At 48.5% G+C, this 243,793-nt stretch overlaps 2 protein-coding genes across 2 annotated transcripts; both read right to left on the minus strand.

Moving 5' to 3' along the window:
- Positions 1 to 74,871: 74,871 nt before the first annotated feature.
- Positions 74,872 to 75,885, minus strand: LOC140492452 (probable G-protein coupled receptor 139). Its single transcript, XM_072591340.1, has one exon. The coding sequence runs from the start codon at positions 75,883 to 75,885 to the stop codon at positions 74,872 to 74,874; it is 1,014 nt and encodes a 337-aa protein (XP_072447441.1).
- Positions 75,886 to 87,002: 11,117 nt separating this feature from the next.
- Positions 87,003 to 243,317, minus strand: LOC140492585 (solute carrier family 2, facilitated glucose transporter member 4-like). Its single transcript, XM_072591567.1, has 11 exons — positions 242,238 to 243,317; positions 221,168 to 221,263; positions 214,610 to 214,785; positions 210,266 to 210,390; positions 210,025 to 210,140; positions 206,182 to 206,344; positions 205,315 to 205,502; positions 194,589 to 194,693; positions 188,407 to 188,508; positions 90,791 to 90,994; positions 87,003 to 87,574 (listed from the first exon to the last, which is right to left on the minus strand). The coding sequence occupies exons 1-11, from the start codon at positions 242,964 to 242,966 to the stop codon at positions 87,368 to 87,370; spliced, it is 2,211 nt and encodes a 736-aa protein (XP_072447668.1). The 5' UTR covers positions 242,967 to 243,317; the 3' UTR covers positions 87,003 to 87,367.
- Between the last annotated feature and the right edge of the window lie 476 nt (positions 243,318 to 243,793).

Raw genomic sequence — 243,793 nt, forward strand, 5'->3', positions numbered from 1 at the left:
GCACTGCCTGCTAGTTACCTTTCTGTTCCCCTGACAGTAACCCATCTACCTTCTTCTTTGACCTCAGCTCTGACGACCTCCCTGTAGCTCCTCTCAATATCCCCCTCAGCCTCCAAAATAATCCAAAATGTATCCAGCTCCAGGTCCAGTAGTTGTTATGGGGGACATTAACTTTTGAAATATTGACTTGGAAATACTATAATTCAAATACTTCCCATGGGTCAGTTTTTGTCCAATGTGTGCAGGATGGATTCCTGACACAGTGTGTAGACAGGCCAACAAGGGGTGAGGCTACATTGGATTTGGTACTTGGTAATGAACCCAGTCAGGTGTTAGATTTTGAGGTAGGTGAGCACGTTGGTGAAAGTATCAATTTGGTTATGTTTACTTTAGTGATGGAAAGGGGTAGGTAAAGACCACAGAGCAAGAGGTATAACTGGGGGAAAGGCAATTATGATGCGATTAGCAAGATTTAGGATGCATTGGATGGGGAAGGAAACTGCAGTAGATGGGCATAATTAAAATGTGGAGCTTATTCAAGGAATAGCGACTGCTTGCCCTTGATAAGTCTGTACCTGTCAGGCAGGGAGGAGGTTGTTGAGTGTGAGAGCCATGGTTTACGAAGGAAGTCGAATATCTTGTCAAGAGGAAAAAGAAGGTTTTCTTTCTTTCTCCAGAGTTTTGTAATAAGATCCATCTTAGACTTCCAGATGAAGTGGAAAATGTCTTGGGTGACTGAAAAGGTGCAGGTTTTTGGAATGGAACAGAGAGAGTGCCTCACACGTGATGAATAGGCTTTCACCCACAATGGACAGGGATTAATGCTCCCAAAAGATTAGTTTCTGCCAAACCTTGGTGATACACACCTCCCAAGCTTTTGTACACTCCCCAGCCCTTCCAAACCATCATCTCAGAACCTTCAGATAATCTGACCTGATGGTGAAGGGGTTAAAGGATCGATCTGACCAGTGCCCCAAAAAGAAATTGGCGTCAATTTACGTTGATTCTCGAAGCCAGTTCAAGCTGGTCGCAGATATTCATGACTCTGTGCGCTAACAATGGATCCGAACAGAAAATGGCGTCCATGTCCAGGGAGGCTGTGACCTGCAGGCCCCCACTACCTGGAGTAGTCACCTTCTGAGTCCTTCCTGATGGACTCAGCAAAAGGTTTTATGCAGCACACGAATAAGACAGGAGAGAGTGGACAGCCCTGCCTGACGCTGGATCCAATTGGAAAGATTTCAGATTCACACCCATTCACACATCCGATCGGGTGTATAAGGTTCTAAAAGGGGAGGGCGAACAGCCAGAAATCTTGTTACATGTCGGCACTAATGATATAGCCAGGAAAAGGATCGAAGATATAAAAAGTGATTTCAGGGAGTTAGGATGGAAGCTGCAAAGCAGGACGAACAGAGTAGTGTTCTCTTGTTTACTACCGGTGCCACGAGATAGCGAGGCGAGGAACAGGGAGAGGGCGCAGCTTAATACGTGGCTGTGCAGCTGGTGTAGGAGGGAGGGCTTCAGACATGTAGATAATTGGGATGCCTCTGGGGAAGGTGGGACCTGTACAAGAAGGACGGGCTGCATCTGAACTGGGAGGGGACCAATGTCCTGGGTGGAAAGTTTGCACGAGTAGTTCGAGAGGGTTTAAACTAGTATGGCAGGGGGGTGGGAACCTGAGCTGTATACCGGAGGTGAGAGTTGATGCAGATGAGGCAGTAGCAAGAGGTAGACCAGCTAGTGGGAAGGATTTTCCTGGCAAGGAACCAAGGTATCAGTTAAAGTGTGTTTGCTTTAACGCAAGGAGTATCAGGAATAAAAGTGATGAACTTAGAGCATGGATCAGTACCTGGTGCTATGATGTTGTGGCCATAACAGAGATGTGGGTTTCTCAGGGGCAGGAATGGTTGTTGTTTCTTCCAGGGTTTAGAGCATTTAAAAAGAATAGGGAGGGGGGGAAAAAGAGGAGGGGATGTAGCACTACTAATCAATGAGGGTATCACAGCTACAGAAGCTTCCATTGTTGAGGAAGATCTGCCTACCGAGTCAGTATGGTGGAAATTAGGAACAGCATGGGAGCAGTCACCTCTTTAGGGGTTTACTACAGGCCCCCCAATAGCAGCAGGGAGATGGAAGAAAGCATAGCTCGGCAGATTTTGGAGAAGTGTGGATGTAGTAGGGTTGTTGTAATGGGTGACTTTAACTTTCCCAATATTGATTGGAACCTCCTTCGAGCAGAAGATTTGAATGGAGCTGTTTTTGTAAGGTGTGTTCAGGAGGGTTTCCTAACTCAGTACGTTGACAGGCCGACGAGGGGAGAGGCCATTCTAGACTTGGTACTCGGCAATGAGTCAGGGCAGGTATCAGATCTTGTGGTGGGAGAGCATTTTGGTGGTAGTGACCACAACTGCCTCACATTTTACATAGCTATGGAGAAGGAGAGGATTAGGCAAAATGGGACGGTATTTAATTGGGGAAGAGGAAACTATGATGTGATTAGACATGAGTTAGGAAGCATGGATTGGGAGCAATTGTTCCATGGTAAAGGCACTATAGACATGTGGAGACTGTTTAAGGAGCAGTTGTTGCAAGTGATGAATAAATATGTCCCTCTGAGACAGGCAGAAATGGTAAGATAAAGGAACCTTGGATGACGAGAGCGGTGGAGCTTCTCGTCAAAAGGAAGAAGGTAGCTTACGTAAGGTGGAGGAAGCTAGGGTCAAGATCAGCTCTACAGGATTACAGGCAGGCGAGGAAGGAGCTTAAAAATGGTCTGAGGAGAGCCAGGAGGGGGCACGAGAAAGGCTTGGCAGAACGGATTAGGGAGAATCCAAAGGCATTTTACATTTATGTGAGGAATAAGAGAATGGTCAAAGAAAGAGTAGGCCCGATCAAGGATAGCATAGGGAATTTGTGTGTGGATTCTGAGGAGATAGGGGAAGCCCTAAATGAGTTTTTTGCTTCTGTCTTTACGAAAAAAAACAACTTTGTAGTGAATGAAACCTTTGAAGAGCAGGCGTGCATGCTGGAATGGATAGAGATAGAGGAAGCTGATGTGCTGAAAGCTTTGTCAAACATTAAGATTGACAAGTCACCAGGCCCAGACCAGATTTGTCCTCGGCTGCTTTGGGAAATGAGAAATGCAATTGCTTCACCACTTGTGAAGATCTTTTCATCCTCACTCTCCACTGGAGTCGTACCTGAGGACTGGAGAGAGGCAAATGTAATTCCTCTCTTCAAGAAAGGAAATAGGGAAATCCCCGGCAATTACAGACCAGTCAGTCTCACGTCTGTCGTCTGCAAGGTGTTAGAAAGGATTCTGAGGGATAGGATTTATGAACATCTGTAAGAGCATGGCTTGATTAAATACAGTCAGCACGGCTTTGTGAGGGCAGGTCATGCCTCACAAACCTTATCGAGTTCTTTGAGGATGTGACTAGAAAAGTTGATGAGGGTCAAGCTGTGGATGTGGTGTATATGGACTTTAGCAAGGCATTTGATAAGGGTCCCCATGGTAGGCTCATTCAGAAGGTCAGGAGGAATGGGATTCAGGGGAACATAGCTGTCTGGATACAGAATTGGCTGGCCAACAGAAGACAGCGAGTGGTAGTAGAAGGAAAATATTCTGCCTGGAAGTCTGTGGTGAGTGGTGTTCCACAGGGCTCTGTCCTTGGGCCTCTATTGTTTGTAATTTTTATTAATGACTTGGATGAGGAGATTGAAGGATGGGTCAGCAAGTTTGCAGATGACACAAAGGTTGGAGGTGTCGTTGACAGTATAGAGGGCTGTTGTAGGCTGCAGCAGGACATTGACAGAATGCAGAGATTGGCTGAGAGGTGGCAGATGGAGTTCAACCTGGATAAATGCGAGGTGATGCATTTTGGAAGGTCGAATTTGAAAGCTGAGTACAGGATTAAGGATAGGATTCTTGGTATTGTGGAGGAACAGAGGGATCTTGGGGTGCAGGTACATAGATCCCTTAAAATGGCCACCCAAGTGGACAGGGTTGTTAAGAAAGCATATGGTGTTTTGGCTTTCATTAATAGGGGGATTGAGTTTAAGAGTCGTGAGATCTTGTTTCTGCTCTATAAAACTTTGGTTAGACCGCACTTGGAATACTGCATCCAGTTCTGGTCGCCCTATTATAAGAAAGATGTGGATGCTTTGGAGCGGGTTCAGAGGAGGTTTACCAGGATGCTGCCTGGACTGGAGGGCTTATCTTATAAGGAGAGGTTGACTGAGCTTGGACTTTTTTCATTGGAGAAAAGGAGGAGAAGAAAGGACCTAATTGAGGTAGACAAGGTAATGAGAGGCATAGATAGAGTCGATAGTCAGAGACTATTTCCCAGGGCAGAAATGACTAACACGAGGGGTCATAGTTTTAAGCTGGTTGGAGGAAAGTATAGAGGGGATGTCAGAGGCGGGTTCTTTACACAGAGAGTTGTGAGAGCATGGAATGCGTTACCAGCAGCAATTGTGGAGGCAGGGTCACTGGGGACATTTAAGAGACTCCTCGACATACATATGGTCACAGAAATTTGAGGGCGCATACATGAGGATCAGTGGTCGGCACAACATTGTGGGCTGAAGGGCCTGTTCTCTGCTGTACTGTTCTATGTTCTATGTTCTATGTTCTATTTTCTAATTGAGACTGCACACAACCCCCATTCCTAATAATCAACCAAATATGATGCAGTTAATCCACTGCTTCACACACCTCTCAGTCTGCTTCAGAGAGATACTGAGTGCTGGACACTGTTCCCTGTCTGTTTCATAATGATACTGACCTGCTGAATACTCGCCCCAGCCAGCCTTACAATGATACTGATCTGCTGGATACTGCTCCCAATCTGCTTCACAATGAAGTTGATCTGTTGGACACTGCTCCCAATCTGCCTCACAATGATGCCGACCTGCTGGACACTGCTCCCACTCTACGTGGCATTCTGAAATGTCAATACAGGCTGACCAAATCAATGTCACCTATGTCCCATGAATGAATACATAAGAAAGAAAACTGCAGAGTTTAGACAATTAGATGACATTCTGAACTTTGACTCTTCTAAATTGTGCTGCTTCTAGATGTAAACAGTACGTTCCATTTCATCTAACACAATTTGTATAGTTGAACAATTAAGGGCAGATTATACATTAACACAGTGAAATCACTCTTGGCATATTCCAATCCTTACCTCCTGCTGGATTCCTAGTCCTGGTTTCAGAGTCTGCAACAAGTAAGCCATCAGATTTTAGAGAATCTTGCATGTGAAAATAGGTTCGCATCACAGTCACACAATAATGAATATCAACAAGATCATCATATTAGTTCCCGCCATGATCTCCAGTGAAGGGGATAACGTTATCCCAGTCTTCTTTAGGTAGGTTTATCTCGATGTTTTGATGTCTTGATGAACATGTTTCTTTTTCCTACAAATGTCAGTTAAATAATTACAAAATCAATGATGGAACTGAGATCAACAATTCCAACCCTGGCAATGAATACACCATGAAGAAACTGGGTTTTGCAGTTGGAATCAAATTCCTGTCCACAAATCGATTTCTTCATTCATTATATATGCTGCTTGTTATGGAATATAAATGGACAGACAACAAAAGACAAATGATATTACAAATTGAGTTGAATCAAATGTTTGGGAAGGGTAGAGTGGGTGACAATGTAATTTATTTTTGGAATAACTTGTCAATCATGAAGTGTTTCTTCATGTGGAGTCTAATTTATTTTAAGTGCATTTTATAAGTACACCTGTTCTAAGCTCAAAATCAGGCTTTTCTTTTCAACATTCATTGGATTCAAGTTGGCAAGAATTCTTGAGTTCAAGACACTTACATCCTTTCAGTTTTTATACCTTTATTTTGCTCACATTTGTTTTACCCATCCAGAATGTCTTAACCCACAAAGGCATCAAGAGTATTAATAGACACCACATGCTCCCTCTTCAAGAGTGCTCAGGCACAAAAGTGGTTAGATGGGAATGATGACCTGGCCTGCTGCCTGGACCTATTAATAGCCATTTCATCCAGGCTTAGGAGAAGGCTTACCAGGAGGTCATTTGAATTGCCCAACTCCCCTCACTTCGATCAGAGCTTGGGGCTGAAGTGCAACCAAAAGAACAACAGAGAGTTTTTCAAAAAACTTAAAATGGTGTGGAGCTGCCCACAGATGGATCGCTGACTGCCCAGCTCTGAAAAAATAGCAATTGACATGGGAATCCCTGAGCCACCATGCATGACTGATGCATGCAACCCATTCCATCCCAGCTCCTCAAAGGAATGTGGGAGAACCTATTTTAAAAAGGCTGTTAAATCCCTGGAGAGAGTTTGAATGAGTTTAACAAGAACTATACCAGGAATTTTAGACACCAGGAAAGATTAGCGAAATTGGGCGTATTCTCCTTGAAGCAGTTACGATTCAGAAGTGACCTTACTGAGGTGTTCAAGATTATGAATGGTTTTGACAGGGTGAAGTAGGTTATTCTGTTTCCACTAGTTGGTATGTCAGTATCTCGTGGTCACATTTCAAGGCAGTCAGCAAGGTCACTGGGAGTGAAATGAGGAGAAGCTTCTTTACGGCGGGAAGAGTTAGGATTTGGAATGCACTGCCTGCGACAATGGTGGTGGCAGATTCCATAAGACATTTCAAAAGACAGTGGAATATATGTTTGAAAGTGTTGAATTGGAAGGGCTATGGAGATAAGCCTGGTGAATAGGACTAACTGGGAGCTCGTTCAGGGGCTTGTATCATGATGGTTGGAGGCCTCCTTTTGTATTGTGATACTCCAAGTGCAGTTGAGGTTTGATTATTTTGAGATCACTGAATTAGGCTGAAGCAGACTCGATGGGTTGAAAGGCCTTTATCTGTGTGGTAGACTTCTATGACTCATTCTATGTGTAATTATGATAGTACTTGAATAGGTTTCAGTATGGGCAGGCTGATGCTCTGAGCACACAGCTCCAAATCAGCTGTACAGTTACAGCTGATGGAATTTATATTGAATTTATAAGTGTGGAATCTGCAGCTACTCTCAGAAATGATGACCAAGATCCTCTCATTGACTGGTATGAAATCCCACTAACTCACTAATGGACTTCACAGGAAGGAGGTGCTTATCTAGTCTGGTCTAGATATGGCACCAGGACCCTGAGAAATATAGTAACTTAGCTAAGCAAGGCAATTGTTTCAGCAATGCCCGTACCCCATGAATGAATAAAGATTAAAATAATGGAAACTTATTTCTTCCTAAAACTGGGGTCAGCTTCCATGCCATAACACAGGGGCAGCACTCGTTAGTAAAGTGTTAACACTGCTTCCTCACAGGCCAATGGTTCAATTCCAGCCACGGGCAATTATATGTGGGGAGTTTGCAAATTCTCCCTGTCGCTGTATGGGTTATCTCTGGGTGTTCTGGTTTCTTCCCACAGACCAAAGGTGTGAAGGTTAGGTGGATTGGTCATACTGAATTGCTCATAATGTTCAGAGATATGAAGAATAGGTGGATTAGCCATAGGAAATGCAAAGTTGCAGGGATAGTGTGTGGTGAGTCTGGGTGGGAGGCTCTTTGGAGAGTTGGTGTGGACATGTTGGACCGAATGGCTTTTTTATACTGCAAGGATTCACAAACACCTGAGTGCACCTCTCTACAGAGTGTTGAGCAGGTTTTTTTTTCAAAATTCATTCCCAGGATGTGTGTTGCTGGCTAGGCCGGTATTTATCACTCATCACTAATTGCCCAGAGGGCTGTTAAGCATCATCAACATTGCTGTGGGTCTGGAGTCACAAAATAGGCCAGACCAGGTAAAGATGGCAGAATTCATTCCCCCAAAGAACATGAGTGAAAAGCTACTTGTTAGTATAGTATTTAGTATCCCTGTCTGTCACACGGGAGATTGGGTTCAATTCTCCAACAGGGAGTGCATGCTGTACCTGAGCTCGGCAGTGCATTTGTAAGGGCGTGTTCTCTTCTTTCAAAAGTTGATTGGAGGCAGATGTTCACAGGTGAAGGGACGGCTGGAAAATGGGAAGCCTTCAAAAATGAGACAGTGAGAGTCCAGAGACAGTATTTTCCTATTAGGGTGTAGGGCAAAGCTGGGAGAACTAGGGACATCCAGGGAATACTGAATTAAGAAGAAGTTCAGGTTTAGTGAAGAAAATGAAGGAAGCATATGTCAAGTGCAGACAGCAGAGATCGATTGAGTTCTCAGAAGAGTAAAGAAGAAGTAGAAGTATGCCTAAGAGGGAAATCAGGAGGGCAAAAACGGAACATGAGATAGAATTGGCAAAGAGGAATAAGGAGTTCTGTAAGTACATCAAGGACAAAAGGCTAACCAGGGAAAGAATAAAGACCAGAATGGAGAGTTGGTGCTGGAAAGGACCTAATGAAGGGCGTATGCCTGAAATGTCAATTCTCCTGCTCCTCGGATGCTGCCTGACCTGCTGTGCTTTTCCAGCACCACGCTCTCCATGCCGTTCTCCAGCATCTGCAATCCTCACTTTCTCCCCTTAAAGATCAGCAAGGCCAAACATATGAGGAACCACAGGAGATGGAGGAGATACTAAACAAATTTTTCACATCAGTGTGGAGAGAGATATGGAAGATTGAGAACACTGGGAAATTAAAAAGCAACATATTGAAAAAGGTCAACATTACAGAGGGTGAAATGTTGGACATCTGTATCTGTCTCTGTGTGTGTCTGTCCATGTGTTTTGCTGTCTGTGTACCTTAGTGTGTAACTATCTATGTGTATCTGTGGGTACATGTATATTAGTGTGTGCATTATAGTGCATTTTTCTTGCTTGGGTTTCTCGCCTGTGTGTACCTCTGTCCCTGTCCCTGTGTGTTTGTGTCTGAAAAGTGTCAATGTATCCATGTGCATCGATGTTTGAGAGCATCTTTGTGTCTGTAACTCTGCTCAATGGGGTCTCTGTTGTTCTGGTGGGTGAAGTCATCGAAATAGGGTTAAACGCCTCTCTATCTCTCTCCCTTTTTGTTTAAAGTGACAATGTTGATGTGTTTGTGTGTGTGTTCATCTCCGCCCGCAATGGGAATCATTTTGTCCTGATGGAAGTTTGAATGAATGAATTAAAATGTGATGATTCAAATGCTCAGAATCCGTCTCTCTCTCTGCCTGTCTGTCCTTCTTCACATTTTAAGTGATACAATGCTATTCTGTGCTGGAGCCTCCACGTCATTGCACAATATTCGATTTATTTTTGGAGAAAGCATCGTAATCTGTAAATCTATCTCATTGTCCGTTTGCTTTGTTCTTCAAAAATGCCTTTGGAGACACATAGCAGTTTTGCCTGATCCGTTGCAATGTTGTCCCTGAGATATGAGTAGAAGGAGATTAATGTACTAAGTGCTGGTCTCACTCCCCCCTGTTTTGACTCCTTTTCACATAGAATTTGTGAGAGTCCATCATAAAACGTTGTTAGCTACAGAAAGTGCAATAAAATTCACCCTGTCTCCTCACTGAACGGTTCACTGGGCGATGCCTGGATGAAACTGCAATGGAAAGACTACTTAATGAGTATAATGTCAGGAATACTGCTCAAAGACAAATCTTTTCTACATTGCAGAGGGAGCACAACATTTTTTCACTCAGTGTGTGTGTGTGTCTGTGCCTGTGTTGACGTGCTGTCAGTTTGGGATGTGCTGTGAGATGCTGCCCTTCCTCTCTCCCTCTCTGACAGAATCCTTGAGGGTTTTCTCTCTCCGTCTCCTCTGACGCAGTGGTGTTTGGTGGCCAGCAGGTGGTGTCATTCCATCATTTTCAACACGAGCTTCATCGCATGATTTTAACTTTTTACCCCATGACAGAACATTTCTGTTTGTGACTGTACTGGAGGAGCAACCCATTGCAAATGGGAAACTTGATGCTAAAAAATAGTGAGCCCAGCCATTTGTTATCACATATAAGTTTTATTTATTTATAACATAAGGAACTCATGTAACTAGACATTTTTGCTGTGTTAATGAACTTTGCTCTGAATCTGGACAATGTTGCTGCATAAATAAATGCTTTGCCGATGGGTTCTGATAACATTGTGTAATCGCTGGCCACAATTTCCTGACTTGGGAATACACCATGATCCCTTCAGGGTAGCGAGGTCAAAGTCCTAGAATTCTTTCCCTAACAGAGGTGTTGGTCTACCTATGAGCTGCAGTGGTTCAAGGAAACAGCTAGCCACCACCTTCTCAAGAGGCAACTAGGGACGGATAATAATGGCTGACTCAGTCAGTGAGGTCCACATCCCATGAGTGATTACGAAAAATATCACTTCATGGTCTGGAACTTCACTGAAGAGGTTTATTTTTATATAACATGATGTATTCATGTAACCAGAGATCTTACTGCGTTACTGATCTTCGCTCTGAACTGAGACAATGTTGCTGCATAAATAAATGTGTTTGTGCAACAGCTTAGGTTCTGCAGCATAAAACCAACTCTTCTGAAATGATATAGAAGAGGTGGATAATCGTCAGGATTAATTCCTTGAATGACATAATATAAGAAATCTACAACAATGATTAACCACAGGAGGATGAAGCTCCCAGAGATGGTGAACAGTAAAATCACAGACTTCCTTCTGCTCTCCAACTCTGGGTCTTTGTGATTCTCTCCTTTGATCTCACCCTTCAGCCTCTTCCGGACTTGACTGGTCACTAAAATGTGTCTGACTGTCAGAGCATTGAGCAACAGAATTAAAGCGAATGGCAGTAAAGGGGTTAAAACTGTATCAAGCCAATCTAATACCACCCACCAAGTCTCAGTATAGTAGCTTGGTTTTGTTAGACAGTAGAATGGCACATTGTTAATTATCCTCTTAGGTTCATACTGAAAGTAGAAGGGGAGATTTTTCAAGCAAAACAGGGTGCAGGTTGTTGCGAGAACCACAGTCGCAGTTTTCTTAGTGCAATATTTTGTTCTCAGCTTCTGACAACAAATGGTCACAAATCGGTCAAAGGAGAAAGCGATAGTGAACCAGACAGAACAGTCTGTTGCTGCATGAGTCAGGGCCCCAATAACACTGCACACAGGAGTGATGTCCAGGAAACATCGTGGGTAATAATAAAAGCGAAATCTCGCCAATATAATATCAGTGAAAATGACCATTAGATCAGCAGCTGCCATAACCACAAGGTAACAGGTAGAGCAAGGGGAAACACCACAGTTGCCCTGGGAAAGGATAACGATCGCCAGCAAATTAACTATGGGAGAAAAATTGGAAAAGATGCAGTGAATTACTGATCAGATATATCTCCTACATGTTCCAAGGAGCAACAATAAGATTTTACCAACAACAATCAGAGCCAACTCTATTTGGCACAGAACCCCATTCAAAACCCTAATCATACCTCAGTCATTGGACTGTGGATAAACCAAACTCACCCCTGCTGTTGACATTGGACCAAATCTTTATCAGAGCTGCAACAGGACCACAAAACAGGTAATCAGAACCTGAGTAAAATTTCAAGCAAGACTACTCCAAGTCTCTTATACAAATGAAGCATAACAGATCAAACAGGGCTGCTTCAGTGAGAATGTGGAAGTGTTCATACTGCTGTGATATTTACACTGTAAATCTATCGATCTGTACATAACAGACATTTCAACGTACAGAGATCAGGAGGGCAATTTTCAAGATTTGAATCTCCGGACAAGGTGAGAAGGAGAGAATTTTCAGAAGAGATACTAGTAAGATGAAGCTTTACAAATCAAAACAGCTTTGATATCCTTCAATTCCATTGTTAAATGAAGAAAAACTATCTCAGATTTAAAATTAACAAGTGATCCATTTTGAAAAAGATTTCCAAACCTCGCCCACCCTTTGTGTGGAGAAGAACTTCCAAATATCTCTCCTGAATGATTTGGCTTTAAATCTCAGAGTATGGTCCCTCATTCCAGAATCCCCCACCAATAGTATTAGTCTATCTTTTCCTGCTAATATCACTCAGATCTTCCCTTAACCTTCAAATTTCTGCCAAAAACAGGCCTCGTTTGTACAACAAAAACTAATTGCTTAACAGGTCTGGCAGCATCTGTAGGAGATAAAGCAGAGTTAACGTTTCGGGTCCAGTGACCCTTCTTCAGAACTAACTTGCCTTAGATGACGAAACACTGAGATCAGAAAATACTGCAGCAGCAGTGAAGTTGGGAGTATCTGTCAGTGGAGAATTGTACCGAGAATGCTGCTCAGTGAATTGCTATCACTGTCCCGGTGTCTGGATAAGGCTGACCAGTCAGTGAGCTGGAGGTGTTATTGTTCAAAAGGTAAAACCAAAGAGCAGATCAGCAACAGATTAAAGCAAGTTCAGTTGATATAACGCCATACCTGGGATACCAATAACACCAAGGATGGTGTAGAACACCTTCTGCACGTGTTGAATTGGCAGGTGCATTTTTCTGTGTGAGGTGATCTGTCCCTTCAGGCAGCTGACAAGCTCCTCGTTTGAAACTCTGAGCTGATGCATTCCCAGAGACCCTGCCTTATACTGTTTGGAAGCTCCTTGGGGAGATCGAGGTGACAGCATTACTCAGCTTTGTTGCTGTTTTTCACATTTCTGGAAATGAACAAACTCATTACAATAACAAGTATAATCCTGGTTACAGAGGAGGGTTACGTGATAATGAAATAACAAAAACAGAATCTGAATCTACCAGCAATAACACTGTCCACGTAAACCCCACGAGCCCCATCCCAAGATCACACCCTATTTCATGATGTGAAGGTGCTGGTGTGGGACTGGGGTGGACATGTTCAACCTGTTGGACTGGAACCTGGTGTCGTGTGATTTTTGACAAATTATTTCAACTGATGCTGCATTGAGACAGTTCATTCCAAGTGTGAAAATATGTCTCCGAGCTGTCCTTCTGTACTCTCAGGTAGGAGCTGCCCACTTTAAATAAGAACATTTCACTCACTGATTGAAACATGATTCTTCTCACACACTGAATGTTTACATCACTGCGAGGTCAGTATTTATTCCCCATTCCCAATTTTCCAAGATCTGGAGTCACATGAAGGGCCAATTGAGGAAAACATACAGCCTTTCCTGAGGGAAGGGGGCTCAGTGAACAAGATGAACGTCCAATGGTGAACACATCACTGACCTCCCTTTTGTTGTCACTGTCCATTCTTCTCAAGGGGCATCTGGGGACGGGTAATACATACTGGCCACCCAGTGACGCCTACATCCCACCAATGAATATAACCCTGGGGATACCATCTATCATGTAGCCCCTATGTGTGCCCGTTATTATTCAGAGTGATAGTACCCATGTATTACGACATCTACTTTTTGTAGCCTGCAGTCATAGCGACCAGTTTCCCAAGTTATATCGAGGGGAGTGTAGTTAGGACCACAGCTTGGTGTTAGAGGAACTGAATTCATAGATGACAGGCTCTAGCCATGTGATGGTATGGCCTGTTCAATTCACATTTACTTAAGAGTGGGCCCTGTCAATGACCCCTGTCTGTCCACAGCATACGGGAGGGTGTTATGGTATACAATTGTGATTTTTACGACTTCATACCAACTTTGTCCCTCAGGATAATTGGAATCCCTATCACCAAGCCCAGTGCCTCACCGAGAGTGTCCTTACAGCTGGCATTAACCCAGACTTTGTTGAGCTGCTCCCACTGACAGTGAGAGACGTGAGTGTGGCTCTTCTCATGGAACAAATGGTCACGCAGTTTGTCACTAGTCCAGGGCGGGGGTTTCCCTTGGCTTGCCTGCCTGAGCTCCTCCCTCAGCTGTTCAATCCCCCCCGTTACTGTAGATACTGCACTGGGTGTGGCTTTGCTGCTCACTGTCATCCCTGATTGGGCCCTGGATGATCTGGTTAATTGCCTTGTATGACCCTGCAGTATGGTCACTAAGTGATGGCCAGTCTGATTCGCCACTAGTTGTTCCGTGGTCTCCTGCCTTGTAGGGCTCTTTTCACATTCTTAAAAAAATATTCATTTGTGGGACTTGGGCATTGCTGGCTGGCCAGCATTTCCAGCCCTTCACTAGTTGCCCCTTGAGAAGGTGATGGTGAGCTGCCTTCTTGAATTGCTGCCGTCCACTTACTGTGGGTTAACCCACAATGACAATAGGGAGGGAAATCCAGAATTTTGACCCGCATGATTTTGAAGGAATGGCGGTTTATTGCCAAGTCAGGATGGTGATTGGCTTGGAGGGGAACTTAACAGTTGGTGGTGTTCCCAAGTAACTGTTGCCCTTGTCCTTCTCAATGGAGGTGGTCATGGATTGGAAGGTGCTGTCTGAAGGATCTTTGGTGAATTTCTGCAGTGCATCTTGTGGATCGTACACACTGCTGCTATTGAGTATCGTTGGTGGAGGGATTGAATGTTTGTGGATGTGGTACTGATTAAGCAGGTTGCTTTGTCCTTGAATGGTGTCAAGATTCTTGAATGTTGTGTGAGCTGCATCCAACCAGGCAAGTGGGGAGTATTCCATCACACTCCTGACCTGTGCCAAATAGATGGTGGATAGACTTTGGGGAGTCAGGAGGTGAGTTACTCGCTGCAGTATCCCTAGTCTCTGACCTGCTCTTTTAGCCACTGTGTTTATGTGGTGAGTCCAGTTGAGTTTCTGTTTAATGGTATCCCCAAGGATGTTGACAGTGGGGGTTGGGATGGTTCAATGATGGTAATACCATTGAATGTCACAGGGCAGTGATTAGAGTGTTGACACAAAGCTAGTCCCTTTTATTTTCTAAAAGCCATTCCTGGGCTCAAGGACAATCTGTCCTTGGTTTTTTTCAGAGGGGCAATAAACCAGGGCAGGCTCCAATCAGTCTGGTTTGGTCCAGAGATTAAAGGGTATTGAGAGGCCTTCTTGTATATATGTAAACAGATGAGACTTCAGGGCAGAGTGATTGTGTTTTAGAAGGGATGTGTATAAAGAAATGGGAGTGGTCAGCTCTCTAACTGAGCAGTTTAGTTCAATCTAGAACTGGCTGTGAGTTCAACAGTCAGCTGTATGGAAACTCTCTTCTGCCCTTCTAACTTCAACCTGTAAGCATCTGATCATTTTTTGTACTGTACTTTAAAGGGGTCTGCTTCTTGGGGTTGCTGTGTGTGTGTTCGGAATAGCATAGTAAGTCCAGTTTGGATATATTGTGTTCTGTAGGGTTTTTTAATTCTGTTCTTGCAATTCATTGTGTAATTTTGTGAATAATTATTTTTGTCTGTTTTAAACCTGGTAGTCAACTGCATTAATGTAATCCGGGTAATTTCCACTGTACACCTATAGAAGCAAATTGCAAGGTTATGGTCTGAGCTGCCTGGTTAAGAGTGATTTGTATAGTTGGCCCAGTCAGTAACAGTGTCTCTTATTGGAAACGGTCATTGTCTGACATTTATGTGGCGTGAATGTTACTTGCCATTTGTTGTCCCAAACATGGATATTGTCCAGATCTTGTTGCATTTGGGCACAGACTGCTTCAGTATCTGAGCAGTCACGAATGGTGCTGAACATTGTGCAATCATCGGTGAAAATCCGCACTTCCGACCTTATGACAGAGGGAAGGTCATTGATGAAGCAGCTGTAGATGGTTGGCTCTCAGACACTACCCTGAGGGACTCCTGCAGAGATGTCCTGGAGCTGAGATGGTTGACCCTCCACAATCACTACCATCTTTCTTTGTGCCAGGTATGACTCAAACCAGCAGAGTGTTTGCCCCCGATACGCAATGATTCCAGTTTTGCCAGGGATCCTTGATGCGATGTCCATTTAGATGCTGCCATGATGTCAAGGGCTGTCACTCTCACCTCCACCTCTGGAATTCAGCTCTTTTGTGCAGATTGGAACCAAGGCTGTAATGAGGTCAGGAGCTGAGTGACCCTGGCAAAACCCAAACTGGGTATCACTGAGCAGGTTGTTGCTGAGCAGGTGCTGTTTGACGCACTGTTGATGTCCCCTTCCATCACTTTGCTGGTGATGGAGAGTGGACTGATTGGGCAGTAATTGGCTGGGTTGCATTTGTGCTGCTTTTTGTGTACAGGACATGCCTGGGCAATTTTCCACATTGTTGGGTCGATGCCAGTGTTGTAACTGTACTGGAAGAGCTTGGCTAGGGGAGCGATTGCCTTTACAGTATCCAGTGCCTCCAGCCGTTTCTTGATACCATATGGAGTGAATCAGATTGGCCGGAGACTGGTCTCTGTGATGCTGCAGGCTACTGAAAGAGCCCGAGATGGATCATCCACTCGGCACTTCAGACTGAAGATTGTTGCAAATGCATTAGCCTTACCTTTTGCACTGATATGCTGGGCTCCTCCATCATTGAGCATGGAGACTCCTCCTCCAGTCAGTTGTTGAATTGTCCTCCACCACCATTCACAACTGGATGTGGAAGGACTGCAGAGATTAGATATGATCTATTGGTTGTGTGATGACTTAGCTTTGTCTATCATTTGCTGTTTATGCCATTTGGCACAAAAGTAGTCCTGTTTGGTAGCTTCACCAAGATGACACCTCATTTTTAGGTATGCTTAATGTTGCTCCTGGCATGTCCTCCTGGACTCTCTATTGAACTAGGGTTAATCCCCTGGCCTAATAGTAATGGTTGAGTAGGGGATTGCCAGGCCATGAGGTTGCTGATTATGCTGGAGTACAGTTCCGCTGGTGTTGGCTGCCCAGCGTCTCATGGATGCCCACTCTTTAGCTGCTAGATCAGTTCGAAATCTGTCCCATTTAGCACAGGGATAGTGCCACACAACACGATGGAGGTTATTCTCAATATGAAGGCAGAACTTTGTCTCCACAAAAGACAACGCAGTGGTCACTTTTACCTATACTGTCATGGACAGATTCTTCTGCAGCCAACAGAATAGTTAGGATGAGGTCAGGGATGTTTTTCCCTCATGTAGGTTCCTTCACCACCTGCCACAGACCCAGTCTAGCTGTTATATCCTTTAGGAACTAACCAGCTTGATCACTAATGCTGCTGTTGAGCCACTCTTGGAGGTGGACATTGAAATCCCCCACCCAGAGTACATTTTGAGCCCTTGCCACTCTGAGTGCTTCCTCCCAAGTGTGGTTCAATGTGGAGGAGTGCCAAAGGAAGCCAGTACGTGGGAACCAGTAAGATGTTTCCTTGCCCATGTTTAACCTGAAGCCATAGGGTTCTGAGTCGATATCAAGTACTCCCACGGCAACACACTCCCAACCATATACCACCACACCACCACCTCTGCTGGGTCTGTCCTGCCGGTGGGACAGAACATACCCAGAGATAGTAATGATGGTGTCTGGGCTGTTATCTGTCAGATATGCATCCATAAGAATGACTATGTCAGGCTGTAGCTTGACTAGTCTGTGAGACAGCTCTCCCAGTTTCAGCACTAGATGTTGGTAAGGAGGACTTTGCATGGTCGACAGGGCTGTTTGTGTTTTTGCTGTTGTCTTTTCTGGTTCCAAGGTCGGTGCCAGATGATCCATCTTGTTTTATTTCATTGTTGTGTCTTTCTAGGGATTGATACAAGTGAGTGACTTGCTAGGCCATTTAAGAGGGTAGTTGAGAATCTACCACATTGCTGTGGCTCTGGAATCACATGAAGCCAGACCTGGTAAGGATGGCTGAGTTTCCTTTACTAAAGGAGATTAGTGAACCAGGTGGGTTTTTCTGACAATTGACAATGGTTTCATGGTCACCAGTTGACTTTAATTCCAGATATTTTATTTTTTTATTGAATTCACATTCCACAATCTGCCATGGTGGGATTCGAAGCCAGGTCCCTAGAATATTATTTCTGGATTTCTGGATAATACCACAAGGCCACAGCCTCCCCTATAAACGTTGGGTTAAGATCCTGAGTGTATTGTCAAAATTAGCCGGGTCAAGGATATTAGCTGGTGACATCCCTGTCCCATACGCTGTAGCTAGATCATTAAGGAGTTCTCTTCTCTTTCTTCTATAAACTATTGGTCTGGTTTCTCCCTCACCTTTCCCTGTCCCACATCCCATAATCCCGTGGGTCAGGTGAGAATTTTATCATTTTAATGTTACCATTCTCGTAACTGTACTCCTGATATATCGATTATGGTGAATGTTATTGAACAACCTCTTCCTTGTTTAATGACTAGTCCATTGTGAGGGCTTGGTGAGTGTGTTGGACAAGCTGGGGGAGAAGCCTTCACTCCTGGTCTCAGTGCATTTTTTTGGTTCTTGAGGAATTCTCCCTGGATCGGCTTCCCAGGGCATCACTGTCTGAACTCTGGCCCCTTGTCCGGTCTGTGTGCTAGGTATCCCACAATCATGCACCCGTTCTCAGGGAAACCCCACCAATTGTCTGTGATCCCCGCCCTCCTGTAACACAATGTGAAAATCCCGTAGGTTTCCTGTACACTACCTGAATCCCACTGATTCCACAGGGTGGACCCAGAGGTGGGGGCGGGGGTGGGGGGGGGGGGGACTGGACTGGCAGCTTAATATGATTAAGGCGAGTATCACAGCAGTAATCAGAGATGAAATAACTGAAGGGTCATCCAGTGAGGCTTTGTGGGTGGAGCTAAGAAATAAGAAGGGGATGTTATTGGGGTTGCACTATAGGACCCCAAATAGTCAATGGGAATTAGAGGAACAAATATGCAGGGAGACTGGGGTGGCTTGCAGGAAAAATAGGGCTGTCATATTCATGGATTTTAATTTTCCTAACATCGACTGGGACTGCCAGAGCGTTTAAGACCTTAGATGGGGTGAAATTTGTTAAGTGCATTCAGGAAAGTTTCCACAAGCAGCATATAGAGGGTATTACTCAGGAAGGGGTAAAACGCAACCTACTCTTGGGAAATAGGGCAGGAGAGGTGATGGAGGTGACAGTGGGGGAGCACTTTGGGACCAGTGACCATAGTTTTATTAATTTTAACATATCTATGGTGCAGAACAAAACTGGTCCACTTGTTCAAGTTCTTAATTTGGGCAAGGTGAATTTTGATGGAATCGGACAGGAGCAAGTGGGGTTGATGGGAGTAGTTTGTTTGCAGGTAAAGGAACCTCTGGGAAGTGGGAGGCCTTTAAAATTGAGATAGCTGGCTTTCAAGGTCCATATGTTCCTGTGAGGGGATAGGGAACCCTAGATAACAAGTGATATTGAGGTGTGGCTCAGGTACAGGCAGCTGGGATCAAGGGAATCCCTGGAGGTATACAGGGAATACAGGAGTTTACTGAAGAGGGAAATCGGGAGGGCGAAAAGGGGGCATGAGATAGCCTTGGCTGAGAAGATTAGGGTGAATTGAAAGCGATTATCTCAGTGTATCAAAGGAAAAGGAGTAACTATAGAGAATAGGGACCCTCGAAGACCAAAGTGGACATGTATGTGTAGAACAGCAGGAGATGGGTGAGGTCCTTAATGAATATTTATCTGCTATGTTGGTGCTGTCCCTACTGCATGGAAAAAGACATGAAGACTTGGGAAGTTAGTGGTGCTACCTTGGGGACATTCCATATCACAGTGGAGGAGATGTTAGATGCTTTAGAATGTGTGAAGGTGGATAAATCTCCTGGTCCTGACCAGATGTAACAAAGAACACTGCGCGAGGCTAAAAAAGAATTTGCGGAGACCTTGGCTGATATTTTTGCATCATCATTAGCCATGGGTGAGGTCCCGGAAGACTGGAGGGTAGCGAACGCTATGCCCTTATTCAAGAAGGGCTGCAAAGGAACTCTAGACCAGTCAGCTTAACATCTGTGGTGGGGTAAGTTACTTGAGAAGATTTTGAGTGATACATTGATCATGCTTTTGGAAAGTTAGGATTTGATTAGGAATAGTCAGCATGGCTTTGAGCATGGAGATCATGCCTCACAACTTTGTTAGAGTTCTTTGATGAAGTGACCAGGATGGTTGACGAGGGCAGGGCAATAGAAGTAGTCTATTTGAGTAAGGCCTTTGATAAGGTTTGATAAGGGAGGCTGCTCTGGAAGGTTAGATCATATGGAAGTCGGGGGGGGGGGGGAGCTGGCAAATTGGTTACACAATTGATAGGAAGCAGAGGGTAATAGTGGAAGGATGCTCGTTGGACTGGAGTGCTGAGATGAGTGGAGTGCCTCGGGTTGGTGCTGTCCCTACTGCTGTTTGTTATCGATATCGATATCAATGATTTGGTTGAGAATGTACAAGGCATAATTAGTAAGTTTGCTGATGACTCTAAAATAGGCAGCATTGTGAACAGTGAGGAAGGTGATCAGAAATTACAGCAGGACCTTTATCAGCTGGGAAAGTGGGCAGAGAAATGGCAATTGGAGTTTACGATAGATAAGTGTGAGGTATTGAGGTTTAGATAGTCAAATCAAGGCAGGAGATTCATGATGAATGGTAGGCCTTCAGGAGTGTAGTAGAACAGAAGTTCAGGTTCTTACAGTTCAGGTTCACGGTTCTCTGAAAGTGGACTTACAGGGAGACAGGGCAGTGAAGAAGGCTTTTGGCACAAGGGCATTGAGTATAGACGTTAAGAAGTTATGCTGCAGTTCCACGGACGTCGGTGAGGCCACACTTGGAGTGTTGTGTTCAGCTTTTTATCGGAAGGATGTTACCGAACTGGAAAGATTGCAGGAGAAATTTATAAGGATGTCGCCTGGACTCAATGGTCTGAGTTAAAGGGAGAAGTTGGTCAAGCTAGGACTTCTTTCTTTAGAGCATAGGAGACTGAGGGGGGACCTTATGGAGGTGTATAAGATCATGAAAGGCATTGTTAGGGTGAGTGCACTCAGTCTTTTTCACAGGGTTGGGGAATCAAGGACTAGAGGGCATCAGTTTAAGGTCAGATGGGAATTAATAAAAGGGATACCGAGGGGCAACTTTTTTACACTGAGGGTGGAATGAGCTGCCAGCAGAAGTGGTTGAAGTGGGCACATGAGCAACATTTGAAAGACATTTGGACAAATGCATGGATAGGAAAGGATGAGAAGGATATGGGCCAAGTGCAAGAAATGGGGTTTGCGTGGATGAAAATTTGGTAGCACAGACCAGATTGGGACAAAGGACCTGGCTCTGTGCTGTAGGACTGTATGACTCTGTGACTCCACCCATCACTGACCTCACTCTGATTGTCTCCGTCCAGCCAGATACATTTCTAACCTCATACGTATCGGCACTGTCCAATTGGATCCAACACTGATCTCACTCTTATTGTCAATGTTCAGCCATAAGTATCACTGACCTTACTCTTACCATCACCGCACACCCTGATACATCACTGAGCCTCCTCTTACCGTCACTGTACACCCAGGTTGGCCAGGACTTTCAGTGTGTTACAAATCCAAGCAGGGTGCAGGGAACAGAAGCAAACTCTCTCCATGTACTTCTTCAACCGCACAAAGGCCTTCAACCCTGTTAACCATGAGGAATTATGGAATATTTTCCTCAAATTTGGATGCCCACAGAGTTCTGACACCACTCGCTGTCTGCTCCACAACGATATCCAAGCCGTTATCTTCACCAACACTTTCCAAACGTGCATGAGCAGTGTGTGAGAGACAGAACTAAGTAATTCTGCAATCAACTAATTCGATCTAAGTCCTGCAGTCCTGCTGTATTCAGTTGTGAATGATGGTGAACAATTAAACAACTCATTACAGGAGGAAGTTCCACAAATAACTCCAATTATCAACAATGTGGAAACCCAAATATACCAGCGCAAAGATAAGGCTGAACCCATTCACAGAAACCTTCAGACAGAGATGCTGATGGGTTGATCCAGCTGGGAAAGGCTGGGGCCCCGCCAACGTTCAAGCAATGGGACAGGTGGCATGTGCTCCAGAACATGCTGCAGCCCCTAGTTCCTGCTGAGCTACAACACCAGCACCTCCCTGAGGGAGTGGACATTTCTCCAGGTATGTGCTGTGCATAAAAAGCAGGACAAAGCCAACCCGGCGAATTACTGCCCCAGTAATATGATCGCCATCACGAAAATGTGGAGGGAAGTTTCACCAACTGTGCTGTGAAACCACACCTGTTTCACAACAACCTGCCCAGTGACGCCCAGTGTGGGTTGCCCCAGGGCCACTCAGCTCCTGACCTCATTACAGCCTTGGTTCAAACATGGACAGAAAGAGGTGAATTCCAGAGGTAGGGTGAGTCTGACTGGGCTTAACATCAAAGCTGCATTAGGCCGAGTGTGATGTCAGGGAGCCTGAACAAGCATGGAGTCAATGGAAATCTGGGGACAACTGTCCGCTGGTTGGAGTCACCCCTGGCAGAAAGGGAGAACATTGTGTTTGCTAAGGATCATTTGTCAGAGCTTCAGGATACCTCTGCAGAAGTTCGTCAAGGGAGAGGCCTGACCATCTTCATTAGGTTCATCCATGGACTTCCCATCATCATAGGGTCAGCATTGGGGATGTTAGCCAGTGATTACACACTGTTCAGCGGCGTTTGCAAACATTCCGAGACTGAAGCACTCCATATCCAAGTGCAGTGAGACCTGGTCAACATCCAGGCTTGGAATGAAAAGTGGCAATTAACATGCACCCCACAAAAATGTCAGACAATGATTATCTCTATCAATAGAGAATCAAACCAATATCCTTTCATGTTACTGTGGCCAGCATTGCTGAATCCTCGACTGTCAACATCATGGGATTAGCATTGACCAGAAACTGAACAGGATTATCCATATAAATACAGTGAGGTCAGACATTAGGAATACTGCAGCGAGTAACTCACTGTTTGACTTCCCAAAGTGTATCCACCATCTGCCAGCAGACGGCAGCACATGGTGGAATACTCCCCTCAGCGAGTGAGAATCCAGCAACACTTCAGAAGCTTAATGCTATCCAGGATAAAACAATTCACTTGATTCCCACCACGTCCGTTTTATTTTCACCACTGACCCTCGGGAGCAGCAATATGTACCAAGTACATTGTCGAAATTCACCAAAGTTTCTCAGACATAATGTTTGAAACCCACAATCATCGAGAAGGACAAGACCAGCAGACACATGGGATCACTGCACGCTGCAAGTTCCCTTCCAAGCCAATCACCATCCTGTTTTGGAAATATATGGCCATTCCTTAAATACCTCTATTACAAAGTCCTCTTACAATGGAACTGTAAGCACTTGTATGTACAGCACATGAACAGCAACAGTTCAAGAAAGCAGCTTTTCAATGCGTAGAGTCAGAGAGATGTTCAGCTTGGAAACAGACCCTTCGGTCCAGCTCATTGGTGCCAATGAGTTATCCGACATGAACCTGGTCCCATTTGCCAGCAAGCACATTCTCAACAGACGTGAGGCAGGAGCAATAAATGCCGACTCAGTCAGCGATCCCCATGAGTGGGTTAGAATCACAAAGATGTCCAAACGTGAGCAATGGTGAACACTGGGTTTTTGGTTTTGTGAGTGTAAGTTGGTTGGGGCAGGCAGTCCCTTGTTGTGAAGAAGTGAAGTGAGATGCTGTTCGAAACAATCTGTCAGTCTTTCAGAGGCACAGCCAAATATATGTCATCATATGGGCACTGTTATTCGTACAACAGATCAGTCACGTGAGATAGATAGAAGCAATTTAAAATATACTCATATTTGGACTGAAGAATATTTGGAAATAATTTGGAAGCAATTATTCCCATGAAAATGATTAAGTGTGGAACGTTTGTATTCAAGGAAAAAATAGTTGGATATTTTCAAAGTGCTTTAGTGAAATGATCATTGGATCCTAGACACATTAACCACAATCACCATTTGTGCACTATGCTTTCATTTGATTTAAGTCTATAAAGTTGAAAGAAATAAATGGGTGGATTTGTTTCTTGGACAATCCAAGGTGCTTTGATCAAAGCATTAATAATCTTCAAGAATGAGACTTTGCTGTTATGGTCAATACAATGTTGAAAACATCTTCATAAAATTTCTGACTCGAGTGACACACAAGGATGTTGGCTGGGATCATGTCAGCAATCAATGTAGATGAACAATTCGGTTTGGACACTGGTGTTGTGTCCAAACCTTCCCCCACCCTCCTCTCTGACCTATCAACTCCATCTCCACCCCTATTCACCTATTGCACTCTATGCTACTTTCTCCCCACCCCCACCCCCCTCTCATTTATCTCTCGACTGTGCAGGCACCCTGCCTGTATTCCTGATGAAGGGCTTTTGCCCAAAACATCGACTTTCCTGCTTCTCGGATGCTGCCTGACCTGATATGCTTTTCCAGCACCACTCTAATCTAGACACTGGTGTTTTGAAGCTGATATGCACTGGACATAGTTGATGAGAGATTCAATGTAATACAGTATTCCATTAACACTGGAACACGTTAAAAAGGATCTGGTCGAGGTCACAGAATTTCGAAGCTTATGTGGCGCACTCACGGTTGTCAGAACAGCCGACCTTGTGAGACATGGTCATTGGCAGGTCTTTTGTATGAATGGTTAAAATTGCATTGAGCCTTGTGCTAGTCCATTGGCCAATCTGCTTCACAATCTCCCCCTCATTCAGGGACATTTCTAATTTGTCTGTTGTGAGGAAATGTTTGAATAACGGTCCAGATCCAGTTGGAAGCCGTCGGGACAGATGTAGGAGCTGGTCACTCTTTACTGAAGGTGTCAGCGTGGGCCAGCAAGAATATTTTGGGATTCAGGCTGGTATTTATGATGTAAATGGTAGGGTAAAGGTAGTGTGTTTACTCAACTGAATATCAATCAACTGTTTACCTAGGTTATTGAACTGAGCAATAATCAGTGGGTTACTACAGTTATTAAATTGAGCAATAATTAGGTGTGCACTCTGACTATTGAAGTGAACAATAATTAAATCATCTTCAACTGAAAAATATATGGTTTGGCTTGATTTTTTTAAGATTCAAAGAAATAAAGATATTTTGTTTTTATCAACCTCCAGTATATTTCTCACAGACTAACGCAGCAATATTTGAGCATTGTCAGGTTGACAGAATCCCACTTTACAGACAATGTTGCAGACAACACTATGATCATCCCAGGGCAGGTCTTGCCCCACTGAGAGGACAGAGCCAGCAGAGGGAACAACTCCCTGGTATACACTCAGGGAGGTGGGTGCCCTGGAAGTGCTCCACATTGATGCCAGACCCCATGAAGCCTCATGGCATCGGGCTAAATACAGGCACGGAAACATTCTGTTGACTATCAATGACCACATCCCTCGAATTTCTCTGTTTGGCCACAACATTGATGGTGGAAAGGACAGAGAATGTACTCTGTGTCCATCACCAAGAGGGGTTCAGCATCTCCACCTGCTGACTGAGCGGGGAACAATCCCAAGGACACAGCTGTGGGACTGGGGCTGCAGGCAGGGGGTGAGGGAACCAACAAATGGGAAAAGAAACATCATTGACTGCATTGTCACCAATCTGCCTGCCCCACATTTTATAGACACTGCATCAAATTGTGTGGCACTATCTCTGTGCTAAAGTGAGGAGACTTCAAAAGATCGAGCAACTCATAGCTCAGTGTCCATGAGATTCAGTAGGCCAGCAGCAGCAACAGAAATACACTGTGTATGACTCAGCGACAATCTGCCCTACGTATCTGACGCATGGGGGCTGGGAATTGAGGTATAAGGAGAGGCTGGAGGTTGTTTTCCCTGCATTGTCGGAAGCTGAAGGGTGGCCTTATAGAGATTCCATAAAATCAGGATGGGCATTGATAGAATGAATAGCCAAAATTTTTTTCCAAAGGTCGGGGAATCCAAAATTAGAAGGCATGTGTTGAACATGAGAGGGGTTAAATTTAAAAGGGACCTGAGAGACAAATTGTTCACACAGAGGCTGGTGCGTGTGTAGAACATGCTGCCAGAGAAAGTGTATGCAACTACAACATTGAAAAGGCATCTGATAGGGAACATGCACAGAAAGGATTTACAGGAATATGGGACACCTGTTGATAGGTAGAACTATGTCAAGTTGAGGTGTCTGGTCAGCATGGACAAAATGAACCAAAGGGTCTGTTTCCATGTTGTATAAATCTGTGACTTTATATCTGCCACTTGACCATGACCATCAAGCCCTGGTTCAGTGAAGAATACAAAAGAGCATGCAAATATCAGCACCGAATACCAGGATATGAAGGGACAACCTTGTGAAGCTACAAAACAGGACTCCTGTTTACACAACAAGTGATGGACAGAGCTAAATGATCACACGATCAATGAAATTCTGCTTTCAACCCAATTATGCTGCCTGACCTGCTGTGCTTTTTCAGTGCCGCACTTTTCGACTTGCCATATAGACAGTATGGTTCCAAAAACTTCAATGTTGTGGCCATTTCGGAGACATGGGTAGAGCAGGGACAGGAATGGTTGTTGAAGGTTCCAAGATTTAGATGTTCCTGTAAGAACAGAAGATGGTAAAAGAGGGGGAGGTGTGGCATTGTTAATCAAGGACAGTATTACAATTGCAGAAAGGATGTTTGGGGACTCGTCAACTGAGGTAGTATGGGCTGAGGTTAGAAACAGGAAAGGAGAGGGAAACCTGATGGAAGTTTTCTGTAGCCTCCGAATAGGTCCAGTGAAGTAGAGGAAAGGATAGCAAAGATAATTCTGGATAGGATTGAGAGTAACAGGGTAGTTGTTATGGGGTCTTTAGCTTTCCAAATATTGACTGAAAATGCAAAAGTTTGAGTACTTCAGATGGGTCCGTTTTTTTCAAAAATCTGCAGGATGGTTTCCTGACACAGTATGTAGACAGGCCAACAAGGGATCAGACCACATTGGATTTGGTACTGGATAATAAATCTTAACTAGGTGTTAGATTTGGACGTAGGTGAGCACTTTGGAGATAGAGACCACAGTTTGGTTATGTTTACTTTAGCAATGGAAAGGGACAGGTATATACTGCAGGGCAAGATTTATAGCTAGGTGGGGTTGTGGGGGGGTGATGGTGATGGTTAGGTAATTATGATACAATTAGGCAAGGTTTATGATGCATAGAATGGGGAAGGAAACTACAAGGGGATAGACACAATTGAAATGTGCAGCTCGTACAAGGAACACGAACTGTGTTCCTTGATAAGTATGTACCTGTCAGGCAGGGGAGAAGTGGACGAGTGAGGGAGCTCTGGTTTACTAAAGAAGACGAATCTCTCGTCAAGAGGAAGAAGCAAGCTTACATTAGGATGAGATGTGAAGGCTCAGTTAGGGCACTTGAGAGTTACAAGTTAGCCAGGAACGACCTAAAGAGAGAGCTAAGAAGAACCATGAGAAGCCGTGCTATTACAATTTCCAGTGTAAGCAGCATCTAGCTATTTGAACCAGCTCCCCTCTCAACCTCCTACATTCCAGGAGAAAAAGATCCCAGAGATTCAGGCCTTTCTGTATAACTCAAACCTTCCATTTCCAGCAACATCCTGTAAATCTCTTCTGAACCCTCTCCAGTTTAATAATATCCTTCCAACTGGGCACTGGCCATTTCGAAGATCAAGTTTTGGAACTATATTTCAAGATTTTGTGGACCTGATGTTTTAACCCTTCCTCGCCCTTTTGGAAAGAAACACACACACACACACACAAACACACAGATACACTTTCACATGTGCTGACATGCACTCTTGTTCACACATCATTCTCATGGACACTTATGCCCTCTCATTCTCATTCTCACTCACTCTTCCACTCACTGCCTGAACCCAACCAGCTTACACTTACAAAACCTAAAACGCAGTGTCCATCATTACTCATGATTGGACAACAATTTTATGAGTTTTAATCCATTCATGGGTATCACCGGCTGAGCTGATGTTTATTGCTTGTGCCTCATGTCTGTTGAGAATGTGCTGGCATTAATGTATCCATTAAATGGGGTTAATGTCCCTCTATCTGTCTCTCTGTCTATTCTTCTATTGAAATTTATATAATGCTGTTGCCCATGTTCATGTGTGTGTGTGTATGTGTGTGGGCCCACCTCTGCCTGCAATGGGACACAGTTTGTCCTGAAGGGAAGTTTAAGTGAATGAATGAATTAAAATCTGATGATTCTTTTGTGTCTGTGTCTGTCCCTCTTGTGTTTAAAGTGATACAATGCCACCCTCTGCTGGCCTCCGCGCGCCACTGCACAACTGGCAGGGTTTTTTTCAGGACAATTGGCTCCTGTCCCTGTTCATTCTATTGGTTTTGACAATCTCACACTGATCTGTGTGACGCAAAGGGTCTGCGCAGTGACGTCACCCCAATGTTCTTGGGTTGAAAGTGATAGAATGCCGCCCTCTGCTGGCCTATCACTGCCACTGCAGGAGCAGCAGTTTTTTTTCCCTCTCTGGGACAGTTTCTTTCTGTTCACTCTTCATTCTATTACTTCTAAAGTGAAGTCCCCGTTCCCAGTTCAAAAATAGTAAATGTAAATAGAGATGGATATGTACAGATTGTTTTATCTCTCTGAGTGTGTATAAAACTTTAGCTTATTTCTGTAATAACTTGCAGTTTATTTTCTAAGTTATTCTGTGCAATCACACAATCTGTCGACATTAAGGAGAAAATAAGTTCCTGATCCCTAAATAAACTCTCATATTGGTTCTCCCCTCGCACCTTAAAAGCATGCCCCATTCTCTTGAAATCCCCCATCCTAGGGAACGTACAGCCACCATTAACTCATCTATGCCTCTTATTATTTTATAAACTTCTACAAGTTTGCCTCTCAACCTCCTATGCTCCAGTAGAAAAAGATCCCAGACATTCCAGCCTTTCTGTATAACTCAAACCTTCCATTTCCAGCAACATCCTGTAAATCTCTTCTGAACCCTCTCCCAGTTTAATAATATCCTTCCTATAACTGGGCACTGGCTGCTTCAAAGCTCCAGTTTTGAAACAATATTTTTGTGGACCTGATATTTTAACCCTCCCTCACCCCCTCTCCACAGAAGATTTGGGAAACATTCAGCTATTACTTCAGTTTCCAGTGTAAGCGGTATCTAGCTGTTTGAACAGAACAATTCCTGTGCATTTCCCATGGCCAAACCTCCCAGTCTGTGCATCCCTGGGCTCTGGGGACAATAATGTTAAATTATGTCATCCTTCGGAGGTTACTAGAACTTGATCATGTCCTGCCTTATAGCACCGAAGTAATTCATGATGGTATTTCAGGAGGTGGTTGCTGCCTTATTACAGGATGGTGAAAGGAGAACACAGGATCCAGTGGGACATTTCTCTTAAAAATCCCAGTTTCATTTCATCAGACAGTGACTGGGACCTTTTAGATGTCTTTAAGATAATGGAGGACATTGTTAGAATGGATAGGAGGACACATTTTCTCTTCGTAGAGAGGTCAATAACTAGTTGTCATAGGTGTTCAATAGGACAAGGTGTTCAATAGGAAACTGCACAAGGAATGGGTTTCTTTGAAAAGTAACAGAGGAGTCTTTCAGGATGAATGGGATTGTGTGTTTAAATCTTTATGAATTTGTCTTACGTGTAAATGGACTGGTTTATTCGATTTTACCTTCATTTTTGCTTTATAAACCTCCGTTTTCTTATCCAAATCAACCCTCCAATATTGTGTGCTTATTTTCAGTGAGAGACCACCTTGTTAAAGATGGAACAATACGAGTTATGGTCATCGATCCAGATAGCAGTTCAGGTTCTGACATGTCCTGTGATAACATCATCTGAAATCAGAACACATTATTTAGATCTTCATTTGTATCTTTATAGCTGACGGGGAAGGGCCAAAAAACTGGGAAATGGGATCAATCTGGTTAAATCACTGTTGGCTGGTGCAGACATGATGGGGCAAGGTGTTGTCAATGATTGAGCTCACATTTTCTCGACATTGTGTCATCTACCATTTACCGTTAAGTTAGCCTGTAGATAACCCTGGGTCCTTTGCTTCCTTCTCATAATGTCTTCTTTGCAACTTAATTTCATTATGAACCAGGCCTGACCCCTCGAAACATTTCAAGCAGGTAGCCCAGACCCTAACTTTGCTCTTTGCTTTATGTAGGTTTTCCGTGGATATCCCAGGAGAGAATCAGCTGGTCAGACCACTCAGCTTTAAACAAAATAGAATTCATTTACAAAATGACTGAATGAAACAGAAAGAACAGAAAACAGAATACCGAATAACTTATCCTGTCCGAAAACTCAACAGCAATCCCATCCTCTGTTTCCTAACCAATTTATATCCATCCTATCCCATATTGCTCAACCATTGTCTGTCCTTGCTAATCTGTTATCTTCAATTCAAAGTTTGGGAGAAGATTTGTAGCTCGGGTGCTCGTTGTTGTGGTTGTGTTCACCGAGCTGGGAATTTGTCTTGCAAATGTTTCGATGCTGTTCTAAAATACTTGCAACAATCCCCATATCCACCCCTTGGCACAAAAAGAAAAAAATGAAACTTAAGTTCTTACAGGAATGAAATCAGGGAGAGAGAGTTCAGCTTTTCTTCACACACCCACTGTTGCAGTAACTCCAAACCAAAAGAATACCTGCTAGAACTGGTCACTCCCTTTCATTATACAAGGTTTGCCCCAAAACTTGAAAGCCTTCTGTCTGAGGCAGTACCTGTCGGCTGTAAACAAATTGGCCCTAAAATCCATCCAACCTCAGACATCCCAGAACCAGTGTCATTTACAACCTCTCAGGAAAAAAAACACCCAACGGCAATCTAACCTTCTTAAAGGAACAGGTTTGTCACACCTTCCTCTCTATTTTTGGGTCAGCAGAATATTTCATGGCTGTACACTATCCCTTCAGCCAAGTCATTGAGCTACATCTTAAATAGCCGAGGACCGAGCACTGATTCCTGTTGCACACTACTTGTCAAGTGCTGCCAAACCAAAATTAACCAATTTATACCCATCCTCTGTTTCCTAACCAATTTATACCCATCCTCTGTTTCCTAACCAATTTATACCTATCCTCTGTTGTTGTCTGAGCGTGGCTGTTGGTTTGTGTACTGTTATCTTCAATGCTATGAGTTCTCACCTGGCATGGTAACCTTTGATGTGGCACTTTGTCAAATGCCTTCTGGAAAGCAAAGTAACATACATCCTCCAGATCCCCATCATGAATGAATGAATGACTGAATGAATGAATAATTTATTGTCACATGCATTGAAAAGCATTGTTAACTTTCTCCATGTTCAAAAGCCACTTGTTTTATAATAATTTATTTGTGTTCCTTATTGCATCCATAAAGATTTTTAATGTTTACTTTCATTGAGAACGACGTTCTTTGTACTAGACGTGATATTTGTTGAAATGTTTAGAAGTGCCTGTAGGCAACCCGAGGTGAGGCAAAACTCCGTCATGATTAGACCCTAGCATTGCTTTAACTCATTACCTTGGAAGGGGCAAGTGTCACTGCATTCTTCAACTCTTTTCTAACTTTCCTCTGGGTCACTGCATCAATAAAAGTGTTTGTGCAGCAGCTCAGGAGCTGGAGCATGAAGCTCCCAATTCCCTGACAAATATCACCATAGGAACGGCGTATCCCAAATAATCCAAACATCTCAGAATAGAACAAAGCATTAACTCAACCCACAGCAGAATAATGTTCCTGGAGATGACAAACAACAAAATCATGGATTTCTGTTGCTTCTCCATCTCTGGATCTTTGGAAGTCTCTCCACTGTTTCAACGCTGGAGTCTCTTACGGGCTTGGCTCACCACTATAATATTTTTGACTGTCAACACACTGAAAGGTAGAATCGAAAGGAATGGGATAAATGGTGTTATAATGTAATGTATCAATTCCACGACAGTCCAGCTCAGAGGAAAAGATACACTCGGTGTCACACAACAAAACCAGGGACTGTTAGATAGCTAGTATTGACTTGAGTAGAGAAAATACTAGAAAATATTCCTCAAACAGCTGAGCAGTGTCATAGCTGCTGTTTTCTCAGTGCAATACTTAGGTCTTAATTTCTGGTAGCAGATGGCAACAAAACGATCAAAGGTAAAAGTGACTGTGAGCCAGACAGAACAGTGTGTAGTGGCATAAAGCATGACAACATGAAGATTACACATTCTTATGAAGTCATAGAGTCATAGAGCTGCACAGCATGGAAACAGACCCTTCGGTCCAACCCGTCCAGGCCGAAGAGATACCCCAACCCAACCTTGTCCCATCTGCCAGCACCCAGCCCATATCCCTCCAAATGTTTCCTATTCATATACCCATCCAAATGCCTCTTAAATGTTGCAATTGTACCAGCCTCCACCACTTCCTCTGGCAACTCATTCCATACACGTACCACCCTCTGTGTGAAAAAGTTGCCACTTAGGTCTCTTTTATATCTTTCCCCTCTCATCCTAAACCTATGCCCTCTAGTTGTGGACTCCCCGACCCCAGGGAAAAAACGTTGTCTATTTATCCTATCCGTGTCCCTCATAATTTTGTAAATTTCTATAAAGTCACCCCTCAGCCTCCGACGCTCCAGGGAAAACTGCCCCAGCCTGTTCAGCCTCTCCCTAAAGCTCAAATCCTCCAACCCTGGCAACATCCTTGTCAATCTTTTCTGAACCATTTCAAGTTTCACAACACTTTTCCGATAGGAAGGAAACCAATGTCCTGTACAGCCGCCACATGACCTCCCAACTCCTGTACTCTATACTCTGACCAATAAAGGAAAGCTTACCAAACGCCGCCTTCACTATCCTATCTACCTGTGACTCCACTTTCAAGGAGCTATGAACCTGCACTCCAAGGTCTCTTTGTTCAGCAACACTCCTTAGGATCTTACCATTAAGTGTATACATCCTGCTAAGATTTGCTTTCCCAAAATACAGCACCTCGCATTTATCTGAATTAAACTCCATCTGCCACTTCTCAGCCCATTGGCCTGTCTGGTCAAGCTATGCCTCTTATAAACAAGAATTGCTCTGCATAAACTATTGGAATATGCCTCAGTATTGGGTCAATGATAAAAACCAGTAAATCTGCCAGTGCCATGGCCACTAGATTGTAAGTTATGCATTTGGTGAGACCACACTTTCCGCTAGATAGGATTATGGTTATCACCATGTTAACTGCGAGCAAGAAGAAAATAGCAAAATGATTCACCAAACAATTTTTTGACTGGCACAAACTTTAAAGCATGAAATGTTTTTCTTCAGTTCTGTAAAACCTTTGTGATTTCATTGACTGTTCTCGTAAAACAGAACAGGACTATAAAAGAAATTGGATAAGCTACGTGAGGAATACCAGCAGTTGACATGAATTAGCATCAATATTCCTGACAATAATGAAACAGAACAGAATCTGGACAGTATTATGTTATCAGATTAGGTTTCTCTTGGAAAAAAATTGAGTTAAGTTAGATCACATCAGGGTCATGCGAAACCGAACGTACTTGCAACAGAAATTCAAAAAAAAAGAAAGAATGAATGAAAGAAAGAGAAAAAGAAAGACAGACAGAGAGAAAGAAAGGAAGAACAACAGGGAGAAACTAGATCGGTCGATAGTTAGATAGATAGATCGTTAGATAGATAGATAGATAGTGAGAACGTTAGATAGATAAATAGATAGATAGATAGTGAGAACGTTAGATAGATAAATAGATAGATAGATAGTGAGAACGTTAGATAGATAGATAGACAGACAGATAGTTAGATAGGTAGATAGATAGATAGACAGACAGGCAGACAGACAGCCAGACAGACAGACAGACAGACAGACAGACAGACAGACAGATAGATAGATAGATAGATAGATAGAAAGATAGTTAGATCGTTAGATAGATAGATAGAGAGATAGATAGACAGACAAACAGACAGACAGATAGATAGACAGACAGACAGACGGATGGATTCAAAACATTTCACTGGCAGTGAATTCTTCCTGGCTTCCAGTAACTGCAGTAATCCAACATCTTACATTCACTTCTCGTAAAACAGAACATATCAGTATCAAGAGATGTTCAGATAGATTATAATGCCTCCTGCAGTCCATCTTGGATTTCTGATGTAAGAGCAGACAATAAACATACCTTGGACACCAAATGCGGCCAGAAGCGGGGGATATATCTTTTGTACATCATGAGACAATCGTAAAATCTGCAGCTTTATCCAGAAACCGAGACCCATCACTTGTTTTGCTGCTTCCTTTCTGAGGTTTGATGCTGATGTGGCCTTCAGTTCTCAGATGGGCATGTTGGGGGGAATGTGGGGTTCTTATAACAGGGAGATGCAGTAAGGTGGTGAAAATGTGTTGCTGGAAAAGCGCAGCAAGTCAGGCAGCATCAAGGAGCAGGAGAATCGACGTAATTCGGGCATAAGCCCTTCTTCAGGAATGAGGAAGGTGTGCCAAGCAGGCTAAGATAAAAGGTAGGGAGGAGGGACTTGGAGGAGGGGCATTGGGGATGCGATAGGTGGAAGGAGGTTAAGGTGGGGGTGATAGGCCGGAGAGGGGGTGGGGGCGGAGAGGCCAGATGGCCGGCCTTCTTCAAAGACCGCAATTTCCCCTCAGACATGGTTGACGATGCTCTCGACCACATCTCCTCCACTTCCTGCTCCTCCGCCCTTGAACCCCGCCCCTCCAATTGCCACCAGGACAGAACCCCACTGGTCCTCACCTACCACCCCACCAACCTCCAGATATATCGTATCATCCTTCATCATTTCCGCCACCTCTAAACAGACCCCACCACCAAGGATATATTCCCTTCCCCTCCCAGCGTTCCGAAAAGACCACTCCCTCCGCGACTCACTTGTCAGGTCCACACCCCTCACCAACCCAACCTCCACTCCCGGAACCTTCCCCTGCAACCGCTAGAAATGCAAAACTTGCGCCCACACTTTCCCCCTCACTTCCCTCCAAGGCCCCATGGGATCCTTCCATATCCGTCACAAATTCACCTGCACCTCCACACACATCATTTACTGCATCCGCTGCACCCGATGTGGCCTCCTCTACATTGGGGAGACAGGCTGTCTACTTGTGGAACGTTTCAGAGAACACCTCTGGGACACCCCACCAACCAACCCAACCACCCCGTGGCTGAACACTTTAACTCCCCCTCCCACTCCACCAAGGACATGCAGGTCCTTGGCCTCCTCCATCGCCAGACCATGGCAACATGACGCCTGGAGGAAGAGCGCCTCATCTTCTGCCTAGGAACCCTCCAACCACAAGGGATGAACTCAGAATTTTCCAGCTTCCTCATTTCCCCTCCCCCCACCTTATCTCAGTCCCAACCCTCGGACTCAGCACCGCCTTCTTGACCTGCAATCTTCTTCCTGACCTCTCCGCCCCCACTCCCTCTCCGGCCTATCACCCCCACCTTAACCTCTTTCCACTTATCGCATTCCCAACACACCTCCCCCAAGTCCCTCCTCCCTCCCTTTTCTCTTAGCCTGCTTGGCACACCCTCCTCATTCCTGAAGAAGGGCTTATGTCCGAAACGTCGATTCTCCTGCTCCTTGGATGCTGCCTGACCTACTGCGCTTTTCCAGCAACACATTTTTCAGCTCTGATCCCCAGCATCTGCAGTCCTCACTTTCTCCCAGGGGGATTCATCTGGGTGGAATGCTCTTCGAAAGGTCGGCATGGACTCCATGGGCCAAATGGCCTGCTTCCACACTGTAGGGATTTTATGATTCTACTACCAGTCTGCTTTGCCTCACTTGAAATCATGTGTTTTTTGAACAGAATGAGGAGAACCCACTGATGCATTAATGTGGAAGGTCCCAGTTTGGCTCCTTTGTGTCTCACAGAGACAAAGTCTCTATGGTGGCTCAGTGGTTAGCACTGTTGCCTCCCAACACCAGGGACCCAGGTTTGATCCCTGCCTCAGGTGGCTGCCTGTGTGGAGTTTGCACATTCTCCCCGTGTCTGTATGGGTGTGCGCTGGTTTCCACCCGCAATCCGAAGATGGTCAGGTGAATTGGCCATGCTAAATTGCCCATAGCATTAGGGTAAATATAGGGTAGGAGAATGGGTTGGTGTGGACTTGTTGGGCTGAAGGGCCTGTTTCAATACTGTCGGGAATCCAATCTAATCAGAGTTCCACTGTGAGAATTTTTAACGTTCAAGTTGAACAAGCTCAATTTATTCAATCCTTATCAAAAACATAACCGCATGCAGGAATAAAGGAAGGCTCGATGGGTTTCACTGCAGGGATTTGATGCTTTATTTCAACTTATAGCACTTTTTAACAACATCAAAATTACCTAAGGCTAAGAAAAGTATCATCTTTGTATTAGAACTGACTTCATAATCATATCTGTTTAAGTTTGTAACTGCATAGACTTTCAGCCTTTCCCTAATTCAGACTATGTATTGCCTGAATGTGTAAGGATACCTCACTACCTCATCTTTTACATACTGCTACAAATGAGCTGTAAAAACAAGCAGATATTGATAAAAGTTTCTCGTTCACTGAGGGACTTGGAATATTTAAGCAAGAGACAGGGAGGTGCAGAGAACACTTCTGTTCATTATTACAGACAAGAAATGCTTCAGTGAAGTTGATCAGCTGGTGATGTTGCTGTTGGAGAAGAGATAAAGAGGAGATTTGACAGAGGTGTTCAAACTCATGGGATGCCTGGTCAAATCGTGAAATGAGACCTTGTTCCCATCGATCAAAGGATGAAGGACTTGGGTGGGTGGGAAGGGGGCCAGGCAGGACTGATTGACGATGATTGGTCAAAATGGCAAAGGAGACATGACTTCCTGTTTAAGACAGGGGAAAATTAGGATCCTGAAAGAAATATCTGCAAACGTGGAGGAGCAAGATTCAATCATAGTATTCATAAGAGCATCGTCTGTATTGTGAAGAGGAAACTAACTCTAGGGTATAGGGGAAAGTGCAGAAGAGTCAGACTAGGTGAGTGATTCATGCAGAGACCTGCCATTAGGTCTGAAAGGGGTCTCCCTCTTTCTATGGTGTTTCAGCTCTGGGAGAGTCAAGGTTCATCTTTGAGTCCTGCAACCAGAGTGAATTCCAAAGCATTCCTGCAGGTTGGTCAAAAGGAGCAAGGGCCTTATACCACTTACAATCAAAAAGGAACTGATCATTCTCACTCAGCTCGCGTTTTGCAAAGACCTCCAACTTACTGCCCGACATTAAATGTGCTTCTGGAATTCTGAGTGTGAAGAATTATCCGGACAGCCCAAACTGTTTTCAGAGAGTTATAGAGTCATAGAGGTGAACAGCACACCCTTCGGTCCAACCCGTCCATGCCGACCAGATATCCCAACCTAATCTAGTCCCATTTGCCAGCACTTGGCCCATATCTCTCTAAACCCTTCCTATTCATATTCCCATCCAGACACCTTTTAAATGTTGTAATTGTGTCACCACCACTTCATCTGGGAGATGAAGGGCTTTTGCCCGAAACGTCGATTTCGAAGCTACTTGGATGCTGCCTGAACTGCTGTGCTCTTCCAGCACCAACTAATCCAGAATCTGGTTTCCAGCATCTGCAGTCATTGTTTTTACCTTTTTAGCTCATTCCATACGTGTACCACCCTCCATTTGAAACCATTGCCCCTTAGGTCCCTTGTATACTTTTCCACTGTAACCTTAAACCTATGGCCTCTAGTTCTGGACTCTCCCACCCCAGGGAAATGACCCTGTTTATTTACCCCATCCACGCCCCTGATGATTTTATAATCCTCTGTAAGGACAGCCTTCAGCCTCTGACTGAAGAGAAAACAGCCCCAGCCTATTCAGCTTCTCGCTACAGCTCAAATCCTCCAACTCTGGCAACATCCTTGTCAATCAGTTCTGAACCATTACAGGTTTCATAACATCCTTCTGATAGGAGGCAGACCAGAATTGCACGCAATATTCCAAAGTGGCCTAACCAATGTCCTGTACAGCTGCGACATGACCTCCCAATTCCTATACTCAAAGCTTTGACCAATAAAGGAAAGCGTACCGAAAGCCTTCTTCACTTTCAGAGAGGCATATGTTTTTGTCCTGCAGGCACAAATATTAACACAAAGTTACATCAGACTCAAAATGCTAGTACCAGGGGCCCAGGTTCAATTCCCACCACAGGTGACTGTCTGTGTGGAGTTTGCACATTCTCCCTGTAGTTTCCTCCCACAGTCCAAAGATGTGCGGGTTGGGTGAATTGGCCGTGCTAAATTGCTTATAATGCTAGGTGCATTAGTCAGGGGGAAATGGGTCTGGGTGGGTTACTCTTCAGAGGGTTGGTGTGGACTTGTTGGGCCGAAGGGCCTGTTTCCATACTATAAGAAATCTAATTTAATCTAATCTAATACTGTTGCTGTCTCTGGAGATACTGTGAGACCTGCTGAGTTTCTGCAGCACTTTCTTTTCTGAACTCAGATTTCCAGCACGTACTGGATTTTGCTTTAATATAATCACCCAGAGCCCTGTCCACACAGCCAGGTAAAGTATAATGTGGAGCAATATGAATTGATACATTTTGGTGGAACTAACCCGTAGAGAAAGTCCACATTATGCAAGTGTTATAGTACGGAATCATAGAGTGTTATATAGAATCATAGAAACCCTACAGTACAGGTAGAGGCCATTCGGCCCATTGAGTCTGCACCGACCCTCTGACCCACACACGCACCACCCTCTGCATGAAAAAGTTGCTCATCAGGACCCTTTTAAATCTTTCCCCTCTCACCCTAAACCTAAGATTTATCCACCTTTATACTTTCTAAGACTTCCAGCATTTCCTCTTCTGCGATGTAAACTATTTCAAAACATCAATATTTATTTCCTTGATTTCGCTAGCCTGCGTTTCTCTGTCTGCAGTTAAAACAAATACAAAATATCTCTCCCATCTCCTGAGGTTCAACACAAAGGCAACATCAATGAACTTTAAAGGGCTCCACTCTCTCTTACTCTTGATGTATTTGTAGAATCTCTTTGGACTATCCTTAACCTTATCTGTCAAGGCTATCCTATATTCCCCCTTTGACTTCCTGATCTTCCTTTTAAGAAAGCCCCTATATATTTATAATGCTTAAGGAATTTATTTAAACCTAATGTCTACATCTAATATATGATTCTTTTTTATTCTTGATATCTTTATTTACCTGTTGTTCCTTCTTCATTCCTGAAGAAGGGCTGATGCCCGAAACGTCGATTCTCCTGTTCCTTGGACTCTGCCTGATCTGCTGCGCTTTTCCAGCAACACATTTTCAGCTCTGTTGTTCCATAATCCTACCAGCCTTACCCTTCACTCTAACAAGTATTCTGAATACAACTTATCACACCTTTGAACACTCCCCACTTTGCAGGTGTCCCTTTAGCTGCAAGCAGTCTACTCCAACCAGCTTTTGAAAGTGTTTGTCTCACACCATTACAATTTACCTTACTCCAGTTAAAATCTTTAACTTCTATGGAAGGATTTTACTCTTTCCACAAATATATTAAAACTAATAGAATAATGATCACTAGACCCATAGTGTTCTCCAACTATTACTTCAGTCACTTGCCCTCCATAATTACCCAAAACAAGGTCAAGTTTTGTTCCTTCTGTAGCAGGAACATTTACATATTGATAAAGAAGATTTTCTTGAACACATATAACAAATTCTTCACCATCCAAATCATTAACTCTCTGGTAATCCCAGTTAAAGTTTTGAAAATTAAGATCACCTACTATTACAATCTTATTATTCTTACATATATCTGAGATGTCTCTGCATTATTGTTACTCAATTTCCTGCTGACTATTGGGAGGCTGATAGTACAATCCCAGCTTCCCTTTCTTATTTCTAGTTCCGACCCATATATTTTCACTAGTCAACTTTTTTAGAAATATCTTCTCTAGTTACAACAGTAATGCTTTCCTTAATCAAAAATACCACACACTTTCTATCTTTCTTATAGCATCTGAAACTTAGATTCCTGATGAAGGGCTTTTGCCCGAAACGTCGATTTTACTGCTCCTCGGATGCTGCCTGAACTGCTGTGCTCTTCCAGCACCACTAATCCAGAATCTGGTTTCCAGCATCTGCAGTCATTGTTTTTACCTTATTGAGCCTTCAGCCCTGTCCATCCCTCAGCCCAGTAATAGCAGTGACATCCTAATCCCAGGGTGCCAAGCATGTCCTGAGTTCATCAACCTACCTGTAAAACCTCTCGCCAATATGTAATAATGAACTGGATCTTGGTCTGCTGGGGTCAATTTGAAAGTTTGCAGATAGTATAATACGTGGAAGAATTGTAAATTGTGAAGGGGACAGCGTGAAACTCCACTGATGGGTCGATGGTTGACAGCTGAGGTTCAAAGCAAAGAAGTGTGAGTCTTGGTTGGAAGAACGCTGAAAGACAATATAAAATAGCAGGTACGGTTCTAAATGGGGGAGAGATAGGGTTGCCTGGTAGGAAGGTGTAAGCTATGAAGAGAGGTTGAGTAGGTTAGGTTTGTTTTCCTAACAAAAAAGGAGATTGAGGTTTACAAAATCATGAAGGGGATAGACAGGGTGGATAGAGACAAGCTTTTTCCCAGGGGGAAGGATTCAATAACGAGAGGTCACTCTTTCAAGGTGAGAGGTGGAAAGTTTAAGGGGGATACACGCGGCAAGTACTTCACACAGAGGGTGGTGGGTATTTGGAACACGTTGCCAGCAGAGGTGGTAGAGGCAGGCACGGTAGATTCATTTAAGATGCGTCTGGACAGATGCATGAGGAGGTGGGGAGCAGAGGGATACAGATGCTTAGGAGTTGGGCAACAGGTTTAGACAGTGGATTTGGATCGGCTCAGGCTTGGAGGGCTGAAGGGCCTGTTGCTGGGCTGTCAATTTTCTTTGTTTCTAGGAGCAGAGGGACATGTGCATATGCATACACAGATCATTGAAGATGGTGGGAGTGAGCAGGAGAGAGTAGTTAACAAAACGTACCAGTCTCTACGGCTTTATTAACAGGGGATTAGAGTACAAGAGCACGGAGATGATGCTTTAACTGGTGTACAACACTTGTTAGACCTCAGCTGGTATATTGTGGACAGTTTGGGTTCAGTTGCAAAGATCTTGCTGCAGAATACAGCTGTGATTAGACCTATTTCCACAGAAGTAGTCAATCAGTGCGTGGGATAGAAATCGATCTGTCATAAGTTTACAGAATACCATTCTCCAACAAGATCTGATTCAGAACAATTGCCAGATTATTTGCAGTTGCAGATATCTAGATTTATAAGCAAGTTAATTCTCACAAGTCACTTTAATTCTTAAAAAGTACACAATTTGTCAAAGTATTTCTCAACTTATATTCATCAGGGCAATTCACAGGAGCACCAATTCAAAAGGAAAACCCAATATCAATCAAGTCAATTTGCTCCTGAATTGGCACGCTTCCAAATTGTTCTGATGAGCACAGGAATGAAAGTTATTTCTTTTCATGAGTACACAAGTTCCGTACTGCCCAATAACTGGTGTCCTCAGTTTTATTTGAGCAATTTCAGAATTGGCATCAACGGAATGCTTACAATCTTTTTCACCTCCTCTCTGAATTTCACCTGAGTTACAACATAAATGCATGTGTTTGTACAAGAACTGGACAGTTGAAACAGATAACCAATCTGCTGCAGAATATAGCCAGGGTCATTCGGACCTGTGTAGTAATAAGTACTTGTAATTCGGTAATACAAGAAATTAATGACATAGGGCATCCACAGGGCGATGAAGCTGCCCGATATGGCAAAGAGTAAAATCATGGACTTCCTTCGGTTCTCTGTTTCTGGATCCACCTGATCCCCTCCTTGCTTGGACAACAATCCTTTCCGTACTCTGTTGGCCTGTAAAATGTGTTGGACTGTCAGAGCGTTGAAAAGTAAAATAGAGATAACAGGCAACACAGGGGTTAGGAGCCGATGTACCCAATCGTATGCAATCCACATAGGCAATGTGTAAAATATGGGTTTTAACTGGCACTGCCATGGTATGTTGTCAATGATGTAGGCAGGTTGCAAAGTGAAAACCCAAGGGATATTCTTCAGACAGAACAGTAGACACAGCACTGCAATCACCGAAGCTGCTGTCTTCGCAGTGCAATACCTTGCTTTCAGTTTCTGGTGACAGATCGCAATGAACCGATCAAGAGTGAAAGTGACAGTTAGCCAAACCGATGTGTCCCTTGCCATACAGATCAGGACAATAATGCAGCTGCACACAGGAGTGATTTTCAGTGAAGAATCTGGGAAGTAAAAGGAAATAGTGCGTTTCAGGATCACTTCTGTAATCACCACCATCAGATCCGCAGCTGCCATGGCCACCAGGTAGAGTGTGATGCACTTCGAGAGACCGCATTTTCCCTGAGGTAAAATCCAGATCGTCACCAAGTTCACTGCAAGGCGCAATAAAATACAAGTGATAAAACTGTCAGCTAAAGCAAGGTCCATAGCATATTATATTTTCAGTGGATCCTCTCCAAATTGATTTTCTCTCTAGTCTCCTGCATTTACACTGTTTAAGTAAATGCAAAGCCAACTGATTTGTAGGATTGTGTTCAGGACAGTAACCTTGTCAGCAACCCTCACCCATAACTACATTTGAATGTTAGGGACTGGATTTGGTTTACTTTAAAGTAAAGACCCAACCATAGGTGAGAAACTAAGTGAGAAAATGTTTTCCATGCTTATTCCTGGCAGTAGACATTTTTGCCTTGACCTGGAGAGCAAACACTGGAAGATCCCACCAGCCAGTTGGACTTGTCTTATTTGGATGATGACAAATCAAATGCAACAATGGCATATCATACAGTCTCTGATATGAGCTCCACCCTTTATTTAATCTGGTAGTAACAGAGCAAAGTACATTAGTTGACCAAATATGGAAGTGTGAGCTCATGTTAGTAATAGTGACCAGGAAAGTGTTGGCTTACCATAAAGCTAATTTGGTTCACTAATGCCCCATGGGAAAAGTAATGGACTAAGTTTTTACTTTATTCCTTCACAGGATATGGGCATCACTGGCCAGGCCAACATTTATTGCTGGGGGAGTCAGTTCAGAGTCAACCACATATTGGGTGCAGTCTGGAATCACGTATAGGCCAGACCAGGTGAAAACAGCAGATTTTCTTCTTTAAAGAGTCTTAGAGATCCAGGTTGGTCTTTGCAAAATTTTGGCCATGGTTCCCATTTTTATTGAACTGAAATGTCACCGTCGGCCAAGGTGGGATTTGAAAACATATTCCCTGAATACTAATCTAATTAATCATCTGATTGACACAACCACTACACTACATCCAGCCCATTACTCAAACTGATTCCTAATGAAGGGTTTATGCTTGAAACACCGACTCTCCTGCTCCTCGGATGCTGCCTGACCTGCTGTGTTTTTCCAAGACCACACTTTTCGGCTTTGATTTAATTTATGTTTAGACTGTTCAGATTCACCAAATCTGGTGAGCCACTGTGTCACCCTTTTATTCAGTATGAATCAGAAATCCATTATTATCACCTTTTCTCTATTCAATTACATTGGTATCCTTCAATGGTCATCCCTGCTCTCAATGGGAGCAGCCTCCCTTCATCTATTCTGTCTGCACAGCTTATGGCTTTGAATGCTTTCATCAGACTTTATCAGCATACCCATTCTGACTACTCCTCAATGATATTTTGCAGTTCCGTATTCGCCTCCCTGCAGTTCTTTCAGGTTTTGCGTAACTCAACCTTTCCAACCTCTCCACATGACTGAAGTTGTTCAAGCCGGAACTGTTCTGGTAATATTTGGCTCCAATGCACAAATCCCTTCCACAGCGCCTTCATCTCCTACTTTGTACCTCTACAACTTTCTTAAAATCTGACCATTGGATGGATTGCAGCAGGTAAGGCTGGAACCAATATTTTCCAAAATCTTTACTTTCTCACTTTGTGTCTCTTCTTAAACTCCAGGATCCATTGATTTTCTTCAATGCCTTTTTTTTGTCACCTTCAATATTCTTTTAAAAATTATTTCATGGGATGTGGGTCTCGCTGACTGGTCCTGCGTTTGTCACCGGTCCCCAGTTTCCCCTTGAGAAGCTGGTGGTGAGCTGCCTTCTTAAACTGCTGCAGTTCATGTGCTGTCAGTCAACTCACCCTCTCATTGAAGACATTGCTCATCATCTCAGTTCCTAAATGGTTTACCCCATATCCTTATACTTTGACCCCAGGTTCCGGACTCTCTGGTTATCAATAACGCCCTTCCTGTATCTATCTGGTCTACCCATAGAGTTTTAGAGCCATCCAGCAGGGAAACAGACCCTTCTGTCCAACCAGTCCACGTTGACTATTATCCCAAACTGAACTAATCTCACCTGCCTGTGCTTGGCCCATATCACTCCAAACATTTCCTATTCATGGACTATTTCCTATCCTAAATGTCTTTTAAACATTGTAACTGTACCCAAATCCGTCACTTCCTCTGGAAGTTTGTTCCACACACAAACCACTTCTTGTGCAAAAGAAGTTGCCTCTCATGACGTTTTAAAACATTCTACTCTCACCTTAAAAATATGGCCCCTCATCTTCAAATCCCCCATCCTAGGGAAAAGCCACCTGCCATTCACCTTATATACACCCTTCATTATTTTATAAACCTCTATAAGGTCGCATCTCAACCTCCTACACACTCGTGAAAAGTCTCAGCCTCTCCTTGTAACTCAAACCCTGGTAAACCTCTTCTGAACTCTCTCCAGCTTAATAATATCTTTTCAGTAACAGGGTAACAAGAGCTGGACAGAATACTCCAGAAGAGGTCTCACCAACATCCTGTACATTGTCAACATAACATCCCAACTCCTATATTCAAAGGACTGAATAATGAAGGGAAGCATGCTAAACACCTGCTTAACCACCTCATCCATATGTGGTACAAACTTCAAAGAATTATCTATCTGAACCCCTCCGTTTGACAACATCGCCCAATGCTCTACTTTTAATTGTATAAGTCTTGGCTTTGTTTGTTTGTTAGAATTGTGCAGGATTCAATAAAATCCACACTCATTCTTCTACACTCTAGCGAATATAATCCCAAATGATACAACTTCTCCTCCACCTGCCATCTCATTTTAACTGCCCTCGGAAATGGCTGAGGAAGCCACTGAGTTTAAAGGGTAACAGGGGTTAGCTTTTCCAGTGATGCCCCCAACCCATGAATGAATGGAGATAGTAGAACTACAACCTGATGTTATGCTCTCGGTCCTTAGTATCGAAGCAGCCCTTCCGTGCTGTTGTGACCTACACTGTCCAATTCAATCCCATTTGTCCCTCTGGGTAGTGCCAGGGATGGGTGTTGCCAGGGTCTTTTATTTCACCAGATACCTCTTCCATCTCAACCAAGTGCCACATTATCATAAACTTGCTTCGGAAGTAAGAGGATGTGGTTTGGGTGGAACATGCAACCCCCAAACTCTCATTAACACTGTCATTAAAATACCAAAGTATGATATGATCATTGCGGAGCAATCACAGAAGCAGAAGTAGGCCATTCGGCCCTTCAAGCCTGCTCCACCATTCAATATGATCATCCAACTCAATACTGTCCTCCCACTTCCCTTTAGCCCTCTGGCAAACATTCAATGTTTTGGACTCAACTGCTTTCTGTGGCAGGGTCAACACTCTCTGAGTAAAGACATTTCTCCTCATACAGTTAACATGAAGGTGCTCAAAGTGCACATTTTATCCTTCACTCGTTGGCAAGTTTCTCTCACATGACCCAAGTTTATGAACTTGGTGAGACAACACAAATTGAGATTCTTTCAAGATTTGCTGAATCACTGGATTTAAAGTCCAGACTGCTCACCATTTATGCAGTAGACTTTAGAACATAGAACAAAGAACATTACAGTGCAATACAGGCCCTTTGGCCTTCAATATTGCACCGACCTGTGGAACCAATCTGAAGCCCATCTATCCTACACTATTCCATTGTCATCAATATATTTATCCAATTACCATTTAAATGCCCTTAAACTTGTTGAGTCTACTACTGTTGCAGGCAGTGTGTTCTACACTCCTACTACTCTCTAAGTAAGTAAACTACCTCTGACATCTGTCCCATATCTATCACTCCTCAATTTAAAGCGATACCACCACATGCTCACCATCACCATATGAGGAAAAAGACCCTCACTGTCTACCCTGTCTAATACTCTGATTAAGTCACCTCTCAACCTTTTTCTCTCTAACAAAAACAGCCTCATATCCCTCAGCCTTTCCTCATAAGACCTTCCCTCCATACCAGGCAAGATCCTAGTAAATGTCCTCTGAACCCTTTCCGAAGCATCCATATCTTTCCTTTAACGCGGTGACCAGAGCTGTATGCAACACTCCAAGTGCAGCCGCTCCAGAGTTTTGTACAGCTGCAATATGACCTCATGGCTCCGAAACTCAATCTCTCTACTAATAAAAGTTAGTACACCATATGTCTTCTTAACAACCTGAGAGGCAATTTGCAGGTATCTATGTACATGGACACTGTGAACTCACTGCTCATCTACACTACCAAGAATCTTACCATTAGCCCAGTACTCTGCATTCCTGTTACTCCTTTCAAAGTGAATCACCTCACACTTTTCCACATTAAACTCCATTTGCTACCTCTCAGCCCAGCTCTGCAGCTTATCTATGTCCCAATTTGTTTACAAACAGTTGCTAGGAACAAAACAATACAAACCTAAAATTAAACATGGTGTCGCAGAGAGACAGAGGCAATGCAGGTAACCCCAGATTCAATTATTTGGTAAATTCTGATGTGCACTCACCAGGAACTCCAACAGCAGCCAAGAAAGGGTAATAAAAAGCATAGATCACGTCAATAAATGTTTCGTACATGCTTCAAAAAAAATCACAACATCTGTCTCTGACAGAGTCATGGACAGTAGTAAGTTGCTGATTCAAGGCAGAACATTTAATACTGCAGGAGTTCCCTAGCTGGGTAATTAAGCTGCTTGCATACTGTTTGCAGGGAGCAGCATCAAGAGATTAGCTAACAGTCTCCATGGACTGGATTTCCAAATGACTAATGTATCATCAGCCATTACTTCTCTCTGTTGTATATTTATTGGAATCTTTTGATAAGATTTCCTCTCAATTTTTTAAACTACAAGCAAGGCGTTTGATAAGGTTCCCCATAGTAGGCTATTATACAAAATGCAGAAGAATGGGATTGTGGGAGACATAGCAGTTTGGATCAGTAATTGGCTTGCTGAAAGAAAACAGAGGGTTGTAGTTGATGGAACATGTTCATCTTGGTGTCCAGTTACTAGCGGCGTACCGCAAGGGTCGGCGTTGGGTCCACTGCTGTTCGTCATTTTTATAAATGACCTGGTGGGTTAGTAAATTTGCGGACGACACTAAGGTCGGTGGAGTTGTGGATAGTGACGAAGGATGTAGTAGTTGCAGAGAGACATAGATAGGATGCAGAGCTGGGCTGAGAGGTGGCAAATGGAGTTTAATGTGGACAAGTGTGAGATCATACACTTTGGATGGAGTAATTGGAATGCAAATTACTGGGCTAATGGTAAGATTCTTGGGAGTGCAGATGAGCAGAGAGATCTCGGTGTCCATGGACACAGCTCCCTGAAAGTTGCCACCCAGATTGACAGGGTTGTTAAAAAGGCATACAGTGTTTTGGCCTTTATTAATAAAGGGATTGAGTTCCTGAACCAGGAGGTTGTGCCGCAGCTGTACAAATCTCAGGTACGGCCACACTTGGAGTATTGTGTACAGTTCTGGTCACTGCATTATAAGAAGGATGTGGAAGCTTTGGAAAGGGTGCAGAGGAGATTTACTAGGATGTTGCCTGGTATGGAGGGAGGTCTTATGAGGAAAGGCTGAGGGCCTCGAGGCTGTTCTCGTTAGAAAGAAGAAGGTTGAGAGGTGACTTTAATAGAGACATACAAGATAATCAGAGGGTTAGATAGGGTGGACAGGGAGAGCCTTTTTCCAAGTATGGGAATGGCAAACACGAGGGGACACAACTTTAAAGTGAGGGGAGATAGGTATAAGACAGATGTCAGAGGTAGTTTCTTTACTCAGAGAGTAGTGAGGATATGGAATGCTTTTCCTGCAATGGTAGTAGATTCTTCAAGTTTAAGTGAATTTAAGTCGTCATTGGACAGGCAAATGGACGTACATGGAATAGTATAGGTGGGCTGGGCTTCAGATTAGTATGACAGGGCGGCGCAACACCAAGGGCCGAAGGGCCTGTACTGCACTGTAATGTTCTATGTTCTATGTTCTATGTACAATGAGTAGCAAAACCAGGAAGGCAGATTATTTTCTGACTGGTGATAGGTTGGGAAAGGACAGTGAGACCTGGGTGTCATTGTACACCAGTGGCTGAAATGTGGCATTGTAGGGCAGCAGGCAGTGAGGAACGCAAAGGGTACATTGTCTATCAACCCCTGCTTGGCCACTTTGCGTTGTTGACAGTCCCAAAGTCCACCTTGGAGGCTGGTCACCCAAAGATCTGAGGCTGAATGTCCTAGACCGCTGAAGTGTTCCTCAACTGGGAGGGAACACCTTGTCTGTTGATTGTTGCTCAGTGTCCATTCATCCGTTGTCGTAGAGTCTGCCTGGTCTCGTCAATGCACCATGATTCAGGTCACCCTTGCCTGCAGTGTATGACATAGACAGCGAGAGGATTGGAGTACAGGAGCAAGAATGTCTTGCTGCGATTGTGCAGGGGCCTTGCTGAGACAATAGCTGGAGTATTGTGGACAAAGTTAAAAATCAAACAACACCAGGCTGTAGTCCAACAGATTTGTTTGGAAGCACTAGCTTGTGGAGCACGGTTCCTTTATCAGATGGTTATGGAGTATAAGATCATAAAACACAGAATTTATAGATGAGTGGTGTTGGAAAAGCACAGCAGTTCAGGCAGCATCCGAGGAGCAGGAAAATCAATGTTTCGGGCAAAAGCCCTTCATCGGGAATAGAGAATTTATAGCAAAAGGCTACAGTGTCATACAGTGATATATTGACAAACCTGGATTGTTCAGATTTTCATCTTTTAGAATGGGTTGCAGGTTTCAGTTCATTAATATGTAAATCTCAGAACTTCTTTTAAGTCACCTTCTTAAGATAACTTAAGGTTTTACAACAAAAGGTGACATCTCAGCTCGGGCAATACATTAAAGATGTGAGGTTAGAGTCTGTCTGTATCCCAGTCTTGAGTCAGACTGGATCAATTTCCAAAGTGGGATTTACAAAATGTTCCATGGATTGACTGCCTGCAGATTGTGGACTTTTTGAGCAAAATAGAATGTATCTGCGAATATAATTATGCACACCTATGTGTGTGTGGGCGTGCATGTGAGAGCGAGAGAGAGAGAGTGAGTGTGTGCATGTGAGTGTGTGCATGTGCATGTGTGCATGTGAATGTGAGTGCACGTGAGAGAGTGTGTGTTTGTGTGTGTGTGAAAGCTTGATAAAGTATGTGTGGGAGTGTGCTAGCGTATAAGCCTGTGAGAGGGTGTGTGTGTGGGTGTGAGTGAGGGGTGTGTATATTTGTGTGTGTATGAGACAGAGTGTTTGTATGAGAGAGGATTTGCATGAGTGTGAGTGTGTGTGTGTGTGTGTGAGAGAGAGTCTCATGCAGTGGGGCCACCTGTAGTGTAATATGAACCCAAGTTTTGGTTGAGGCCATCCCCATGGGTACCAAACTTTCTATCAGCCTATCAGAGCCACTTTGCGTTGTTGCATGTCCCGGAGTCCATCTTGGAGAATGGTCACCCGAAGATCCGAGACCGAATGTTCCTGACCACTGACGTGTTCCCCGACTTGGAGGAAACACCCCTGTCTGGTGATTGTTGCACGGTGTCCATTCATCCATTTTCATAGTGTCTGCTTGGTCTTGCCAATGTAACATGCCCCAGGGCATCCTTTCCTGCAGTGTATGAGATAGACAACATTGGCCGAATCACATGAGGGTACCTGCCATACACACCCTGGACTTGACATGTATGCCCAAACCACCAGGAAATATATGAATGTTAGATTCATCAGATGCACCCACAAGGTAGAGCAAAACATCACCTGATCATAATGCAATGCCAGCCATGCTCTCAAAACCAATCGCAACATTATCATCAAACCAGCAGATAAAGGAGGAGCCATCGCCATTTGGAATAGAATGGACTACGGCAAGGCAGTGTACCAACAATTGAACAACCAGGAACATTACACGCAACTAAATGGCTGAGCTGACCAAAGAACACACCTATGAACTAAACACATTGATCAGGACTTTTGATCCAGTCCTTCAGTGTTCTCTAAGCGTCCTCATCCCATATAGTTCTCGTGTATGGGACTTCTACTGCCTTCCAAAGATACACAAAGCTAACAAACCAGGATGTCCCATCGTATCAGGCAATGGGACCCTGTGTGAGAACCTCTCTGGCTATGTTGAGGGCATCTTGAAACCTATTGTACAAGGGATCCCCAGCTTCTGTCATGACACTACAAATTTCTTACAAAAACTCAGCACCCACGGACCAGTCAAACCGGAAACATTCCTCGTCACAATGGACGTTTCAGCACTCTACACCAGCATCCCCCATGATGACACATCGCAGCAACAGCCTCAGTACTCAACACCAACAACTGCCAATCTCCGAGCACAATCCTACAACTCATCCACTTCATCCTCAACCACACTTTCACCTTTGACAACCAGTTCTCCATCCAGACACACAGAACAGCCATGGGGACCAAATTTACACTCCTATGTGCCAATATTTTCATGCACAACTTCAAACAAGTCTTCTTTGCTGCACAGGACCTCCAACCAACACTATACACCAGATACAATGATGACATTTTCTTCCTCTTGATCCATGGCAAGGAATCACTGAAACTACTACACAGTGATATCAATGAGTTTCATCCCAACATCAGACTTACCATGAACTACTCTCTAGTATCTATCTCCTTCTTGGACACATGCATCTCCATCAAGAATGGGCACCTCAGTACTTCACTCGACTACAAACACACAGATCACCTCATGATACTTCACTTTGTATGCAAACACAGGATCTGTTCAGATGAGAAGGAATATGACAGATACCTAAAGTTGCATAAGGATGCTCTTATAAGAACATGATATGATGCTCAACTCCTCAATTGCCAGTTCCAATATGCCAGAGTGAGAAACTGTAATGACCTCCTCAGGAGACAGACATGGAATGCAGCCGATAAGGTACCCTTCGTTGTCCAGTATTTCCCAGGAGCAGAGAAACTACACCATATTCTTCACAGACTGCAACACATTATCAATGAGGATGAACACCTCACCAAGAGCTTCCACTTTCCACCTTTAAACAACTGCCAAAACATAAACAGATTGTTGTTCACAGCAAACTGCCCAGCCTTCAGGACAGCATTGGTCACAACACCGTACAACCCACTCACAGCAGCTGCTGCAAGACATATCAGAGTGTCGACATTGTTACCACCAGTACACATGGGGACACCTCCCCACATATATGCAGCAGGTACGCATGTGACTCAACCAACGTTGTCTATCTCATACAATGCAGGCAAGGGTGTTTTAGACATGGTACATTGATAAGACCGGGCAGATGCTATGACAATGGATGAATGGACACAGTGCAATGATCAACAGACAGGGGTGTTCCCTCCCAGTCGGGGAACACTTCAGTGGTTCAGCCTCAGATCTTTGGGTGGCCATCCTCCAAGGCAGACTTTAGGACAGTCAACAATGCAACGTGGCCAAGCAGGGGCTGATAACCAAGTTCAGTACCTTTGAAGATGGTCTCAACCAGGACCTTGGGTTTATGTCACGCTATTGGTGACCCCAGTACATGAGACAGTCTCTGTCACACACACACACACACACACACACACAGACCCTCTCTCATATACACACACATACATACCCCATACTCACATCCACACATGTACCCTCTCACAGGCTTATACTCCATCACACCCACACACACTTTACCAAGCTTTCACACACACAAATACACACTCTCTCACGTGCACTCACATGCACATTCACATACATTCTCGCTCTCTCTCTCTCTCCCTCTCATGCACACACACACACATATAGGTCTGTTTGTATGTTCAGAATTATATTTGCAGGTAATTTCTGTTTTGCTCAAAAAATCCACAATCTGCAGGCAGTCAATACATGTATTATTTTGTAAATTCCACTTTGGAAATAGAACCAGTCTGACTCAGGGATACAGACAGACTCTAACCTCACACCTTTAATGCATTGCTCCAGCTGAGATGTCACCATTTGTTATAAAACCTTAAGTTATCTCAAGAAGGTGGTTTAAAAGAAGTTCTGAGATTTACATATTAATGAACTGAAACCTGCAACCCATTCTAAAAGATGAAAATCTGAACAATCCAGGTTTGTTGGAGCACACTGTAATCTTTTGCTAAAAATTCTGTATCTTATGATCTTATACTCCACAACCACCTGATGAAGGAGCAGTGTTCCAAAAGCTAGTGCTTCCAAATAAACCTGTTCAACTAAAACCTGGTATGGTTTGATTTTTAACTTTGTCCGCACCAGTCCAATGCTGGCTCCTCCACATCGTGGAGTATTGTGGGCAGTTTTGGTTTCCTCATCTGAGGAAGGATGTTCTGGCAATGGATGGAGTGCAACAGAGGATTACCAGATGGGATAGCCCGGCTGACTCATGAAGAAAGAATCAGTCAGTTAGGATTGTTTTCACTGGGGGTGGAGGAATGGAAGTGGTGGTGGGAAATCTCAAAGACACTTATAAAATTCTAAAACAAACACAGACATTGCTGGAAAATCTCAGCATAGAATCATGGAGGTGTACAGCACGGAAACAGACCCTCCATTCCAACGCGTTGATGCCAAACAGATATCCTTAATTAATCTATTCACTTTGGCCAGCATTTGGCCCATATCCCTCTAAATCCTTCCTATTCATTTACCCATCCAGATGCCTTTAAAATACTGTAATCATACCAACCTCCACCACTTCCTGTGACAGCTCATTCCATAAACGCACCATTGTGAAAAAGTTCTCTCTTTTTAACTCTCCCCTCTCACCTTAAACCTATCCCTTTCAGTTTTGGATTCCCCAACCTGGAGAAAAGACCTTGTCTATTTATCCTATCCATACATCTCATGATTTGATAACCTCCATAAGGTCACCCCTCAGCCCTGGAGAGAAATCGGAGCTAATGTTTCGGGTCCAGTGACCCTTCCTCAGAGCCCCTTATAATACGTTGCAATAAAATTCCAACTGAGGACGAGATGTTCCCGATGAATGGGAAGTTCAGAACCCGGGAAAGCAGGCTCAGGATAGTTAGGAGTTACATGAGGAGAAATGTCCTCATCCAGTGAGTGGGGAATTGTGGAAGTCTCTGCGACAGAAAGTGGTCAAGGCAGAACATTGAATGTTTCAAAGAAGGAGATGGATAAAGTTCTGAGGGATAAAGCCATGGAAGACTGTGGGACTGCATTGGATGATTAGCCACGATCATACTAAATGGCTCAGCTGTCTCAAAGTCCCTCTGATAGCCCATGGCTTCAGCAGAGAAACATCGATATATCTTGACAAAGAGAGAAGCCTTTCAGCCTGTGTCTGTTCCAACCAGAAAATACCAACCTCACTCTCCAGCTCTTTGTCCCTAGCCCCAGAGCGGATGCAATTGGATTGCTTTGGCCTGTATTTTTCAAAATAATGCCTGCTTTCCTCCAACCTTGTATCAGGCAGTGGGTCCTAGGACCTCACCACTCTCTAGATGAAAGATGGCTCCTTGCCTCTCCTTCATGTACACCTGCTAAATCATTCCAATTCACATACCCTGCTTATTAAATTCTCTACTGAGGTCAATCCCTCCATCAAATAATAAAACACCCAAACCTGGACACCTTTCCACACACCCTCGAACGTCCAGTCAATCCCAATCATTCCTCACAGGGACAAGTCTGGAATCCTGTCAATCTCCTCATTAATCTCCATGGATCTATTATCTCCTTGCTTAATGACCTGAACTCCATCTTGTCCTCTCCTCTGCTATCAGACAAGTGCTTTATTCAATGACAAGGGAACATACAAACTGGGAGCAAACCATCCAGCCCCTCTAGCCTGTCCCATCAGTCGACGGCAATCCAACTCTGACTTTGCTGTTCCAGCTTTCCAGATCCAAGCAATGCCCTAGTGTGGGTGGGAATGATGGCCTCATGTTACTGTCACGAGACCGTTAATGCCGCAGATCCAGGTCATGCTCAAACTCCCCTGCTGCAGCTGGTGGAATTTCAATTCAGTTAAAAATCTGGAGTTTACTGATGACCGTGAATCGGTTAATGATTGTCAGAGATGGAAAACCTCTCCGGGTTCACTAATGTGTTCCTTCACCTTTGGAAAGAAAACTGTCATTCCCACAGGATCTGGCCTCCATGAGACTCCAGACCCACAGCAATGTGCTTGGCTCTTCACTACCCTCTGGGTAATAAATGCTGGCCTTGCCTGTACCTTGTGTATGAATTATAGAAATGGGGTGCTTCACAATCTATTGGTTGCTCTTTGATTCATTCGCATAATCTATCACTGTCTCTGAATTGATGGTTCTGCAAATCCCCTTTACTGCATCAGCTCACTCTGTGCCACCGAAAACCTGGACGACACTTGCTACTCCGTCATTAATATATTGGGGGCGCAGCATGACTGACCATAAACATCAGCTGTACTATCTGTCCTGATGAAGGGCTTTTGCCCGAAACGTCGATTTTCCTGCTCCTTGGATGCTGCCTGACCTGCTGTGCTTTTCCAGCACCACTCTAACCTTGACTCGAATCTCCAGCATCTGCAGAACCCACTTCTGCCCATCTGTCCTGGCTCCAATCCCACTCCCATGGACTGAGACTATGAGAATGGAGCAAAGCCTCCCCAAATTACTCATTCCAAATGCTTCATCCCATCTACATAAACTGCTCCATCCCATCCACCTCATGCACTTAGTTAATGATGCCCCTCGTTTTCATTTAGGCTGTATGTTCCCCTCAGGTGCAGGACGATTGAAAGATTGATCTTAGAACAAGACAGAGGCATTACAATTGACCATGTGTGCCAGAACCAAAGTGTTCCCTGTCAGAAGGGACACCCGCACCAATTAGAGAAGGGGGATTCATGGTCATTAAATCGTTAAATCCCGGAGGGTTTACTACAAGCCGTATGCCACCCAGGCTACAATGTTTCAAGAAAGAGACTTACCACCTTTTCATGGCGATTAGCAAGAGGCAATAAATGGTGGCGTAGACAGTGACAGAATGATTGAGGGAAGGGTGAGAGATAGAAAGAAAAGAGAGGAAGAAAGAGAAAGGAAAGAATGAAAAGAAGGAGAGAAAGAAGGAATGAGAGAAAGAGAGAGAAAAAAGAGAATAAAAGAAGGAGAGTAAGAAAGGGAGAAACAATGAGAGTAAGAAAGAAAGGGAGGAAGAAAGAAAGAGAGAGAGAGAAAGAGAGAGAGAAAGAAAGAGAGAAAGAAAGAAAGAAGAAAGAGAGAGAATACTCACAATCTTGAAAAAGAACATGGCTGAGCATTGGAAATATCAGAGCATTCATGGCTATAGGCCAAGGGCTAGAAAGTGGAATTAGTGTAGATAAGTCAATGCAGACTTGATGGACTGAAGGGCCTCATCTGCACCCTGTACTTCTCTGATCCTGTGGTCATCAATGTGGTGCTTGAGGTTGACAATATGAAAGGCTTGGTCATCTACCAAAGGTTGAATTTTTATTTGTTGCCTGTTCAGTTCCAGTTTGGATGAAGTTCTGTGCTGCCAGATTTGTGATGTTGCTATGACACGGAGGTCGAACCCCTCTGCTGATGAAACCAAATACCCAGAAAAGCTTACCTCGCTTCATAAACATGAGTGACAGAGAATTCCTCATTTCCATTACAGAGTCATAGTTAGGGACATGGACAGCATGGAAACAGACTTTTCAGTCCAACTCATCCATGCCAACCAGATAACCCAATCTAATCTAGTCCAATTTGCCAGAACCAGGCCCATATCCCTATAAACCCTTCCAATTCACATACCCATCCAGATGCCTTTTAAATGTTATAATTGCACCAGCCTCTACCTCTACCTCTGGCAGCTCATTCCATACACATACCACCCTCTGCGAGAAAACATTGCCCTTAGTTCCCTTTTATATCTTTCCGCTCTCACCCTAAACCTATGCCCTCTAGTTCTGGACTCCCCCACTCCAGGGAAAATACCTTCTCTATTTATTCTATCCATGCCCACCATGATTTTATAAACCTCTATAAGGTCACCCCTCAGCCTCCGACACTTCAAGAAAAACAGCCCTAGCTTATTTAGCCTCTCCCTACAGCTCAAACTGCCCAACCTTGGCAATATCCTTTTAAATCTTTTCTGTAACCTTTCAAGCTTTGAGACTAGAATTGTATGCAATATTCTAAAAGTGGTTGACCAATGTCCTGTACAGCTGCAACATGACCTCCCAACTCCTGTACTCAATACTCTGACCAATAAAGGAAAGCATACCAAATGCTTTCTTCACTATCCTATCTACCTGCAAGAGTCGTGAAGTGATGTTGCAGCTGTACAGGACTTTGGTTAGGCCACATTTGGAGTACTGTGTGCAGTTCTGGTCGCCTCACTTTAGGAAAGATGTGGAAGCTTTGGAAAGGGTGCAGAGAAGATTTACCAGGATGTTGCCTGGAATGGAGAATAGGTCGTACGAGGATAGGTTGAGAGTTCTCGGCCTTTTCTCGTTGGAACGGCGAAGGATGAGGGGTGACTTGATAGAGGTTTATAAGATGACCAGAGGAATAGATAGAGTAGACAGTCAGAAACTTTTTCCCCGGGTACAACAGAGTGTTACAAGGGGACATAAATTCAAGGTGAAGGGTGGAAGGTATGGGGGGATGTCAGGGGTGGGTTCTTTACCCAGAGAGTGGTGGGGGCATGGAATGCGCTGCCCGTGGGAGTGGTAGAGTCAGAATCATTGGCGACCTTTAAGCGGCATTTGGATAGGTACATGGATAGGTGCTTAATCTAGGATAGAAGTTCGACACAACATCGTGGGCCAAAGGGCCTGTTCTGTGCTGTATTCTTCTATGTTCTATGTTCTATGAACTATGGACCTACAATCCAAGGTCTCTTTGTTCAGCAACACTCCCCATGACCTTATCATTAAGTGTATATATCCTGCTAAAATTTGTTTTCCTAAAATGCAACACTTTGTATTTATCTAAATTAAACTCCATCTGTCCATTGGCCCATCTGATCAAGATCCCGTTATATTCTGAGGTAACCTTCTTATCCTCCAATTTTGGTGTCATCTGCAAACTCACTAACTATACCTCATATGTTCACGTATAAAGCATTTATATAAATGATGAAACGTAGAGGACCCAGCACCGATCCTTGTAGCACACCACTTGTCACAATCCTCCAGTCTGAAAAACAACCCTCCACCATCACCCTCTGTTGTCTACCATCGAGCCAGTTCTATATTCAAACGGCTAGTTTTCCATGTATTCCGTGAGAGTTAACCTTGCTAAGCAGTCTCCCATGAGGAACCTTGTTATATAAAGAATAAATAACAATTAATTCTCCTAATTCTAACAGTGAATATTAAACAAAAACTATTCACAAATCCAAGCCCCCTTTTCTTAACTCCTTACTATCTGACACAAACACTCTAAAAATTAATACACCGTTCCAATAACCCACTAATTAAACATAACATTAACCTAATCTCATGATCACAGAGTCTGTCTTCACTGCTTCTCCAATCGTCCTGCTGCCGGTCTGCCCAGGGGATCTTCTTTAGTTATACAATGAGTAGGTTTTACATGTAAATGTACCTTTGATAGAGAGTGTTTTCTAATTGGTTTGAGAGTCAGTTGCGCGATGAATAGTTAGCTCGTTGGATCCATGGCAGTTGTTCAATGGACAGTTAATTCTCTGGATCTATGGCAGTTGAAAGACAGTTATTTAGCTCTCTGGGCAATGGCCATTGTTAGATAGTTATTTAGCTATCTGGATCAATGGCAGTTGTTAGAATGGCAGTTAGCTCTCTGGATCTATGGCCGTTGTTAGATGGACAGTCAGCGCTCTGGATCTTTGGCCATTGTTAGATGGGTAGTTAGTTCCCTGGGTCTATGGCAGTTGTTAAAAGGGTAGTTAGCTCCCTGGATCTTTGGCCATTGTTAGATAGGTAGTTAGTTCCCTGGGTCTATGACAGTTGTTAGATGGGTAGTTACTTCCCTGGGTCTATGACAGTTGTTAGATGGGTAGTTAGCTCTCTGGATCTATGGCAGTTGTTAGATGGGTAGTTACTTCCCTGGGTCTATGACAGTTGTTAGATGGGTAGTTAGCTCTCTGGATCTATGGCAGTTGTGAGGTGGTCATTTAGCTCCCTGGATTTATGGCAGTAGTTAAAAGGGTAGCTAGCTCTCTGGATCTGTGACAGTTGTTAGATGGTTAGTTATCTCTCTGGGTCCATGGCAGTTGTTAGATGGGTAGTTAGCTCTCTGGGTCTGTGGTAGTTGTTTGATGGGCAGTTAGCTCTCGGGGTCTATGTCAGTTGTTTGATGGGCAGTTAACTCTCTGGATCTTTGGCCATTGTTAGATGGGTAGTTAGCTCTCTTGATCTATGGCAGTAGTTAAAAGGGTAGTCGGCTCCCTGGATCTATGGCAGTTGTTAGAATGGCAGTAGTTAGATGGGTAGTTAGCTCTCTGATCTATGACAGTTGTTCGATGGGCAGTTAGCTCTCTGGATCTTTGGCCATTGTTAGATGGGTAGTTAGCTCTCTTGATCTATGGCAGTAGTTAAAAGGGTAGTCAGCTCTCTGGATCTATGGCAGTAGTTTGATGGGTAGTTAGCTCTCTGATCTATGGCAGTTGTTAGGTGGGTAGTTAGCTCTCCGGATCTATGACAGTTCTTAGATGGGTAGGTAGCTCTCTGGGACTATGACAGTTATTAGAAGGGTAGTTAGCTCTCTGGATCTATGGCAGTTGTTAGATAAGTAGTTCGCTCCCTGGATCTATGGCAGTAGTTAAAAGGGTAGTTAGGCACACTTGATCTATAGCAGTTGATAGATGGGTAGTTAGGTCCCTGGCTCTTGGGCAGTAGTTAAACAGGTAGTTAGCTCTCTGGATCTATGGCCGTTGTTAGATGGGTAGATAGCTTTCTGGATCTATGGCAGTTGATAGACAGTTATTTAGCTCTCTGGAGCAATGGCCATTGTTAGATAGGTAGTTAGCTCTCTGGATCTGTGGCAGTTGTTAGATGGGTAGTTAGCTCTCTGGATCTATGGCAGTTGTTAAAAGGGTAGTTAGCTCTCTGGATCTATGGCAGTTGTTAAAAGGGTAGTTAGCTCTCTGGATCTATGGCAGTATTTAGAAGGGTAGTTAGCTCTTTGGATCTATGACAGTTCTAAGATGGGTAGGTAGCTCTCTGGGTCTATGGCAGCTATTAGATGGGTAGTTAGATCTCTGTATCTATGGTAGTAGTTAAAATGGTAGTTAGCTCTCTTGGTCTATGACAGTTGTTTGATGGGTAGTTAGATCTCTGGATCTATGGCAGTTGTTAGATGGTTAGTTTGCTCCCCTGGATCTATGGCACTAGTTAAACGGGTAGTTAGTTCCCTGGATCTATGGCAGTTGTTAGATGGGCAGTTAGCTCTCTGGATCTTTGGCCATTGTTAGATGAGCAGTTAGCTCCTTGGATCTATGGCCATTGTTAAATTGTTAGTTAGCTCTCTGGATCTATGACAGTTGTTAGATGGGTAGTTAGCTCTCTGGATCTATGGCAGTTGATAGACTGTTATTTAGCTCTCTGGAGCTATGGCCACTGTTAGATGGGTAGTTAGCTCTCTGGATCTATGGCAGTAGTTAAAAGGGTAGTTAGCTCTCTGGATCTATGGCAGTAGTTAAAAGGTTAGTTAGCTCCCTGGATCTATGGCAGTTGTTAAACGGGTAGTTAGCTCTCTGGATCTATGGCAGTTGTTAAAAGGGTAGTTAGCTCTCTGGATCTATGGCAGTATTTAGAAGTGTAGTTAACTCTTTGGATCTATGACAGTTCTAAGATGGGGAGGTAGGTCTCTGGGTCTATGGCAGTTGTTAGATGGGTAGTTATCTCTTTGTATCTATGGCAGTAGTTAATGTGTAGTTAGTTCTCTTGGTCTATGACAGTTGTTTGTTGGGCATTGAAAGGGTAGTTAGCTCTCTTGATCTATGACAGTAGCTAGCAGGGTAGGTAGCTCTCTGAATCTATGATAGTTCTTAGATGGGTAGGTAGCTCTCTGGGTCTATGACAGTTAGTAGATGGATAGTTAGCTCTCTGGTTCTGTGGTATTGTTAGATGGGTAGTTAGCTCTCTAGATCTATGGCAGTTGTTAGATGAGCACTTAGCTCTCTCGATCTTTGGCCGTTGTTAGATGGGTAGTTAGCTCTCTTGATCTATGGCAGTGGTTAAAAGGGTAGTCAGCTCTCTGAATCTATGACAGTTCTTAGGTGGGTAGGTAGCTCTCTGGGTCTATGACAGTTGTTAGATGGGTAGTTAGCTCTCTGGATCTATGACAGTTGTTAGATGGGTAGTTAGCTCTCTGGATCTGTGGCAGTTGTTAGATGGGTAGTTAGCTCTCTGGATCTATGGCAGTTGTTAGATGGGTAGTTAGCTCCCTGGATCTATGGCAGTTCTTAGATGGTTATGTAGCTCTCTGGGTCTATAACAGTTGTTAGATGGGTAGTTAGCTCCCTGGATCTATGTATGTTGTTAGATGGGTAGTTAGCTCTCTGGATCTGTGGCAGTAGTTAGATGTGCTGTTAGCTCTCTGGAGGAGAAAGTGAGGACTGCAGATGCTGGAGCACCAGAGTTGAAAAATGTAGTGCTGGAAAAACACATCAGGCCAGGCAGCATCTGTGGAGCAGGTGAATCGACGTTTCGAGCATAAGCTCTTCTTCCTGAAGAACGGCCTATGCTCAAAACTTTGATTCTCCTGCTCCTCAGATGCTGCCCAGTTAGCTCTCTGGATCTATGACAGTTGTTGGATGGATAGTTAGCTCTCTGGGTCTGTGGTAGTTTTTAGATGGGCAATTAGCTCTCTGGGTCTATGACAGTTGTCAGATGGGCAATTAACTCTCTGGATCTATGGCGGTTATTCGATGGGTAGTTATCTCTCTGGATCTATGGCCATTGTTCGATGGGTAGTTAGCTCTCTGGATCTATGGCCGTTGTTAGATGGGAAGTTGCTCTCTGGCTATACAGCAGTTGCTCAGCTGATTGATGTCAGTTGTTCTCTCTTCGGTGGTAGGTGCTTTCTGTCCAATTTTTATAATGCCTGCGTTTTTTACACCCTCCAACATCATACCATCTCTTTTACTGATGTTGTCAAAACAATAAATTCAAATTTGATTGGGTTTTAGTATCCTGGGCATATGTTAAAGTACTTGATTAAATTCGAATTGTGTCAAAACAGCAACCAAATCTCAGGTATCCATTTAACATCCATTTGGTACATGTGTTTAATTTGGAACAGCTCGTCTCCCAGCCTTTCGATTCTGGCAGCTGAGCCTGCACTTTGAGTTTCCTTCAAAATTCAGAAAACATTTTGTATTTTAAAGTGAACATATATGCATTTGACTTCAAAACAATATTGTGTTATCTCGTTGGCCACTTGCCTTTTGTTCTGGGATCTGGCTTGGTGCTTGAAACCAGACTTTCAGGACATGAATGCTCACTAGATAGCGCCTGGGTTGGTACGCTGGATTGCATCTGTGAGAAATCTTGGTGGTTCAGTGCACTTTGCTGACCATTATACTCATCTGAGTCTGCATCTAAAGTGTGTAATCAATTTTGGCTTGCCAGTCTAGCTTCATGCAGATGCCCATCTTCCAACAAGGTAGAAACTAATTAATAGAAACTTACAAGATAATGCATGGCTTAGAAACGGTGGATGCTGGGAATTTGTTTCTGTCAGGTGGGGATATGAGGACCCCTGGGCACAGCCTTAGAAATAGAGGGGGTCAGTTTAGAACAGAAATGAGGAGATATTTCTTCACAGAGAGAGTGGTGGGCCTGTGGAATTCATTGCCACAGAGCCTAGTGGAGGCTGGGACATTAAATGTCTTCAAGGCAGAGGTTAATAAATGCTTGATCTTGCAAGGAATTAAGGGATACAGGGAGAGTGTGGGTGTTGGAAAAGGTCTGCTAACCCACGATAGGCCCACAAAAGCAGAATTGGCCAAACTGTCCCAAAAACACCCAGAATTCCCAAGCAGGCTCACAAGCCAAATCAGTAAGCCCGCGCAGACAAGAGAATATGCTTTAAGCTCATTAACAATGACAGAGCACCAACTATCTCAAAGCCCCAAGGGCAGTTTCGCAACCCAGCAATACCAAAGCCACCTAAGGAGCAGGTCAGACAGAGAGGCACCAGCCAGGACATGTTCCAGGAACAGGACAATGGAAGCACCTCACCCCTTCAGAGGAGACATTAACACCTACCTGTGAGAGGAATGGAACCATCGATACTGTCAGGATGTTGCATTGTGTGAAGGAACAGGACATTCATCCGATAAACTGTTTTCTAATGAGCATCCTTGCAACTAAATTACTCCATTTCCAGAAACATTGTAGTTTCCCATTTCTTAATCAGTGTCATTGTGCGCATTACTATAAAACTGGTCCCATCCTCAGCTCTGGGAAGAGAAATCTGATCAACCTGTAGAGACTGTCAGTTCTGTGCCAGCCTAGTCTGGTTCTCTTCCAGTGATATCGCTTGCAATACACTGATTGACAATTTCACTTTGAGCTGTGTTTTGTGATCTCTAACCTATTGGGCAAATTTCTCCGGCAGTTTGGCGTTGGTCGGCAGGGCCATTTTTTTCCTAACGCGACAGGGTAAGCGAACCTCAACATGTTAAATATAACCCGATTGGTACCTGGCGGCCAGCCCTGCCCAGTGGGTCAGACCAGAGAAAGGCTGGACGAGGGTGGCCACAATTCTGATCTGCGGTGGATTGGCTTCACCTACTGTAATTCGGAAATTGAGTAGTGGCTTCAGCCTGTGGAGGTGGGCACTTGGCTCCTAAATTGTTAACTGGCTTTTAAGCTGCCATATTTGGGCCTGTGGAGGTCGTCCGGTGGGAAACTAAGTTAACTGGCAGCCGGTAATTCAGTACTGAACAGCGTGGACTGGGCTTGTGGAAGTCGTCACCTGTGTTAAATTAATTACCTGAAATTTTTGCAACAAACCTTAATGTGGCCCACAGCTGATCCGTCTTGAGCCAGAACTTCTGTCATGAACCTGTTCCAGCCAGGAGAAAGGCGGGCCGGTCAGAGAAAGGTACAGGAGAGACCGCTCATCAAATTCTCGCTCTGCTACTGATAGCTTGAACGAAATTGACTTGGGCCCAGCTGTGTTATTCTGTCCTGTGGTTTCTCAGTGTTGGTTTTGGGTGTGTCTGCTTGTTCTGTATTGCTTGCCTTGTTAATTTCCCTTCTCCCACCAGGCTGTGTTTGTTCAGAACTTAAGTGTTTACTTACTTTGCGATCAGTGATTCCACACTTGAGTAACTTTAATTGCCTAGCTTGTTAATCACTCACTAAGTGTGTTCTGTGATCTCTCTCTCTCTCTGTTTTCCTCAAAATGCAGCACTTACAAATTGACCCAAGACGTCCAGGATGCCATGGTAGCATCAACCCTCTGCCGGAAGATGCCAGTTGTGGGAGCTGAGGTAAAAACAATGACTGCAGATGCTGGAAAGCAAATACTGGATTAGTGGTGCTGGAAGAGCACAGCAGTTCAGGCAGCATCCAAGGAGCAGTAAAATCAACGTTTCGGGCGAGCACCACTAATCCAGTTGTGGGAGCTGGGCAAACCCAACCACGTGCTGAGGAAGGCCCGGGGCCGAAAATGAACAAGAGCACCCTGAAGAGGCATGGTAAATACGTAGCCTGCAGGAACAAGGAAGGAGATGCTCTTGTTACACCTGGGTCACCGGCAGACACCGTGCTAAAAGACACGGGGACAGCCATTACTTTATCCCCTTCACAAGGGACCTTTACACCTGGTCCCATGGGAACTGGCCATGTGGGGCATCCTTCAAAATTGATCAAATCGATTACTGGACCACGGCCATTACAAGATCCATGGCAATCCCTCATGGGAGACTATCTACATGTTGCAGTGTCTCGCAAAATTTCAGGACATTGTCAAACACCACTAGCCCCCTACTGTTAAAGACCACAGCAATAAAGCCCTGACTGCGGAGACCCCTACCACCCTGGGCACAGCCCTGCCATCCTACGTCCCGCAATACCCTAAACTTCCCCCACTGGCCCCAGAGCCAGACCCGTTGCTAAATGAAGTGGCTGCTTTTGTTACCCCGCAGCCCACAAGAAGCTCACAGCAGGACACAGCAGCCGCTGGGTAGCCTGAATCACTCCCGCTGCCCAACCCAGACAATAACCCCAGGCTCACACGCAGCAGGGCCCACTCCCCTGAAAAACCAGGGCACTGAATGCCAACTTCCCCATTTTCTGATTGGATCTGCTCCCCTTGATAAGCTGTGGGTCCACGAGGAGGTCCGGGCCATGTTGCAAGATGCCCCAGACCTTGTTGAAAAGACCAGTCACATTTTATAATTGGCTGCTGCAGATTTCCACCATTTACAACTGTCTGCCGCAAAGATGGGCAGACCCTGTTACAATTCGCCTTATGGTACCCACCGGGCGACCATTCTCTCTTCCATTAACCTCCACAGCCAAATCTGGGACACTGCTGCAGACCGGGAGAGATGGCTGGACAGCACTGTGAAAGAGGTGATTAAAAACTGGTGCAAGACAGCACGCAGACTTTGGTGCTGCAGAAAACACATGAGCGGCTGCCAGACCTCATTGCCTGCATTTGGAAGGTCTGGGACTCTTCAGCAGGCATTCCCTTAACAGAGAGTGAGAAGCTGGCTGTACAGACTCTCGCCAATTGCATGTTCCCACCATATGCCCATGTATACAAACTGCAGAACTTAACTTGGCAAACAACATCCTGGGGGCGGGGGACACCCTAACCATACTTACTAGCCTGGATAGGAATGGACTGTTCATCACACCAAGACAGACGGGGCCATTCCCATGAAATGCACAACCGGACCACACCAGGAACATAGCCAGGCCGGTACAGAGACCTATAGGGTTCTTTAAAGGGCCCTGTTGGAACTGTGGCAAAACCAGGAGCCTTGGCTGAACGCTGCTGGTTACCACCCAAGTAGGGACGGCCAGGCTTCATCCATCTCCCCTCACTCCGCACGGGCACAGCAGCCACAGTCCCCCACCCCACAATGGCAGCCTCGCCAAGCTGCCTACACCATGGCTGATCCCATCCCCCCGTGCCCCTGAAACTAACTAGGGCTGCCGCGAGAGGGAGGTTTTTTGCAGGCGGTCTCAATACGCCTCTCCAACGCCCCCCCTCAGAAAACCCGGTGATGGATGTGGAAGTGGAGGGGGAGCGGGATCACTTCCTTTCTGGTGGATTCCAGGGTCACCCACTCGTCTGCGCCTCCCTCTGTGGAACTTTCCCCAAGTTCCAAGACTGTCCGTACAGTAGGGGTTTCGTGAATGCCAATGAGAGAGCCACTCTCCCAACCCGTGAAGGTTAGTGTCGGACCCAGCTACTGTCCCTGACGCGGCCATCATTTCTGCGACCTGACCAGTCGCCCTCCTGGGCCGACAGAACTTGTGCAAACTAAATGCCAGCATTCACTGCTCCCTGGAGGGCCTCACACTGGAGATCCCGGACACCCACTATTCCATGTTGCGGGCAGCAATCACCTGCAGCATGGAACCCCCTAACCAGACAAGCTCCTGCTATGCCAGGTCCTGACCCACCACCCCTACCCACGCTCTTCTCGATATTGCTGGAAGAGTCCGTTTCTCTTCCAGTGATATCGCTTGTCAATTTCATTTCGAGCTGTGTTTTGTGATCTCTAACCTATTGGGCAAATTTCTCCAACAGTGGGTAAGTGGCATTGAAATGTCCATCAGCCATGATTGAATAGCGGATTGGACTCAATGGGCCGAATGGTGTTACTTCCACGCCTATGTCTTATGGTCTTATGGTCCATGGCTAATGGTGTGGCCCTTTTCTTTGTCTAGAAAATCTTCCCCAAAGGCTTTGCTTGGAGTAGAGTTCGTTACCAATTCCTTTCCACAATTTCTTTGTCAGAGAATTTACACTTGTTCCCTATTCGGTGCCACTTGACAACAAAGACATCAATAGATTCTAAAGATTTCTGGCTGTATTACATGAGTTGGAGTCTATTAAGATGGAAGCTGATTCATACTTTGAGCTTATCCACTCCTGTATCTTTTTAATTGTTCTCAGTAAAGCAGAAACAAGTCAGGTTTTCAGAGATGTCCTGGGGATCCCATAGTCCCTTATCTCTGAAGTAAAGCTGCTTTGGCTGATTAAATTTACTGATGTTGTCATTCTCCACCAAATCCATAATCAAGTGTTTGCCTTCCATTAATATTGAGCGTCGGCAGATTATTGAAGGAGAATGCAGGGCCAATTTGTTTCTTCCATTGCAGTAGTTTCTGCTCTGTCTTTTTCTTTTCCTCCTTTTGCCTCACTTTTACTTTATTTGCCATAATTGCAGCTGCTGTAAGAGAGCTTGCTGTCTGTTGCTCTGCGCCATTGAGAGAAAAAGCAGGTTGTAGCAGGTTTCAGCCACTAGAGGGAGTTCACTCCAAATCAGGAGTGGCGCCAAATTGTTGGAAAACAAAATGGTGGAACCAACCAACCAATCACTGCACAGATGCAACCTTCTTTAGGTTAGAAAATCTCTGAGTGCTTAAAGTGACACTTTTTTGAAAACTGGAGCTCTAATTAAACTAAAAGTATCCTTTGTCTGCCACTTGTAGCTTCAAGTGTGTAAAAATCCTACGAGATGAAAATGTTTTTAAAGTCCGTAACAGTATTTTAATTGTTGTTCCTTAACAAATTTTATCTCAGGAAACAGGCCAACACTATTCTGTTTATTTTTGTGTTAAAGGTAGAGGCCTTCTAGATTGCCATTCTAGAATTTTTAGGAGGAAAAGATAAATTTGCCTCTGCGCTATCTCATTTGGAAATCTGTATTCACGTTAACTTGCAATGAAAATGCTTTGTGAGAATGCTCCTGAGGACACCATTTTCTACCTGGGTAAAGCACTGCAATGTGGTGTCATTGATCTGAAGGTCTTTTTGAAGCACGTAAGGCTGTTGTCTCGTAACAAGTTCCAGCATCGAGCATTAGTGCAGAAAGCAAGGAAACCAGCTGGTCTTAGTGACTTGTACTGAGCAAGTCTTTTCTTTGACTCAAGTCGGATCTATTAGTTTGTTTGCGATTAATCAGTTTCATAGAAAAATTATCGCATATTCCACTAAATTATTTGCTTTGTATTTAGCTGTAACGTGAAATTGGAATAAAGCTTTAAATTCCAAGCTAAAAAAAAAGTTAATGCTTTGTGACTCAAGTCTGTCTAATATTCAGTGAGGATTATTCTATCAGCAGTTGCTGGTGCTCATTTCCATGCTGGCACCATGCTTGCAAAGTGGCATAATTGCTGATCATCTTCAAGTAATTCAGAGGTTCCCTGGGTGAAAAACTTGGGTAGTTTCGGCCTATACTGTGTGGGGTTGATAAGAATGAACAGAGATCTAATTGTGGCTTATGAGATGCTAAAGGAGATTGACAAGGAGGTATAGAGACAATGTGGGCCAATCTAACATGAGAGGTCACAGCTTCACTGTAAGGGTGGCAGACTTAATACGGAGATAAGGAGGAATGACTTCTCCCAAAGGGTTGGGAATCTGTGGAAATCACTCCCCCCCCCCCCCCCCCAAGGTGACATCGGGTAAAGTTAAGGAGGACATTTTCAATTCAGCTATGGGTTAAAGGATTGTGGGGACATGGGCAGGAAAATGGAGTTCAGGCCAAGATGAGATCAGCCAGAATGGTATTAAAGGACTAGGCAGCCTCTAAGGGTTGAATAGCCTACTCCTCCTGTCTCAGTTCAAATCTTGTTGTCTTCACCTTTCATAAAATGATACTTTCGTTCGCTCCCGTAACACAATTATGAGACATTTGTCACGTGGACGGAAGAATTCGTGGAACTTTAATTTCCACATGTCCATTACAATCACAGGTATTTGTGTGTCTGAGCTGTGTCTAAGCATTCTATGTGTAGTAGCACTCTTCCCTCAGTGCATTGTGCTGGAAGAGGACAGTGCAGAGTAAAATAGTTCTTTTGGCTTTGAAGTTAGAGTGTTATGACAAATTAAGGGAGCTCTTCTCCAAGATTTGGCGATGGCAAATTCTGCGCTCTATTTAAAACCATCCAGCCCCTAGGACTCACTCAATCTGGATTAGTGGTGCTGGAAGAGCACAGCAGTTCAGGCAGCATCCAATGAGCAGCGAAATCGACGTTTCGGGCAAAAGCCCTTCATCAGGAATAATGATGAAAGGCTTTTGCCCGAAACTTCGATTTCGCTGCTCGTTGGATGCTGCCTGAACTGCTGTGCTCTTCCAGCACCACTAATCCAGTATTTGGTTTTCAGCATCTGCAGTCATTGTTTTTACCTCACTCAATCTGGGCTACCCTTACACGTGGGGATGTTAAGCACTTACCTGAAAATTGCAGCTGGTATCACGCCAGTGCTCCTCTTCATTGGTCTCTCCAAGGCTCCGTCAGCCAAAAGATTTCTCCAAAACACACGTTCAGACGTTTGGTCTCAAGGATCAGCTGCAGGTAAGGGTGTGGTCCAATGTGGTCCCCATCATGACCCATTTCTAAGAAGATTTGGACCAATCCAGTTTGATGCAGGTTCAAAGCCTTTTTTCTCGTTTATTCATGCTTGGAACATAGACATCACTGACTGGGTCAGCACTTGTTACCCAGCTTGAATTGCCCTTGAACTGGAACACATGAGAATCATCAATATTTCTGTGGGTTTGCAGTCACATGTAGACCAGACTGAGAAAGGAACTGGAGATTTCTTTTCCTAAAGGAGTTTTGTGAATGGCATCAGTATTTATTGACATTGGTTCCAAACCATCAAACCAAAAAGGTGTCCTTGCCTATGACACAAACGTGGTATCTGAGTTTCGATGCTGGTGTGATGCCACTTATGTAAGCTGGTGGACCACCTTAAACATTTCACTGCATTGACCATTCACAGGGGGGCAGCATTGTGCTCAACCAGACCATGATTTCAAACAGGAGAAAGTGAGGACTGCAGATGCTGGAGATCAGAGCTGGAAAATGTGTTGCGGGAAAAATGCAGCAGGTCAGGCAGCATCCCAGGAGCAGGAGAATCGATGTTTCGGGCATAAGCCCTTCTTCAGATGCTTTCAAACATCTGAGCATGAGGTGTCCATCAGTGACTGTTAATCTGTTATTGGAAGTCATTTATTAAAAAACTTTAACTGTGCTAAGAATTAGTTCGGAAACCAAATTAAAGTTGCCAGTCAAACTCACAGTGTGATGAGTTTCTCTGTGCTGGATGCTGTAAATGTTAATACACTGTCCTCTGGTTTATGTACCCAAAAGGAATTTGTACATACATTGCACTTTCTTCATGAAATAAAACAGGAGTAATGAAGACAGCCAATCCCAGCTGCATTCCTAATACTGTGATCAAGCTGAGTCCAGGGAAAGAACTTCTTCTGAATGACTGCAGCTCCAACAACACTCAAGCTTGACACCATCCAGGACAAAACAGCACCACATCCACAAACACCCACTCCCTCCACCACCGGTACTAAATATGAGCAAGCTGTCATGCGATCTGCAGGAATTCACCAAGGTTCCTCAGTCAGTCCCTTCAAAACCCACAAACACTGCCGTCTTGAAAAACAAGGGCAGCTGATTACATGGGAAAAGCACTCACTGCAAGTTCCTGTCTGTGATTAGTAACTCACTTCCTGTCTGTCCATCGTCTACAAGGCACGAGTCAGGAATGTGATGGAATACTTACCTGGATGAATGCAGCTCTAACGACACTCAGGAAGCTCGACACTATCCAGGACAAAGCAGCCACACTCACAAATAACCGCTCTCTCCAAGACCTGTTGCTGAACAAAGAGACCTTGGAGGGCAGGTTCATAGCTCCTTGAAAGTGGAGTCACAGATAGATAGGATATTGAAGAAGGCATTTGGTATGCTTTCCTTTATTGGTCAGAGTATTGAGTATAGGAGTTAGGAGGTCATGATGAGGCTATACAGGATATTAGTTAGGCCACTGTTGGAATATTGTATGCAATTCTGGTCTCCTTCCTATTGGAAAGATGTTGTGAAACTTGAAACGGTTCAGAAAAGATTTACAAGGATGTTGCCAGGGTTGGAGAATCTGAGCTACAGGGAGAGGCTAAATAGGCTGGGGCTGTTTTCCCTGGAGCGTCGGAGGCTGAGGAGTGACCTTAAAGAGCTTTATAAAATCATGAGGGGCATGGATAGGGTAAATAGACAAAGTATTTTCCTTGGGTGAGGGAGTCCAGAACTAGAGGGCATAGGTTTAGGGTGAAAGGGTAAAGATATAAAAGGAACCTAAGGGGCAACGTTTTCACACAGAGGGTGGTGCATGTATGGAATGAACTGCCAGAGGATGTGGTGGAGGCTGGTACAATTGCAACATTTAAAAGGCATTTGGATTGGTATATGAATAGGAAGGGTTTGGAGGGATATGGTCCGGGTGCTGGCAGATGGCACTAATTTGGGTAGGGATATCTGGTCAGCATGGACAAGTTGGACCGAAGGGTCTGTTTCTGTGCTGTACATCTCTATGACTCTATGACCTGCAGCACAATGCATCATTCACAACTTGTACTGCAGAAACTCACCGAGGGTCCTTAGACAGCACCTTCTAATCCCACATCCTCAACCATCTCGAAGGACAAGGGCAGCAGATACATGGGAACACCACCAACTGCAACTTCCCCTTGAAGCCACTCCCGCTGTTGACATGGAGGCATGTTGCTGTTCCATTTGTGTTGCTGGGTCACAATTCTGGATTCCCCTCCCTTACACCATCGTGGGGCTACTTACAGTAAATAGACTGCAGTGACTCACGAGGTCAACTCTCCATGACCTTCTGAGAGGGCAATTAGGGATGGGCAATTAGGCTGGAGCTGTAGGTTTCTGACACATGAATTCTGCAAATGGATAGTTGACTGTGCTTGGCAGTGATGTCCTAACCTAACCAATCAGCTGAATAAATCGGTGTCCGCTGTGTCAAGTTTAATTTCTTGAGTCCTCATGAAATGTTTCAAATCCTTGTCTCATTGAGCAACATTTATGTTAAGGGGTTGCAACTGGATTAGTTTTAAGTTCAAGATTTTCAGATAGTCTTTGAATTTGAATTTCACCATTTCCCATGGATTCTCACCGAAGTTCCAGGCTTGGTCAGATTCAGAGCATTAGTCTGGGATGTGAGTGCAATGACCTTGACATGCCCACCTCTCCTGGGATAATGGTGGTAAGAATGCTGAGATTGCCATTCATATGGAATTGGAACTTGAACACAATGCCTTCTCCCCGCTCCTTGCACCAAGGCGTTTTGGAGAAGCTGACGTGGTTTCAGGAGTATGTCGGAGATCCAGCTCCACAATAACCTTCTCACACGATCAGCCTTGTTCATACCCACCTACTGGATTTATTCCACCTTTGGAATTCTCTATCCCCAGGGGAATCTCATTGAGCAGTTTCAAGTCAGAAAGACAACAGGTTCTGGAAACTAATGAGACTGAGGAAGACTGCGAGAAAGTGACATTTAAGAGATGATCAGTCCTGATCTAGAATGGTGGGGCTGAATGGCCTCTGCCTGTTCCTACTGTCCTGTGGTTAGTGCTGTGATTGGGTGAGGGTAGGGAAACCTAGTGAATGAGACAAGTAACCTTTTAGACTTATTCCATGACTATCACTGGGCTTGGTGCTAGTTACCTTTCAGCCTGAAGAGCTGAAACTCTGTCCTGGTTTAGTTTAAAGCAATGCAAAAAGTCATTGTCTCAAAATCTTCACAAACCCGCTGTTTCCCGGAGTAGATGGTAAACAGCCTGATGGCGTTCCTCACTGAGTGAGTATCTCCTTTGCTAATCACTTCATGAATATCCTGAACCCAAGTGTGGTTTCTGTCAATGCAGTGATCGGATTCAGTCGTGCCTCATCTCCTGGTCCAATGGTGTCCTCTTGGTGTCATTTTGGCAGCAGGTGTGAGGAGAGGCAATATAAAAGAAAAGGCTGCAATTCCAAGGTGTTCAGAGAACTCCGAGGATCTGAGCACCAATCATTGGAGGTGGCATGGCATGTTGGGAAAGCAGTGAAGAAAGTTTACAGCATCATGTGCTTTGACGTTAAGTGCATAGGGAACAGAAAGCAAAGACCTTACGATGAACTTGTATCAAAAACCACCTTAATTACAGTATTGTGTCTCAATCAGGGCGAAACATCACTGGAACAATGTGAAGTGATTTGAGAGTGTGTGGTGAGGTTTTTAATGAGAATTGGTTCCTGGATAGATTGGAGAAGATGGAACTATTTTTCCTGGGAGCGGAGAGGTCTGAAAGGAGATTTGATCAAGGTGTTCTGAATTCAAGCAGGTTCAGAGGAGAATAGTTGGGGGAAACATTGTTCCCTGTAGGGGAGAAATGGAAAACTAGACCTACCTGATTTCAGAAGAAGGGAAGGAAACTCAGTTCCACACGAGGGAAAATTATTTCTACCCAGCAACTGCATAAAGTGTAGACGCTGCTGCCTACACCATGGGATGGGCTGATTTGAAGACTTCAGCAGTGTAATGGATGCTTAACACAAGTTTGTTTTTAAAAAATGCAGGGCTATTGAGAAAAGGTGGGGGAAGAGTCGTAAGGTAATGCAGCATGGAAGCAGGCCCTTTAGCCCAAACTAGTCTGTGCTGACCATAGTGCCCACTCAGCTAGTTCCAATTGCATTTGATCCATATCCCTCCTAACCCTTCCCAACCAATGTACCTATCTAAGTACCAAAAGAGAAAATGCTGGAAAATCTCAGCAGGTCTGGCAGCATCTGTAAGGAGAGAAAAGAGCTGATGTTTCGACAAAGGCTTTGACAAAGGGTCAGTTAGATTCAAAACGTCAGCTCTTTTCTCTCCTTACAGATGCTGTCAGACCTGCTGAGATTTTCCAGCATTTTCTCTTTTGGTTTCAGATTCCAGCATCCGCAGTAATTTGCTTTTGTACCTATCCAAGTGTTTCAAATGTTGCTATTGTACCTGCCTCAACCACTTTCTCTGGCAGCCCATTCCATACCCGCACCACTCTCTGTGTGAAGAAGTTGCCCCTCAGCTCCTTCCTAAATCTTTCCCCTCTCACCTTAAACCTATGCCCTTTAGTCTTCAATTCTCCAAATTGGAAAAAGACTTTTCTGCATTCCTTCTATCTAAACCCCTCAGTGATTTTATACACCTCAATAAGGTCACCCCTATGTTCCAAGGACTAAAGACCTATCATGGCTGACCTCTCCCGAGAACTCAGGCCTACTGGTCCTGGCAACATCCTCGGAAATCTTCTTTGCACTTTTTTTTTCAGTTTAATTAGGTCTTTCCTATAACATGGTGACCAAAGCTGTGCACTATACTCCCAGCGTGGCCTCACCATTGAACTATACAATTGTAGCATAATCTCCCAACTCTGAGACTCAGTGCCTCAACCAATGAAGGCCAGCATACTAAATGCCCTCTTCACCAAGCCATGTTCAACAAACTATGTACTTGTACTCCTAAGTCCCTCTGTTCCACAACACTCCTCAGGACCTTACCATTTACCACATAAATCCTACCTTGGTTTGACTTTCCAAAGTGTGACGCCTCCCACTTACCTGTACTGAATTGCATTTCCCAATCCTCAGCCCACTTCCCTACCTGATCAAGATCCATCTGTGATTTCGCTATCAAAAATTCCTCCTAATTTTGTATCATCCACAAACTTATAATCATGCCTTGTACATTCACATCCAGATCATTGCTGTAAATAACAAACTGACCCCTGCTCTCGTTGCTCTTGTAGAGAGGGGATGAAGAAGCAATGGACTTTCTGCTGTGTCTGCAGCACCGAAAGAGGCCCTTCAGCCCTTCGAATCTGCATTGGTCATAAACGATCGGCTAACTGTTCTAATCCCAACTTTCAACACTTGGCCCATGTACTGAATGCATTGACATTGCAACTGTACGTCTAAATATGTTTCCAACGTAATCAGGGCTCCTGCCTCTACCCTCTTGCGGACAGTGAGCTCCAGATCCCCCCCTGTATCTTGGCTGAAAATCTTTCCTCACATCTTCTCTAATTCTCCTGCACCTCACCTTAAATCTACACCCCGTTGCCCACCCCCCCCCCCCCACCCCGATCATTGATCTCTCCACCTGGGGAAAAGGTTCATCCTTGACTACACTATGTATGCCCCTTGTAATTTGATAAATCCCAATCATACCCCTCTCAATCACCACTGCTCTGAGGAAAAAACCCCACTGCATCCAATCTCTCTTCATTAGAGGAACTCTCCAGCCCAGGTAACATCCTGGTAAGTCTCCTCTGCACCGTCTTCAGTACTATGTCATTGGTGTGGATTCCCTGCACTCTACTAAATTCTGTGACCAGAGAAAGTTCTTCCGTGTTATGAAAGGGTTTTGCTTGGGCTTTGGATAAGATGCATTTGATGTTAGTGCAGACGGCAACCAAGGATAGAAAAGGAATCACAGAATGGATTAGAATGCTCAGGTACTTGTTTTTTGACGAGTGCAGACTTGATAGACTGAAGGGTCTTTCTCTGCGCTCTCTGGTTCCACGCCGCTACGACAATTGATTTTCCAGTGACAATGTCAACATCAGTGCATGATAAACAGACCCTATAGTTGCAAAATATATTTGTTTGCAGACTCTGTGTCACAGAGAGAATGTGCCACATCTCACCAAACAAATTAGCTCTCAGCTGGCTCTTGTAATTTATTCAGGTTTCTTAACACAGAGCTGACATGGAGTTCTGAACATCCTCTTCAGTTCCTCTCTGAATTTGGCCTGAGTTACAACATAAATACAAGTGTTTACACAGCAGCTGGACAATTGGAACAGGTAACCCATCTGCTGTAGAATGTAGGCAGGGGCATTTGCATCAGTGTAATAATACGTCTTTGCGATTCGGTAATAAAGGAAATTAATGACATAGGGCATCCACAGAGCGATGAAGCTGCCCGATATGGCAAAGAGTAAAATCATGGACTTCCTTCGGTTCTCTGTTTCCGGATCCACCTGATCCCCTCCTTGCTTGGACAACAATCCTTTCCGTACTCTATTGGCCTGTAAAATGTGTCGGACTGTCAGAGCGTTGAAAAGCAGAATAAAGAAAAAAGGTAAGAATGGGTTTAAGATCCGATGGAGCCAATCGTATGTAATCCACCAAGATGATCTGTAGAATATGGGTTTGGACTGGCACTTCCATGGTATATTGTCAATGACGTAGACAGGTTCAAAACTGAAAAACCAGGGGATGTTCTTCAGAAAAAACAGAGGAGTCACCACCGCAATTACCACAGCTGCCATCCTCGGGACACAGTATCTTACTTTCAATTTCTGGCAACAAATTGCTATGAATCGATCGAGAGTGAAAGCCACTGTTAACCAGACAGAAGTGTCCCTCACCGTACAGATCAGGACAATGAGAGTGCTGCACCCTGGTGTCGTTTTCAGGATATTGTTTGGGAAATAAAAGGAAACAGAGCGATTCAGTATCACTTCAGTAATCGCCACCAACAGATCTGCCACTGCCATGGCCACTAAGTATAGAGTGATGCATTTGGAGAGACCGCACCTTCCCTGAGATAGAATCCAGATTGTCACCAAGTTCACTGTAAGAAGCAAAGGAAAGACTGTTATCAAAGTGGCAATTTCAGCATCATCTATAGCATCTTTCACTTTTAGTGGATTCAATTTCTCTTCCATCCCTGAGTTTGTATGATCCATCTCAAGCCAGCAAATCAGACAAAGCCAACTCTATCCACAGAGGAAATTTCCTGGAGGGGCTACACATGACTATTTTCAAAACTTATGGATGGTCACAAGAAGTCATAAATCTAGTGTTGTGGAAACGGGGTGAGAAAATGGGTTTCTTGTTGCTCACTCATTCCCATCAGCAGGCATTTTTTGCACAGGGTTATAGAATGAGCATTGGAAGATCCCAGCAGCAAGTTGGAGGGTCCTTGTTTAAATGAGGAGAAAAGTCATGACACGAAATCGGACAGCTTGGCAGAATTGAGAGTTATCTAATAATCTCTCATGTTGCCTTTCACAGGCAGGAGTAGATAAATTCAATAATAAAAAGTGATTCCTAGAATCACGACACAGTGGAAACAGACCATTTGGCCCACCAGGACCACATCAACCCTCTGAAGAGCAACATACCCAGCCTATTCCTGTAACCTTGCATTACCGATGGTCAATCCACCTAGCCTGCACGCGATGGGGCAATTTACTGTGGCTAATCCACCTAGCCTGCACAGCTTTGGAGCATAGGAGGAAATCCATGCAGGCATGGAGAGAACGTGCGAGCTCCACACAGACGGGCACCTGAGGATGGAATCGCACCCAGGTCCCTGGTGCTGTGAGGCAGCAGTGCTAACCACTGAGCCACCATGCTGCCCATATTATCAGCGAAACATGACCAAGCAGCTGCTGGATTGCCATAAGGTGTAACTTCGTATTGTTGCAAGTATCCAAGTTTTTATCTTGTCATCAAGTCCATTGGCAAGAATACCAATTCAAGGGGAACACCAACATTTATACTGCATGTTCTTATGAAGTGTACATGGTGGCTTTGCCCTAAAATGGTATTCTTGCAAATGGTCCTGACAAGTGCAAGGTGAAAAGCTCCAATAAACCATGACATTTTTCATCAAAAAATATAATCATTATCAAATAATATCGAGCGAGCTGCAAACTAAAAGCAGAAACCCTGCCCTGCTGGAAAGCTGAAGCTAGGAACAGAAATCCCGGAGAAACTCAGTGGGACTTGGAAGAAGCGTCATCCTGGACTTGAAACAATAACTCTGTCTCAAACTAATTCCAACCCAGACTCACCAGGAACCCCAACAGCTGCGAGGAGTGGGTAATAAAAAGCGTAGATGTAGTCGACGAAATATTCATACATGCTCACAAAACGTCACAGTGTCAGGCTGTGCCGAGCTCAGTGCATTCACCAGCACCACTTTGGATTCAGGGCCGGATACATATTACAGCAGAAACTCCCTCGACGGGCAATTAAGCTGCTTGTGTCATACTTGCGGGAACTATAGAAACAGATTAGCAGAAAATCTCAACGGACACGACTTGAAGTCAGCAAAAGCACCAATGTTTCCACATGATGGAGATAATGAACTTAGATTTACAGCTGTGCTCTTGGTGTTCCTTCATGTGTTTAAGCTGCAAACCAAACCAGCCACACTCAGTAATCAAACTCCATTTTAATTATTGTCTTTAAGAAAATAAACCTGCTTTTAGGACATGTTCTGCTCCATTGCAATTGGGTCTTGAACCTGAACCTTCCAACGTATGACCACTGCCCTGAATCCCTTCTCTGGCAAAGTGGCTTGTAGCTAGAAAGATCAGCTCATCACCAGAAGCTTCATTCTTTATGTTGGTGGGGGAGGGGAATGGAGAGAACTGGCTGAGTGTAACTGTACCTTAAGAGAAATCTTCCAAAAGGTGACTATGTTCATCCTTTACAGAGGCTGCTCTGTATTTGAAGCATTCTCTCCTGTTCACCAGTATTTTCACTCAGTGACAAATAGCTGAAGGGTCAGAGTATTGAGTACAGGAGTTGGGAGGTCATGTTGCGGCTGTACAGGACATTGGTTAGGCCACTGGTTACCGAGATAGGGAGGGTTATAGGGACTGGAGGAGGTTACAGAGATAGGCCACTGTTGGAATATTGCGAGCAATTCTGGTCTCCTTCCTATCAGAAAGATGTTGTGAGACTTGAAAGGGTTCAGAAAAGACTTACAAGGATGTTGCCAGGGTTGGAGGATTTGAGCTATAGGGAGAGGCTGAACAGGCTGGGGCTGTTTTCCCTGGAGCGTCGGAGGCTGAGGGGTGACCTTATAGAGGTTTACAAAATTATGAGGGGCATGGAAAGATATAAAAGAGACCTAAGGGGCAACTTTTTCATGTAGGGGATGGTACATATATGGAATGAGCTGCCAGAGGAAGTGGTGGAGGCTGGTACAATTGCGATATTTAAGATGTATTTGGATGAGTATATGAATAGGAAGGGTTTGGAGGAATATGGGCCGGGTACTGGCAGGTGGGACTAGATTGGATTAGGATACCTAGTCGGCATGGACAGGTTGGACCGAAGGGTCTGTTTCTGTGCTGTACATCTCTATGACTCTATGACCTGCAGCACTATGCACCATTCACAAGTTGCTCTGCAGAAACTCACTGAGGGTCCTTAGACAGCAACTTCTAACCCCACATCCTCTCACTGTAAACCTCCCTATCTCGACAACAATCTCCCAAATCTCCCAATCACTCTCAGCAACTTCAACTTTACACCCATTCCTATACCCCCTCCAGTCCACTCCCCATCTCTGTAACACTCTCCAGCATCTACAACCCCTCCCTATCTCTGTCACCTCCTCCAGCCCCTACACCCCATCCCTATCTCTGTCCCCTCCTCCAGCCCCTACACCCCCTCCATATCTCTGTAATCTCCTACAGCCCCTACACTCCCTCCCTATCTCTGTAACCCCCTCCAGCCCCTAACCCCCTCCCTATCTCTGTCACCTCCTCCAGCCCCTACACCCCATCCCTATCTCTGTCCCCTCCTCCAGCCCCTACACCCCCTAACTATCACTGTAACCTCCTACAGCACCTACACCCCCTTCCTATTACTGTAACCTCCTACAGCCCCCACACCTCCAACCTATCTCTGTTACCCCCTCCAGCCCCTACACCCCCTCACTATCTCTGTAACCCCTCCAGCCCCTACACACCTCCCTATCTCTGTAACCCCCTCCAGCCCCTACACCCCCTCCCTATCTCTGTAACCTTCTAAACTCCCTACAGCCCCTCCCTATCTCTGTAAACTCCTAAAGCACCTATATCCCTTCCCTATCTCTGTCACGCCTTCCAGCACGTACACGCCCCCATCTCTGTCACCTCATCGAGCCACTACACTGCCTCCCTATCTCTGTAATCTCCTCCAGCCCCTCTACCCCTCCCTATCTCTGTTACCCCCTCCAGCTCCTACACCCCTCACTATCTCTGTAACCCTTCCAGCCCCTACACACCTCCCTATCGCTGTAATCTCCTCCAGCCCCCATAGCCCCTGCCTATCTCTGTCACCTCCTCCAGCCTCTACACCCCCCATCTCTGTGACCTCCTCCAGAACCTACACACCCTCCCTCTCACTGTAACCTCCTACAGCCCCCACAGCTTCACATTATCTCTGTCACCTTCTCCAGCCCCTACACCCCTCACTATCTCTGTAGCCCCCTCCAGCCACTACACCATTCCCTATTGCTGTAATATCATCCAGCCCATACACCCCCTCTCTATCTCTGTCACCTCCTCCAGTCCCTACACACCCTCCCAATCTCTGAAACCTCCCACAGCACCTACACCCCTCCCTATCTCTGTCACCTCCTCCAGCCCCTACACCCCCTCCCTATCTCTGTCACCTCCTCCAGCCCCTACACCCCATCCCTATCTCTGTCACCTCCTCCAGCCCCTACACCCCATCCCTATCTCTGTCACCTCCTCCAGCCCCTACGCCCCATCCCTATCTCTGTCACCTCTTCCATCCCCAAAAACCCTCTCCCTATCTCTATCACCTCCTCCAGCCCCTACACCCCCTCCCTATCTCTGTAACCACCTCCAGCCCCTACACTTCTTCCCTATCTCTGTAACCACCTCCAGACCCTACACCCATTGCTTATCTCTGTAACCTCCTCCAGCTCCAGCCCCTCCCTATCTCTGTCACCTCCTCCAGCCCCTACACCCCTCCCTATCTCTGTCACCTCCTCCAGCCCCTAAACTCCCTCCCTATCTCTGTAACCCCCTCTAGCCCCTACATCCCTCCCTATCTCTGTTACCTCCAACAACCCCTACAACCCCTCCCTATCTCTGTCACCTCCTCCAGCCCCTACACCCCTCCCTATCTCTGTCACCTCCTCCAGACCCTAAACTCCCTCCCTATCTCTGTAACCCCCTCTAGCCCCTACACCCCTCCCTATCTCTGTCACCTCTTCCAGCCCCTAAACTCCCTCCCTATCTCTGTAACCCCCTCTAGCCCCTACATCCCTCCCTATCTCTGTTAGCTCCAACAACCCCTACATTCCTCCCTATCTCTGTCACCTCTTCCAGCCTCTAACTCCTTCTCTATCTCTGTCACCTCATCCAGCCCCCACACCCCCTCCTTATTTCTGTCACCTCTTCCAGCGCCTACACCCCCTCCCTATCTCTGTAACCCCCTCCAGCCCCTACACCCCCTCACTATCTCTGTCACCTCCTCCAGTCCCAACATCCCTCCCTACCACTGGCCCCTCCTCCAGCCCCCACACGCCCTCCCTATCTCTGTCACCTCCTCCAGTCGCTACACCCCCTCCCTATCTCTGTCACCTCCACCCATCCCTACACCCTCTCCTGATCTCTGTCCCCTCCACCAGCCCACACACACCCTCGCTATCTCTGTCACCTCCTCCGGCCCCTACACCCCCCCATCTCTATCACCTCCTCCAGTCCCTCCACCCACTCCCTATCTCTGTCTCCTCCTCCAGCCACTACACCCTTCCCTATCTCTGTCACCTCCTCCATCCCCAAAAACCCTCTCCCTATCTCTATCACCTCCTCCAGCCCCTACACCCCTCCCTATCTCTGTCACCTCCTCCAGCCACGACCCCCCCTCCCTATCTCTGTCAACTCCTCCAGCCTCTAAACACCCACCCTATCTCTGTTACCTCCTCAAGCCCATACATCCCTCCCTATCTCTCTCCCCTCCTCCAGCCCTTAATTCTCTCCCTATCTCTGTAACCCCCTCCAGCCCCTACTCCCCCTCCCTATCTCTGTCACCCAATCCAGCCCCTACACCCTCTCTCTATCTCTGTCACCCCCTCCAGCCACTACAAGCCCTCCTTATCTCTGTCCCCTCCTCCAGCCCCTACACCTCCTCCCTATTTCTGTAACATTGTCCAGCCCTTACACCCCTCTCTATCTCTGTCACCCCCTCCAGCCACTACACATCCTCACTATCTCTGACACTCCCTCCAGCTCCTACACCTTACCCTATCTCTGTAAATCCCTCCAGTCCCTACACCCACTCAATATCTCTCTATCTCCTCCTCCAGCCCTGACACCCCCTCCCTAGCTCTGTCCACTTTTCCTGCCTCTACACCCTCTCCCTATTTCTGTAAACTGCTCAAGCCCCTACACCCCCTTCTATCTCTGACCCCTTCTCCAGCCCCTAGACCCACTCCTATTCTCTGTCCCCTCCTCCAGACCCTACACCCCCTCCTTATCTCTGTCACTGCCTCCAGCCTCTACACTCCCTCCCAATCTCTGTCACCCCACTTCCAGCCCCTACACAGCCTCCCTATCTCTGTCACCTCCTCCAGCCTCTACACCCAATCCCTATCTCTGTCGCCCCCACCAACCACTACACCCCCTCACTATCTCTGTACCCTGCTCCAGCCCCTACATCCCCTCCCTATCTCTGTCACCTCCTCTAGCCCCTACACCCCCTCCCTATCTCTGTCACCTCCTCTAGCCCCTACATCCCCTTCCTATCTCTGTCACCTCCTCTAGCCCCTACATCCCCTCCCTATCTCTGTCACCTCCTCCAGCTCCTATGGACCCTCCCTGTCTCTTTCACCTCCTCCAGTCCCTGCAAACCCACACTATCTCTGAAACCTACTACAGCCCCTACACCGCCTCCCTATCTCTGTCACCTCCTCCAGCCCCTACACACTCTCTCTATCTCTGTAACCCCCTCCAGCCCCTACACCCCCTCCCTATCTCTGTCACCTCCTCCAGCCCCTACACCCCGTCCCTATCTCTGTAACCCCCTCCAGCCCCTACACCCCCTCCCTATCTCTGTCACCCTCTCTAGCCACTACAACCCCTCCCTATCTCTGTCAACCCCTCCAGCCCCTACACCCCCCATCTCTGTAAACCCCTCCAGCCCCTAAACCCCTCCCTATCTCTGTCCCCTCCTCCAGCCCCTACACCTCTCCCTATCTCTGTAAATCCCTCCAGTCCCTACATCCCTCCTTATCTCTATCCCCTCCTCCAGCCCCTCCACCTCCTTCCTATCTCTTTAACCCCCTCCAATCCCTACACCCCCTCCCTATCTCTGACCCCTCCTCCAGCCTCTACCCCCTCCCTAACCCTGTAACCTCTTCCAGCCCCCACCCTCCCGCCCTATCCCTGTAACCCCCTCCAGCCCCTTCCCCACCTCCCTATCTGACTGACAGTAGCCACAGGAGTCTCAGGGTTTCCCCTCCCTCGAGGGAGTGGCTCGGAGTTGGCTGGTCAGAGTGCACCTTCTGGGCCGGTCAATACCTGGGGCGACTTGGCGAGGGAATACCGCCCTCTGGGGAATTAGTTCAACGGTGAGGAGAGTGGGATGTGATGTTGGAATCTGAATGAGATGCTGAGATACCCGTTTTGGTTAATGGGATTAACAACTTCAGAACCGCGCCTGCCACGAAAGTGCGAAAGTCGAGGCAGAGGCTGGAGAGTGAAGGAACCATCAAGCCAGTGCAGGTTGTGAATGGACAGCCCTGGCTGTACCCAGCCTGATGGGTCTGTTTCCCTTCGAGTGGATTGGAAGCAAATGGTAAACAGCCTTTCGCAGCTGGATAAATACCTCATCCCTCACAGAGAGGACTCTGGCAAGGTGGCAGGGGGGGGGGGGGGGGGGGGGCGCAGTGGGGGGGCGGTGATTTTGTCTCGAAACCGGGCATAAGCCATGTGCACCTGCAATTGCGACTGGATGAGGACTCCCAGACGTACGCCACAGTTAATACCCATCAGGATTTGTACCAATATACAAGACTGCCATCTGGGGAACCATCAGCCTGCAGCCTTCTCTAGTGGACAATAGGAAGCACTTTACAAGGTCTACCCCATTTATCCGGCTGACATTTTAATAAGTACTTGGACATAGTGCTTCAATGTTTCTCTGAGGTGGGCGTACACTTTAGACAAGGAATAATGCGTGTTCCACACAACTCAAGTGACCTCTACCTGGGTTACAGAGGCAACAGAACTGGGTAACGCCCATTTGGAGATCGTGATAAAAGGAGTCCCGGCTCCAGTTTTGTGCTGGTCTGGTCTTTCCTTGGCTTGGAGATTTATCTTAGAATCATCATCGACTTTCTGCAGCATGGAAGCAGGACATTCCGCCCAAAACTTCCACCGACTCTCCAAAGGGCATTCCAAACAGACCCAACCGCCCTCCTTCCCCATCCCTGCATTTCCCATGGCTAATCCACCGAGCCTGCACATCCCTGGGGACTGAGGACTGAATCGTTCCAGAAAGTTCAGAGGTAACCCGGCCTCCATCTTGCCAACCCTTACTCCTGCTATTGGGAAAGGGTCAGCCTTGGGAATGCACCCGTGGCCAAGAGATCGCCTTCGGACAAGTGAAACAGTAGCTCTCGCCATCTAAAGTGTTGGCCCGCTGCGATCCGAATGAGAAGTAGTGGTGATCCAATGGAGAGGAATGCCCAATAGCATATGGTTCCCCGGCTTTGGCTGTTCCAGAGCACAAATAGCCCCAGATAGAGAATGAAGGTTAGGTGGTCATCTTTGTGTCCGAAAGATGGGGCATGGGGCGGACCGAGAGCCGAAAGGTGCGGGCTGCCTTCGAGTGGCCGGAAGGTGAGAGGGACGGGGGCTTGCTGGGTCTGTATTGTATGCACGGTTTTTTAATGTAATTGGATTGTCTTATGTACAAATGTTTAGATTAGAGTGGCGCTGGAAAAGCACAGCAGTTCAGGCAGCATCCGAGGAGCAGGAAAATCGATGTTTCAGGCAAAAGCCCTTCATCAGGAATTCCTGTATTCCCGATGAAGGGCTTTTGCCCGAAATGTCAATTTTATTGCTCCCTCAGATGCTGCCTGAACTGCTGTGCTTTTCCAGCACCACTCTAATCTAAATTCTGGTTTCCAGCCTCTGCAGTCATTGTTTTTACCGTATGTACAAATGTCATTGTTACCGTTTTGTAGTGATTGAAACTGGGATTTGAGGTTCCTGGTTTCCCTGAAAACTGGTTGAATGGTAGGGCTTGGGGCCTGGCTTTGCTGCTCCTCTCCCTGGTAAAATTGCTGTTTCTCTGTGTCCAGCTGTTAATGTTAACTGTTTTTTTGTAAATTTTTTAAATTTGTCATTCATTAATAAAATTTTAAAAAATAACCAGGAGTCTCACCCCAAAAGACAGAGGGTGGGCAGTCCACCCTGATGCCAGTCGCCCTGAGAGCCAGAAGGTGGGTAGGCCGGTCTGAGCGCTGTCGTCCTGAGAAGGGGTGATCGGGACGTGCTGTCCTAGAGGTGGTCAGAAGTGTGTCAGAGCAGCCGAGAGCCAGAAGGCACATAGGGGCAGGCTGAGATCCGGAAGGCTTGTGGGCTACCCTGCATGCTGTCGTCCCTGGGAAGGGGATGAGCTGTCCTAGAGGTGGCCGGAAGGTGTGTCAGCATAGCCCACTGGCCAGGCGGTGCATTGGGGTGGGTGAGAGCCTGGTGATATGTAGGGACAGACTGAGAGCCAGAAGGTGGGTAGGCCGTCCTGACCACTGTCACCACGAGCAGGTACCAGGGCAGGCTGTCCTAGAGGTGATCGAAAGGTGTGTCAGGGCGGACCGAGAACTGGAAGGGGCATGGGGTGGACCGAGAGACGGAAGGTGTGTAGGGGCGGGCTACTTTAGAGTGGTCGGAAGGTGGGAGAGACGGGGGCTTACTGGGTCTGTATTGTATGCACTGGTTTTTGTGTAACTGGATTAGTTTTTTATGTACAAATGTCATTGTTGCTGTCTTGTCATATATGAACCTGGGATTTGAGGTTTGTCCTCATCTCTCTGAAAACTGGTTGAATGGTAGAGTTTGGGGCCTGGCTTTGCTGCTCTTCTCCCTCGTAAAATTGCTGTTGTATACAGCTGTAAATGTTAACTGTTTTTTGCAAACTGTGTTTTGTAAACTATTTTGTAATTGCTTCATAAAATTTTTAAAAATAAACAGGAGTCTCACCCTGAGAGCCGGAAGGCGGGTAGTCCATCCTGTGAACCTGAAGGTTGGTAGGCAGTCCCACTGGCCGGACAACGCATCGGGATGGGTGAGAGCCCAATGGTATGTAGGGGCAGACCGAGAGCCAGAAGGCGGGTAGCCATCCTCAGTACTGTCACCCTGGGCGGGTACTGGGGACGGGCTGTTCTCGAGGTAGTTAGAAGGTGCTGAGGGCAGTTAGTGAAGCCAGAGGGTGGGTAGGCCGTCCTGACCGCTGTCACCCCGGGCGGGTACCGGGGCGGGCTGTCCTTGAGGTTTTGGATAGAGGTTTGCGCACTGAGCTGAAAGATTCATTTCCAGACATTTCATTACCCTACTGGGTACCATCTTCAGTGGACCTCAGACTGAAGGTCTGGGTTTGGGTTGGTGATGTCATTTCCTGTGGTGATGTTATGACATCACCAACCCAAAGAAACCCAAACATATAAATAGAAAGCAGGAATTTTCAGCATTGCTTCGCCTGAGGCCCACTGAAGATGGTACCTAGTAAGGTAACGAAACATCTGGAAATGAATCTTTCAGCTCAGTGAGCAAACCTACATCCAAAACCTCAACCTGAGCTACAAATCTTCTCAAAACTCACTGTCCTAGAGGTGGTCGAAAGGTGTGTCAGGGCGGACTGCGAACTGGAAGGGGCATAGGGTGGATGGAGAGCAGAAAGGTGTGTAGGGGTGGGCTGCTTTAGAGTGGCCGGAAGCTGGGAGGGACGGGGGCTTGCTGGCTTTCCGGGAGTCTGTATTGTATGCACTGTTTTTGATGTCGTTGGACTGCCTTGTACGTACAAATGTCATTGTTACCGTTTTGTAGTGATTGAAACTGGGATTTGAGGTTTCTGGTTTCCCTGAAAACTGGTTGAATGGTAGGGCTTGGGGCCTGGCTTTGCTGCTCCTCTCCCTCGTAAAATTGCTGTTTCTCTGTGTAAAGCTGTTACTGTGAATTGTTTAATCAAATTTTAAAAAATAAACAGGAGTTTCCAGGTCTGAGGATCTCCTCGTGGGTGGGTCTGCTCCTGGGTCTGGCCAAAAACAGGTCCAGGCAGTGGGCTGTGGAGGGGGTCATTAGGGCCGACTGCCTGCCCCTCTTCCGCGGTTACGTTAGAGCCCAAGTGTCTCTGGAGAAGGAGCACGCGGTGTCCACCAACAGCCTGGAGTTGTTCAGGGAGAGGTGGGTGCCGCAGGGAGTGGAGTACATTATTTCCCCCTCCAACTCTATTTTGATTTAATCCCTGCCCTCCCCTTCACTGTTTAATGTGTAGGGCACTGCTTGTCACAGGTCACTTGGGTGTTTCCTTTCTTCCTGGTGCTGGAAACTGAATAAATGATTTGTACACTTTGTGTCTTTCACTGTGTCTCACACCTGCACACACACAAGATGGGTGCTGGGGTAAAATAAGCACTACCACAGTTCGGAGAAAAATAGAAAAGATAAAAAATAAACAAGAGTCTCAGGGAATCTCCTCACTCACTCTGAGTGAATTGGTCAGACCCCCATGTCCTGTGCGCGTGTAAATAAAGGGTGTCTTGGTGACGGGATTCTGGCCTCTGTGGGGTAATTTCACCATGCATCCTCCTCCTGTTCCTCCATTTCTATCTGTTTCACCTCCTCCACCCTTCACTACCCTTTCAATCACGATATCCTCCTCCTGCCCTCTCCCTCACCTGATGGTCCCCATGACAACGCTGTCCTCCTGCCCTGGTGCCTTGAAGCCTCAGGCCTACTTTCCCATGTCTGAAAGGGAAAGCGGCCTGGTGCAGGAGGGTGGGTTAGCTGCAGCTGACAAATAAGTCCGAAGCTTGAGAAGTGAATCTCCTTTGAGAAGACACAAAATCACAAAGACCAGCCTATGCCATCCCACGGACACAACAGAATGGCCACCTTCTTGTTTATTGTGACTGTGCCTGTCTTTAGTTTATTTAGATTGGACAGACAGAGCCAGAATCCTGGAAACCCTTTCTCCTTCTTTTACCTCCTTTGCCCCTTAAAATACAATCATAGATTTAAAAAAAAAGACACACAACACTTTTTAATTTAACAGTGGAGAGCCACAACAGCTGCTAAAGCGTCCATTTAAAGTGAACAGTGCGGCTGAGTTTAAACTCTCGCCTCTTATTCGCTCCCTCACTTTCACGTTCACGCCTTCCCTTTCTCTCTCACTCTCACGCTCATGCTCTCACACACTGGAGTCATCGTCAAGGTATGCGAGTTCGGTGCTGTTCTGCTTGAATTCCTGGTCCAGGAGAGAAGGGTTTCGGCGGAAAGAGGCGGCAATGTCTTCAAATGTCTTTCCCCGAGTCTCCGGCACCTTGAAGTAGGTGAAGCCAAAGAAGCCGATCAGCAGGAAGGCAAAGATAAGGAAAACGAATGGACCACACAGCTCCTGGCAATGGGAAAGAGGAAGACAGAGAGGCTGTCACCACCCAAGGATATCCCAGCATGCTTCACAGAGAACAGAAATGTATTTTTTTTAATTGTTTAACAGACTGCTATCCATTCTTTGTATTTGGCATCCAAAGACGTTCAGAGATTTGCCAAGGTTTTCTGGTGAATCTACAGTTTAGTGCACATAACAGTTTCCATCTGTGGGTCCATTCCCTCCATTCCAGTCCAACCGATAAGATTCTTGCCCCCTCATTGTGGGGCTCAGTTCGTGCATCCCGCTGAGCAGTTGGGATACGGTGCCGATAGCATCGGTTTGACCCACACCAGCTCTGATTATTGTGAGGGACTCAACTGAGACACAGTGATGCTTTGGTTAACCCACCTATCATCACTCTCTAGGCGAAAGGGAGCACTGGAGATCAGAGTCAAGAGGAGCGTGGTGCTGGAAAAGCACAGCAGGTCAGGCGGCACCCGAGGAGCAGGAAAATCAACATTTTGGGCAAAAGCCTTTCATCAGGAATGAATCCTGATGAAGGGCTTTTGCCCGAAACGGCGATTTCCCTGCTCCTCGGATGCTGCCTGACCTGCTGTGCTTTTCCAGCACCACTCTCATCTTGACTGTCATCGCTGTCTGCTGAGAGAGTGGGACTCTGGTGACTTCCCTTGCTTATTTCTTGCCCACTCACTCGCCTGTCCCAAATATCTTGAAGCCACTTTGCATTATTCGCCATTTGCATACTTTCCCACCTGGCTTTGAGCCATCTGCAAGAATGGAAATATTCCATTTGGACCCCAAACACTGCTATATATTGACAGCAAGTGTGGGGTCCAAGTCTGCATCCTTGCCGTACCCCACTAATCACAGCCTGCCAACACAATTTATTCCTACTCCCTAACTGTTAGCCAATCCTAATTCCTTGCCAGTATGTTGGTTCCTTTCCCCATCCTGTACCTCAGGATTCCCTCCAACAACTTGCCCACCACTGAGGTCAGGCTCACCAGTCTATAGTTCCCTGGCTTGTCTTTACCGCCCTTCTTAAACAGTGGCACCACGTTACCAACCTCCAGTCTTCTGGCACCTCACCTGTGACTATCGATGATACAAATATCTCAGCAAGAGGCCCAGCAATCCCTTCTCTAGCTTCCCACAGTGTTCTCAGGTACACCTGATCAGGTCCTGGGGATTTATCCACCTTTAACCGTTTCAAGACATCCAGCACTTCCTCCTCTGTAATCTGGACATTTTGCAAGATGTCACCATCTATTTCCCTACAGTCTGTATCTTCCATATCTTTTTCCACAGTAAATACTGATGCAAAATATTCATTTAGTATCTCCCCCATTTTTTGTGGCTCCACACAAAGGCCGCCTTGCTGATCTTTGAGGGGCCCTATTCTCTCCCTAGTTACCCTTTTGTCATACAGTCATAGAGATGTAAAGCATGGAAACAGACCCGGGTGCTGGCAGGTGGGACTAGATTGGGTTGGGATATCTGGTCGGCATGGACGGGTTGGACCGAAGGGTCTGTTTCCATGCTGTACATCTCTATGACTCTATGACTTCATAAGAATGTGTAATCTTCGACCAGCTATCCCAACCCAATCTAGTCCCACCTGCCAGCACCCGGTCCATATCCCTCCAAACCCTTCCTATTCATATACCCATCCAAATGCCTCATAAATGTTGCAATTGTACCAGCCTCCACCACTTCCTCTGGCAGCTCATTCCATACACGTACCACCCTCTGTGTGAAAAAGTTGCCCCTTAGGTCTCTTATATCTTTCCCCTCTCATCCCAAACCTATGCCCTTTAGTTCTGGACTCCCTGACCCCAGGGAAATGACTTTATCTATTTATCCTATCCATGCCCCTCATATTTTTGTAAACCTCTATAAGGTCACCCCTCAGCCTCCAATGCTCCAGGGAAAACAGCCCCAGCCTGTTCAGCCTCTCCCTGTAGCTCAGATCCTCCAACCCTGGCAACATCCTTGTAAATCTTTTCTGAATTTGTAAAAACCCTTTGGATTCTCCTTAATTCTATTTGCCAAAGCTATCTCATGTCCCTGTTTTGCCCTCCTGATTTCCCTCTTATATATACTCCTTCTTCCTTCATACTCTTCTAAGGATTCACTTGATCTATCCTGTCTATACCTGACACATGCTTCCTTCTTTTTCTTAACCAAACGCTCAATTTCTTTAGTCATCCAGCATTCCCTATACCTACCAGCTTTCCCTTTCACCCTGACAGGAAAATACTTTCTCTGGATTCTTGTTATCTCATTTCTGAAGGCTTCCCATTTTCCAGCCGTCCCTTTACCTGCGAAAATCTGCCTCCAATCAGCTTTCGAAAGTTCTTGCCTAATACCATCAAAATTGGCCTTTCTCCAATTTAGAACTTCAACTTTTAGATCTGGTCTATCCTTTTCCATCACTATTTTAAAACGAATAGAATTATGGTCGCTGGCCCCAAAGTGCTCCCCCACTGACACCTCAGTCACCTGCCCTGCCTTATTTCCCAAGAGTAGGTCAAGTTTTGCACCTTCTCTAGTCGGTACATCCACATACTGAATCCGAAAATTGTCTTGTACACACTTAACAAATTCCTCTCCATCTAAACCCTCAACACTATTTGCTGCAGGATTTCTAGCCTCTGGTCTGCTCTTGTTGTCACTGTATTTATATGGCAAGTCCAGTTGAGTTTCTGGTTAATAATAACCCCCAGGGTGTCAATAGGAGTGATTCAGTGATGGTAATGCTATTGAATTTCAAAGGGCAGTGGTTGTCTCTTGTTGGAGATGAAGCACAGCAGGTTAGGCAGCAGCCGAGGAGCAGGAACGTCGCCGATTCAGGTACCCGATGAAGAGGTCCTGTCTGAAACGTTAACTTTCCTGCTCCTTGGATGCCGCTGTGCTTTTCCAGCACCACTCTAACCTTGACTTTAATATCCAGCCTCTGCAGTCCTCACTTTTGTCTTGTTGGAGGTGGCCATTGCCAGGCACCAAGTTTACTTACCTCTTGCTCAGCCTGGATATTGCACAGATCTTGCTGCATCTGGACAGTACCTGAGGAGTTGCAGAACACTGTGCAATCATTGGCGAGCATCCCCACTTCTGAGTTGGTGACGGAGAGGAGGTGATTGATGAAGCAGTGGAAGATGGCTGGGCCTAGACCACACACCGGTGCAAATGCACGCACACACTCTCTCCCAGACGTACCACAATGTATTGGAAGGTCATCCCCACGATGAAGTTCGAGGTCCAGTTGGCGAATCCAGCAATGGTCATCGCTGCTGGCCGTGGCCCCTGGCTAAAGAGTTCAGCCACAATGAACCATGGGATTGGGCCTGGGCCCACTTCAAAGAAGGCCACAAAACCAAAGATGGCGACTGTGCTGATGTAGCTCATCCACGGCAGCTTCTCCTGTGGGTGTGCAGGGAGCGGGAAAGGGGGAGAGAAAGAGAACGTTAACAATGGGCAGAGGTAAAAGAGAGAAGGTCAACCACTGGGAAATAGAGAGAGAACGTGAAACACTCAGGAAAGACCTTCAAACGCAGGAGAGGTAGAAGGAAAAGGTTAAACACAGGAGAGAGAGAGAAAGTCAAACACAGGATAGAGAGAGAGTGTTGAACATGGAACTTCAGAGGGAAAGACAGAAGGTCAAACACTGGGGAGAAAGAAAAGTCAAATATTGTGTGAGAGAGAGAAGGTCAAGTACAGGGAGACAGAGAGAGAGAGGGTCAAACACTGGGAGACAGAGAGAGAGAGGGTCAAACACAGGAAGACAGAGAGAGAGAGAGGGTCAAACACAGGGAGACAGAGACAGAGAGAGAGGGTCAAACACAGGGAGACAGAGACGAGAGGGTCAAACACAAGGAGACAGAGAGAGTTCAAACACTGGGAGATAGAGAGAGAGGGTCAAATACAGGGAGACAGAGAGAGAGAGGGTCAAACACTGGGAGACAAAGACAGAGAGAGAGGGACAAACACAGGGAGACAGAGAGAGAGAGAGGGTCAAACACAGGGAGACAGAGACAGAGAGAGGGTCAAACACAGGGAGACAGAGACAGAGAGAGAGAGTCAAACACAGGGAGACAGAGAGAGAGAGAGAGGGTCAAACACAGGGAGACAGAGAGAGAGAGAGGGTCAAACACAGGGAGACAGAGACAGAGAGAGAGGATCAAACACAGGGAGACAGGGAGAGTTCAAACACTGGGAGATAGAGAGAGAGGGACAAGTACAGGGAGACAGAGAGAGAGAGGGTCAAACACTGGGAGACAAAGACAGAGAGAGAGGGTCAAACACAGGGAGACAGAGACAGAGAGAGAGAGAGGGTCAAACACAGGGAGACAGGGAGAGTTCAAACACTGGGAGATAGAGAGAGAGGGTCAAGTACAGGGAGACAGGGAGAGAGAGGGTCAAACACAGGGAGACAGGGAGAGAGAGGGTCAAACACAGGGAGACAGAGAACAGAGAGGTCAAACACAGGGAGACAGGGAGAGTGAGGGTCAAACACAGGGGACAGAAAGAGAGAAGGTCAAACACAGGGAGACAGAGAGAGAAAAGGTCAAACACAGGGAGACAGAGAGAGAAAAGGTCAAACACAGGGAAACCGACAGACATGGTCAAACACAGGGAGATAGAGAGAGGTACAAACATTGGGAGACGGAGAGAGAGAGAAAGAGAGGGTCAAACACAGGGAGACAGAGAGAGAGAGAGTGTCAGACAGAGGGAGACAGAAAGAGAGGGTCAAACACAGGGAGACAGAGAGAGAGAGAGAGGGTCAAGCACACAGAGACCGAGAGAAAGAGAGAGAGAGAGAGAGAGGGTCAAACACAGGGAGACCGAAAGAGATAGCTCATACGCAGGGAGACAGAGAGTGAGGGTCAAACACATGGAGACAGGGAGAGAGAGAGAGAGAGAGTGTCAGACAGAGGGAGAGAGAGAGAGAGAGAGAGAGAGAGTCAAACGTAGGGAGATAGGGAGACAGAGAGAGAGAGATAGAGGTTCAAACACAGGGAGACAGAGAGAGAGAGAAGATCAAACACAGGGAGACAGAGAGAGAGAGACAAACACAGGGAGACAGAGACAGAGCGAGTCAAACACAGGGAGATAGAGACAGAGAGAGAGGGTCAAACACAGGGAGACAGAGACGAGAGGGTCAAACACAAGGAGACAGAGAGAGTTCAAACACTGGGAGATAGAGAGAAAGGGTCAAATACAGGGAGACAGAGAGATAGAGGGTCAAACACTGGGAGACAAAGACAGAGAGAGAGGGTCAAACACAGGGAGACAGAGAGAGAGAGAGGGTCAAACACAGGGAGACAGAGACAGAGAGAGGGTCAAACACAAGGAGACAGAGAGAGAGAGAGAGTCAAACACAGGGAGACAGAGAGAGAGAGAGGGTCAAACACACGGAGACAGAGAGAGAGAGAGGGTCAAACACAGGGAGACAGAGACAGAGCGAGAGGGTCAAACACAGGGAGACAGAGAGAGATAGAGGGTCAAACACTGGGAGACAGAGAGAGAGAGAGAGGGTCAAACACAGGGAGACAGAGACAGAGAGAGAGGGTCAAACACAGGGAGACAGGGAGAGTTCAAACACTGGGAGATAGAGAGAGAGGGTCAAGTACAGGGAGACAGGGAGAGAGAGGGTCAAACACAGGGAGACAGGGAGAGAGAGGGTCAAACACAGAGAGACAGAGAGAGAGAGGGTCAAACACAGGGAGACAGGGAGAGAGAGGGTCAAACACAGGGAGACAGGGAGAGAGAGGGTCAAACACAGAGAGACAGAGAGAGAGAGGGTCAAACACAGGGAGACAGGGAGAGAGAGGGTCAAACACAGAGAGACAGAGAGAGAGAGAGGGTCAAACACAGGGAGACAGAGAGAGAGGGTCAAACACAGGGAGACAGATAGAGAGAGGGTCAAACACAGGGAGACAGTGAGAGAGAGGGTCAAACACAGGGAGACAGTGAGAGAGAGGGTCAAACACAGGGAGACAGAGAGAGAGAGGGTCAAACACAGGGAGATAGTGAGAGAGAGGGTCAAACGCAGGGAGACAGAGAGAGAGGGTCAAACACAGGGAGACAGGGAGAGTTCAAACACTGGGAGATAGAGAGAGGGTCAAATACAGGTAGACAGAGAGAGAGAGAGAGAGAGGGTCAAACACAGGGAGACAGAGACGAGAGGGTCAAACACAGTGAGACAGAGAGAGAAGGTCAAACACAGGGAGACAGAGACAGAGAGAGAGGGTCAAACACAGGGAGACAGGGAGAGTTCAAACACTGGGAGATAGAGAGAGAGGGTCAAGTACAGGGAGACAGGGAGAGAGAGGGTCAAACACAGGGAGACAGGGAGAGAGAGGGTCAAACACAGAGAGACAGAGAGAGAGAGGGTCAAACACAGGGAGACAGGGAGAGAGAGGGTCAAACACAGGGAGACAGGGAGAGAGAGGGTCAAACACAGAGAGACAGAGAGAGAGAGGGTCAAACACAGGGAGACAGGGAGAGAGAGGGTCAAACACAGAGAGACAGAGAGAGAGAGAGGGTCAAACACAGGGAGACAGAGAGAGAGGGTCAAACACAGGGAGACAGATAGAGAGAGGGTCAAACACAGGGAGACAGTGAGAGAGAGGGTCAAACACAGGGAGACAGTGAGAGAGAGGGTCAAACACAGGGAGACAGAGAGAGAGAGGGTCAAACACAGGGAGATAGTGAGAGAGAGGGTCAAACGCAGGGAGACAGAGAGAGAGGGTCAAACACAGGGAGACAGGGAGAGTTCAAACACTGGGAGATAGAGAGAGGGTCAAATACAGGTAGACAGAGAGAGAGAGAGAGAGAGGGTCAAACACAGGGAGACAGAGACGAGAGGGTCAAACACAGTGAGACAGAGAGAGAAGGTCAAACACAGGGAGACAGAGACAGAGAGAGAGGGTCAAGCACAGGGAGACAGGGAGACAGACAGAGAGAGAAGGTCAAACACAGGGAGACAGAGAGAGAGTGAGGGTCAAACACAGGGAGACAGAGTGTGAGGGTCAAACACAAGGAGACAGAGAGAGAGACGGTCAAACACAGAGACATGGACAGAGAGGGTCAAACACAGGGAGACATGGAGAGAGTTCAAACACTGGGAGATGGAGAGAGAGAGAGGGTCCATCACAGGAAGACAGAGAGAGAGGGTCAAACATAGGGAGACCGAAAGAGATAGCTATACGCAGGGAGACAGAGAATGAGGGTCAAACACAGGAAGACAGAGAGAGAGAGAGAGAGAGAGTCAGACAGAGGGAGACAGAGAGAGAGGGTCAAACACTGGGAGACAGAGACAGAGAGGGTCAAACACAGGGAGATAGAGAGGGTCAAACAGAGGGAGATAGAGAGGGACAAACACAGGGAGATAGAGAGAGAGAGAAGGTCAAAAACAGGGAGACAGAGATAGACAGGGTCAAACACAGGGAGGTAGAGAGAGAGAGAGAGAGAGTGTCATACACTGGGAGACAGAGAGAGAGATAAAGAGTCAAACACAAGGGGACAGGGAGAGTGTGTGTGTGTGTGTGAGAGAGAGAGAGAGAGAGAGAGAGAGAGAGAGCAAAACACAGGGAGACAGAGAGAGGGTCAAACACAGGGAGACGCAGAGAGAGAGAGAAGGTCAAACACAGTGAGAGAGAGAGAGAGAAGGTCAAAAACAGGGAGACAGAGAGAGGGTCAAACACAAGGAGACAGGGAGAGAGTTCAAACACTGGGAGACAGAGACAGAGATGGTCAAACACAGGGAGATAGAGAGAGACGGTCAAAAACAGGGAGAAAGAGATAGACAGGGTCAAACACAGGGAGATAGAGAGAGAGATAGAGGGTCAAACACAAGGAGAAAGGGAGAGCGTGAGAGAGAGAGAGGCAAACACAGGGAGATAGAGACAGAGAGAACAAAACACAGTGAGACAGAGACAAGAGGGTCAAACACAGGGAGACAGAGACAGAGAGAGAGGGTCAAACACAGGGAGACAGAGAGAGAGACGGTCAAACACAGGGAGACATGGACAGAGAGGGTCAAACAAAGGGAGACAGAGAGAGAGAGTTAAACACTGGGATGCAGAGAGAGAGAGGGTCAAACACAGGGAGACAGAGAGAGAGGGTCAAACACAGAGAGACAGAGAGGGTCAAACACAGGGAGACATGGAAAGAGAGGGTCAAACACAGGGAGACAGAGAGCGAGGGTCAAACACAGGGAGACAGAGAGAGAGAGGGTCAAACACAGGGAGACAGAGAGAGAGAGAGAGAGAGAGAGAGAAGGTCAAACACAGGGAGACAGAGAGAGAGAGGGTCAAACATAGGGAGACAGAGAGAGAGAGAGAGAGAGAGTCAAACACAAGGAGACAGAGAGAGAGAGGGTCAAACAAAGGGAGACAGAGAGTGAGGGTCAAACACAGGGAGGTAGAGAGAGAGAGAGAGAGAGAAGGTCAAACACAGGGAGACAGATACAGAGAGAGAGTCAAACGTAGGGAGATAGGGAGACAGAGAGAGAGAGAGATAGAGGTTGAAACACAGGGAGACAGAGAGAGAGAGACAAACACACGGAGACAGAGACAGAGAGAGTCAAACACAGGGAGATAGAGGCAGAGAGAGATGGTCAAACACAGGGAGACAGAGACGAGAGGGTCAAACACAAGGAGACAGAGAGAGTTCTAACACTGGGAGATAGAGAGAGAGGGTCAAATACAGGGAGACAGAGAGAGAGAGAGGGTCAAACACAGGGAGACAGAGAGAGAGTTCAACTACTGGGAGATGGAGAGAGAGAGGGTCCAACACAGGAAGACAGAGAGAGAGAGAGAGAGAGAGAGAGAGAGAGTCAGACAGAGGGAGACAGAGAGAGAGGGTCAAACACTGGGAGACAGAGACAGAGAGGGTCAAACACAGGGAGATAGAGAGGGACAAACACAGGGAGATAGAGAGAGAGAGGTCAAAAACAGGGAGACAGAGATAGACAGGGTCAAACACAGGGAGGTAGAGAGAGAGACAGAAAGTCAAACACAGGGAGACAGAGAGAGAGAGAGAGAGAGAGAGGGTCAAGCACAGGGAGAGAGGGAGAGAGAGAGAGAGAGAGAGAGAGAGAGAAGGTCAAACACAGGGAGACAGAGACAGAGATAAAGGGTCAAACACAAGGGGACAGGGAGAGTGTGTGTGTGTGTGAGAGAGAGAGAGAGAGAGAGAGAGAGAGCAAAACACAGGGAGACAGAGAGAGGGTCAAACACAGGGAGATACAGAGAGAGAGAGAAGGTCAAACACAGTGAGAGAGAGAGAGAGAAGGTCAAAAACAGGGAGACAGAGAGAGGGTCAAACACAAGGAGACAGGGAGAGAGTTCAAACACTGGGAGACAGAGACAGAGAGGATCAAACACAGGGAGATAGAGAGAGATGGTCAAAAACAGGGAGAAAGAGATAGACAGGGTCAAACACAGGGAGATAGAGAGAGAGATAGAGGGTCAAACACAAGGAGAAAGGGAGAGTGTGAGAGAGAGAGAGAGAGGCAAACACAGGGAGATAGAGACAGAGAGAACAAAACACAGGGAGACAGAGACGAGAGGGTCAAACACAGGGAGACAGAGACAGAGAGGGTCAAACACAGGGAGACAGAGAGAGAGAGGGTCAAACACAGGGAGACAGAGAGAGAGAGGGTCAAACACTGGGATGCAGAGAGAGAGAGGGTCAAACACAGGGAGACAGAGAGAGAGGGTCAAACACAGAGAGACAGAGAGGGTCAAACACAGGGAGACATGGAAAGAGAGGGTCAAACACAGGGAGACAGAGAGCGAGGGTCAAACACAGGGAGACAGAGAGAGAGAGAGGGTCAAACACAGGGAGACAGAGAGAGAGAGAGAGGGTCAAACACAGGGAGACAGAGAGTGAGAGAGGGTCAAACACAGGGAGACAGAGAGAGAGAGGGTCAAACACAGGGAGACAGAGAGAATGAGAGTCAAACACAGGGAGACAGAGACAGAGAGGGGGTCAAACACAGGGAGACAGAGAGTGAGGGTCAAACACAGGGAGACAGAGACAGAGAGGGTCAAACACAGGGAGACAGATTGAGAGAGGGTCAAACACAGGGAGACAGAGAGAGAGAGAGAGTGGGTCAAACACAGGGAGACAGAGAGAGAGAGAGAGAGAAGGTCAAACACAGGGAGACAGAGAGAGAGAGGGTCAAACACAGGAAGACAGAGAGAGAGAGGGTCAAACACAGGGAGACAGAGAAAGAGAGAGAGAGGGTCAAACACAGGGAGACAGAGAGAGAGAGGGTCAAACACAGGGAGACAGAGAGAGAGAGAGAGAGGGTCAAACACAGGGAGACAGAGAGAGAGAGAGAGAGAGAAGGTCAAACACAGGGAGACAGAGAGAGAGAAGGTCAAACAAAGGGAGACAGAGAGAGAGGGTCAAACACAGGGAGACAGGGAGAGTTCAAACACTGGGAGATAGAGAGAGGGTCAAATACAGGGAGATAGAGAGAGAGAGAGAGAGAGAGAGAGAGAGAGAGAGAGAGTCAAACACAGGGAGACAGAGACGAGAGGGTCAAACACAGGGAGACAGAGAGAGAAGGTCAAACACAGGGAGACAGAGACAGAGAGAGAGGGTCAAGCACAGGGAGACAGGGAGACAGACAGAGAGAGAGGGTCAAACAGAGGGTGACAGGGAGAGAGAGAGAAGGTCAAACACAGGGAGACAGAGAGAGAGTGAGGGTCAAACACAGCGAGACAGAGTGTGAGGGTCAAACACAAGGAGACAGAGAGAGAGACGGTCAAACACAGAGACATGGACAGAGAGGGTCAAACACAGGGAGACATGGAGAGAGTTCAAACACTGGGAGATGGAGAGAGAGAGGGTCCAACACAGGAAGACAGAGAGAGAGAGAGAGAGAGAGTCAGACAGAGGGAGACAGAGAGAGAGGGTCAAACACTGGGAGACAGAGACAGAGAGGGTCAAACACAGGGAGATAGAGAGGGTCAAACACAGGGAGATAGAGAGGGACAAACACAGGGAGATAGAGAGAGAGAGAAGGTCAAAAACAGGGAGACAGAGATAGACAGGGACAAACACAGGGAGGTAGAGAGAGAGAGACAGAGAGTCATACACTGGGAGACAGAGAGAGAGAGAGAGGGTCAAGCACAGGGAGAGAGGGAGAGAGAGAGAGAGAGAAGGTCAAACACAGGGAGACAGAGACAGAGATAAAGGGTCAAACACAAGGAGACGGAGAGTGTGTGTGTGTGAGAGAGAGAGAGAGAGAGAGCAAAACACAGGGAGACAGAGAGAGAGAGAGAAGGTCAAACACGGTGAGAGAGAGAGAGAGAAGGTCAAAAACAGGGAGACAGAGAGAGGGTCAAACACAAGGAGACAGGGAGAGAGTTCAAACACTGGGAGACAGAGACAGAGATGGTCAAACACAGGGAGATAGAGAGAGACGGTCAAAAACAGGGAGAAAGAGATAGACAGGGTCAAACACAGGGAGATAGAGAGAGAGATAGAGGGTCAAACACAAGGAGAAAGGGAGAGTGTGAGAGAGACAGAGGCAAACACAGGGAGATAGAGACAGAGAGAACAAAACACAGGGAGACAGAGACGAGAGGGTCGAACACAGGGAGACAGAGACAGAGAGAGAGGGTCAAACACTGGGAGACAGAGAGAGAGAGAGGGTCAAACACAGAGAGACAGAGACAGAGAGGGTCAAACACAGGGAGACAGAGAGAGAGAGAAGGTCAAACACAGTGAGAGAGAGAGAGAGAGAGAGACGGTCAAAAACAGGGAGAAAGAGATAGACAGGGTCAAACACAGGGAGATAGAGAGAGAGACAGAAAGTCAAACACAGGGAGACAGAGAGAGAGAGAGAGAGGGTCAAGCACAGGGAGAGAGGGAGAGAGAGAGAGAGAGAGAGAAGGTCAAACACAGGGAGACAGAGACAGAGATAAAGGGTCAAACACAAGGGGACAGGGAGAGTGTGTGTGTGTGTGTGAGAGAGAGAGAGAGAGAGAGAGCAAAACACAGGGAGACAGAGAGAGGGTCAAACACAGGGAGATACAGAGAGAGAGAGAAGGTCAAACACAGTGAGAGAGAGAGAGAGAAGGTCAAAAACAGGGAGACAGAGAGAGGGTCAAACACAAGGAGAAAGGGAGAGTGTGAGAGAGAGAGAGGCAAACACAGGGAGATAGAGACAGAGAGAACAAAACACAGGGAGACAGAGACGAGAGGGTCAAACACAGGGAGACAGAGACAGAGAGAGAGGGTCAAACACAGGGAGACAGAGAGAGAGACGGTCAAACACAGGGAGACATGGACAGAGAGGGTCAAACAAAGGGAGACAGAGAGAGAGGGTTAAACACTGGGATGCAGAGAGAGAGAGGGTCAAACACAGGGAGACAGAGAGAGAGGGTCAAACACAGAGAGACAGAGAGGGTCAAACACAGGGAGACATGGAAAGAGAGGGTCAAACACAGGGAGACAGAGAGGGAGGGTCAAACACAGGGAGACAGAGAGAGAGAGGGTCAAACACAGAGAGACAGAGAGAGAGAGGGTCAAACACAGGGAGACAGGGAGAGAGAGGGTCAAACACAGGGAGACAGGGAGAGAGAGGGTCAAACACAGAGAGACAGAGAGAGAGAGGGTCAAACACAGGGAGACAGGGAGAGAGAGGGTCAAACACAGAGAGACAGAGAGAGAGAGAGGGTCAAACACAGGGAGACAGAGAGAGAGGGTCAAACACAGGGAGACAGATAGAGAGAGGGTCAAACACAGGGAGACAGTGAGAGAGAGGGTCAAACACAGGGAGACAGTGAGAGAGAGGGTCAAACACAGGGAGACAGAGAGAGAGAGGGTCAAACACAGGGAGATAGTGAGAGAGAGGGTCAAACGCAGGGAGACAGAGAGAGAGGGTCAAACACAGGGAGACAGGGAGAGTTCAAACACTGGGAGATAGAGAGAAGGTCAAATACAGGTAGACAGAGAGAGAGAGAGAGAGAGGGTCAAACACAGGGAGACAGAGACGAGAGGGTCAAACACAGTGAGACAGAGAGAGAAGGTCAAACACAGGGAGACAGAGACAGAGAGAGAGGGTCAAACACAGGGAGACAGGGAGAGTTCAAACACTGGGAGATAGAGAGAGAGGGTCAAGTACAGGGAGACAGGGAGAGAGAGGGTCAAACACAGGGAGACAGGGAGAGAGAGGGTCAAACACAGAGAGACAGAGAGAGAGAGGGTCAAACACAGGGAGACAGGGAGAGAGAGGGTCAAACACAGGGAGACAGGGAGAGAGAGGGTCAAACACAGAGAGACAGAGAGAGAGAGGGTCAAACACAGGGAGACAGGGAGAGAGAGGGTCAAACACAGAGAGACAGAGAGAGAGAGAGGGTCAAACACAGGGAGACAGAGAGAGAGGGTCAAACACAGGGAGACAGATAGAGAGAGGGTCAAACACAGGGAGACAGTGAGAGAGAGGGTCAAACACAGGGAGACAGTGAGAGAGAGGGTCAAACACAGGGAGACAGAGAGAGAGAGGGTCAAACACAGGGAGATAGTGAGAGAGAGGGTCAAACGCAGGGAGACAGAGAGAGAGGGTCAAACACAGGGAGACAGGGAGAGTTCAAACACTGGGAGATAGAGAGAGGGTCAAATACAGGTAGACAGAGAGAGAGAGAGAGAGAGGGTCAAACACAGGGAGACAGAGACGAGAGGGTCAAACACAGTGAGACAGAGAGAGAAGGTCAAACACAGGGAGACAGAGACAGAGAGAGAGGGTCAAGCACAGGGAGACAGGGAGACAGACAGAGAGAGAAGGTCAAACACAGGGAGACAGAGAGAGAGTGAGGGTCAAACACAGGGAGACAGAGTGTGAGGGTCAAACACAAGGAGACAGAGAGAGAGACGGTCAAACACAGAGACATGGACAGAGAGGGTCAAACACAGGGAGACATGGAGAGAGTTCAAACACTGGGAGATGGAGAGAGAGAGAGGGTCCATCACAGGAAGACAGAGAGAGAGGGTCAAACATAGGGAGACCGAAAGAGATAGCTATACGCAGGGAGACAGAGAATGAGGGTCAAACACAGGAAGACAGAGAGAGAGAGAGAGAGAGAGAGAGAGTCAGACAGAGGGAGACAGAGAGAGAGGGTCAAACACTGGGAGACAGAGACAGAGAGGGTCAAACACAGGGAGATAGAGAGGGTCAAACAGAGGGAGATAGAGAGGGACAAACACAGGGAGATAGAGAGAGAGAGAAGGTCAAAAACAGGGAGACAGAGATAGACAGGGTCAAACACAGGGAGGTAGAGAGAGAGAGAGAGAGAGTGTCATACACTGGGAGACAGAGAGAGAGATAAAGGGTCAAACACAAGGGGACAGGGAGAGTGTGTGTGTGTGAGAGAGAGAGAGAGAGAGAGAGAGAGAGAGAGAGAGCAAAACACAGGGAGACAGAGAGAGGGTCAAACACAGGGAGACACAGAGAGAGAGAGAAGGTCAAACACAGTGAGAGAGAGAGAGAGAAGGTCAAAAACAGGGAGACAGAGAGAGGGTCAAACACAAGGAGACAGGGAGAGAGTTCAAACACTGGGAGACAGAGACAGAGATGGTCAAACACAGGGAGATAGAGAGAGACGGTCAAAAACAGGGAGAAAGAGATAGACAGGGTCAAACACAGGGAGATAGAGAGAGAGATAGAGGGTCAAACACAAGGAGAAAGGGAGAGCGTGAGAGAGAGAGAGGCAAACACAGGGAGATAGAGACAGAGAGAACAAAACACAGTGAGACAGAGACGAGAGGGTCAAACACAGGGAGACAGAGACAGAGAGAGAGGGTCAAACACAGGGAGACAGAGAGAGAGACGGTCAAACACAGGGAGACATGGACAGAGAGGGTCAAACAAAGGGAGACAGAGAGAGAGGGTTAAACACTGGGATGCAGAGAGAGAGAGGGTCAAACACAGGGAGACAGAGAGAGAGGGTCAAACACAGAGAGACAGAGAGGGTCAAACACAGGGAGACATGGAAAGAGAGGGTCAAACACAGGGAGACAGAGAGCGAGGGTCAAACACAGGGAGACAGAGAGAGAGAGGGTCAAACACAGGGAGACAGAGAGAGAGAGAGAGAGAGAGAGAGAAGGTCAAACACAGGGAGACAGAAAGAGAGAGGGTCAAACATAGGGAGACAGAGAGAGAGAGAGAGAGTCAAACACAAGGAGACAGAGAGAGAGAGGGTCAAACAAAGGGAGACAGAGAGTGAGGGTCAAACACAGGGAGGTAGAGAGAGAGAGAGAGAGAAGGTCAAACACAGGGAGACAGATACAGAGAGAGAGTCAAACGTAGTGAGATAGGGAGACAGAGAGAGAGAGAGATAGAGGTTGAAACACAGGGAGACAGAGAGAGAGAGAAGATCAAACACAGGGAGACAGAGAGAGAGAGACAAACACACGGAGACAGAGACAGAGAGAGTCAAACACAGGGAGATAGAGGCAGAGAGAGATGGTCAAACACAGGGAGACAGAGACGAGAGGGTCAAACACAAGGAGACAGAGAGAGTTCTAACACTGGGAGATAGAGAGAGAGGGTCAAATACAGGGAGACAGAGAGAGAGAGAGGGTCAAACACAGGGAGACAGAGAGAGAGTTCAACTACTGGGAGATGGAGAGAGAGAGGGTCCAACACAGGAAGACAGAGAGAGAGAGAGAGAGAGAGAGAGAGAGAGAGTCAGACAGAGGGAGACAGAGAGAGAGGGTCAAACACTGGGAGACAGAGACAGAGAGGGTCAAACACAGGGAGATAGAGAGGGACAAACACAGGGAGATAGAGAGAGAGAGGTCAAAAACAGGGAGACAGAGATAGACAGGGTCAAACACAGGGAGGTAGAGAGAGAGACAGAAAGTCAAACACAGGGAGACAGAGAGAGAGAGAGAGAGAGAGAGGGTCAAGCACAGGGAGAGAGGGAGAGAGAGAGAGAGAGAGAGAGAGAGAAGGTCAAACACAGGGAGACAGAGACAGAGATAAAGGGTCAAACACAAGGGGACAGGGAGAGTGTGTGTGTGTGTGAGAGAGAGAGAGAGAGAGAGAGAGAGAGCAAAACACAGGGAGACAGAGAGAGGGTCAAACACAGGGAGATACAGAGAGAGAGAGAAGGTCAAACACAGTGAGAGAGAGAGAGAGAAGGTCAAAAACAGGGAGACAGAGAGAGGGTCAAACACAAGGAGACAGGGAGAGAGTTCAAACACTGGGAGACAGAGACAGAGAGGATCAAACACAGGGAGATAGAGAGAGATGGTCAAAAACAGGGAGAAAGAGATAGACAGGGTCAAACACAGGGAGATAGAGAGAGAGATAGAGGGTCAAACACAAGGAGAAAGGGAGAGTGTGAGAGAGAGAGAGAGAGGCAAACACAGGGAGATAGAGACAGAGAGAACAAAACACAGGGAGACAGAGACGAGAGGGTCAAACACAGGGAGACAGAGACAGAGAGGGTCAAACACAGGGAGACAGAGAGAGAGAGGGTCAAACACAGGGAGACAGAGAGAGAGAGGGTCAAACACTGGGATGCAGAGAGAGAGAGGGTCAAACACAGGGAGACAGAGAGAGAGGGTCAAACACAGAGAGACAGAGAGGGTCAAACACAGGGAGACATGGAAAGAGAGGGTCAAACACAGGGAGACAGAGAGCGAGGGTCAAACACAGGGAGACAGAGAGAGAGAGAGGGTCAAACACAGGGAGACAGAGAGAGAGAGAGAGGGTCAAACACAGGGAGACAGAGAGTGAGAGAGGGTCAAACACAGGGAGACAGAGAGAGAGAGGGTCAAACACAGGGAGACAGAGAGAATGAGAGTCAAACACAGGGAGACAGAGACAGAGAGGGGGTCAAACACAGGGAGACAGAGAGTGAGGGTCAAACACAGGGAGACAGAGACAGAGAGGGTCAAACACAGGGAGACAGATTGAGAGAGGGTCAAACACAGGGAGACAGAGAGAGAGAGAGAGTGGGTCAAACACAGGGAGACAGAGAGAGAGAGAGAGAGAAGGTCAAACACAGGGAGACAGAGAGAGAGAGGGTCAAACACAGGGAGACAGAGAAAGAGAGGGTCAAACACAGGGAGACAGAGAGAGAGAGAGAGAGGGTCAAACACAGGGAGACAGAGAGAGAGAGAGAGAGAGAAGGTCAAACACAGGGAGACAGAGAGAGAGAAGGTCAAACAAAGGGAGACAGAGAGAGAGGGTCAAACACAGGGAGACAGGGAGAGTTCAAACACTGGGAGATAGAGAGAGGGTCAAATACAGGGAGATAGAGAGAGAGAGAGAGAGAGAGAGAGAGAGAGAGAGAGAGTCAAACACAGGGAGACAGAGACGAGAGGGTCAAACACAGGGAGACAGAGAGAGAAGGTCAAACACAGGGAGACAGAGACAGAGAGAGAGGGTCAAGCACAGGGAGACAGGGAGACAGACAGAGAGAGAGGGTCAAACAGAGGGTGACAGGGAGAGAGAGAGAAGGTCAAACACAGGGAGACAGAGAGAGAGTGAGGGTCAAACACAGCGAGACAGAGTGTGAGGGTCAAACACAAGGAGACAGAGAGAGAGACGGTCAAACACAGAGACATGGACAGAGAGGGTCAAACACAGGGAGACATGGAGAGAGTTCAAACACTGGGAGATGGAGAGAGAGAGGGTCCAACACAGGAAGACAGAGAGAGAGAGAGAGAGAGAGTCAGACAGAGGGAGACAGAGAGAGAGGGTCAAACACTGGGAGACAGAGACAGAGAGGGTCAAACACAGGGAGATAGAGAGGGTCAAACACAGGGAGATAGAGAGGGACAAACACAGGGAGATAGAGAGAGAGAGAAGGTCAAAAACAGGGAGACAGAGATAGACAGGGACAAACACAGGGAGGTAGAGAGAGAGAGACAGAGAGTCATACACTGGGAGACAGAGAGAGAGAGAGAGGGTCAAGCACAGGGAGAGAGGGAGAGAGAGAGAGAGAGAAGGTCAAACACAGGGAGACAGAGACAGAGATAAAGGGTCAAACACAAGGAGACGGAGAGTGTGTGTGTGTGTGAGAGAGAGAGAGAGAGAGAGCAAAACACAGGGAGACAGAGAGAGAGAGAGAAGGTCAAACACGGTGAGAGAGAGAGAGAGAAGGTCAAAAACAGGGAGACAGAGAGAGGGTCAAACACAAGGAGACAGGGAGAGAGTTCAAACACTGGGAGACAGAGACAGAGATGGTCAAACACAGGGAGATAGAGAGAGACGGTCAAAAACAGGGAGAAAGAGATAGACAGGGTCAAACACAGGGAGAGAGAGAGAGAGAGAGAGAGAGAGAGAGAGGGTCAAGCACAGGGAGAGAGGGAGAGAGAGAGAGAGAGAGAGAAGGTCAAACACAGGGAGACAGAGACAGAGATAAAGGGTCAAACACAAGGGGACAGGGAGAGTGTGTGTGTGTGTGTGAGAGAGAGAGAGAGAGAGAGAGCAAAACACAGGGAGACAGAGAGAGGGTCAAACACAGGGAGATACAGAGAGAGAGAGAAGGTCAAACACAGTGAGAGAGAGAGAGAGAAGGTCAAAAACAGGGAGACAGAGAGAGGGTCAAACACAAGGAGAAAGGGAGAGTGTGAGAGAGAGAGAGGCAAACACAGGGAGATAGAGACAGAGAGAACAAAACACAGGGAGACAGAGACGAGAGGGTCAAACACAGGGAGACAGAGACAGAGAGAGAGGGTCAAACACAGGGAGACAGAGAGAGAGACGGTCAAACACAGGGAGACATGGACAGAGAGGGTCAAACAAAGGGAGACAGAGAGAGAGGGTTAAACACTGGGATGCAGAGAGAGAGAGGGTCAAACACAGGGAGACAGAGAGAGAGGGTCAAACACAGAGAGACAGAGAGGGTCAAACACAGGGAGACATGGAAAGAGAGGGTCAAACACAGGGAGACAGAGAGGGAGGGTCAAACACAGGGAGACAGAGAGAGAGAGGGTCAAACACAGAGAGACAGAGAGAGAGAGGGTCAAACACAGGGAGACAGGGAGAGAGAGGGTCAAACACAGGGAGACAGGGAGAGAGAGGGTCAAACACAGAGAGACAGAGAGAGAGAGGGTCAAACACAGGGAGACAGGGAGAGAGAGGGTCAAACACAGAGAGACAGAGAGAGAGAGAGGGTCAAACACAGGGAGACAGAGAGAGAGGGTCAAACACAGGGAGACAGATAGAGAGAGGGTCAAACACAGGGAGACAGTGAGAGAGAGGGTCAAACACAGGGAGACAGTGAGAGAGAGGGTCAAACACAGGGAGACAGAGAGAGAGAGGGTCAAACACAGGGAGATAGTGAGAGAGAGGGTCAAACGCAGGGAGACAGAGAGAGAGGGTCAAACACAGGGAGACAGGGAGAGTTCAAACACTGGGAGATAGAGAGAGGGTCAAATACAGGTAGACAGAGAGAGAGAGAGAGAGAGGGTCAAACACAGGGAGACAGAGACGAGAGGGTCAAACACAGTGAGACAGAGAGAGAAGGTCAAACACAGGGAGACAGAGACAGAGAGAGAGGGTCAAGCACAGGGAGACAGGGAGACAGACAGAGAGAGAAGGTCAAACACAGGGAGACAGAGAGAGAGTGAGGGTCAAACACAGGGAGACAGAGTGTGAGGGTCAAACACAAGGAGACAGAGAGAGAGACGGTCAAACACAGAGACATGGACAGAGAGGGTCAAACACAGGGAGACATGGAGAGAGTTCAAACACTGGGAGATGGAGAGAGAGAGAGGGTCCATCACAGGAAGACAGAGAGAGAGGGTCAAACATAGGGAGACCGAAAGAGATAGCTATACGCAGGGAGACAGAGAATGAGGGTCAAACACAGGAAGACAGAGAGAGAGAGAGAGAGAGAGTCAGACAGAGGGAGACAGAGAGAGAGGGTCAAACACTGGGAGACAGAGACAGAGAGGGTCAAACACAGGGAGATAGAGAGGGTCAAACAGAGGGAGATAGAGAGGGACAAACACAGGGAGATAGAGAGAGAGAGAAGGTCAAAAACAGGGAGACAGAGATAGACACGGTCAAACACAGGGAGGTAGAGAGAGAGAGAGAGAGAGTGTCATACACTGGGAGACAGAGAGAGAGATAAAGGGTCAAACACAAGGGGACAGGGAGAGTGTGTGTGTGTGTGTGAGAGAGAGAGAGAGAGAGAGAGAGAGAGAGAGCAAAACACAGGGAGACAGAGAGAGGGTCAAACACAGGGAGACACAGAGAGAGAGAGAAGGTCAAACACAGTGAGAGAGAGAGAGAGAAGGTCAAAAACAGGGAGACAGAGAGAGGGTCAAACACAAGGAGACAGGGAGAGAGTTCAAACACTGGGAGACAGAGACAGAGATGGTCAAACACAGGGAGATAGAGAGAGACGGTCAAAAACAGGGAGAAAGAGATAGACAGGGTCAAACACAGGGAGATAGAGAGAGAGATAGAGGGTCAAACACAAGGAGAAAGGGAGAGCGTGAGAGAGAGAGAGGCAAACACAGGGAGATAGAGACAGAGAGAACAAAACACAGTGAGACAGAGACGAGAGGGTCAAACACAGGGAGACAGAGAGAGAGACGGTCAAACACAGGGAGACATGGACAGAGAGGGTCAAACAAAGGGAGACAGAGAGAGAGGGTTAAACACTGGGATGCAGAGAGAGAGAGGGTCAAACACAGGGAGACAGAGAGAGAGGGTCAAACACAGAGAGACAGAGAGGGTCAAACACAGGGAGACATGGAAAGAGAGGGTCAAACACAGGGAGACAGAGAGCGAGGGTCAAACACAGGGAGACAGAGAGAGAGAGGGTCAAACACAGGGAGACAGAGAGAGAGAGAGAGAGAGAGAGAGAAGGTCAAACACAGGGAGACAGAAAGAGAGAGGGTCAAACATAGGGAGACAGAGAGTGAGGGTCAAACACAGGGAGGTAGAGAGAGAGAGAGAGAGAAGGTCAAACACAGGGAGACAGATACAGAGAGAGAGTCAAACGTAGTGAGATAGGGAGACAGAGAGAGAGAGAGATAGAGGTTGAAACACAGGGAGACAGAGAGAGAGAGAAGATCAAACACAGGGAGACAGAGAGAGAGAGACAAACACACGGAGACAGAGACAGAGAGAGTCAAACACAGGGAGATAGAGGCAGAGAGAGATGGTCAAACACAGGGAGACAGAGACGAGAGGGTCAAACACAAGGAGACAGAGAGAGTTCTAACACTGGGAGATAGAGAGAGAGGGTCAAATACAGGGAGACAGAGAGAGAGAGAGGGTCAAACACAGGGAGACAGAGAGAGAGTTCAACTACTGGGAGATGGAGAGAGAGAGGGTCCAACACAGGAAGACAGAGAGAGAGAGAGAGAGAGAGAGAGAGAGAGAGAGAGTCAGACAGAGGGAGACAGAGAGAGAGGGTCAAACACTGGGAGACAGAGACAGAGAGGGTCAAACACAGGGAGATAGAGAGGGACAAACACAGGGAGATAGAGAGAGAGAGGTCAAAAACAGGGAGACAGAGATAGACAGGGTCAAACACAGGGAGGTAGAGAGAGAGACAGAAAGTCAAACACAGGGAGACAGAGAGAGAGAGAGAGAGAGAGAGGGTCAAGCACAGGGAGAGAGGGAGAGAGAGAGAGAGAGAGAGAGAGAGAAGGTCAAACACAGGGAGACAGAGACAGAGATAAAGGGTCAAACACAAGGGGACAGGGAGAGTGTGTGTGTGTGTGTGAGAGAGAGAGAGAGAGAGAGAGAGAGCAAAACACAGGGAGACAGAGAGAGGGTCAAACACAGGGAGATACAGAGAGAGAGAGAAGGTCAAACACAGTGAGAGAGAGAGAGAGAAGGTCAAAAACAGGGAGACAGAGAGAGGGTCAAACACAAGGAGACAGGGAGAGAGTTCAAACACTGGGAGACAGAGACAGAGAGGATCAAACACAGGGAGATAGAGAGAGATGGTCAAAAACAGGGAGAAAGAGATAGACAGGGTCAAACACAGGGAGATAGAGAGAGAGATAGAGGGTCAAACACAAGGAGAAAGGGAGAGTGTGAGAGAGAGAGAGAGAGGCAAACACAGGGAGATAGAGACAGAGAGAACAAAACACAGGGAGACAGAGACGAGAGGGTCAAACACAGGGAGACAGAGACAGAGAGGGTCAAACACAGGGAGACAGAGAGAGAGAGGGTCAAACACAGGGAGACAGAGAGAGAGAGGGTCAAACACTGGGATGCAGAGAGAGAGAGGGTCAAACACAGGGAGACAGAGAGAGAGGGTCAAACACAGAGAGACAGAGAGGGTCAAACACAGGGAGACATGGAAAGAGAGGGTCAAACACAGGGAGACAGAGAGCGAGGGTCAAACACAGGGAGACAGAGAGAGAGAGAGGGTCAAACACAGGGAGACAGAGAGAGAGAGAGAGGGTCAAACACAGGGAGACAGAGAGTGAGAGAGGGTCAAACACAGGGAGACAGAGAGAGAGAGGGTCAAACACAGGGAGACAGAGAGAATGAGAGTCAAACACAGGGAGACAGAGACAGAGAGGGGGTCAAACACAGGGAGACAGAGAGTGAGGGTCAAACACAGGGAGACAGAGACAGAGAGGGTCAAACACAGGGAGACAGATTGAGAGAGGGTCAAACACAGGGAGACAGAGAGAGAGAGAGAGTGGGTCAAACACAGGGAGACAGAGAGAGAGAGGGTCAAACACAGGGAGACAGAGAGAGAGAGGGTCAAACACAGGGAGACAGAGAAAGAGAGAGAGAGGGTCAAACACAGGGAGACAGAGAGAGAGAGGGTCAAACACAGGGAGACAGAGAGAGAGAGGGTCAAACACAGGGAGACAGAGAAAGAGAGAGAGAGGGTCAAACACAGGGAGACAGAGAGAGAGAGGGTCAAACACAGGGAGACAGAGAGAGAGAGAGAGAGGGTCAAACACAGGGAGACAGAGAGAGAGAGAGAGAGAAGGTCAAACACAGGGAGACAGAGAGAGAGAAGGTCAAACAAAGGGAGACAGAGAGAGAGGGTCAAACACAGGGAGACAGGGAGAGTTCAAACACTGGGAGATAGAGAGAGGGTCAAATACAGGGAGATAGAGAGAGAGAGAGAGAGAGAGAGAGAGAGAGAGAGAGAGTCAAACACAGGGAGACAGAGACGAGAGGGTCAAACACAGGGAGACAGAGAGAGAAGGTCAAACACAGGGAGACAGAGACAGAGAGAGAGGGTCAAGCACAGGGAGACAGGGAGACAGACAGAGAGAGAGGGTCAAACAGAGGGTGACAGGGAGAGAGAGAGAAGGTCAAACACAGGGAGACAGAGAGAGAGTGAGGGTCAAACACAGCGAGACAGAGTGTGAGGGTCAAACACAAGGAGACAGAGAGAGAGACGGTCAAACACAGAGACATGGACAGAGAGGGTCAAACACAGGGAGACATGGAGAGAGTTCAAACACTGGGAGATGGAGAGAGAGAGGGTCCAACACAGGAAGACAGAGAGAGAGAGAGAGAGAGAGAGTCAGACAGAGGGAGACAGAGAGAGAGGGTCAAACACTGGGAGACAGAGACAGAGAGGGTCAAACACAGGGAGATAGAGAGGGTCAAACACAGGGAGATAGAGAGGGACAAACACAGGGAGATAGAGAGAGAGAGAAGGTCAAAAACAGGGAGACAGAGATAGACAGGGACAAACACAGGGAGGTAGAGAGAGAGAGACAGAGAGTCATACACTGGGAGACAGAGAGAGAGAGAGGGTCAAGCACAGGGAGAGAGGGAGAGAGAGAGAGAGAAGGTCAAACACAGGGAGACAGAGACAGAGATAAAGGGTCAAACACAAGGAGACGGAGAGTGTGTGTGTGTGAGAGAGAGAGAGAGAGAGAGCAAAACACAGGGAGACAGAGAGAGAGAGAGAAGGTCAAACACGGTGAGAGAGAGAGAGAGAAGGTCAAAAACAGGGAGACAGAGAGAGGGTCAAACACAAGGAGACAGGGAGAGAGTTCAAACACTGGGAGACAGAGACAGAGATGGTCAAACACAGGGAGATAGAGAGAGACGGTCAAAAACAGGGAGAAAGAGATAGACAGGGTCAAACACAGGGAGATAGAGAGAGAGATAGAGGGTCAAACACAAGGAGAAAGGGAGAGTGTGAGAGAGACAGAGGCAAACACAGGGAGATAGAGACAGAGAGAACAAAACACAGGGAGACAGAGACGAGAGGGTCGAACACAGGGAGACAGAGACAGAGAGAGAGGGTCAAACACTGGGAGACAGAGAGAGAGAGAGGGTCAAACACAGAGAGACAGAGACAGAGAGGGTCAAACACAGGGAGACAGAGAGAGAGAGAAGGTCAAACACAGTGAGAGAGAGAGAGAGAGAGAGACGGTCAAAAACAGGGAGAAAGAGATAGACAGGGTCAAACACAGGGAGATAGAGAGAGAGACAGAAAGTCAAACACAGGGAGACAGAGAGAGAGAGAGAGAGGGTCAAGCACAGGGAGAGAGGGAGAGAGAGAGAGAGAGAGAGAAGGTCAAACACAGGGAGACAGAGACAGAGATAAAGGGTCAAACACAAGGGGACAGGGAGAGTGTGTGTGTGTGTGTGAGAGAGAGAGAGAGAGAGAGAGAGCAAAACACAGGGAGACAGAGAGAGGGTCAAACACAGGGAGATACAGAGAGAGAGAGAAGGTCAAACACAGTGAGAGAGAGAGAGAGAAGGTCAAAAACAGGGAGACAGAGAGAGGGTCAAACACAAGGAGAAAGGGAGAGTGTGAGAGAGAGAGAGGCAAACACAGGGAGATAGAGACAGAGAGAACAAAACACAGGGAGACAGAGACGAGAGGGTCAAACACAGGGAGACAGAGACAGAGAGAGAGGGTCAAACACAGGGAGACAGAGAGAGAGACGGTCAAACACAGGGAGACATGGACAGAGAGGGTCAAACAAAGGGAGACAGAGAGAGAGGGTTAAACACTGGGATGCAGAGAGAGAGAGGGTCAAACACAGGGAGACAGAGAGAGAGGGTCAAACACAGAGAGACAGAGAGGGTCAAACACAGGGAGACATGGAAAGAGAGGGTCAAACACAGGGAGACAGAGAGCGAGGGTCAAACACAGGGAGACAGAGAGAGAGAGGGTCAAACACAGGGAGACAGAGAGAGAGAGAGAGAGAGAGAGAGAAGGTCAAACACAGGGAGACAGAGAGAGAGAGGGTCAAACATAGGGAGACAGAGAGAGAGAGAGAGAGAGAGAGTCAAACACAAGGAGACAGAGAGAGAGAGGGTCAAACAAAGGGAGACAGAGAGTGAGGGTCAAACACAGGGAGGTAGAGAGAGAGAGAGAGAGAAGGTCAAACACAGGGAGACAGATACAGAGAGAGAGTCAAACGTAGGGAGATAGGGAGACAGAGAGAGAGAGAGATAGAGGTTGAAACACAGGGAGACAGAGAGAGAGAGAAGATCAAACACAGGGAGACAGAGAGAGAGAGACAAACACACGGAGACAGAGACAGAGAGAGTCAAACACAGGGAGATAGAGGCAGAGAGAGATGGTCAAACACAGGGAGACAGAGACGAGAGGGTCAAACACAAGGAGACAGAGAGAGTTCTAACACTGGGAGATAGAGAGAGAGGGTCAAATACAGGGAGACAGAGAGAGAGAGAGGGTCAAACACAGGGAGACAGAGAGAGAGAGAGGGTCAAACACAGGGAGACAGAGACAGAGAGAGGGTCAAACACAGGGAGACAGAGAGAATGAGAGTCAAACACAGGGAGAGAGAGAGAGAGAGGTTCAAACACAGGGAGACAGAGAGAGAGTGAGGGTCAAACACAGGGAGACAGAGTGTGAGGGTCAAACACAAGGAGACAGAGAGAGAGACGGTCAAACACAGAGACATGGACAGAGAGGGTCAAACACAGGGAGACATGGAGAGAGTTCAAACACTGGGAGATGGAGAGAGAGAGAGGGTCCATCACAGGAAGACAGAGAGAGAGGGTCAAACATAGGGAGACCGAAAGAGATAGCTATACGCAGGGAGACAGAGAATGAGGGTCAAACACAGGAAGACAGAGAGAGAGAGAGAGAGAGAGAGGGAGAGAGAGAGAGAGAGAGAGAGAGTCAGACAGAGGGAGACAGAGAGAGAGGGTCAAACACTGTGAGACAGAGACAGAGAGGGTCAAACACAGGAAGATAGAGAGGGTCAAACACAGGGAGATAGAGAGGGACAAACACAGGGAGATAGAGAGAGAGAGAAGGTCAAAAACAGGGAGACAGAGATAGACAGGGTCAAACACAGGGAGGTAGAGAGAGAGAGAGAGAGAGAGAGTCAAACACAGGGAGACAGAGAGAGAGAGAGAGAGAGAGAGGGTCAAACACAGGGAGAGAGAGAGAGAGAGAGAAGGTCAAACACAGGGAGACAGAGACAGAGATAGAGGGTCAAACACAAGGAGACAGGGAGAGTGTGTGTGTAAGAGAGAGAGAGAGAGCAAAACAGGGAGACAGAGAGAGGGTCAAACACAGGGAGACACAGAGAGAGAGAAGGTCAAACACAGTAAGAGAGAGAGAGAGAGAGACGGTCAAACACAAGGAGACAGAGAGAGAGAGAGAGAGAGAGAGGGTCAAACACAGGGAGACAGAGAGAGAAGGTCAAACACAGGGAGACAGAGACAGAGAGAGAGGGTCAAGCACAGGGACACAGGGAGACAGACAGAGAGAGAGGGTCAAACAGAGGGTGACAGGGAGAGAGAGAGAAGGTCAAACACAGGGAGACAGGGAGAGAGTGAGGGTCAAACACAGCGAGACAGAGTGTGAGGGTCAAACACAAGGAGACAGAGAGAGAGACGGTCAAACACAGAGACATGGACAGAGAGGGTCAAACACAGGGAGACATGGAGAGAGTTCAACTACTGGGAGATGGAGAGAGAGAGGGTCCAACACAGGAAGACAGAGAGAGAGAGAGAGAGAGAGAGAGAGAGAGAGAGTCAGACAGAGGGAGACAGAGAGAGAGGGTCAAACACTGGGAGACAGAGACAGAGAGGGTCAAACACAGGGAGATAGAGAGGGACAAACACAGGGAGATACAGAGAGAGAGAGAAGGTCAAACACAGTGAGAGAGAGAGAGAGAAGGTCAAAAACAGGGAGACAGAGAGAGGGTCAAACACAAGGAGACAGGGAGAGAGTTCAAACACTGGGAGATAGAGACAGAGAGGATCAAACACAGGGAGATAGAGATAGACAGGGTCAAACACAGGGAGATAGAGAGAGAGATAGAGGGTCAAACACAAGGAGAAAGGGAGAGTGTGTGAGAGAGAGAGAGAGGCAAACACAGGGAGATAGAGACAGAGAGAACAAAACACAGGGAGACAGAGACGAGAGGGTCAAACACAGGGAGACAGAGACAGAGAGGGTCAAACACAGGGAGACAGAGAGAGAGGGTCAAACACAGGGAGACAGAGAGAGAGAGGGTCAAACACTGGGATGCAGAGAGAGAGAGGGTCAAACACAGTGAGACAGAGAGAGAGGGTCAAACACAGAGAGACAGAGAGGGTCAAACACAGGGAGACATGGAAAGAGAGGGTCAAACACAGGGAGACAGAGAGCGAGGGTCAAACACAGGGAGACAGAGAGAGAGAGAGGGTCAAACACAGGGAGACAGAGAGAGAGAGAGAGGGTCAAACACAGGGAGACAGAGAGTGAGAGAGGGTCAAACACAGGGAGACAGAGAGAGAGAGGGTCAAACACAGGGAGACAGAGAGAATGAGAGTCAAACACAGGGAGACAGAGACAGAGAGGGGGTCAAACACAGGGAGACAGAGAGTGAGGGTCAAACACAGGGAGACAGAGACAGAGAGGGTCAAACACAGGGAGACAGATTGAGAGAGGGTCAAACACAGGGAGACAGAGAGAGAGAGAGAGTGGGTCAAACACAGGGAGACAGAGAGAGAGAAGGTCAAACACAGGGAGACAGAGAGAGAGAGGGTCAAACACAGGGAGACAGAGAGAGAGGGTCAAACACAGGGAGACAGAGAAAGAGAGAGAGAGGGTCAAACACAGGGAGACAGAGAGAGAGAGGGTCAAACACAGGGAGACAGAGAGAGAGAGAGAGAGGGTCAAACACAGGGAGACAGAGAGAGAGAGAGAGAGAAGGTCAAACACAGGGAGACAGAGAGAGAGAAGGTCAAACAAAGGGAGACAGAGAGAGAGGGTCAAACACAGGGAGACAGGGAGAGTTCAAACACTGGGAGATAGAGAGAGGGTCAAATACAGGGAGATAGAGAGAGAGAGAGAGAGAGAGAGAGAGGGTCAAACACAGGGAGACAGAGACGAGAGGGTCAAACACAGGGAGACAGAGAGAGAAGGTCAAACACAGGGAGACAGAGACAGAGAGAGAGGGTCAAGCACAGGGAGACAGGGAGACAGACAGAGAGAGAGGGTCAAACAGAGGGTGACAGGGAGAGAGAGAGAAGGTCAAACACAGGGAGACAGAGAGAGAGTGAGGGTCAAACACAGCGAGACAGAGTGTGAGGGTCAAACACAAGGAGACAGAGAGAGAGACGGTCAAACACAGAGACATGGACAGAGAGGGTCAAACACAGGGAGACATGGAGAGAGTTCAAACACTGGGAGATGGAGAGAGAGAGGGTCCAACACAGGAAGACAGAGAGAGAGAGAGAGAGAGAGTCAGACAGAGGGAGACAGAGAGAGAGGGTCAAACACTGGGAGACAGAGACAGAGAGGGTCAAACACAGGGAGATAGAGAGGGTCAAACACAGGGAGATAGAGAGGGACAAACACAGGGAGATAGAGAGAGAGAGAAGGTCAAAAACAGGGAGACAGAGATAGACAGGGACAAACACAGGGAGGTAGAGAGAGAGAGACAGAGAGTCATACACTGGGAGACAGAGAGAGAGAGAGAGGGTCAAGCACAGGGAGAGAGGGAGAGAGAGAGAGAGAGAAGGTCAAACACAGGGAGACAGAGACAGAGATAAAGGGTCAAACACAAGGAGACGGAGAGTGTGTGTGTGTGAGAGAGAGAGAGAGAGAGAGCAAAACACAGGGAGACAGAGAGAGAGAGAGAAGGTCAAACACGGTGAGAGAGAGAGAGAGAAGGTCAAAAACAGGGAGACAGAGAGAGGGTCAAACACAAGGAGACAGGGAGAGAGTTCAAACACTGGGAGACAGAGACAGAGATGGTCAAACACAGGGAGATAGAGAGAGACGGTCAAAAACAGGGAGAAAGAGATAGACAGGGTCAAACACAGGGAGATAGAGAGAGAGATAGAGGGTCAAACACAAGGAGAAAGGGAGAGTGTGAGAGAGACAGAGGCAAACACAGGGAGATAGAGACAGAGAGAACAAAACACAGGGAGACAGAGACGAGAGGGTCGAACACAGGGAGACAGAGACAGAGAGAGAGGGTCAAACACTGGGAGACAGAGAGAGAGAGAGGGTCAAACACAGAGAGACAGAGACAGAGAGGGTCAAACACAGGGAGACAGAGAGAGAGTGAGGGTCAAACACAGCGAGACAGAGTGTGAGGGTCAAACACAAGGAGACAGAGAGAGTGACGGTCAAACACAGAGACATGGACAGAGAGGGTCAAACACAGGGAGACATGGAGAGAGTTCAAACACTGGGAGATGGAGAGAGAGAGGGTCCAACACAGGAAGACAGAGAGAGAGAGAGAGAGAGAGAGTCAGACAGAGGGAGACAGAGAGAGAGGGTCAAACACTGGGAGACAGAGACAGAGAGGGTCAAACACAGGGAGATAGAGAGGGTCAAACACAGGGAGATAGAGAGGGACAAACACAGGGAGATAGAGAGAGAGAGAAGGTCAAAAACAGGGAGACAGAGATAGACAGGGACAAACACAGGGAGGTAGAGAGAGAGAGACAGAGAGTCATACACTGGGAGACAGAGAGAGAGAGAGGGTCAAGCACAGGGAGAGAGGGAGAGAGAGAGAGAGAAGGTCAAACACAGGGAGACAGAGACAGAGATAAAGGGTCAAACACAAGGAGACGGAGAGTGTGTGTGTGTGAGAGAGAGAGAGAGAGAGAGCAAAACACAGGGAGACAGAGAGAGAGAGAGAAGGTCAAACACGGTGAGAGAGAGAGAGAGAAGGTCAAAAACAGGGAGACAGAGAGAGGGTCAAACACAAGGAGACAGGGAGAGAGTTCAAACACTGGGAGACAGAGACAGAGATGGTCAAACACAGGGAGATAGAGAGAGACGGTCAAAAACAGGGAGAAAGAGATAGACAGGGTCAAACACAGGGAGATAGAGAGAGAGATAGAGGGTCAAACACAAGGAGAAAGGGAGAGTGTGAGAGAGACAGAGGCAAACACAGGGAGATAGAGACAGAGAGAACAAAACACAGGGAGACAGAGACGAGAGGGTCGAACACAGGGAGACAGAGACAGAGAGAGAGGGTCAAACACTGGGAGACAGAGAGAGAGAGAGGGTCAAACACAGAGAGACAGAGACAGAGAGGGTCAAACACAGGGAGACAGAGAGAGAGAGAAGGTCAAACACAGTGAGAGAGAGAGAGAGAGAGAGACGGTCAAAAACAGGGAGAAAGAGATAGACAGGGTCAAACACAGGGAGATAGAGAGAGAGACAGAAAGTCAAACACAGGGAGACAGAGAGAGAGAGAGAGAGGGTCAAGCACAGGGAGAGAGGGAGAGAGAGAGAGAGAGAGAGAAGGTCAAACACAGGGAGACAGAGACAGAGATAAAGGGTCAAACACAAGGGGACAGGGAGAGTGTGTGTGTGTGTGTGAGAGAGAGAGAGAGAGAGAGAGAGCAAAACACAGGGAGACAGAGAGAGGGTCAAACACAGGGAGATACAGAGAGAGAGAGAAGGTCAAACACAGTGAGAGAGAGAGAGAGAAGGTCAAAAACAGGGAGACAGAGAGAGGGTCAAACACAAGGAGAAAGGGAGAGTGTGAGAGAGAGAGAGGCAAACACAGGGAGATAGAGACAGAGAGAACAAAACACAGGGAGACAGAGACGAGAGGGTCAAACACAGGGAGACAGAGACAGAGAGAGAGGGTCAAACACAGGGAGACAGAGAGAGAGACGGTCAAACACAGGGAGACATGGACAGAGAGGGTCAAACAAAGGGAGACAGAGAGAGAGGGTTAAACACTGGGATGCAGAGAGAGAGAGGGTCAAACACAGGGAGACAGAGAGAGAGGGTCAAACACAGAGAGACAGAGAGGGTCAAACACAGGGAGACATGGAAAGAGAGGGTCAAACACAGGGAGACAGAGAGCGAGGGTCAAACACAGGGAGACAGAGAGAGAGAGGGTCAAACACAGGGAGACAGAGAGAGAGAGAGAGAGAGAGAGAGAAGGTCAAACACAGGGAGACAGAGAGAGAGAGGGTCAAACATAGGGAGACAGAGAGAGAGAGAGAGAGAGAGAGTCAAACACAAGGAGACAGAGAGAGAGAGGGTCAAACAAAGGGAGACAGAGAGTGAGGGTCAAACACAGGGAGGTAGAGAGAGAGAGAGAGAGAAGGTCAAACACAGGGAGACAGATACAGAGAGAGAGTCAAACGTAGGGAGATAGGGAGACAGAGAGAGAGAGAGATAGAGGTTGAAACACAGGGAGACAGAGAGAGAGAGAAGATCAAACACAGGGAGACAGAGAGAGAGAGACAAACACACGGAGACAGAGACAGAGAGAGTCAAACACAGGGAGATAGAGGCAGAGAGAGATGGTCAAACACAGGGAGACAGAGACGAGAGGGTCAAACACAAGGAGACAGAGAGAGTTCTAACACTGGGAGATAGAGAGAGAGGGTCAAATACAGGGAGACAGAGAGAGAGAGAGGGTCAAACACAGGGAGACAGAGAGAGAGAGAGGGTCAAACACAGGGAGACAGAGACAGAGAGAGGGTCAAACACAGGGAGACAGAGAGAATGAGAGTCAAACACAGGGAGAGAGAGAGAGAGAGGTTCAAACACAGGGAGACAGAGAGAGAGTGAGGGTCAAACACAGGGAGACAGAGTGTGAGGGTCAAACACAAGGAGACAGAGAGAGAGACGGTCAAACACAGAGACATGGACAGAGAGGGTCAAACACAGGGAGACATGGAGAGAGTTCAAACACTGGGAGATGGAGAGAGAGAGAGGGTCCATCACAGGAAGACAGAGAGAGAGGGTCAAACATAGGGAGACCGAAAGAGATAGCTATACGCAGGGAGACAGAGAATGAGGGTCAAACACAGGAAGACAGAGAGAGAGAGAGAGAGAGAGAGGGAGAGAGAGAGAGAGAGAGAGAGAGTCAGACAGAGGGAGACAGAGAGAGAGGGTCAAACACTGTGAGACAGAGACAGAGAGGGTCAAACACAGGAAGATAGAGAGGGTCAAACACAGGGAGATAGAGAGGGACAAACACAGGGAGATAGAGAGAGAGAGAAGGTCAAAAACAGGGAGACAGAGATAGACAGGGTCAAACACAGGGAGGTAGAGAGAGAGAGAGAGAGAGAGAGAGTCAAACACAGGGAGACAGAGAGAGAGAGAGAGAGAGAGAGGGTCAAACACAGGGAGAGAGAGAGAGAGAGAGAAGGTCAAACACAGGGAGACAGAGACAGAGATAGAGGGTCAAACACAAGGAGACAGGGAGAGTGTGTGTGTAAGAGAGAGAGAGAGAGCAAAACAGGGAGACAGAGAGAGGGTCAAACACAGGGAGACACAGAGAGAGAGAAGGTCAAACACAGTAAGAGAGAGAGAGAGAGAGACGGTCAAACACAAGGAGACAGAGAGAGAGAGAGAGAGAGAGAGGGTCAAACACAGGGAGACAGAGAGAGAAGGTCAAACACAGGGAGACAGAGACAGAGAGAGAGGGTCAAGCACAGGGACACAGGGAGACAGACAGAGAGAGAGGGTCAAACAGAGGGTGACAGGGAGAGAGAGAGAAGGTCAAACACAGGGAGACAGGGAGAGAGTGAGGGTCAAACACAGCGAGACAGAGTGTGAGGGTCAAACACAAGGAGACAGAGAGAGAGACGGTCAAACACAGAGACATGGACAGAGAGGGTCAAACACAGGGAGACATGGAGAGAGTTCAACTACTGGGAGATGGAGAGAGAGAGGGTCCAACACAGGAAGACAGAGAGAGAGAGAGAGAGAGAGAGTCAGACAGAGGGAGACAGAGAGAGAGGGTCAAACACTGGGAGACAGAGACAGAGAGGGTCAAACACAGGGAGATAGAGAGGGACAAACACAGGGAGATACAGAGAGAGAGAGAAGGTCAAACACAGTGAGAGAGAGAGAGAGAAGGTCAAAAACAGGGAGACAGAGAGAGGGTCAAACACAAGGAGACAGGGAGAGAGTTCAAACACTGGGAGATAGAGACAGAGAGGATCAAACACAGGGAGATAGAGATAGACAGGGTCAAACACAGGGAGATAGAGAGAGAGATAGAGGGTCAAACACAAGGAGAAAGGGAGAGTGTGTGAGAGAGAGAGAGAGGCAAACACAGGGAGATAGAGACAGAGAGAACAAAACACAGGGAGACAGAGACGAGAGGGTCAAACACAGGGAGACAGAGACAGAGAGAGAGGGTCAAACACAGGGAGACAGAGAGAGAGACGGTCAAACACAGGGAGACATGGACAGAGAGGGTCAAACAAAGGGAGACAGAGAGAGAGGGTTAAACACTGGGATGCAGAGAGAGAGAGGGTCAAACACAGGGAGACAGAGAGAGAGGGTCAAACACAGAGAGACAGAGAGGGTCAAACACAGGGAGACATGGAAAGAGAGGGTCAAACACAGGGAGACAGAGAGCGAGGGTCAAACACAGGGAGACAGAGAGAGAGAGGGTCAAACACAGGGAGACAGAGAGAGAGAGAGAGAGAGAGAGAGAAGGTCAAACACAGGGAGACAGAGAGAGAGAGGGTCAAACATAGGGAGACAGAGAGAGAGAGAGAGAGAGAGAGTCAAACACAAGGAGACAGAGAGAGAGAGGGTCAAACAAAGGGAGACAGAGAGTGAGGGTCAAACACAGGGAGGTAGAGAGAGAGAGAGAGAGAAGGTCAAACACAGGGAGACAGATACAGAGAGAGAGTCAAACGTAGGGAGATAGGGAGACAGAGAGAGAGAGAGATAGAGGTTGAAACACAGGGAGACAGAGAGAGAGAGAAGATCAAACACAGGGAGACAGAGAGAGAGAGACAAACACACGGAGACAGAGACAGAGAGAGTCAAACACAGGGAGATAGAGGCAGAGAGAGATGGTCAAACACAGGGAGACAGAGACGAGAGGGTCAAACACAAGGAGACAGAGAGAGTTCTAACACTGGGAGATAGAGAGAGAGGGTCAAATACAGGGAGACAGAGAGAGAGAGAGGGTCAAACACAGGGAGACAGAGAGAGAGAGAGGGTCAAACACAGGGAGACAGAGACAGAGAGAGGGTCAAACACAGGGAGACAGAGAGAATGAGAGTCAAACACAGGGAGAGAGAGAGAGAGAGGTTCAAACACAGGGAGACAGAGAGAGAGTGAGGGTCAAACACAGGGAGACAGAGTGTGAGGGTCAAACACAAGGAGACAGAGAGAGAGACGGTCAAACACAGAGACATGGACAGAGAGGGTCAAACACAGGGAGACATGGAGAGAGTTCAAACACTGGGAGATGGAGAGAGAGAGAGGGTCCATCACAGGAAGACAGAGAGAGAGGGTCAAACATAGGGAGACCGAAAGAGATAGCTATACGCAGGGAGACAGAGAATGAGGGTCAAACACAGGAAGACAGAGAGAGAGAGAGAGAGAGAGAGGGAGAGAGAGAGAGAGAGAGAGAGAGTCAGACAGAGGGAGACAGAGAGAGAGGGTCAAACACTGTGAGACAGAGACAGAGAGGGTCAAACACAGGAAGATAGAGAGGGTCAAACACAGGGAGATAGAGAGGGACAAACACAGGGAGATAGAGAGAGAGAGAAGGTCAAAAACAGGGAGACAGAGATAGACAGGGTCAAACACAGGGAGGTAGAGAGAGAGAGAGAGAGAGAGAGAGTCAAACACAGGGAGACAGAGAGAGAGAGAGAGAGAGAGAGGGTCAAACACAGGGAGAGAGAGAGAGAGAGAGAAGGTCAAACACAGGGAGACAGAGACAGAGATAGAGGGTCAAACACAAGGAGACAGGGAGAGTGTGTGTGTAAGAGAGAGAGAGAGAGCAAAACAGGGAGACAGAGAGAGGGTCAAACACAGGGAGACACAGAGAGAGAGAAGGTCAAACACAGTAAGAGAGAGAGAGAGAGAGACGGTCAAACACAAGGAGACAGAGAGAGAGAGAGAGAGAGAGAGGGTCAAACACAGGGAGACAGAGAGAGAAGGTCAAACACAGGGAGACAGAGACAGAGAGAGAGGGTCAAGCACAGGGACACAGGGAGACAGACAGAGAGAGAGGGTCAAACAGAGGGTGACAGGGAGAGAGAGAGAAGGTCAAACACAGGGAGACAGGGAGAGAGTGAGGGTCAAACACAGCGAGACAGAGTGTGAGGGTCAAACACAAGGAGACAGAGAGAGAGACGGTCAAACACAGAGACATGGACAGAGAGGGTCAAACACAGGGAGACATGGAGAGAGTTCAACTACTGGGAGATGGAGAGAGAGAGGGTCCAACACAGGAAGACAGAGAGAGAGAGAGAGAGAGAGAGAGAGAGAGAGAGTCAGACAGAGGGAGACAGAGAGAGAGGGTCAAACACTGGGAGACAGAGACAGAGAGGGTCAAACACAGGGAGATAGAGAGGGACAAACACAGGGAGATACAGAGAGAGAGAGAAGGTCAAACACAGTGAGAGAGAGAGAGAGAAGGTCAAAAACAGGGAGACAGAGAGAGGGTCAAACACAAGGAGACAGGGAGAGAGTTCAAACACTGGGAGATAGAGACAGAGAGGATCAAACACAGGGAGATAGAGATAGACAGGGTCAAACACAGGGAGATAGAGAGAGAGATAGAGGGTCAAACACAAGGAGAAAGGGAGAGTGTGTGAGAGAGAGAGAGAGGCAAACACAGGGAGATAGAGACAGAGAGAACAAAACACAGGGAGACAGAGACGAGAGGGTCAAACACAGGGAGACAGAGACAGAGAGGGTCAAACACAGGGAGACAGAGAGAGAGGGTCAAACACAGGGAGACAGAGAGAGAGAGGGTCAAACACTGGGATGCAGAGAGAGAGAGGGTCAAACACAGGGAGACAGAGAGAGAGGGTCAAACACAGAGAGACAGAGAGGGTCAAACACAGGGAGACATGGAAAGAGAGGGTCAAACACAGGGAGACAGAGAGCGAGGGTCAAACACAGGGAGACAGAGAGAGAGAGAGGGTCAAACACAGGGAGACAGAGAGAGAGAGAGAGGGTCAAACACAGGGAGACAGAGAGTGAGAGAGGGTCAAACACAGGGAGACAGAGAGAGAGAGGGTCAAACACAGGGAGACAGAGAGAATGAGAGTCAAACACAGGGAGACAGAGACAGAGAGGGGGTCAAACACAGGGAGACAGAGAGTGAGGGTCAAACACAGGGAGACAGAGACAGAGAGGGTCAAACACAGGGAGACAGATTGAGAGAGGATCAAACACAGGGAGACAGAGAGAGAGAGAGAGTGGGTCAAACACAGGGAGACAGAGAGAGAGAGAGAGAGAAGGTCAAACACAGGGAGACAGAGAGAGAGAGGGTCAAACACAGGGAGACAGAGAGAGAGGGTCAAACACAGGGAGACAGAGAAAGAGAGAGAGAGGGTCAAACACAGGGAGACAGAGAGAGAGAGGGTCAAACACAGGGAGACAGAGAGAGAGAGAGAGAGGGTCAAACACAGGGAGACAGAGAGAGAGAGAGAGAGAAGGTCAAACACAGGGAGACAGAGAGAGAGAAGGTCAAACAAAGGGAGACAGAGAGAGAGGGTCAAACACAGGGAGACAGGGAGAGTTCAAACACTGGGAGATAGAGAGAGGGTCAAATACAGGGAGATAGAGAGAGAGAGAGAGAGAGAGAGAGAGGGTCAAACACAGGGAGACAGAGACGAGAGGGTCAAACACAGGGAGACAGAGAGAGAAGGTCAAACACAGGGAGACAGAGACAGAGAGAGAGGGTCAAGCACAGGGAGACAGGGAGACAGACAGAGAGAGAGGGTCAAACAGAGGGTGACAGGGAGAGAGAGAGAAGGTCAAACACAGGGAGACAGAGAGAGAGTGAGGGTCAAACACAGCGAGACAGAGTGTGAGGGTCAAACACAAGGAGACAGAGAGAGAGACGGTCAAACACAGAGACATGGACAGAGAGGGTCAAACACAGGGAGACATGGAGAGAGTTCAAACACTGGGAGATGGAGAGAGAGAGGGTCCAACACAGGAAGACAGAGAGAGAGAGAGAGAGAGAGTCAGACAGAGGGAGACAGAGAGAGAGGGTCAAACACTGGGAGACAGAGACAGAGAGGGTCAAACACAGGGAGATAGAGAGGGTCAAACACAGGGAGATAGAGAGGGACAAACACAGGGAGATAGAGAGTGAGAGAAGGTCAAAAACAGGGAGACAGAGATAGACAGGGACAAACACAGGGAGGTAGAGAGAGAGAGACAGAGAGTCATACACTGGGAGACAGAGAGAGAGAGAGAGGGTCAAGCACAGGGAGAGAGGGAGAGAGAGAGAGAGAAGGTCAAACACAGGGAGACAGAGACAGAGATAAAGGGTCAAACACAAGGAGACGGAGAGTGTGTGTGTGTGAGAGAGAGAGAGAGAGAGAGCAAAACACAGGGAGACAGAGAGAGAGAGAGAAGGTCAAACACGGTGAGAGAGAGAGAGAGAAGGTCAAAAACAGGGAGACAGAGAGAGGGTCAAACACAAGGAGACAGGGAGAGAGTTCAAACACTGGGAGACAGAGACAGAGATGGTCAAACACAGGGAGATAGAGAGAGACGGTCAAAAACAGGGAGAAAGAGATAGACAGGGTCAAACACAGGGAGATAGAGAGAGAGATAGAGGGTCAAACACAAGGAGAAAGGGAGAGTGTGAGAGAGACAGAGGCAAACACAGGGAGATAGAGACAGAGAGAACAAAACACAGGGAGACAGAGACGAGAGGGTCGAACACAGGGAGACAGAGACAGAGAGAGAGGGTCAAACACTGGGAGACAGAGAGAGAGAGAGGGTCAAACACAGAGAGACAGAGACAGAGAGGGTCAAACACAGGGAGACAGAGAGAGAGAGAAGGTCAAACACAGTGAGAGAGAGAGAGAGAGAGAGACGGTCAAAAACAGGGAGAAAGAGATAGACAGGGTCAAACACAGGGAGATAGAGAGAGAGACAGAAAGTCAAACACAGGGAGACAGAGAGAGAGAGAGAGAGAGGGTCAAGCACAGGGAGAGAGGGAGAGAGAGAGAGAGAGAGAGAAGGTCAAACACAGGGAGACAGAGACAGAGATAAAGGGTCAAACACAAGGGGACAGGGAGAGTGTGTGTGTGTGTGTGAGAGAGAGAGAGAGAGAGAGAGAGCAAAACACAGGGAGACAGAGAGAGGGTCAAACACAGGGAGATACAGAGAGAGAGAGAAGGTCAAACACAGTGAGAGAGAGAGAGAGAAGGTCAAAAACAGGGAGACAGAGAGAGGGTCAAACACAAGGAGAAAGGGAGAGTGTGAGAGAGAGAGAGGCAAACACAGGGAGATAGAGACAGAGAGAACAAAACACAGGGAGACAGAGACGAGAGGGTCAAACACAGGGAGACAGAGACAGAAAGAGAGGGTCAAACACAGGGAGACAGAGAGAGAGACGGTCAAACACAGGGAGACATGGACAGAGAGGGTCAAACAAAGGGAGACAGAGAGAGAGGGTTAAACACTGGGATGCAGAGAGAGAGAGGGTCAAACACAGGGAGACAGAGAGAGAGGGTCAAACACAGAGAGACAGAGAGGGTCAAACACAGGGAGACATGGAAAGAGAGGGTCAAACACAGGGAGACAGAGAGCGAGGGTCAAACACAGGGAGACAGAGAGAGAGAGGGTCAAACACAGGGAGACAGAGAGAGAGAGAGAGAGAGAGAGAGAAGGTCAAACACAGGGAGACAGAGAGAGAGAGGGTCAAACATAGGGAGACAGAGAGAGAGAGAGAGAGAGAGAGTCAAACACAAGGAGACAGAGAGAGAGAGGGTCAAACAAAGGGAGACAGAGAGTGAGGGTCAAACACAGGGAGGTAGAGAGAGAGAGAGAGAGAAGGTCAAACACAGGGAGACAGATACAGAGAGAGAGTCAAACGTAGGGAGATAGGGAGACAGAGAGAGAGAGAGATAGAGGTTGAAACACAGGGAGACAGAGAGAGAGAGAAGATCAAACACAGGGAGACAGAGAGAGAGAGAGACAAACACACGGAGACAGAGACAGAGAGAGTCAAACACAGGGAGATAGAGGCAGAGAGAGATGGTCAAACACAGGGAGACAGAGACGAGAGGGTCAAACACAAGGAGACAGAGAGAGTTCTAACACTGGGAGATAGAGAGAGAGGGTCAAATACAGGGAGACAGAGAGAGAGAGAGGGTCAAACACAGGGAGACAGAGAGAGAGAGAGGGTCAAACACAGGGAGACAGAGACAGAGAGAGGGTCAAACACAGGGAGACAGAGAGAATGAGAGTCAAACACAGGGAGAGAGAGAGAGAGAGAGAGAGGTTCAAACACAGGGAGACAGAGAGAGAGTGAGGGTCAAACACAGGGAGACAGAGTGTGAGGGTCAAACACAAGGAGACAGAGAGAGAGACGGTCAAACACAGAGACATGGACAGAGAGGGTCAAACACAGGGAGACATGGAGAGAGTTCAAACACTGGGAGATGGAGAGAGAGAGGGTCCAACACAGGAAGACAGAGAGAGAGAGAGAGAGAGAGTCAGACAGAGGGAGACAGAGAGAGAGGGTCAAACACTGGGAGACAGAGACAGAGAGGGTCAAACACAGGGAGATAGAGAGGGTCAAACACAGGGAGATAGAGAGGGACAAACACAGGGAGATAGAGAGTGAGAGAAGGTCAAAAACAGGGAGACAGAGATAGACAGGGACAAACACAGGGAGGTAGAGAGAGAGAGACAGAGAGTCATACACTGGGAGACAGAGAGAGAGAGAGAGGGTCAAGCACAGGGAGAGAGGGAGAGAGAGAGAGAGAAGGTCAAACACAGGGAGACAGAGACAGAGATAAAGGGTCAAACACAAGGAGACGGAGAGTGTGTGTGTGTGAGAGAGAGAGAGAGAGAGAGCAAAACACAGGGAGACAGAGAGAGAGAGAGAAGGTCAAACACGGTGAGAGAGAGAGAGAGAAGGTCAAAAACAGGGAGACAGAGAGAGGGTCAAACACAAGGAGACAGGGAGAGAGTTCAAACACTGGGAGACAGAGACAGAGATGGTCAAACACAGGGAGATAGAGAGAGACGGTCAAAAACAGGGAGAAAGAGATAGACAGGGTCAAACACAGGGAGATAGAGAGAGAGATAGAGGGTCAAACACAAGGAGAAAGGGAGAGTGTGAGAGAGACAGAGGCAAACACAGGGAGATAGAGACAGAGAGAACAAAACACAGGGAGACAGAGACGAGAGGGTCGAACACAGGGAGACAGAGACAGAGAGAGAGGGTCAAACACTGGGAGACAGAGAGAGAGAGAGGGTCAAACACAGAGAGACAGAGACAGAGAGGGTCAAACACAGGGAGACAGAGAGAGAGAGAAGGTCAAACACAGTGAGAGAGAGAGAGAGAGAGAGACGGTCAAAAACAGGGAGAAAGAGATAGACAGGGTCAAACACAGGGAGATAGAGAGAGAGACAGAAAGTCAAACACAGGGAGACAGAGAGAGAGAGAGAGAGAGGGTCAAGCACAGGGAGAGAGGGAGAGAGAGAGAGAGAGAGAGAAGGTCAAACACAGGGAGACAGAGACAGAGATAAAGGGTCAAACACAAGGGGACAGGGAGAGTGTGTGTGTGTGTGTGAGAGAGAGAGAGAGAGAGAGAGAGCAAAACACAGGGAGACAGAGAGAGGGTCAAACACAGGGAGATACAGAGAGAGAGAGAAGGTCAAACACAGTGAGAGAGAGAGAGAGAAGGTCAAAAACAGGGAGACAGAGAGAGGGTCAAACACAAGGAGAAAGGGAGAGTGTGAGAGAGAGAGAGGCAAACACAGGGAGATAGAGACAGAGAGAACAAAACACAGGGAGACAGAGACGAGAGGGTCAAACACAGGGAGACAGAGACAGAAAGAGAGGGTCAAACACAGGGAGACAGAGAGAGAGACGGTCAAACACAGGGAGACATGGACAGAGAGGGTCAAACAAAGGGAGACAGAGAGAGAGGGTTAAACACTGGGATGCAGAGAGAGAGAGGGTCAAACACAGGGAGACAGAGAGAGAGGGTCAAACACAGAGAGACAGAGAGGGTCAAACACAGGGAGACATGGAAAGAGAGGGTCAAACACAGGGAGACAGAGAGCGAGGGTCAAACACAGGGAGACAGAGAGAGAGAGGGTCAAACACAGGGAGACAGAGAGAGAGAGAGAGAGAGAGAGAGAAGGTCAAACACAGGGAGACAGAGAGAGAGAGGGTCAAACATAGGGAGACAGAGAGAGAGAGAGAGAGAGAGAGTCAAACACAAGGAGACAGAGAGAGAGAGGGTCAAACAAAGGGAGACAGAGAGTGAGGGTCAAACACAGGGAGGTAGAGAGAGAGAGAGAGAGAAGGTCAAACACAGGGAGACAGATACAGAGAGAGAGTCAAACGTAGGGAGATAGGGAGACAGAGAGAGAGAGAGATAGAGGTTGAAACACAGGGAGACAGAGAGAGAGAGAAGATCAAACACAGGGAGACAGAGAGAGAGAGAGACAAACACACGGAGACAGAGACAGAGAGAGTCAAACACAGGGAGATAGAGGCAGAGAGAGATGGTCAAACACAGGGAGACAGAGACGAGAGGGTCAAACACAAGGAGACAGAGAGAGTTCTAACACTGGGAGATAGAGAGAGAGGGTCAAATACAGGGAGACAGAGAGAGAGAGAGGGTCAAACACAGGGAGACAGAGAGAGAGAGAGGGTCAAACACAGGGAGACAGAGACAGAGAGAGGGTCAAACACAGGGAGACAGAGAGAATGAGAGTCAAACACAGGGAGAGAGAGAGAGAGAGAGAGAGGTTCAAACACAGGGAGACAGAGAGAGAGTGAGGGTCAAACACAGGGAGACAGAGTGTGAGGGTCAAACACAAGGAGACAGAGAGAGAGACGGTCAAACACAGAGACATGGACAGAGAGGGTCAAACACAGGGAGACATGGAGAGAGTTCAAACACTGGGAGATGGAGAGAGAGAGAGGGTCCATCACAGGAAGACAGAGAGAGAGGGTCAAACATAGGGAGACCGAAAGAGATAGCTATACGCAGGGAGACAGAGAATGAGGGTCAAACACAGGAAGACAGAGAGAGAGAGAGAGAGAGAGAGGGAGAGAGAGAGAGAGAGAGAGAGAGTCAGACAGAGGGAGACAGAGAGAGAGGGTCAAACACTGTGAGACAGAGACAGAGAGGGTCAAACACAGGAAGATAGAGAGGGTCAAACACAGGGAGATAGAGAGGGACAAACACAGGGAGATAGAGAGAGAGAGAAGGTCAAAAACAGGGAGACAGAGATAGACAGGGTCAAACACAGGGAGGTAGAGAGAGAGAGAGAGAGAGAGAGAGTCAAACACAGGGAGACAGAGAGAGAGAGAGAGAGAGAGAGAGGGTCAAACACAGGGAGAGAGAGAGAGAGAGAAGGTCAAACACAGGGAGACAGAGACAGAGATAGAGGGTCAAACACAAGGAGACAGGGAGAGTGTGTGTGTAAGAGAGAGAGAGAGAGCAAAACAGGGAGACAGAGAGAGGGTCAAACACAGGGAGACACAGAGAGAGAGAAGGTCAAACACAGTAAGAGAGAGAGAGAGAGAGACGGTCAAACACAAGGAGACAGAGAGAGAGAGAGGGTCAAACACAGGGAGACAGAGACAGAGAGGGTCAAACACAGAGAGACAGAGAGTGAGAGAGTAGGTCAAACACAGGGAGACAGAGAGTGAGGGTCAAACACAGGGAGACAGGGAGAGTTCAAACACTGGGAGATAGAGAGAGGGTCAAATACAGGGAGACAGAGAGAGAGAGAGTGAGAGAGAGAGGGTCAAACACAGGGAGACAGAGAGAGAAGGTCAAACACAGGGAGACAGAGACAGAGATGGTCAAACACAGGGAGATAGAGAGAGACGGTCAAAAACAGGGAGAAAGAGATAGACAGGGTCAAACACAGGGAGATAGAGAGAGAGATAGAGGGTCAAACACAAGGAGAAAGGGAGAGTGTGAGAGAGACAGAGGCAAACACAGGGAGATAGAGACAGAGAGAACAAAACACAGGGAGACAGAGACGAGAGGGTCGAACACAGGGAGACAGAGACAGAGAGAGAGGGTCAAACACTGGGAGACAGAGAGAGAGAGAGGGTCAAACACAGAGAGACAGAGACAGAGAGGGTCAAACACAGGGAGACAGAGAGAGAGAGAAGGTCAAACACAGTGAGAGAGAGAGAGAGAGAGAGACGGTCAAAAACAGGGAGAAAGAGACAGACAGGGTCAAACACAGGGAGATAGAGAGAGAGACAGAAAGTCAAACACAGGGAGACAGAGAGAGAGAGAGAGAGAGAGAGGGTCAAGCACAGGGAGAGAGGGAGAGAGAGAGAGAGAGAGAGAAGGTCAAACACAGGGAGACAGAGACAGAGATAAAGGGTCAAACACAAGGGGACAGGGAGAGTGTGTGTGTGTGTGAGAGAGAGAGAGAGAGAGAGAGAGAGAGAGCAAAACACAGGGAGACAGAGAGAGGGTCAAACACAGGGAGATACAGAGAGAGAGAGAAGGTCAAACACAGTGAGAGAGAGAGAGAGAAGGTCAAAAACAGGGAGACAGAGAGAGGGTCAAACACAAGGAGACAGGGAGAGAGTTCAAACACTGGGAGACAGAGACAGAGAGGATCAAACACAGGGAGATAGAGAGAGATGGTCAAAAACAGGGAGAAAGAGATAGACAGGGTCAAACACAGGGAGATAGAGAGAGAGATAGAGGGTCAAACACAAGGAGAAAGGGAGAGTGTGAGAGAGAGAGAGAGAGGCAAACACAGGGAGATAGAGACAGAGAGAACAAAACACAGGGAGACAGAGACGAGAGGGTCAAACACAGGGAGACAGAGACAGAGAGGGTCAAACACAGGGAGACAGAGAGAGAGAGGGTCAAACACAGGGAGACAGAGAGAGAGAGGGTCAAACACTGGGATGCAGAGAGAGAGAGGGTCAAACACAGGGAGACAGAGAGAGAGGGTCAAACACAGAGAGACAGAGAGGGTCAAACACAGGGAGACATGGAAAGAGAGGGTCAAACACAGGGAGACAGAGAGCGAGGGTCAAACACAGGGAGACAGAGAGAGAGAGAGGGTCAAACACAGGGAGACAGAGAGAGAGAGAGAGGGTCAAACACAGGGAGACAGAGAGTGAGAGAGGGTCAAACACAGGGAGACACAGAGAGAGAGGGTCAAACACAGGGAGACAGAGAGAATGAGAGTCAAACACAGGGAGACAGAGACAGAGAGGGGGTCAAACACAGGGAGACAGAGAGTGAGGGTCAAACACAGGGAGACAGAGACAGAGAGGGTCAAACACAGGGAGACAGATTGAGAGAGGGTCAAACACAGGGAGACAGAGAGAGAGAGAGAGTGGGTCAAACACAGGGAGACAGAGAGAGAGAGAGAGAAGGTCAAACACAGGGAGACAGAGAGAGAGAGGGTCAAACACAGGGAGACAGAGAGAGAGGGGGTCAAACACAGGGAGACAGAGAAAGAGAGAGAGAGGGTCAAACACAGGGAGACAGAGAGAGAGAGGGTCAAACACAGGGAGACAGAGAGAGAGAGAGAGAGGGTCAAACACAGGGAGACAGAGAGAGAGAGAGAGAGAGAAGGTCAAACACAGGGAGACAGAGAGAGAGAAGGTCAAACAAAGGGAGACAGAGAGAGAGGGTCAAACACAGGGAGACAGGGAGAGTTCAAACACTGGGAGATAGAGAGAGGGTCAAATACAGGGAGATAGAGAGAGAGAGAGAGAGAGAGAGAGAGAGAGAGGGTCAAACACAGGGAGACAGAGACGAGAGGGTCAAACACAGGGAGACAGAGAGAGAAGGTCAAACACAGGGAGACAGAGACAGAGAGAGAGGGTCAAGCACAGGGAGACAGGGAGACAGACAGAGAGAGAGGGTCAAACAGAGGGTGACAGGGAGAGAGAGAGAAGGTCAAACACAGGGAGACAGAGAGAGAGTGAGGGTCAAACACATCGAGACAGAGTGTGAGGGTCAAACACAAGGAGACAGAGAGAGAGACGGTCAAACACAGAGACATGGACAGAGAGGGTCAAACACAGGGAGACATGGAGAGAGTTCAAACACTGGGAGATGGAGAGAGAGAGAGGGTCCAACACAGGAAGACAGAGAGAGAGAGAGAGAGAGAGAGTCAGACAGAGGGAGACAGAGAGAGAGGGTCAAACACTGGGAGACAGAGACAGAGAGGGTCAAACACAGGGAGATAGAGAGGGTCAAACACAGGGAGATAGAGAGGGACAAACACAGGGAGATAGAGAGTGAGAGAAGGTCAAAAACAGGGAGACAGAGATAGACAGGGACAAACACAGGGAGGTAGAGAGAGAGAGACAGAGAGTCATACACTGGGAGACGGAGAGAGAGAGAGAGAGGGTCAAGCACAGGGAGAGAGGGAGAGAGAGAGAGAGAAGATCAAACACAGGGAGACAGAGACAGAGATAAAGGGTCAAACACAAGGAAACGGAGAGTGTGTGTGTGAGAGAGAGAGAGAGAGAGAGAGAGAGCAAAACACAGGGAGACAGAGAGAGAGAGAGAAGGTCAAACACGGTGAGAGAGAGAGAGAGAAGGTCAAAAACAGGGAGACAGAGAGAGGGTCAAACACAAGGAGACAGGGAGAGAGTTCAAACACTGGGAGACAGAGACAGAGATGGTCAAACACAGGGAGATAGAGAGAGACGGTCAAAAACAGGGAGAAAGAGATAGACAGGGTCAAACACAGGGAGATAGAGAGAGAGATAGAGGGTCAAACACAAGGAGAAAGGGAGAGTGTGAGAGAGACAGAGGCAAACACAGGGAGATAGAGACAGAGAGAACAAAACACAGGGAGACAGAGACGAGAGGGTCGAACACAGGGAGACAGAGACAGAGACAGAGAGGGTCAAACACAGGGAGACAGAGAGAGAGAGAAGGTCAAACACAGTGAGAGAGAGAGAGAGAGAGAGACGGTCAAAAACAGGGAGAAAGAGATAGACAGGGTCAAACACAGGGAGATAGAGAGAGAGAGAGAGAGAGAGAGACGGTCAAAAACAGGGAGAAAGAGATAGACAGGGTCAAACACAGGGAGATAGAGAGAGAGAGAGAGAGAGAGAGAGTCAAACACAGGGAGACAGAGACAGAGATAGAGGGTCAAACACAAGGAAACAGGGAGAATGTGTGTGTGAGAGAGAGAGAGAGAGAGCACAACACAGGGAGACAGAGAGAGAGATAGAGGGTCAAACACAAGGAGAAAGGGAGAGTGTGAGAGAGAGAGAGAGAGAGAGAGGCAAACACAGGGAGATAGAGACAGAGAAAAAAACACAGGGAGACAGAGACGACAGGGTCAAACACAGGGAGACAGAGTCAGAGAGAGAGGGTCAAACACTGGGAGACAGAGAGAGAGAGAGGGTCAAACACAGGGAGACAGAGACAGAGAGGGTCAAACACAGAGAGACAGAGAGTGAGAGAGAGTAGGTCAAACACAGGGAGACAGAGAGTGAGGGTCAAACACAGGGAGACAGGGAGAGTTCAAACACTGGGAGATAGAGAGAGGTCAAATACAGGGATACAGAGAGAGAAGGTCAAACACAGGGAGACAGAGACAGAGAGAGAGGGTGAAGCACAGGGAGACAGGGAGACAGACAGAGAGAGAGGGTCAAACAGAGGGTGACAGGGAGAGAGAGAGAAGGTAAAACACAGGAGACAGAGAGAGAGTGAGGGTCAAACACAGCGAGACAGAGTGTGAGGGTCAAACACAAGGAGACAGAGAGAGAGACGGTCAAACACAGAGACATGGACAGAGAGGGTCAAACACAGGGAGACATGGAGAGAGTTCAAACACTGGGAGATGGAGAGAGAGAGAGGGTCCAACACAGGAAGACAGAGAGAGAGAGAGAGAGAGTCAGACAGAGGGAGTCAGAGAGAGAGGGTCAAACACTGGGAGACAGAGACAGAGAGGGTCAAACACAGGGAGATAGAGATGGACAAACACAAGGAGATAGAGAGAGAGAGAAGGTCAAAAACAGGGAGACAGAGATAGACAGGGTCAAACACAGGGAGGTAGAGAGAGAGACAGAAAGTCAAACACAGGGAGACAGAGAGAGAGAGGGTCAAGCACAGGGAGAGAGGGAGAGAGAGAGAGTGAGAGAGAGAAGGTCAAACACAGGGAGACAGAGACAGAGATAAAGGGTCAAACACAAGGGGACAGGGAGAGTGTGTGTGTGTGTGAGAGAGAGAGAGAGAGAGAGAGAGAGAGCAAAACACAGGGAGACAGAGAGAGGGTCAAACACAGGGAGACACAGAGAGAGAGAGAAGGTAAAACACAGTGAGGGAGAGAGAGAAGGTCAAAAACAGGGAGACAGAGAGAGGGTCAAACACAAGGAGACAGGGAGAGAGTTCAAACACTGGGAGACAGAGACAGAGAGGATCAAACACAGGGAGATAGAGAGAGAGAGAAGGTCAAAAACAGGGAGACAGAGATAGACAAGGTCAAACACAGGGAGGTAGAGAGAGAGAGAGAGAGTGTCATACACTGGGAGACAGAGAGAGAGAGAGAGAGAGGGTCAAACACAGGGAGAGAGAGAGAGAGAGAGAAGGTCAAACACAGGGAGACAGAGACAGAGATAGAGGGTCAAACACAAGGAGACAGGGAGAGTGTGTGTGTAAGAGAGAGAGAGAGCAAAACAGGGAGACAGAGAGAGGGTCAAACACAGGGAGACACAGAGAGAGAGAAAGTCAAACACAGTGAGAGAGAGAGAGAGAGAGAGACGGTCAAACACAAGGAGACAGAGAGAGAGAGAGGGTCAAACACAGGGAGACAGGGACAGAGAGGGTCAAACACAGAGAGACAGAGAGTGAGAGAGAGTAGGTCAAACACAGGGAGACAGAGAGTGAGGGTCAAACACAGGGAGACAGGGAGAGTTCAAACACTGGGAGATAGAGAGAGGGTCAAATACAGGGAGACAGAGAGGGTCAAACACAGGGAGACATGGAAAGAGAGGGTCAAACACAGGGAGACAGAGAGGGTCAAACACAGGGAGACATGGAAAGAGAGGGTCAAACACAGGGAGACAGAAAGCGAGGGTCAAACACAGGGAGACAGAGAGAGAGAGAGGGTCAAACACAGGGAGACAGAGAGAGAGACAGTGTCAAACACAGGGAGACAGAGAGTGAGGGTCAAACAGAGGGAGACAGAGAGAAAGAGAGGGTCAAACACAGGGAGACACAGAGAGAGAGAGGGTCAAACACAGGGAGACAGAGAGAGAGAGAGTGTCAAACACAGTGAGACAGAGAGGAAGAGGGTCAAACACAGGGAGACAGAGAGAATGAGAGTCAAACACAGGGAGACAGAGACAGAGAGAGAGGGTCAAGCACAGGGAGACAGGGAGACAGACAGAGAGAGAGGGTCAAACAGAGGGTGACAGGGAGAGAGAGAGAAGGTCAAACACAGGGAGACAGGGAGAGAGTGAGGGTCAAACACAGCGAGACAGAGTGTGAGGGTCAAACACAAGGAGACAGAGAGAGAGACGGTCAAACACAGAGACATGGACAGAGAGGGTCAAACACAGGGAGACATGGAGAGAGTTCAACTACTGGGAGATGGAGAGAGAGAGAGGGTCCAACACAGGAAGACAGAGAGAGAGAGAGAGAGAGAGAGAGTCAGACAGAGGGAGACAGAGAGAGAGGGTCAAACACTGGCAGACAGAGACAGAGAGGGTCAAACACAGGGAGATAGAGAGGGACAAACACAGGGAGATAGAGAGAGAGAGAAGGTCAAAAACAGGGAGACAGAGATAGACAGGGTCAAACACAGGGAGGTAGAGAGAGAGACAGAAAGTCAAACACAGGGAGACAGAGACAGAGAGAGAGAGAGGGTCAAGCACAGGGAGAGAGGGAGAGAGAGAGAGAGAGAGAGAAGGTCAAACACAGGGAGACAGAGACAGAGATAAAGGGTCAAACACAAGGGGACAGGGAGAGTGTGTGTGTGTGTGAGAGAGAGAGAGAGAGAGAGAGAGAGAGAGAGAGAGAGCAAAACACAGGGAGACAGAGAGAGGGTCAAACACAGGGAGATACAGAGAGAGAGAGAAGGTCAAACACAATGAGAGAGAGAGAGAGAGAAGGTCAAAAACAGGGAGACAGAGAGAGGGTCAAACACAAGGAGACAGGGAGAGAGTTCAAACACTGGGAGACAGAGACAGAGAGGATCAAACACAGGGAGATAGAGAGAGACGGTCAAAAACAGGGAGAAAGAGATAGACAGGGTCAAACACAGGGAGATAGAGAGAGAGATAGAGGGTCAAACACAAGGAGAAAGGGAGAGTGTGAGAGAGAGAGAGAGAGGCAAACACAGGGAGATAGAGACAGAGAGAACAAAACACAGGGAGACAGAGACGAGAGGGTCAAACACAGGGAGACAGAGACAGAGAGGGTCAAACACAGGGAGACAGAGAGAGAAGGTCAAACACAGAGAGACAGAGAGGGTCAAACACAGGGAGACATGGAAAGAGAGGGTCAAACACAGGGAGACAGAGAGCGAGGGTCAAACACAGGGAGACAGAGAGAGAGAGAGGGTCAAACACAGGGAGACAGAGAGAGAGGGTCAAACACAGGGACACAGAGAGAGAGAGAGGGTCAAACACAGGGAGACAGAGAGAGAGAGGGTCAAACACAGGGAGACAGAGAGAATGAGAGTCAAACACAGGGAGACAGAGACAGAGAGGGGGTCAAACACAGGGAGACAGAGAGTGAGGGTCAAACACAGGGAGACAGAGACAGAGAGGGTCAAACACAGGGAGACAGATAGAGAGAGGGTCAAACACAGGGAGACAGAGAGAGAGAGAGAGTGGGTCAAACACAGGGAGACAGAGAGAGAGAGAGAGAAGGTCAAACACAGGGAGACAGAGAGAGAGAGGGTCAAACACAGGGAGACAGAGAGAGAGAGGGTCAAACACAGGGAGACAGAGAAAGAGAGAGAGAGGGTCAAACACAGGGAGACAGAGAGAGAGAGGGTCAAACACAGGGAGACAGAGAGAGAGAGAGAGGGTCAAACACAGGGAGACAGAGAGAGAGAGAGAGAGAAGGTCAAACACAGGGAGACAGAGAGAGAGAAGGTCAAACAAAGGGAGACAGAGAGAGAGGGTCAAACACAGGGAGACAGGGAGAGTTCAAACACTGGGAGATAGAGAGAGGGTCAAATACAGGGAGATAGAGAGAGAGAGAGAGAGAGAGAGAGAGAGGGTCAAACACAGGGAGACAGAGACGAGAGGGTCAAACACAGGGAGACAGAGAGAGAAGGTCAAACATAGGGAGACAGAGACAGAGAGAGAGGGTCAAGCACAGGGAGACAGGGAGACAGACAGAGAGAGAGGGTCAAACAGAGGGTGACAGGGAGAGAGAGAGAAGGTCAAACACAGGGAGACAGAGAGAGAGTGAGGGTCAAACACAGCGAGACAGAGTGTGAGGGTCAAACACAAGGAGACAGAGAGAGAGACGGTCAAACACAGAGACATGGACAGAGAGGGTCAAACACAGGGAGACATGGAGAGAGTTCAAACACTGGGAGATGGAGAGAGAGAGGGTCCAACACAGGAAGACAGAGAGAGAGAGAGAGAGAGAGAGTCAGACAGAGGGAGACAGAGAGAGAGGGTCAAACACTGGGAGACAGAGACAGAGAGGGTCAAACACAGGGAGATAGAGAGGGTCAAACACAGGGAGATAGAGAGGGACAAACACAGGGAGATAGAGAGAGAGAGAAGGTCAAAAACAGGGAGACAGAGATAGACAGGGACAAACACAGGGAGGTAGAGAGAGAGAGACAGAGAGTCATACACTGGGAGACAGAGAGAGAGAGAGAGGGTCAAGCACAGGGAGAGAGGGAGAGAGAGAGAGAGAAGGTCAAACACAGGGAGACAGAGACAGAGATAAAGGGTCAAACACAAGGAGACGGAGAGTGTGTGTGTGTGAGAGAGAGAGAGAGAGAGAGCAAAACACAGGGAGACAGAGAGAGACGGTCAAAAACAGGGAGAAAGAGATAGACAGGGTCAAACACAGGGAGATAGAGAGAGAGATAGAGGGTCAAACACAAGGAGAAAGGGAGAGTGTGAGAGAGACAGAGGAAAACACAGGGAGATAGAGACAGAGAGAACAAAACACAGGGAGACAGAGACGAGAGGGTCGAACACAGGGAGACAGAGACAGAGAGAGAGGGTCAAACACTGGGAGACAGAGAGAGAGAGGGTCAAACACAGGGAGACAGAGAGAGAGAGAAGGTCAAACACAGTGAGAGAGAGAGAGAGAGAGAGACGGTCAAAAACAGGGAGAAAGAGATAGACAGGGTCAAACACAGGGAGATAGAGAGAGAGAGAGAGAGAGAGAGACGGTCAAAAACAGGGAGAAAGAGATAGACAGGGTCAAACACAGGGAGATAGAGAGAGAGAGAGAGAGAGAGAGAGAGTCAAACACAGGGAGACAGGGAGAATGTGTGTGTGTGAGAGAGAGAGAGAGAGCAAAACACAGGGAGACAGAGAGAGAGATAGAGGGTCAAACACAAGGAGAAAGGGAGAGTGTGAGAGAGAGAGAGAGAGGGAGAGGCAAACACAGGGAGATAGAGACAGAGAAAAAAACACAGGGAGACAGAGACGAGAGGGTCAAACACAGGGAGACAGAGTCAGAGAGAGAGGGTCAAACACTGGGAGACAGAGAGAGAGAGAGGGTCAAACACAGGGAGACAGAGACAGAGAGGGTCAAACACAGAGAGACAGAGAGTGAGAGAGAGTAGGTCAAACACAGGGCGACAGAGAGTGAGGGTCAAACACAGGGAGACAGGGAGAGTTCAAACACTGGGAGATAGAGAGAGGTCAAATACAGGGATACAGAGAGAGAAGGTCAAACACAGGGAGACAGAGACAGAGAGAGAGGGTCAAGCACAGGGAGACAGGGAGACAGACAGAGAGAGAGGGTCAAACAGAGGGTGACAGGGAGAGAGAGAGAAGGTCAAACACAGGAGACAGAGAGAGAGTGAGGGTCAAACACAGCGAGACAGAGTGTGAGGGTCAAACACAAGGAGACAGAGAGAGAGACGGTCAAACACAGAGACATGGACAGAGAGGGTCAAACACAGGGAGACATGGAGAGAGTTCAAACACTGGGAGATGGAGAGAGAGAGAGGGTCCAACACAGGAAGACAGAGAGAGAGAGAGAGAGAGAGTCAGACAGAGGGAGTCAGAGAGAGAGGGTCAAACACTGGGAGACAGAGACAGAGAGGGTCAAACACAGGGAGATAGAGATGGACAAACACAGGGAGATAGAGAGAGAGAGAAGGTCAAAAACAGGGAGACAGAGATAGACAGGGTCAAACACAGGGAGGTAGAGAGAGAGACAGAAAGTCAAACACGGGGAGACAGAGAGAGAGAGAGAGAGAGAGGATCAAGCACAGGGAGAGAGGGAGAGTGAGAGAGAGAGAGAGAGAAGGTCAAACACAGGGAGACAGAGACAGAGATAAAGGGTCAAACACAAGGGGACAGGGAGAGTGTGTGTGTGTGAGAGAGAGAGTGAGAGAGAGAGAGAGAGCAAAACACAGGGAGACAGAGAGAGGGTCAAACACAGGGAGACACAGAGAGAGAGAAGGTAAAACACAGTGAGAGAGAGAGAGAAGGTCAAAAACAGGGAGACATAGATAGACAGGGTCAAACACAGGGAGGTAGAGAGAGAGAGAGAGAGTGTCATACACTGGGAGACAGAGAGAGAGAGAGAGAGAGGGTCAAACACAGGGAGAGAGAGAGAGAAGGTCAAACACAGGGAGACAGAGACAGAGATAGAGGGTCAAACACAAGGAGACAGGGAGAGTGTGTGTGTAAGTGAGAGAGAGAGCAAAACAGGGAGACAGAGAGAGGGTCAAACACAGGGAGACACAGAGAGAGAGAAGGTCAAACACAGTGAGAGAGAGAGAGAGAGAGAGACGGTCACACACAAGGAGACAGAGAGAGAGAGAGGGTCAAACACAGGGAGACAGGGACAGAGAGGGTCAAACACAGAGAGACAGAGAGTGAGAGAGAGTAGGTCAAACACAGGGAGACAGAGAGTGAGGGTCAAACACAGGGAGACAGGGAGAGTTCAAACACTGGGAGATAGAGAGAGGGTCAAATACAGGGAGACAGAGAGAGAGAGAGAGGGTCAAACACAGGGAGACAGAGAGAGAAGGTCAAACACAGGGAGACAGAGACAGAGAGAGAGGGTCAAGCACAGGGAGACAGGGAGACAGACAGAGAGAGAGGGTCAAACAGAGGGTGACAGGGAGAGAGAGAGAAAGTCAAACACAGGGAGACAGAGAGAGAGTGAGGGTCAAACAGAGCGAGACAGAGTGTGAGGGTCAAACACAAGGAGACAGAGAGAGAGACAGTCAAACACAGAGACATGGACAGAGAGGGTCAAACACAGGGAGACATGGAGAGAGTTCAACTACTGGGAGATGGAGAGAGAGAGAGGGTCCAACACAGGAAGACAGAGAGAGAGAGAGAGAGAGAGAGAGAGAGAGAGAGTCAGACAGAGGGAGACAGAGAGAGAGGGTCAAACACTGGGAGGCAGAGACAGAGAGGGTCAAACACAGGGAGATAGAGAGGGACAAACACAGGGAGATAGAGATGGACAAACACAGGGAGATAGAGAGAGAGAGAAGGTCAAAAACAGGGAGACAGAGATAGACAGGGTCAAACACAGGGAGGTAGAGAGAGAGACAGAAAGTCAAACACAGGGAGACAGAGACAGAGAGAGAGAGAGGGTCAAGCACAGGGAGAGAGGGAGAGAGAGAGAGAGAGAGAGAAGGTCAAACACAGGGAGACAGAGACAGAGATAAAGGGTCAAACACAAGGGGACAGGGAGAGTGTGTGTGTGTGTGTGAGAGAGAGAGAGAGAGAGAGCAAAACACAGGGAGACAGAGAGAGGGTCAAACACAGGGAGACACAGAGAGAGAGAGAAGGTCAAACACAGTGAGAGAGAGAGAGAGAAGGTCAAAAACAGGGAGACAGAGAGAGGGTCAAACACAAGGAGACAGGGAGAGAGTTCAAACACTGGGAGACAGAGACAGAGAGGATCAAACACAGGGAGATAGAGAGAGACGGTCAAAAACAGGGAGAAAGAGATAGACAGGGTCAAACACAGGGAGATAGAGAGAGAGATAGAGGGTCAAACACAAGGAGAAAGGGAGAGTGTGAGAGAGAGAGAGAGAGGCAAACACAGGGAGATAGAGACAGAGAGAACAAAACACAGGGAGACAGAGACGAGAGGGTCAAACACAGGGAGACAGAGACAGAGAGGGTCAAACACAGGGAGACAGAGAGAGAGAGGGTCAAACACAGGGAGACAGAGAGAGAGAGGGTCAAACACAGGGAGACAGAGAGATAGGGTCAAACACTGGGATGCAGAGAGAGAGAGGGTCAAACACAGGGAGACAGAGAGAGAGGGTCAAACACAGAGAGACAGAGAGGGTCAAACACAGGGAGACATGGAAAGAGAGGGTCAAACACAGGGAGACAGAAAGCGAGGGTCAAACACAGGGAGACAGAGAGAGAGAGAGAGGGTCAAACAGAGGGAGACAGAGAGAGAGAGAGGGTCAAACACAGGGAGACAGAGAGAGAGAGGGTCAAACACAGGGAGACAGAGAGAGAGACAGGGTCAAACACAGTGAGACAGAGAGAGAGAGGGTCAAACACAGGGAGACAGAGAGAATGAGAGTCAAACACAGGGAGACAGAGACAGAGAGGGTCAAACACAGGGAGACAGAGAGAGAGAGGGTCAAACACAGGGAGACAGAGAGAGAGAGGGCCAAACACTGGGATGCAGAGAGAGAGAGGGTCAAACACAGGGAGACAGAGAGAGAGGGTCAAACACAGAGAGACAGAGAGGGTCAAACACAGGGAGACATGGAAAGAGAGGGTCAAACACAGGGAGACAGAGAGCGAGGGTCAAACACAGGGAGACAGAGAGAGAGAGAGGGTCAAACACAGGGAGACAGAGAGAGAGAGAGAGGGTCAAACACAGGGAGACAGAGAGAGAGAGAGGGTCAAACACAAGGAGACAGAGAGAGAGAGGGTCAAACACAGGGAGACAGAGAGAATGAGAGTCAAACACAGGGAGACAGAGACAGAGAGGGGGTCAAACACAGGGAGACAGAGAGTGAGGGTCAAACACAGGGAGACAGAGACAGAGAGGGTCAAACACAGGGAGACAGATAGAGAGAGGGTCAAACACAGGGAGACAGAGAGAGAGAGAGAGTGGGTCAAACACAGGGAGACAGAGAGAGAGAGAGAGAGAAGGTCAAACACAGGGAGACAGAGAGAGAGAGGGTCAAACACAGGGAGACAGAGAGAGAGAGGGTCAAACACAGGGAGACAGAGAAAGAGAGAGAGAGGGTCAAACACAGGGAGACAGAGAGAGAGAGGGTCAAACACAGGGAGACAGAGAGAGAGAGAGAGGGTCAAACACAGGGAGACAGAGAGAGAGAGAGAGAGAAGGTCAAACACAGGGAGACAGAGAGAGAGAAGGTCAAACAAAGGGAGACAGAGAGAGAGGGTCAAACACAGGGAGACAGGGAGAGTTCAAACACTGGGAGATAGAGAGAGGGTCAAATACAGGGAGATAGAGACGAGAGGGTCAAACACAGGGAGACAGAGAGAGAAGGTCAAACACAGGGAGACAGAGACAGAGAGAGAGGGTCAAGCACAGGGAGACAGGGAGACAGACAGAGACAGAGGGTCAAACAGAGGGTGACAGGGAGAGAGAGAGAAGGTCAAACACAGGGAGACAGAGAGAGAGTGAGGGTCAAACACAGCGAGACAGAGTGTGAGGGTCAAACACAAGGAGACAGAGAGAGAGACGGTCAAACACAGAGACATGGACAGAGAGGATCAAACACAGGGAGACATGGAGAGAGTTCAAACACTGGGAGATGGAGAGAGAGAGAGGGTCCAACACAGGAAGACAGAGAGAGAGAGAGAGAGAGAGTCAGACAGAGGGAGACAGAGAGAGAGGGTCAAACACTGGGAGACAGAGACAGAGAGGGTCAAACACAGGGAGATAGAGAGGGTCAAACACAGGGAGATAGAGAGGGACAAACACAGGGAGATAGAGAGAGAGAGAAGGTCAAAAACAGGGAGACAGAGATAGACAGGGACAAACACAGGGAGGTAGAGAGAGAGAGACAGAGAGTCATACACTGGGAGACAGAGAGAGAGAGAGAGAGGGTCAAGCACAGGGAGAGAGGGAGAGAGAGAGAGAGAAGGTCAAACACAGGGAGACAGAGACAGAGATAAAGGGTCAAACACAAGGAGACGGAGAGTGTGTGTGTGTGAGAGAGAGAGAGAGAGAGCAAAACACAGGGAGACAGAGAGAGAGAGAGAAGGTCAAACACGGTGAGAGAGAGAGAGAGAAGGTCAAAAACAGGGAGACAGAGAGAGGGTCAAACACAAGGAGACAGGGAGAGAGTTCAAACACTGGGAGACAGAGACAGAGATGGTCAAACACAGGGAGATAGAGAGAGACGGTCAAAAACAGGGAGAAAGAGATAGACAGGGTCAAACACAGGGAGATAGAGAGAGAGATAGAGGGTCAAACACAAGGAGAAAGGGAGAGTGTGAGAGAGACAGAGGCAAACACAGGGAGATAGAGACAGAGAGAACAAAACACAGGGAGACAGAGACGAGAGGGTCGAACACAGGGAGACAGAGACAGAGAGAGAGTAGGTCAAACACAGGGAGACAGAGAGTGAGGGTCAAACACAGGGAGACAGGGAGAGTTCAAACACTGGGAGATCGAGAGAGGTCAAATACAGGGATACAGAGAGAGAAGGTCAAACACAGGGAGACAGAGACAGAGAGAGAGGGTCAAGCACAGGGAGACAGGGAGACAGACAGAGAGAGAGGGTCAAACAGAGGGTGACAGGGAGAGAGAGAGAAGGTCAAACACAGGAGACAGAGAGAGAGTGAGGGTCAAACACAGCGAGACAGAGTGTGAGGGTCAAACACAAGGAGACAGAGAGAGAGACGGTCCAACACAGAGACATGGACAGAGAGGGTCAAACACAGGGAGACAGAGAGAGAGAGAGGGTCAAACACAGGGAGACAGAGAGAATGAGAGTCAAACACAGGGAGACAAAGAGAGAGAGAGAGAGGGTCAAACACAGGGAGACAGAGAGAGAGTGAGGGTCAAACACAGGGAGACAGAGTGTGAGGGTCAAACACAAGGAGACAGAGAGAGAGATGGTCAAACACAGAGACATGGACAGAGAGGGTCAAACACAGGGAGACATGGAGAGAGTTCAAACACTGGGAGATGGAGAGAGAGAGAGGGTCCATCACAGGAAGACAGAGAGAGAGGGTCAAACATAGGGAGACCGAAAGAGATAGCTATACGCAGGGAGACAGAGAATGAGGGTCAAACACAGGAAGACAGAGAGAGAGAGAGAGAGAGAGAGAGAGAGAGAGTCAGACAGAGGGAGACAGAGAGAGAGGGTCAAACACTGGGAGACAGAGACAGAGAGGGTCAAACACAGGGAGATAGAGAGGGTCAAACACAGGGAGATAGAGAGGGACAAACACAGGGAGATAGAGAGAGAGAGAAGGTCAAAAACAGGGAGACAGAGATAGACAGGGACAAACACAGGGAGGTAGAGAGAGAGAGACAGAGAGTCATACACTGGGAGACAGAGAGAGAGAGAGAGAGGGTCAAGCACAGGGAGAGAGGGAGAGAGAGAGAGAGAAGGTCAAACACAGGGAGACAGAGACAGAGATAAAGGGTCAAACACAAGGAGACGGAGAGTGTGTGTGTGTGAGAGAGAGAGAGAGAGAGAGCAAAACACAGGGAGACAGAGAGAGAGAGAAGGTCAAACACGGTGAGAGAGAGAGAGAGAAGGTCAAAAACAGGGAGACAGAGAGAGGGTCAAACACAAGGAGACAGGGAGAGAGTTCAAACACTGGGAGACAGAGACAGAGATGGTCAAACACAGGGAGATAGAGAGAGACGGTCAAAAACAGGGAGAAAGAGATAGACAGGGTCAAACACAGGGAGATAGAGAGAGAGATAGAGGGTCAAACACAAGGAGAAAGGGAGAGTGTGAGAGAGACAGAGGCAAACACAGGGAGATAGAGACAAAGAGAACAAAACACAGGGAGACAGAGACGAGAGGGTCGAACAAAGGGAGACAGAGACAGAGAGAGAGGGTCAAACACTGGGAGACAGAGAGAGAGAGGGTCAAACACAGGGAGACAGAGACAGAGAGGGTCAAACACAGGGAGACAGAGAGAGAGAGAAGGTCAAACACAGTGAGAGAGAGAGAGAGAGAGAGACGGTCAAAAACAGGGAGAAAGAGATAGACAGGGTCAAACACAGGGAGATAGAGAGAGAGAGAGAGAGAGACGGTCAAAAACAGGGAGAAAGAGATAGACAGGGTCAAACACAGGGAGATAGAGAGAGAGAGAGAGAGAGAGAGTCAAACACAGGGAGACAGAGACAGAGATAGAGGGTCAAACACAAGGAGACAGGGAGAATGTGTGTGTGAGAGAGAGAGAGAGCAAAACACAGGGAGACAGAGAGAGAGATAGAGGGTCAAACACAAGGAGAAAGGGAGAGTGTGAGAGAGAGAGAGAGAGAGAGAGAGGCAAACACAGGGAGATAGAGACAGAGAAAAAAACACAGGGAGACAGAGACGACAGGGTCAAACACAGGGAGACAGAGTCAGAGAGAGAGGGTCAAACACTGGGAGACAGAGAGAGAGAGAGGGTCAAACACAGGGAGACAGAGACAGAGAGGGTCAAACACAGAGAGACAGAGAGTGAGAGAGAGTAGGTCAAACACAGGGAGACAGAGAGTGAGGGTCAAACACAGGGAGACAGGGAGAGTTCAAACACTGGGAGATAGAGAGAGGTCAAATACAGGGATACAGAGAGAGAAGGTCAAACACAGGGAGACAGAGACAGAGAGAGAGGGTCAAGCACAGGGAGACAGGGAGACAGACAGAGAGAGAGGGTCAAACAGAGGGTGACAGGGAGAGAGAGAGAAGGTCAAACACAGGAGACAGAGAGAGAGTGAGGGTCAAACACAGCGAGACAGAGTGTGAGGGTCAAACACAAGGAGACAGAGAGAGAGACGGTCAAACACAGAGACATGGACAGAGAGGGTCAAACATAGGGAGACGTGGAGAGAGTTCAAACACTGGGAGATGGAGAGAGAGAGAGGGTCCAACACAGGAAGACAGAGAGAGAGAGAGAGAGAGTCAGACAGAGGGAGTCAGAGAGAGAGGGTCAAACACTGGGAGACAGAGACAGAGAGGGTCAAACACAGGGAGATAGAGATGGACAAACACAGGGAGATAGAGAGAGAGAGAAGGTCAAAAACAGGGAGACAGAGATAGACAGGGTCAAACACAAGGAGGTAGAGAGAGAGACAGAAAGTCAAACACAGGGAGACAGAGAGAGAGAGAGAGAGAGGGTCAAGCACAGGGAGAGAGGGAGAGAGAGAGAGAGAGAGAGCAAAACACAGGGAGACAGAGAGAGGGTCAAACAAAGGGAGACACAGAGAGAGAGAGAAGGTAAAACACAGTGAGAGAGAGAGAGAAGGTCAAAAAAAGGGAGACAGAGAGAGGGTCAAACACAAGGAGACAGGGAGAGAGTTCAAACACTGGGAGACAGAGACAGAGAGGATCATTCACAGGGAGATCGAGAGAGAGAGAAGGTCAAAAACAGGGAGACAGAGATAGACAGGGTCAAACACAGGGAGGTAGAGAGAGAGAGAGAGAGTGTCATACACTGGGAGACAGAGAGAGAGAGAGAGAGAGGGTCAAACACAGCGAGAGAGAGAGAGAGAGAAGGTCAAACACAGGGAGACAGAGACAGAGATAGAGGGTCAAACACAAGGAGACAGGGAGAGTGTGTGTGTAAGAGAGAGAGAGAGCAAAACAGGGAGACAGAGAGAGGGTCAAACACAGGGAGACACAGAGAGAGAGAAGGTCAAACACAGTGAGAGAGAGAGAGAGAGAGAGACGGTCAAACACAAGGAGACAGAGAGAGAGAGAGGGTCAAACACAGGGAGACAGGGACAGAGAGAGTCAAACACAGAGAGACAGAGAGTGAGAGAGAGTAGGTCAAACACAGGGAGACAGAGAGTGAGGGTCAAACACAGGGAGACAGGGAGAGTTCAAACACTGGGAGATAGAGAGAGGGTCAAACACAGGGAGACAGAGAGAGAAGGTCAAACACAGGGAGACAGAGACAGAGAGAGAGGGTCAAGCACAGGGAGACAGGGAGACAGACAGAGAGAGAGGGTCAAACAGAGGGTGACAGGGAGAGAGAGAGAAGGTCAAACACAGGGAGACAGAGAGAGAGTGAGGGTCAAACACAGCGAGACAGAGTGTGAGGGTCAAACACAAGGAGACAGAGAGAGAGACGGTCAAACACAGAGACATGGACAGAGAGGGTCAAACACAGGGAGACATGGAGAGAGTTCAACTACTGGGAGATGGAGAGAGAGAGAGGGTCCAACACAGGAAGACAGAGAGAGAGAGAGAGAGAGAGAGAGAGAGAGAGAGAGTCAGACAGAGGGAGACAGAGAGAGAGGGTCAAACACTGGGATACAGAGACAGAGAGGGTCAAACACAGGGAGATAGAGAGGGACAAACACAGGGAGTTAGAGAGAGAGAGAAGGTCAAAAACAGGGAGACAGAGATAGACAGGGTCAAACACAGGGAGGTAGAGAGAGAGACAGAAAGTCAAACACAGGGAGACAGAGAGAGAGAGGGTCAAGCACAGGGAGAGAGGGAGAGAGAGAGAGAGAGAGAGAAGGTCAAACACAGGGAGACAGAGACAGAGATAAAGGGTCAAACACAAGGGGACAGGGAGAGTGTGTGTGTGCGTGTGAGAGAGAGAGAGAGAGAGAGAGCAAAACACAGGGAGACAGAGAGAGGGTCAAACACAGGGAGACACAGAGAGAGAGAGAAGGTCAAACACAGTGAGAGAGAGAGAGAGAGAAGGTCAAAAACAGGGAGACAGAGAGAGGGTCAAACACAAGGAGACAGGGAGAGAGTTCAAACACTGGGAGACAGAGACAGAGACGATCAAACACAGGGAGATAGAGAGAGACGGTCAAAAACAGGGAGAAAGAGATAGACAGGGTCAAACACAGGGAGATAGAGAGAGAGATAGAGGGTCAAACACAATGAGAAAGAGAGAGTGTGAGAGAGAGAGAGAGAGGCAAACACAGGGAGATAGAGACAGAGAGAACAAAACACAGGGAGACAGAGACGAGAGGGTCAAACACAGGGAGAAAGAGACAGAGAGGGTCAAACACAGGGAGACAGAGAGAGAGAGGGTCAAACACAGGGAGACAGAGAGAGAGAGGGTCAAACACAGGGAGACAGAGAGAGAGGGTCAAACACTGGGATGCAGAGAGAGAGAGGGTCAAACACAGGGAGACAGAGAGAGAGGGTCAAACACAGAGAGACAGAGAGGGTCAAACACAGGGAGACATGGAAAGAGAGGGTCAAACACAGGGAGACAGAAAGCGAGGGTCAAACACAGGGAGACAGAGAGAGAGAGAGGGTCAAACACAGGGAGACAGAGAGAGAGACAGTGTCAAACACAGGGAGACAGAGAGTGAGGGTCAAACAGAGGGAGACAGAGAGAGAGAGAGGGTCAAACACAGGGAGACAGAGAGAGAGAGAGGGTCAAACACAGGGAGACAGAGAGAGAGAGAGGGTCAAACACAGGGAGACAGAGAGAATGAGAGTCAAACACAGGGAGACAGAGAGAGAGAGGGGGTCAAACACAGGGAGACAGAGAGTGAGGGTCAAACACAGGGAGACAGAGAGAGAGAGAGAGAGAGGGTCAAACACAGGGAGACAGAGAGAGAGAGAGAGAAGGTCAAACACAGGGAGACAGATAGAGAGAGGGTCAAACAGAGAGACAGAGAGAGAGAGGGTTAAACACAGGGAGACAGAGAAAGAGAGAGAGAGGGTCAAACACAGGGAGACAGAGAGAGAGAGGGTCAAACACAGGGAGACAGAGAGAGAGAGAGAGAGAAAGTCAAACACAGGGAGACAGAGAGAGAGAAGGTCAAACAAAGGGAGACAGAGAGAGAGGGTCAAACACAGGGAGACAGGGAGAGTTCAAACACTGGGAGATAGAGAGAGGGTCAAATACAGGGAGATAGAGAGAGAGAGAGGGTCAAACACAGGGAGACAGAGACGAGAGGGTCAAACACAGGGAGACAGAGAGAGAAGGTCAAACACAGGGAGACAGAGACAGAGAGAGAGGGTCAAGCACAGGGAGACAGGGAGACAGACAGAGAGAGAGGGTCAAACAGAGGGTGACAGGGAGAGAGAGAGAAGGTCAAACACAGGGAGACAGAGAGAGAGTGAGGGTCAAACACAGCGAGACAGAGTGTGAGGGTCAAACACAAGGAGACAGAGAGAGAGACGGTCAAACACAGAGACATGGACAGAGAGGGTCAAACACAGGGAGACATGGAGAGAGTTCAAACACTGGGAGATGGAGAGAGAGAGAGGGTCCAACACAGGAAGACAGAGAGAGAGAGAGAGAGAGAGAGTCAGACAGAGGGAGACAGAGAGAGAGGGTCAAACACTGGGAGACGGAGACAGAGACAGAGAGGGTCAAACACAGGGAGATAGAGAGGGTCAAACACAGAGAGATAGAGAGGGACAAACACAGGGAGATAGAGAGAGAGAGAAGGTCAAAAACAGGGAGACAGAGATAGACAGGGACAAACACAGGGAGGTAGAGAGAGAGAGACAGAGAGTCATACACTGGGAGACAGAGAGAGAGAGAGAGAGAGAAGGTCAAACACAGGGAGACAGAGACAGAGATAAAGGGTCAAACACAAGGAGACAGGGAGAGTGTGTGTGTGTGAGAGAGAGAGAGAGAGAGAGAGCAAAACACAGGGAGACAGAGAGAGAGAGAGAGAAGGTCAAACACGGTGAGAGAGAGAGAGAGAAGGTCAAAAACAGGGAGACAGAGAGAGGGTCAAACACAAGGAGACAGGGAGAGAGTTCAAACACTGGGAGACAGAGACAGAGATGGTCAAACACAGGGAGATAGAGAGAGACGGTCAAAAACAGGGAGAAAGAGATAGACAGGGTCAAACACAGGGAGATAGAGAGAGAGATAGAGGGTCAAACACAAGGAGAAAGGGAGAGTGTGAGAGAGAGAGAGGCAAACACAGGGAGATAGAGACAGAGAGAACAAAACACAGGGAGACAGAGATGAGAGGGTCGAACACAGGAGACAGAGACAGAGAGAGAGGGTCAAACACTGGGAGACAGAGAGAGAGAGGGTCAAACACAGGGAAACAGAGACAGAGGGGGTCAAACACAGGGAGACAGAGAGAGAGAGAAGGTCAAAAACAGGGAGAAAGAGATAGACAGGGTCAAACACAGGGAGATAGAGAGAGAGAGAGAGAGAGGGAGAGAGAGAGACGGTCAAAAACAGGGAGAAAGAGATAGACAGGGTCAAACACAGGGAGACAGAGAGAGAGAGAGAGAGAGAGTCAAACACAGGGAGACAGAGACAGAGATAGAGGGTCAAACACAAGGAGACAGGGAGAATGTGTGTGTGAGAGAGAGAGAGAGAGCAAAACACAGGGAGACAGAGAGAGAGATAGAGGGTCAAACACAAGGAGAAAGGGAGAGTGTGTGAGAGAGAGAGAGAGAGAGGCAAACACAGGGAGATAGAGACAGAGAAAAAAACACAGGGAGACAGAGACGACAGGGTCAAACACAGGGAGACAGAGTCAGAGAGAGAGGGTCAAACACTGGGAGACAGAGAGAGAGAGAGGGTCAAACACAGGGAGACAGAGACAGAGAGGGTCAAACACAGAGAGACAGAGAGTGAGAGAGAGTAGGTCAAACACAGGGCGACAGAGAGTGAGGGTCAAACACAGGGAGACAGGGAGAGTTCAAACACTGGGAGATGGAGAGAGAGAGAGGGTCCAACACAGGAAGACAGAGAGAGAGAGAGAGAGAGAGAGAGAGAGAGAGAGAGAGAGAGAGAGTCAGACAGAGGGAGTCAGAGAGAGAGGGACAAACACAGGGAGACAGAGACAGAGAGAGTCAAACACAGGGAAATAGAGACAGAGTGAGTGGGTCAAACACAGGGAGACAGAGAGAGTTCTAACACTGGGAGATAGAGAGAGAGGGTCAAATACAGGGAGACAGAGAGAGAGAGGGTCAAACACAGGGAGACAGAGACAGAGAGAGGGTCAAACACAGGGAGACAGAGACAGAGAGAGGGTCAAACACAGGGAGACAGAGAGAATGAGAGTCAAACACAGGGAGACAGAGAGAGAGAGAGAGAGGGTCAAACACAGGGAGACAGAGAGAGAGTGAGGGTCAAACACAGGGAGACAGAGTGTGAGGGTCAAACACAAGGAGACAGAGAGAGAGACGGTCAAACACAGAGACATGGACAGAGAGGGTCAAACACAGGGAGACATGGAGAGAGTTCAAACACTGGGAGATGGAGAGAGAGAGAGGGTCCATCACAGGAAGACAGAGAGAGAGGGTCAAACATAGGGAGACCGATAGAGATAGCTATACGCAGGGAGACAGAGAATGAGGGTCAAACACAGGAAGACAGAGAGAGAGAGAGAGAGAGAGAGAGAGTCAGACAGAGGGAGACAGAGAGAGAGGGTCAAACACTGGGAGACAGAGACAGAGAGGGTCAAACACAGGGAGATAGAGAGGGTCAAACACAGGGAGATAGAGAGGGACAAACACAGGGAGATAGAGAGAGAGAGAAGGTCAAAAACAGGGAGACAGAGATAGACAGGGTCAAACACAGGGAGGTAGAGAGAGAGAGAGAGAGTGTCATACACTGGGAGACAGAGAGAGAGAGAGAGAGAGTCAAACACAGGGAGAGAGAGTGAGAGGGAAGGTCAAACACAGGGAGACAGAGACAGAGATAGAGGGTCAAACACAAGGAGACAGGGAGAGTGTGTGTGTAAGAGAGAGAGAGAGAGAGCAAAACAGGGAGACAGAGAGAGGGTCAAACACAGGGAGACACAGAGAGAGAGAAGGTCAAACACAGTGAGAGAGAGAGAGAGAGAGACGGTCAAACACAAGGAGACAGAGAGAGAGAGAGGGTCAAACACAGGGAGACAGGGACAGAGAGGGTCAAACACAGAGAGACAGAGAGTGAGAGAGAGTAGGTCAAACACAGGGAGACAGAGAGTGAGGGTCAAACACAGGGAGACAGGGAGAGTTCAAACACTGGGAGATAGAGAGAGGGTCAAATACAGGGAGACAGAGAGAGAGAGAGAGAGGGAGAGAGAGAGAGGGTCAAACACAGGGAGACAGAGAGAGAAGGTCAAACACAGGGAGACAGAGACAGAGAGAGAGGGTCAAGCACAGGGAGACAGGGAGACAGACAGAGATAGAGGGTCAAACAGAGGGTGACAGGGAGAGAGAGAGAAGGTCAAACACAGGGAGACAGAGAGAGAGTGAGGGTCAAACACAGCGAGACAGAGTGTGAGGGTCAAACACAAGGAGACAGAGAGAGAGACGGTCAAACACAGAGACATGGACAGAGAGGGTCAAACACAGGGAGACATGGAGAGAGTTCAAACACTGGGAGATGGAGAGAGAGAGAGGGTCCAACACAGGAAGACAGAGAGAGAGAGAGAGAGAGAGAGAGAGAGAGAGTCAGACAGAGGGAGTCAGAGAGAGAGGGTCAAACACTGGGAGACAGAGACAGAGAGGGTCAAACACAGGGAGATAGAGAGGGACAAACACAGGAAGATAGAGAGAGAGAGAAGGTCAAAAACAGGGAGACAGAGATAGACAGGGTCAAACACAGGGAGGTAGAGAGAGAGACAGAAAGTCAAACACAGGGAGACAGAGAGAGAGAGAGGGTCAAGCACAGGGAGAGAGGGAGAGAGAGAGAGAAGGTCAAACACAGGGAGACAGAGACAGAGATAAAGGGTCAAACACAAGGGGACAGGGAGAGTGTGTGTATATGTGAGAGAGAGAGAGAGAGAGAGAGAGAGAGCAAAACACAGGGAGACAGAGAGAGGGTCAAACACAGGGAGACACAGAGAGAGAGAGAAGGCCAAACACAGTGAGAGAGAGAGAGAAGGTCAAAAACAGGGAGACAGAGAGAGGGTCAAACACAAGGAGACAGGGAGAGAGTTCAAACACTGGGAGACAGAGACAGAGATGGTCAAATACAGGGAGATAGAGAGAGACGGTCAAAAACAGGGAGAAAGAGATAGACAGGGTCAAACACAGGGAGATAGAGAGAGAGATAGAGGGTCAAACACAAGGAGAAAGGGAGAGTGTGAGAGAGAGAGAGGCAAACACAGGGAGATAGAGACAGAGAGAACAAAACACAGGGAGACAGAGACGAGAGGGTCAAACACAGGGAGACAGAGACAGAGAGAGAGGGTCAAACACAGGGAGACAGAGAGAGAGAGGGTCAAACACAGGGAGACAGAGAGAGAGAGAGGGTCAAACACAGGGAGACAGAGACAGAGAGAGGGTCAAACACAGGGAGACAGAGAGAATGAGAGTCAAACACAGGGAGACAGAGAGAGAGAGAGAGAGGGTCAAACACAGGGAGACAGAGAGAGAGTGAGGGTCAAACACAGGGAGACAGAGTGTGAGGGTCAAACACAAGGAGACAGAGAGAGAGATGGTCAAACACAGAGACATGGACAGAGAAGGTCAAACACAGGGAGACATGGAGAGAGTTCAAACACTGGGAGATGGAGAGAGAGAGAGGGTCCATCACAAGAAGACAGAGAGAGAGGGTCAAACATAGGGAGACCGATAGAGATAGCTATACGCAGGGAGACAGAGAATGAGGGTCAAACACAGGAAGACAGAGAGAGAGAGAGAGAGAGAGAGTCAGACAGAGGGAGACAGAGAGAGAGGGTCAAACACTGGGAGACAGAGACAGAGAGGGTCAAACACAGGGAGATAGAGAGGGTCAAACACAGGGAGATAGAGAGGGACAAACACAGGGAGATAGAGAGAGAGAGAAGGTCAAAAACAGGGAGACAGAGATAGACAGGGACAAACACAGGGAGGTAGAGAGAGAGAGACAGAGAGTCATACACTGGGAGACAGAGAGAGAGAGAGAGAGGGTCAAACACAGGGAGAGAGAGAGAGAGAGAAGGTCAAACACAGGGAGATAGAGAGTGACAAACACAGGGAGATAGAGACAGAGAGAACAAAACACAGGGAGACAGAGACGAGAGGGTCGAACACAGGGAGACAGAGACAGAGAGAGAGGGTCAAACACAGGGAGACAGAGACAGAGAGGGTCAAACTCAGGGAGACAGAGAGAGTGGGTCAAACACTGGGATGCAGAGAGAGAGAGGGTCAAACACAGGGAGACAGAGAGAGTGGGTCAAACACTGGGATGCAGAGAGAGAGAGGGTCAAACACAAGTAGACAGCGAGAGAGGGTCAAACACAGAGAGACAGAGAGGGTCAAACACAGAGAGACATGGAAAGAGAGGGTCAAACACAGAAAGACAGAGAGCGAGGGTCAAACACAGGGAGACAGAGAGAGAGAGGGTCAAACACAGGGAGACAGAGAGAGAGAGAGAGAGAGAGAGAGAGAGAAGGTCAAACACAGGGAGACAGAGAGAGAGAGGGTCAAACACAGGGAGACAGAGACAGAGAGAGGGTCAAACACAGGGAGACAGAGAGAATGAGAGTCAAACACAGGGAGACAGAGAGAGAGAGAGAGAGGGTCAAACACAGGGAGACAGAGAGAGAGTGAGGGTCAAACACAGGGAGACAGAGTGTGAGGGTCAAACACAAGGAGACAGAGAGAGAGACGGTCAAACACAGAGACATGGACAGAGAGGGTCAAACACAGGGAGACATGGAGAGAGTTCAAACACTGGGAGATGGAGAGAGAGAGAGGGTCCATCACAGGAAGACAGAGAGAGAGGGTCAAACATAGGGAGACCGATAGAGATAGCTATACGCAGGGAGACAGAGAATGAGGGTCAAACACAGGAAGACAGAGAGAGAGAGAGAGAGAGAGAGAGAGTCAGACAGAGGGAGACAGAGAGAGAGGGTCAAACACTGGGAGACAGAGACAGAGAGGGTCAAACACAGGGAGATAGAGAGGGTCAAACACAGGGAGATAGAGAGGGACAAACACAGGGAGATAGAGAGAGAGAGAAGGTCAAAAACAGGGAGACAGAGATAGACAGGGTCAAACACAGGGAGGTAGAGAGAGAGAGAGAGAGTGTCATACACTGGGAGACAGAGAGAGAGAGAGAGAGAGTCAAACACAGGGAGAGAGAGTGAGAGGGAAGGTCAAACACAGGGAGACAGAGACAGAGATAGAGGGTCAAACACAAGGAGACAGGGAGAGTGTGTGTGTAAGAGAGAGAGAGAGAGAGCAAAACAGGGAGACAGAGAGAGGGTCAAACACAGGGAGACACAGAGAGAGAGAAGGTCAAACACAGTGAGAGAGAGAGAGAGAGAGACGGTCAAACACAAGGAGACAGAGAGAGAGAGAGGGTCAAACACAGGGAGACAGGGACAGAGAGGGTCAAACACAGAGAGACAGAGAGTGAGAGAGAGTAGGTCAAACACAGGGAGACAGAGAGTGAGGGTCAAACACAGGGAGACAGGGAGAGTTCAAACACTGGGAGATAGAGAGAGGGTCAAATACAGGGAGACAGAGAGAGAGAGAGAGAGGGAGAGAGAGAGAGGGTCAAACACAGGGAGACAGAGAGAGAAGGTCAAACACAGGGAGACAGAGACAGAGAGAGAGGGTCAAGCACAGGGAGACAGGGAGACAGACAGAGATAGAGGGTCAAACAGAGGGTGACAGGGAGAGAGAGAGAAGGTCAAACACAGGGAGACAGAGAGAGAGTGAGGGTCAAACACAGCGAGACAGAGTGTGAGGGTCAAACACAAGGAGACAGAGAGAGAGACGGTCAAACACAGAGACATGGACAGAGAGGGTCAAACACAGGGAGACATGGAGAGAGTTCAAACACTGGGAGATGGAGAGAGAGAGAGGGTCCAACACAGGAAGACAGAGAGAGAGAGAGAGAGAGAGAGAGAGAGAGAGTCAGACAGAGGGAGTCAGAGAGAGAGGGTCAAACACTGGGAGACAGAGACAGAGAGGGTCAAACACAGGGAGATAGAGAGGGACAAACACAGGAAGATAGAGAGAGAGAGAAGGTCAAAAACAGGGAGACAGAGATAGACAGGGTCAAACACAGGGAGGTAGAGAGAGAGACAGAAAGTCAAACACAGGGAGACAGAGAGAGAGAGAGGGTCAAGCACAGGGAGAGAGGGAGAGAGAGAGAGAAGGTCAAACACAGGGAGACAGAGACAGAGATAAAGGGTCAAACACAAGGGGACAGGGAGAGTGTGTGTATATGTGAGAGAGAGAGAGAGAGAGAGAGAGAGAGCAAAACACAGGGAGACAGAGAGAGGGTCAAACACAGGGAGACACAGAGAGAGAGAGAAGGCCAAACACAGTGAGAGAGAGAGAGAAGGTCAAAAACAGGGAGACAGAGAGAGGGTCAAACACAAGGAGACAGGGAGAGAGTTCAAACACTGGGAGACAGAGACAGAGATGGTCAAATACAGGGAGATAGAGAGAGACGGTCAAAAACAGGGAGAAAGAGATAGACAGGGTCAAACACAGGGAGATAGAGAGAGAGATAGAGGGTCAAACACAAGGAGAAAGGGAGAGTGTGAGAGAGAGAGAGGCAAACACAGGGAGATAGAGACAGAGAGAACAAAACACAGGGAGACAGAGACGAGAGGGTCAAACACAGGGAGACAGAGACAGAGAGAGAGGGTCAAACACAGGGAGACAGAGAGAGAGAGGGTCAAACACAGGGAGACAGAGAGAGAGAGAGGGTCAAACACAGGGAGACAGAGACAGAGAGAGGGTCAAACACAGGGAGACAGAGAGAATGAGAGTCAAACACAGGGAGACAGAGAGAGAGAGAGAGAGGGTCAAACACAGGGAGACAGAGAGAGAGTGAGGGTCAAACACAGGGAGACAGAGTGTGAGGGTCAAACACAAGGAGACAGAGAGAGAGATGGTCAAACACAGAGACATGGACAGAGAAGGTCAAACACAGGGAGACATGGAGAGAGTTCAAACACTGGGAGATGGAGAGAGAGAGAGGGTCCATCACAAGAAGACAGAGAGAGAGGGTCAAACATAGGGAGACCGATAGAGATAGCTATACGCAGGGAGACAGAGAATGAGGGTCAAACACAGGAAGACAGAGAGAGAGAGAGAGAGAGAGAGTCAGACAGAGGGAGACAGAGAGAGAGGGTCAAACACTGGGAGACAGAGACAGAGAGGGTCAAACACAGGGAGATAGAGAGGGTCAAACACAGGGAGATAGAGAGGGACAAACACAGGGAGATAGAGAGAGAGAGAAGGTCAAAAACAGGGAGACAGAGATAGACAGGGACAAACACAGGGAGGTAGAGAGAGAGAGACAGAGAGTCATACACTGGGAGACAGAGAGAGAGAGAGAGAGGGTCAAACACAGGGAGAGAGAGAGAGAGAGAAGGTCAAACACAGGGAGATAGAGAGTGACAAACACAGGGAGATAGAGACAGAGAGAACAAAACACAGGGAGACAGAGACGAGAGGGTCGAACACAGGGAGACAGAGACAGAGAGAGAGGGTCAAACACAGGGAGACAGAGACAGAGAGGGTCAAACTCAGGGAGACAGAGAGAGTGGGTCAAACACTGGGATGCAGAGAGAGAGAGGGTCAAACACAGGGAGACAGAGAGAGTGGGTCAAACACTGGGATGCAGAGAGAGAGAGGGTCAAACACAAGTAGACAGCGAGAGAGGGTCAAACACAGAGAGACAGAGAGGGTCAAACACAGAGAGACATGGAAAGAGAGGGTCAAACACAGAAAGACAGAGAGCGAGGGTCAAACACAGGGAGACAGAGAGAGAGAGGGTCAAACACAGGGAGACAGAGAGAGAGAGAGAGAGAGAGAGAGAGAGAAGGTCAAACACAGGGAGACAGAGAGAGAGAGGGTCAAACATAGGGAGACAGAGAGAGAGAGAGAGAGAAGGTCAAACACAAGGAGACAGAGAGAGAGAGGGTCAAACAAAGGGAGACAGATAGTGAGGGTCAAGCACAGGGAGACAGAGACAGAGAGGGTCAAACACAGGGAGGTAGAGAGAGAGAGAGAGAGAAGGTCAAACACAAGGAGACAGAGAGAGAGAGGGTCAAACAAAGGGAGACAGAGAGTGAGGGTCAAACACAGGGAGGTAGAGAGAGAGAGAGAGAGAAGGTCAAACACAGGGAGACAGAGACAGAGAGAGAGTCAAACGTAGGGAGATAGGGAGACAGAGAGAGAGAGAGATAGAGGTTGAAACACAGGGAGACAGAGAGAGAGAGAAGATCAAACACAGTGAGACAGAGAGAGAGAGACAAACACACGGAGACAGAGACAGAGAGAGTCAAACACAGGGAGATAGAGACAGAGAGAGAGGGTCAAACACAGGGAGACAGAGAAGAGAGGGTCAAACACAAGGAGACAGAGAGAGTTCTAACACTGGGAGATAGAGAGAGAGGGTCAAATACAGGGAGACAGAGAGAGAGAGGGTCAAACACAGGGAGACAGAGAGAGAGAGAGGGTCAAACACAGGGAGACAGAGAGAATGAGAGTCAAACACAGGGAGACAAAGAGAGAGAGAGAGAGGGTCAAACACAGGGAGACAGAGAGAGAGTGAGGGTCAAACACAGGGAGACAGAGTGTGAGGGTCAAACACAAGGAGACAGAGAGAGAGATGGTCAAACACAGAGACATGGACAGAGAGGGTCAAACACAGGGAGACATTGAGAGAGTTCAAACACTGGGAGATGGAGAGAGAGAGAGGGTCCATCACAGGAAGACAGAGAGAGGGTCAAACATAGGGAGACCGAAAGAGATAGCTATACGCAGGGAGACAGAGAATGAGGGTCAAACACAGGAAGACAGAGAGAGAGAGAGAGAGTCAGACAGAGGGAGACAGAGAGAGAGGGTCAAACACTGGGAGACAGAGACAGAGAGGGTCAAACACAGGGAGATAGAGAGGGTCAAACACAGGGAGATAGAGAGGGACAAACACAGGGAGATAGAGAGAGAGAGAAGGTCAAAAACAGGGAGACAGAGATAGACAGGGTCAAACACAGGGAGGTAGAGAGAGAGAGAGAGAGTGTCATACACTGGGAGACAGAGAGAGAGAGAGAGAGTGTCAAACACAGGGAGAGAGAGAGAGAGAGAAGGTCTCACACAGGGAGACAGAGACAGAGATAGAGGGTCAAACATAAGGAGACAGGGAGAGTGTGTGTGTAAGAGAGAGAGAGAGAGCAAAACAGGGAGACAGAGAGAGGGTCAAACACAGGGAGACACAAAGAGAGAGAAGGTCAAACACAGTGAGAGAGAGAGAGAGAGACGGTCAAACACAAGGAGACAGAGAGAGAGAGAGGGTCAAACACAGGGAGACAGGGACAGAGAGGGTCAAACACAGAGAGACAGAGAGTGAAAGAGAGTAGGTCAAACACAGGGAGACAGAGAGTGAGGGTCAAACAAAGGGAGACAGGGAGAGTTCAAACACTGGGAGATAGAGAGAGGGTCAAATACAGGGAGACAGAGAGAGAGAGAGAGAGAGAGAGGGTCAAACACAGGGAGACAGAGAGAGAAGGTCAAACACAGGGAGACAGAGACAGAGAGAGAGGGTCAAGCACAGGGAGACAGGGAGACAGACAGAGAGAGAGGGTCAAACAGAGGGTGACAGGGAGAGAGAGAGAAGGTCAAACACAGGGAGACAGAGAGAGAGTGAGGGTCAAACACAGCGAAACAGAGTGTGAGGGTCAAACACAAGGAGACAGAGAGAGAGACGGTCAAACACAGAGACATGGACAGAGAGGGTCAAACACAGGGAGACATGGAGAGAGTTCAAACACTGGGAGATGGAGAGAGAGAGAGGGTCCAACACAGGAAGACAGAGAGAGAGAGAGAGAGAGAGAGAGAGAGAGAGAGTCAGACAGAGGGAGTCAGAGAGAGAGGGTCAAACACTGGGAGACAGAGACAGAGAGGGTCAAACACAGGGAGATAGAGAGGGACAAACACAGGTAGATAGAGAGAGAGAGAAGGTCAAAAACAGGGAGACAGAGATAGACAGGGTCAAACACACGGAGGTAGAGAGAGAGAGACAGAAAGTCAAACACAGGGAGACAGAGAGAGAGAGAGAGAGAGAGAGAGGGTCAAGCACAGGGAGAGAGGGAGAGAGAGAGAGAGAGAGAGAGAAGGTCAAACACAGGGAGACAGAGACAGAGATAAAGGGTCAAACACAAGGGGACAGGGAGAGTGTGTGTGTGAGAGAGAGAGAGAGAGAGAGAGAGAGAGCAAAACACAGGGAGACAGAGAGAGAGAGAGAAGGTCAAACACAGTGAGAGAGAGAGAGAGAAGGTCAAAAACAGGGAGACAGAGAGAGGGTCAAACACAAGGAGACAGGGAGAGAGTTCAAACACTGGGAGACAGAGACAGAGATGGTCAAACACAGGGAGATAGAGAGAGACGGTCAAAAACAGGGAGAAAGAGATAGACAGGGTCAAACACAGGGAGATAGAGAGAGAGATAGAGGGTCAAACACAATGAGAAAGGGAGAGTGTGAGAGAGAGAGAGGCAAACACAGGGAGATAGAGACAGAGAGAACAAAACACAGGGAGACAGAGACGAGAGGGTAAAACACAGGAGACAGAGACAGAGAGGGTAAAACACAGGGAGACAGAGAGAGAGGGGGTCAAACACAGGGAGACAGAGAGAGAGAGGGTCAAACACATGGAGACAGAGAGAGAGGGTCAAACACTGGGATGCAGAGAGAGAGAGGGTCAAACACAGTGAGACAGAGAGAGAGAGGGTCAAACACAGGGAGACAGAGAGAGAGTGAGGGTCAAACACAGGGAGACAGAGTGTGAGGGTCAAACACAAGGAGACAGAGAGAGAGACGGTCAAACACAGAGACATGGACAGAGAGGGTCAAACACAGGGAGACATGGAGAGAGTTCAAACACTGGGAGATGGAGAGAGAGAGAGGGTCCATCACAGGAAGACAGAGAGAGAGGGTCAAACATAGGGAGACCGAAAGAGATAGCTGTACGCAGGGAGACAGAGAATGAGGGTCAAACACAGGAAGACAGAGAGAGAGAGAGAGAGAGAGAGAGAGTCAGACAGAGGGAGACAGAGAGAGAGGGTCAAACACTGGGAGACAGAGACAGAGAGGGTCAAACACAGGGAGATAGAGAGGGTCAAACACAGGGAGATAGAGAGGGACAAACACAGGGAGATAGAGAGAGAGAGAAGGTCAAAAACAGGGAGACAGAGATAGACAGGGTCAAACACAGGGAGGTAGAGAGAGAGAGAGAGAGTGTCATACACTGGGAGACAGAGAGATAGAGAGAGAGGGTCAAACACAGGGAGAGAGAGAGAGAGAGAAGGTCTCACACAGGGAGACAGAGACAGAGATAGAGGGTCAAACATAAGGAGACAGGGAGAGTGTGTGTGTAAGAGAGAGAGAGAGAGCAAAACAGGGAGACAGAGAGAGGGTCAAACACAGGGAGACACAAAGAGAGAGAAGGTCAAACACAGTGAGAGAGAGAGAGAGAGACGGTCAAACACAAGGAGACAGAGAGAGAGAGAGGGTCAAACACAGGGAGACAGGGACAGAGAGGGTCAAACACAGAGAGACAGAGAGTGAGAGAGAGTAGGTCAAACACAGGGAGACAGAGAGTGAGGGTCAAACACAGGGAGACAGGGAGAGTTCAAACACTGGGAGATAGAGAGAGGGTCAAATACAGGGAGACAGAGAGAGAGAGAGAGAGAGAGAGGGTCAAACACAGGGAGACAGAGAGAGAAGGTCAAACACAGGGAGACAGAGACAGAGAGAGAGGGTCAAGCACAGGGAGACAGACAGAGAGAGAGGGTCAAACAGAGGGTGACAGGGAGAGAGAGAGAAGGTCAAACACAGGGAGACAGAGAGAGAGTGAGGGTCAAACACAGCGAGACAGAGTGTGAGGGTCAAACACAAGGAGACAGAGAGAGAGACGGTCAAACACAGAGACATGGACAGAGAGGGTCAAACACAGGGAGACATGGAGAGAGTTCAAACACTGGGAGATGGAGAGAGAGAGAGGGTCCAACACAGGAAGACAGAGAGAGAGAGAGAGAGAGAGAGAGAGAGAGAGAGAGAGAGAGTCAGACAGAGGGAGTCAGAGAGAGAGGGTCAAACACTGGGAGACAGAGACAGAGAGGGTCAAACACAGGGAGATAGAGAGGGACAAACACAGGTAGATAGAGAGAGAGAGAAGGTCAAAAACAGGGAGACAGAGATAGACTGGGTCAAACACATGGAGGTAGAGAGAGAGAGACAGAAAGTCAAACACAGGGAGACAGAGAGAGAGAGAGAGAGAGAGAGGGTCAAGCACAGGGAGAGAGGGAGAGAGAGAGAGAGAGAGAGAGAAGGTCAAACACAGGGAGACAGAGACAGAGATAAAGGGTCAAACACAAGGGGACAGGGAGAGTGTGTGTGTGAGAGAGAGAGAGAGAGAGAGAGAGAGAGCAAAACACAGGGAGACAGAGAGAGAGAGAGAAGGTCAAACACAGTGAGAGAGAGAGAGAGAAGGTCAAAAACAGGGAGACAGAGAGAGGGCCAAACACAAGGAGACAGGGAGAGAGTTCAAACACTGGGAGACAGAGACAGAGATGGTCAAACACAGGGAGATAGAGAGAGACGGTCAAAAACAGGGAGAAAGAGATAGACAGGGTCAAACACAGGGAGATAGAGAGAGAGATAGAGGGTCAAACACAATGAGAAAGGGAGAGTGTGAGAGAGAGAGAGGCAAACACAGGGAGATAGAGACAGAGAGAACAAAACACAGGGAGACAGAGACGAGAGGGTAAAACACAGGAGACAGAGACAGAGAGGGTAAAACACAGGGAGACAGAGAGAGAGGGGGTCAAACACAGGGAGACAGAGAGAGAGAGGGTCAAACACATGGAGACAGAGAGAGAGGGTCAAACACTGGGATGCAGAGAGAGAGAGGGTCAAACACAGTGAGACAGAGAGAGAGAGGGTCAAACACAGGGAGACAGAGAGAGAGGGTCAAACACTGGGATGCAGAGAGAGAGAGGGTCAAACACAGTGAGACAGAGAGAGAGAGGGTCAAACACAGGGAGACAGAGAGAATGAGAGTCAAACACAGGGAGACAGAGAGAGAGAGGGGGTCAAACACAGGGAGACAGAGAGTGAGGGTCAAACACAGGGAGACAGAGAGAGAGAGGGTCAAACACAGGGAGACAGAGAGAGAGAGAGAGAGAGGGTCAAACACAGGGAGACAGAGAGAGAGTGGGTCAAACACAGGGAGACAGAGAAAGAGAGAGAGAGGGTCAAACACAGGGAGACATGGAGAGAGTTCAAACACTGGGAGATGGAGAGAGAGAGAGGGTCCAACACAGGAAGACAGAGAGAGAGAGAGAGAGAGAGAGAGAGAGTCAGACAGAGGGAGACAGAGAGAGAGGGTCAAACACTGGGAGACAGAGACAGAGAGGGTAAAACACAGGGAGATAGAGAGGGTCAAACACAGGGAGATAGAGAGGGACAAACACAGGGAGATAGAGAGAGAGAGAAGGTCAAAAACAGGGAGACAGAGATAGACAGGGACAAACACAGGGAGGTAGAGAGAGAGAGACAGAGAGTCATACACTGGGAGACAGAGAGAGAGAGAGAGAGGGTCAAGCACAGGGAGAGAGGGAGAGAGAGAGAGTGAGAGAGAGAAGGTCAAACACAGGGAGGCAGAGACAGAGATAAAGGGTCAAACACAAGGAGACAGGGAGAGTGTGTGTGTGTGAGAGAGAGAGAGAGAGAGAGAGAGAGAGCAAAACACAGGGAGACAGAGAGAGAGAGAGAGAAGGTCAAACACGGTGAGAGAGAGAGAGAGAAGGTCAAAAACAGGGAGACAGAGAGAGGGTCAAACACAGGAGACAGAGACAGAGAGGGTAAAACACAGGGAGACAGAGAGAGAGAGGGTCAAACACAGGGAGACAGAGAGAGAGAGGGTCAAACACATGGAGACAGAGAGAGAGGGTCAAACACTGGGATGCAGAGAGAGAGAGGGTCAAACACAGTGAGACAGAGAGAGAGAGGGTCAAACACAGGGAGACAGAGAGAGAGGGTCAAACACTGGGATGCAGAGAGAGAGAGGGTCAAACACAGTGAGACAGAGAGAGAGAGGGTCAAACACAGGGAGACAGAGAGAATGAGAGTCAAACACAGGGAGACAGAGAGAGAGAGGGGGTCAAACACAGGGAGACAGAGAGTGAGGGTCAAACACAGGGAGACAGAGACAGAGAGGGTCAAACACAGGGAGACAGAGAGAGAGAGGGTCAAACACAGGGAGACAGAGAGAGAGAGAGAGAGAGGGTCAAACACAGGGAGACAGAGAGAGAGAGGGTCAAACACAGGGAGACAGAGAAAGAGAGAGAGAGGGTCAAACACAGGGAGGCATGGAGAGAGTTCAAACACTGGGAGATGGAGAGAGAGAGAGGGTCCAACACAGGAAGACAGAGAGAGAGAGAGAGAGAGAGTCAGACAGAGGGAGACAGAGAGAGAGGGTCAAACACTGGGAGACAGAGACAGAGAGGGTCAAACACAGGGAGATAGAGAGGGTCAAACACAGGGAGATAGAGAGGGACAAACACAGGGAGATAGAGAGAGAGAGAAGGTCAAAAACAGGGAGACAGAGATAGACAGGGACAAACACAGGGAGGTAGAGAGAGAGAGACAGAGAGTCATACACTGGGAGACAGAGAGAGAGAGAGAGAGGGTCAAGCACAGGGAGAGAGGGAGAGAGAGAGAGTGAGAGAGAGAAGGTCAAACACAGGGAGACAGAGACAGAGATAAAGGGTCAAACACAAGGAGACGGAGAGTGTGTGTGTGTGAGAGAGAGAGAGAGAGAGAGAGAGCAAAACACAGGGAGACAGAGAGAGAGAGAGAGAAGGTCAAACACGGTGAGAGAGAGAGAGAGAAGGTCAAAAACAGGGAGACAGAGAGAGGGTCAAACACAAGGAGACAGGGAGAGAGTTCAAACACTGGGAGACAGAGACAGAGATGGTCAAACACAGGGAGATAGAGAGAGACGGTAAAAAACAGGGAGAAAGAGATAGACAGGGTCAAACACAGGGAGATAGAGAGAGAGATAGAGGGTCAAACACAAGGAGAAAGGGAGAGTGTGAGAGAGAGAGAGGCAAACACAGGGAGATAGAGACAGAGAGAACAAAACACAGGGAGACAGAGACGGGAGGGTCGAACACAGGAGACAGAGACAGAGAGAGAGGGTCAAACACTGGGAGACAGAGAGAGAGAGGGTCAAACACAGGGAGACAGAGACAGAGAGGGTCAAACACAGGGAGACAGAGAGAGAGAAGGTCAAACACAGTGAGAGAGAGAGAGAGAGAGAGACGGTCAAAAACAGGGAGAAAGAGATAGACAGGGTCAAACACAGGGAATAGAGAGAGAGAGAGAGAGAGAGTCAAACACAGGGAGACAGAGACAGAGATAGAGGGTCAAACACAAGGAGACAGGGAGAATGTGTGTGAGAGAGAGAGAGAGAGAGCAAAACACAGGGAGACAGAGAGAGAGATAGAGGGTCAAACACAAGGAGAAAGGGAGAGTGTGAGAGAGAGAGAGAGAGAGAGGCAAACACAGGGAGATAGAGACAGAGAAAAAAACACAGGGAGACAGAGACGAGAGGGTCAAACACAGGGAGACAGAGTCAGAGAGAGAGGGTCAAACACTGGGAGACAGAGAGAGAGAGAGAGGGTCAAACACAGGGAGACAGAGACAGAGAGGGTCAAACACAGAGAGACAGAGAGTGAGAGAGAGTAGGTCAAACACAGGGAGACAGAGAGTGAGGGTCAAACACAGGGAGACAGCGAGAGTTCAAACACTGGGAGATAGAGAGAGGGTCAAATACAGGGAGACAGAGAGAGAGAGAGAGAGAGAGAGAGAGAGAGAGAGAGAGAGGGTCAAACACAGGGAGACAGAGAGAGAAGGTCAAACACAAGGAGACAGAGACAGAGAGAGAGGGTCAAGCACAGGGAGACAGGGAGACAGACAGAGAGAGAGAGGGTCAAACAGAGGGTGACAGGGAGAGAGAGAGAAGGTCAAACACAGGGAGACAGAGACAGAGAGAGAGGGTCAAGCACAGGGAGACAGGGAGACAGACAGAGAGAGAGGGTCAAACAGAGGGTGACAGGGAGAAAGAGAGAAGGTCAAACACAGGGAGACAGAGAGAGAGTGAGGGTCAAACACAGCGAGACAGAGTGTGAGGGTCAAACACAAGGAGACAGAGAGAGAGAATGTCAAACACAGAGACATGGACAGAGAGGGTCAAACACAGGGAGACATGGAGAGAGTTCAAACACTGGGAGATGGAGAGAGAGAGAGGGTCCAACACAGGAAGACAGAGAGAGAGAGAGAGAGAGAGAGAGTCAGACAGAGGGAGTCAGAGAGAGAGGGTCAAACACTGGGAGACAGAGACAGAGAGGGTCAAACACAGGGAGATAGAGAGGGACAAACACAGGGAGATAGAGAGAGAGAGAAGGTCAAAAACAGGGAGACAGAGATAGACAGGGTCAAACACAGGGAGGTAGAGAGAGAGAGAGAGAGAGAGTCAAACACAGGGAGACAGAGACAGAGATAGAGGGTCAAACACAAGGAGACAGGGAGAATGTGTGTGTGAGAGAGAGAGAGAGAGCAAAACACAGGGAGACAGAGAGAGAGATAGAGGGTCAAACACAAGGAGAAAGGGAGAGTGTGAGAGAGAGAGAGAGAGAGAGGCAAACACAGGGAGATAGAGACAGAGAAAAAAACACAGGGAGACAGAGACGAGAGGGTCAAACACAGGGAGACATAGTCGGAGAGAGAGGGTCAAACACTGGGAGACAGAGAGAGAGAGAGGGTCAAACACAGGGAGACAGAGACAGAGAGGGTCAAACACAGAGAGACAGAGAGTGAGAGAGAGTAGGTCAAACACAGGGAGACAGAGAGTGAGGGTCAAACACAGGGAGACAGGGAGAGTTCAAACACTGGGAGATAGAGAGCGGGTCAAATACAGGGAGACAGAGAGAGAGAGAGAGAGAGAGAGAGGGTCAAACACAGGGAGACAGAGAGAGAAGGACAAACACAGGGAGACAGAGACAGAGAGAGAGGGTCAAGCACAGGGAGACAGGGAGACAGACAGAGAGAGAGAGGGTCAAACAGAGGGTGACAGGGAGAGAGAGAGAAGGTCAAACAGAGGGAGACAGAGACAGAGAGAGAGGGTCAAGCACAGGGAGACAGGGAGACAGACAGAGAGAGAGGGTCAAACAGAGGGTGACAGGGAGAGAGAGAGAAGGTCAAACACAGGGAGACAGAGAGAGAGTGAGGGTCAAACACTGCGAGACAGAGTGTGAGGGTCAAACACAAGGAGACAGAGAGAGAGAATGTCAAACACAGAGACATGGACAGAGAGGGTCAAACACAGGGAGACATGGAGAGAGTTCAAACACTGGGAGATGGAGAGAGAGAGAGGGTCCAACACAGGAAGACAGAGAGAGAGAGAGAGAGAGAGAGAGAGAGAGTCAGACAGAGGGAGTCAGAGAGAGAGGGTCAAACACTGGGAGACAGAGACAGAGAGGGTCAAACACAGGGAGATAGAGAGGGACAAACACAGGGAGATAGAGAGAGAGAGAAGGTCAAAAACAGGGAGACAGAGATAGACAGGGTCAAACACAGGGAGGTAGAGAGAGAGACAGAAAGTCAAACACAGGGCGACAGAGAGAGAGAGAGGGTCAAGCACAGGGAGAGAGGGAGAGAGAGAGAGAGAGAGAGGCAAACACAGGGAGATAGAGACAGAGAGAACAAAACACAGGGAGACAGAGACGGGAGGGTCGAACACAGGAGACAGAGACAGAGAGTCATACACTGGGAGACAGAGAGAGAGAGAGAGAGGGTCAAGCACAGGGAGAGGGGGAGAGAGAGAGAGAGTGAGAGAGAGAAGGTCAAACACAGGGAGACAGAGAGAGAGATAAAGGGTCAAACACAGGGAGACAGAGACAGAGATAAAGGGTCAAACACAAGGAGACAGGGAGAGTGTGTGTGTGTGAGAGAGAGAGAGAGAGAGAGAGAGCAAAACACAGGGAGACAGAGAGAGAGAGAGAGAAGGTCAAACACGGTGAGAGAGAGAGAGAGAAGGTCAAAAACAGGGAGACAGAGATAGACAGGGACAAACACAGGGAGGTAGAGAGAGAGAGACAGAGAGTCATACACTGGGAGACAGAGAGAGAGAGAGAGAGGGTCAAGCACAGGGAGAGAGGGAGAGAGAGAGAGAGTGAGAGAGAGAAGGTCAAACACAGGGAGACAGAGACAGAGATAAAGGGTCAAACACAAGGAGACAGGGAGAGTGTGTGTGTGTGAGAGAGAGAGAGAGAGAGAGAGAGAGCAAAACACAGGGAGACAGAGAGAGAGAGAGAGAAGGTCAAACACGGTGAGAGAGAGAGAAGGTCAAAAACAGGGAGACAGAGAGAGGGTCAAACACAAGGAGACAGGGAGAGAGTTCAAACACTGGGAGACAGAGACAGAGATGGTCAAACACAGGGAGATAGAGAGAGACGGTCAAAAACAGGGAGAAAGAGATAGACAGGGTCAAACACAGGGAGATAGAGAGAGAGATAGAGGGTCAAACACAAGGAGAAAGGGAGAGTGTGAGAGAGAGAGAGGCAAACACAGGGAGATAGAGACAGAGAGAACAAAACACAGGGAGACAGAGACGGGAGGGTCGAACACAGGAGACAGAGACAGAGAGAGAGGGTCAAACACTGGGAGACAGAGAGAGAGAGGGTCAAACACAGGGAGACAGAGACAGAGAGGGTCAAACACAGGGAGACAGAGAGAGAGAAGGTCAAACACAGTGAGAGAGAGAGAGAGAGAGAGAGACGGTCAAAAACAGGGAGAAAGAGATAGACAGGGTCAAACACAGGGAGATAGAGAGAGAGAGAGAGAGAGAGAGAGAGAGACGGTCAAAAACAGGGAGAAAGAGATAGACAGGGTCAAACACAGGGAATAGAGAGAGAGAGAGTCAAACACAGGGAGACAGAGACAGAGATAGAGGGTCAAACACAAGGAGACAGGGAGAGTGTGTGTGTAAGAGAGAGAGAGAGAGAGCAAAACAGGGAGACAGAGAGAGGGTCAAACACAGGGAGACACAGAGAGAGAGAAGGTCAAACACAGTGAGAGAGAGAGAGAGAGACGGTCAAACACAAGGAGACAGAGAGAGAGAGAGGGTCAAACACAGGGAGACAGGGACAGAGAGAGTCAAACACAGAGAGACAGAGAGTGAGAGAGAGTAGGTCAAACACAGGGAGACAGAGAGTGAGGGTCAAACACAGGGAGACAGGGAGAGTTCAAACAATGGGAGATAGAGAGAGGGTCAAATACAGGGAGACAGAGAGAGAGAGAGAGAGAGAGGGTCAAACACAGGGAGACAGAGAGAGAAGGTCAAACACAGGGAGACAGAGACAGAGAGAGAGGGTCAAGCACAGGGAGACAGGGAGACAGACAGAGAGAGAGGGTCAAACAGAGGGTGACAGGGAGAGAGAGAGAAGGTCAAACACAGGGAGACAGAGAGAGAGTGAGGGTCAAACACAGCGAGACAGAGTGTGAGGGTCAAACACAAGGAGACAGAGAGAGAGACGGTCAAACACAGAGACATGGACAGAGAGGGTCAAACACAGGGAGACATGGAGAGAGTTCAAACACTGGGAGATGGAGAGAGAGAGAGGGTCCAACACAGGAAGACAGAGAGAGAGAGAGAGAGAGAGAGAGAGAGAGAGAGAGAGAGAGAGTCAGACAGAGGGAGTCAGAGAGAGAGGGTCAAACACTGGGAGACAGAGATAGAGAGGGTCAAACACAGGGAGATAGAGAGGGACAAACACAGGTAGATAGAGAGAGAGAGAAGGTCAAAAACAGGGAGACAGAGATAGACAGGGTCAAACACACGGAGGTAGAGAGAGAGAGACAGAAAGTCAAACACAGGGAGACAGAGAGAGAGAGAGAGAGAGAGAGAGGGTCAAGCACAGGGAGAGAGGGAGAGAGAGAGAGAGAGAGAAGGTCAAACACAGGGAGACAGAGACAGAGATAAAGGGTCAAACACAAGGGGACAGGGAGAGTGTGTGTGTGAGAGAGAGAGAGAGAGAGAGAGAGAGAGAGCAAAACACAGGGAGACAGAGAGAGAGAGAGAAGGTCAAACACAGTGAGAGAGAGAGAGAGAAGGTCAAAAACAGGGAGACAGAGAGAGGGTCAAACACAAGGAGACTGGGAGAGAGTTCAAACACTGGGAGACAGAGACAGAGATGGTCAAACACAGGGAGATAGAGAGAGACGGTCAAAAACAGGGAGAAAGAGATAGACAGGGTCAAACACAGGGAGATAGAGAGAGAGATAGAGGGTCAAACACAATGAGAAAGGGAGAGTGTGAGAGAGAGAGAGGCAAACACAGGGAGATAGAGACAGAGAGAACAAAACACAGGGAGACAGAGACGAGAGGGTAAAACACAGGAGACAGAGACAGAGAGGGTAAAACACAGGGAGACAGAGAGAGAGAGGGTCAAACACAGGGAGACAGAGAGAGAGAGGGTCAAACACATGGAGACAGAGAGAGAGGGTCAAACACTGGGATGCAGAGAGAGAGAGGGTCAAACACAGTGAGACAGAGAGAGAGAGGGTCAAACACAGGGAGACAGAGAGAGAGGGTCAAACACTGGGATGCAGAGAGAGAGAGGGTCAAACACAGTGAGACAGAGAGAGAGAGGGTCAAACACAGGGAGACAGAGAGAATGAGAGTCAAACACAGGGAGACAGAGAGAGAGAGGGGGTCAAACACAGGGAGACAGAGAGTGAGGGTCAAACACAGGGAGACAGAGACAGAGAGGGTCAAACACAGGGAGACAGAGAGAGAGAGGGTCAAACACAGGGAGACAGAGAGAGAGAGAGAGAGAGAGAGAGGGTCAAACACAGGGAGACAGAGAGAGAGAGGGTCAAACACAGGGAGACAGAGAAAGAGAGAGAGAGGGTCAAACACAGGGAGACATGGAGAGAGTTCAAACACTGGGAGATGGAGAGAGAGAGAGGGTCCAACACAGGAAGACAGAGAGAGAGAGAGAGAGAGTCAGATTTAGGGAGACAGAGAGAGAGGGTCAAACACTGGGAGACAGAGACAGAGAGGGTCAAACACAGGGAGATAGAGAGGGTCAAACACAGGGAGATAGAGAGGGACAAACACAGGGAGATAGAGAGAGAGAGAAGGTCAAAAACAGGGAGACAGAGATAGACAGGGACAAACACAGGGAGGTAGAGAGAGAGAGACAGAGAGTCATACACTGGGAGACAGAGAGAGAGAGAGAGAGGGTCAAGCACAGGGAGAGAGGGAGAGAGAGAGAGAGTGAGAGAGAGAAGGTCAAACACAGGGAGACAGAGAGAGAGATAAAGGGTCAAACACAGGGAGACAGAGACAGAGATAAAGGGTCAAACACAAGGAGACAGGGAGAGTGTGTGTGTGTGAGAGAGAGAGAGAGAGAGAGAGAGAGCAAAACACAGGGAGACAGAGAGAGAGAGAGAGAAGGTCAAACACGGTGAGAGAGAGAGAGAGAAGGTCAAAAACAGGGAGACAGAGATAGACAGGGACAAACACAGGGAGGTAGAGAGAGAGAGACAGAGAGTCATACACTGGGAGACAGAGAGAGAGAGAGAGAGGGTCAAGCACAGGGAGAGAGGGAGAGAGAGAGAGAGTGAGAGAGAGAAGGTCAAACACAGGGAGACAGAGACAGAGATAAAGGGTCAAACACAAGGAGACAGGGAGAGTGTGTGTGTGTGAGAGAGAGAGAGAGAGAGAGAGAGAGAGCAAAACACAGGGAGACAGAGAGAGAGAGAGAGAAGGTCAAACACGGTGAGAGAGAGAGAAGGTCAAAAACAGGGAGACAGAGAGAGGGTCAAACACAAGGAGACAGGGAGAGAGTTCAAACACTGGGAGACAGAGACAGAGATGGTCAAACACAGGGAGATAGAGAGAGACGGTCAAAAACAGGGAGAAAGAGATAGACAGGGTCAAACACAGGGAGATAGAGAGAGAGATAGAGGGTCAAACACAAGGAGAAAGGGAGAGTGTGAGAGAGAGAGAGGCAAACACAGGGAGATAGAGACAGAGAGAACAAAACACAGGGAGACAGAGACGGGAGGGTCGAACACAGGAGACAGAGACAGAGAGAGAGGGTCAAACACTGGGAGACAGAGAGAGAGAGGGTCAAACACAGGGAGACAGAGACAGAGAGGGTCAAACACAGGGAGACAGAGAGAGAGAAGGTCAAACACAGTGAGAGAGAGAGAGAGAGAGAGAGACGGTCAAAAACAGGGAGAAAGAGATAGACAGGGTCAAACACAGGGAGATAGAGAGAGAGAGAGAGAGAGAGAGAGAGAGACGGTCAAAAACAGGGAGAAAGAGATAGACAGGGTCAAACACTGGGAATAGAGAGAGAGAGAGAGAGAGAGTCAAACACAGGGAGACAGAGACAGAGATAGAGGGTCAAACACAAGGAGACAGGGAGAATGTGTGTGTGTGAGAGAGAGAGAGAGCAAAACACAGGGAGACAGAGAGAGAGATAGAGGGTCAAACACAAGGAGAAAGGGAGAGTGTGAGAGAGAGAGAGAGAGAGAGGCAAACACAGGGAGATAGAGACAGAGAAAAAAACACAGGGAGACAGAGACGAGAGGGTCAAACACAGGGAGACAGAGTCAGAGAGAGAGGGTCAAACACTGGGAGACAGAGAGAGAGAGAGGGTCAAACACAGGGAGACAGAGACAGAGAGGGTCAAACACAGAGAGACAGAGAGTGAGAGAGAGTAGGTCAAACACAGGGAGACAGAGAGTGAGGGTCAAACACAGGGAGACAGGGAGAGTTCAAACACTGGGAGATAGAGAGCGGGTCAAATACAGGGAGACAGAGAGAGAGAGAGAGAGAGAGAGAGAGAGAGGGTCAAACACAGGGAGACAGAGAGAGAAGGTCAAACACAGGGAGACAGAGACAGAGAGAGAGGGTCAAGCACAGGGAGACAGGGAGACAGACAGAGAGAGAGAGGGTCAAACAGAGGGTGACAGGGAGAGAGAGAGAAGGTCAAACACAGGGAGACAGAGACAGAGAGAGAGGGTCAAGCACAGGGAGACAGGGAGACAGACAGAGAGAGAGGGTCAAACAGAGGGTGACAGGGAGAGAGAGAGAAGGTCAAACACAGGGAGACAGAGAGAGAGTGAGGGTCAAACACAGCGAGACAGAGTGTGAGGGTCAAACACAAGGAGACAGAGAGAGAGACGGTCAAACACAGAGACATGGACAGAGAGGGTCAAACACAGGGAGACATGGAGAGAGTTCAAACACTGGGAGATGGAGAGAGAGAGAGGGTCCAACACAGGAAGACAGAGAGAGAGAGAGAGAGAGAGAGAGAGAGAGTCAGACAGAGGGAGTCAGAGAGAGAGGGTCAAACACTGGGAGACAGAGACAGAGAGGGTCAAACACAGGGAGATAGAGAGGGACAAACACAGGTAGATAGAGAGAGAGAGAAGGTCAAAAACAGGGAGACAGAGATAGACAGGGTCAAACACAGGGAGGTAGAGAGAGAGACAGAAAGTCAAACACAGGGAGAGAGAGAGAGAGAGAGAGAGAGAGAGAGAGGGTCAAGCACAGGGAGAGAGGGAGAGAGAGAGAGAGAGAGAGAGAGAGAAGGTCAAACACAGGGAGACAGAGACAGAGATAAAGGGTCAAACACAAGGGGACAGGGAGAGTGTGTGTGTGAGAGAGAGAGAGAGAGAGAGAGAGAGAGCAAAACACAGGGAGACAGAGAAAGGGTCAAACACAGGGAGACACAGAGAGAGAGAGAAGGTCAAACACCGTGAGAGAGAGGGAGAGAAGGTCCAAAACAGGGAGACAGAGAGAGGGTCAAATACAAGGAGACAGGGAGAGAGTTCAAACACTGGGAGACAGAGACAGAGATGGTCAAACACAGGGAGATAGAGAGATACGGTCAAAAACAGGGAGAAAGAGATAGACAGGGTCAAACACAGGGAGATAGAGAGAGAGAGAGAGAGAGAGAGTCAAACACAGGGAGACAGAGACAGAGATAGAGGGTCAAACACAACGAGACAGGGAGAATGTGTGTGTGTGAGAGAGAGAGAGAGAGAGCAAAACACAGGGAGACAGAGAGAGAGATAGAGGGTCAAACACAAGGAGAAAGGGAGAGTGTGAGAGAGAGAGAGAGAGAGGCAAACACAGAGAGATAGAGACAGAGAGAACAAAACACAGGGAGACAGAGACAGAGAGGGTCAAACACAGGGAGACAGAGAGAGAGAGGGTCAAACACAGGGAGACATGGACAGAGAGGGTCAAACACAGGGAGACAGAGAGAGAGAGGGTCAAACACAGGGAGACATGGACAGAGAGACGCAAACAAAGGGAGACAGAGAGAGAGGGTCAAACACTGGGAGACAGAGAGAGAGAGGGTCAAACACAGGGAGACAGAGAGTGAGGGTCAAACACAGGGAGACAGAGAGAATGAGAGTCAAACACAGGGAGACAAAGAGAGAGAGAGAGAGGGTCAAACACAGGGAGACAGAGAGAGAGTGAGGGTCAAACACAGGGAGACAGAGTGTGAGGGTCAAACACAAGGAGACAGAGAGAGAGATGGTCAAACACAGAGACATGGACAGAGAGGGTCAAACACAGGGAGACATGGAGAGAGTTCAAACACTGGGAGATGGAGAGAGAGAGAGGGTCCATCACAGGAAGACAGAGAGAGAGGGTCAAACATAGGGAGACCGAAAGAGATAGCTATACGCAGGGAGACAGAGAATGAGGGTCAAACACAGGAAGACAGAGAGAGAGAGAGAGAGAGAGAGAGAGAGTCAGACAGAGGGAGACAGAGAGAGAGGGTCAAACACTGGGAGACAGAGACAGAGAGGGTCAAACACAGGGAGATAGAGAGGGTCAAACACAGGGAGATAGAGAGAGAGAGAAGGTCAAAAACAGGGAGACAGAGATAGACAGGGTCAAACACAGGGAGGTAGAGAGAGAGTGAGAGAGTGTCATACACTGGGAGACAGAGAGAGAGATAGACAGGGTCAAACACAGGGAGATAGAGAGAGAGAGAGAGAGAGAGAGAGAGAGAGACGGTCAAAAACAGGGAGAAAGAGATAGACAGGGTCAAACACAGGGAATAGAGAGAGAGAGAGTCAAACACAGGGAGACAGAGACAGAGATAGAGGGTCAAACACAAGGAGACAGGGAGAGTGTGTGTGTAAGAGAGAGAGAGAGAGAGCAAAACAGGGAGACAGAGAGAGGGTCAAACACAGGGAGACACAGAGAGAGAGAAGGTCAAACACAGTGAGAGAGAGAGAGAGAGACGGTCAAACACAAGGAGACAGAGAGAGAGAGAGGGTCAAACACAGGGAGACAGGGACAGAGAGAGTCAAACACAGAGAGACAGAGAGTGAGAGAGAGTAGGTCAAACACAGGGAGACAGAGAGTGAGGGTCAAACACAGGGAGACAGGGAGAGTTCAAACAATGGGAGATAGAGAGAGGGTCAAATACAGGGAGACAGAGAGAGAGAGAGAGAGAGAGAGAGGGTCAAACACAGGGAGACAGAGAGAGAAGGTCAAACACAGGGAGACAGAGACAGAGAGAGAGGGTCAAGCACAGGGAGACAGGGAGACAGACAGAGAGAGAGGGTCAAACAGAGGGTGACAGGGAGAGAGAGAGAAGGTCAAACACAGGGAGACAGAGAGAGAGTGAGGGTCAAACACAGCGAGACAGAGTGTGAGGGTCAAACACAAGGAGACAGAGAGAGAGACGGTCAAACACAGAGACATGGACAGAGAGGGTCAAACACAGGGAGACATGGAGAGAGTTCAAACACTGGGAGATGGAGAGAGAGAGAGGGTCCAACACAGGAAGACAGAGAGAGAGAGAGAGAGAGAGAGAGAGAGAGAGAGAGAGAGAGTCAGACAGAGGGAGTCAGAGAGAGAGGGTCAAACACTGGGAGACAGAGATAGAGAGGGTCAAACACAGGGAGATAGAGAGGGACAAACACAGGTAGATAGAGAGAGAGAGAAGGTCAAAAACAGGGAGACAGAGATAGACAGGGTCAAACACACGGAGGTAGAGAGAGAGAGACAGAAAGTCAAACACAGGGAGACAGAGAGAGAGAGAGAGAGAGGGTCAAGCACAGGGAGAGAGGGAGAGAGAGAGAGAGAGAAGGTCAAACACAGGGAGACAGAGACAGAGATAAAGGGTCAAACACAAGGGGACAGGGAGAGTGTGTGTGTGAGAGAGAGAGAGAGAGAGAGAGAGAGCAAAACACAGGGAGACAGAGAGAGAGAGAGAAGGTCAAACACAGTGAGAGAGAGAGAGAGAAGGTCAAAAACAGGGAGACAGAGAGAGGGTCAAACACAAGGAGACAGGGAGAGAGTTCAAACACTGGGAGACAGAGACAGAGATGGTCAAACACAGGGAGATAGAGAGAGACGGTCAAAAACAGGGAGAAAGAGATAGACAGGGTCAAACACAGGGAGATAGAGAGAGAGATAGAGGGTCAAACACAATGAGAAAGGGAGAGTGTGAGAGAGAGAGAGGCAAACACAGGGAGATAGAGACGAGAGGGTCAAACACAGGGAGACAGAGTCAGAGAGAGAGGGTCAAACACTGGGAGACAGAGAGAGAGAGAGGGTCAAACACAGGGAGACAGAGACAGAGAGGGTCAAACACAGAGAGACAGAGAGTGAGAGAGAGTAGGTCAAACACAGGGAGACAGAGAGTGAGGGTCAAACACAGGGAGACAGGGAGAGTTCAAACACTGGGAGATAGAGAGCGGGTCAAATACAGGGAGACAGAGAGAGAGAGAGAGAGAGAGAGAGGGTCAAACACAGGGAGACAGAGAGAGAAGGTCAAACACAGGGAGACAGAGACAGAGAGAGAGGGTCAAGCACAGGGAGACAGGGAGACAGACAGAGAGAGAGAGGGTCAAACAGAGGGTGACAGGGAGAGAGAGAGAAGGTCAAACACAGGGAGACAGAGACAGAGAGAGAGGGTCAAGCACAGGGAGACAGGGAGACAGACAGAGAGAGAGGGTCAAACAGAGGGTGACAGGGAGAGAGAGAGAAGGTCAAACACAGGGAGACAGAGAGAGAGTGAGGGTCAAACACAGCGAGACAGAGTGTGAGGGTCAAACACAAGGAGACAGAGAGAGAGACGGTCAAACACAGAGACATGGACAGAGAGGGTCAAACACAGGGAGACATGGAGAGAGTTCAAACACTGGGAGATGGAGAGAGAGAGAGGGTCCAACACAGGAAGACAGAGAGAGAGAGAGAGAGAGAGAGTCAGACAGAGGGAGTCAGAGAGAGAGGGTCAAACACTGGGAGACAGAGACAGAGAGGGTCAAACACAGGGAGATAGAGAGGGACAAACACAGGTAGATAGAGAGAGAGAGAAGGTCAAAAACAGGGAGACAGAGATAGACAGGGTCAAACACAGGGAGGTAGAGAGAGAGACAGAAAGTCAAACACAGGGAGAGAGAGAGAGAGAGAGAGAGAGAGAGAGAGAGGGTCAAGCACAGGGAGAGAGGGAGAGAGAGAGAGAGAGAGAGAGAGAGAAGGTCAAACACAGGGAGACAGAGACAGAGATAAAGGGTCAAACACAAGGGGACAGGGAGAGTGTGTGTGTGAGAGAGAGAGAGAGAGAGAGAGAGAGAGCAAAACACAGGGAGACAGAGAAAGGGTCAAACACAGGGAGACACAGAGAGAGAGAGAAGGTCAAACACCGTGAGAGAGAGGGAGAGAAGGTCCAAAACAGGGAGACAGAGAGAGGGTCAAATACAAGGAGACAGGGAGAGAGTTCAAACACTGGGAGACAGAGACAGAGATGGTCAAACACAGGGAGATAGAGAGATACGGTCAAAAACAGGGAGAAAGAGATAGACAGGGTCAAACACAGGGAGATAGAGAGAGAGAGAGAGAGAGAGAGTCAAACACAGGGAGACAGAGACAGAGATAGAGGGTCAAACACAACGAGACAGGGAGAATGTGTGTGTGTGAGAGAGAGAGAGAGAGAGCAAAACACAGGGAGACAGAGAGAGAGATAGAGGGTCAAACACAAGGAGAAAGGGAGAGTGTGAGAGAGAGAGAGAGAGAGGCAAACACAGAGAGATAGAGACAGAGAGAACAAAACACATGGAGACAGAGACAGAGAGGGTCAAACACAGGGAGACAGAGAGAGAGAGGGTCAAACACAGGGAGACATGGACAGAGAGGGTCAAACACAGGGAGACAGAGAGAGAGAGGGTCAAACACAGGGAGACATGGACAGAGAGACGCAAACAAAGGGAGACAGAGAGAGAGGGTCAAACACTGGGAGACAGAGAGAGAGAGGGTCAAACACAGGGAGACAGAGAGTGAGGGTCAAACACAGGGAGACAGAGAGAATGAGAGTCAAACACAGGGAGACAAAGAGAGAGAGAGAGAGGGTCAAACACAGGGAGACAGAGAGAGAGTGAGGGTCAAACACAGGGAGACAGAGTGTGAGGGTCAAACACAAGGAGACAGAGAGAGAGATGGTCAAACACAGAGACATGGACAGAGAGGGTCAAACACAGGGAGACATGGAGAGAGTTCAAACACTGGGAGATGGAGAGAGAGAGAGGGTCCATCACAGGAAGACAGAGAGAGAGGGTCAAACATAGGGAGACCGAAAGAGATAGCTATACGCAGGGAGACAGAGAATGAGGGTCAAACACAGGAAGACAGAGAGAGAGAGAGAGAGAGAGAGAGAGTCAGACAGAGGGAGACAGAGAGAGAGGGTCAAACACTGGGAGACAGAGACAGAGAGGGTCAAACACAGGGAGATAGAGAGGGTCAAACACAGGGAGATAGAGAGGGACAAACACAGGGAGATAGAGAGAGAGAGAAGGTCAAAAACAGGGAGACAGAGATAGACAGGGTCAAACACAGGGAGGTAGAGAGAGAGTGAGAGAGTGTCATACACTGGGAGACAGAGAGAGAGATAGACAGGGTCAAACACAGGGAGATAGAGAGAGAGAGAGAGAGAGAGAGAGAGAGAGACGGTCAAAAACAGGGAGAAAGAGATAGACAGGGTCAAACACAGGGAATAGAGAGAGAGAGAGTCAAACACAGGGAGACAGAGACAGAGATAGAGGGTCAAACACAAGGAGACAGGGAGAGTGTGTGTGTAAGAGAGAGAGAGAGAGAGCAAAACAGGGAGACAGAGAGAGGGTCAAACACAGGGAGACACAGAGAGAGAGAAGGTCAAACACAGTGAGAGAGAGAGAGAGAGACGGTCAAACACAAGGAGACAGAGAGAGAGAGAGGGTCAAACACAGGGAGACAGGGACAGAGAGAGTCAAACACAGAGAGACAGAGAGTGAGAGAGAGTAGGTCAAACACAGGGAGACAGAGAGTGAGGGTCAAACACAGGGAGACAGGGAGAGTTCAAACAATGGGAGATAGAGAGAGGGTCAAATACAGGGAGACAGAGAGAGAGAGAGAGAGAGAGAGAGGGTCAAACACAGGGAGACAGAGAGAGAAGGTCAAACACAGGGAGACAGAGACAGAGAGAGAGCGTCAAGCACAGGGAGACAGGGAGACAGACAGAGAGAGAGGGTCAAACAGAGGGTGACAGGGAGAGAGAGAGAAGGTCAAACACAGGGAGACAGAGAGAGAGTGAGGGTCAAACACAGCGAGACAGAGTGTGAGGGTCAAACACAAGGAGACAGAGAGAGAGACGGTCAAACACAGAGACATGGACAGAGAGGGTCAAACACAGGGAGACATGGAGAGAGTTCAAACACTGGGAGATGGAGAGAGAGAGAGGGTCCAACACAGGAAGACAGAGAGAGAGAGAGAGAGAGAGAGAGAGAGAGAGAGAGAGAGAGAGAGTCAGACAGAGGGAGTCAGAGAGAGAGGGTCAAACACTGGGAGACAGAGATAGAGAGGGTCAAACACAGGGAGATAGAGAGGGACAAACACAGGTAGATAGAGAGAGAGAGAAGGTCAAAAACAGGGAGACAGAGATAGACAGGGTCAAACACACGGAGGTAGAGAGAGAGAGACAGAAAGTCAAACACAGGGAGACAGAGAGAGAGAGAGAGAGAGAGAGGGTCAAGCACAGGGAGAGAGGGAGAGAGAGAGAGAGAGAAGGTCAAACACAGGGAGACAGAGACAGAGATAAAGGGTCAAACACAAGGGGACAGGGAGAGTGTGTGTGTGAGAGAGAGAGAGAGAGAGAGAGAGAGAGAGCAAAACACAGGGAGACAGAGAGAGAGAGAGAAGGTCAAACACAGTGAGAGAGAGAGAGAGAAGGTCAAAAACAGGGAGACAGAGAGAGGGTCAAACACAAGGAGACAGGGAGAGAGTTCAAACACTGGGAGACAGAGACAGAGATGGTCAAACACAGGGAGATAGAGAGAGACGGTCAAAAACAGGGAGAAAGAGATAGACAGGGTCAAACACAGGGAGATAGAGAGAGAGATAGAGGGTCAAACACAATGAGAAAGGGAGAGTGTGAGAGAGAGAGAGGCAAACACAGGGAGATAGAGACAGAGAGAACAAAACACAGGGAGACAGAGACGAGAGGGTAAAACACAGGAGACAGAGACAGAGAGGGTAAAACACAGGGAGACAGAGAGAGAGAGGGTCAAACACAGGGAGACAGAGAGAGAGAGGGTCAAACACATGGAGACAGAGAGAGAGGGTCAAACACTGGGATGCAGAGAGAGAGAGGGTCAAACACAGTGAGACAGAGAGAGAGAGGGTCAAACACAGGGAGACAGAGAGAGAGGGTCAAACACTGGGATGCAGAGAGAGAGAGGGTCAAACACAGTGAGACAGAGAGAGAGAGGGTCAAACACAGGGAGACAGAGAGAATGAGAGTCAAACACAGGGAGACAGAGAGAGAGAGGGGGTCAAACACAGGGAGACAGAGAGTGAGGGTCAAACACAGGGAGACAGAGACAGAGAGGGTCAAACACAGGGAGACAGAGAGAGAGAGGGTCAAACACAGGGAGACAGAGAGAGAGAGAGAGAGAGAGAGGGTCAAACACAGGGAGACAGAGAGAGAGAGGGTCAAACACAGGGAGACAGAGAAAGAGAGAGAGAGGGTCAAACACAGGGAGACATGGAGAGAGTTCAAACACTGGGAGATGGAGAGAGAGAGAGGGTCCAACACAGGAAGACAGAGAGAGAGAGAGAGAGAGTCAGATTTAGGGAGACAGAGAGAGAGGGTCAAACACTGGGAGACAGAGACAGAGAGGGTCAAACACAGGGAGATAGAGAGGGTCAAACACAGGGAGATAGAGAGGGACAAACACAGGGAGATAGAGAGAGAGAGAAGGTCAAAAACAGGGAGACAGAGATAGACAGGGACAAACACAGGGAGGTAGAGAGAGAGAGACAGAGAGTCATACACTGGGAGACAGAGAGAGAGAGAGAGAGGGTCAAGCACAGGGAGAGAGGGAGAGAGAGAGAGAGTGAGAGAGAGAAGGTCAAACACAGGGAGACAGAGAGAGAGATAAAGGGTCAAACACAGGGAGACAGAGACAGAGATAAAGGGTCAAACACAAGGAGACAGGGAGAGTGTGTGTGTGTGAGAGAGAGAGAGAGAGAGAGAGCAAAACACAGGGAGACAGAGAGAGAGAGAGAGAAGGTCAAACACGGTGAGAGAGAGAGAGAGAAGGTCAAAAACAGGGAGACAGAGATAGACAGGGACAAACACAGGGAGGTAGAGAGAGAGAGACAGAGAGTCATACACTGGGAGACAGAGAGAGAGAGAGAGAGGGTCAAGCACAGGGAGAGAGGGAGAGAGAGAGAGAGTGAGAGAGAGAAGGTCAAACACAGGGAGACAGAGACAGAGATAAAGGGTCAAACACAAGGAGACAGGGAGAGTGTGTGTGTGTGAGAGAGAGAGAGAGAGAGAGAGAGAGCAAAACACAGGGAGACAGAGAGAGAGAGAGAGAAGGTCAAACACGGTGAGAGAGAGAGAAGGTCAAAAACAGGGAGACAGAGAGAGGGTCAAACACAAGGAGACAGGGAGAGAGTTCAAACACTGGGAGACAGAGACAGAGATGGTCAAACACAGGGAGATAGAGAGAGACGGTCAAAAACAGGGAGAAAGAGATAGACAGGGTCAAACACAGGGAGATAGAGAGAGAGATAGAGGGTCAAACACAAGGAGAAAGGGAGAGTGTGAGAGAGAGAGAGGCAAACACAGGGAGATAGAGACAGAGAGAACAAAACACAGGGAGACAGAGACGGGAGGGTCGAACACAGGAGACAGAGACAGAGAGAGAGGGTCAAACACTGGGAGACAGAGAGAGAGAGGGTCAAACACAGGGAGACAGAGACAGAGAGGGTCAAACACAGGGAGACAGAGAGAGAGAAGGTCAAACACAGTGAGAGAGAGAGAGAGAGAGAGAGACGGTCAAAAACAGGGAGAAAGAGATAGACAGGGTCAAACACAGGGAGATAGAGAGAGAGAGAGAGAGAGAGAGAGAGAGACGGTCAAAAACAGGGAGAAAGAGATAGACAGGGTCAAACACTGGGAATAGAGAGAGAGAGAGAGAGAGAGTCAAACACAGGGAGACAGAGACAGAGATAGAGGGTCAAACACAAGGAGACAGGGAGAATGTGTGTGTGTGAGAGAGAGAGAGAGCAAAACACAGGGAGACAGAGAGAGAGATAGAGGGTCAAACACAAGGAGAAAGGGAGAGTGTGAGAGAGAGAGAGAGAGAGAGGCAAACACAGGGAGATAGAGACAGAGAAAAAAACACAGGGAGACAGAGACGAGAGGGTCAAACACAGGGAGACAGAGTCAGAGAGAGAGGGTCAAACACTGGGAGACAGAGAGAGAGAGAGGGTCAAACACAGGGAGACAGAGACAGAGAGGGTCAAACACAGAGAGACAGAGAGTGAGAGAGAGTAGGTCAAACACAGGGAGACAGAGAGTGAGGGTCAAACACAGGGAGACAGGGAGAGTTCAAACACTGGGAGATAGAGAGCGGGTCAAATACAGGGAGACAGAGAGAGAGAGAGAGAGAGAGAGAGAGAGAGGGTCAAACACAGGGAGACAGAGAGAGAAGGTCAAACACAGGGAGACAGAGACAGAGAGAGAGGGTCAAGCACAGGGAGACAGGGAGACAGACAGAGAGAGAGAGGGTCAAACAGAGGGTGACAGGGAGAGAGAGAGAAGGTCAAACACAGGGAGACAGAGACAGAGAGAGAGGGTCAAGCACAGGGAGACAGGGAGACAGACAGAGAGAGAGGGTCAAACAGAGGGTGACAGGGAGAGAGAGAGAAGGTCAAACACAGGGAGACAGAGAGAGAGTGAGGGTCAAACACAGCGAGACAGAGTGTGAGGGTCAAACACAAGGAGACAGAGAGAGAGACGGTCAAACACAGAGACATGGACAGAGAGGGTCAAACACAGGGAGACATGGAGAGAGTTCAAACACTGGGAGATGGAGAGAGAGAGAGGGTCCAACACAGGAAGACAGAGAGAGAGAGAGAGAGAGAGAGAGAGAGAGTCAGACAGAGGGAGTCAGAGAGAGAGGGTCAAACACTGGGAGACAGAGACAGAGAGGGTCAAACACAGGGAGATAGAGAGGGACAAACACAGGTAGATAGAGAGAGAGAGAAGGTCAAAAACAGGGAGACAGAGATAGACAGGGTCAAACACAGGGAGGTAGAGAGAGAGACAGAAAGTCAAACACAGGGAGAGAGAGAGAGAGAGAGAGAGAGAGAGAGAGGGTCAAGCACAGGGAGAGAGGGAGAGAGAGAGAGAGAGAGAGAGAGAGAGAAGGTCAAACACAGGGAGACAGAGACAGAGATAAAGGGTCAAACACAAGGGGACAGGGAGAGTGTGTGTGTGAGAGAGAGAGAGAGAGAGAGAGAGAGAGCAAAACACAGGGAGACAGAGAAAGGGTCAAACACAGGGAGACACAGAGAGAGAGAGAAGGTCAAACACCGTGAGAGAGAGGGAGAGAAGGTCCAAAACAGGGAGACAGAGAGAGGGTCAAATACAAGGAGACAGGGAGAGAGTTCAAACACTGGGAGACAGAGACAGAGATGGTCAAACACAGGGAGATAGAGAGATACGGTCAAAAACAGGGAGAAAGAGATAGACAGGGTCAAACACAGGGAGATAGAGAGAGAGAGAGAGAGAGAGAGTCAAACACAGGGAGACAGAGACAGAGATAGAGGGTCAAACACAACGAGACAGGGAGAATGTGTGTGTGTGAGAGAGAGAGAGAGAGAGCAAAACACAGGGAGACAGAGAGAGAGATAGAGGGTCAAACACAAGGAGAAAGGGAGAGTGTGAGAGAGAGAGAGAGAGAGGCAAACACAGAGAGATAGAGACAGAGAGAACAAAACACAGGGAGACAGAGACAGAGAGGGTCAAACACAGGGAGACAGAGAGAGAGAGGGTCAAACACAGGGAGACATGGACAGAGAGGGTCAAACACAGGGAGACAGAGAGAGAGAGGGTCAAACACAGGGAGACATGGACAGAGAGACGCAAACAAAGGGAGACAGAGAGAGAGGGTCAAACACTGGGAGACAGAGAGAGAGAGGGTCAAACACAGGGAGACAGAGAGTGAGGGTCAAACACAGGGAGACAGAGAGAGAGAGGGTCAAACACAGGGAGACAGAGAGAGAGAGAGAGAAGGTCAAACACAGGGAGACAGAGAGAGAGAGGGTCAAACATAGGGAGACAGAGAGAGAGAGAGAGAGAAGGTCAAACACAGGGAGACAGAGAGAGAGAGGGTCAAGCACAGGGAGACAGAGAGTGAGGGTCAAACACAGGGAGACAGAGAGTGCGAGAGAGAAGGTCAAACACAGGGAGACAGAGAGAGAGAGAGAAGGTCAAACAAAGGGAGACAGAGAGAGAGAGGGTCAAACACAGGGAGACAGAGAGTGAGGGTCAAACACAGGGAGACAGAGAGAGAGAGGGTCAAACAGAGAGAGAGAGAGAGAAGGTCAAACACAGGGAGACAGAGAGAGGGTCAAACACAGGGAGATAGAGAGAGAGAGAGAGAGAAGGTCAAACACAGGGAGACAGAGACAGAGAGAACAAAACACAGGGAGATAGAGAGTGAGGCTCAAAAACAGGGAGATAGTGTGAGAGAGAGAGGGTCAAACACAGGGAGACAGAGAGAGAGAGGGTCAAACACAGAGGGACAGAGAGTGAGAGAGAGTAGGTCAAACACAGGGAGACAGAGAGTGAGGGTCAAACACAGGGAGATAGTGAGATAGAGAGAGGGTCAAACAAAGGGAGACAGAGAGAGAGAGGGTCAAACACAGGTAGACAGTGAGTGAGGGTCAAACACAGGGAGACAGAGACAGAGAGGGTCAAACACAGGGAGACAGAGAGAGAGAGAGGGTCAAACACAGGGAGACAGAGAGCGAGGGTCAAACACAGGGAGTCAGAGAGAGAGAGAGGGTCAAACACAGGGAGACAGAGAGAGAGACAGGGTCAAACACAGGGAGACAGAGAGAGAGAGAGGGTCAAACACAGGGAGACAGAGAGAGTGAGGGTCAAACACAGGGAGACAGAGAGAATGAGAGTCAAACACAGGGAGACAGAGAGAGAGAGAGAGGGTCAAACACAGGGAGACAGAGAGAGAGAGAGAGAGAGAAGGTCAAACACAGGGAGACAGAGAGAGAGAGGGTCAAACACAGGGAGACAGAGAGAGTGAGGGTCAAACACAGGGAGATCGTGAGAGAGAGAAGGTCAAACAAAGGGAGACAGAGACAGAGAGGGTCAAATACAGAGGGACAGAGACAGAGAGAGGGTTAAACACAGAGGGACAGAGACAGAGAGGGTCAAACACAGGGAAACAGAGGCAAAGAAGGTCAAACACAGGGAGACAGAGAGTGAGGGTCAAACACAGGGAGACAAAGAGAGAGAGAGGTTCAAACACAGGGAGACATGGGCAGAGAGGGTCAAACACAGGGAGACAGAGAGAGAGGGTCAAACACAGCGAGACAGAGAGAAAAGGTCAAACACAGGAAGACAGAGTCATAGAGGGTCAACACAGGGAGACAGAGGCAGAGAGGGTCAAACACAGGGAGACAGAGAGAGAGGGTCTAACACAGAGAGACAGAGAGAGAGGGTCAAACACAGGGAGACAGAGAGAGAGAGAGAGGGTCAAACACAGGGAGACAGAGAGAGAGGGTCAAACACAGGGAGATAGAGAGAGAGAGAGAGAGAGTCAAACACAGGGAGACAGTGGGAGAAGGTCAAACAGTGAAAGGGAGTAACACTCAAACATAGAGGAAAGAGAGGAAGAAGGTCAAACATAAGGGAGACAGAAAGAGAGAGAGAGAGAGCAAGAGAGAAGGATAGGAGAGAGTGAGAATGCTAAACATTGGTGGGAGAGAGTGAATGTCTAACAGATCCAAGGGAATCCATTCACAGACATGTCTGAAAAGAGAATCTGCAGCAGCAGTAGAGGCTGGAATGAGGAGCACTAGAGGGTGGACTTCTCAAAATGTTCCCAAAGGGGGAACTGATAGGTTCGTGCAGAAGAAATGTTTTGGAGGGTTATTGTAGGGAAGTGGGATAAATGGAGAGTAATTGAGAGAGTGAGTGGAAGAAGAGGCATTGTGGGCTGAATAGCCCCCCGTTCCCCATGCTTGGAGCTGATAAGTAAAGGAATTAACACCGAGCAGCTGCAGATGGTTCTCCGATACTGCTGTAGCTGTGTTCCAGTGAAATCTCACTTCATAGAAAATCGCTAAATAGAAATAACGGGGCCTATTGGAGAAGGGGGTGAGGGGCAGACCAGCAGAAAATATTACTCACGGTCGGTCAAAACCCACCCAAATGTCTAATGCTAAGTGTAGCACAGCCTATTTATTAAAGGAGCCCAAGTAAATTTAACACAGTACATTTTAAAAGAAACGCAGGAAAGCTGCTCTCTGTCCAGTACCTCCCACAGGAAGTAGATCTGTCAGCAGCACTCCTAAGACACAGGAGTGGAAGTAAGGCCATTCGGCCCATCGAGTCCACTCCGCCATTCAATCATGGCTGATGGGCACTTCAACTCCACTTACCCGCATTCTCCCCGTAGCCCTTAATTCCCTGGTTTCGGCACGCACATCAGCGCAAGCACAGAATGAAGTGCATAAACTGATCCCTTCCGGAAATGCGGTCTTGCCAATGGAGCTGAATGCTCTTTGGAATACCGTTCCGTAATTCTTCAGCGACGGGATAGCCAAATCATGTGGCCGGAAGGCGCCATTATCCCAGAACTACCCGTACAAAGTGCCGGACGGTGAGTGGACGGTTACTCACCAGCAACGCCAAGGAAACGGTCATGGCGAATGCACAGCCGCTCATTCCAGCCAATCCCAGCAGGTGGAGTGTCCGACGTCCCATCCTCTCCACCAGGAATAACTACCCAGCAGGAAAAACAGGGAGACAGCTTCAGTTCAAATCCTGGAGGCCTTTCCAGACTCTAACCAGAGAACAGGTCACTGCACTGAGGGTGGGAGCAGGGGAACCATAGTTCACAGCGGGAACCCAAATTAATGTTCCCTCCCTCAGTCCCAGGATCACTGTGTAGTACAATGTTCACAGCATGGCATTAGGTACAGAGTGAAGCACACTCTACACGCTTGGTAAATCTATCTCTACTCTTTAAAACTGAAAATAAACCACTCTCCACATTAATCCCGATCCAATACACCCCCCGCCCAGCAGAGAGGCACAGTGGCTCAGTGGTTAGCACTGCTGCCACACAGCGCCAGGGACCTGGGTTTGATTCCAGTCTCGCGTGACTGTCTGTGTGGAGCTTGCACATTTTGTCAGGCGGCTCTGGTTTCTTCCCACAGCCCAAAGAGGGGCAGGTTAGGTGGGTGGGCATTTTTTCCAGGAATGTGCAGGTTAGGTGGATTATCGACAGATGTGTGGGTTAGGTGGATTGGTCATATTATCGAGATATGTACAGGTTAGATGGATTGGTCATGTTGTCCAGTGAAAGTGCACGTTCGGTGGATTACCGAGAGATTTGCAGGTTAGGTGGATCATCCAGGGGATGTGTAGGTTCGGTGGATTGGTCATCCTGTCCAGGGAATGTGCAGGTTCGGTGGATTGGTCATCCTGTCCAGGGGATGTGTAGGTTCGGTGGATTGGTCATCGTGACCAGGGGATGTGCAGGTTCGGTGGGTTGGTCATCCTGTCCAGGGAATGTGCAGGTTCGGTGGATTGGTCATCCTGTCCAGGGATGTGCAGGTTCGGTGGATTGGTCATCCTGCCCAGGGGATGTGTAGGTTCGGTGGATTGGTCATCCTGTCCAGGGGATGTGTAGGTTCGGTGGATTGGTCATCCTGTCCAGGGGATGTGTAGGTTCGGTGGATTGGTCATCCTGTCCAGGGGATGTGTAGGTTCGGTGGATTGGTCATCCTGTCCAGGGGATGTGAAGGTTCGGTGGATTGGTCATCCTGTCCAGGGGATGTGTAGGTTCGGTAGATTGGTCATCCCGTCCAGGGGATGTGCAGGTTAGGTGGATTGGTCATCCTGTCCAGGGGATGTGCAGGTTAAGTGGATTGGTCATCCTGTCCAGGGGATGTGCAGGTTCGGTGGATTGGTCATCCTGTCCAGGGGATGTGCAGGTTCGGTGGATTGGTCATCCTGTCCAGGGGATGTGCAGGTTAGGTGGATTGGTCATCCTGTCCAGGGGATGTGCAGGTTAGGTGGATTGGTCATCCTGTCCAGGGGATGTGCAGGTTCGGTGGATTGGTCATCCTGTCCAGGGGATGTGTAGGTTCGGTGGATTGGTCATCCTGTCCAGGGGATGTGCAGGTTCGGTGGATTGGTCATCCTGTAAAGGGGATGTGCAGGTTCGGTGGATTGGTCATCCTGTCCAGGGGATGTGCAGGTTAGGTTGATTGGTCATCCTGTCCAGGGGATGTGCAGGTTCGGTGGGTTGGTCATCCTGTCCAGGGATGTGCAGGTTCGGTGGATTGGTCATCCTGCCCAGGGGATGTGCAGGTTAGGTGGATTGGTCATCCTGTCCAGGGGATGTGCAGGTTCGGTGGATTGGTCATCCTGTCCAGGGGATGTGCAGGTTCGGTGGATTGGTCATCCTGTCCAGGGGATGTGCAGGTTAGGTGGATTGGTCATCCTGTCCAGGGGATGTGCAGGTTCGGTGGATTGGTCATCCTGTCCAGGGGATGTGCAGGTTCGGTGGATTGGTCATCCTGTAAAGGGGATGTGCAGGTTCGGTGGATTGGTCATCCTGTCCAGGGGATGTGCAGGTTCGGTGGATTGGTCATCCTGCCCAGGGGATGTGTAGGTTCGGTAGATTGGTCATCCTGCCCAGGGGATGTGTAGGTTAGGTGGATTGGTCATCCTGTAAAGGGGATGTGCAGGTTAGGTGGATTGGTCATCCTGTCCAGGGGATGTGCAGGTTCGGTGGATTGGTCATCCTGCCCAGGGGATGTGCAGGTTAGGTGGATTGGTCATCCTGTCCAGGGGATGTGCAGGTTAAGTGGATTGGTCATCCTGTCCAGTGATGTGCAGGTTAAGTGGATTGGTCATCCTGTCCAGGGGATGTGTAGGTTCGGTGGATTGGTCATCCTGTCCAGGGGATGTGCAGGTTCGGTGGATTGGTCATCCTGTCCAGGGGATGTGCAGGTTCGGTGGATTGGTCATCCTGTCCAGGGGATGTGCAGGTTCGGTGGATTGGTCATCCTGTCCAGGGGATGTGCAGGTTCGGTGGATTGGTCATCCTGTCCAGGGGATGTGCAGGTTCGGTGGATTGGTCATCCTGTCCAGGGAATGTGCAGGTTAAGTGGATTGGTCATCCTGTCCAGTGATGTGCAGGTTAAGTGGATTGGTCATCCTGTCCAGTGATGTGCAGGTTAAGTGGATTGGTCATCCTGTCCAGGGAATGTGCAGGTTAAGTGGATTGGTCATCCTGTCCAGTGATGTGCAGGTTCGATGGATTAGTCATCCTGTCCAGGGGATGTGCAGGTTCGATGGATTAGTCATCCTGTCCAGGGGATGTGCAGGTTAGGTGGATTGGTCATCCTGTAAAGGGGATGTGCAGGTTCGATGGATAGGTCATCCTGTCCAGGGGATGTGCATGATTCGTCATCCTGTCCAGGGGATGTACAGGTTAGGTGGATTGGTCATCCTGTCCAGTGATGTGCAGGTTCGATGGATTAGTCATCCTGTCCAGGGGATGTGCAGGTTCGATGGATTGGTCATCCTGTCCAGTGATGTGCAGGTTCGGTGGATTGGTCATCCTGTCCAGTGATGTGCAGGTTCGGTGGATAGGTCATCCTGTCCAGGGGATGTGCATGATTCGTCATCCTGTCCAGGGGATGTACAAGTTAGGTGGATTGGTCAACCTGTCCAGGGGATGTGAAGGTTCGGTAGATTGGTCATCCTGTCCAGGGGATGTGTACGTTCGGTGGATTGGTCATCCTGTCCAGGGGATGTGTAGGTTCGGTGGATTGGTCATCCTGTAAAGGGGATGTGCAGGTTAGGTGGATTGGTCATCCTGTCCAGGGGATGTGCAGGTTAGGTGGATTGGTCATCCTGTCCAGGGGATGTGCAGGTTTGGTGGATTGGTCATCCTGTCCAGGGGATGTGCAGGTTAGGTGGATTGGTCATCCTGTAAAGGGGATGTGCAGGTTAGGTGGATTGGTCATCCTGTCCAGGGGATGTGTAGGTTCGGTGGATTGGTCATCCTGTAAAGGGGATGTGCAGGTTAGGTGGATTGGTCATCCTGTCCAGGGGATGTGCAGGTTAGGTGGATTGGTCATCCTGTCCAGGGGATGTGCAGGTTAGGTGGATTGGTCATCCTGTCCAGGGGATGTGCAGGTTCCGTGGATTGGTCATCCTGTCCAGGGGATGTGCAGGTTCCGTGGATTGGTCATCCTGTCCAGGGGATGTGTAGGTTCGGTGGATTGGTCATCCTGTAAAGGGGATGTGTAGGTTCGGTGGATTGGTCATCCTGTAAAGGGGATGTGCAGGTTCGGTGGATTGGTCATCCTGTCCAGGGGATGTGCAGGTTCGGTGGATTGGTCATCCTGCCCAGGGGATGTGCAGGTTAGGTGGATTGGTCATCCTGTCCAGGGGATGTGCAGGTTCGGTGGATTGGTCATCCTGTCCAGGGAATGTGCAGGTTAAGTGGATTGGTCATCCTGTCCAGGGGATGTGCAGGTTAGGTGGATTGGTCATCCTGTCCAGGGGATGTGCAGGTTAGGTGGATTGGTCAACCTGTCCAGGGGATGTGCAGGTTCGGTGGATTGGTCATCCTGTCCAGGGAATGTGTAGGTTCGGTGGATTGGTCATCCTGTCCAGGGATGTGCAGGTTCGGTGGATTGGTCATCCTGTCCAGGGGATGTGTAGGTTCGGTGGATTGGTCATCCTGTCCAGGGGATGTGCAGGTTCGGTGGATTGGTCATCCTGTCCAGGGGATGTGTAGGTTCGGTGGATTGGTCATCCTGTCCAGGGGATGTGCAGGTTCGGTGGATTGGTCATCCTGTCCAGGGGATGTGCAGGTTCGGTGGGTTGGTCATCCTGTCCAGGGGATGTGTACGTTCGATGGATTGGTCATCCTGTCCAGTGATGTGCAGGTTCTGTGGATTGGTCATCCTGTCCAGGGGATGTGCAGGTTAGGTGGATTGGTCATCCTGTCCAGTGATGTGCAGGTTCGGTGGATTGGTCATCCTGTCCAGGGGATGTGCAGGTTCGGTGGATTGGTCATCCTGTCCAGGGGGTGTGCAGGTTCGGTGGATTGGTCATCCTGTCCAGGGGATGTGCAGGTTCGGTGGATTGGTCATCCTGTCCAGGGGATGTGCAGGTTCGGTGGATTGGTCATCCTGTCCAGGGAATGTACAGGTTCAGTGGATTGGTCATCCTGTCCAGGGGATGTGTACGTTCGATGGATTGGTCATCCTGTCCAGTGATGTGCAGGTTCTGTGGATTGGTCATCCTGTCCAGGGGATGTGCAGATTAGGTGGATTGGTCATCCTGTCCAGTGATGTGCAGGTTCGATGGATTGGTCATCCTGTCCAGGGGATGTGCAGGTTCGATGGATAGGTCATCCTGTCCAGGGGATGTGCATGATTCGTCATCCTGTCCAGGGGATGTACAGGTTAGGTGGATTGGTCAACCTGTCCAGGGGATGTGAAGGTTCGGTAGATTGGTCATCCTGTCCAGGGGATGTGTACGTTCGGTGGATTGGTCATCCTGTCCAGGGGATGTGCAGGTTCGGTGGATTGGTCATCCTGTCCAGGGGATGTGCAGGTTCGATGGATTAGTCATCCTGTCCAGGGGATGTGCAGGTTAGGTGGATTGGTCATCCTGTCCAGGGGATGTGCAGGTTAGGTGGATTGGTCATCCTGTCCAGGGGATGTGTACGTTCGATGGATTGGTCATCCTGTCCAGGGGATGTGCAGGTTCGGTGGATTGGTCATCCTGTCCAGGGGATGTGCAGGTTAGGTGGATTGGTCATCCTGTCCAGGGGATGTGTACGTTCGATGGATTGGTCATCCTGTCCAGGGGATGTGCAGGTTCGGTGGATTGGTCATCCTGTCCAGTGATGTGCAGGTTCGGTGGATAGGTCATCCTGTCCAGGGGATGTGCAGGATTGGTCATGTTGTCCAGGGAATGTGCAGGTTAAGTGGATTGGTCATCCTGTCCAGTGATGTGCAGGTTCGGTGGATAGGTCATCCTGTCCAGGGGATGTGCAGGATTGGTCATGTTGTCCAGGGAATGTGCAGGTTAAGTGGATTGGTCATCCTGTCCAGGGGATGTGTACGTTCGATGGATTGGTCATCCTGTCCAGGGGATGTGCAGGTTCGGTGGATTGGTCATCCTGTCCAGGGGATGTGCAGGTTCGATGGATTGGTCATCCTGTCCAGGGAATGTGCAGGTTCGATGGATTGGTCATCCTGTCCAGGGGATGTGCAGGTTCGATGGATTGGTCATCCTGTAAAGGGGATGTGCAGGTTCGGTGGATTGGTCATCCTGTCCAGGGGATGTGCAGGTTAGGTGGTTTAGCTGTGGTAAGTGCTGGGTTACGGGGCAAGAGTGAGGGGCTGGGGCTGGATGGGATGCTCTTCAGATGATTGGTGCAGACCTGATGGGCCGGATGGATTCTAAGGTTCAATATCCCTGCTGTCCTGGGCAATAGTTATCACCAAACTGCTGTAAATTCAGATGGTCATTAACGCATTGTCGTTTGCGTGACCTTGCTGGGTACGATGAGCTGCAGTGACCACTACCTTCCCACCCTGGGGCAGAAAGCGCTGCGTCAGTGAAAAGCCTTCGGGTTTGTGCCGAGAGGGGCACAGGAAGGCAAGTCTAGGCAAGAAGACAGCCCTCTGCTCCCTCTTGCCTCCACCCCCCACCAGGTCCCAGGATTGAATGGAATGTCATTTCAGAAAGTCCCAGTTCAGGGCTGATGTTGGCCACTATGGGGTGTTCTCCACAGAGTCAGTAGCACCTCGGATACTCACAGAGACCACCGTGAAAGCAGTGTTGATAATCCCAACACCAATGGTGATGTAGACCGGCTGCTGGATGCCCATACCAATGAAGATGCTGGTCGAGTAATAAAAGACCTTGTGGGAGAAAGAGAGAGGTGATAAAGATAGGCATTAATCATTTGATTAAAATCATTTGGTGATTCAAAGAACATAAGATGATCAGCAAGAGAAGCGGGAAAAAGCCATTCAGCCCTTCAATGGTTGACCCGATTCTGGCCTTGAATCCACCAAATATTCTTTGACTTACTTGTCAATCAGAGATCGGTCTCTCTCAGCCTTGATGACCCAGCTTCACTGGGGAAGACTGTTGCCAATGACCCTCTGACAGACAGCATTTATCTTCACCTTCGGCCTACGTTATTTTTCAACCACCCATGGCACATTGGGGATCAGCCCATGGCTCATTCAGGAACAACCCATGCAGCGGTTCAAGAAAGCAGCTCACCGCCACCAAATCAAGGGGCAACTAGGGACGGGCAGTGAAGGCAATGTCACCCACGTCTTGTGAATGAATAATAAAAAGAATCTGCCCAGGAGAAGCAAGGTCCTCTCAGTATCCAGCCTGGGCATCCCGTCAATAATCTCGCTTCTCTTACCCGGTCACTTATTGCTCAAAGAATAGAGTATAAAAGTAGGGAGGAGTTGCTGCCACTGCACTAGGCATTAACGGGACTGCACCTGGAGAATGGTGCACAGTTTTGATGTCTGAACTGAAGAGGGGTGTAGTTGCATTAGAGACAGTGCAGAGGAGGTTCACTAGATTGCTTCCAGAGGTGAGGGAGTTGTCCTGTGAGAGACGTTAGATTAGATTACTTTACAGTGTGGAAACAGGCCCTTCGGCCCAACAAGTCCACACTGACCCGCCGAAGCGTATACCACCCATACCCCTACATTTACCCCTTACCTAACACTACAGACAATTTAGCATGGCCAATTCACTCTAACCTGCACCGCTTTGGACTGTGGGAGGAAACCGGAGCACCCGGAGGAAACCCACGCAGACACGGGGAGAACATGTAAACTCCACACACTCAGTCGCCTGAGGCGGGAATTGAACCCGGGTCTCCGGCGCTGTGAGGCAGCAGTGCTAACCGCCGTGCCACCATGCCGCCCACAATGAGCAGTTTAGGCCTATCCTCTCGGGAGTTCAGAATAATGCGAGCGGGCATAATTGAGGGAAGTGAGATGCTGAAGGGGATTGAGAAAGGAGATGGAGAGAGGAGGTTTCCTCTTGTGGGGCAATTTGGAACAGGAGGTTTCAGGATAAGGAAATGAGGAGGAATTGCTTCTTTCAGAGAGTTGTGAATCTGTGGAATCGGTGTGGCGGATGCTGGGACATTGAGTAAACCAAAGGAGGATATGAACTGATTTTTAGTCAGTGATGGATTCAAGGGATACAGGGAATGGGCAGGAAAGTGGAGTTGAAGTTGAGATGGGGTCAGCCATGATTGTATTAAGTGGCAAAGCAGGCTTGAGGGGCTGAATGGACTGCACCTGCTCCTCGTCCTTACGTTCTTGTACTGCCTTTTTCTTCCAAACTCCAACCTGCTTAAACTTTCCTCATAACATCACATCAGAGGTTTCGCTTGAAAGCATCTTCTCTGAACTGCGTCCAATGCAAGTGTATTGCTTCTCAGGAGAAAGTGAGGACTGCAGATGCTGGCGACCAGTCGAGAGGGCAGCGCTGGAAAAGCACAGCAGGTCCGGCAGCATCCGAGGGGCAGGAAAATCCATGTTTCATCCTGAAGAAGGGCTTGTGCCCAAAACGTCGATTCTCCTGCTCCTCGGATGCTGCCTGACCTGCTGTGTTTCTACAGCGCCGGACTCTGTTCCTCCTCAGATAAAGACAGCAAAACGGTACACACTACTTCAGGTGTGATCTCACCAATGCTCAGTACAGTTATAATTTGCAACCTTTGTACTTTATTGCCCTTGCAGTAGAGGCCGTTTCACTGTATCTTCGTGTTAACTTTTTGTGATTCATATCCAAGGACACCTAGTATTTCTCAGCCTCTTCCCATCCAAAGCTAATGCTGCTTTTCAACTCTGCCCAACAAAGTGGTTTGTAAAAAAATGTCAGTGTCAAATCGGTCGTCATTAATAGAGATGGAGAGGTCCTGGAAGGGGAGGGAGGTGTCAGAGATGGTCCCGGTAAATTTAAGGTCAGGGTAGAATGTGTTGGTGAAGTTGATGAATTGCTCAACCTCCTCGCGGGGTTCCCAACTTTTCACCCACTCGCTTAACACCTATTCCTTTGGAGAATGTTTGCCCTGGGTTTTCCCCATGGCAGGAAGCCGAAATCCAGAAGCCTAGCCTCCCACAAACATGGGATCAAGTTTTCTCATGGGGATGAGGGAGGGGAGGGTCATGCATCATGCACCCATGTTCCTTGCATTCAACTTCCCAAATCAATCCGCCGTTGTTTCTACTCCCATCCGATTCTGTCGATCGGAGGATCCCACGTAAAAAGTGCACGGATTCGTCCTGGTCGGTGCAGGGTTACAGGGTTAAAACATTACAGCAGCCTTTGGAAAAGTGGTGCACCCATGTGGATATGGCACCATTGGAGACGATAAAGCTCCTTTTGAAATCATAATGTAAATATGAGTGCGTGTAAAGTGTTGGGGGTCGAGAGTGTGGTGCTGGAAAAGCACAGCAGGTCAAGCAGCATCCGAAGAACAGGAGAATGGACATCTTGGGCATAAACGCCTCTTCCGAAATTCTCCTCCTCTCTCTCCAAGGATCTCAGTGAGTCCCTCTCTCACTGTACTCCCCAAGTCGTCTCTCTGCCCTGAAGCTCTTCAGCTACGTTCTGAAGCAGACTCGCCCCCACAGCCACATCTCCTGCCTCAGTGCCTGCCTGTAGAACTGACTGATCCCACATGGACTCCGGATCACATTCAGACCAGCACAATTTGCATCTGAACAGGACAACCAGCTTCTGGATGAGTGGTGCTGGAAGAGCACAGCAGTTCAGGCAGCATCCAAGGAGCAGCGAAATCAACGTTTCGGGCAAAAGCCCTTCATCAGGAATAAAAGCAGTGAGCCTGAAGCGTGGAGAGATAAGCTAGAGGAGGGTGGGGGTGGGGAGAGAGTAGCATAGAGTACAATGGGTGAGTGGGAGAGGGGATGAAGGTGATAGGTCAGGGAAGAGAGGGTGGAGTGGATAGGTGGAAAAGAAGATAGGCAGGTAGGACAAGTCATGGGGACAGTGCTGAGCTGGAAGTTTGGAACTAGGGTGAGGTGGGGGAAGGGGAAATGAGGAAACTGTTGAAGTTCACATTGATGCCTTGGGGTTGAAGTGTTCCGAGGCAGAAGATGAGGCATTCTTCCTCCAGACGTCTGGTGGTGAGGGAGCGGCAGTGAAGGAGGCCCAGGACCTCCATGTCCTCGGCAGAGTGGGAGGGGGTGTTGAAATGTTGGGCTATGGGGCGGTTTGGTTGATTGGTGCGGGTGTCCCGGAGATGTTCCCTAAAGTGCTCTGCTAGGAGGCGTCCAGTCTCCCCAATGTAGAGGAGACCGCATCGGGAGCAACGGATACAATAAATGATATTAGTGGATGTGCAGGTAAAACTTTGATGGATGTGGAAGGCTCCTTTAGGGCCTTGGATAGAGGTGAGGGAGGAGGTGTGGGCGCAGGTTTTACAGTTCCTGTGGTGGCAGGGGAAGGTGCCAGGATTGGAGGGTGGGTTGTTTGGGGGCGTGGACCTGACTAGGTAGTCACGGAGGGAACGGTCTTTGTGGAAGGCGGAAAAGGGTGGGAGGGGAAATATATCCCTGGTGGTGGGGTCTTTTTGGAGGTGGCGGAAATGTAGGCGGATGATTTGGTTGATGCGAAGGTTTGTAGGGTGGAAGGTGAGCACCAAGGGCATTCTATCCTTGTTACGGTTGGAGGGGTGGGGTCTGAGAGCGGAGGTGCAGGATGTGGACGAGATGCATTGGGGGGCATCTTTAACCACGTGGGAAGGGTAATTGCGGTCTCTAAAGAAGGAGGCCATCTGGTGTGTTCTGTGGTGGAACTGGTCCTCCTGGGAGCAGATACGGCGGAGGCGGAGAAATTGGGAATACAGGATGGCATTTTTGCAAGAGATAGTGTGGGAAGAGGTGTAATCCAGGTAGCTGTGGGAGTCGGTGGGTTCGTAAAAAATGTCAGTGTCAAGTCGGTTGTCATTAATGGAGATGGAGAGGTCCTGGAAAGGGAGGAAGGTGTCAGAGATGGTCCAGGTAAATTTAAGGTCAGGGTGGAATGTGTTGATGAAGTGCTCAACCTCCTCGCGGGAGCACGAGGTGGCGCCAATGCAGTCATCAATGTAGCGGAGGAAGAGGTGGGGAGTGGTGCCGGTGTAATTACAGAAGATCGACTGTTCTACGTTGCCAACAAAGAGATAGGCATAGCTGGGGCCCATATGTGTGCCCATGGCTACGCCTTTGGTCTGGAGGAAGTGGGAGGATTCAAAGGAGAAATTGTTAAGGGTGAGGACCAGTTCGGCTAAACGAATGAGAGTGTCGGTGGAAGGGTACTGTTGGGAACGTCTGGAGAGGAAAAAATGGAGGGCTTGGAGACCCTGGTCATGGCGGATGGAGGTGTAGAGGGATTGGATATCCATGGTGAAGATGAGGCATTGGGGTCCAGGGAAACGAAAGTCTTGGAGGAGGTGGAGGGCATGGGTGGTGTCTCGAACGTATGTGGGGAGTTCCTGAACTAGGGGGGATAGGACAGTGTCGAGGTAGGTAGAGATGAGTTCAGTGGGGCAGGAGCATGCTGAGACAATGGGTCAGCCAAGGTGGTCAGGCTTGTGGATCTTGGGAAGGAGGTAGAACCGGGCAGTGCAGGGTTCCCGGACTATGAGGTTGGAAGTTGTGGGTGGGAGATCTCCTGAGGTGATGAGGTTCTGTATGGTCTGGGAGATGATGGTTTGGTGATGGGGGGTGGGGTCATGGTCGAGGGGGCGGTAGGAAGAGGTATTCTCGAGTTGGCGTTTGGCTTCAGCGGTGTAGCACCTACTACAAATTCAGTATGATGCCCGAAACGTCGATTCTCCTGCTGCTCGGATGCTGCCTGACTTGCTGTGCTTTTCCAGCGCCACACTCTCGACTCGGATCGCCAGCATCTGCCGTCCTCACTTTCCTCAGGTGTGTGTAAAATGTTGTTGAGTGCAGCAGAATAGTCAAAAATGAGCTGTTATGAAAAAACAACCGTCAACGTATTTAAAAGTCCTGCTCTTTGAATATTTGAAAAATGTGTTTTTCAAAAAAAAAATCACTGTTTGCTATTTAATGCTGTCTGTTGACATAAGCCTTAGTGCTTCCATTACTGAGCAGTGTTGCATCCTCAGGCACTGATTATCCTTGGAGCACTCCTGTGATTACAGGCTCTGAAATGGCACAATGGAGCATTCACTTGAATGAAGAATGAAGACTGCAGAATCCATCCGTTGTTATGTTGCCACAGTCTTACCAGACTATAGGGGCTGCTCTGTCATTAGAGAGAGAGAAGCGACTGGTGGTGATTTAACCTGAGGGCCACCAGACCTCAGGCGAGGGAAGAGATTGAGAAGGGGAGCCCTTCATGGTAACCTCAAAGCTGTGAAAGGAATTGAATGCATGCTGTTGGCATCACACTGCTCTGTCAACCAACAATCCAGCTAACTTAGCCAAACCGCACAAGTTGATGAAAAGTATTATTCATACTGTCCAAGAGTGCTGAAGGTTGGCACTTCGGATTGGTAGAGGCACGACCATGGAGAGTGCACCAGTTGATGATGACAGACAATTGACTGCCAAGATGTCTTTTCAACCAAGCTGATTCTGATTGGTGAAGGCATTGTCCTGAGAAATGAGGCAAAGAATTTTGTTGAGTTCAAATGGGTTCAGTGTGTGTTCATGTTTTTATTTTCTGTCTGTGAGGAACATGTGATACCTTCACTGAGCCCAATGACAATCCTAAACCGAATGTTCACCACTCTCGGTACCCTGCCATCCAGCCATCAGAATAATGTGGTGTGTGATTTTCAGTGCTAATGTGACCCCCAGTGTCCAGAGTAAACTGTATGTACAGGGCTCCTCCAAAGTGGATAGCAGATGAATGTGCGCAGCCGATGCAGGAACAAATGCTGGCCAGTATGACGTGGCACTAAGTTCTCTTGGAGGTTTGATAGGGTCATGGGTGGGTCATGCACAGTACCCTCAGTAAGCACAGGAGGTATGAGAAGGAATGGGGATTGGCTAAAGGGCTGAGGAGATGTAAGGGAACAACAGTTGGATGGGTGAATCTTTGACACACTGAAGGCTGGCATTTCGCCCAATGCACTCCCAACAAACCCATTTTGAGGTTTCCCAGGCTGGAAAGAATTAAGGCCACAGCATTGACCCCTACAGCAGGGATTTGAGTTTAATATCTGAAAAATGACCCATTCTCCCAACGGCTTGATTTGAAAATTTTCGTCCATATTTTCAAATCATATCATGGCCTCACCCCTCCCTATCTCTGTAGCCTCATCCAGTTCTTGCACATCTCCCCTTTTCATTGTAACTCCTCCAGTCCGAACACCATCCACTATCCCTGTAACCTCCTCCAGCCCCAACACCATCCACTATCCCTGTCACCTCCTCCAGCCCCAACACCATCCACTATCTCTGTCACCTCCTCCAGCCCCAACACCATCCACTATCCCTGTAAGCTCCTCCAGCCCCAACACCATCCACTATCCCTGTAACCTCCTCCAGCCCCAACACCATCCACTATCCCTGTCACCTCCTCCAGCCCCAATACCATCCACTATCCCTGTAACCTCCTCCAGCCCCAACACCATCCATTATCTCTGTCACCTCCTCCAGCCCCAACACCATCCACTATCCCTGTAACCTCCTCCAGCCCCAACACCATCCACTATCCCTGTCACCTCCTCCAGCCCCAACACCATCCACTATCCCTGTCACCTCCTCCAGCCCCAACACCATCCACTATCTCTGTAACCTCCTCCAGCCCCAACACCATCCACTATCTCTGTCACCTCCTCCAGCCCCAACACCATCCGCTATCTCTGTAACCTCCTCCAGCCCCAACACCATCCACTATCTCTGTCACCTCCTCCAGCCCCAACACCATCCACTATCTCTGTCACCTCCTCCAGCCCCAACACCATCCACTATCCCTGTCACCTCCTCCAGCCCCAACACCATCCACTATCTCTGTCACCTCCTCCAGCCCCAACACCATCCACTATCCCTGTCACCTCCTCCAGCCCCAACACCATCCACTATCTCTGTCACCTCCTCCAGCCCCAACACCATCCACTATCTCTGTAACCTCCTCCAGCCCCAACACCATCCACTATCCCTGTAACCTCCTCCAGCCCCAACACCATCCACTATCCCTGTCACCTCCTCCAGCACCAACACCATCCATTATCTCTGTCACCTCCTCCAGCCCCAACACCATCCACTATCTCTGTCACCTCCTCCAGCCCCAACACCATCCACTATCCCTGTCACCTCCTCCAGCCCCAACACCATCCACTATCTCTGTCACCTCCTCCAGCCCCAACACCATCCACTATCCCTGTCACCTCCTCCAGCCCCAACACCATCCACTATCTCTGTCACCTCCTCCAGCCCCAACACCATCCACTATCTCTGTCACCTCCTCCAGCCCCAACACCATCCACTATCCCTGTCACCTCCTCCAGCCCCAACACCATCCACTATCTCTGTAACCTCCTCCAGCCCCAACACCATCCACTATCCCTGTAACCTCCTCCAGCCCCAACACCATCCATTATCTCTGTCACCTCCTCCAGCCCCAACACCATCCACTATCCCTGTAACCTCCTCCAGCCCCAACACCATCCACTATCCCTGTCACCTCCTCCAGCCCCAATACCATCCACTATCCCTGTCACCTCCTCCAGCCCCAACACCATCCACTATCTCTGTAACCTCCTCCAGCCCCAACACCATCCACTATCTCTGTCACCTCCTCCAGCCCCAACACCATCCGCTATCTCTGTAACCTCCTCCAGCCCCAACACCATCCACTATCCCTGTCACCTCCTCCAGCCCCAACACCATCCACTATCTCTGTCACCTCCTCCAGCCCCAACACCATCCACTATCCCTGTCACCTCCTCCAGCCCCAACACCATCCACTATCCCTGTCACCTCCTCCAGCCCCAACACCATCCACTATCTCTGTCACCTCCTCCAGCCCCAACACCATCCACTATCCCTGTCACCTCCTCCAGCCCCAACACCATCCACTATCCCTGTCACCTCCTCCAGCCCCAACACCACCCACTATCTCTGTCACTTCCTCCAGCCCCAACACCATCCACTATCTCTGTGACCTCCTCCAGCCCCAACACCATCCACTATCCCTGTAACCTCCTCCAGCCCCAATACCATCCACTATCTCTGTCACCTCCTCCAGCCCCAACACCATCCACTATCTCTGTCACCTCCTCCAGCCCCAACACCATCCACTATCCCTGTCACCTCCTCCAGCCCCAACACCATCCACTATCCCTGTCACCTCCTCCAGCCCCAACACCATCCACTATCTCTGTCACCTCCTCCAGCCCCAACACCATCCACTATCCCTGTCACCTCCTCCAGCCCTAACACCATCCACTATCCCTGTAACCTCCTCCAGCCCCAACACCATCCACTATCTCTGTCACCTCCTCCAGCCCCAACACCATCCACTATCCCTGTAACCTCCTCCAGCCCCAACACCATCCACTATCTCTGTGACCTCCTCCAGCCCCAACACCATCCACTATCCCTGTCACCTCCTCCAGCCCCAACACCATCCACTATCCCTGTCACCTCCTCCAGCCCTAACACCATCCACTATCCCTGTAACCTCCTCCAGCCCCAACACCATCCACTATCTCTGTCACCTCTTCCAGCCCCAACACCATCCACTATCCCTGTAATCTCCTCCAGCCCCAACACCATCCACTATCCCTGTCACCTCCTCCAGCCCTAACACCATCCACTATCTCTGTCACCTCCTCCAGCCCCAACACCATTCCCTAACTCTGTAACTTCCTCCAACCCCTAAAACTTTCTCTATCTCTGTCACCTCTTCCAGCCCCTAAAACACTCTCTCTGCCTGTAACCACCTCCAGAATTCCCTCCCAAACATTCCCTCTGTCAGGCTCCCTCTCTCTCTGAAAGATTCACACACCCTCCAGGCTCCCTCTCTCCCTGACAGATTCCTCTCTCTCCCACCAGATTCCCTCTCTCCCCCCAGGATCTCTGCCTCCAGGCTCCCTCTTTCTCCCCCAGATTCCCTCTCTCCCACCAGATTCCCTCTCTCACTCTGCCAGATTCCATCTCTCCCCCAAATTCCCTCTCTCTCCCCCAGATTCCCTCTCTCCCCCAGATTCTCTCTCACTCTGCCAGATTCCATCTCTCCCCCAGATTCCCTCTCTCCCCCCAGGCTCTCTCATCCCCCAGCTCCCTCTCTCTGCCAGATTTCATCTCTCCCCCAAATTCCCTCTCGCCCTGAGATTCCCTCCCTCCCCCAGATTCCCTCTCTTCCCCCAGATACCTCTCTCCCCATAGGCTCACTCTCTCCCTAGGCTTCCTCTCTCCCCCCCAGGCTTCCTCTCTCACCCCAGGGTCTCCCTCTTCCCCCAGGCTCTCTCCCTCTTCCCCCAGGCTCTCTCTCTCCTGCCAGGCTCCCTCTCTCCCCCCAGGGTCTCTCTCCCCCCAGGCTCTCTCTCCTGCCAGGCTCCCTCTCTCTCCCCCAGGCTATCTCTCTTCCCCCAGGCTATCTCTCTTCCCCCAGGCTATCTCTCTTCCCCCAGGCTCTCTATCTCTCCCCAGGCTCTCTCTCTCCCCCCAGGCTCTCTCTCTCCCCCCAGGCTCCCTCTCCCCCCCAGGCCCTCTCTCTCCCCCCAGGCCCTCTCTCCCCCCTCAGGTTCTCTCCCCCCAGGCCCTCTCTCCCCCCTCAGGTTCTCTCCCCCCCAGGCTCCCTCTCTCTCCCCAGGCTCCCTCTCTCCTCCCAGGCTCCCTCCCTCCTCCCAGGCTCCCTCTCTCCTCCCAGGCTTTCTCTCTCTCCCCCCAGGCCCTCTCTCCCCCCTCAGGTTCTCTCCCCCCCCAGGCTCCCTCTCTGCCCCTCCTGATTCCCTCTCTCCCCCAGATTCCCTCTCTCTGCCCAGGGTCTCTCTGCCTCCAGGCTCCCTCTCTCTCCCCCAGATTCCCTCTCTCTGCCTCCAGACTCCCTCTCTCTCCCCCAGATTCCCTCTCTCTGCCTCCAGACTCCCTCTCTCTCCCCCAGATTCCCTCTCTCTCCGTCGGGCTCCCTCTATCTCCCCCAGATTCCCTCTCTCCCCCCAGACTCTCTCCCTCCACGCTCTTTCTCTCTCCATCGGAGTCTCTCCCTCCCTCCAGACTCCCTCTCTCTCCCAGGGCTCCCTACTCCTGTAAGGCTCTCTCTCTCTCCCCCACCCCCTCCCCCAAGCTCCCGCCCTCTATGATTAAGACTCAATGTCGAGACTCCCTGATTGGCCGAGTGTTGGGTCATTGATCTGCACACAACACGGAGTTCAGCTGTTCTTGGATCGCGTCCCTGTTGTCATGGTAACAAAGCTCAGCCAAGTCCCAAATACAACACAGTTGGGGCTATGAGGCTGGAGTTTGCAGCATTTAATGCCAAACTTTGTCAAGTTCAGGTGGTCACACTTACGGCATTGATCCCGGACAGTTGCTGGGAGAGCTGAAGAATAATTGCGATGAAGATCGGTTGGCGATACGACGCCATCCTGAACAGCTGAGCTATGGTAACCTTGGGCTCCATGTCCATTTTCCTCTTTTCTTCCTTCATCTCCATCAGTGATTTAGTAACATCCTGTCTCCCTGTCAACACCCTCAAACCTGCAAGGGACAGGGCAGATGTAAGAGAAAGGAAAACATTTTGTCGTCTTCTTTTTTGGGCATGTTTAGTGGATTTCAAACGTCCTTGAATCGGAGGGAAGTGGGTTCGAATCCCACTCTGGAGATTTCAGCATAACGCCTCAGTCCAACACGTTCCCGAGTGATACCAAGTGAGGGCTGCACTGTCGGACGTACTGACCTCTTGTTGAGATGTTAAACCAGGTAACCTGTACACCATTTCAGATGCATTTAGGTTCCCACAGTCACTCCTGAAAGAGTAGCCCTCGGGTCCTATCCCTAATATTCAATCAGCATTGTTCAAAAACCATCACTGCTGGTGGGATCTTGCTGTGCGTAAATGACTGCAGCATTCCCTTTATTTCAATGGTGACGATGCCACACACAAAACAGCTATTGGCTGGGAGGGGGTTTATTTTATTTATTCACATGGTGTGGGTAGGCTCAGGATTTATTTCCCGTACCTAATTGCCCTGAAAACAGTTAAGAGTCAACAGTGTCATGATGGACACCCAGTGGAGATGCCATGGACATGCAAGCCCATCAGAGGTTGGCATATCACGCTGACTCGGGTTGACAAAAAGCCGCATACCGGGGTGGTGTGGCGATGGTGGGGGGGTATGACAGAAGGAGGCCTCCTGGGAGGCCATAGATCACTCACACTTTTTGGCCTTGCCCTCTTGGTTGCGGATAATGTAGAGGTAGCGCGGACTCTCCGGGCACAGTGGCAGGAGCATGGCCTGCAGAACGGCGGGGAACACTGTCACAGCCAGCAGCAGAGGCCAAAGTTCATCCGTCCCCAGGATGACGTCCAGGCCGAAGATCTGAACAAGATACACAAGGGAAACTTGTCCATTAGGCTTTAAGCCAGGGCTGCTAGTAGGCCCGTTTCCATGACAACAAGTTGCTACGCTCTCTCTCTCTCTCTCTATCTGAATCCATTTATTTCAACTCACCAACCCTGTGTTAAACATACTCAAGTGTTAAACATCTATCGCATGTTGTATACCCATGTTCTTTGTACATGGGTGTCCCATTGAAAATAGCAGCAGTAGTAGGCGATTTCAGACCTTTGAGTTTGCTCCCCCATTCAATATGATCATTGCTGATCGGCCAACTCTATTCTTGCTTTCTCCCCTTCACCCTTTGATCCCTTTAACCCTAAGAACTAAACTATATCTAACTTGTTCTTGAAAACATTGAATGCTTTGGTCTCAATCACTTTCCGTAGGAGAAAATTCCACAGACTCACTACTCTCAGGGTGAAGACATCTCTCCTCATCTCAGTCCTCAATGGCTTAGCCCATATCCTTTGGCCCTGGTTCTGGACTCCCTGGTCAGAGATAATCACAAATATATTCAAAGAGTCCGACAGCAAGGAGACAGGTCCTTCGGTCCAAATTGGTCCATCCCGACTCAAACGTTCATCCCCGCTAACTCCATTTCCCTGCATTTGGCCCATATCTTTCTAATCCTTTCCTGTCCATGTATTTGTTCAACTGCCTTTTAAATGTTGTTAATGTACCTGCCTCAACCACTTCCGCTGCCAGCTCATTCCTTTTATTCTTTCCCCTCTCACCTTAAACTGATGCCCTCTAGTATTCGATTCCCCAATGCTGATTGGAAAGGACTGATTGCATTCACCCTATCCATGCCTCTCATGAGCTTATACACCTCTATAAGATCCCCTCCTCAGTCCCCTACACTCTAAAGAATAAAGTCCTAGCTTGTCCAACCCCTTCCTATAATTCAGACCCTTGAGCCCTGGCAACATCCTTGCGAATTTCTTCTGCACTCTTTTCAGTTTAATAATAATTCAGTTTAATAATTCTTCCTATAACAAGGAGACCAAAACCAAACACAGTACTCCCAGTGCGGCCTCACGAACGTCCTGTATAACTGCAACATAACTTCCCAACTTCTATACACAATGCCTTGACTGATGAAGGTCAGTGTGTCCGAGACCTTCTTCCCTGCCCTGTCTACCTGGGACTCCACTTTTGGAGAACCCTGCATATGAACTCCAAGGTCTCTCTGTCCCACTACACTCCTTAAGGCCCTACCATTCACCATGAAACTCCTCCCTTGATTTGACTTTCCAAAAGGCAAGATCTCACAGTTATCTATATTAAACTCTGTTTGCCATTTCTCAGCCCATTTCCCCAGCTGATCAAGGTCCTGCTGCAATTTCTGATCACCTTCCTCACTGTCCATGAATCTGCTTATTTTTGTGTCATCAGCAAACGTACTAATCATGCCCTTGTACATTCTCATCCAAAACATTGATATCGATAACAAACAGCAATGGGCCCAGCTCTGACCCTGGAGGCATTCCAGTCTGACAAGCATCCTTCGACTCTTACCCTCTGCTTCCTGCCATCAAGGGAACTTCTTTCCTGCATTTTCCAAGCCTTGTCCTGTTTGAATTTTATCAGTCTCTGTGACATTCCCCCCCTCATTGTTCTGCATTCCAGTGAGTAGAGTCCTAATGGATCCAATCGCTCCTCGCAAGTCAGTTCCAGCCATTCCAGGAATCAGTTTGGTGTGTCCTGTTCCCTTTGCACACAGTTTCCCTGCTCAGCCCCAGGCTTACCCGTAAACGAACCCAGAGAATGCTGGAGGAACTCGACAGGTCCAGCAGTATCCGTGGAGTGAGAAATGGAGTTAATGTTTTGAGTCTGGTAAGAGTCCTCTTCAGAGGATTCAGAGAGGTGTTGCAAAACGCTTTATTTATATCGCTACAACATGGAGGAAGGGAATGCTGACAGACGGTAGGAAGGTCCATTGTCAAAGTCACTCTCAAATGTTGTCGTTGTGTCACCATAGTCTTACCAGGCCACAAAGGCTGCTCTCTCATTAGAGAGAAACAACCTGGTGGTGATTTAACCTGAGGGCCACCAGACCTCAGGCAAAGGAAGAATTTGAGCCCTTCATGGTAACCACAAAGCACCAATGGGAATTGAACCCATGCTGTTGGCATCCCACTGCTCTGTAAACCAGCAATCCAGCCAACTGAGCTAAATGCAAGCAAGCGTCTAACACTGCACTCTCCTTTACATCGGAGGGACCACACTCAGACTCAGTGACTGCTTTGCAGAATACCTCCACTCTGTCCATCGCATTGACCCTGACTTCCCAGTTGCTTGCCCTGTCACAATACCATTTTGCTCCCATGTTAACATGTCCAGCCTGGGCCGACAGCAATGATCCAATGAAGGACAACACAAACTCGAGGAACAAGACCTCAGTTCCCACTGATGCCAGAACGCGGAACAGGAGGAGGCCCTTCAGGCTTGAGCCTATCCCACCACTCAATTCAGTCATGGCTGATCGAATCCTGGACTCAACTACACCTTCCTGCCCAAGCTCCATCACCCTTCCACCTGTAACTAATTAAAAATCTGTCTCCTGCTTAAGTTTACTCAATGTCCCAGCATCCACTGCACTACAATTCCAGAGATCCGTGACCCTTTGGCGGCAGTAATTGCTCGTCATCTCTGCCACCCCTTATCCTAACGCTGTGACCTTCTGTACTAGACTGGGCCACATGATGAACCATCTTCTCCACACCTACTTTGTCAATCCTCTTCAGCATCTTGTACACCTCAATAAGATCTCCTCTCAGCCTTCTAAACTCCACAGAGTCTAGGATGAATTGGTGGCTCAGTGGTTAGCACTGCTGCCTCACAGCACCAGGGACCCAGGTTCAATTCCAGCCTTGGGTGTCTGTCTGTGTGGAGTTTGCAAATTCTCCCTGTGTCTGTGCGGGTTTCCTCCGATAATCCAAAGATGTGCAGGTTATGTGAGTTGGCCATGCTAAATTGCCCATAGTAGTAGATTCATTTAGTCAGGGGTAAATGCAGTGTAGGGGTGGATTACTCTTCGGAGGGTCGGTGTGGACTTGTTAGGCCGAAGGGCCTGTTTCCATACTGTAGGGAATCAAATCTAAACTGCTTTGCATGAGGGAAGACCCTCATCTCTGGTACTAATCCAGTCAACCTTCTCTTTTCTTCCTCCAATCTAGTTACATTCTTTACCCCCATTTTGTTTCAATTGCTTATGCTCTGTTCCAACTTCTCAGACTCGGCTGTGCATTCCACAAAGTGAATGTCTGACGACATGACATCTATCTTTCACCTTCCACCCGCAGTACCGCCTGGCCTTGTTTCCTTCTCACTCAATAGAGAGGATGCATTGCCCCCACTTCCAAACATGAATTTTACATCTCTATTTCTCACCCACCACAAGTGACAAAATTTCCCTTTTACACTGGGCCTCACACCATGTGTTCCACTCTCCCCTCCTCCACCTTTGCTCGAAGTGTAAAAGAAATCATTTTTCCAAGCCACGTCTTAGTTCTGACAAAGTCACACTGGCTGCGAAGCACTGACTCTGTTTCTCTCTCCACAGGCCTGTTGAGTTTCTCCAGCACGCTCAGTGTTGCTGTCAGATTTCCAGCATCGGCAGGGTTTCTGCCTTGAATCGTATGCTTCCCATGCCTTACTTGAGCGATAAGGATGCCTGACACAATCGCCAATTGGTGTAACGTGCCCAGTGTCCCTCGTAGTCTCGTGGGCGAAATTTCTCCCACGTACATCGGAACTAAACCAGAGGAGATACCTGCCGGATAAAAGAACCTTGTAACTAATGGGATGAACCTATCAAGAACGGGGCTGGTAAAGCCCATGTGAAGAGGGGACAGGGGTGCAGGGTAAACCAAACACAGAATTCTGAGAGGACCTCACCACAATAAGCTCCAATCACGAACCGACCGAGGATTAACATCTCGTAGGATTGGCAGTACCGAGACAAGCCCATGAGAATGCCTCCAGTCACAGCGAGAATGTTGTTCACCAGCATGGCCTTCTTCCTGAATTAAAAGGGAAAGGGAAAATCAAAACGATTCACTGACGCAAATGCTGGTTATTCACTGGAGAGGACATGTATGAAGTGGACTGTGCTTCAGTACAGAGCTCCCTGAGTTTGGGATTGAGTGTTTACACAGAGCTCTCTGAGTTTGGGACTGAGTGTTTACACAGAGCTCTCTGAGTTTGGGACTGAGTGTTTACACAGAGCTCCCTGAGATTGGGATTAAGTGTTTACACAGCTCCCTGAGTTTGGGATTGAGTGTTTACACAGCTCCCTGGGTTTGGGATTGAGTGTTTACACAGATCTCCTCGAGTTTGGGATTGAGTGTTTACACAGATCTCCTCGAGTTTGGGATTAAGTGTTTACACAGAGCTCCCTGAGTTTGGGATTGAGTGTTTACACAGCTCCCTGAGTTTGGGATTGAGTGTTTACAGAATCCCTGAGTTTGGGATTGAGTGTTTACACAGAGCTCCTTGAGTTTGGGATTGAGTGTTTACACACAGCTCCCTGAGTTTGGGACTGAGTGTTTACACAGCTCCCTGAGTTTGGGATTGAGTGCTTACACAGAACTCCCTGAGTTTGGGATTGAGTGTTTACACAGCTCCCTGAGTTTGGGATTGAGTGTTTACACAGAGCTCCCTGAGTTTGGGATGGAGGATTTACACAGCTCCCTGAGTTTGGGATTGAGTATTTACACAGAGCTCCCTGAATTTGGGATTGAGTGTTTACACATAGCTTTCTGAGTTTGGGATTGAGTGTTTACACAGCTCTTCTCGAGTTTGGGATTGAGTGTTTACACAGCTCCCTGAGTTTGGGATTGAGTGTTTACACAGAGCTCCCTGAGTTTGGGATTGAGGATTTACACAGCTCCCTGAGTTTGGGATTGAGTATTTACACTGAGCTCCCTGAGTTTGGGATTGAGTGTTTACACAGAGCTCCCTGAGTTTGGGATTGAGTGTTTACAGAATCCCTGTGTTTGGGATTGAGTGTTTAGACAGAGCTCCCTGAGTTTGGGATTGAGTATTTACACAGCTCCCTGAGTTTGGGAATGAGTGTTTACACAGAGTTCCCTGAGTTTGGGATTGAGTGTTTACAGAATCCTGAGTTTGGGAATGAGTGTTTACACAGAGCTCCCTGAGTTTGGGATTGAGTGTTTACAGAATCCCTGAGTTTGGGATTGAGTGTTTACACAGCTTCCTGAGTTTGGGATTGAGTGTTTATCTCTCCACGCTTCAGGCTCACTGCCTTCATTACTGATGAAGAGCTTTTGCCCGAAACGTCGATTTCGCTGCTCCTCGGATGCTGCCTGAACTGCTGTGTTCTTCCAGCACCACGAATCCAGTATTTGGTTTTCAACATCTGCAGTCATTATTTTTACCTTGTTTGCACAGCAGCCTGAGTTTGGGAATGAGTGTTTACACAGAGCTCCCTGAGTTTGGGATTGAGTGTTTACACAGAGCTCCCTGAGTTTGGGAATGAGTGTTTACACAGAGCTCCCTGAGTTTGGGATTGAGTGTTTACACAGAGCTCCCTGAGTTTGGGATTGAGTGTTTACACAGAGCTCCCTGAGTTTGGGATTGAGTGTTTACACAGCTTTCTGAGTTTGGGATTAAGTGTTTACATACAGCTCCCTTAGGTTGGGACAGAGTGTTTACACAGAGCTCCCTGAGTTTGGGATTGAGTATTTACACAGAGCTCCCTGAGTTTGGGATTGAGTGTTTACACAGAGCTCCCTGAGTTTGGGATTGAGTGTTTACACACCGCTCCCTGAGTTTGGGATTGAGTGTTTACACACAGCTCCCTGAGTTTGGGATTGAGTGTTTACACAGAGCTCCCTGAGTTTGGGATTGAGTGTTTACACAGAGCTCCCTGAGTTTCGGAATGAGTGTTTACACAGCTCCCCGAGTTTGGGAATGAGTGTTTACACAGAGCTCCCTGAGTTTGGGATTGAGTGTTTACACAGAGCTCCCTGAGTTTGGGATTGAGTGTTTGCACAGCAGCCTGAGGTGGGAATGAGTGTTTACACAGAGCTCCCTGAGTTTGGGATTGAGTGTTTCCACAGAGCTCGCTGAGTTTGGGATTGAGTGTTTACACAGAGCTCGCTGAGTTTGCGAATGAGTGTTTACACAGCTCCCTGAGTTTGGGAATGAGTGTTTACACAGAGCTCCTTGAGTTTGGGAATCAGTGTTTACACAGAGCTCCCTGAGTTTGCGAATGAGTGTTTACACAGCTCCCTGAGTTTGGGAATGAGTGTTTACACAGAGCTCCTTGACTTTGGGAATGAGTGTTTACACAGCTCCCTGAGTTTGGGATTGAGTGTTTACACAGAGCTCCCTGAGTTTGCGAATGAGTGATTACACAGAGCTCCCTGAGTTTGGGATTGAGTGTTTACACAGCGCTCCCTGAGTTTGGGATTGAGTGTTTACACAGAGCTCCCTGAGTTTGGGATTGAGTATTTACACAGAGCTCCCTGAATTTGGGATTGAGTGTTTACACAGAGCTCCCTGAGTTTGGGATTGAGTGTTTACACACCGCTCCCTGAGTTTGGGATTGAGTGTTTACACAGAGCTCCCTGAGTTTGGGATTGAGTGTTTAAAGAGCTCCCTGAGTTTGGGATTGAGTGTTTACACAGAGCTCCCTGAGTTTCGGAATGAGTGTTTACACAGCTCCCCGAGTTTGGGAATGAGTGTTTACACAGAGCTCCCTGAGTTTGGGATTGAGTGTTTGCACAGCAGCCTGAGGTGGGAATGAGTGTTTACACAGAGCTCCCTGATTTTGGGATTGAGTGTTTCCACAGAGCTCGCTGAGTTTGGGATTGAGTGTTTACACAGAGCTCGCTGAGTTTGCGAATGAGTGTTTACACAGCTCCCTGAGTTTGGGAATGAGTGTTTACACAAAGCTCCTTGAGTTTGGGAATGAGTGTTTACACAGAGCTCCCTGAGTTTGCGAATGAGTGTTTACACAGCTCCCTGAGTTTGGGAATGAGTGTTTACACAGAGCTCCTTGACTTTGGGAATGAGTGTTTACACAGCTCCCTGAGTTTGGGATTGAGTGTTTACACAGAGCTCCCTGAGTTTGCGAATGAGTGTTTACACAGCTCACTGAGTTTAGGATTGAGTGTTTAGACAGAGCTCCCTCAGTTTGGGATTGAGTGTTTAGACAGAGCTCCCTCAGTTTGGAATTGAGTGTTCACACAGAACTCCCTGAGTTTGGGGTTGCGTGTTTACCGATTCCCTGAGTTTGGGATTGAGTGTTTACACACCGCTCCCTGAGTTTGGGATTGAGTGTTTACACAGCGCTCCCTGAGTTTGGGATTGAGTATTTACACAGAGCTTCCTGAGTTTGCGAATGAGTGTTTACACAGAGCTCCCTAGTTTGGGATTGAGTGTTTACACAGAGCTCCTTGAGTTTGGGAATGAGTGTTTACACAGAGCTCCCTGAGTTTGCGAATGAGTGTTTACACAGCTCCCTGAGTTTGGGAATGAGTGTTTACACAGAGCTCCTTGACTTTGGGAATGAGTGTTTACACAGCTCACTGAGTTTAGGATTGAGTGTTTAGACAGAGCTCCCTCAGTTTGGAATTGAGTGTTCACACAGAACTCCCTGAGTTTGGGGTTGCGTGTTTACCGATTCCCTGAGTTTGGGATTGAGTGTTTACACAGCGCTCCCTGAGTTTGGGATTGAGTGTTTACACAGCGCTCCCTGAGTTTGGGGTTGAGTGTTTATCGTGTTCCCTTAGTTTGTGGGTGAGTGTGAGGTGGTTGTGTGGTGAGGCCTTCACCTAAGACTATGGATTTTCCTTCAATGTGACAATATTTGGTGCCCCCTTTTGTGAGTTTCTCTTTATCACGGATAGAGGTGTCAAAGTGTAGAGGCACCCTGTGAGATGGGATCCATTTGACTGTTTAATAATCGCGTTGGTTGGAGTGGATTCCTAACCTGGTCAGAGTGATCTTGCGTTAGGAAGAAGCCCTATCCTTCTGGGATCCTCTCGGCCTCACTGGGGAAATTTGGGCCACACACCCCCTCCGAATGAACTGCACCCATCCTCGCTCCAGTCCAGAGATCCTGAGGCCAACTTAAACACTCGATCCCTGGTCACATTGAGGATGATGGGGGATTCTGTCACAGATGATATTCCTGAGGCAGCCAATCCAAGACCAGAAATCCCTCTCTTCTCCCGAATCCCACGCATTCCTAGCCCGCTCCCTCAGCCTTACCTGCCCAGCCACTCGGCCAGGGTCCCCAACAGGAAAGAGGAGACCATCCCTCCAATCGAGAATATGGCGACAGACAGGGACCAGAGGGTGGTGAGGGTGGCCTGGTCAATGGGCTGTGGCTGTTCCCCTCCCGTCTGTCTCCGCATCCATGTCTCATTGTAGCTTTGTTCGATGATCTGTGGCCAAAACAGGCACGAATGAGCAAGGAACAGAGACAACGATGAATTTTTCAGTTTGTGCCTTCATGTTCCACTGCCACCCCCTGCCCACAATGGGGAAGGGCACGTGCCCAGCTCACAATTACACTCCCCCCACCTCCATGGTGCCACCAGCCCATCTCCCTCTCCTCAACAGCCTGGGGGAGAGGTGGGCACCTTCAGCCCCTCCCGTTGGCCCCACCGATTGGAGGTGGACATCGCGGGCTTGCCCAGTCTTTATTACCCATCCCTAATTGCCCCTGAAGGTGGCGCTGAGCTGCTTTCTTGTACCGCTGCAGTACAGCTTGACCCTGAATGGCTTTAGGAGGGAGCTCCTGGGTTGTGACCCAGCGACACCGAGGGAACGGGTGTCAGGATGGGGAGTGGCTTGGAGGGGTACTTGCTTCTCCCATGTATCTGCTGCCCTTGTCTTTCAAGATGGAAGTGGTTGTCGGTTTGACAAGTGCTGTCAGAGGATTTTTGGGGAGTTTCTGCAGAGCGTCTTGTTGATGGTTACTGAATGCCCGCGGTGGAGGGAGCAAATGTTTGCGGATGTGGTGCCAATCATGCGGGGGGGGCTGTTTTGAGGTTTCTTGGAGCTGCACTCACCCAGGCAGCCTCAGCTCCTCACATCCCACTGGAGTCAACACCCCCTCCCACAACCCCACCCCGGCTTTTAAAGAAAGAAATCTGCATTCCCGTAGCACCTTACTGCTGCCACACATCATCCCAAAGCTTCTCGCAAGCAAAGGGACCGTATTGAGGCGGGTGGTCACTGTTTGGTTGGGGTGGCTGTACCTGTTGGTGCACAACAAGCTCCTCCAGACAGCGAGCCTGAGTGTGGTACAGTGGTTAGCAACACTGCTTCACAATACCAGGGACCAGGGCTCGCTTCTGCCCTCAGACCACTGTCTGCTCGGGTCCCCTCTGAGTACGCCATTTTCCTCCCACTGGCTGATGGGGGTGGGTTAGCCACAGGAAATGTGTGGTTATAGGGGGTGGGGAGGAGGAATCTGGGTGGGATGTTCTTCGGAGAAGCCACCTGGGCACTGTAGGGATGCTATCTTTCAGATCCATGACAGGACCACTAGACTTGCATCTTCCTGTTTGTGTTGTAGTGGTTGTGGGATCTTTCTCGGCCTGGGGGCGCTTCCACGGTTTAATGTTCCGGCTGAGAGCCCAACGCAACTCTGACAGGGCTGCACTCCCTCAGTACTCGGACTGGGAGTGCCAGCCTTGTATGAGAAACTCTGTCAAGGTTACAGGGACCTTGCTGTCAAGGTCAGTGCTCATTGTCTGCTCCTTGAACTGTCACAGCACCCTCCCCCCCCCCTCCACCCTGCCTGCTTGACCTCTGGTGTTGAAGCCTGTGGACTGGGGATTTGAACCGGGAACCCTTCAGTCTAAAGCTGAAGGAATCCTTGGCCAGCTTTCTGACTCTCTCTCCAGCCTCTGCCTGGTGCATGTGAGCACCGGGGAAATTCTTCAGCAGCTTTATCCCTCTCCGTCACGAGGCTGCGGGACATTTGATTCCCGGCGCTGTTTATTTTTAGTCGGGAGGCTGGGAGGAACGCTGCACTCTGAGGGGCCTGTGCTGTCAGAGAGGCCAGCAGCTGTCTGCCAGCCTCCACCCCATCCCCCTCCCTCTGTCCCCACACACTCTGAGACGGTCCACGTTTCGTCAGCCCTCTTGTGATCAGACCCTCCAAAGTTAGACCTGGCTGAGGAGAAATTAGGCAAGGTTTTGTTTCCAATAACTCCTTTCCAATTTACAGCTATAACCAATGGCGACGTCATCCGACAGAGTTAAAGTCACTCCCTTGTGTGTGTATTTTAGTTATATTAGCTGTGTGGGTACATGTGTGTGTGTGTGTTTTTGTGTGTGTGTGTTCAATTTGTGTCTCCATGTATGTTTCTGTGTGCGTGTTTCTGTGTGTATGTTTCTGTGTTAGTGTGTGTGTGTGTTCATTCTGTGTCTCCATGTATGTTTCTGTGTGTGTGTGTGTGTGTGTGTGTGAGTGAGTGTGTGTGTGTGCGTGTGTGTCTGTGTCTGTGTGTGCTCATGTTTATGTCTCCATGTGTGTTTCTGTCTCTGTGTGTGTATCTCTGTCTACATGAGTGTGTATACTTCCATGCATGTGATGCCTGTGTGTTTTTGTGCTTGTGTACATGTTCGAGTGAATCTGTGTGTTTCTGTGTGTGTGTGTGTGTGTGTACATATCGATATATATATTTGTGTGTATGTTTCAGAGTGTGTGGAGCTGTGTGAATCAGAGTGTGGGCCTGTCTGCCTGTATGTGTGTTTCAGAGCGTGTTTGTGTTTCAGATTGATGTAGAGGTGGGGCTGGTGTTGGACTGGGGTGGACAAGGTCAGAAGTCACCTGACACCAAGTTATAATCCAATAGGTTTATTTGAAATCACAAGCTTTCAGAGTGCTGCCCCTTCATCAGGCGAATGCTCTGAAAGCTTGTGATTTCAAGTAAGCCTGTTGGACTGTAACCTGGTGTGATGTGATGTCTGACTGTGTGTCAGGGTGCGTGTTTGTCTGTGTCTGTGCTGCAGCATGAATGCGCTTTTCACAGCGTGTGTATGTGTCAGACTTTCTCCCTCAGTGTGTTTCGATGTCTCTGTGAGCACGTGCGTATTTCTGCACTTTTTGTTATTCATCAATGGGATGTGGGCATTGTCCGTTAGACCAGTATTTATGGCCTGGAGTCGTTTGTTGTGGTCTGTGTGCTATCAGGAGATACACACAATGCCCTCAGGGAGGGAATTCCAGGATTTTGACCCAGTGACAGTGAATAAACAGTGATATATATCCAAGTCAGGGATGCTGAGTGGCTTGCCAAGGGATCTTGCGTGAGGTGATGTTCCCATCTATCTGCTGCTCTGGTTGGTAGTAATCTTGGCTTTGGAAGGTGCTGTCTAAGGATCTTTCTGTAGTGCATGTTGGAGATGGTAGACACTGCTGCTACTGAGTGTCGGTGGTGGAGGGAGTGGAATGCTTGTGGATTTGATGCCAATCAACCCGGCGAGGGGTGGCTCCTTTGCCCCAGGATGGTATCGAGCTGCTTGGGTGCTGTCAGAACTGCCCCGTCCAGGCAAGTGAGGAATATTACATCCTACTCCTGACTTGTACCTTGCAGATCCATGTGTTTCCGTGTTTGTGCCTACATGTGTCTGTATGTGCACATGCACATGCTTCAGGGTGTGCGCGGGTGGATGTAAATGTCTGTCCCTGTGTTTCGGTGCACTCAACAAGGGATGTGTCTGTCCATGTCTCAGTGTTTCTGTGTGTGCACCTGTTTATGTGTGCATCTCTGTTTGTGTGTGTGCACATTAAACTGCATGTGTGTGTGGTGTCTGCGTATATCTGTGTTTGTGTGAGTGTCTGCATGCCATACCTGTATATCTACATGTGTATCTTTTTGTCTGTGAGTGTGTTGTGTCTGTATGTATTTGTCAGTCTGTGTTGGGGCGTTTGTTTGTGTGAGTGTATATTGTGTCTGTATCTATGTGTCTATCTGTGTCAGTGAATTTGTATTTTGTTTCTGTGTCTGTGTGAGTATTTTTGTGATGAGTCTGTAACTGCCTGTCTGTGACTATGTGTGTTGCGTCTGTTTCAGTCTGCCTGTGTGTGTGTGTGTGTGTTGGTTTGTCTGTTTGACAGTGTGTGTGTGCCTGTGTGTGTAGTGTCTGTATCTATGCATCTGTTTGTGTCAATATGTCTCTGTGTGCTGCGTCTGTCTTGGTCTGCCTGTTTCAGTGTGTGTATGTGTGTGTCTATGTCGGTTTTTCTGTTTCTAGGAGAGATTGAGGACTGCAGATGCTGGAGATCAGAGTCGAGAGTGTGTTGCTGGAAAAGCACAGCAGGTCAGGCAGCATTCGAGAAGCAGAAAATCATTCCTGATGAAGGGCTCTTGCCCGAAACGTCGATTCGCCTGCTCCACGGATGCTGCCTGACCGGCTGTGCTTTTCCAGCACCACACTCTCAGTTTGTCTTTGTGTGTGTGTGAGTGTGTGTGTGTGCATGTGTACTGCGCCTATATCTGTGTGTCTGTGTTGGTGCATCAGTACGTGCTGTGTCTATGTCTGCTTGGCTAACTGTGGATGTGTGTGTACCACGTCTGCAGCTGTGTGTCTACCTGTGCTGGTGCATCTGTCTGTCTGTGTGAGTGTCTTTGTGCTGTGCCTGTACCTACCTGTCAGCCTGTGTTGCTGTCCCTGTACCTACCTGTCAGCCTGTGTTGCTGTGCCTGTACCTACCTGTCAGCCTGTGTTGCTGTGCCTGTACCTACCTGCCTGCCTGTGTTGTTGTGCCTGTACCTACCTGTCTGCCTGTGTTGCTGTCCCTGTACCTACCTGTCTGCCTGTGTTGCTGTCCCTGTACCTACCTGCCTGCCTGTGTTGCTGTGCCTGTACCTACCTGTCTGCCTTGTTGCTGTCCCTGTACCTACCTGTCTGCCTGTGTTACTGTCTCTGTACCTACCTGTCAGCCTGTGTTGCTGTGCCCGTACCTACCTGTCTGCCTTTGTTACTGTCCCTGTACCTACCTGCCTGCCTGTGTTGCTGTCCCTGTACCTACCTGCCTGCCTGTGTTGCTGTCCCTGTACCTACCTGTCTGCCTGTGTTGCTGTCCCTGTACCTACCTGCCTGCCTGTGTTGCTGTGCCTGTACCTACCTGTCTGCCTTGTTGCTGTCCCTGTACCTACCTGTCAGCCTGTGTTGCTGTCCCTGTACCTACCTGCCTGCCTGTGTTGCTGTGCCTGTACCTACCCGCCTGCCTGTGTTGCTGTGCCTGTACCTACCTGCCTGCCTGTGTTGCTGTCCCTGTACCTACCTGCCTGCCTGTGTTGCTGTGCCTGTACCTACCTGCCTGCCTGTGTTGCTGTGCCTGTTAAGCTGTGGGGGATTGATACCCAGAAGCAGGACTAGGTGATCAATGCTCACAAGCTCCACTTGGCAATGGAGACTGGAGAGCTCCTCTGATGGGTGCCCCATCGCAAGGAGGGCAGGTGGTGAGTGACCGAAGCAAGGTAAAATTCCAAATGAGCAGCAATCTCCTTTAACCTATTGAAGCTGATGAGGGCCCCCATTGGAAAAGCCCAGGACTCTATCTCCCACCACCTCGTGGTCAGGTTTGTGAACCTTGCTGACTGGCCCACAGCCCCAGCCCCCAGTAGCTGCTTCCTACCATCAAGGCCAAATGCGGACTCACATCCCTGTCCATCGTGCATTCCTGCTCACGGCTGCTGCTCCCTCACTTTGTCCTGGCTTGGGTCCTGTAGCTGATGGTTAGCTCAGCCCTGTCCAGCAGTTCAGTGCAACACTCCTGCTCCCTTCTCCTCTCTCTCTCTCTATCTATCTCCCATGCTCCCTCTTCGTTTTGACATTTTTTGCTCTCCCCTCTCACTACTTTTGCTGTTCTTTTTGCCTTGCTCACTCCCTTGATCTTTCATGATCTCTCCCTGCTCCCATCTTGCCACCTGTCTGTTTGGAATCTCTCGCTCCCTGCTTCCATCCCACGATCTCGCTATGTCTGCTGCTCCAGTCTCGCTGTTTCTTGTCCATTTTATTTCTCCCCCCTTTGTTTCACTGTCACACATTGCGCCTCCCCCTCGGCCTTATCGTTTCTCTCTCTCTCCCCTCTGTTTTTTTTCTTCTCTCCCCACTTGTTTCTTGCTCTCACTGCCTCTCTATCTTTCGTCACCTTCGCTTTCTCTTTCTTTCTCTGCTCTCTCCACCCTTCCCATCCCTTTTCCACACACTGTCCCGTTCTCTGCCCATTCCCAACTCTCCCCTTTCCCTGCTTTTTCCTGACAATCTGTCTTCCCCCACCTCTCTTTCAGCCATTTTGTTCCCAGTCCCAATCTCACTCACTCTCTCCAGCTCTTCCTTCCCTCTCTCCTCCATGTCTCACTCGCTGACTCCCCCTTCACTCCCCAACCTCTCTCTCACACCATTGTTTTTCTCCTCTCTCTCTCATCCTCTCTTCTCACCTCCCTTGGACTCTCTACCTTGCCCTCCATTGCTTTTTCCCTCCCTCTTTACCCCATCGCTCTCTCTCTCTCTCCTTGTCTCTCTTTCCTCCCATTTCTCTCTGCCTGCTGCCTCTCCTCGCTGTCTCTCTCCAACAGCCATCTAACTCCCAACTCTCCCTACCTTTCTCCCAACCATCTCTCTCCCACTGTTTATCTCTTAATTCACTCTCCCCTCGCTCCCTTCACTCTTCTCTCTCTCTCTCTAGCTGCTTTCTCTCCCTCCTCTCTTACCCCCATCTCTCTCTCTCTCTCTCGCGGTCTCTGTCTCTCTGTGCCCTTCTCCCCTCACCCTTGGTCTCTCCCTCGTTGGTGCTCTTACCTTCTGGGGTGCGTTGATAACCCCGATGTTATATCCAAACTGCAAAGATCCCAGTACCGCAGTGAACACAGAGAGGATAAGGGTCCATGTGACACGCTGTAAAGAGACAAATGGAGGAGCTATAGAAAGACACAAACAACTCAAACTTTGTTTTGTCCTCCAACCCCCTCCCACATTCACAAAAATCCCCAGTTACCACCCCTCCCTCGAGAACTCCCTCCAACTCCCACCGCTGCACTGGCACCTTGCCCCCACAAAGTGACTGAGCTTGAACTGAGACCAGGCTCCCTATCGCAAACCTCCCCTACACCAGACAATGCACAAACTCAGTAGGTTTTTAAAATCACGGGAATAAATCCTTCTCCACTGTCCCCCATCTAACACTTCCAGGACAGAGACAGCATTGGGTTAGATACAGAGTAGAGCTCCTTCTGTACCGTCCCCCAAACACTCCCAGGACAGCAACAACACAGGGTTAGATACAGAGTAAAGTTCCCTCTACACTGTCCCCCCATCAAACACTCCCAGGACAGAGGGTGAGATACAGAGTAAAGCTCCTTCTACACTGTCTCTGTGAAACATTCCCAGGACAGGGACAGCATGGGGTTAGATACAGAGTAAAGCTCCCTCTACATTGTCCCCCATCAAACAATCCCAGGACAGGGCCAGCATGGGGTTAGATACAGAGTAAAGCTCCCTCTACACTGTCCCCCCCATCAAACATTTCCAGGGACAGGGACAGCACCGGGTTAGATACAGAGTAAAGCTCCCTCTACACTGTCCCCCATCAAACACTGCCAGGACAGAGGGTTAGATACAGAGTAAAGCTTCCTCTACACTGACCCAATCAAACACTGCCAGGACAGAGGGTTAGATACAGAGTAAAGCTCCCTCTACATGGCTCCATCAAACCCTCCCAGGACACAGAACTTAAAAAAAGAAATTCGGAGAGGGTGAAGGGGCCATGAAATATCCTTGGCAAGTAGCATCATGGTAAAGCTTAAGGCTTTTAATCCATCTATTAGGAGCAATGGAGTAACTAGGGAAAGGGTAGATCCACTGAAGGACAAAGGCAGGAATTTATGCATGGAGCCAGAAGAAGTGAGTGAGGTCCCCAAGGAGAAAGACATGAATGATGGGATTTTCAGAGAGGGGTTTATTGGTACTCGAAGGTATGCTGCATTAAGGAGGAGGGGGTTTCAAAAACATTACTGTAGGTAAGTCCCCCGGGCCTGAAGGGATCTATCGCAAGGACACAGTTACATGAGAGAACCAACAGAGGAAATCAACGGTCACATTGCTTGGCCTGAGAAATGGAGAAAAAATGCGACAGGCTGAGTTTGATCCCCTTGGAACAAGGGAAGCTGAAGGAAGTGGCCTGGGGAAAGACCGACTTCCCTCAGCAGAGAGGTCAGTGCCCCCCCCTCCTCTGGTAACCAAGTCGGAAATTTCCCAAACGACAACATAAAAGGAAATTAAAATATCATTCCTCAGGGAGTCAGAATGCACCCAGCTCCCGAGTGACCTCACACACTACCTGCCAATGTTTCTTCACGTCCTAAATTTCCGACAAAGAGGAATGCGGGGAGAGGGCAGAGGAGGGGAGGTCCATGTCTGGCATCGTAGGAGAACCATCAGAAGACATGATGGTTTGAATAGGTTTCCTCTGATTGTGGGATTCTATGCTGGGGGATGTTTATACATTGAGAGGGCTGTATATTCAGTGGGGGAATGGGTGGGTCAGGATAACACAGCCAGTGAGATCCAAATGACTCATTGTCAGTCCACTTAGGGACAAGGGTGAGAAGGAAAGAGAAGAGCACGGATTCCTCAAAACTGTGCGGGAGCAGAGAGTGCCGGAGAGACAAAACAGAGAAATGCTGAAACTTTACAGATCGCTGATGAGACCTCTGCGGGGGAGTGCTCTGTACAGTTCCAGAGCTCCACACTTTAGGAAGGATGTGAACAGATTGGAGAGAATGCGGACGCGATTTACAAGGACGGCTTCAAGAATGGGAAACTTCAGACACTGGGATGGATTGGACAAGTTGGGGCTTGTGTAGGTTTTCAGAACCGTGAGGGATCCAGACAGAGCGAACAGGGAGAAACCATTCCCCCTTGTAAATGGACACAGTTTGAAAGCCATGATGTGGAGGCGCCAGAGTCAGACTGGAGTGGACAAGGTCAGAGGTCGCACAACACCAGGTTATAGACCAATTGACTTATTTGAAATCACGAGCTGTCGGAGCGCTGCTCTTCCGGCAGGTCACAGATAGGGCTTCAGTTACAATTAGCAATAACATGGAAAAAAAATCTTCCACACTACACGATTGACATTAGCACAGGGCTTCAGGAGAGAGGAGTGGAATCGCCGAGGAAACGATAGGGTGCTACCCCACACTGCCCCTCTGCACCCCAGTGGTGGAGGGTGTAATTACAGCGCGATCTATTGACCTTGAAATCAGTTGGTGTGAGTTGTGGAAGGGTATTCCACGGAGACTGGGGAAGAGAATAAAGAAGGTGTGAAATCTCGCTGGCCAATCGGTGAGATCCTGTTAGCCGACTCACACATTCACCCACGTTTTGCCGCATATCTCATCATTCCTGGGCATAAATCCACCCTGGCTCCCTGTGTATTGCCACCCTCAGTGCCCAGTCTTTGACTGGAGAAGAATCAAAAATCTTCAAAGAGACGTTCAGATTTCCCTCGTGAGTGGCTTAAATTCTTATGTTAGCCTTTAGTGAAATTCAGTTTTGGGAGGCCTTAGGATTACATTCAGTGTCTGTGATGAGGGGGCAACTGAGCTATAACGCCCCAAGAGCCCAGACGGTGCTTGGACAACCATCTCCTGAACCCACATACCCCTTTGAAGCCAGATAAACACAAACACAAACTCCTCCCCTGCCAACCCCCCCCCGCCACACCCCCCCACCCCCCCAACTCCCCCAGCAGTGAACTGACCTTATTAAATTCCACAACAGGCCTGAGGAGCTGAAATACTGAGCTCTGCTCCTCACAGTCAGCCAAAGACTGTGTCTCTCTGTTGGAGCTTGCCCAGTGAGGTAGGGGGGTGGGGGGGAAGAAGTCTGTCTATGGCAACCTTGTTAAATCACAACAAAAATACAAAGACACAAAATTGCATTGCTGTAGCACCTTTCACAGCATTCTAAATGGACAGCATGATATTCACCAGATAAAGATATTGAAGGAAAAACGTTGACCCAGGCCAACTGAGGAGAAATCTACCCTATCTTGATATCCTGGGTAATAACCCCCTGACAGTGCAGCTCTCCCTCAGCATTGACCCTCCAGCTGCACAGCACTCCCTCACTACTGACCGTCTGACAGCGCGGCACTCCCTTAGCACTGGTTTTACAACACTGCAGCACTCCCTCAGCTCTAAGCCTCCAACAGTATCCTCTCCCTCAGCGCTGATCCTCTGACAGTGTGGTGATTCCGCAGCACTGACCCTACAACATTATGGTATTCCCTTGGTACTGACCTTCTGGCAACAAAGCAGCCCCTCAGCACTGACCCTCTGACACTGCAGTGCTTCCTCAGTACTGACCCTCCGACAGTGCAGCACTCCCTCAGTACTGACCCTCCGACAGTGCGGCACTCCCTCAGTACTGACCCTCCGACAGTGCAGTGCTCCCTCAGTACTGACCCTCCGACAGTGCAGCACTCCCTCAGTACTGACCCTCCGACAGTGTGGCACTCCCTCAGTACTGACCCTCCGACAGTGCAGTGCTCCCTCAGCACTGACCCTCCGACAGTGCGGTAGTCCCTCAGCACTAACCCACTGACAGTGCAGCGCTCCCTCAGTACTGACCCTCCAACAGTGCAGCGCTCCCTCAGTACTGACCCTCCAACAGTGCAGCGCTCCCTCAGTACTGACCCTCTGACAGTGCGGCAGTCCCTCAGCACTGACCCACTGACAGTGCAGCACACCCTCAGCACTGACCCTGTGACAGTGCGGCAGTCCCTCAGCACTGACCCTCTGACAGTGCAGCACACCCACAGCACTGACCCACTGACAGTGCAGTGCCCCCTCAGCACTAACCCTCCGACAGTGCAGCACTCCCTCAGTACTGACCCTCCGACAGTGCGGCAGTCCCTCAGCACTGACCCACTTACAGTGCAGCACACCCTCTGCACTGACCCTGTGACAGTGCGGCAGTCCCTCAGTACTGACCCTCTGACAGTGCATTGCCCCCTCAGCACTGACTCTCCGACAGTGCAGCGCTCCCTCAGCACTGACCCTCTGACAGTGCAGTGCTCCCTCAGTACTGACCCTCCGACAGTGCAGTGCTCCCTCAGCACTGATCCTCCGACAGTGCAGCGTCCCCTCAGCACTGATCCTCCGACAGTGCAGCGTCCCCTCAGCACTGACCCTCCAACAGTGCAGCACTCCCTCAGCACTGATCCTCTGACAGTGTGGCACTCCCTCAGTACTGACCCTCCGACAGTGCAGTACTCCCTCAGTACTGACCCTCCGATAGTGCAGTGCTCCTTCAGTACTGACCCTCTGACAGTGCGGCAGTCCCTCAGCACTGACCCACTGAGAGTGCAGCACACCCTCAGCACTGACCCTGTGACAGTGCGGCAGCCCCTCAGCACTGACCCTCTGACAGTGCAGCACACCCTCAGCACTGACCCACTGACAGTGCAGTGCCCCCTCAGCACTAACCCTCCGACAGTGCAGCACTCCCTCAGCACTGACCCTCCGAGAGTGCAGTGCTCCCTCAGCACTGACCCTCTGACAGTGCAGCACACCCTCAGCACTGACCCACTGACAGTGCAGTGCCTCCTCAGCACTAACCCTCCGACAGTGCAGCACTCCCTCAGTACTGACCCTCCGACAGTGCGGCAGTCCCTCAGCACTGACCCACTTACAGTGCAGCACACCCTCAGCACTGACCCTGTGACAGTGCGGCAGTCCCTCAGTACTGACCCTCTGACAGTGCAGTGCCCCCTCAGTACTGACCCTCCGACAATGCAGTGCTCCCTCAGCACTGATCCTCCGACAGTGCAGTACTCCCTCAGCACTGACCCTCCGACAGTGCAGTGCTCCCTCAGCACTGATCCTCCAACAGTGCAGTGCTCCCTCAGCACTGACCCACTGACAGTGCAGCACACCCTCAGCACTGACCCTGTGACAGTGTGGCACTCCCTCAGTACTGACCCTCCGACAGTGCAGTGCTCCCTCAGCACATCCTCCAACAGTGCAGCGTCCCCTCAGTACTAACCCTCCAACAGTGCGGCGCTCCTTCAGTACTGACCCTCCAACAGTGCAGTGCTCCCTCGGTACTGGCCTTCCGACAGTGCAGTGCCCCCTCAGTACTGACCCTCTGACAGTGCAGCGCTCCCTCAGTACTGACCCTCCGACAGTGCAGTACTCCCTCAGCACTGACCATCTGACAGTGTGGCGCTCCCTCAGCATTGACCCTGCCAACAGTGCAGTGCTCCCTCAGTATTGACCATCCTGACAGTGAGTGCTCCCTCAGTACTGACCCTCCAATAGCGCAGCACCTCCTCTGCGCTGACCCTCTGACAGTGCAGTATCACCTTAGTACTGATCATCCCAACAGTGCAGTTCTCCCTCAGTTTTGACCATCCCAACAGTGAGTGCTCTCTCATTACTGACCCTCCTGACAGTGCAGTGCTCCCCCAGTGCTGACCCTCCGACACTGCAACACTGTCTCGGCACTGACCCTCCTAGAGTGCAGCACTCCCTTAGCACTGACCCCCCGACAGTGCGGCACTGACCCTTTGACAGTGTGGCGCTCCCTCAGCACTGACCCTACAACAGTGCAGCACTCCCTCAGCACTGACCCTCCGAAAGTGCAGTGCTGCCCCAGTACTGACCCCCCGACAGTGCAGCACTCCCTCAGCACTGCCCCTTCAACAGTGCAGCCCTCCCTCAGCACTGACCCTCTGCCAGTGCAGCACTCCCTCAGCACTGACCCTCCGCCAGTGCAGTGCTGCCTCAGTACTGACCCCCTGACAGTGCAGCACTCCCTCAGCACTGACCCTTCGACAGTGCAGCCCTCCCTCAGCGCTGACCCTCCGACAATGTAGGACTTCCTTAGCAATTGGCCTTCTGATAGAGGGTTATTACTGAAAGAGCACCACACTAAAATTTGAAGTGCTCCCTTAACACTGACCCTCCAACAGTGTAGTGTCACCTCAGCACTGTCCCTCTCAACAGTGCAGCGCTCCCTTAGTGCTGACCCTCCCGACAGTGCCGAATTCCCTCAGCACAGATCCTCCGACAGTGCAGCTTTCCCCCTGCACTGACCCTCCAGCAGTGCACTGTCACCTCAGCATAGACCCTCTGACAGTGTGGCACCCCTTCAGTACTGACCCTCCGACAGTGCAGGGCTCCCTCTGCATTGACCCTCTGATAGTGCAGTACTCTCTCAGCACTGACCCTCTCACAGTGCGGCACTCCCTCAGCACTGACCCTCTGACAGTGCAGCACTCCCTCAGTACTGACCCTCTGACAGTGTGACACTCCCTCAGCACTGACCCTCTGACAGTGCGACACTCCCTCAGCACTGACCCTCTGACAGTTGCAGCACTACCTCAGCACTGACCTTCTGACAGTGCAGCACTGCCTCAGTACTGACCCTCTGACAGTGCAGCACTACCTCAGCACTGACCTTCTGACAGTGCAGCACTCCCTCAGCACTGACCCTCTGACAGTACAGCACTCCCTCAGCACCGACCCTCTGACAGTGCCGCACTCCCTCAGCGTTGACCCTACAACAGTGCGGTGCTCCCTTTGCACTGACTCTCCGACAGTGCGGCACTCCTCAGCACTGACCCTCGGACAGTGCAGCCCTCCCTCTGTACTGACCCTCCAGCAGTGCAGTGTCACCTTAGCATAGACTCTCTGACAGTGTGGCACCCCTTCAGTACTCTCCCTCTAACAGTCCAGTGCTCCCTCTGCATTGACCCTCTGACAGTGTGGCACTCCCTCAGCACTGACCCCCTGACAGTGCAGCACCCCCTCAGCACTGACCCTCTGACAGTGCAGTGCTCCCTCTGTACTGACTGACCAACACATTAAAATTAGCTGCTGTAAAGTGCATACCAGGATTACAATTATACAACAGTTGCAGCAGAGTTTGAGGCCGTTCTGTCCATTGTGTCTGGGCTGAGCCAGCTGGTGATGTTAAGCGCCACTCGCCTTCCTGCTACCCAGTTAGCCTTAACATTCTTCTAGTTCCAATCCTGTTCCTTCACAATCGCTCCCAATTGTAACTGTCCCCACCAGACTCATAGGGTCATAGAGTCAGACAGCTTGGCAACAAACCCTTCGGTCTAACCAGTCTGTGCCAACCATAATCCCAAACTAAACTAGCCTCACCTGCCTGCCCTTGGCCCATTTCCCTCCAAACATTCCTTATTCATGTACTTATCCAAATGTCTTTTAAGTGTTGTAACTGTACTCGCATCTACCACTTCCTCTGGAAGTTCATTCCACACACATGAACCACCCTGTGTGAAAAAAATTGCAGCCATGTCTTTTTAAATCTTTCTCCTCTCGCCTAAAAAATATACCCCCTCCTCTTAAAAGCCCCCACCGTAGGGAAAAGACACCTGCCACTCACCTTATCAATACCTCTCATGATGTTTTAAACCTCTAAATGGTCACCTCTCCTATGTTCCAATAAGAAACGTTCCAGCCTACATAGCTCAAACACTCCATTCCCAGCAACACCCTGGTAAGTCTCTTTTGAACCCTCTGCAGCCTCCTATAACAGGGTGAACAGAACTGCACACGGTATTCCACACCTCACCAACGTCCTCTACAACCTCAATTAAACGTTTCAATTCCGATACTCTGAGATCTGAGCAATTAAGGCAAGTGTGTTAAACGCTTTCTTAACCAACCTAATTACATGTGATACAAACTTCAAAGAATTATGACTCTCTGTTCAACAAAACTCCCCAAGGCCCTACTTTTAATTGTATAGGTTCTGTCCCTTGTTTGACCAAAATGCAATACCTCACATTTATCTAAATTAAACTCCATTTTCCCATTGACCCAACCGATCTCTTTGTAATTGTAGCTAACCTTCTTCACTGTCTACCATGCCACCAATTTTGGTGCCATCTGCAAGCTTACAAACCATGCTTTCTATATTCTCATATCATATCATTTATACAATGACAAACAAAAGTGGGGTCTAGATTAGAGCGGTGCTGGAAAAGCACAGCAGGTCAGGCAGCATCTGAGGAGCAGGAACATCGACGTTTCGGGCAAAAGCCCTTCATCAGGAATAGCTTGTAGAGAGAGGAGGAAAACTTCTTCAAGGCAGGCATCCTTGCAAGAGGATTCACAGTCAGGTTAAAATCCCAGTACTGTGGGACACCACTGGTCACTCTCAGACAGCACAATCCAGATGGTGAGACTTTAATGTGTAAAAAGATTTCTGGCCTTGTAGCTGTTGGTCCTTTCACCAACTGCCTTCAATGTGTACCCTCAGGCATCTGATCCTTCTGCAAGTGGAAAGCAACTTCTCCTGATCTGCTCTCTCTAGATGCCTTGCTCAAATCTTCTCTCAGCCTTCCCAACCTCCAGCAGCGCAGTCCAAACATCTCCAGTCTATTTAACATTCCTTTCACAACGTCAGAGAGAACACCCAACACCAGCCCACACCCACCACAACATCCTGCAAAACGTAGCAAGCTGAGTTGGGAAGGTATTGATCGTCTGGGTTCATGTTTTCATTTGAATGACTTCCCATTTCATTGGCGTACTAGCCATGGCTCAGTGGGTAGGACTGTCAACTCTGGGCTTGTGTCCCACACCCGGGGCCCAAGCTCTTTAAAGTCAAGGCTATCACATGATGCCAGTATTGACGGGGCACTGCAGGGTCAGTGCTGTTGAACTTTGATGTGACGTGAGACCAAGCGGTCCTCCTGCTCTCTCAGGCAGTTATGCAAGTCCCCATGGGTTTCAGGATGAGTTCTTCCTGAAGCCAATATTCATTGAGGTCAAAGAAGGAAAACTGTCTGGACCAAAGTCACATCGCCATTTGAGATCTTGCGATGCGTAAATCGGCTTTCAGCTTTCATACCACTTCGATGGTGCTTCATTGCCTCCCCAGTACGCGACATTGTGGAAGATGCGACATAGCTTCCTTTCCAGATCAAGAATCAGTCGCATTTGAAGACATACAAGAGGGAGAGTCACCATTGCCCCATGCTCTCATTCGAGAGGAACGACAGACGTTCACCACGCCTCAGGCAAGGCGAGAGGCTGAGAAGGCAGGACCTTTGTAATAAACAAAGTACTGTGGATGCTGGGAATCTAAAACAAAAACAGAAATTGCTGGAGAAACTCAGAGGGTCTGGCCGCATCGGTGGAGAGAAAGCAAAGTCAATGTCTTGGGTCCAGTGACACTTCTTCAGAACTCACAAAATGCTGCCAGACCTGCTGATTTTATCCACCAATCTCTGTTATCCGCACAGGGTAGTACAGCGGCTCAGTGGTTAGCACTGCTGTCTCACAGCGCCAAGGACCTGGGTTCAATTCCCCCCTTGGGTGACAATCTGTGTGGAGTTTGCACATTCTCCCTGTGTCTGCGTGGGTTTCCTCCCACAGTCTAATGATGTGTAGGTTAGGGTGGATTGGCCACGATAAATTGTCTATAGTGTTCAGGGATGTGTATGTAAGGTGGGTGGGTGAGGGGAAATGTGATAAGGTGGGGGGTTTAGGGTTAGATACTCTTTAGAGGGTTGGTGTGGACTTATTGGGCCAAATGGCCTGTATGGATTCTGTGAAATTAAGCTGAGCTAGTGTGGGAATTGAGTCAATTCACTTGGCACTGTAAACCTGCTATCCCGCTAACAGACCCCCAACTACACACAATGCCAAAGGCACCACTTCTCATGGCTTGGGAGTTCTATAATCATGGCGCTCTATCATGAAAAGAGAATTTGTCAAGTTTTCAATGATAGTTGCTAAAGGTGTTGGAATTCTTGAAGGTGTCAATCACAAGGAGAAACGGGGAACTTTTGGCCATTTGGATTCCAAAACTGCCAAGCAAACAAGATGGTCGACGCTGGAGGAATTCGGAGATCTGACGAATTATGCTATTATTCACAGCATCGGTCTATCTGTGTTATCTTCACAGAGAAATTGGCTTCGAAAAATGTACTTTATGCCACAGCAAAATGTGACAGAATGCAGTGTGTTTGCTCTACTGCATTTTGTATTCATTTGATCTCCTCAAATTTTAGTCCGAACCAAACTGATCGCCAGTTACATGCCTGTTGAAGAACCTTAGAGAAACTCTCTTATACTGTCAGGGGATGCAACAGGTTTCATGGCCAGTAATGAACAAAAAAAGCCAGTTTGTTTCCCCAGTGCCCTGAGACCAACACCCATTTCTCAATCAGCATCACCATGACAAGAGGATTGAAGTCGTTACCACATTGCTGTTTCTTGGATCATGCAATGAACAGGTTAGCTGCAGTGTTTTCAACATTGCAACAATAACTAAACTTCCAAAACAGAATTGCATCGGCTGTATTCTATAATACAAGGAAGTATGTTGTACGACTGGACATATCGGACAGTATATGTCAAAGAGTATACTGTGCCACAAAACAGCATTTTGTACTGTCAGACTCAATTTACAGGACAGTGTGTTCTATTCTCAGACAGGTGCTGTGTGACAGGACAGTGTGCTGTAACATCAGACAGCGCACTGTGTTAATACATAGAACATTACAGCGCAGTAACAGAACCTTCAGCTCTCGATGTTGTGCCAACCTGTGAATCCAATCTGAAGCCCATCCAACCTAAACTATTCCATTTTCATCCATTTGTTTATCCAATGACCATTTAAATGCCCTTAAAGTTGGCGAGTCTGCTCGTGGTGCAGGCAGGGTGTTCCACATCCCGGGGAGGGGCGTGGGGAGGACCTGAAGCAGTAGTGGGACAAGAGAGAAGGTTGTGGCTGGGACAGAAGTTAAGAGGGCAAGTTATATAGACAAGACAAATAAGAGCATGCAGGGAACGAGAGAAGATTGATGAATTAAACCAATAACCGTGTTTATTTCAATGCAAGAGGCCTGACAGGTAAGGCAAATGAACTCAGGGCGTGGATAGGAACATAGGATAGGACTAGGACAAAGTTGCAGTCAGTGTGACGGATTGAAGTGTGTCTATTTTAATGCAAGAAGTGTCAGGAATAAGCGTGATGGACTTAGAGCATGGATCAGTACTTGGATGTTGTGGTCATTGCAGAGACTTGGATATCACAGGGGACGGGGGTGGGGGCAGGGGGAGGAGGGGAGCAGGAATGGTTGTTGGGTATTCCGGGGCTTAGATGTTTCAAAAAGAATAAAGAGGAAGGTAAAGGATGTGGGGGAGTGGCATTGGTGATCAGGGATAGTATCACACCTGCAGAAAGGAAGGTCACCGAGGAGGTTTTGTCGACAGAGTCAGTCTGGGTGGGAGTCAGAAACAGGAAAGGAGCAGTCACTTTACTGGGAGTTTTCTATAGACCCCTCAATAGCAACAGAGACATGGAGGAGCAGATTTGGGAGGCAGATTTTGGAAAGGTGCATATGTAACAGGGTTGCTGTAATGGGTGAATTTAACTGCCCTAATTTGATTGGAACCTCCTGAGTGCAAACAGTTTGGATGGAGCAGATTTTGTCAGGTGTGTCCAGGTAGGATTTCTGACTCAATATGTAGATAGGCCGACTAGAGGGGAGGCCATTTTGGATTTGGTGCTTGGCAACAAACCAGGTCAGGTGTCAGATCTCTCAGTGCGAGAGCATTTTAGTGATAGTGATCACAAATCCCTGACCTTTACTGTAGTCACGGAGAGGGATAGGAGCAGTCAGATTGGGACATTTATAATTGGGGCCGGAGGAATTACATTAAGGCAGGAACTGTGGAGCATAAATTGGGAATTGATATTCTCAGGGAAATGCACAACAGAAATATGGCGGTTGTTTAGGGAGCACTTGCTGTGAGTGTGAGATAGGTTTGTCCTGAGGCAAGGAAGGGATGGCAGGGTGAAGGAACCTTGGATGACAAGAGATGTGGAACATCTAGTCAAGAGGAAGAAGGAAGCTTACTTAAGGTTGAGGAAGCAAGGATCAGACAGGGCTCTAGAGGGTTACAAATTAGCCAGGAAGGAACTGAAGAATGGACTTAGGAGACCTAGAAGGGGGCATGAAAAAGCCTTGGCAGGTAGGATTAAGGAACATCCCGAGGCATTCTACACTTACATGAGGAACCAGAGGATGGCCAGAGTGAGGGTAGGGCCAATCAGGGATAGTGGAGGGAACTCATGCCTGGAGTCAGAAGAGGTAGGTGAGGTTCTGAAAGAATGCTTTGTTTCAGTATTCACTAGCGAGAGGGACCTTGTCGCTTGTGAGGACAGCATGAAACAGGTTCACATGGTCGAACAGGTTGATATGAAGACGGAGGATGAACTGGAAATTTTGAAAAACATGAGGATAGATAAGTCCCCTGGGCCAGACAGGATATACCCAAGGTTTCTAAAGGAAGTGAGGGAAGAGATTGTTGTGCCTTTGCATCCTCACTGTCCACTGGAGTAGTGCCAGATGATTGGAGGATGGTAAATGTTACTCCCTTGTTTAAGAAAGGGAATAGAGATAATCTTGGGAATTACAAACTAGTCAGTCTTACATCAATGGTGGGAAAAGTATTTGAGAGGATTCTGAAAGACAGGATTTAAGATTATTTGGAAAGCATAGTTTGATAAGAGATAGCATGGCTTTGTGAAGAGCAGGTCATGCCTCACAAACCTTGTTGAATTCTTTGAGGATGTGACAAAACACATTGATGAAGATAGAGCAGTGGATGTGGGGTATGTGGATTTTAGCAAGGCATTTGGTTAGGTTCCCCATGTTAAGCTAATTCAGAAAATAAGGAGGCATGAGATACAGGAACATTTGGCTGTCTGGATACAAAATTGGCTGGCCCATAGAAGACAGAGGGTGGTAGTAGATGGGAAGTATTCAGCCTGGAGCTCGGTGACCAGTGGTGTTCCATAGGGATCTGTTCTGGGACCTCTGTTGTTTGTGATTTTTATGAATGACTTGGATGAGGAAGTGGAAGGGTGGGTTAGTAAGTTTGCTAATGACATGAAGGCTGGTAGAGTTGTGGGTAGTGTGGAGGGCTGTTGGAGGTTGCAACAGGATATTGACAGGGTGCAGAACTGGGCTGAGAAGTGGCAGATAGAATTCAACCTGGAAAAGTGTGAGGTGACTCATTTTGGAAGGTGGAATTTGAATGCAGAATCCAGGGTTAAAGGCAGGATTCTTGGCAGTGTGGAGGAACAGAGGGATCGTGGGGTCCACATCCATAGATCCCTCAAAGTTACCAGTCAAGTTGATAGGGTTATTAAGAAGTATGGTGTGTTGGCTTTCATTAGCCAGGAAATTGAGTTTAAGGGATGTGAGGTAATACTGCAGCTCTATAGAGCCCTGGTTAGACCACACTTGGAATATTGTGTTCCGTTCTGGTCGCCTCATTATAGGAAAGATGTGGAAGCTTTAGAAAGGGTGCAGAGGAGATTTACCAGGATGCGGCCTAGACTGGAGGGAATGTCTTATGAAGAAACGTTGAGGGAGCTAGGGCTTTTTCATTGGAATGAAGAAGGATGAGAGGTGACTTGATAGAGGTGAACAAGATGATCGCTGCTGAAAAATGTGTTGCTGAAAAAGCACAGCAGGTCAGGCAGCATCTGAAGAAGGGCTTATGCCCGAAACGTCGATTCCCCTGCTCCTTGGATGCTGCCTGACCTACTGCGCTTTTCCAGCAACACATTTTTCAGTTCTGATCTCCAGCATCCGCAGTCCTCACTTTCTCCTAGTGGACAAGATGATGACAGGCATAGATATAGTGGGTAGCCAGAGACTTTTTCACAGGATGGAAATGGTTATCACAAGGGGGCATAATTTTCAGGTGATTGGAGGAAAGTTTAGGGGAGATGTCAGGGGTAGGCTCTTTACACAGAGTCGTGGGTGAGTGGAATGCACTGCCAGCCGTGGGAGTAGAGTCAGATACATTCAGGACATTTCAACAACTTTTGGATAGGCACTCGGGTGACAGTCCAATGAAGGGCATGTAGGTTAGTTTGATCTTAGAGTAGGATAAACGGTCAGCATAACATCGAGGGTCGAAGGGCCTGTACTGTGCTGTACTGTTCTAGGGTCTATATCATAGCTATTACAGAAACATGACTGAGGACTGACAGGTCAACGTTGCAGGGCATGGTGCTATAGGAAGGATAGCTGTGAGAATAATAGGGCTGTAACAGCCGAGGATTTTAACTTTCCAAACAGAGACTGAGACTGTCATAGTGTTAACTGCTTTGCTGGGAGAGGAATTTGTTAAGCGTGTAGTGGTCCGATCAGACAAGGGGCAAAACTCGACCCCCTCTTGGGAAATAAGGCCAGGCAAGTGATTGAGGTATGGGTGGGTGAGCACTTTGGGACAAGTGGCCACAATTCGATTAGTTTTAAGAAAGTTATGGAAAACGAGACAAGATAGAGTTCCAAATTGAGGCAAGGCCAATTTTGAAAATGTTAGACAGGAACTCTGGAAAGTTGATTCAGGGAGGCTGTTTGCATGTAAAAGTGAGATAATGAGAGTTCAAGGGCAGCATGTTCCGAGTAAGGTGGGGAGAGGTGGGACCCAAGGAGATCGTGAGGAAAGAGATCAATCTGAGACTGGTACGGTTGAGAACAGAAGTGAGTCAAACAGTCAGGGCAGGCAGGGATAAAGCAGAGAACAAGATAGGACTGGTAATTAAACTGCATTTACTTCAGTGCAAAGGGCCTAACAGGGCAGGCAGATGAACTCAGCGTATGGTTAGGAACATGGGACTAGGATTTCATAGCAATTACAGAAACATGGCTCAGAGATGGACAGGACTGGCAGCTTAATATTCCAGAATACAAATGCTACAGGAAGGATAGAAAGGGAGGCAAGAGAGGAGGGGGAGTGGCGTTTTAGATAAAGGATAAGGTTACTGCTGTAATTAGGGAGGATATTCCTGGAAATACATCCAGGGAAGTTATTTGAATGGAACTGAGAAATAAGACAGGGATGATCACCTTATTGGGACTATATTATAGATTCCCTAATAGTCAGAGGGAAATTGAGAAACAAATTTGTAAGGAGATTTCAGTTATCTGTAAGAAATTAGGGTAGTTATGGTAGGGGATTTTAACTTTCCCAACATGGACTGGGACTGCCATAGTGTTAAAGGTTTAGATGGAGAGGAATTTGTTAAGTGTGTACAAGAAAATTTTCTGATTCAGTATGTGAATGTACCAACGAGAGAAGGTGCAAAACTTGACCTACTCTTGGGAAATAAGGCAGGGCAGGTGACTGAGGTGTCAGTGGGGGGGCACTTTGGGGCCAGCAACCATAATTCTATTAGATTTAAAATAGTGATGGAAAAGGATAGATCAGATCTAAAAATTGAAGTTCTAAATTGGAGAAAGGCCAATTTTGACGGTATTAGGCAAGAACTTTCAAAAACTGATTGGAGGCTAATGTTCGCAGGTAAAGGGATGGCTGGAAAATGGGAAGCCTTCAGAAATGAGATAACGAGAATCCAGAGGTGGTACAATCCTATGAGGGTGAAAGGGAAGGCTGGTAGGTGTAGGGAATGCTGGATGACTGGAGAAATTGAGGGTTTGGCGAAGAAAAAGAAGGAAACATATGTCAGGTATAGACAGGATAGATCGAGTGAATCCTTCGAAGAGTATAAAGGCAGTAGGAGTATACTTAAGAGGGAAATCAGGAGGGCAAAAAGGGGACATGAGATAGCTTTGGCAAATAGAGTTAAGGAGAATCCAAAGGGTTTTTACAAATACATTAAGGACAAAAGGGTAACTAGGGAGAGAATAGGGCCCCTCAAAGATCAGCAAGGCTGCCTTTGTGTGGAGCCACAGAAAATGGGGGAGCTACTAAATGAGTATTTTTCATCAGTGTTTACTGTGGAGAAGGATGTGGAAGATATAGACTGTAGGGAAATAGATGGTTACGTCTTAAAAAATGTCCAGGTTACAGAGGAGGAAGTGCTGGATGTCTTGAAACGTATACAGGTGGACAAATCTCCAGGACCTGATCAAGTGTACCCAAGAACGCGGTGGGAAGCTAGAGAAGTGATTGCTGGGCCTCTTGCTGAGATATTTGTATCACCGATAGTCACAGGTGAGGTACCGGAAGACTGGAGGTTGGCAAACGTGGTGCCACTGTTTAAGAAGGGAGGTAAGGACAAGCCAGGGAACTATAGACCGATGAGTCTGACCTCGGTAGTGGGCAAGTTGTTGGAGGGAATCCTGAGGTACAGGATGTACATGTATTTGGAAAGGCAAGGACTGATTAGAGATAGTCAACATGGCTTTGTGCGGGGGAAATCATGTCTCACGAAATCGATTGAGTTTTTTGAAAAAGTAACAAATAGGATTGATGAAGGCAGAGCAGTAGAAGTGATCTATATGGACTTCAGTAAGGCCATTTGACAAGATTCCCCATGGGAGACTGGTTAACAAGGTTAGATTTCATGGAATACAAGGAGAACTAGCCATTTGGATACAGAACTGGCTCAAATGTAGAAGACAGAGGGTGGTGGTGGAGGGTTGTTTTTCAGACTGGAGGCCTGTGACCAGTGGAGTGCCACAAGGATCGGTGCTGGGCCCTCTACTTTTTGTCATTTACATAAATGATTTGGATGCGAGCATAAGAGGTACAGTTAGTAAGTTTGCAGATGACACCAAAATTGGAGGTGTAGTGGACAGCGAAGAGGGTTACCTCAGATTACAACAGGATCTTGATCAGATGGGCCAATGGGCTGAGAAGTGGCAGATGGAGTTTAATTCAGATAAATGCGAGGTGCTGCATTTTAGGAAAGCAAATCTTAACAGGACTTATACACTTAATGGTAAGGTCCTAGGGAGTGTTGCTGAACAAAGAGACCTTGGAATGTAGGTTCATAGCGCCTTGAAAGTAGAGTTGCAGGACAGTGAAAAAGGCGTTTGGTATACTTTCCTTTATCGGTCAGAGTATTGAGTATAGGAGTTGGGAGGTCATGTTGCAGCTGTACATGATATTGGTTAGGCCACTGTTAGAATATTGTGTGCAATTCTGGTCTCGTTCCTATCAGAAGGATGTTGTTAAACTTGAAAGGGTTCAGAAAAGATTTAGACAATAGACAACAGACAATAGATGCAGGAGTAGGCCATTCAGCCCTTCGAGCCTGCACCGCCATTCAATATGATCATGGCTGATCATTCCCAATCAGTATCCTGTTCCAGCCTTATTTCCATAACCCTTGACTCCACTATCTTTAAGAGCTCTATCCAATTCTTTCTTAAATGAATCCAGAGACTGAGCCTCCACTGCCCCCTTGGGCAGAGCATTCCACACAGCCACCACTCTCTGGGTGAAGTAGTTTCTCCTCATCTCTGTCCTAAATGGTCTACCCCGTATTTTTAAGTTGTGTCCTCTGGTTCGGCACTCCCCCATCAGCGGAAATATGTTTCCTCCTGCCAGAGTGTCCAATCCTTTCATAATCCTATACGTTTCAATCAGATCCCCTCTCAGTCTTCTAAACTCAAGGGTATACAAGCCCAGTCGCTTCAGTCTTTCCGTGTAAGGCAATCCTGCCATTCCAGGAATTGACCTTGTGAACCTCCGCTGCACTCCCTCAATAGCCAGAATGTCTTTCCTCAAATTTGGAGACCAGAACTGTACACAGTACTCCAGGTGTGGTCTCACCAGGGCCCTGTACAGCTGCAGAAGAACCTCTTTGCTTCTATACTCAATTCCTCTTGTTATGAAGGCCAGCATGCTATTAGCCTTCTTCACGACCTGCTGTACCTGCATGCTTGCCTTCATTGACTGGTGGACAAGAACACCCAGATCTCTCTGAACAGCCCCTTTACCTAATTTGATACCATTGAGGTAGTAATCTGCCTTCCTGTTCTTGCCACCAAAGTGGAAAACCAGACATTTATCCACATTAAACTGCATCTGCCATGCATCTGCCCACTCACCTAACTTGTCCAGGTCACCCTGTAATCTCCTAACATCCTCATCACATTTCACCCTACCACCCAGCTTTGTATCATCAGCAAATTTGCTAATGTTATTGCTGATACCATCTTCTATATCATTTACATATATTGTAAAAAGCTGTAAACATTTAGGAGGCTGTTGCCAGGATTGGAGGGTTTGAGCTATAGGGAGTGGCTGAACAGGCTAGGGCTGTTTTCCCTGGAGTGTCGGAGGCTGAGGGGTGACCTTATAGAGGTTTACAAATTCATGAGGGGCATGGATAGGGTAAACAGACAAAGTCTTTTCTCTGGGGTCGGGGAGTGCAGAACTAGAGGACATAGGTTTAGGGTGAGAGGGGAAAGATATAAAAGGAACCTAAGGGGCAACTTTTTCACGCAGAGGGTGGTCCGTGTATGGCATGAGCTGCCAGAGGAAGTGGTGGAGGCTGATACAATTACAACATTTAAGAGGCATTTGGATGGGTATATGAATAGGAAGGGTTTGGAGGGATATAGGCCGGGTGCTGGCAGGTGGGACTAGATTGGGTTGGGATATCTAGTCGGCATGGATGGGTTGGACCGAAGGGTCTGTTTCCATGCTGTACATCTCTGTGACTCCGTGACTCTTTGACAACCACAGATTAATTGCCCAAAGACTGAATTGTGGCTAGTGTTGTAAGAAAGACTACAAGGACAAGTCAGGAAACTACAGAACAGTGAAGAAGGCATTTGGCATACTGATCGTCAGCAGTCAGAAACTGAGTATAGGATTTCAAACCTCATGTTACGACTGTACAAGGCATTGTTAAGGCCACATTTGGAGTGCTGCATACAATTCTGGTTGCTCTGCCAAAGAAAGGATGTTATTAAACTGGAAAGGATGCATTAAAAACTTCCAAGGATGGCATCGAGACTGGAGGGTCTGAGTTGTAAGGACAGGCTGCATAGGCTGGGACATTTTCTCTGGATACTGAGGGGTGACATTCGAGAGGTTTATGGAATTATAAGAAACATTATTAGCCAAGGTCTTATCCCCAGGGTAAGGGAATCCAAAACCTGAGAGCATTGGTTGAAAAGTGAGAGGGAAAAGGAATCTGTGTTGCAACTTTTTCATTCACAAGATGGTGCATATTTGAACTAGCTGTCAGAGAATGTGGTTGAGGAGGGTACAATTACAACATTTAAAAGGCATTCGGACAGGTACATGGACAGTTTAGAGGGATACGGGCCAAATGCAGGCAAATGGGTCAAGTCAATTTAGGAAACCTAGCGGGCACTGACAAATTGGACTGGAAGGACTGTTCCATCCTTTATGACAGTATACTGTGTTATAGAACAGTGTGCTGTAATATCAGACAGCATACTGTGTTACAGAACGGTATGCTGTAATATCAGACAGTGTGCGGTGTTACAGAACGGTGTGCTGTAATATCAGACAGTATGCGGTGTTACAGAACAGGGTGCTGTAATATCAGACGGTGTGCTGTGTTACAGAACGGTGTGCTGTAATATCAGACAGTGTGCTGTGTTACAGAACGTGTGCTGTAATATCAGACAGTGTGCGGTGTTACAGAACAGGGTGCCGTAATATCAGATGGTGTGCTGTGTTACAGAACGGCATGCTGTAATATCAGACAGTATGCTGTGTTACAGAATGGCATGCTGTAATATCAGACAGTTTGCGGTGTTACAGAACGGCATGCTGTAATATCAGACAGTATGCTGTGTTACAGAATGGCGTGCTGTAATATCAGACAGTTTGCGGTGTTACAGAACGGTGTGCTGTAATATCAGACTGTGTGCTGTGTTGCAGAACAGTGCTGTAATATCAGACTGTGTGCTTTGTCACAGAACGGGGTGCTGTAATATCAGACAGTGCGTTGTGTTACAGATCGGTGTGCTGTAATATCAGACGGTGTGCTGTGTTATTAAAGAATCATAAAATTCCTGCAGTGTGAAACTAGGCCATTTGGCCCATCGAGTCTACACCAACCGTCTGAAGAGCATCCCACCCAGATCCATCCCTGTATCCCTATCCCTGTAACCCTGCATTCCCATTGCTAATCTGCTGAAGCCTGCACATTCCTGGAGACTATGGGGCAATTTAGCATGTGCAGACCAGTTTACAGGACAGTATCATGTTAAAGAGGGCATTGCGCTTTGTTATAGAACAGCATACTGTGTTACAGGGGATTGTGCTGTAAGATCAGGCAGTGTACTGTGTCCCAGGACAGCACGATACAATCTCAGACAGTGCAGTGTGTTCCAGGACAGCACGATACAAAATCTCAGACAGTGCAGTGTGTTCCAGGACAGCGCGATACAAAATCTCAGACAGTGCAGGGTGTTCCAGGTCAGCGCCATACAAAATCTCAGACAGTACAGTGTGTTCCAGGACAAGCGCGATACAAAATCTCAGACAGTACAGTGTGCTCCAGGACAGCGCGATACAATCTCAGACAGTGCAGTGTTATGGTATAGCATTGTATTTCAGGATAGTGTACTGTGCTCCAGAACAGTTAGGTGTAATATCAGACAGCATACTGTGTAATGGGACAGCTTTGTGGTACAGGGCATTGTGCTTTGTTATAGGAGAGTGTGGTGTGTTAACAGGAGAGTGTTGTGAGACAGGGCAGCATGTAAATGATCAGACAGCACAGTGGTACAGGGGAAGATGGTGAGTTATGAGACAGTATATTATTTTACAGAAAAGCATGTTATTTTATCAGAACGCACACTGTATTACAGGAGAGTGTGTTGTATTAAGAGATAGTATATTGTGTCAGAGCTCACTTTGGTGTATATGAGAGTATACTGTGGGACAGGACAGTATGTTATTTTATCGGGCAGCACACTATTACAGGTCAGTCTGGTGTATGATGAGATAGTGTTGAGGAGAGTATGTAATGTTGCAGGACAGTGTTGTGTGACAGGGCAAGGCTGGAGCCCGACATTGTTTTGCAGGACTGGAGTGAAGTGGCTGTGATTTCTTACCTCGGCTCCTCCAAGTTGCTGGAAGCCATCAGACATCATGCTGTAGGTGAAGCTCGGAGCTCTCTCTCTGTCACTGTCTCCGTTCCCCGGCTCTGGCTGCAGCTCCCGGCCGCCGGTGTCGGGAGGCGCCGGTTCCTGGCACTGGCTCTGGGCGGGGGGCAGTGAGTTCACACCCCGGGGGGGACTTGTCATTGGCTGGGCCGGGAGGTGTGGTTCAAGCGTCAGGAATAAAGTGGAAGAACAGGGCACAGAGAGGGCGAGAGAGAAAGGAAAGAAAGAATGGGGGAGAGAGAGAGAGAAAAGAAAGAAAGAAAGAAAGAATGGGGGAGAGAGAGAGAGAGAGAGAAAAGAAAGAAAGAATGGGGGAGAGAGAGGGAGGGAGAGAGAAAGGAAAGAAAGAATGGGGGAGAGACAGAGGGAGGGAGGGAGAGAGAAAGGAAAGAAAGAATGGGGGAGAGAGAGAGGGAGGGAAAGAGGAAGGAAGGAAAGAATGGGGGAGAGAGAGAAGGAGAGAGAAAGGAAAGAAAGAATGGGGGAGCGACAGAGGGAGGGAGGGGGAGAGAGAGAGAAAGGAAAGAATGGGGGAGAGGGAGGGAGAGAGAGAGAAAAGGAAAGAAAGAATGGGGAGAGAGGGAGGGAGAGAGAGAGAAAAGGAAAGAAAGAATGGGGAGAGAGGGAGGGAGAGAGAGAGAAATGGGGGAGAGGGAGATAGAAACAGAAATAGAACATTGACAGAAGAAAGGGTGAGAAGAGATATGGAGGAGAGAGAGAGAGCAGTGACGGGTAGGAGAAAGAAAAAAAAATCAGAGAGGGAGGTGGGGAGAGATGTAGAGAAACGAGAGAGAGAGAGAGAAATAAACAGAGACGTGGGAAGCGACAGAGAGAAACGGCAGTGAGAGTTTGGGAGAGAGACCGAGAACAGTGACAGAAAGGGGACAGAGAGCCAGAGAGAGAAAAAACAGAACGAGAGAGAAATGGGAAGTGAGAGAGGGATGGTAATGGCCAAGCAGCGATGGAGATAAAATCAGAGAGGGGGGGGGATAGATAGAAGTGAAGAGAGAAAAGCTGGGAGATAGAAAGGAGGAGAGAAAGAGGTGGGAAGACAGAGTGACAGAAGAGGGAAGGAGATATTAAAGGAGGACACCTTCTCCCCATGTCTGTGTGGGTTTCCTCCCAGTGCCCCGGTATCCTCCCACAGTCCAACGCCATGCAGGTTAGACTTAGGTTAGATTACTTACAGTGTGGAAACAGGCCCTTCGGCCCAACAAGTCCACACCGACCCGCTGAAGCGCAACCCACCCATTCCCCTACATTTACCCCTTACCTAACACTACGGGCAATTTAGCATGGCCAATTCACCTGACCTGCACATCTTTGGACTGTGGGAGGAAACCGGAGCACCTGGAGGGTGGATCAACCAAGCTACATTACCCCACAGTGTCCAGGGATGTGCAGGCTAGGTGGGTTAGCCACGAGAAATGCAGGGTTGCAGGGATAGGGTAGGGAGATGGGTCTGGGTGGGATGCTCTTTAGAGGGTCGGTATGGACTTAGTGGG

This window comes from Chiloscyllium punctatum, chromosome 21, assembly GCF_047496795.1.
Source record: "Chiloscyllium punctatum isolate Juve2018m chromosome 21, sChiPun1.3, whole genome shotgun sequence".
NCBI lineage: Eukaryota > Metazoa > Chordata > Chondrichthyes > Orectolobiformes > Hemiscylliidae > Chiloscyllium > Chiloscyllium punctatum.

Bases quoted from the DNA above. Each gene is read 5' to 3' on its own strand.
- LOC140492452 (XM_072591340.1), bottom strand. From the start codon at position 75,885: ATGGATCATACAAACTCAGGGATGGAAGAGAAATTGAATCCACTAAAA.
- LOC140492585 (XM_072591567.1), bottom strand. From the start codon at position 242,966: ATGTTCTATTTCTGTTTCTATCTCCCTCTCCCCCATTTCTCTCTCTCT. The intron at 221,264-242,237 runs GTAAGAAATCAC...GTCTCTTTACAG, and splicing joins AGCAACTTGGAGGAGCCGAG to CGTGTCACATGGACCCTTAT. The intron at 205,503-206,181 runs GTGAGTGATCTA...TGTCCCTTGCAG, and splicing joins AGAGGGCAAGGCCAAAAAGT to GTTTGAGGGTGTTGACAGGG.